The sequence below is a fragment of the Anolis carolinensis genome, chromosome 1, assembly GCF_035594765.1.
Source record: "Anolis carolinensis isolate JA03-04 chromosome 1, rAnoCar3.1.pri, whole genome shotgun sequence".
Taxonomy (NCBI): domain Eukaryota; kingdom Metazoa; phylum Chordata; class Lepidosauria; order Squamata; family Dactyloidae; genus Anolis; species Anolis carolinensis.
Genome location: NC_085841.1, coordinates 208159891 through 208371373, shown reverse-complemented (window position 1 = coordinate 208371373; position 211483 = coordinate 208159891). Strand labels below are relative to the sequence as shown.

Sequence of the window (211483 nt, the reverse complement as noted above, 5' to 3'; positions counted from 1 at the left end):
CTTTTGGCGGTTCCCTGTGGTCGTGGGTAGTATAGTGTTCGCCAGGCTGTTGTTCCCCTCCCCCAGTGGATCTAGTTTAAAGTGCGCCTGATGAGGTTTGTGAGTCTGTGTGCAAAAAGATGTTTTCCTACTTGTGTGAGATGCACCCCATCACTTGCCAGTAGGCCATCCTCCTGGAAGAGTAGGCCATGGTCAAGGAAGCCAAAATGCTCCTCTTGACATCATTTTCTGAGCCAGTTATTGACCTGTACTATTTTTCCGGCCCTTGTAGAGCCGTGTCCTACAACGGGAAGGAGGGATGAAAAGATCACATGTACATTATACAGTTTTAGCTTTGTTCCCAGAGCTCGAAAATCATGTGATCTTTTGAAAAGTATGCCTAGCGGTGTCATTGGTTCCTACATGAATCAACATAAGGGGGGGAGGGTGATGGGGCTTTAGGAGCCTGCTGAGCCTCTGAGTGATATGGTGTATTTTTGCCCCTGGGAGGCTGCATATTTCTCGAGCCATCCCATCTGGTCTGGAAATGATGGCTTCCGTTCCTCTAAGGAGGGAGTCACCTACTACCAAGACCTGTTTCCTTTGAGGATTGACAGGGTTCCTTTTGTGCAAGACAGTGTGTATGTTCCCTCATAAGCATAAGCATCAAATATGTATAGGAGGTACAGTTCAAATATTTTGAGCAATATTCTCCCATTAGTCAAAAACGCAGTATGTTACACTTTTTGCTGTCTTCTTCTTCATTGGTCAATGCATCTTCCCAGTCCCACTCTTTTGCTCTCAAAACAGAACCCATAACACACTCAAAACAAGATAGGCCTGCATTCTTAGCTAATGAGGTTTTGCCACACCAGCCTGCTATCAAGCAGTTACTTTTGCTACAAGCAGTTTTTCACATTGCCCATCAATCCTATTACATATATGAATATTTGTAAATCTAACATGAGTATAAGCCTATAACTGGGTAGCTAATATTGTACCTAACAGTTCTTAAATCATTAGTGTGCCATCAGTTTAATAGGCCTTCTGTATCCTCCACTGTGAACTGTGACTAAAAATTGACAGAATATAAGAACCAACACAAAATACAGTAGAGTCACTTATCCAACATAAGCGGGCCAGCAGAACGTTGGATAAGCTAATATGTTGGATAATAAGGAGGGATTAAGGAAAAGCCTATTAAACATCAAATTAGGTTATGATTTTACAAATTAAGCATCAAAACATTATACAACAAATTTGACAGAAAAAGTAGTTCAATACGCAGTAATGCTATGTAGTAATTACTGTATTTACAAATTTAGCACCAAAATATCATGTATTGAAAACATTGACTACAAAATGAGTTGGATAATCCAGAACGTTGGATAAGCAAGTGTTGGATAAGTGAGACTCTACTGTACCATGAAGAATTTTTTGTTATTTTGATAGTAATTAAGATAACACAAGATAGTATAAAAGATAAAATCTTGTGTATTGTAAGATTCTATAGACATTTCACTTCATTGACTTTTGATTATATGATTTATCTAGCTGTTTCTCATAATCTGGTAAAAAAAAAAACCCCAGAAATTAAAAGGAAGCATGATAGATGTGACCCACAGCCACAACATAATATTGACTGCAATTTAAACAGGATTTTTTTAGCAGTACATATTAACACTGGTTAAAGGTGAATAAAAACTTCTCAGCCACAAGTAATTAGTGACAAGCCTCCCCCGCCCCAACTTCATTTCTGTGAGACAATAAATTATACTGAAAAATACAGGGCACAAATGGTGAATAGTGTGCTTAAAGGTTCTACTAATTTCAACAGGAGTTAAAAATAATGACTGGAACCCTGTAAATGATTTACTTAATGTGTAAATACTAATTACTTGAATTATAATATGCATACAGGAACATCATTATACCAACACATTTATACCTATTCCTTTTCACGTAGAAGAGAAATGAAAATGGCTTAACAAGCTGAAGGATAATAGTGAATATTTCAGTAATTTACACATTTGCAGCTAAAACGTCTTTAAGCAATACTAACTAGCCATTATATTGATACCAAATGTTTTCACCGTAGAGTGTGTCAATTACCGTTTTAAGAACACTGGGATTCGTCTAATTACAGTTAAACTACGCTGTGTGCAGACTCATAGAGCAGCATATTCCTTTGTGCTGAGTAAAATGTATCAATATAATGATGAATGGTTCAGAACTAGAGAAACGAATATTCACTTACAGTAGCACTCCCTGGGCACCATCAAAGGGGAAGACTTTCTGGAGCTAGAATAGCAAATACTGAGCTATTGTTTGGACTCTGTTGTACCCTGCTTCGAGCCATTAGGAGAGGCTGGCAACAAATTAGTGATTATTAGTGACAAGCCTCTCCTGCCCCACCTCCATTTCTGTGGAGACAACAAATTATACTGAAAAATACAGGTCACAAATGTGGGGAAGATACCACTCCAAATATCTGGATGGCTGAAGGCCCTTGACATGAAAGTTTCAGCAGCTTTTTTCAGCCTATTTTGAACTTCAGCTCTGCTGTGGCAGATGGCAACTGCAGCTTAAAATGTCTAGGACACTTGCTTGGAGAAAATTTAAAGTATGCCTGACTCTGGTAATGACTACTGGGTGAAAATGCAAAAAAGTAGGTAATAGTATCCCAAATCACTTGGATTTAGCATTCTGAATTAAAGCCAGTTCATGGTGTGTGTTGTGTTGATCCTATATGGCTAGAAATGTTTCAAGTCTGAAAAGAAAGTCGAGGATTACAAGATAGAACAGCTGATTTTATTGAGGAACTGAAATATCCATGAATGCAGAAATATCAACTACTTTCAAAACACATTTGCCTGTAATTTTCTTTTCAAGTTAGACAGAAACATGATCAACTCAGAAATGTAACAGCAATATTTATTCCATTTCAGCTGCATCTCAAATTAAAACATCAGTTTAAAATAAGTTTTCTTCATCATGGAAGATAAGCATAGGCTTGTTTTCATACAACACAGAAGGATTTGTCAATGTGGCAGTTCATGAATGTATGGACTTGCCAGTCTCACAACAAAAAGGATAGCTTTTTTTTTTTTTTTACAATTCCCATGCATGTTACACAACATGCTATTGTGGCTATTGACATGTTATTTAGGCTGCCAGGATGTGCTTCTAAGACTAGAAAATAAAAGCCACACGTTAAAAGGCGGCTGTTTTTTTCTAATATTATCCATACCTTTATAAAAATAAAACATTCCCACCACCCACTAGTTAAAAATTAATTAGATGGGGAGTGCTCATACATGAAGCAGTAGTGATAAACTCTTACTTTCAGTAAACATGGTGATTAATAAATAAATTTTTGGACAATGTTCAAAGTTCTCCTATTTCACAAATGTAAACAAAGCAGTCATTTTCTATTATTCTTTTAATGTCAGCTTAAACGTAAAAAAAAAACATGAGAAATGCTTCACGATTCAATTTTTCTTCATGTAACAAAGAAAATCTAAAGATTAAAAAATATGGCAGGGGGCATGAGATTATTGGAATTTGGTTGCATTTTACCAGTGAAGAAGCCTATGAACTGTTTCTAAAATCTGTATTATGAAGTTGTTTAAAAACTGTCAGCAGAGGCGGTCCACCGGCGAGGCTATTTAAGCAGCCTCTGGTAGTGCAATCATTCTGGGGGCGCAGTGAGGCCCCCGGGAAGATGGCGCCACCCCTGCCTCCTTCTTCCGGCCTTGCGGGCCTTCTTCGGGCCACCCAGCCATCCAGAAGGGCCGACGCGGGCTCCGGAAGGCCAAGCGCAGGCTCTGGAAGCCTGCATTGGCCCTTCTGGTGGGCCGGGCAGGCTTTCTGGAGCCTGCGCTGGGCCTTCTGGAGCCCGTGTTGGGCACTCCGGAGCCCGCGTCGGCCCTTCCGGTGGGCCGCGCGGGCCTTCTGGAAGCTGTCTGTTGGAAGCAAGGCAAGGGGGGTTTATTTGCCTGTGGAATAATGTCCAGTGTGGGAGAAAGAGCTTTTATCTGTTGGGAGGCAGGTATGGATGTTGTAATTAATCATCTTGATTAGCATTTAATGGCCCTGTGGCTTCAAGGCTTGGCTTCCTCTTACCTGGGAAAATCTTTTTTTGGGAGGTGTTAGCTGTCCCTGATTGCTTCCGGTTTGGATTTCCCGAGTGTTGTTCTTTATTTAGGCGTTTCCTTAATCCCTCATTATCCAACATTTTTGCTTATCCAGCGCTTTTATTTTTCAGTGATTGGTTTTTGGGGGGGGGGGGCAAAATTTCTGTTCGCCTATACTTGAAAATTACTTTGGACCTGCTCTGAATGTCAGAATTAGTTAAGTTGCATAATGAAAGTAGTACTGAAAATTCAAGTATTTGGTTTTCTCTTATTATAGGCTGTTGGTCTAATTAAGAGGAACAAAGTTAATCACAACTTCAGAGATGTCAACAAAGAGAGACTCTGTTAGTAGTTTGTGATTTTATATTTTCAGTAGTTATACGCCAATTTCTTTTAAGAAAAAATCATGAAGGTGAATTTTCTGGAAAACTAAACCTATTTGGGTAACAAGCCCTATCAGGATACAAGGGGTCTGACAGTACAGGAACTACAAGCTGCTTTTTAAAATCTGGCTAACTCACAGGGGAAGTACTAACAGCAAAAATCATCTCATAATTTCTCAGCTGTGATGAACCAACATGCCAATCTTCAGAGTTGTAATGTCCATATTAATAAGAGAACATATTCTTCGGAAGTAAAGAGACTGCACCAAAACATTTTAATAGCCTTCCTTTTAACTAATGCAAGAACATCATACAAAATCATAATTAAACTGAAGGGAAGGTACAACAGATTCTACAAGATCTGATGTAGTCACAGGCAAAGAAACTGTATTTTGAAACAATTGTTCTTTTCAAAAACAAAGCTGAGTATTTTGTACCTTTGTATTTGCCATGATTTAAAATAATTCCCTGAAGTGACTGAAGTGACTAGTCAACATTCAAAACACGAGACATCATAATTTTCTTTGGGTGGGAAACAGACAGAACCACACTGTAACTGTGAAGACATCATTTTAAAATACGCCTTCACGTGTCAGTGAAGAGCCTGAACATACTCTCTTTGGCTAGCTTCTAAGCGCTTCCTCATTGTGATGGCTCTCATTTGTTGGAGATCTCCTAGATAGAAAACAATAGTGCAGCTGCTCATCTCGAAACTCAAATTCATTCGTGATATGCTGGACGATGCCTCCTTGCACGAGTCTTTCTCCGTATGCCACAGCCTCCCCACGGTCTGAGGCAAGCCCCACTTCAATGAGCCAATCCACCAGGTCACAGCCAAAGAAGATCCCAGTCACCGTCTTTGTGCCACACCTGCATGTCAAAGGAAGGATTCACCCACATGTTCTCTAAATCTTGCACTACCACTGCTTGATGGGTGAAGGCAAAGAAAAGAAATAGAAAGGAAACAAGGAAAGACAGCATGATAGTTAAGAGTATGTTAAAAGAAGGCCATATTAGTCATGTGCATATTAAAGTTTTTTTGATAGCAAATTTGGATTGCCTTTTCCCCTATCTCTGATTGAAAGGTTAAGTCTACTAAAGCTTGGGCATGCACAAGATCAAAATTCATTATGTAGATTAATATTAGTAATAGTAACAGCCACTGATTCCACATTTATAACACTAGGTAACAAAACTTGAAAAAATCTGTTCCTGGTATGAAAGTGTTATTCGTGTTTAATTGTGCGGTACTTACTTTGAAAGTAGTTGTTACACTCCAGAAACTTTTTTGTGGCTGCCACAAACTATGTTGAATTGGCTGAGACTCTAAATTATAGCCAAATGTGCTGCAGGATGTTGTGCAAAAACCAAGTTTTTGCAGTTTAATATGATAGAACCAATTAGGAAATGACATTTATAACCCACGAACAAAAATCGTGTTACATAGTGTAATCATAGGCTTGTATCCAAGTTCTGCCTTCCATTGATGGATTTACTCCTGCTATCAGTATGGAGCTTATGAACCAATAGAAGAGTCCCATAGGTGGAAAAGTGGGGGTGGGGGGATCATTGTTTCTTCCTGCCCTTATGTTTCCCTCCCAGTCTACTTTGGGAGCAATGGGGAGATAGTATTTGGGGCTGTAAAGGAAGGAGAATCAACAAAGACTACTTCCCTCTTTTATTTTTTTTTACCAACGAGAGAATGTTTGGAGAGGAAGTCCACAAATGGAATGCTCCTTCCATCCCCTTTCCTTATGAGTTGGAAAAGACTGATCTAAATCAAAGCCTTCAAAATCTCGATTAAATGATGATGATGATAATAAAAACTTCATTTATGTTCTGCCCTATCTCCCCGTGGGGACTCAGTAACACATACAAACATGCCTGGTTATGGCTTGGCTTTCACAAAAATAGCAAAGGATGTTATACATCTATCCCTGAACTAAACATTTAAAATGGAAGAGAAGCGGTTGTGCATAAACATGCTGGTTGCGTATGGACAACTGTATGTCACAGAGAAAGTTTCGACATAACTCACATGGAAGGCTCTAAATTCTTAAAAATATATTACATGAAAGAGAAAAAAACCCTCATGCATACAGTTTCTCAGTGGAAATCTGATATGAAACAAGCCAAAGACAGCTCCATTGCCTCATCTACTATTTAGGATCTCAAGGTACTGTATATTAATAAGTAATTAATGCACAAGAATTTAGAGCAAAGCAATTTCATGGTGTCCCCCCTCCATTGTAAAAGTTATAATTGTGTTTAGACTATGCATTCCAAGCATTCACAAGCACAACAACCTCTAGGTCAAGCCTCTTCAACCTGTAGACCTCCAAGTGTTTGGCCCTCCATCTCCCAGAAGCCCTAGCCAGCTTGTTCACCTCCGGGAGCTGAGGTCCAAAACACCTGGAGGACCACAGGTTGAAGAGGCCTGCTCTACGTTGTCTTCCAAATACAAGCTGGATATCACATTAAATAGGTCCTATATAAGGCTGCTATTGGCCTTTGTATGAAGCTGTGCTCCATGCAACACAAATGTACTAGCATGCAGTAGAATTATACTGTAGTGCCAATACATATTGGCACAGCTGCCCACAAACCACCACTGCAAATCTCTGATAGTGCCATGCAGAAGCTACATCTGGGATGGGTTGATGGATTGTAGGAAGGTGCTTTAAGATATTACACTCACCATATAAAATGCTGTTGTTGGCTTTTTAGTGACTTCTACATATAAATACTACACTAAGTACAATGTGTCAAGAATGACAGACTATTCTATCTTTCAATGTAATGATGCTTCTGATTTTAAAGTATAAATGGAATACGCCCCACTACTGCATGCTAATAATAAATAAGCCTGCATATTCTTCCAAAATTTCATTAGTACACAAGATACTAAAAATAGCTTTTGGAAAAAGACTGCATTCTATTTCCAATGACATGGTGAAGCGAAATGTGTTTAAAATACTATCTCACACAAAACAGATATTCTAAATTCTATCTAACAGAAAATAAATATTCAAGATTTAAAGCAAGCTGCCCACCAGAGGCTACACAAGACAGCAAACAATCACAACACTTCTCAGCATTTTAATTGAAATAAGAAGCAACAGTTAATGTGGACTGATAAAGCAAAGCAAGGCACATAGAAAATGCTGGCATAAACAAAGAGAAAAGTTCTCATGCAGAGTTCAACACAGAAGAACACAATGGTAAGAGGGGTCAAAAGAATGCATATCATTGTGTAAAAGTAAACAAACAATTACAATGAACATATCCCAACAAAAACACATTTAAAACAAATATTTCTGAATATAAACAATTCTTTTTAAGACAAAACTGTTCATTCAAGAAATTTTTTAAAAATCAAAATATTGTTCTAAACTGAATAATCAAACTTTTTAATAGTTTAGTATTCTCTCCACCATCCCTTATACTCCCATCAAAAGAAACGATGATATCACTAATGCTGTATCTGGGATATGATGATTTTTTTATGTGAGACTCATCCAATAAACACAAAATGATAGTTTAGAACTACAAGCAAGGAAAAGTTATATGATCTAACAAAACATGCCACCAAGCAGGATCTTATAGGAGAGCATTAGTAAATCACCCCAAAGTAGTTCTGGGAAATGAAGGCCAAGGTCTCTTCATTTCATCACAGTTCATGGAAGAAGGCAGGTTAGGCTCCATCCAGTGAGACTTTTGTTCATTAGCTGTTTAATATTGCTCCTTAATATTCACATTCCTTCTGGTCTTTACTAAAAACTACAGCCATTGATTTCAAGCTGTTAACATTTAGCTTTGCTCACAAACACAGAAGTATCTTTAAAAGAGTTTCCCATCCTTTTACTCTAAGACCAAGAATATGTTAGGTTCCTTTGGAATAAACACTAATAAATCAAAAGGTTATTCATGTGTCCATTTAGCATTATTTTAAAGCATTTCCATCATAACATAAACATGTTAACATTTATTACACCCAACCCAACTATAACAAGAGTTTAAACAAATCTTTGCACTGACAAGCAGCCTCACCTTCTGTCTTGGACAATGCTCCTTACACACATATCCTTGTGGTAATTAACAAACTGATGACATGTCATCCGGACTTCCTCAGGTACAGATGATTCCCTGCGTTCCACTGTTCTGCTTCCCCAAAAAAATTCAAACCTAGTGAGGGGGAAAACCAATTTAAATAGACACATGCCAGCACAGATGAAAAAGAAAGGCAAAATAGAGCCATCTTATACTAAACATTACTGCCAATTTTTCTACCCCTGCACAATATCATTTTTAGGCCTCATCCAACCATCAGGAAGAAGGGGAGAATGAAGAAATGAATGAGAAGGCAGCCCCATTACATGAATATAAAACTTTCTTATAAAACAGTTACATTTGTTTATTTACTGATGCTATGCAGTTTCCAGACGTATAAAGTTACAGCCCCTATTCAAAATGACCTGGAAACATGGATGAGTATGTCAGTGTGGCCTAAAGTGGTGTTCCACAGGCCATTAGCTGCCAAGCTGCACAGAACTTCCAAGACTATACACTTACGATATCGGTCCCTGCACACTGGAGAAAAAAAATTTGGATATGCCACAACAGTCAGCTCAAAAAGCTGACAGAATGGTAAGATTTAGTTTTTAAGACCACTACCAATAACATACTTAGATGTTTATGTTGAAAATTACCTTCTCTTGAATGGAAGAATAATTAAATGTTTATCGAGGCCAAAAATTCCAAACGAAATGAATCCCTGAGAAAGAAAAGAAAAAGGATCAATGGTACAGAATCTCAAAAATTATTTGGTGTTCATCTAATTTTAAAGCAAAAACACAAAACGTACTTTTAATAATTTTAACACTGCATTTTAAATACATAGTAATTGGAAAAATGATTAATAAACAGTGAGAGAAAAAAATCTAACAAATGAGAAATCTGCTAAGCACACACTCTTAGTAGTGTTTCAATGATGTCAAAGCCAAGAACAAAATTCTTTTGCCTCAATTAGTGTATAGTGTCTAGATCCAGGGAAGTCATGCTACCCCTCTATTCTGCCTTGGTCAAACCACACCTGGAATACTGTGTCCAATTCTGGGCACCACAATTTAAAGGAGATGTTGACAAGCTGGAATGTGTCCAGAGACGGGCAACTAAAATGATCAAGGATCTGAGGAACAAGCTCTATGAGGAGCGGCTTAAAGAGCCGGGCATGTTTAGCTTGCAGAAGAGAAGGCTGAGAGGAGATCTGATGAGAGCCATGTGTGAGGGGAAGTCATAGGGAGGAGGGAGCAAGCTTGTTTTCTGCTGCCTTGGAGACTAGGATGTGGAACAATGGCTTCAAACTACAGGAAAGGAAATTCCATCTGAACATGATGAGGAACGAACATTCCTAACTGTGAGAGCTATTCAGCAGTGGAACTCTCTACCCTAGAGTGTGGTGGAGGCTCCGTCTTTGGAGGCTTTTAAGCAGAGGCTGGATGGCCATCTGTCAGGGGTTCCTTTTCCTGCTTCTTGACAGGGGGTTGGACTAGATGACTCATGAGGTCTCTTCCAATTCTATGATTCTAATTACCTTCTCTAATACAACATATGAAGCTAACTTTTAAGACAATGGCTAAGATAAAAGTGGGAACTGCGTGGTCCTCCAAATGTTTCAACTCTCAGCAGCTCTAGCAAGCATACCCAATGTTGGGGAATACTGGGAGCTGAAATTCAACCATTTCTGGAGGATCACGTGATTCCTGCTCTATATATCTTTCAAAAATGCTGTATACTTCTAAATATAATCATATCTAACATATAGGCAAAAACTGAGAGAGTCCAGAAGGGGAGCAGAATGAACACAATACAGTAAAGGGTGCTTGAGAAGACAGGGCCGAATAAATGCTACGTTAACCACAAGGCTGGACTTCTGCAATACATTGTATGTTGGGCAATTTTGGAATCTCCAATTAGTTCAAAAATTAGTTCCAAAAGTTACAGATTCCTTGCCCACCCCCACCCCCCCAAAAAAACAACTAAATGCCCCATACAGTCTAATAACTGTGTCTAATAACAATTATGAATGATTTTTATCAAATTCAAGATAAACAACAGAGAAAAACGTTAATCTCACTTTTCCTCGCAAAGAAATCCAAATCTTTCTATGTGTTTTCAATCAACTTCAGTGGCACATACTCTCAAAAAAGGTAGGATATAACATTAGTTCAGCATTAATAACTACCTGACCAAAATTAAACACAGCACAAAAGAACTGCAATTCGACATAGAGTCTTCCAGGTTCTTGATTAAACAACCACCACAAACAGCTGGCTAGATTCTGTGAAAAAAATAACGTATTTTAATGCTGTGTATTGCTAAATGCACAGAAGCATAAGATTATGGTAAGGGTCATCATTAGTCCCATCCCTATATCTCAATAAACCATTGGTCCTTCTAGTTCTGTATTTTATACAGCAGTGGAGGGAACTGTGCCGCCTTCCAGATCTTGTTGGATTTCCAGTAACCTTAGGGGACATCTATACTGTAGAATTAATGCAGTTTAACAACACTATAATGGCCAGAGCTCAATGCTATGGAATCCTGGTATTTGTAGTTTGGTGAGGCACCAGCACTCTTTGACAGAGAAGGCTAAAGACTTTGTAAAACAACAACTCCGATGATCCTATAGCACTGAACCATGGAAGTAGTGTCAAACTGTATCCCACATTGTAGATGCACCTTTAGTCATCTTAGCCATTGGCAAGGAATGGTGGAAGGTGCAGTTTAATGGCATTTGGAGATCTTTGGTGACAGACCATAATAGGCAATAGGAAGTTCTTGCTAGACTTACCTGGAAATGCTAGGGACTGAAGCTAGGACATTTCATGTGCAAATCATGAGTTCTGTCACTGAACTGAACATACTGCAAGGGTTTGGGGAATGTACCTTGATTTTGGGAGGTGCAGGCCACCTGTATCCAGTAATACTGTGACCCCCACCGACAATGGACCAGGACCAAACTTAGAACAGAGAAACCTCTTGACCAACTGAACATACTGCAGAGGTTTAGGGGAATGGACCTTGATTTGGGAGTTGTAATTCATCTGCATCCAGAAAGCACTGAATCCAGCTGATATCAGATCTGGACCAAATTTGGCACACAGACCCAACACGGCCAATTGTGCATACAGGCCTGGTTTGGAGGTCACTGACCTCAGATCTGGAAGTTGTAGTTCACCCTTATGCAGAGAGCCCTGAACTTAGCTGACAACACTTCTGGAATAAACTTGACACACAGACCCAACATGGCCAACTGCAAATACTGACAGGGTTTGGGGGCGATTGCCTTGGGAATCTGTGAGTTGTTCACCCTTATCCAGACAGAACTGAACCCCGCCAAAGGGATCTGGACCAAACTTGAGTGAAATTATCTAACATTCCAAAACAAACAATGCCTTCTTCTAATAACCCGGGTACTGCCAGGTCCCCAAGCTTGTGTGTGTGCATGCGCACATGTGTATGTATGTACACACACAGAGACACACACACACACACAAACACATTATGGGAACAGCATATAAACTTTTGTTCTTGCCTTCTCCCATTGCCCACCCAACCCCCAAGTGAAATACTTACAGCAAAAAGACCCACAATGAGAAGCAGGCATAGCAACACATGTCTAGTCAGCTGTTGGTCTCCAGTTTGTAGAAGCTGTTCTTCCTGAGCCAATACACACCTCTGAGAACTACACGGACTCAAACACTGATTTGCTGAAAAACAAAGCAGCACTGTTCTGCTTAATAATCTGAAAATGAAACACTAATTTTTAGTAGTACTGTTCTATTTTTGAAGCGCTGAGGCAAACACCAGTTTCCCCTGTCTTTCAACTGCAATGTATTATTTCTGAAGCTTGGTTCCAGAAGAGAAAACTGAGTTTTAACAGACAATGTGATTAATGAAACCTCTACCACCCTTGGCAGATGTTATCACTAGGAAAATTCAGAACAGGAAGGCTTTAAAATAGTTATCTAGAATAGCCTTTATTTCTACAGTTAAATTTCCAGTTAGAACAGAAGCATTTCTAAACAAAAACAATACCTTTACATTGCTTAGCCTTTCAAAGCTGAAGATCAATGTATTAATATTTTTGGCTCTTTCTGATCCCAAATTCCAGAGGAACAGATTATAATACATGAAGGAAAGTATAGTGCGTGCAAAAAATCAGAGCTGTCTCCAGGAACAGCTGGAGTGTTAGGAATGTTTCTATCTATCACTAGATGGCAGCAAAAACATTTTTAAACAGTCACATGGGGTGTATCTGCCACAGCATTGTGGACATCAGGAGGCCTAGACCCCCCCCCCCCCCGAAATTTTTCAGGTTAAAAAAAAACCTGGTTTACTCATGAATTTTAACTGGTTAACCAAATTCCCATGCTAAGTCTATGAGATGCAAAAAATTACGAGTCCCTCTAGAACTTCAAGCACTATCTCAAGCAAATATTGACAATTTATTCACATTGTCATTACATGCAGCAATAGCCGATGTAGTGAAGCAACCAAGTTGGGGGGGGGGGTGTTGAATGCTCTCATTAAGGAGGCCAGACTTTGTGGAGGTGGTTGACAGGGACGGAGCTGAAGGCTATTGAAGGCTGCTCTTCCCTCTGCTGTGCTCTTTGCTTCAGCATGAGCTAGGAGGCAGGTGAGCTTCCTAATGGGAAATTAAGCCTTTCCCTCTTTGCTCCCCCCTTCCCTTTCCCAGAGAATAACAAGTTCTCATTGCCATGCCTTTGCCTCAGGGAGCCACCCTACAATTTGGGCAGTTTCTGCCCTTGGCCTTTATTGGCAGGGATTTCCCAGCAGCAGAGCAAATAATGCTTAATGAATTGCTGTCTGGAATTGCACACTCTCAGCCCCGGGAAGGCACAGGCAATTCCACACATTAACTGTGTCATCACATACTGAGGCCTATATTTTATTGCATGCCTCATGTTAGGCAATAAGCTTTAGCCTCATTTTAAGCTTTAAGCTCTTGCAATTATATTTGGGGAAGGCTCTCTTCTGTTTCAGGCCTCATGTTAGGCTTTAAATATAATGGCAAATATTGGGAGGCTCCATCTTGTTCTAGGCCTCGCATTCAGCTTTCTAGCCTTTGCCAGTATATTATTAGGAAGCCTTCATTTAGAGGTCTCCGTTTTTTTCAGGCCTCATGCCTTTGGGCTGTTGGTGCCTGCCTTAGGCTGGGGCCCTTCTGAAGGGGGCTACGTCACATGGTCATCTGTATCTGAGAGAAAGGCCCTCCAGGTTCTGCCTGGTCAGACTCATGGCCTAACAAACTAGAAGGCATCAGATCTGGTCTGTTCTGGAAGCCATGCAGTCATAATAAAAATAATAAAACTTTATTTATATACCGCCCTAACTCCCAGATGGGACTCAGGGCAGTTTCCAATCATAAAAACAACACAAACATTACACAGCAACATAACAACACATTATTAAGCAAAATAAAATAATACAATTATAGCAATAAATAACACTTACATGACCTGATCAAGGGGACGGGAACCATAAACCCAATATACCATTTTAGCCTAAACCCATTTTAGGCTAGAGAAATCTTGTGCAATATATTCAGGCCCAGAAATCGGCGGTATTCCAATGTAATTACTCAAAAACCTGCCGACACCACCAGGTCTTCAGTTCCTTATGGAAATTGGATAATGTAGAGGATTGCCTGATCTCTTTTGGCAGTGCATTCCAGAGCCGGGGACGACGTTCCCTCGTCCCCAGCAGCCACACTTGAGACGGTGGTGGGAGCGCGAGAAGAGCCTCCCCAGATGATCTCAAGGTCCACACTGGCTCATAGGAGGAGATGCGATCACGGAGATAGGTAGGGCACGAGCCATATAGGGCTTTATAGGTCAAAACCTGCACCTTGAATTGGGCCCAGCAGTTTATCGGCAGCCAGTGGAGCTGCTTTAATAGGGGCATTGTGTGCTCCCTATAGCCGGCTCCAGTTAGAAATCTGGCTGCCGATCTTTGAACCAGTTGAAGTTTCCGGGCCGTCTTCAGGGGCAGCCCCACATAGAGAGCATTGCAGTAATCATATTCTCTTGGCTTCAAAGCAAGGCACACACACACAATTGGAAGCATAAATCTTCATTATGTGGCCAATTCCCTGGTTTGGGTGGGTACTAGGTATGCTGACTGTGGCCTTCAGGCCTGTATTTTCACCTCATGTTGGGGTGCCCTTCCTGAAAGACACTGTTTGCTTTTCTGGCTCAGGGGGTGCCATTTTCTACAGCAGGGATCCCCAAACTATGGCCCGCGGGCCACATGGGGCCCCTGAGGCCATCTATCTGGCCCCCGGCCTGTCCTCCTAAGCAGCCGACTGGTCCTGGGCAGGAGGAACAGCCAAGAGGAGGAAGGCTGCTGCTGCTACTGATTCTTAAGGTGCTGCTTCTGCTGGCTCGGCAGCGGGCAAGCGGAGGAAGGACTTTAGGACCTGCTCGCTCTCCTCCTTTTCCTCGCCTTCCTCTTCTTCCGTCCGAAGCAGCCTCCGCTGTGGCTTTGGAAGAAAAGGCAGGAGTGGAATTGGAATAGATGTGGGCGAAATGTCAGGGGAGAATGCTTCTGGAGCATGGCCAGACAGCCCGGAAAACTCACAACAACCTTTCTTAACAATCACTAAAAGCCTTCCAATTCAAGAAGAAAGCATAAAATTTCAACCCATATCAGACAGGAATCAACTAGGGGCATTGAGCATGTCAAAAATTACTATAAAGTAATTTAAAATTGGTTGTATAACATAATATAATTCTCCTCCCACACTGCAATAGATTAAGAGGAAATTAAAAGTTGAAAATTAACATAGAAAACTTCAAGGGAAAATAGCAGGATAAAACAAAATAATATGAAATCAAACTTTTGGGAGGAAAGCCACAAAAGCCACAGGCGTCTTACCCAGACTGGGCTAAACAAAGCTGCTTCTAGTAAGTCAATCCAGGAAATACAGTATATTGACACAGTGGAGGTGTCCAGGCAAAGGTAATCAACATGGGAAATGGTTATAAACCAAACTATAGATCCCAGGGTTCCATAGGATGGAACCAAGGCAGGTAAAGTGACATCACTCTGCTATAATTGCGCAATGCATTTAGCCACTAAAGGCCCCTCCACACAGCCATGTGACCCACAATATCAAGGCAGATAATCCACAATAACTGCTTTGAACTGGGTTATCTGGGTCCACACTGGCATATAACCCAGTTCAAAGCAGATAATGTGGGACTTTATACAGCTGTGTGGAAGGGGCCTAAGTCACCTTTCCTCACACATTACAGGCCCTTCCACACAGCCCTATATCCCAAAATATCAAGGCAGAAAATCCCACAATACCTGCTTTGAACTGGGTTATCCGAGTCCACACTCAGATAATGTGGGATTTTCTGCCTTGATATTCTGGGATATAGGGCTGTGTGGAAGGGGCCTCTGAAAAGAGAAATACTGAGTTGAGCTTTATCATACATTTAAAATACTATTATTAGCATTTGTTGTTGTTGTAATAGTAGTCATATGGTAGTATTCCTAAAGGAAACACATTGGTATATTTCTTTGAGGCTGTGAGGTCTGTTGGAAACTAGGCAAGGGAGGTTTATATATCTGTGGAAGGTCCAGGGTGGGAGAAAAATACTCTTCTCTGTTAGAGGCCAGTGTGAATGTTTCAACTAACCACTTTGCTTAATATTGAAAAGCCCTGCAGCTTCAAGGACTGGCTGATTCCTGACTGGGGTGAAAAGCAGGGTCATAAGATATGTGCAGTGTGCATATAAATTTGTTCATAGTTTTTTTTAAAAAACTATAGTCCAGCCCTCCAACAGTCTGAGGGACAGTGAACTGGCCCCCGGTTTAAAAAGTTTTGGGACCCCTGTTCTACAGTGTTTGAGAGGAGTTACCAGGCCTTGCTTGCTCAGGCTCATAATCTCACCCCCTGAAAGGCACAAAAGTTAAGCAGTCACACTCTCCCAGCCATAGAGTAAGATACATATACTCAGATTAAATATAAATCTTCATTATATAACTTATATTCATTATGGTGAATATCCTGGCAGTGTCTTTCAGGGCTGTGGTTTTGTCTTATGCTAAGCCTCATCCATTTGGGGAGATTGTAATCCCAAAAATACTCCATAAGAAAAGCTGAAGTTCAAATATAATTTACAATGTTTCCAGGTATATAACTATGATAATTTGTGCTTGCTTTAAAAGTTTATATTTTATTTTCTCCTAAACTATCAAGTAATTTCCGAATAATTAGGTACCAGATTAAAGCTATTTTATGTAGTTTCAAAAAACTTAATACGTATGGGTCATTGATCTTGATTTTTAGATATGCCAATTTGAAGTGTGTGTATATGTATAAACGATATTTCAAAATGCTGTATCTCTTATTCTAATCAACATGTTTTGTGAAATGTGAACACAGTTATAGATTTGATTATGTAGTTTCCTTTATTTTTTCCCATGTAATTATCTTTAATAGTTTTTGAAATATTATAAAAACAAATGCAACAGTCACATCAATGCTCTCTTGCCCTTCCCCCTTTCAGAGCTCTCTTCTACCTTCTTCAAAGCAGCTGTGGATTATTCCTTACTGTGCAATTTGTATGATAGCTTGAGTTGCTGTTCTGAAACTTAAAGCCCTGTTAGCTGCTATTAGTGTTTCCTGTCATCCACCTGACTCAAGAAGATGCCTAAACGTCTATCAAAGCAATTGAAGATTTTTGAGTTCATGGCAAAAAAGAAAAAGCCAAATAATGAAAACCAAGAAGACAGCAGCTTGAGAACTATTGCAGCAGATGGTACTGATGAAGATCCCAGAACATGTACAGCTGAATTGCAGGTGAAAACAGAGGACACAGGGGAAACAACAATGTCTACCACTGGTTCATCTAACCTAAGTCCTGCCAAAGAAACCATAGAACAGGAGGAAAGACAAGAAGCAGTGTCACTGTTAGACCTTGGACTTTATATAAACAAGACTATTTCTGATGACCAGTTGAAAGCTCAATTAGTGCAGAATCCAGACTCCATTGCCAGGATATGTATTTCCTGTGGATAAGAAGAGACATCTAAGTTTTCAACACAAATGGCTCAGCAGATTTCCCTGGTTAGCCTACTCATTTCATGCACAAGGTGCACTCTGTAAGTACTGTGTGGTATTTGGAGGAGATGTTGGGGGTAAAGGTGGTCATCAGCAACTTGGTGCATTGGTTGCTAAACCATTTTTGCAATGGAAAAATGCAATAAAAATCTTCAATGGGCATCAAAAAAAGAGTACCATCAGAACAACTTGTGCTTGGCTGAAAACTTCTTGCTAATTCATAGTGGAAAACATCCTGATGTAACCAGTCATCACGATAAAGGAAATAAGAAGGCAGAAGAAAACAGAAAGGAACTTCTGCCAATTGTGGAAACTATTGTCCTTTGTGGACAACAAGAACTGGCTTTAAGAGGGAACAAAGATTCAGAACCTATTACCCTTGAAGAACCTTTGCACAATGATGATAATTTCAAGGTCTTGATGAGATCTCGTGCCAGATCAGGAGACACTGACCTGAAAATTCATCTCAAAACTGAAGCTATGAATGCCCAATATATGTCTTCAAATACAAAATGAACTAATAAACATTTGTGGTGACAAGCTAGTCAAACAATTGTTGAAAGATGCAATGCATCACAGTGTTTCTCTATTTTGGCAGATGAAAATTTGGATGTGAGTTACCGAACAGTTATCACTCTTGGTAAGGTACATTGATGTTGAAGTTAGAGGAATAAGAAAAGACTTTATAGGCTTTGTGAAGATACATGATATGATGGGCGGACTTGCAGACATCATTTTGAAAGCACTAGAAAAATTGAGTTGAACTTGCAATATTTGTGTGGACAGGGCTATGATGGAGCTGCTAATATGAGTGGTCATATTAGTGGAGAACAGGCAATTATATCAGAAAAGTAACCAAAGGCTGTCTACCTCCACTGCAGTGCTCACTCACTAAATCTAGCCTTAGCAAAAGCTTGCAGCATTCCAGCTGTCAGAAACTGCCAAGGAACAATATCATCTGTGTGCAATTTCTTCAGAGCATCATCCATCAGACTGGAACTGTTGAATAAAAATATAAAGGACTCTTTTCCTGAATCAAGAACAAACAGCCTGTTGCCGCTTTTTGAAACCCGTTGGGTTGAACGACATGATGCAGTTTTACGTTTTGTTGAACTGTACAGTGTGGTGGTGAGAGCACTTGAAGAACTAAAAGACAGCCCCTCTATACAACAGTGAGACTTCTTCCCAAGCTGCACAACCTCTTTTTACTGTACTGAATGCTGGATTTGTACTAACCATACACATCCTAAGAAAGATTCTGTCATCATCCCTTCAGCTTAGCAAAACATTACAAAGAGTAGATGTGGACATTTTGGTAGCCTGAATCATGTTGACAGTCTCTTAGAAAAAGTCAGAGAGATGCAAATAGAATCTGTGAAGGAATTTCAGGAGATCTTTGACATAGAAAGATCAGTGGTGGAGTCTATGGGTGGAGAAGTGAGGATTCCTCGCATCTGTTCAAGGCAGACCTGTCAAAGCAACATTCAGGCAACTTCACCAGCACCAATGAAATATAGACTAAATCTGTACATCCCATTTCTGGACTTTTTCTGCAGTCAGCTTCAAGAAAGGTTTACAAGGCATAGGGAAGTAGTTCAGGAATTACAAGTGTTCCTCCCTATTAATTGTGGGCATTTAAAACCCAACTTGAACAAGTGTACAGAACTTTACAATGAATTTCTTCAAGATTCTGACACACTGATGAAAGAATTTGGCATGTGGTGTAGAAAATTGAAAAAGATTGCACCTGCAGAAAAACCATCAAATACACTGGAAGCCTATCTTGTCTGTGATGGACAGTTTTTTCCGGATATGAAGAAACTTCTTCAGATTTCTGCAACATTGCCAGTGTCAACAGCTACAAATGAAAGGTCGTTTTCAACCCTTAAACGTTTGAAAACATACACAAGAAGCACAATGAGGCAAGAAAGACTGACTGGACTTGCACTTTTGAGTGTCCACCAAAGTTTATCAATAGAGCCTGATTTCTGTCAAAGTATATTGACACAGTTTTCAAGTGTTTCTAACAAACTTTGTGGTATTCTTTTGTAACTATAAATTATCAATTAACAATCACTTTCAGTTATTTTAAGACTTGAAACTTTGTAACTAAAATAGAAATTTGATTTAATGAAGTCTATATAAAATATACTTTAAACCATATAATTTAAAGTATTTTATGTTATGGCACAATGAAACATGCCTGTTACGCTTTGTAGTCTTTTACCTAGGTCATTGCTATCTTAAATGCTGGTTATAAATTTTAATCCTGGTTTTATCAGTTTTATCTGCTGTTAATTCCACCCACATTGTGTGTTTTAATCAGTTTTTGCTATATTTGGCCTTACTAACCTTGCAGACCTTGCATCTTATACCTTTTATGGAGCAATAAGGGTCTTTGGACTGTAATAAAAATGTTGTTGTTGTGTTATTGAACTACTCTTCATGATTTGCTAAAAAAAAGTTTCAACCCCCCCCCCCCCCAATTTTTTTTTTCTGGCTACGGCCCTGCCTGCCTGAACAGTAATCTATTGCCTAGCTTTGCCTTTTATATATGTCAATGGGTGCCGTGCCAAAAGATCTCAGCCGGCATTTGGAAACAATAGACATTGACAAAATTTGCCAACTGCAAAAGGCCACCCTACTGAGATCTGCATGCATCATCCGAAAATACATCACATAGTCCTAGACACTTGGGAAGTGTTCGACTTGTGATTTTGTGATATGAAATCCAGCATATCTATCTTGTGTGCTGTGTCATAATAAAATAATAATAATAAGGCCACCCTACTGGGATCTGTGCGCATCATCCAAAAATACATCACACAGTCCTAGACACTTGGGAAGTGTTCGACTTGTGATTTTGTGATATGAAATCCAGCATTTCTATCTTGTTTGCTGTGTCATACAATAAAATAATAATAATAATAATAATAATAATAATAATAATAATAATAATAATAATAATAATAATAATAGGAGCCGTGCAAACAGGGCAGGTCCAGAGATGTTGTCATACTACTGATTTCTAGGTATACTCCCCACTCCCGTAATTAGTTTGAGAAAGATGCTAGTAAGTGGGAAGGACAGAAAACGGATTGTAATTTGGACTCAAGACCCAGTGAAAAGGTCTTTGGCAAAATTAAAGTATTTATAATACTAATTTAAAGTTATACTGAATATCATACTAGGCTAGAAAAGCACTGTACCTGTCTCAATTGATACGGAGCAGTTATGATTAACGTTAGTACTACATACTGCTTCTCCTTCAGAACAGCATAAGCCTTCATTCTCTTTTGAATATGCACAGGATTCTACAATGGAAAAAGAGGCAGTGGGCAAAAGTATCATACACTCATATAATATTACAGTAAAACTAGGCAGATTTCTTATAAAAATGACACATTGACAGTGGGCATGTAGCTTACACTATAGTAGAAGATATACTTGTGATGGCGATTCATGCAGGAATTTTGTCTATGCATGCATAGTCATATATTTTACATACATTTGCATTTGTAGTTCAAACACTGATGCATTCTCTGATCTACCACAGGAAGTCCTTTCTCCTAATATGGGGTAGCTAGCTAAGCTCTTATATTCCATCCAATCTGTGCTGCATATGCTCTCTCCCTACTTCCCACTGCTAACCCCATCCCCTACTTTCATCTGAGGAAATCTACTGCATTTCAGACAATGGCAAATACAAGGAACAGCAATGAAAGACAACAGTTTGGTTCAGGTTTTAGCATCTGTGCTTACTGCAAACAGTAACAACATAGAATGATCCCCCTAAAAGATTTACCGTAAATAGCCATTCACCTACCTCTTTCTATGGAAGAGTCTAGTACAGAATGAGAACCACTAGTGGAAGATCTACTTTGTTCACTAATTTCCCTTTCAGGTTCCTCTGTTGGTCTGTTTTGGGATTGCTGGTTCAAAGCCACATAGTTGGCCTCCACTCCTGATCTGTTCATACACATGAGTGATATCCCAGATATCAGTATGCTGATGGATGCAACAACTGCTGTGATAATAATCTGTGGACATGGGAAGGAGACAGAAGGGCAGGAATTAAAACTCCGAATGTGTTATTTAAAAACACATGCATCTGACCATCTGAAACAATTATTTCAGTACATCTCTTGGACACTGAATAAAATGAATTCTACTTTTGCTTAAGCGAGGCCTTTTACACCAGATCTTACAGATACACACTCATTATCATTGGTCAAGTCCATTTTTGAAGGCATAATTCTTTCTCTTTGCCTTCTCTCCTGAAGGCATCTGACTGAAAGGCATAAATAAATCACATCTCAAATGTATGTTGTCTACCTTTTGTGATATATCCAATTGTTTTGTATATTTCACCAGTTACAAAATGCTGTCCTCAGATTAATAGGAATGTGTGAAATAGAATAATTGTTATCTCTTCATAGAAAGGGTATTTTACATCTACAGGATGAGGATTCCTTACCCAAAATGCTTGAGACTAAAATTATTTAGGAATACTCGTATTTGCATGTACATACATAATAAAGTAATCTGCAGCTGGATCTCCAGTCTGAACATATTTATGTTTCATATACACCTTATATATATATAGCCTGAAGATAATTTTACACACAATATTTTTAACTATTTTGTGCATGAAATAAAGTTTGTGTACACTGAATTATCATAAGCCCAAGGTATTATCTTAACTACACATGTGGACAATTATGGATTTTGGAGGATTTCAGGATTCCAGATAAGGATACTTAACCTGTATCAAGGTAGAGGTTGGAAAATAAAGTTCAAATGCAAGGAAAGCACAATTTTATATGAATAGAAAACACTTAGATCCTATATAAACAACGGAAGTGCATTAATTGCAACTTCCAGTGTTGTATTTTTCCTATAGATTTTCCTTCCCAAACAAGCACTCCTTATTGGTCTCACAAAGGTCTACACAGTAGTTTTGCAAAAAACAAAAACAAAAAACCTTTATCTCTGCAAGGCCCTTGGAAGTCACAGCTGGGTTTTAAACTTTGGAAACATGCTGCTGCCTACATTTGAATATTTTACTCTATTTTGCTTGCTTTTAAAATCTGAACATACCTAGGTGTTATGAGTCACACTGTGGGCCCTGGTGTGCAAAATGGCAAGTAACAATTAGTTTCTTAAGTATGTGCATATGTAAAACCCTCTTGCATAGGAAGGACATATTATGGCCTTTGAATAGAATTACTAGGTTTACATGTCTCAGGAGAGTTGTACAAAGCGATGGGCACATCTTCCATCTTAGAGCAGCCCATGTTCCATTCCCATGGCAACCTGGCTTAGCTTCATTAAAACCTCACATATTCACCTGCTACTCCTGTACTGATTTGTACAAACTGATAAATCAAATGTGGCAGTTGATATTATACTCAACAATTCACGAACTGAAAAGATTCTGTCAACATCAACATTCTGCTGACATTCCCAAATTCTAACATGCTTGCAAAAGATCTGGATCTTTTAAATACGCATTTAATACATTTCTCACAACAGTGCAGATGTAATACATAGGAATATAAGAGAAACAGCATGAAGGGTTCCAAAACAGTGATATGTAGAAAGACAACTTTCAGAGCAATATCCATACCTGGTAATTTCCATAAAAAAATGCTGAGTCAATATCATCAGTGTGGTTACCAGCTATTAGCAGGATTCCAACAAGAATTGCTGGGATGCTACAGTAAGTAAAAGACAACATAAACCATATCAAACATTAGTTTATCACTTCTTGCATGTTCTCTCAGTACAGAAACTCTGCAAACTTACCCCCAGCCAGCTATAATGATAAATCCAACAGGGATCTTTATGGCTTCTCTTCTTTTCAAAAGCAGCAAAGACAGAGATAAAAGACCTAATGAAATAAATGGACACGTTTGGTTGACTTTTTTTTGAAAGCAAGATTTCTCCCAAAATGTCTATCACTTACTCAAACAAGATTGTACAGTAAGCATGCTAGTGATGTAATTGGTAGTGGTAGTGGTGGGGCAACAGGAGTTGCCATATTCAAAATTTGCTGATTCATTCATCCAGCTCTGTATTAGCCATACTATACAATGGCACCTCTCTGGAAATTCAAATAAGACTCTTCTCAGTCCTTCTACCCATGGTTACGCCAGGGCCTTCTCCATGTCATATATGTGCTCTCATATTGAACAACTGTGCTATCCTTACTGCAGAAACCCAGATTTCTAGTATCTGCAATATATCCAGCCAGATGACAGTCAGAAAACCCAATTCAATAAAGAAGCTGGCAGCAAAGTAGCTAAGAGACAGAACCATGATCTGTAAAGTTACCAATTCGTATCTCATTGCATCCATAAAGTCACTAGGAGAGCTGTGGAGTCAATCATATACCAAACATTTGACTCCGACTCCCAACTGCTCTGTTTCTCTATTGTCCAACTTTGACCTCTTTAGTTATAACAAATCTACAATAGTAAAACGGTGGCACGATGCTTTCATCAGCACCACTTGCATCACCAAACTACTTTGATGGATGGAACACAAAATATGTTTGTTTGATTAAAATTTCTGATTTTCCCAAATTCCTATGAAAGTAAATATGCAATTAATTGAACAGTTAAGAAGTATTTTTATTCTGAAGCCGGAGTTATAGTTAGTACGAGGGCTATCCAGAAAGTACATGACGTTTTGGAATTAAAAAAGAACAAAGTATAGGATAAACCACTTATGATATGCAGTTGAAAGCCACACTGAAATAGTACATTTCAACATAGTCTTCATTTAGATTTAGGCACTTATCACAGTGAGGAATGACTTTGGAAAGTTCATACCCTCAACACTTTCCTGCCGCTGCGACCCTTGTTACTGCAACACTGAAACTCAGCCAGGCTGAACAATGAATGCAAAGGGAAGCAAGCAAGCTCCGGAAAGCGACCTGGAGGAGAAGCAGGCAGGTTTTGCAAGCAACCGGGATTGGCTGGCAGGAAGGGAAAGGAAGCCTCAATGCAAAGATCCCTTTGCTAAAGAAGAGAGTTTTTCCTTGCTTCCCTTTGCATTAGAGTATATTAGAGTGTGTAGACCAGGCATGGGCAAACTTCGGTCCTCCAGGTATTTTGGACTTCAACTCCCAGAAATCCCAGCCAGTTTACCAGCTGTTAGGAATTGAGGGAGTTGAAGACCAAAACACCTGGAGGGCCAGTTTGCCCATGCCTGGAGTAGACCACAGAAAAATAACTTGACATAAGAGAGATCTGAGGGCCTCTGTTCTGAAAATAGGCTCACCTAAGGCATGTGGCGTGATGGAGTCTGATCTTTTTAAAATACATTTTTAATTTTAAAAATAACAGCTATTGCATTTGTGCAACATGAAATAATATTTTACCACACTTTCATGTGTTCAAAGTAGACTTAGCATAATACTTAAGTAATCTTTTTTATTAAGACATATTGCCATCCATTCTGCAATGGAAAATGTGGACTGATGGTGGAGGATATAATGATTTGTTCAAGGCCACCAAAATAGAAATAAACCAGATGTGCGGATATGAAAATCTGATCCAGAGATTTCCCGATTCTCTTTATATCATTACTTTATTACACCAGCACCAGAATGTACTTCACACAAAAAAGAACTGTTCCATTTATTATATGGATACAAATGATTTCACACCTACCTGTCCACAAAAAAGCACTGTAAAGTGAACTGTACAGGAAGATGAAGACAAGAATCTGGAGAACCATGTTTCTCTTCTCAATTGTGAAATTCCAGATTATCATTCCAATACAGGCTACAAACTAAAAAAGAGATGATGGTATTTTGTTTATTTATGTTTATTTTTCATTCAGTTGTTTTCCCCCGTGGTCCCTCCGTTACCCCACTGTGACTTTATTCACCGGTCACCAGGAGGCTGCAAGTACTTCTTTGGCCCAGTAGCAGCTTTTCAAAGGGACCAATCAATGGTGCTCCCATCCCATGATTTACAATCCTCCACTAACTCGCCATTACAGTAGAGTCTCACTTATCCAACATAAACGGGCCAGTAGAACGTTGGATAAGCGAATATGTTGGATAATAAGGAGGGATTAAGGAAAACCCTATTAAACATCAAATTCAGTTATGATATTACAAATTAAGCACCAAAACATAATGTTATACAACAAATTTGACAGAAAAAGTAGTTCAATACGCAGTAATGTTATAGTAGAGCCCCGGTAGTCCGAGTTAAACGGGCGGACCTTAGCTCGGTCAACCCGGATGACTCGGATTACCAGGCCTCTCCGTTGGGACTCAGCCTGGATCCGGAGGAGCTTGCAGCTCCTCTGAATCCACGCTGCGTCCCAACAGAGGGGAGGCCTCTCCGTTGGGAGGCAGCTTGGATCCGGAGGACCTTGCAGCCCCTCCGAATCCAGGCTGCGTCCCAACGGAGGGGAGGTTTCTCCGTTGGGAGGCAGCTTGGATCCGGAGGACCTTGCAGCCCCTCCGAATCCAGGCTGCGTCCCAACTGAGGGGAGGCTTCTCCGTTGGGAGGCAGCTTGGATCCGGAGGACCTTGCAACCCCTCTGAATCCAGGCTGCGTCCCAACGGAGGGGAGGCTTCTCCGTTGCTAGGCAGCTTGGATCCGGAGGAGCTTGCAGCCCCTCCGAATCCAGGCTGCGTCCCAACGTAGGGGGAGCAACCACAAACTACATACCCATATAAATCTCTTGGAACTCTTGGCCCTCTTCAAGGGCCTTAAAGCATTCCCTGATGTTCTCTGAGGCTGATCAGTCCAAGCATGTACAGACAATACTGCAGTAATGTGGTACATAAACAAACAAGGTGGCACGCACTCCAGATCCCTTCTCAAATTTACCATCACAATTTGGGACTGGTGCATCTCACGCGACATCTCCCTTATTGCGATTCACTTACCTGGACAACACAACAACACAGCGGACCAGCTCAGCCGCTCAATCACCACCACCCACAAGTGGTCCATTCACATCAATGAGATTTCCAAGATATTCGACATGTAGGGTCAACCTCACATCGACCTCTTTGTGTCCCCATTCAAGGCCAAATGCCATCTTTACTGTGCCAGGGGAACACGAGTCTCAGACACTCATTGCCTAGGAGACGCTTTTCTATTCAATTGGAGTGGGCTGCAAGGTCCTCCTACTCTATTCTTTCCCTCCCATTCCTCTCATCACCAAAGTAGTATGCTCCTTGCACGATGGTGGCCTCGCCAACCCTAGTTTCATCTGCTACTCAAAATGGCAAGACGAAACTACCATACCCTGCCCCAACGCCCGGACCATCTCACAGAGGACAACGGCGCTCTACGCCACCCGGACATCGAGCTCCTTCGGTTCACAGTGTGGCGAGTCTACAACACCACCTCTCATGAACTGTGAAGGACATTTTACAGGCCGCCCATAGACCGTCCACTAGAAAGTCATATGACACCAAGTGGAAGAAGTTTACTTCTTTTGCCCGACTCCATGGTGCTGATCCACTCCTCGCTCCAACTTCCATTCTTCTGGAGTTCCTAGGATCATTAGCATCTGCTGGTTTGTCACTTTCCTCTCTGCTCTGCTACCTTGCTGCACTCATGGCTCACTGACGCAAACAAAGCTTACCTTCTTGTTTCAAAGATCTTATGGTTCAACTCTTTCTGCAGGGTTTCAAGAATACTAACCCCTCACGGATCCCTCTACCACCTCCATGGCACCTCGACGTAGTCTTAACCTTCTTAACGAGACCCCCTTTTGAAGCCATGGCTACCTCCGATCTCGCTTACCTTTCATGGAAGACTGCTTTCCCATTGCCATAACATCTGGCCGTCAAGCCAGTGAACTCTGCGCCCTCAGGTCAGATGAACCCTACATCCAATTCCACTCTGACAAGGTTGTCATGCGACTTGACATCTCCTTTTTGCCTAAAAGAGCTTTGTTATTTCATCTCTCTCAGGACATAGTTTTACCTACCTTTTCCCATAACCATCAACACCACTGGAATGCTCCCTTCACCTTCTGGACGTTCGCTGGGCCCTTTCCTTCTACCTCACTAGGACTGCCCCCTTCCGTCTTTCCCCTTGACTTTTCCTCAAATACAGATCAGATATGAAAGTAAATCCAGTCTCTTCTCAGCACCTCTCAGGCTGGATCGTGTCCACCATCAGGACAGCTTACCAGATACAGGGCAAAGAGCCTCCCTTATATCTCAAAGGTCATTCCACTAGATCAGTCGCCACCTCAGTGGCGTTCTATCGTGAGGTCCCATTAGAAGGCAACTGTAAGGCTGCTACCTGGGCCACACCTTCAACATTTGTCACCCACTACAAACTGGACCTTCTTTCCAAGAAACATGCTGCATTCGGGAGAGCGGTACTATTTTCAGCAGTGGCATGACACCCACCATCCAGGGTGAGTAGCTTGCTAGTCTACCATATGTGCGGTTTCATAGGGACCACATGGGAGAACAATGTGTTGCTTACCTGTAACTGTGGTTCTCCGAGTGGTCACCTGTGAAAACCGCACATTCCACCCTTCCTCCCCTCTGATTGTCATGGCTTAGTGACTCTGCCACTTCCAGCGGAGGAACTGAGGCCATAGCCTTCCTTAGCCATATATATACCCTCTAGGGAGGGAGCGCGGGGACTTGATTAATTATTTAATTCAGCTGTTGACTGTTCCGAACCTGCTGTGCACATGCACAACTACCACATGTGCAGTTTTCACAGGTGACCACTCGGAGAACTGCAGTTACAGGTAAGCAACTCATTGTGCTTAATTTACACTTTAATTTAAAAAGATGTTTTACCTATTACATTTTACCTATTTATTGATTTAATCCATTACATTTATATGACTTTCTACATGAACCAAAAAAAATTTTCCAAGATGATAGAGCTTTCTTAGCCTGTGAGATGGAGGCCTCCTGTAGTGATCTTTTTATCGTCAGACAAACTGACAAGGCAGAGGGAGGAGGCACCAATGACACTGACAGAGTGGGACCTGAAAGTGATGAAGCTTTTGAGATCATGGTTGATACCTATGGACCAAGGAAGTCCAGAATTAAACCAGCAGCTTTGAGATGGTGGATGGAGTGGACATTTTTGTCAGCGCCTTAGATAGTGATGAGCCAGGCACCCTCAAAACAGGTCATACAGAGAGCCTTGAGACAAGCTTCCCTGCAGTGTGAAAGCCTGTAATGGTGGTACATTTAAACCACATATGATATGCCAAGGCAGATGTATTTTGCATGGCTATGTCTGTCGGGAATGTTCCCTCTGCATTCCAAGCAATTATTGAAGAAGGAGACAGAGGCCACAACAGCAAGAAAAACAGTGACCAAAGAGCAAGCCAAAGTTGGAGAGTCAGATAAGAGGACAGTCTGTCAGTCCAAGATAGAGGGTTTCAGATAGGCAGAGAATAGTCAACAAATGGTTGATGATTGTAAAACCAAAAGTAAGAAGTCAGACATTGAGAAGAAATTCTTAAGTGCTGCTGCTGTGGCAGACATAAAAGAACGGGAATTTGCTGAGTTGTACCCATATACAGGACATGGAAAGTGGGTGGGGTTACTGCCAAAATGTTTCAGTAAAGCTCTAGAAAGTTCAGAGTGATGTTCTGAACAGGATAACCCCATTTGTGCAATTCACAGAGACCATGGAGAAGAAATTAGTGTACTCAATTGGGTGTAACCCAACAAACAGGAATTTCCATCTACTCTTTTTCACAACTGCAGATTCCACTCAATTTTCCCCATCCCACTCCAGTTCCTGACGCTACTCTGTTTCCCAATGAATTTTTTTTCCAGAGACACAAAGGAGCTGCGGTGGGGATAAAAAGTTTGAGAATCCCTTGTCCAGGTGTTCTCAGATTTCTTTTGCTACATATAGTGTACAGTCATCCCTTCACATTCACTACGGTTAGGGGCACAGGACCACAGTTAATAAAGAAATTGATATTTTTTTATGTGAACACCTCTCGAAGGATTTCTGATTCATCCAGCATGACTCAACATTCAACTCCTGTTGGAAGCTTACCATAGGAGGAACTAGAGATGTATTATCTCTAAAACTCTCTGGGTTCTGCAAGATAATTGGAGGAAGTTTAATTTATTTATTTATTTACTCCATTTCTATCCCACTCTCTCGCACCCCTAGGGGGACTCAGAGCAGCTTACAATTTGGCAAAATTCAGTGCCATCATATATATACAAAAAGCAAAACATAACATAATTAACTAAAATCAATAAACATATAAATAAGAATTAAAACCATTAAAGCATATAAATGTAAAAATCATAAAATATTGAACATTGGACCAATCCCATAGTCATAGTATAGTTCAGGCATGGGCAAACTAAGGCCCGGGGGATGGCCTTAGTCCTGGGTGTTTTCCTCAGGCCCTTCTCATTTTCCCTGTCCTCTCATCATAAGGACATGGTGGCCCGCCACATTCTTATGCAGAAAGGATGGGGGAGAAGGCACACAGCAGCTGAGAGCCCTCTAGAGTGCTCTCAGCCACCACATGTCTCACCCTCTTCCTGGCATAAAGATGGGGTGAGCAGTCCCTGGCATAATGCCAGAAGAACAGGCCAAAGATCAGGGAAGGAAGATTGGGGCAGTCGCCACATGTCTCATTTTCCTCCCAGCATAAGCCCCATCCTTATGCCAGGAGGACAACCTGAGGATGACCCAGGCCCTGCCCTGCCCCTCCTGGGCCCGTCCCAGCTAGCATGTGCCTGGCCACCCCCTCCTGGCCCAGCCCTCTCGGTTGGGCCCATATAATGCGGGCCTCAAGGCAAAAGGTTTGCACATGCCTGGTATAGTTGCTTCATTCGTCTATATTGTGGTAAGGTGTTGTACTGTAGTTCTGTCACTCTTCAAATACCTGCTTGCACAGCCATGTTTTAAGTTTTTCCTAAACACTAGGAGGGAGGGGCAGATCTGATCTCACTTGACTAGAGACACTCTGGAGCAGAGTTTCTCAAACTATGCTCCTCCAGATGTTTTGGCCTTCAGCTCCCACAATTCCTAACAGATGGTAAACTAGCTGTGATTTCTGGGAGCTGAAATCCAAAACACCTGGAGGAGCACAGTTTGAGAAACATTGCACTAGAGGACCTAGAGATTCCTAGATAGAACATTTTTATTTAAATCTGTGAATAATCAAATCTGCAAAAGTCAAAACCACAAACATAGAGGGATGATTGTTGATACTTAAATATGGGTTTTACATTCTTTCAACATGCATACTGGTCCTGAGTCAAGTTCACATCTTCTTAGGTTTACCATGGTAACGGCAACACTTAAAAAAGAAAAGTTCCTATTTTCAAGGAATCTCAAAATGATTGTTTTTGCAAGCCCACACAATTACACATTTATACTGTGTTTGTACTGACCTGAGCAATTAGTAAGTTAGTTGTAAGCACATGAGGAACTTGTTTGTACTTTTTACTCAAGATCATAATACCAAGTGACCAGATCTGAAAAACAAATTTTAGATTAAGTTAAGGTTCCCTTGTCCCAAGGGAACCTCAACATGCTACATTTCCTTTATTTCGGTGGTGTTCAAACTTTAAAGAATTGTTTCTTACATCCACTTTTCTGCTAAGACTCACTATTATCTTCCCACTGAATAATCTTATAATTTCCCAGGTTATACTTTAAAATGAGTCTGTTGTTTAAGTTACCATTATATTTTTTAGAAGCAAGCAGCCCCTGAAATATCAGGATTGCTCTACAAAGATTTATTACCAGCAAATCAGACTGCTTCCTTAAGTCTACCTTTCTAATTGGATACAAGTTCAATTCCAAGAATCAAATTATTTCGTTCAGATACTTCCAAAACACTAAACAGTGCTAAGTAGTATTTTGTATTATCTATGCTTAAAATTACATTACATTACAGAGGAGAACTGGATAATGTGTGTATTGCAATAAAATAAACACACTTCATACCACACTAGCTCACAGGATTAGCCACTTAACATACACAGTCAGCAAGACCAGCATGTTTGTTCGATTACTTGCAAAAATGTTAAAAAGTAATCTGGCAAAGTAGGAAAAAGTATTTGGTCAGTGTTATGAAGTTTTCAAGAGAGACACTTCTAATCTTTATTGCCTTGCAATTACAAACAAAATAGGGCAATTGTATTTTTACATTCATCAGGTTGTTGGTATTAAAGACAACCTTTCAGCCACAAAAGGTTAAATACACAGGGAAGATTGCTTGCTTCTGTTACTCTGTCTTTATTCTGAGAACTGGATAAAACAGAATACTGCTGTGTATGTTTACTTAGAATTACACGCCCAAGTGTGCAGTGGGGTTTGCTTCTAAGTGAATTCTATCAGATTTCTCCTGCCTATATACATGCACGCAAAAAGTGACATTCTGATAACTTAATACTCACCAAAGAGACAAGACTGACAATGCTAATATCAAAGCTAACGTTTTGGATTGCTGATGCCAGTCTGTTTCGATCCATAGAAGGAATAGTTAATAGCCAGGCAGAAACATACATGATGGGAGCAGAAACAAAAGTGCTGATCACCATTCCAGAAGTTATCTGCAATCACAAAAAAGAAACCCAATAATACCACTGAAAAATTACTTCAGCAAGTAACAGTCCATAGCATCATTAGATGAACAATCCACAGATAAAGCTTCTAACACTTGTGCATTTTCTATACAATTTCTTTTCTTTCAACTTCTTCCCCTTTGGGCACAGCCTTCTTGCCCAGTCACATGAAGTACCGTATATACTCAAAGATAAGTCAGGTTTTTCAGCCCTTATTTATGAGCTGAAAAAGCCTCCCCCGGCTTATAATAGGGTCAAGGTCAAGGCCGGCAATGGAGCCTGCAGGCTATTGCTTGCAATATGTGATCTATTTCTCTCTTCTCCTCCCTTATCAGTATTTACTTTTGCAAAGCCTCCCTCGCTCTTAATCAAGGGAATGTTTTGAAAAGAGAGACACCCTTGCAAGTCAGGAAGAAGAAAAATATATATTCATTAACCTTATGAAAGCATTTCCCCCTGAAATATTTGTTAAACTCTCTTACAGATATATAGGCATTAACGCCTTGCAAGCTTTTGCAATCTCTATGTACCTTTATATGTGTATCTATATAGATTAATTTTATATATGAATTTCCCCTCATATGTTTGCAGGTCTTTGCAAATCCTTTACACATATAGATCCATGTACCTGTGTATCTGTAACCATACATATACATTATTTTTATATATGAATTTATCCTCATATGTTTGCAAGTTTCTGCAAATATCTATATAAAGAGAGATGTCTGGATAGATATGAATATATTCTTACCTACCTATATATAGGGCTTGGAAATATTACAGGGGGGAAATGAACACACAAATATATATAGACATGTCTAGATAGATATGAATGTATATATATATATATATATATATATATATATATATATATATATATATATATGGCTTGCAAATATTGTAGGGGAAATGTACACACACACAGAGGGATTTGCAAACATTTCAGGGGGAAATGCATATGTGAATTAGTATCTATAATTATAGATCTATATCTAGCTTTGCATTGTTTAAATAAGCATTGAATGTTTGCCTATTACTATGTTGGAAGCTGGCTTGAGTCCCCATGGGGAGATAGGGTGGGATTATTATTATTATTATTATTATTATTATTATTATTATTATTATTATTATTATTATTGTATGACACAGCAAACAAGATAGATATGCTGGATTTCGTTTCACAAAATCACAAGTCGAACACTTCCCAAGTGTCTAGGACTGTGTGATGTATTTTCGGATGATGCGAGCAGATCACCAGTAGGGTGGCCTTTTGCAGTTGGCAGATCGTAATTTTGTCAATGTCTGTTGTTTCTAAATGCCGGCTGAGATCTTTTGGCACAGCACCCAATGTGCCAATCACCACCGGGACCACCTGCACTGGTTTCTGCCAGAGTCTTTGAAGTTCAATCTTGAGGTCCTGATAGCGGCTGAGTTTTTCCTGTTGTTTTTCATCAATTTGACTGTCACCTGGGATAGCGACATCAATGATGCAAACCTTTTTCTTTTCCACAACTGTGATGTCACAGCGAAATTACCTTCTGATTGCATTTGTTCTGATGGCTTGCTCCTGGGCTGCAAGGATCAGGTCTTCTGTCTCCTTCTTCAGGGTCCCATTTGTGAGCCATAGCCAGGTCTTCTCCTTATCAGCTTTTCCTTCAATTTTGTCAAGGAACTTTCCATGCAATGTTTTGTTGTGCCAGCTGTCAGCTCTAGTTTGTAGTGCGGTTTTCTTGTACTGGTTTTTTGTCTGCTGTGCTTTGAGGAGTTTCTGATTTTTGACTTCAATCAAAGCAGGTTCTTCACTTTGCTTTACATATTCTGCCAGGACATGTTCTTCTTCTTTGACTGCTTGTTTTACTTGTAAGAGTCCTCTGCCACCAGATCTTCAAGGCAGATATAGCCGGTCAACATCACTGCGAGGGTGCAGAGAATGATGAATGGTCATGAGTTTTCTTGTTTTTTTGTCCAAATTGTCCAGTTCTGCCTGTGTCCAATTTATAATGCCAGCAGTATATCTTATGACAGGTATGGCCCAGGTGTTTATGGCCTTGATGGTGTTGCCTCCATTGAGCTTGCTTTTGTGAATGTTTCTGACCCTTTGTGTGTATTCTTTGCTGACCACAGTTTTCACATGTTCATGCTTGATGTTGTCCAGCTGTAATATGCCCAGATATTTATAGGCCTCTGGCTGGTGACACTTTATTGTTTGGCCATTAGGCATGTTTATGCCCTCACTTTCAATGATTTTTCCCTTCTTCAATGCCACTGTTGAACATTTGTCCAAACCAAACTCCATGCTGGTATCAGTGCTAAAAGTTCGGACAGTGTTAGTCAGAGACTGGATTTCAGTTTGCGTTTTCCCATATAGCTTCAGGTCATCCATGTACATCAGATGCGAAATTTCGTGAGATGTTTTAAATGTTTGATAGCCGAGGTTTGTTTTTTGTAAGCTTGTTGACAGAGGGATCATGGCAATAATGAAAAGCAGAGGGGACAATGAGTCTCCCTAGAAAATTCCTCTTCTGATGTTGACAAGTCCATAGCTTTCATTTCCAACAAACAGTTCAGTTTTCCAGTGCTCCATCATGTTTTCAATAAAGGTGCCAACGTTTTTACAAATCCTGATGGCGTCCAGGCACTTGATGATCCAGCTGTGTGGGAGTGAGTCAAAGGCCTTTTTGTAGTCAATCCACGTCATGTGAAGATTAGCTTTTCGGCTTTTACAGTTCTCCAGAATCATTTTGTCAATTAATAACTGGTCTTTTGTGCCCCTACTTTTCTGTTTGTTGCCTTTCTGTTCATCTGGCAAGATGTTTTTTTCTTCAAGAGAGTCTTGAATTCTGTCAGCTATGATGCCAGTCAGTAGTTTAAACATAGTGGGCAGACATGTTATTGGCCTGTAGTTTCCTGGTGCTGCTCCTTTTGCTGGATCCTTTTGTATCAGGTATGTTCTTCCAGTTGTTAGCCATTCACTGATACTTCCTTTCTGCAGCATCTCATTGAATTGTTGCGCCATTTTTCCATGTAAACTAATCAGATGTTTGAGCCAAAATCCATGAAGTTGATCACTACCAGGCGATGTCCAGTTCTTGACTTTTTGCACTCATTTGCTGATCATTTCAGTTGTTATTTCCATCTGTTCCATTTTGTTCTGTGAGAATTTTCCTTCAAACTCCTTTATCCACCCAGTGTTTTTGTTGTAGTTCTCATTATTTTCCAAAAGCTCTTTCCAGAACTTCGTTGTTGCAGTTTTCTCTGGCTTTATGGTTACTGTGTCTGTTGTTTGGTTCAGACTCTGGTAGAACCGTCTTTGGTCTGACTGAAACAGTTGATTTTGTCTGTACTGGATGATTCTGGCTTCATATCTTTCAATTTTTCTGGCTGTTGCTGTAATTTGTTCTTTCACGATCTCCAAAGCTTCTTCAATTTTTCTGGTGTTCAGCCAGTACTTTCTGATCAGGTATTGCTTGATTTTGTCATTCTTCAGTTTCTTCTCTTTCATATTTTTCAGGTTACTTGCATCTGATCTAAGTTTCTTGATTTTCAACTTTAGCCTGACCTTCCACTTTGGTTTTCCAGTCGATTTTCTTTGGGGTTGTAGGAGCCCAAGCTCTTCTGTTACTATCACTGCTTCACTGTAGGCATACTGGTTTGTTTGTTCAATTGATGTTATTTGGACAGTGGAGAGTACTGTATTCACATCTTTCATGAGCGGCGCCAGGTGTCTCTTGGGCACTGTTTTTAGAGTTGGGAGCCACTTTCTTATTGCATTTGGTGCAGCATGAGCCATGATCTTATTCTTGAGCTCTTGCTGTCTTGCTGTCAAGGTTCCTGGTGGTTCAACAGGTATTTCAAGTGCTGGTTCTTCACATTCTTGCAAAAGCTCCACACTTTCTTCTGGTTCAATCTGTTCCACCATTCCAAGTGTCGCTGGAGTCTCTGCTGCTGTCTGTGCTGTGATGGTAATTTGCTTTGCAGATTTTCTGGATTTCTTCGAGTTCAACTTCACTGAACACTTTGTTTCTGATTATGAATCTTCGTTGGTCAGCCAGTCGTGGTTCTGTTATCTGTGAGTCAGGGTACTCTTGTTTCCATAGCTGATGCATCCTTTTTTGGTAGCCACGCTTTTGAGGTTCAGATTTGTAATAGCATTTCATAACTGTGCAGTTTTCTGGCATTGTATATTTCTGCCGCTTCTGTGACTGTTCATTTGTATTTTGATTCTGTAGCCCACTTCTTCTTCTTCTTCTTCTTCTTCTTATTATTATTATGTTATTGTTGATAGCATATTGTTTTTGTTGCACCTACTTTTCCACTTATAAAAAGGTAAGTCCACTTATAGAGCTAGTTTATTGCTTTTCTTTGAAATATGGTAAATATTCAAAAACATTTAACCTACTGATGCCATGATTAATGAAATTTAATTGGTATCTATTTTTTATTTTGAAATTTACCCGTAACTGCTGCATTTCCCATCCTCGGCTTATACTCGAGTCAATAAGTTATCCCAGTTTTTTGTGATAAAATTAGGTGCCTCGGCTTATATTCGGGTTGGCTTATACTCGAGTATATATGGTAATCAGGAGTGTGGGATAAGGGTTGGTGGTCAAGTGCCCCTCCAGATATTTAAAATTTCACCTCCCAGAGGCTCTGCCAGTATGAACAATTGTGGAATTATACTTCTAGAGATGGGGGGGGGGGGGGTCAAAGGTTCTTTACAGTAGGCAACTTCATCCACAGAGTTTCAGTTCCTGAACTCTTTATAGATGCAACAAATCCAGATAATCACACATCATATTATTAAATGGCAGTGACATAAATGCATATGCTTCAGCATGCGTACATTCACATCACTGTTATTTGCTAATTTGGGGTGTGAGAATGCATGGTAGTTGGGCATAGTGGATCCAAATCCTAGAGCCACAGGACCCTCTGTATTCACAATACCTTGTAAGATCAACAGTAACAAACATCAGTGACATTCTGATCAACTGTTAGCTCTTTGCTATTTCTTTCGAACTAAGTCAAATTTATGTACAAAATCTGATCTAGAAGACCTGATGCACACACAAACATGTTTTCCCCTCTCCAACTGTAGTGGGAATGGCTCTCACAATCTGTAGGCAGTATAGTGACTGATTGTGCAGACTATGGGAGCATGTGTAGTAACTCAGAATATCCCTGTCTGGAGAAATTACCCTAAATAAATTAACTTAACCATTTCCCTAATTGCTTTTATCAGCAGGTAAAGTCTTTTTGGGAAAGGAAGAGGAGACATTTGTCAATAGTTGCACAGATGATTAGTCTTAAGTTGGAGCCAAAATCATGTCTGACCAAAGGAGACCAAGAGGAATGCCAATGGCGCATTATGATATGCACGGAATGGTTAGAAGTATAAAAACAAATCCCAGAATGCCCATGGAAAGAGAATGCAGCTTACAATTACAAAGATAATAGTGTTTATTATCTAATTTATTAATAGCCTAATGAGCTATCGGATCAAATGCACACCTCAATTTTCAAAACCCTAAAACCCAAAAAAAGTATTTAACATGTTACGCGAATCTAATGTGCACCCTAATTTTGGGAAGGCAATTTAGTAAAAAAAAAAAAAAAAAGGTGAGCATCAGATTAGAGTACACTTAGTACACTTCCTTTTCATGCACTTCCTTCTTTTCTATATCTGTTTCTGGTGTATATTGTAAATGGTGTATATTTACCATTATGAATATTAGCACTTCTAGTAGAGGTTAATCTCCAAAGTTAGGCAGCAAAGCCATTCTTAAGAACCGCCTAAGAAAGGAGTAGGTGCTCTTAAGCAAAATCAATTTATTTAACTTCAAGTTGAACTGTGTTCTTATCTTTCTAGAACACAGTAAGTCAGTAATGCTTGCATCACTTTGAAAAGTTCATTTTTAAAGTATACTCTAATTTTGCATTTGTTCAACCAAATGAAGAGGTTTTAGGAGACATACAACTTCTACTTCCATGTTGAATTGTGTTGCAAATATAGCTACGCCAGGAGCTGCTGGAAAGACTCCATAGAGAAATGCATAGTTTGATAAGCTGGTATGGTTGACCAAGCTGCTGCTTTTGTCCAATAATTCCACCATTTCCCTGCATAGAAGTGGCATCAACAGTCTGGAAAAATGAATAGGAGAAATACAAATTACTCAACAGCAAAGTTTAACAAACTCAAGATATTGCCACACATTACATTTAAAGACTTTGTGAAAAGAACAGCAGGAGAGTGGTCATGGTAAAAAGGTCATGGTAAAGAGGCACGCCTTGTGGGCCACTATTCATTTGCAGGTACCAGGCTAAATCATCTTGAATTGTTTATATTTAACTACTGAAAGGATACTGTCGGAAATTGGGACTAGTTCTTTCAACTTCCGTTTTGTATAATAATCAAGTTAACTGTGATGTTTATTGATTTGTCTTAATCCACTTAAGTCACTTTAGAAATATTATGAAAAATTGTATATATGTATATGTGTGTGTTTGCGTGTATATATTCAAAAAAAGGACACAATCAAAGTATTTATTACTTAAAATACTATCAAAACAGTTATGAAGCTAATCTACTGCAGCTCATACAGATAGCTTAAGCCTGCTATGCCAATGTATTGCACTTTTGCATGGTTTTGAGTGATGACAGACTGAGATATGGTTTGGGTCCAGGTTATCTGAAGGACCGTATTTCTCTTTATGAACCTATCAGAACAGTATGATTATCTGGGGAAGGCCTTTTCTCTGTTGCACCACCTTCTCAAGCTCATGAGAACAATGGAGAGGACCTTCTTGGTGGTTGCTGCCAGGCTCTGGGACTCCCTGCCTAGAGAGACCAGGATGACCCCATTTCTGCATACCTTTCATATGCAGGTAAAGCATTTCTCTGCCATCAAGTGTTTACATACTGGTGAAGGATGGGATTTTAAGGATGGTATTTTGAGGATTTTGGTATTTTTGGGGTGGAGATAAAGTTTTAATATTTTAATTTTTGATTGCAATTGTGCAGTCCAAATAAGACATAAATATCCAACTTCATTAAAAACACATGCTGTTTCAGTCTCATGACACTGGATTTAAGACTTAACCCAATACTGAAAAAGTGACCATACAAACAAGCAAACAAAAAACCAATATTAGAATTAAAAATAAAACTTACAGCTTAGCTGTGATGAGAAGAATCAGTGCAACAAATGTACCCCTTGTCAGTTTCTTGATTTGGCCCACCATGGTGAGGCCCAAATAAAAAAGTGCTGAACCAGAAAAAGAACTGGCAAGCCCATCAAGGAAGTTTTCCAAATAATCAGGAATCTTTTGGTTGAGAATGAAATTTGAGATAATTCCTATGAAGACCATAAATACAATAGGGTTTTGTAACACCCTAAGAAGTCCAAATCCCACAATCTTGATTTTGCTGTGAGAAAGACTCTGATTGTCTCTTGATTTCTGGATTTCACAAAAAATAAATCCTAAAGGATTTAGCATCATGAGAGATATTGGTGCAACCAAGTAAATATACTGGAGATACTCTGGATAAGTAGTTTGATATAAAGCTTCAACTAGAGGGAAAAAGAAAAAATGTTAAGAGGCCATTGATAGGGATTTTCACAAATGCTGTACACTCACATCTCTGTTCTCACAGCCACACATTTTATTCATACAGGTCAGTATCCATAGGCCTTCAATACTTCATCTGTTTATGTACAAGAGATTACTTAAGACAGGCATCCTGCACTAAACTCTTAACTAAAGCAAATATAGTTTTATTCAGAGATTTTGTCCTATGCACCATTGCATCAGAATTCTTTGACAAAGCTTTGGTATGGCTAAGCCCTTCACTTAGGGAAGGCAAAAATTACCCAGAACTAATACATTTAAAAGACAAAGACTAGAAGCTGACAGAGATTCTCAAAGAACCCCTAAAGGATGTGACATTGGACTTACCATGAAGATTCATTCGGGGATGGCAAGAGGAGCAATTCACCATGATTGGGTTGACATGCAGAATGAATTAATTGTGGTGGATTGTTCCTTGTGTCTTCCCTAGAATTAAAGATTGGATTTACTGTGAAGATTCATTCTAGGATGGCAGGAGGAATGACCATGATTGAGGTCATTCTGAATGTCAACCCAATTGAGGTAGATTTCTTCTTTTGCCATCCTGAGAAAGACATAACACTGGCATTTCAACCAAAGGCAAGATGTAACTATACCAATGAAATAACAAACAAACAAAATTAGAGACAGAATAACAATGTTCAGCAGCTCACAAATACATGAGGAAATATCTGGATGACGGACAGCATTCCCTACTCTGTCACACCAGATAAAAAGGAGCTCAGTGGGAAGGCAGACGTTTTTGAGTGGAAGCCAGCATGGTGTACTGTAGCAGTCTGAGCACTATATTAGGACACTTGGTGATCTTGGGAAAGTTACACGCACTCAAGTCTCAGAGGAAAGAAAAAACAAACCACCTCTAAATAAAACTTGCCAAGAAAATGCCATGATAGTCGTGATAAGTAGAATTGACTTGAAGGCAAAGAACAAGAACAATGCTTTTGAATAAACATGCAAGAGGGGTTACCAGGAGATGTCTCCCCCGAAAATCTTCTGAACAGACACCACAAAATAGCAGTTGTGGGTGATCTATCTGAAGTGCTTCTACTCTGATCTGTGTGAGCAATTACTACTCCCCACATTATCCTTGAATCCCGAACAACATTATCAACAACATACAGTCTAGCAGCTTCCCCATCCTACAATTATTTCAGGCAATAATTCCCATCACCCCTGCCTACTGGTCCTGGTACCTATGGTCAATAAGAGCTGTAGGCAATATATCTGCATAGTGCCAGGATGGAAAAGGTTGGTTCCAAGAATAACTTTGCTGAATGATAAGCAAAGAAAGTGTTACAGGAGTCATACTGTGCCCAGTAATAAATAGAGTTGTAGCCTGTATTTTTTAAAATAACAGCAAATTTATTTCAGGGGTTAAGATGTTGGACTCATGAGTTCTTACAGCATAGCCACTGGAAGGAATGCTGGGGAGTTATAGTTGGACAACAGCTCAAGGACCATTGGTGTCCATGCCTGAGAATTTGCTCCAGACAGCTATGGCACAGTCTGATGTAGTGTGGGAGGACAAGTGTGAGAAAATAGAAACCACATAAAATTGTCCTAGTACTCTACTTCTACAAGCAGAATTCTTCACTGGATCGCTATTTGCGTGTTGGCAGAAGCCTCAAAGTCTTAATTTTATCAATGCTTCAAAATGTTTTCAAAAAGTTGTTTTATCTCCATTTATCTCATCCTAATGTGCCTTTTATTGCAAATTCTGGTATTCTGAAACTGTACATATTTGTTAGATCTACCCTCTTTCTATTCTTAAAATTGTATGCCAATCATGTCAAACTCTGTGAAAGCCAGAAGGAATTACAGTGGGCTAGACAGCTTGTTGGCTCTTGAATGCTCAAGCCTTGTTTTTCATCGTTGGTTCCTCCTCTGCAAAATTCAGGACACATCAGCCAGGGCTTGATCTTCAGACCAGGTGACCAAGCCTACCACTGTACCTTTAAGGAATCGGGTACTAGTTTTTGCTTGACAAATTGTCCCATATCTAAATCTAAAATGTTTACGAATACTCTTTTGATATTTTACTGCTCTGACCACTACTGGCTGTCATAGCTGAGTTTAAGTATTTATTTCTGGAATGGATGAGTAAGTCCTATGCTGCAATTTTAACTTATGCTATTGCACTTTGCCCTCCTAAACAATAAAATGATAATTTAGTAAACTCTGAACTAGGTGTGTGCCTTCACAGATAGCTATTAAAATGTCACAGGGCACTATTTCTAATGTGGTAAAAGGTAACTGTAGGAAGAGTAGGAAGAATAGCTAAGCATTATAAAATAAAGCATGACCTCTCAGAAGACTTGCAACCTCAAGCCTCTGAAGTGAAATGTGAATTAATGGAATGGCCATTAGTGAGTCTTGAACACTTAAGTTTCACTTTGATTGTCAGCCTTGGCTATTCAAAACAATAATTATATAAAGCAAAGAAGGCTCCTGGTTTAATATTAAAGGTAAAGATTTTCCCCTGACATGAAATCTAGTCATGTCTGACTCTGGGATTTGGTGCTAATTTCCATTTCTAAGCCAAAGAGTCAGCACTGTCCATAGACATCTCCAAGGTCATGTGGCCGGCATGACTGCATGGAGCACTGTTATTTTCCCGCCAGAGCGGTACCTATTGATCTACTCACATTTGCATGTTTTCAAACTGATAGGTTGGCAAAAGCTGGAGCTAACAGCAGGAGCTTACCCATTTCCCGGATTCGAGCCGCCAACCTTTCGGTCAGCAAGTTCAGCAACTTGGCTGTTTAGCCCACTGCGCCATACAGTACCATAAAAAAAGCAGCATAGCCCTAATCTTGCCAGTCTTTAAGTATTTGAGGTGGGGAGAAAATGGCATCCATGACATCAAACTTGCAAGCAGACTACAATAATACAAGGTTAAGGAGGTGGTCTCTCGGCCCCCAGTACTTCCTCATTGTGTCTTCCAGGAACTCTAACAGCTCACCAAAGGCATAAAGCGAAAGGTTGTGCTTCCATACAAGCCAAAATTATAGTTTCATCAGATTAATTTCTACAACAGCCTCTAGCCTTTATTGCAACTTATTTCACAAAATAGATTAAATGTATGAACGCATGTGCAATCAAATTACTTCAAGAAGTAAACCACAGGTTTGATGAAACAGAATTGTAATCCTTCTTCTGAAATATTAAACAACTGGAGTGGCTAAACATGGGATGCAGCATCACTGTAGCATTACAAAAACCTACGCTATCATGGGTAGTACCACATAACGATTATACAAAGCAAACCCCACTCCTTCCAAAATCAGACAATGCAAAATCAGACAAGGTGAGCAGCCAGCCAGCTGCAGCCAGCTGTAACAAATTACTCTGACCAAGAGGTCATGAGTTCAAGGCCAGCTTGGAGCCTATGTTTGTCTTGTCCTTGTTCTATGTTAAAGGCATTGAATGTTTGCCTTATATGTGTAATGTGATCCGCCCTGAGTCCCCTTCGGAGTGAGAAGGGCGGAATATAAATACTGTAAATAAATTAAAAAATAAATAAATGCAAAGATTTGACATAGGAAGAAGTATTCTATAACATAGCCACATATCAAGATCAGTACACTACAGGACTAAACAAAAAATCAAATTAAACTTGTCTGCCATCATTTTGCAAATTGTTGATTTTAGCCAGTTCTTGTAAGCCGCCCCGAGCCCTAGGGAGTGGCGGCATATAAGCTTGAAAAATAAATAAATAAATAAATAAAAACTCTAATAGAAAAAAACATACAAAATTTAACTGCAAAAGAAATCTATCCAAGGAAAATTAGGAACTCAGAAGTATATGTACTATAGGAGCAGATTTCAAAACTGACAAATATTGTCATCAAGGCAGGTACTGCCTCACCAAAATAAAAAAAACTGATGGATTAAAATTTTAATGACAAAATACTACAAGCAAAAGTACTTCCCTCTTTCTATAGTTTTCACAGTTGTAATCACACTTATTTAGTTAATACATTGCAGAACACTCAAGACTCCTGCTGTCCCTTGACATGATCCTATCTAATTGCCCATGTAGAAGGTAAACAAGAGAAAGAATGCCTGTTTCCAACACACATCCTACATTGACCTTATGCAAGAGCCCAGATAAAGGGGTGAGGCTGGAAGAAAGGAAACAGAAAGCATCCCACAACACAACATATCCTAACTGCTTCTCTGTGGAACAAAGTCTGGGTAAAAGTGAAATTTACACAAATGATCAGCCATTGCCAGAAGGGACAGTGTTTCATCTATGCTGACGATTGTGCCATCACCGCCCAAGCAGGGATCTTTGAAATTGTTGAACAGAAGCTCTCCAAAGCTTTAGGTGCTTTTTCTGCCTATTATAGGGGAAACAGTTGATTCCTAATTCATCTAAAACACAGATGTGTGCTTTTCACCTTAAGAACACACCAGCATTTTGAGCTCTGAGGAATCGCACTAGAGCACTGCAGCACACCAATATGCTTGGGAATTATCCTGGACGTGCTCTGACGTACAAGAAGCATTGATCATCAAGCAAAAAGTGGGTGCTAGAAACAATATCATACGAAAGCTGACTGGCACAACTTGGGGAACACAACCAGAAACAGTAAAGACATCTGCGCTTTGCTACTCTGTTGCTGAGTACGCATGCCCAGTGGGGAAAACATCTCACCACGTTAAAACAGCAGATACAGCTCTTAATGAGACATGCCGCATTATCACAGGATGTCTATGTCCCACATCACTGGAGAAATTATACTGTTTAGCCAGTATTGAACCACTTGACATCTGCCGGGAAATAGCAGCCAACAATGAAAGATCCAAAGCAGTGACATTTCCAGCCTATCCCATTTGGATATCAGCCAGCACAAGAAATAGCTTTCTAAGATCTTCAGAGATACTCGCAGGAACACCTCAACAAGCAAGAGTCCAAAAGTGGCAGGCTAAAACCTTGAACCTCAATTCATGGCTGAGACCAGATGAGAGACTCCCCCTGGGCACACAGAGGACTGGGCAACATGGAAAGCACTGAACAGACTGAGCTTTGGCACCACGAGGTGTGGAGCCAATCTTCAGAAATGGGACTACAAAGTGGAGCCTGCAACATGCGAGTGCGGGGAGGAGCAAACCACAGACCACTTACTACAATGCAGTCTGACCCTGGCCACATGCACAATGGAGGACCTTCTTGCAGCAACACCAGAGGCACTCCAAGTGGCGAGATTCTGGTCAAAGGGTCAGTTTCACTTCTGACATAATAAAATAAATTGGTGAAATCAAGATCTACTTCATACTTATGGTCTGGCACGACTGCAAATGGTCGAATCAGCACTTGTCAGCATTACCGTAACACAGAAACATGAATCCAAGGCATAGACTCAACCCATAATTACGGATGTTCTATGACTTGTTGGCATCCTATGTAAACAACACAAGCTATATGCTTTAGGTCCATATTTTCTCACCATAATCATAGTATCAAGTCTGTTTTTCCTTAAGATGCCATGTATAAAGCATGTAGTTTCAAGAGTATTTTGACCGAATACAACGTTCACCCAAACAGAAAAAGCAAAAGCACACATGTGATCAGGCAGTGCTCTCCCTTCTTTCTGTGTGCTAGAAAAGGTGCCTATAAAAGCTGTTTCAAAGCTCCAAATATAGACATGAGCCTAAAATGTTGCAAAGTCATGATTCCCCTCGGGGAAATAGGGCAGAATACAAATAAAGTTGTATTATTATTATTATTATTATTATTATTATTATTATTATTAATAATAATACAGATATGCTGGTGTATTTTTTAAATGCAAAAAAAATCTCATTTGAGCAAAACCTATTTCCATACTGTAAATTGCTACTGGACCCAGCAACAAGAAAAGTTGTAATGCAATACAATATAATGTAATATAATGCAAAAATGATGAAGCAATTCTCTACATAAGTCCTTCAACAGATTCATGTATTAGATCACATAGATCTAATAAAGCTTGCATATTATTCTTCCTTGCTTACTATTGTATTGATTAATGACATTGCCTTCCCCTTCTACTAGTTCTAAAACTTTGATTTGATTGCCGCTAGTGTTTAAAGTTAAACACTAGTTAAACATTAAATAGAAAGACAATGTGTTAGGGCTAACATCTAGCCTCTTTGATCGGAACAATCAGGAACATAGCCTGGACAATAGAACTAAATCCAAAGATGTTTTTCCAATGTATCAAATTAAAAGCACAGTGAAGATCATTCTGCCCAAGTAAGAAACATGAGACTGGCCACATGTCATTGGCAAACTGTTGCATATGTTCAGATGCATTTTGATACAAACATGCTCAACTGGATCACCTTCTTGAAAACAAACACCTAAGTCTTGCCAACAGCTTGTTAGCCAGATATAATGCCTATAACTGAAGTTTTAAGATAGAACAGCTGCAGAAGAATATGCCCAAATTTCAATTCCCAGAAATCCATGTCTCCCTGCTAAAACCATCCCATTTGTTTATTTCTATAGACCTATGCTATGCTATTTATGGTTAATGAAGCCAAAGTATTTTAACTCAGCTATTGAAAAATTCTTGAAATAGCTGGTGAAACAACAACACACGTGATGTACATTCTCACTGAAAATGTGTACTGTGCACTTCTAAGGCACAATGTGTTTCAAAATAATGTCAGGACAAATAATAATACGTACACTTGTTTCTTACCTATGGGATATCCCAGGGCAAAGTCATTGCTCTGAGTAGCAAAGATAGGAAACAGTCCCGCTTTGCTAAACCGCCTCTCAGGAGTGACTATCAAGAATGTTAGAACACAAACTAAAAAGAACACAGATGCTTTGGCAACAAGAATGCTATAGAGGAAGGACCAATTCACATTGGAAAAATTCAGCACAACCATGTTTTTGAACAATAAAGCTGGGAGTGCAAAACAAGAGACAAAATTTCCAAGTCCTTTGGCCTGAGTTGATGTTATAATGTTAACTCTTCCAGCTATGTATCCACAAAGAATAATGCCAAAGCATTGTAACAAGGCTGGGAAAAGCTTATTAATTGACATGGAAGGAGAACTGGTAGTTAAGTTCAGTGGATATGCAAAGAGACCAGACATATTAGCGGTTGAAGAGAGATTCTTGTTGTTGATAGGAGTGAAATTATCCATGTTCATTCTCCACTGCTAAAAACATAGCATGGGGATCCTGATCTGTAAAATAAGAAATATCACCAGTTAGACTTATTGCATTTTTAACCCAAAAGCAGTTTTACTTATCACCACCAGGTGTTAGAAATGTACAATATATTCAATAGTCCCTCCTAAATATTAATATATCAAAAGTATAGTATGTAGGGTTACAGAATGAGTAATACAGTAGAGTCTCACTTATCCAAGCTAAACGGGCCAGCAGAAGCTTGGATAAGCGAATATGTTGGATAATAAGGAGGGATTAAGGAAAAGCCTATTAAACATCAAATTAGGTTATGATTTTACAAATTAAGCACCAAAACATCATGTTAGACAACAAATTTGACAGAAAAAGTAGTTCAATACGCAGTAATGTTATGTTGTAATTACTGTATTTATGAATTTAGCACCAAAATATCATGATAAATTGAAAACATTGACTACAAAAATGGCTTGTATAATCCAGAAGCTTGGATAAGCGAGGCTTGGATAAGTGAGACTCTACTGTATGTGGAGAATTACAGAGAAAGAGTAGAATGGAGTGGGACCACAGACACATATATGTCATATCAAACAAATTCCAGAAACAACATAACACAATTGCCGTACCAAGAGAAATTTACAGCCATACGACACTAACAGAGGCTCTGAAAAAACAATGCTTTTGCGCAAGTCTTTTTCAGTCTTCCTAGCCCCCCTCTTTTCCTTCTTGTCCCCAGTCTAGATTGAAGTTTATAAACAGCATTTAGAGGGTAATAAAAGAGTACTTCATAAAAATAGTACCATGGTTGCAGCAAATAGTGCAATAATGCTTGAGCTGGAAAATATGAAGTTCTCAGCTGCTCTAGCTCTGTGTGTTCATCTACAAAAAGCAAAGTAATCCCCTACTAAGCATTCATGAAAAACAAATAAGAAAGGGAGAGAAAAACTAGCTTGCTTCATCAGCTCCTCCCAACATCTATATATATAAATGAGTGATGGCATCACGGCGACCCACAAATCAACAAAACTACAAGCCCTCCAACCTCGAAATTTGACAACACAACCCATCATCCACGCCTCTAGGTTGATACAACAACAAAAAAGAAAAACAAAGTCCTAATTAGAGGGAGAGCAATAATTGTTTTTATCCAATTGCTGCCAGTTTAAAGGGCTAATCTCTGCCCACTTGGTCTCCTAGCAACCAACTCAGCCAAGGGACAGCCAGGGTTCAGTTAGGGGACAGGCAGACTTAGGCCTCTTCCACAGATTATCTAATTTGCACTGGATTATATGGCAGTGTAGACTCAAGGCCCTTCCACACAGCTATATAACCCATTTATAATCTTATATTATCTGCTTTGAACTGGATTATCTTGACTCCACACTACCATATAATCCACTTCAGTGTGCATTTTATACAGCTGTGAAGAAGGGGCCTCATATAATCCAGTTCTAAGCAGATAATATAAGATTATCAATATACAGTAGAGTTTCACTTATCCAACATAAACAGGCCGGCAGGATAAGTGAATATGTTGGATAATAAGAAGGGATTCAGGAAAAGCCGATTAAACATCAAATTAGGTAATCGTTATACACATTAAGCACCAAAACATCATATTATACAACAAATTTGACAGAAAAAGTAGTTCCATGCGCAGTAATGCTATGTAGTAATTACAGTAGAGTCTCACTTATCCAACATTCTGGATTATCCAACGCATTTTTGTAGTCAATGTTTTCAATATATCGTGATATTTTGGTGCTAAATTCATAAATACAGTAATTACTACATAGCATTACTGCATATTGAACTATTTTTTCTGCCAAATTTGTTGTCTAACATGATGTTTTGGTGCTTAATTTGTAAAATCATAACCTAATTTGATGTTTAATAGGCTTTTCCTTAATGCCTCCTTATTATCCAACATATTCGCTTATCCAACATTCTGCCGGCCCGTTTATGTTGGATAAGTGAGACTCTACTGTACTGTATTTACAAATTTACTACTAAAATATCACAATGAATTTAAAACACTGACTACAAAAACATTGATTATGAAAGGGCAGGCTGCGTTGGATAATCCAGAACATTGTATAAGCGAATGTTGGATAAGTGAGATTCTACTTTAATATGAAATAATTACTGGGATAGAATAATGCAGAACAATATAATCTCTAAAACCAGGACAGTAAATAAAGACCAACAGTCTGAAAGCAGGGAAATTGGGAATTCCACAAAGGAAACAATCAGGGCCAGTTAACACCTCCCAAGAAAGGATTCTTTCAGAAAGGAACCTGATAAGGGAGTGAAGCACTGTGTATTACCAAATCATTATTATTATTATCATTACTATTATTATTATTATTATTATTATTGTGTTGCGATCAACCGTGAAAATGAATACAATCTGGCTCCAAGTATTCAAAAACACTAAAATCAGAATATATAAAAATTAATGTGGTATAATAAAACAGAACAATACAATCTCTAAAATCAGAACACTAAATAAAGAACAACACTCTGAAAACAGGGGAATTCCACACAGGAAACAATCAGGGCCAGCTAACACCTCCTAACAAAGTATTCCCATCATCAAAGTCTGGCAAATCCTCTGTTTTCTCAGGGCCACAGACAGTAGAAGCACATAAAATATCGCAAAGAACACCACTCTGAAAACAAGGGAATTCCAGACAGGAAACAATCAGGGCCAGCTAACACCTCCCAACAAAAAATTCACTCAGGGAAGAAACAGCCAGGCTTTAAAGCTACAAGGCCATTACATCCTAATCATTTTCCCTAATTGCAACATTCATACTTGCCTCCAACGGACAAAAAAAAACACAATCAGAAATATTGTATATTCACAACCTTTAGGAAATAATATCCCCTGATGGCGCAGCGTGAAAGCGCTGAGCTGCTGAACTTCTGGACAGAAAGGTTTGAATTGGAGGAGCGGAGAGAGCCCCCACTGTTAGCCCCAGCTTTTGCCAACCCAGAAGTTCAAAAACATGCAAATGTGAGTGCATCAATAGGTACTGCTCCGGCGGGAAGGTAACGGCGCTCCATGCAGTCATCCCACATGACCTTGGAGGAGTCTACGGACAACGCCGGCTCTTTGGCTTAGAAATGGAGATGAGCACCAACCCCCAGAGTCAGACATGACTGGACTTAATGTCAGGGGAAAATGTTTACCCTTTACGTTAACTACCACCAATTCCTCAATACTTTATTTCCCATACCACCATACTTCGCCACAGCAACGCGTGGCTGGGCACAGGTAGTGTTTTTTAAAGGCATAAATCTTTAAGTATGGCCACTAAAATGGAAATACGGGACGAAAAGTAGAAACGTATGAAAGAAAAAAATGCATTTTGAATGAAGCCTAAAATTTTCAAATGTTTGTTTATTTCTGTAAGTATTCCTTGACTTGGTAGTTTCATTTTCACATGTACACATTATTATTTCTGAATAAAAATTTGGATGAAACTGCTGAACTGTTCTCCTTTTTTTCTGTTATAGGAACCTATTCCTATTTTTAAATTTTTATTTCTATGACACCAAATTTTCTATGGAAGAAGTAGTGCAAAATAAAAAATCTACTTGGTATTCATTTGCCTAGATAGGCATTATCATTATTCATACATGGATAAACTCAAAAGAAGAATGATTGTTTAGAGAACTTTTCTTAGGTGCATCTATACTGTTTGACACAATTTTAACTGCCACAGCTCAATGCATGGAAATTGTAGTTTTACCAGGTCTCAAAAAACTACAGCTTTCTTGATTCCATAGTATTAGATCATGGCAGTTAGAAAGGTGTGAAGTTGCAAATACATCCATTGTCTTTTCCCACAAAAGTTCAGTACCAGTGACTTCTATACTTCAGACCCCAAATACCTTTTGATGATGTTATATACAACCAGAAAAACATGTGGTGATATAGAAAATAAAACTACAACTCAATTGAAAAATATCCCTGCATTAAAATTTAAACATGGAATAAATCCCAAACTCCCCGAATGCTGGGGGATAATACATTTCAAGCAGATAGTGGCATAATCACACACATATTATTTGGTGGGAAGCAGTGGGAGAGACCTGTCCTGTGCTAAGTGCAGAGATAAGTATTAACACCTATCATATGACAAAAGAGCACTAGTGTATATGCTCAGTCATTCCCAAGACAAACAGGATATGTTGCCCTTTTACTATAGTAGCAGCAAGGCCTCTCACACAGTAACACATGAAGCATGCAATTTGCTTTACACATGTAACTGTCCAGCTGCTAATATGAACATAGGCATGTTCATGGCATGGGCAAACTTGGGCCCTCCAGGCATTTTGGACTTCAACTTCCACCGGCTGTTAGGAATTGTGGAAGGTGAAGTCCAAAACACCTGGAGAGCCGAAGTTTGCCCATGCCTGCCATAGAGTCTAACAGCATAGTATCGTATTTCTTCAGTTGTAAAATGCACTCTAATTTCAGTATCACCACCACCAAAAATATGTGAGATATACTGTACGTGTGATTCTAAGACGCACCCCGATTTAGAAATGTTTATATGGAAAAAAAGTGTCTCAGAATTGAAAAAATACAGCATTAATTAGCCTTGCTATAACGTATTTCAAATAATTGCTGACTATATCCAATGTAATCTTGCAGTACCAGAACTTTTCTTCCTTCATTTCCTGCTATAGATCATGGAGATACTCCAAGGAGTTTTGCTGCCTGCTAGAGAAGGCTCCAGGAAGGTACGGGTAGAAGTGAGGAAAGGGTATCTCCCTGCCTATTCTCATTACACATAAATTTCTATCAGTAAACATTCCTGTTAGGATTCAGGTCAGTGGGGCTCTGCTTTCATACTAACATAAACAGCAGGCGAGGGAATACAAGACCACACTCGGATCATGTCCTTTTCTCTTAACTGGACTGTCTACTGGAGCTTGGTTCAAATCACTAATCAAGGAACTAAAAGGCTCAAACTGTAACATTAATGCAACACTGACATGAGGGAGTAATTGCTACAACAAAAGACAAACATTTGTTGCCAAAGATGGAAGCTTTGTAAAGGAAGGTGCATTGATTTAATTTCCTTTAAAAAATAAAATGAAACAAAATCTCTGCAACAGTTGCTCCATTTTAGCTTTTGTAATACTCACCAACATAAATGTGGACTGTTTTAAAAAACTTAAAAAACAAATTTTTTTTACAGTTGGCGTGTTTTTCTTTTGGAAGACCAACTGCTGCTACTTGGTTTTCTGAAGTTCATTAAACAACAATTATGTCCTGACACAAGGCAGTGACAAGAGCAAGTGCTACTTCAGAAAGGGCAATGAATCAAAAAGTGGCCAAGAAGGGAGTTAAACCAGCATACCTAAGTCATCAAAGCACCAGAAGACTCAACACAACAAAAATGTTATAATTTCTTAATGCAATCATGTCTCATTTCAAACCTATAATTTATGGCAATCTTGGTGGTATAGGGATGCCAAGTCACCTTGTCTGTCTCCTGAGGAATCTCTATAACGACCAAGTAGCAACAGTAAGAACAGACCACTGAATAACAGACTGGTGTAAGATTGAGAAAGGAATATGACAGGGTTGGAGACTCTCACCCTACCTAATCAACTTGTATGCAGAACACATCATGCGACATGCGGGGCTTAATGACTCCAAGACTGGAGTTAAAATTGCTGGAAGAAATATTAACAACCTTAGATATGCAGATATCCCTTTGAAGAGCTGAGGAGCCTTATAACCAAGGTGAAAGAAGAAAGTGCAAATGTTGGGTTGCAGTTAAACATCAAAAAAACCAAGATGATGGCACCCAGACTGATTAATAACTGGCAAATAGAGGGAGAAAACATGGAGGCAGTGACAGACTTTATATTTCTAGGAGTGAAGATTACTGCAGACATAGACTGCAGCCAAGAAATCAGAAGATGTTTACTTTTTGGGAGGAGAGCAATGACCAATTTCAATAAAATAGTGGCAACGAAGGTTCGCATAGTTAAAAAGCAATGGTATTCCCCATAGTAACCTATGGATGCGAGAGCTGGACCATAAGGAAGGCTGAGTGAAGGAAGATAAGACACTTTTGAACTGTGGTGTTGGAGGAAATTTTTGAGAGTGCCTTGGACTGCAAAAAGATCAAACCAATCCATACTCCAGGAAATAATGACCAACTGCTCACTGGAGAGAAGGATATTAGAGACAAAGATGAAGTACTTTGGCCACATCATGAGAAGGCAGGAAAGCTTGAAGAAGATAATGATGTTGTGGAACATGGAAGGAAAAAGGAAGAGGGGCCAACCAAGGGCAAGATGGATGGATAGTATCCTTGAAGTGACTGGCTTGACCTTGAAGGAGCTGGGGGTGGCCACAGACGACAGGGAGCTCTGGTGTGGGTTGGTCCATGAGGTCACAAAGAATCGGAAGCAACTGAACAAATAAACAACAAGTCACTGTTGATGCACGAACACTAGAAAACATTACCATATGCACAAGAGCAATAATAAAAATACATAGGAGTAAAGGTATAAGGAAATGCAAACTACAAAATACAATGTTGCAAATGGACAGTCTACTACAGGACAAAATTATGTGCCGCATGTAAGCCGCCTTGCGTCCCCTTCGGGGTGGTGAAAGGCAGGGTATAAATAGGGTAAATAAATATTCCACTGAGAAAAATTTCACCTGATAGTCTTCTTCATATTTATCTTGATAATTGTCTTGTAAATTATCTGGTGAAAAGGCAGAATATATATTTTAAAATATTTTTCAGCTATTAAAAACTTTGTTATGCTACAGCAGATAGCATTTTTTGTTCAACATCCACCCTCAGAATCACACCAGCAGAGTTTATAGCATCTGGAATCAAACTCACTATCTCAATCACATGAAAAAAAATCACACATATTATGTAACTAGCAGCATTGAATTACAGAATTCCTTCCACGGTGAGATAGATCATGATCTTTTGGCCTCTTGTAAGATGTATATAAGTGCAGTTCACAGGAAGACATCTACAAGAGTAGCAGATAATGCTTGGGCCCTAGCCATGAAAGCTTTTAATTTTCTTAAAATACAAACTCCATGTAAATATCCTACACTGTTACAAAGCAGATGACCAATTCACCAATTTAGAAACCTCATTTTTATTCTGGCTCAACACCTGTATATCAGTTCAATAATCAGTTCAATAATATGGCCCACATGCTTCCAATAAAACTCTTCAGTTTACGTAAAAAGAAAATCAATTCTAATCCTGAAGCAGCCAGTATAACATCACCTATCTGATGCAACATAGTACAGGTACTGGCAACCCAGGGCCTACCAGATGTTTTGGACAAACTGGTTGGCTACTGAGATAGGACTGTAGTTTGGGCCAAGGCTTCATTCTAAGCAAACTATTGGAAAGATAAGAAGGATAATATATTACATACTAAGCTCTTTGGGGAGAAGAGAAGAATATGGTGATGTAACAAAGTAATCTTAATCAAATTGGTAGCCCTATTAGACCAGTGGGAGTTGGGAGACCAATACAGAGGATAGAAAATTGAGAAAAGCTGAAATGAAGAAACACAGTCAGATGTACATATCCATGAATTCTGTATCCATGGTTTGAAAATACTAAAAAATTTTTTCCAGAAAGCTGTGATTTTGTCATTTTACATAATTTTACTATCCAATTTTACAGAATGAGACCACCAATTCAGAGTGGGTCCTAGAATGAAACATCAGCGGGTATAAAGGGTTTGTAGTATTTACTTGCTTACAGAATAACTGTTCTATAGCAGCCACGGGTTTGTTGTTCTTGGCACAAATATAACCTCTACTAACAATTTTCTTTGTTGTCCTACTAACATTAAGGTCATTAAAAGCTTTACTTTAACACTGGATCTATTATTGTCAATGTTAGTAACAGGTCAAAAGTAATGAGGCAACAGACTTCTATTCAAAGTCCTACTTCTCTCCTATGTGATTCATGTTGTTTTTCTCAAACTAATGTAGGCTACATTCAAAGCAGCCGGCGGGGGCCATTGCTCTACAACTCTCTGTTCTATTTATCTTAGGAACTTCACCATTACAGATGAGCCATATGGTGGCATGTCAACTAACTCACTAATCTTCTGCTTTATCAGGCATGCAACAATCTCACTAAAATCATGACGCATTAGAAAATTCTTTTAAAAAATCTACACAACTTAACAGTAGTGTAGTACCAACTCCTAATACATTTAGCTGTAAGGCTGTTGTCCAATTATGACACTTCAGCTTTCCTTGACTAAATCCACAGCAGCAAGAAAACAGAAGTTCTAAAGAAAAAATGACTTTTTTTTTTTACAGATCATAGAATCATAGATGGAGCATGTATGCAACAAAATAAGCATAAATATTTTAAAGAATGTAAACATTAACTAGTCAATCACTGCAGCTCCGAGTAACATACTTTAATGGAAACTTACTTCAAGTTACCAATGCAACCTAGAAGAGGTTAAACATTTAGATTTCATTAAAAATCAATGGGATTTAAATAGGATCTCAACAGGAGGTAGCAGTACTTAGTTTCCCCTGCATTATATATATTAAAAAGGTAAAGGTTTTCCCCTGACGTTAAGTCCAGTTGTGACCGATTCTGGGGGTTGGTGCTCATCTCCATTTCTAAGCCGAAGAGGTATCATTGTCCGTAGATACCTCCAAGGTCATGTGGCCGGCATGACTGCATGGAGCGCCGTTACCTTCCTGCCAGAGCGGTGCCTATTGATCTACTCACGTTTGCATGTTTTCAAACTGCTAGGTTGGCAGGAGCTGGGGCTAACAGCAGGCTTTCATTCCGCTCCCAGGATTTGAACCTGGGACCTTTTGGTCCGCAGGTTCAGCAGCTCAACGCTTTAACATACTGTGCCACCAGGGGCCCCCATTATATATATTAGTAATGAGGTTTTTTTGTCTTCCCCTTTACTTTAGTTCTGCCTTTATGCCCCTTTCCCCAAATCTTAATTTCACTGGAACTTATCTCAAAATAACTAACACCTTCTCCCGTAGTGACACCTCCTCATGAAGGCTTATACTAAGACTCAGTTCTTATCATCAAGTTGAGTTCTGTACATAAATTGATTTGAAGACAAATGGTGTTCAACCAAGGTTCAAAAGGGATTTCTCTGATCCAGTTTGCAATGCATGAAGAGACAGAACATGCAAAACAATTGGGCAGTGACTGTGCTTTCAAGCAGAAATCACCTCACAAGCAGAAATCACCTCCCCCACCCCCGCCACTTAGCCAGAGGCAAACTAGGAGCCCGCACATCACCACAGCCAATGTGATGCTGTGTACAAAGAATGGGGGAGAATGTATGTGTAGAGAGCTTGAACATGTCCTTAAAAACCCTAAAGGCACCAGACCTCATCTGACACTACAAGCTAAGTAGGACCAGTCCTGGATAGTTTTTGGATGGGATAACACAAATAACTATTAGGTTTTATAGGCTACATTTCAGAGGAAGAAACTGGCAAAACCATCTCTGAGTATCCCTTGCCAAAGAAAACCCTATGAAATTATTGGGGTTGCCATAAGTCAACAAGTGACTTGAGAACATACATACCAATATGATATACACCTACAACCAGAGCCTGTAACCATCCAATATACAAAGCAGGGTTCTAGATACCATAAAGTCACCAACTCCTGTCTGTCCTGGAAGCTAAGCAGGGACAGCACTGGTTAGTATTTGGATGGGAGACAGCCGATGAGTATCAAGTGCTGCAGGCTGTAGTTCTAATTGAAGAAACTGGCAAAAGTGCTTCTGAGCAGTCCTTGCCTAAGAAAACCCTAGGAAATTAATGTGTTCACCATAAATCAACAGGCAACTTGGAAAATAGAGATTTCATACACAATTGTATGCTGTCACAATTCACTTTTACGTTTGCTGGCCAAGAACACAACAAAGTTAATTATATTTATATGAAGGCACATGCAGTCTCTAGGATCTGTAAGTATTCAGTATATGAAAGAAAGGTGTAAAACACACGTGTGAAACTCAAGATCCATGGGCCAAATGCAACCCACCATGTCATTTTATGTGGTCCATGAAACTTTCAATGCTGGGGCAATATAGTTTACTAGCTGTGCCCGGCCACGCGTTGCTGTGGCTTAGTCTGGTGGTGTTGGTCAGTCTACATTAGGTTGTATTTATGCTGTGACCTCCACCCTTCTTTATACTCACATTAGTAGTAGTATTTGAAGTCTGTTACCTTCTTCAATTTTTGTGTTGTCTGATAATTGCTTGAGATCCCTGTTGTCTTTGGTTTGTCGTTAATCATGATGTCTGCTTCTGTTGAGTGTGGTTTATATTTTTATTGTGGTAGAATAGTCTTTTTGTTTTGTTTTGCCTGTGTAGGTGTTTATTATTATTGTTGTTGTAGTGGTGATGAAGGTTGGATAAGTTAGATGCTACTGTATTTTTTTTGGAGGCCCAGTGTAGCACTGACTGGCCTCCCAGCTTCAGTGCCTGGCTGCTTCTTGCCTGTGATGGTTACTTCTTATTGTTGTTGTTGTCATTGTTATTATTGTAATTGTTTTTTTGGAGGCCAAGTGTGAATGTAGGGATTGGGGTGGTAGATGAGCACTGAATGGCCTTCTAGCCTCAGTGCATGGCTGGTTCTTTATTATTAGTGGGTGAGTGGATGGACAGATAGAGTGGGTGCTCTCCTTGTTTCCTTTATTCCTATGCTGTTCCCTTTCTCTGCTCAAATCCTGAGCTCGCTTATAAGAACACACTGGTCAGAAAGGAGGGTAAATATAACCGGATCAATGGTCTTTCTCTCCCTTTTGCTCTTGGCCTTCTGGGCAGAGAGAGAGGGCTCTTGTCCTTGGTGTTCCTTCACTTCACTTCCCTTCCTCCTTCCTTTGTTCTATCCGTCCCAGTCTTTTCTGCCTGCGGAGCCATGGAACTGGGTCAGTGGGTTGGATGGCGGGGAAAGGGAGAAGGAAGAGGCCTCTAATTGAAATGCATGGACTCCATGCCATGAGGTGCTGGGATTTGTAGTTTGCATCCAGTCCAACCCCTTTCTTTCTCTTTGTCATGGAGGAAGACCCCACCCAAACCCCTCAGACAGATGGCCATCCAGTTTAGTTGTGTTGTTATAGTCAATATAGTTGTGTTGTTATAGTTGTTAGTTGTGTTTAGTTGTGTTGTTGTGAGTTTTGTGGGTCTGGATTGTGGTTTTGTGGTGTGGTTGTGTTGTTACAACCAGGAGGCAAGGCTTTTGTTTTGTGTTGCCAAGTTTCGTATTTCTGGGGCGTTTAATTGTGTTGTTATAGTCATGATGTGTTGTTGTGAGTTTTGTGGGTCCGGATTGTGGTTTTGTGGTGTGGTTGTGTTTTTACAACCGGGAGGCAAGGCTTTTGCGTTGTGTTGCCAAGTTTCGTATTTCTGGGACGTTTAGTTGTGTTGTTATAGTCACGATGCGTTGTTGTGAGTTTTGTGGGTCCGGATTGTGGTTTTGTGGTGTGGTTGTGTTGTTACAACCAGGAGGCAAGGCTTTTGCATTGTGTTGCCAAGTTTCGTATTTCTGGGACATTTAGTTTTGTTGTTATAGTCACTTTGCAAACAACTTTATCCTTTTATATATATAGATACCAAGCATGGGCAAACTTCAGCCCTCCAGGTGTTTGGACTTAAATTCCCACAATTCCTAAGAGCTTACTGGCTGTTAGGAATTCTGGGAGTTGGAGTTCAAATGCCTGGAAGGCCGAAGTTTGCCCATGCCTGGTTTATACAGTCTTCCAATTGCAAATGGTCCTTTGAAGGCCACTATAAGGCTGATGTGGGCCTCAGTGAAAATGTATTTGATACCTCTGCCGTAAAGGCACCCAATCCTGGGAGCTAAGCAGGCTTAGCCCTGGTTAGTACTTGGCTGGGAGACAATACTTTAGAGCTGTGGCTCTCAACCTGGGATCCCCAGATGTTTTTGGCTTTCAATTCCCAGAAATCTTAATAGCTGGTAAACTGGCTGGGATTTCTGGAAGTTGTAGGCAAAAACACCTGGGAACCCCAGGTTCAGAATCACTGCTTTAGAGGAAGGAAATAGCAAAACCACACCTCAATATTCCAAACCTAAGAAAACCCAATGAAATCCATGGAGTCACCATATGTTAGGATCTGTGGTGGTGCAATGGGTTAAACCCTTGTGCTGGCTGAACAGCTGACCTAAAGGTTGGCGGTTCGAATCCGCGAGACGGAGTGAGTTCCTGGCTGTCAGCCCTAGCTTCCCATACGGGGACAAGAGAGAAGCCCCCCCCCCCACCTGCAGGATAGTAACAAATCCAGTCTTTGAAGACTGACAATTTTTTCACACCAGAAGCGACTTGCAGTATATTCTCAATTTGATTCTGTCACAATTGGCTGCCACTGCTAGAAACTATGGAATCCTGGGTGTCATAGTTTTACAAGGTGTTCAGTCTTCTCTGCCAAAGGATGCCTCCCCAAACTACAACTCCAAAGATCTCATAGCATGGAGCCAGGGCAGTTAAAGTAGTACTAAACCACATTAATCCTACAGTGCAGTTGCACCCTGAGTCTTGGCCACTTACCTTCCAAACCTAAAAGCAACACTGAGGGCCCTTCCACACAGCCCTATATCCCAGAATATCAAGGCAGAAAATCCCACGAGGTCTGCTTTAAACTAGGATATCTGAGTCCACACTCAGTAAATGTAAGATTTTCTGCCCTGATATTCTGGGATATAGAGCTGTCTGGAAGGGCTCACTCTGAAAGAAAAGTGAGTGAAGGGCCTGAGTGAGTGTTGCACGTGAAGCTCTTTCGTCATGTGACACACGCACAACCCCAGAGACAGGGGTCCAAATTAGGCAGCTGGAAAGCACACAACACACACGGATCTGTCACTCAAATCTACGAAGCCGGAACTTCATGCATTGAACAAGGGAGAGTTCAGAGCCGCTCTCTTCGCGTGTCTTTCCCGACTTCGTATCTGACACTGGAGCCCTATTTCCAACCTACACAGTCCCCTTTTCCCCAGGCAACTCGCCCACCGATTCCGTGAGGGGATTACCTGCTCTCCTCGCCCTCAGGGGGGCTGCAGCAACGGGACCAGCATCTCCAGCCACGGGAACAGGAGGCTCCACCCGCGGCCTATGAGCTCAACGCAGAGGCGGGGCCGTCCGTCCGAGCCCCCGCCCCGGGCAAAAATGGCGGCGGGAGAGAGAGAGCGAGAGAGAGGCAGCGCTCGAGCAAAGCAAAAACAAGAAGGCGAGCGCGCGCGCGCGCACACAAGAGGAGCGAGGAGAGAGTAGTTTAGCTTTGAGCGGTTCTCATTACGCATGCGCGAACGGTTGGAATTCTTTCCGGCAGCATCTGCTCATCCCTTCTGTTCATAATAATAATAAGCATTGCCCAGGCACGAATCAAGGAACCTGAAAGGCACTGCAGACTAACTCAACCAGAGAAGTCAGCCATAGCAGAGCACCTGATGAACCAACCAGGACACAGAAATGTTGGACCGCTCTCACCAGCACCATGTCAGAGAAGCCATTGACATCCACAGACATGTGGACAATTTCAACAGAAAGGAGGAAACTATGAAAATGAACAACATCTAGCTACCAGTATTAAAAAATTCTAACATCAGGACAGTCAATAAAGAACAACACTCAGAAAGCAGAGGAATTCCAGACAGGAAACAATCAGCCTCCAACAATGCCTCCCAACTAAGGATTCCCTCAGTCAGCAACCAGCCAGGCTTTGAAGCTGCGAGGCCATTAAATGCTAATCAAAGTGATTGACTATAACATTCACACTTGCCTCAAACAGACAGCAGCTCTTTCTCCCAACCTGGACCTTGCACAGATATATAAACCCCACTTGCTTAGTATTCAACAGACCTCACAACCTCTGAGGATGCCTGCCATAGATGTGGGTGAAACATCAGGAGAGAATGCTTCTGGAACATGTCCATGCTGCTGCTGCTCAATCACATAGTCATTTCCGACTCTTTGTCACCTCATGGACCAGTCCACGCCAGAGCTCCCCATTGGCTGTCGCCGCCCCCAGTTCCTTCAAGGTCAAGCCGTTCACTTCAAGGATGTCCATCTCAGAAAACTTACATCAACCCAGTGATTCCAGCCATGGAAGCCTTTGACAACACAATAATAATAAGGTCGTTGTGAGTGGGCCCTTGCATATCCACGCATTATATTTACCCACCAGGTCCCACTGTCAATGGTTTGTTCCTATTCAGAAAGGGGAAACCTTTTGCACTGGAAGACCACAGATTCCTCACTACTTTTGTAGGGCTTCCATGATGATTCCAAGGTCACCTGGGGGAAACTGGCCCTCCAGTTCTGCTGGACAATTCAAGAGATTCCAAGACAGGTGTTTTCTCAAGTGAAAAAAATGTGGTTTTATAATTTGTGTTTTTTCCACTTTAGCAGCACTTCAAACCCTAGCAAATGTGGAGGACCTACCACACAATAATAATAACTAAAGGCCTAACTGAGGCCCCATCTACGTTGCCATATAAAATCCAGATTATTTTATTTGAACTGGATTATATGCCAGTGTAGACAAATATAATCCAGTTCAAAGCAGATAATGTGGATTATTTTATTTGATAATCTGGAATGTGTGGCAATGTAGGAGGGGCCTGTGTCTACACTGACATATAATCCAGTTCAAAGCAGATAATCTAGATTTTATATGGCAGAGTAGAAAGTGATCTGAGGTTTTTCAAGGACCTGCGGATATCGAGAGATGCCTGTCAAACTTGGACAAAGAATCTTGGAAATGTCCGAGAAATGTCTATTGGTGATGGGAATGCAATCAAAGTTTCTTCCTAAATTTTTGTCCAGCTGATAGCTTACATTCCCAAAAGGGGGAGTTCCAGGTGACGGGCAGATGGCTTCCTGCAGGAGGATTCTTTGTCCAACAGATTATATCTCATCTCTGGTTCTCACACAGAGTGTGGGAAGTGTATCTGAAATGGCTGAGATTGCTCAAGAGGTCATTAGAGTTCATGTAGGTTTGCTTTCTATTTCATATAGTTAAATTTAATAAGATAATAATAAATATATAAAATATAAAAAGATTGAGTTCATCTGATGTTTCAGTAAAAGCTTTTAGGTGGAAAGGGGTGAAAGGAGAGGGTGAATGCAGGGCAGGAAAGATTATTTGCTTTATTTTAATTCATTTCTCTGTGCTCATGTGCATATTGCATAAGAGAAAAAGGAAAAAGGAATGAATATAGAAAGATATTGTGTATAGTAGAGAGTCTGTAAATTGAGGTATACGATACATTGTAGCAGCCTGGATTGCAACTTGTTGGGAACTGAGAGAGTGGGACCGTGAGGCGATTTCCAGCGGAGCTCTGAAGGTTCGCAGATGCAGACTGGCTCGGACCGAACAGCTGAGCTGAGGTGTGGGAGGTTGGGGCTATGGAGCTGGAGGTGCTGCTGGTCCCAGGAGGCTGAAGGGAGGTTGGAGGAACGGGGCCATTGTATTTCTTTTGGCCCTCCATCCTTGGGGATATTGGAGTTCAACCCCACACTGCTCAGGCCTCAAGTCTGCAATGAGGAACAGTTTAGTTAACTTAGAATAGGCTAAGAGTTTCCCTTCCCCATGGTTCCTGTATGACAGTTGGAAATGTATCTATTTCTTCTCTCCTCTGTTTCTACTCTCATTCTGATTGGTTGTGTAGAATGGATAATTCTACTGCAAGCCTTTTTAAAATCTGGCTTCTTTTTCTTCTATGGAGAGAATGAGCTGTGTGCTTTGAGATCTCTCTTTGTGTGTGTGCCAGAGAGATGCAGTGAGGTATGATTTTTCCCTCTCTTGAAACCTTAGAAGAGATGGGGGTTAGAGTAGCTCAGATCCAGTTCTTGATTATTAAGAAATTCAGTCATTCTTTATTATTGTAAAACCTTTTGTGATTTTTAACATTGGACTCTGCATCTTTGCCTGTCTAAGCTCTGAATTCTTTACAGCCACATCACACGGCTCCTCACGCTCTGCTGGCTAATGAGCTGAATGCTTAATTTTTGTATCCTGTTTGATTTTTTATGCTCTGCTATATTTTAGGGTAGTTTTTCCTGACAGGGGAACTGTGGCTTCCATGGGGATCGCACTGTGTCTCTCTTTTTATTAAGGGTGGGGGTGGTTGTGTTCAGTAACAAAGAAGTCTGGGGAAGATAACTTTTCCTTTACATGTTTAATACTAAAAACAGTGTTTGTTAACACATGGGCAATTTGCGGGAAGAATTGTGCAACATGTATCTTGCTAGTGCAGTTATAGCAATTTTGTGTGATGTGGTTTTGAATTATGCATTGCACACTGCAATTTAAATTATGCCATGACATCCAGTCATTGACATGTATTTCACAATGTTGCTGTTTTTTGTGGGGATTGCATTGTGCTGGTGCAGCACATTTTTCCATGCTAATATTTATGCCACCCTGAGGGGATACTGGGTTGCAGCCTCACAAAGTTAACTCTTTGAAAATTGTAATAAGAAATGTTAACCCTTGAACCCTGATTCTCAACTTGGGGCACATGCCCCATAGGGGGGCAATTTGATTTTTGAGGGTGGCAATTCAAGAATGAGTTAGTAACTGATTTGTATGAGGAGGTCAGCTGGAGACAATAGAGAGGGGGGAAACCAAATAATAGGAAGGAGCAGTGTTAAGGGGATTTAAGGAGTTAAGGAGAGCGTGCATGAGCACAGACAAGTGAGTTCTTGTTCATTCAAAATGCCCCATTCCTCTCAGTGTCCTTTTAAAATTGCAAGCTATATACAATATATAAAACATATTTTTATTCTGCATATGAGTGTAGCAAGAAATCTGCAAAAAACCCCAAAGCACGATTATTACTGTATATACTCGAGTATAAGCCGACCCAAATATAAGCGAGGCACCTAATTTTACCACAAAAACTGGGAAAACTTATTGACTTGAGTATAAGACGAGGGTGGGAAATGCAGCAGCTATGAGTCAATTTCAAAAATAAAAATAGATATTAATAAAATTGCATTATTTGAGATCAGTAGGTTAAATATTTTTGAATATTTATATAAAACTGTAATTTAAGATAATAAGACTTTAATAAGATAAGACTGTCTAACTCTGAATACCTATATACTCAAGTATAAGCTGACCAGAATAGAAGCCGGCCAGGACCCTCACTCGAGTATAAGCCGAGGGCAGCTTTTTCAGCCCTAAAAAAGGGCTGAAAAACTAGGCTTATACTCGAGTATATACAGTACTTTTATATCAGGGGTCCCCAAATTAAGGCCCGGGGGCCGGATGCGGCCCTCCAAGGTCATTTACCTGGCCCCCGCCCTCAGTTATATAATATATTTTTACATCAGTTTTAATAATATATTGTCTATACATATAATATTGATAATAATCTTATGCTATACAATATAATACTAATAGAAATACCATATAATAATATTAATTATATGTTATATATATATTACATATTATATAATAGTATAGTGGTATAGTTCAATATAGTAATATATAATGCTAATATTGTGTTATGCTAATAATATAATATATTGTATGTACATACAGCTGCTCTGAGTCCCCTTAGGGGTGAGAAGGGTGGGATATAAATGTAGTAAATAAATGCAGTAAATAAATAATTAATTTTAGAATTAGGCTCGGCTGACATGACCTGAATGCACACAGCAACAACAACAACAACAACAACAACAACAACAACAACAACAACAATCCTAATTAACTTGGCTATCTCATTGGCCATTAGCAGGCCCACACTTCCCATTGAAATCCTGATAGGTTTATGTTGGTTAAAATTGTTTTCATTTTTAAATATTGTATTGTTCTTTCATTGTTGTTGTTGTTGCACTACAAATAAGACGTGTGCAGTATGCAAAGGAATTTGTTTGTATTTTTTTTTTCCAAATGATAATTCGGCCCCTCAACAGTCTGAAGGATTGTGGACCGGCCCTCTGCTTAAAAAGTTTGGGGACCCCTGTTTTATATGAAAAATATTTAAAAAGATTATCAGCCACAAGAAAATTAACATCCAATGACAGGATATTCTCACATATTTTAACCAAAAACATGCCATGAAGTTGGATACTTATGCTACCCTGAATTTGATGTAGATTACTCATGTTTTCCCCTTTCATGAATGTCATGTTCTTTGGAGGTTTGTTTAGACCAAGTTATTAGTCTTTTGTGGCCCTTGGTGACGCAGCGGGTTAAACAGCTGAGCTGTTGATCTTGCTGATGAAAAGGTTGGCGGTTTGAGTCTGGGGAGCAGAGTGAGTAACCCCAGCTCCTGCCAATGTAGCAGTTTGAAAACATGCAGATTTGAGTAGATCAATAGGTACTGCTATGGCGGGAAGGTAACGACACTCCACGTAGTCATGCCGGCCACATGACCTTGGAGATGTATAAGGATAATGCCGGCTCTTTGGCTTAGAAATGGAGATGAGCACCAACCCCCAGAGTCGGACAAGACTGGACTTGTCAGGGGAAAACCTTTACCTAAATTGTCTTTTAGACTTCCTCAACTTGAGTAGTCCACTTTTTGAATAATAAGCATTACATGTCATGGGGGTGGGGGGGGGGGAAGCATCAAGATTTTAGGCCTTCGCCAAGGAGGGAGGCGATGGCCCCCGCCGTCGCCCTCGGCGAGAATACCTAGACCTTTGTAGGCCTTCCCTGTTCGCCAAGGAGGGAGGCGGTGGCGGGACCGTTGCCTCCCTCCTCGGCGGAAGTTGAGGCCTTCGCCGAGGATGGAGGCGATGGCCCCCGCCGCCGCCTCCGCCGCTTCCGCCCTCAGAGAACGGGGAAGACCTACGGAGGCCTAGGTATTCTCGCGAAGTCTCGTGAGTCCTTGTGAGACCACGCGAGAATACCTACGCCTCCGTAGGCCTTATTATTATTATTACATCACTTCTAGCCCACCCTTCTCACCCATCAGGGGACTCAGGCCTTCCCTGTTCGCCGAGGGCGCAGGCGGGAACCATCGCCTCCCTCCTTGGCGAAGGCCTCATCTGAGGCCTAGCTCTTCGCAGAGGAGGGAGGCGATGGTCCCCGCCGCCGCCGCCTCCCTCCTCAGTAAATTTACATAGGAGAACTGTCGAGGCCTCGACAGCGCCCCCCTTGACCTGCGCCCAACGCGGCCGCTTCAGTGGCCTCCATGTTGCACCGGCCCTGATGCCAGCGGTGGCAACAAAAGCCTGAAAGAGGTGGCCAGCTGGGCCGCGCCGGGAAACTCCCGTTGAGGACTTGGAAGAGGGGGCGGGACTTATGGAGGACTCCACCGCCTCTTCCAAGTCCTCCACGAGAGTTTCCCAGCGTGGCCCAGCTGGAGTGGAGGCAGAAGCCGGACCTGGCCGCCTCTTTCAGGCTCTTGCTGCCGCCGCCGGCCTTCACTCTTTCACCCACCCTCCCTCGCTCACTCATCTGACTGGAGCAGCGTTCCTTTTTCCCTGGCTGCAGGGGAAGAAAGGCCACATAACAATTAAAATAATGTTTAAATATTAAAATTAAAATAGTGTCCCATTTCCACTTATCGCTGGAGGTCCTGGAACGGAATCCCTGTGATAAGTGAGGGAACACTTATTTCAATATAGGGTTTTTTTTCGTGTCAGGAATAACCGGAGTTGCTTCTGGAGTGAGAGCATTGGCCGTCTGCAAGGACGTTGCCCAGGGGACGCCCAGATTTTTTTTGATGTTTTACCATGCTTGTGGGAGGCTTCTCTCATGTCCCCGCATGGAGCTGGAGCTGAAAGAGGGAGTTCATCCACACTCTTCCCGGGTGGGATTCGAACCTGGCAGCTTTCAGGTCAGCAACCCAACCTTCAAGTCACAAGGCTTTTTAGTTTTTATCCCCTAGGCCATCGGAGGCTCCTTCAATATAGGTATAGGAGTTTTAAGTAAGAAGCACCACCTAGTGTTCAAATACCAAAATGCACCCTAATTTTAGTAATCCCATATTTAAAAGATTAAACGTTTTTTAAAATACTTTATCTCCAAGCTTTCTAAACTGTGTGCCTTGACACTTTAGTGTGTCACCTGCAACATGTAGGTGTATTGTGCAAATGTAACGAGAAACCTTTCAGTCTATGTGAAATAAGCAATACCAACTTGAATGCATTTTTACACATCAAAAGTATATTATCTTTAAAATAATATATTAAAATATATAAATGATAGTTTTTCATTAGATATGTTGTGTCCCCATATGTTTTGTTATCACAATTTATGTATATGTCCGTATCTCTTACAGGGGTTTGGTTTAACGTCAGACTCGCTAGTAAAAATGAATTACTGTGTTGCAAAATGATCAATGTCTAAAGAGTGTATCATCAACATGAAATGTTTGGAAAGCTCTGCTATAATGTATTATCTCTTTAAGAGGTCTTCTTTAAACCTAGAGGCATCTGAGAGTAGGGATGTTAGCCCTATCACTAAAATTGCTCTCCTGGGCAAAATGCTAGAAGAGCCAGGTTTTTAATACTACAGTAGAGTCTCACTAATCCAAGCCTCGCTTATCCAAGCTTCTGGATTATCCAAGCCATTTTGTAGTCAATGTTTTCAATATATCATGATATTTTGGTGCTAAATTCTTAAATACAGTAATTACAACATAACATTACTGTGTATCGAACTACTTTTTCTATCAAATTTGTTGTGTAACATGATGTTTTGGTGCTTAATTTGTAAAATCATAACCTAATTTAATGTTTAATAGGCTTTTCCTTAATCCCTCCTTATTATCCAAGATATTCGCTTATCCAAGCTTCTGCTGGCCCGTTTAGCTTGGATAAATGAGACTCTACTGTATTTATAAATTCTGAGAGCCCATTTTTCTGTCTATTTTTTAGCAAATCCTCTACAGTCTGGGTATGGCTAATGAAGAGGTCCTCTGGGTGACAGTTGCCAGTCTAGTCTTGGCTCGTTGAAGTAGAATCATAGAATAGCAGAGTTGGAAGAGACCACATGGGCCATCTAGTCCAACCCCCTGCTAAGAAGCAGGAAATTGCATTCAAAGCACCCCCGACAGATGGCCATCCAGCCTCTGCTTAAAAAGCTCCAAGGAAGGAGCCTCCACCACGGCCCCGGGGAGAGAGTTCCACTGCCGAACAGCTCTCACAGTGAGGAAGTTATTCCTGATGTTCAGGTGGAATCTCCTTTCCTGTAGTTTGAAGCCATTGTTCCGTGTCCTAGTCTGCAGGGCAGCAGAAAACAAGCTTGCTCCCTCTTCCCTATGACTTCCCTTCACGTATTTGTACATGGCTATCATGTCTCCTCTCAGCCTTCTCTTCTGCAGGCTAAACATGCCCAGCTCTTTAAGCCGCTCCTCATAGGGCTTGTTCTCCAGACCCTTAATCATTTTAGTCGCCCTCCTCTGGACGCTTTCCAGCTTGTCAACATCTCCCTTCAACTGTGGTGCCCAAAATTGGACACAGTATTCCAGGTGTGGTCTGACCAAGGCAGAATAGAGGGGGAGCATAACTTCCCTGGATCTAGACGCTATTCCCCTATTGATGCAGGCCAGAATCCCATTGGCTTTTTTAGCAGCCGCATCACATTGTTGGCTCATGTTTAACTTGTTTTCCACGAGGACTCCAAGGTCTTTTTCGCACACACTGCTGTCAAGCCAGGCATCCCCCATTCTGTATCTTTGATTTCCATTTTTTCTGCTGAAGTGAAGTATCTTGCATTTGTCCTTGTTGAACTTCATTTTGTTAGTTTTGGCCCATCTCTCTAGTCTGTCAAGATCGTTTTGAATTCTGCTCCTGTCTTCTGGAGTGTTAGCTATCCCTCCCAGGTTTGTGTTGTCTGCAAACTTGATGATCGTGCCTTCTAACCCTTCGTCTAAGTCGTTAATAAAGATGTTGAACAGAACCGGGCCCAGGACGGAGCCCTGCGGCACTCCACTTGTCACTTCTTTCCATGATGAAGACGACGCATTGGTGAGCACCCTTTGGGTTCGTTCGCTTAGCCAATTACAGATCCACCTAACCGTAGTTTTGTCTAGCCCACACTTTACTAGTTTGTTTGCCAGAAGGTCGTGGGGGACTTTGTCGAAGGCCTTACTGAAATCCAGGTACGCTACATCCACAGCATTCCCTGTATCGACCCAACTCGTAACTCTATCGAAAAAAGAGATCAGATTAGTCTGGCATGACTTGTTTTTGGTAAATCCGTGTTGACTATTAGCAATGACCGCATTTGTTTCTAAGTGTTCGCAGACCACTTCCTTAATGATCTTTTCCAGAATTTTGCCTGGTATTGATGTGAGGCTGATTAAGTAAATGTTCCCCAGAGGACCAGAGTGTATGGGATAGATTGTATGGGAGGAGACAAAGCTACCTGGCCCCAAACCATGGAGTAGGGCTTTAAATGTCAAAACCAACACTTCATATTTTACCCAGAAACTCTAATTAAAGTGGAGTGACTTTAATATGGGGATAATATGCTCACTTCTAGATGTTCCCGTAACCAATCTGGCTGCCATGTTTTGAACTAATTAGAGTTTCCAAACTCAGTACAGAAGGAGCCCAATGTACAAGTGCATTGCAGAAGTCCAGTCTTGAAGTGACCAGAGCCTGTACTACCATCTTTAGGTCTTCTGATTCTTAGCATATCAGCTAAAGCTGGTGGTAAGCCCTCTTGACGGTTGCATCTATCTGAACTGAAGCTTGGAAAGCTAGGAGCACTCTCAAGCTGAGAACACGGCCTTTCAGGAGGAATGTAACCACATCCAACACCTCTAAACCCAGGTTAAGATTCTTAATAGGAAATATGTCTGCTTTGTCTGCATTCAGTATCAATTCATTTTTTTTTCATTCATCTCATTACCCCCTCCAAGAATTCATTCAGAGGAGACACACTGTCCTTAGATAAGTCTGTTTTTGATGGCACAGCTTTTTCTGGACAGGAATAACCAGACACAGTGATTCATGTGCCAGTAAGCTCCCAGTGATATATTATAGTGTATATTAAACAAATGAATTTTGTGTTTTGGATCCCTTATTGAATAGATTTCATTGTGTACTTGTATGCAGGTACAGTAGAGTCTCACTTATCCAACATTCGCTCATCCAACATTCTGGATTATTCAACAAGGTCTGCCTCCCACCTGGATCTCTAGGCAGCAAGGACTGAACTTTTTACGGATTTAATTTTCGACAATGTTGTTACTGTAAGTTCATTTTATGCAATTGTATCTTTATTTGTAGTCAATTTTTTAGTAGCCAATGTTTTTGTAGTTAATGTTTTCAATACACTTTTGGTGCCAAATTCGTAAATACAGTAATTACTACATAACGTTACGTGTATTGAACTGCTTTTTCTGCTGATCTGTTGTAAAACATGTTTTCGTGCTTAATTTGTAAAATCATAACGTAACTTGATGTTTAATAGGCTTTTCCTTAATCCCTCTTTATTATTCAACATATTCGCTTATCCAACCTTCTGCCGGCCCATTTATGTTGGATAAGTGAGACTCTACTGTATTCAAAAATCTGAAGTCCAAAACACTTCTGGCCCCACACATTTCAGATAAGGGATACCTAACCTGTAGTTGTAGTCTTAACTGGAGATTCCCAAACCTGATCAAAGCTTTTTGTGCTAGACTATACCAAGTCTTAATAAGACTTGGAGAGTTAATTTATAAAAGAAGTAATAATGATTAATGCCACACTTTATATTGCTATTCATTCCTGTAGTATATTCCTTTTTTGCTTTATTTTCTTCTTTCTTTTAAGAAACTCATCTTTACAAGTATGAAAATTCAAAACATTTTTTGCGGGGGGGGGGGGGGGAGACACACCTTCAATATGCCATCCCAAAACAAATTTTGCCACTCCCAAAGTAATATGAACAAAAAAACCCTCATGACTATTGCTTGTTACACATTTAAAGCCAGGGTTTTATCCCAGTACAGCGGGAAAGTGAAAGTTGCTAGCCATTACACTGTTCCGCAAAGGGGTTATTATTGTTGTGCCCTCATTACTTCCCAAAGGTAGCACATTACAGGTAATGTTTATAATGAGTTTCAGGCTCCTTCTACAATACCATACAAAATCCAGATTATCTGTTTTGAACTGGATTATATGGCAGTGTAGATGCATATAATCCACTTCAAAGCAGATAATGTGGATTACCTGCTTTGATACTCTCGATTATATGGCAGTCTAGAAGGGGCCACAGTGAGCCCTTGGAATCCACGGGTTCGGTTCGAGGATCCCCATTGATACGAAAATCCAGGGATGTTCCAAACCCACTACATACGATGGCATAGTAAAATGGTGTCCCTTATATAAAATGGCAAAATTAAGGTTTGGTTTTTGGAATATTTTGAAGCTGTGGATGGTTGAATTCAGGGATACAGAACTTGCCAAAATGGACACTTACTCAAAATATATGGTCCTAATGCAATATATGGGTACCTACTGCAACGTTTTGCACATTGGGATTCTGACGAATCTTGTTAGTAAACTACAGTGGCATAACAACTAGTGCACTGGTAGCAAGAAGAAAATAGCAGCTTTGTATATGGCCATCACAAAATAATGTTTTAAAAACCCACATTATGTATTCCTTTTAGATATAACAGAAATACAGTGTCGCTCACTACAGCTGCTCCTGAATGAATACACGAGACTCGCTGTGTTGTCACCAGAAAGTTTACTGCAGGAAACATCGACATGGAAAAAGCCAAGAATGGGAAGCGTCTGCCAGCATTCCTTTATATACCCTTCCCCCTCATTTGAAGAAGCATTTCCCGCCCAACAAAACCCCGCGAAGTTTCCCCGCCAAGTCCAGCAGCCGTTTCTTCTCAGGATCCCAAGATGCAGGTGTCTTATCAGTCCACATTGTCAGTGACCCTGAAACTCAGAGCTATACCCAGGCTCTAGTAGCAGGGTTCTGACAACGGCATCCTCCTCCCCTTCGTCCTGAAAGAAAAAGATTAAATACAACTATTGTTCTCCGCTGTCCAATGTTCCTTTGTACTTCTTCAAAAGGCTGCAGTGAAACACCGGGTGTACTTTCCCTAAATCCTTGGGCAACCTCAGCTGATAGGTTACTTCATTTACCCTTTTTGTAACTCTGAATGGCCCTATATAGCGTGGTGCTAGTTTCCAATGGAAATCCCAACTTCAGATTTTTTGTACTCAGCCAAACTTTTTTGTACTTCGCCCAATTCGTCCCCTTCTCGGCGCCTACGATCAGCAAAGAGTTTGTACTTCCTTTGTGTTTCTCGTAGTGCCTCCACCACGTCCTGCCACCCTTGCTTGATTTTGGCCGGCCACTCCTCGTCTGTCTGGCCCTCTCCTTCCATCCACCCGGGTAGTCTGGGGAATGGTGCCACATCCTGTCCGTACACTATTTCGAACGGGGAACGACCTGTAGCCGAATGCACAGCCCCGTTAAATGCCATTTCAGCAAAAGGCAGTAGTTCCGCCCAGTCATCCTGTCTATAGTTTGTGTACATTCTCAAAAATTGACACAGTGTTTGTTGAGTGTGTTCGACCCCCCCCCCCCATTGGTCATGGGGTGGAAGGCTGAGCTCAGATTCCTTTCTGCTCCTAACAGCTGTAAGAATTTTCCCCAGAATTTAGCAGTGAACTGGACTCCACGGTCACTAATTATTTTGTCAGGACATCCATGTAGGCGATAGACATGCTTTACATACAAATCAGCAAGTTTTTAAGCAGAAGGGAGTTTCGGCAGGGCTACAAAATGCACTTGTTTTGAGAAAAGGTCCAATATTGTCCAAATGTACCTGTGGCCTCTGCTGGGGGGTAGCTCGCCGACAAAATCCATTGCCACGCATTCCCATGGTCTCGTGGGTTCCACCACCTTTTGCAAGAGCCCCTGGGGTTTTCCAGGTGGTGTTTTGATCTCTGCACACAACTCACACTGAGTGACGTACAGCCTAGCGTCTTTCCTCATTCCGGGCCACCAGCATTGTTTGGCTAACAGTTTAATTGTCCTGGTAGGTCCCAGATGACCTGCACCCTTGTTATCATGGCATTTTCTCAGCATCTCTTGCCTCAAACTTTCAGGAATGTACAATTTCTTATTTACAAACACCAAATCCCCACACAGTTCCCCCCGTTCCTTGTTCGTTTGTAACCAGACGTCCTCCCCGTATACTCGCTTCAACTCTCCTTCCCACATTTCCCCTCCCCCCGTGGAAATGGTAGTACGTTTGTTTTCTCTAGTTGCCTGTGCTTGAGTTAACACCGCCAGGCCCCATTATCTAGGAAAATACTTTCCTCAGATTCCTGAAATCCTCCCCCATGCTGGGGCATCCGAGAAAGAGCGTCAGCGAGTATGTTGTGTTTCCCTTGGAAGAACTTTAGGGTGCTCCTAAAGGAGAATTTGAATGCTCGATGAAACCCCTCGCTAGGTTCTTATCGATATACTTTCTCAGTTCCTCCTTTTCTCTAGCCGACATTGGATACAATTTCGCCTTAGGAAGCTCTGCTCCTGGGACTAGCTCTATTTTCACTTCCACACACTACTTCAGTGGAAAATTGTCTGCTTCCTTCTCGCCAAACACGTCCACAAAATCACAGTACTCTGGGGGCAATTTCTCTGCCAGTTCTGCTAGTCGGATGGAATCCTCCTCTCCCCTGTTCCCTGGCTCCCTCTCGACTTCCTGGCTCCCCTCTCCCAACCTTATTCCAAAATGCATGCTCTTATTTTCCCAGTTGATTTGCGGGTTGGCCTGCCCTAACCACGGCATGCCCAGTATAACATTGTAGCTGGCTATTTGTGATATCACAAATGACATCCTTCCTTCCCAACGCCCTATCTTACACTTCACGCCCTCGATACTGTGCCTGGCTAACGATCCTGATGCCGTAGATCCATCCAACTGCGAAAAGGCTATTGGGGATTCTAGGCTCGTCCTTTCACATCCTAGTCCCGCTGCTAATTCAGGCGTAATGATGTTCCTGGAACATCCACAATCGATAAATGCTTTACATGTTGCTTGCTTACTGCCACTCTTAAGCTGAATTGGAACTACCAACATTCTTTTGTCCTGACTTACCAACCCCCCCCCGAACGGTCCCTCATCGGTGGTTCTTCCTCTGCACGTTTGCCGGCTGCGGCCTTCGGTTTGGGTAGACCTCTGCCTTCTCCTTTCCTCTGCCAGCATTCAGCAGCCCTGTGCCCCAGTCGGCCGCACACAAAACAACCGCTCCTGCTTGCTTTCACATTCCCTTTCAGCTCTGCTCTCCTCCCGGTTGGAGTCGATTCTCCCTTCCGGCTTTCCTCTTTCATCTGTGGCTGTTGATGCTGCCCTCCTCTGTGCCTCCTCGCTTGGGCCAGCAATGTCTCGACGCGCCCTGCTAGCTGGATCCACCTGTGCAATGTGTCAGGCTCATCGCGGTGCACTGTCCAGGAGAGAATCTCCCGCCTGAGTCCTTCTTTAAAGATCTCAATCTTGGTCACTGCAGACCATTCTGGCACCTTTTCAGCGAGGCATTGGAATTCCTCCGCGTATTCAGATACCGATCTCTGTCCCTGGGAGACGGTCTTTAGCTTCTCCCTCGCCCGGATCTGCTCCAATGGGTCTCAGAAACGGGCCTCCAGAGCTTCCATAAAGCGCCTAACTGACCCCAAACATGGGCCGTGCTGTGCGTGCAGCTCGACGTACCAGCTAGCTGCTCCCCTCTTCAGCACTGCACCGATGGCCCGGACCCGGCTAGACTCGGTTCTTAAGGTATGGGCATTGTCTTCCATATAGCCCCTCACCGTGGTTAGGAAAAAATCCAGTTCACAGACTCTCCTCCATACTCTATCCTCAGCTCCTCTCGTCTCTGTTGGGGTCCCTGTGGCGGCAATCCCCAATGTTCCGCCCGTCGCAAGCCCCCTTGAGGCCTCGGAGGCCCTGCTGCTGCTTCCCGTTGCCCTGTGCCATGCCCGGCATTCGCCAGGGGCACCAGGGGTTCAGGTTGGAACGTAGCTGGGATTCCTGGGGGCCTTTCCCCTTCGTCGTCGCTCTCCTCCACCCGCGTCAAGCTTACTAAGGTCCTGGGTTGGGCGCCGAGCTCTCTTCGCATTCCCCTTCCCTTCGGTGCTGGGAGGTCTGCGAAGCTCTGGCTGCTTCCCACACTCAAGTCCCCCATTGAGCCAGTCCGAAGTTCCCTTCCTTTCTCTGGCTCCGCCAAAGGTGCTAGGCGTTCCATAGCCCTCGACATTATTGCCAGGATGGTCTCCATCGCCAACACCCTCTCCTCCAGGAACACCATCCTTTGTGGGGATGGGGAGTGTAGATCTCCCTCTCCTCCGGTGCTGTCTCTCTGCACTCCTCCAAGCCTCTGGGTTACCCCGTTCTGCTGGGCATAAGCAGTGGATGACGCTAGGCCTGCCAGCTGGTGGAAATCAGCATCCGGCTCGTCGGGGGTGGCCCGTCCCAACTGACCCCCTCCTGCGCCCAGGAGTTCGTCTTCCTCTGTCTGCATATTACACCTCACCGCTGCAGCGGGATGGTGCCAATATTCTTGGCTTTGCTGTCGGCTCACTACAGCCGCTGCTGAATGAATACACGAGACACGCTGTGTTGTTACCAGAAAGTTTACTGCAGGAAACATCGACATGGAAAAAGCCAAGAATGGGAGGCGTCTGCCAGCATTCCTTTATATACCCTCCCCCTCATTTGAAGAAGCATTTCCCGTCCAACAAAACCCGGCGAAGTTTCCCCGCCAAGTCCAGCAGCCGTTTCTTCTCAGGATCTCGAGATGCAGGTGTCTTATCAGTCCACATTGTCAGTGACCCTGAAACTCAGAGCCATACCCAGGCTCTAGTAGCAGGGTTCTGACATACAGTTTATATTAACAAAGATTTGGTCTAATCTTATTTTTTTATTGTTGCCTTGGAAAGTTACTTTTGTTGCCTAGTTTGCCACAGTGGTAACAGACAATTTAAAATATGCATTTTATAATCCTAAACAAGGCAGAATAAAAACAATTACAATATTAACATGTTTTAACTCTAATACACTTGTACAAGTTCATGGAAATGAGTAGGGGATATGCATGACAAATAGCAAATTATTCATTCATTTTGAAGTTCTATTGACTGATCCATAGAACTTACTTTGATGCAGCAGGCCATGAAAATCCATTATATTTCTATATACAGTTATTGAAGTCCAATGTTAGACAGAAAAGGGGTTGGGATACAGCTCAAATAGCAAATTCTATAAAACAATTACTGGTTTATCATTCACATTTTGAGGCGATGGGGTAGATTTAAGCTTTAAAATGTAGTAAGGCACCATTGGAAGACTCAGATTTGCTTCTCCTGTTTGATCACTGCATGGTCAAATAAATACTTAATCTAAAACATTTATCACACAACATGTTAAACTTAAAAAGCTGTGCTTTAATATATATATTAAAGGGCAAAAGCGATATTATACCCAAGTGCATCCTATAATCTGTTTCTTTGAAGTATTTTCCTATAACATTTAACAAAACAAAACACAATTTGAGAAAGATTCCTATAGGAGAGAAAATGCTAAGATGCTCCAAGCTCTCCAAGCTCCAAGCTCTAGTTTGTTTGCTTCTTTCTCTGAAGGCCACAATTCTAGAGGCTAAGGCTTTGGTTGAAATTTCAGGAACTAATATGCAATGGTACAGTATATTGGCAGCGTAAAACAGAAGTTGAACATCAGAGTTTCTGAATATCACAAGTATGGATGCTATTTATAAAGCAATGGCAGATTTTGGGTTGCTGTCAGTTTTCCGGGCTGTATGGCCATGTTCCAGAAGCATTCTCTCCTGACGTTTTGTCCACATCTATGGCAGGTCTGATCTCCCAACCTCTGAGGATGCCTGCCATGGGTGAAACGTCAGGAGAGAATGCTTCTGGAACATGGGCATACAGCCCGGAAAACTCACAGCAACCCAGTGATTCTGGTCATGAAAGCCTTCGACAACACAATGGCAGATTTTAACTCTTTATGAACAAGGCCTGGACAGTTCAATCCCACATAATCATATTTGTTACAGAATCCACACAGAAGGTAGGCATTCTTGAATATCAGGACAATTTCCCCAAATTTCAGCCACATGCAGTTATGTTGTATAAAAAGAAAAATGGTGTGGACCAAAAAAAAAGGTATCCCAACAAATCTCTTGATCTTTATCATTGAAATCTGTTTTTTTGTCCCAGCCAGCAAAAACTATTGAGAAAAAAGTCATGCCATTATTTAGTGAATGATGAAAATGTGCAGAAAACATAACACGCTGTAGTTGTTAGCAACATATCCCCATTGGAAGAAAATAAAAATGTGAAAGCACTACGTTGATATTTGGATTCACTGGGGAAATGCCCCATACTACAAGAATAATCTTGTATCTAATTTAGTTTGATTTTATTACACCTATATTTTGGTTCCCTGTGCACACAAGCACTCCTTTGGATAATTTTGTATTTTTCAATATATTGGAATTCCCATTAGAGTCAGAAAATATCCCACTACACAAACAGTGGCCTTCAGTCTAGTCAATGCAAACACCAATTACAATGGCCTTCCGAATTTCACTCCACCATCTTCACTTGACTCAAGGAGAAAATTTAGGCCTTAAGTAACTTATGAAAAATGCACAGCATTTGGAGTATTAAAAATCAATGTATAACTTATTTTCTACTAAATTCACTCTTCAAAAGAAAACTAAATGTTTCAATTTCAGCAACAAAATATACTTAATAATACAATCTTTTCCATCCTGTGGAGTTTTTATGAAACATCATACATACATAGAAGGGGAACTGGATTGAAATTGCAACGATTAATACTGTAAATAGCTCAGGTTGTTAAGGATTTAGAAAAAAAGTAACAGTCCATTGAAAAACTCAAGATTGTAGGCAATATTTGACCCCAAAAAGTACTAAAATATTGCTGCACTAATGTCTGTGCAAAAGCCTTTCAAAATGAGCTCTGATCTTGCAATAAGACCTCTCTGGATGGAGTTTTGGATCCCTGAATGTATTAATCAGCAAAGGTTCTGTCACAAGCATGGCCTTGAGGAATCTATGTCAACATTAGGCCCAACAAATATATATTTTTAACTTTTTTTTTCAAAAAGGTATTACAAATCTTCAACTGTATATTTTATACACTGATATGGAAAATGCAAAGCTATGCTTTTTTTTATCTTTTCTACCCACTAAGCTCTATCTTACTTTATTTACTATTGAGGGGATGACTGAATGATTCCAGTGCACTAGTCTAAAACAAGGTGCCATCTTGGCCAATAAGGCCACTCACACAAAGCACCATGAGGAATATTTCTAAATTCCTTTTAGGAGTTTTATCTAAGATACACATTTGTTAATAGCAACTGTTCATGCAATATTATATGTTTTTTTTTGTGCATCTCTAAAGAGGTCTCACCAGTAATGGTCCCTTTCACAATTCAACTTTGAATAATACTAATAATATAATTGAATAATAATAATGCAGCTGGAATTTTCAACTCACCCACTTCTTCCTCTCATTATGACATCGCCATCAAGGCTATACTGTTGCCTCCAATTTGCACAGGAATGTAGGAGATGATACATGGCAGATCCTTGAAGGCAACGTCAGAGCTTCCTTCCTTTCATAAGCAGTCATTCAATTCTTCTGGTCTACAGCCACAGTTCCCTCAATGGTCCTGTATTGCTCACCATGTAACTTCATCAAGTGAAGTACAGTAGAGTCTCACTTATCCAACACTCGCTTATCCAACGTTCTGGATTATCCAACACATTTTTGTAGACAATGTTTTCAATACATCATGATATTTTGGTGCTAAATTAATAAATACAGTAATTACTACATAGCATTACTGCGTATTGAACTACGTTTTCTGTCAAATTTGTTGTATAACATGATGTTTTGATGCTTAATTTGTAAAATCATAACCTAATTTGATGTTTAATAGGCTTTTCCTTAATCCTTCCTTATTATCCAACATATTCGCTTATCCAATATTCTGCCGGCCCGTTGATGTTGGATAAGTGAGACTCTACTGTAATTGCAAAATGATAAAATCCATTTCCCACCAGTCATAATTCCAGAAATACGATTCCCCTACTCCCAACCATCACTTCAGAACAAAACCTAGACGACCTTTCTAGCAGCTTTCCAAGTGAGAAAAAGCCTGTGAAAATAATTAATTCTTCCAACAATATCAGAACTCATATGTTGGGCAGCTGTTTTGCACCCGTATGGAAAACTTAATGAAAACTTGTAACAGGTCAATGGAATGTGTCCTGCCGTCAGATATTTCCTGCTTGTATCTGGATAACAGCTGTCACACACAACTGGAAGGAAAAAAGGTGTCTCTGACACCCAAGAGCCAAATAAAAAGGAACAATGGTTAAAACAGATTTAACTGTACCGTGAGAAAAATGGATGCTTGGGGTAGAGATAGTAGCAGAAAACCACAGAAATTCTTATTAATGTGCTTTGGTTCATAAGTGCACTAACTCATGAAAAATATTTGTCTTGCATAGTTCAAAAGTAGAGTGCTTCACAGTAATCCACAAAATTATGGGGAATTGCAGAATAATGCAGATCCCAGAGAAAAACTCTAGGAATATAACTGTTAATAAAATTTAAGTTTAACTACCTAGGGGACAGGGATACTTTAATACTGTTACATTTTAGCACCCCAATTCAAAGAAGCATATGTGCAGCAGCCAGGACTTTGCACACTTTAAAATACAAATCAATACCAAGCCAGCTGTTAGCCTAAAAAAGGGAACTGGAAAAACTGAAACCAAGCCCTGGGGCCACTTCTGAGATGGGCACCAGAAAAGTTTTAGCCTATTTTTAATGGTGGCTCTGTATGTATTATCCTAGCTGCCCAAATAGGGAGCAGGACACAGAAAGTTACTTTTATAAAGTAGTTAAGTTATATGTCCTTGGTCCAGAGGTACTTACCACGATAGGTACATAGTTATTCAGTTCCTCAAAAGTAACTAAAACATTTGCCCTCAAAAAATCTGAATGCAACAACATGAAGCATAGTACAACCCCTGTACTATTTCTCTGATACTATTTGACTGCTCAAGGAGTGACTTATCCTTAATTAGCTTGTAATCATAATATATCTTCATTATACTTCACAATTGGAAAGAAGAACTATCATTTGAGTTCTTCATTATTCATAATATTCTACTCCTGAGCTCTGACTGGGAGCGAGGAAGAGAACTTTGCACAGAGCACCTAGTTGTATATGTAGCTCCACCACAATAACTTAACAATTTTCATACAGATAGCCATGTATGCCCATTTTAGTAGTAAAAGAGAAAGGGACCTTCTGGCACTTTCAAGACTGCAATTTGTTTCAGACTATAGCCTACTTTTAAAGATGTAAGCAGTATTGTAGGGCTTATAGTTGATGATATGCTCCATGTCCCCAACCCCCTCTCCCTATATATTTGAACCTGTATTTTGACTATATTGGACTGGAAGAATACCATACAACTGCACTGAAAAACTTAAGAGACCCACTTCCAGGGAGGAATATTTTTTGGAGTGTGGGCAAGTGTAACTGTGGATCATAGAATCATAGAATAGTAGAGTTGGAAGAGACCTCATGGGCCATCCAGTCCAACCCCCTGCCAAGAAGCAGGAAATCGCATTCAAAGCACCCCCGACAGATCGCCATCCAGCCTCTGCTTAAAAGCCTCCAAGGAAGGAGCTTCCACCACAGTCCGGAGCAGAGAGTTCCACTGCCAAACAGCCCTCACAGTGAGGAAGTTCTTCCTGATGTTCAGGTGGAATCTCCTTTCCTGTAGTTTGAAGCCATTGTTCCATGTCCTAGGAGCCATGTTTAAATACAGGGTGTTTGAAAAAGAACTCCCTAGTTTTAAGTGAGTTCTAGGGAGTTCTTTTTCAAACACCCTGTATTTGAAAGGATGTTAAAAGGAAAAGGGAGCAGGCTTGTTTTATGCTGCCCTGGTGACTAGATTCAGAGTAATGGATTCGAATGACAGGAAAGAAGATTCCATCTGAACATTAGGAAGAACTTCCTGACTGTGAGAGCTGTTCAACAGTGGAACTCACTGCCTTGGAGTCTGGTGGAGGCTAGAATCATAGACTCACTGCCTTGGAGTCTGGTGGAGGCTAGAATCATAGAATCATAGATTCTATGATTCTAGCCTCCACCAGACTCCAAGGCAGTGAGTTCCACTGTTGAACAGCTCTCACATTCAGGAAGTTCTTCCTAATGTTCAGATGGAATCTCCTTTCCTGTTATTCAAATCCATTGCTCTGAATCTAGATATTCAGAGCAATGGATTGCTCTGAATCTAGATATTCACTCCATGGAAAGCAGGGTTGTACCATACATCAGCTTACATCAATATAAACTGGTTAGTCTTAAAACTGTCATATGCCTCCTTTTTCCAACCATCTTGCCTCACATGCAGAATTGAAATGTGGATAGAAAATTTCTATGGACTTCTGAAAACTGATACCAGTGTTACAGCAATTGAGGTAAGGATTGGTCTCTGGAGGGCTAAACTTCAGTATAGATTGTCATGCAATTATTGCTAGGAGTACTGTTGTGTCACATATGTTTTCAAGAATCCTGAGTCCCTTTGGGGAGATAGGAGGTATATAAAATAAAGTTTTATTATAAGAGTAAAAATTCACTGGATCAGTTTGATCCAGAATCTCATACAGATCACTATTTGAAACTATCTTCAGAAATCAAATTTAGCACAGAATTCAGGGGCAACTAACGACTCTGAACAAAGGATGCCCCCAGGCAGGAAGAAGCCAGGAGATGAAGCTATTCAATGCTAATTAAGGTGATTAATTACAACATTCACACTGGCCTCCAACTGACAAGATTTCTTCTCTCACCCTGGAATTTCCACAGATATATAAACCTTCCTTGCTTAGTTTCTCCATACCTCACAATCTCTGAGGAAGCCTGCCATAGATGTGGGTGAAACATCAGGAGAGAATACTTCTGGAACATGGCCATACAGCCCGGAAAACATACAACCACCCTGTGATTCCGGCCATGAAAGCCTTCGACAATATAGATGAGTATGATCTATGGGAGGAACTTCCAAAGAAATTCTGCTTCAGGAAGAGTTGAGCTCCATTAAACATTATTAGTCTGAAATAGATTCACTGAATCATGGTGAACTTGTCATTTAGTAATTGTTTCAGTGGGTCTGCTGTACGATTCCAGCCCTTGTGATAGGGAAGAACAATATATCCGGCGCAGGTCCAAAACCTTATTGGAAATAAAGTCTAATATTACCACTACAAGATCTTTCCACAAAGTGTGGAATAGCTGAAACGCATCTATGTTTGAGTAAGCAAAGAAAGCAAGTACTTCAAGTCTTTTTGAATTCAAAGAGAATTCAAAATTGGATTCTGCTGGTTGGGTGTGGACTCTGTGTTCAAAAGTGCTGAAGGAGAGGAAGAAGCCTTCTGAAAACACCAGCTGCAAATGTGAGTTCAAGGGAAGTTTTAGAACAGCACACAGTCATTGTGAAGAATCAGTTTCACCTCGGAATAGGCGGAAGAGGGGGAGCACCTCTTTCTCTACGGCTGGATCCACCTGAAAGAGAAAGACCTCACAGTGATCCTTTTATCTGTATTTTCAAAGCTAACCATCTAAAATGGCCCCATCACTCAAATGCAAGACACCTCTATTAATACTGAATGGATTCAAAAAACAATTAATACCTGCTACATTAATCTGTGTTTTAAAACTGTGATTTCAAACTGTTTTCTAATCTGTTCTTTTATAACTGCTTAATAGGGAACTGCGTTTCCCCTTCTCAGGGCTTTTGTGCTGGTCATGGACCGTAATAAAGAAAGATTGCCTCCAAAGAAAGAGCCTCTTTGTAATCATGTGTGTGATAAAAACTTAAGAATATGATGGCTTGAGAGGCCTATAAGGTAACCTTCTACTGGTGGGAGTTGTTTGAAACTTTACTGGGCAAATATTTATTTATTTATTTATTACATCATTTCTACCCCGCCCTTCTCACCCATCAGGGGACTCAGGGCGGCTTACAATATACATCGGAAACACAGTTAAAAATCATCCAAGATTAAAAATTACAATAAAAATTAAAATATAAATTAAAAACCAGCATAATTATACATCTAAATATACATTTCAGGCGCATTTTTCATGTCCAGGTGAGGGTCTGTCAATGAGTCATATATTCATATTGCAATTCTGCTGTTACTCATGCTCAAATGCCTGCTCCCATAACCACGTTTTTGTTCTTTTTCGGAAGGACAGGAGGGAGGGAGCTTCCCTAATTTCGTTTAGGAGGGCGTTCCATAGGTGGGGGGCCACCAATAAAAAGGCCCTGTCCCTCGTCCCCGCCAGCCGCACCTGTGAGGCTGGCGGGACCGAGAGCAGGGCCTCCCCGGAGTATCTCAAATTCCGTGATGGGACATAGCGGGAGACACGTTCGGACAGGTAAGCTGGGCCGGAACCGTTTAGCGCTTTATAGGCTAAAGCCAGCACTTTGAATTGTGCTCGGTAGCAGATCGGCAGCCAGTGGAGCTGACGTAACAGAGGAGTAGTACGCTCCCTGTACGTTGCTCCAGTTAACAGCCTGGCAGCCTCCCGTTGGACTAGTTGAAGCTTCCGAACAGTCTTCAAAGGCAGCCCCACGTAGAGTGCGTTGCAGTAATCTAGTCGGGATGTAACAAGAGCGTGGACCACCGTGGCCAAGTCCGGCTTCCCAAGGTACGGTCGCAGCTGGCGCACAAGTTTTAATTGTGCAAAGGCTCCCCTAGCCACCGCCGAGACCTGGGGCTCCAGGCTCAACTATGAGTCTAGGATCACCCCCAGACTGCACACCTGCGCCTTCAGGGGGAGTGTGACCCCATCCAGCACAGGTTGTAACCCTATACCCTGTTCGGCCTTCCGACTGACCAGGAGGACCTCTGTCTTGTCTGGATTCAATTTCAATTTGTTGGCCCTCATCCAGTCTGACACAGCGGCTAGACACCGGTTCAGGACCTGAACAGCCTCCTTAGTGACAGGTGGGAAGGAGTGACAGAGTTGGACATCATCTGCATAGAGATGACACCGCACCCCGAAATAACGTTTGCAGGCTTTTCAAGCATCACAAACCTACCCTTTCTGTACCACCAATCCCAATGTTGACCAGATATCAGAATATTATCACCACTGTACTATAATGGTAGCTCACACTATAAGGGAGGGAGGGGAAGGGAAGATATGCATCAGCTGTGGAATGTTACTTCTGTCATGCTACTTTCATATTTTGAGGGGAATGGGAATACCTTTTGCTTAGAACTTAATTACAATGAAAATGTAAGTTAAACCGAGCTGTGGCACAGCTGGTTAGGAGCCAGCAGCAATAAATCACCACTGACTGAGAGGCTGTTGATTCTAAGCCCAGGTTGGGGTTAAGCTCCCAACTGTTAATAGCCTAACTTGCTCTCCACTTAAGCAGTTTGAAAACAGCTGTGTCTGTAAGTAGAGGATTCTAGGTAACGCTTAATATGGAGAGGCTAATTTAACTTAATTTATTATTATTATTTTATATTTATTGGACTTTTAATCTTATAAAATAAAATAAGTTTACAACAAAAGAGTGAACATTTTGGTTGTATAGAAAGTAGGAATACAAGGGAAAAGAGAGGCTGAGAGAGAGAAAAAAGGGAAAAAAGAAAATATATATATATGCATGTATATATATATATAAAAAGGAGATTCTATCTAACAATAGTGAATTCTAAAAAAAAAGAAAAAAGAAAAGAAAAAAAAGAAAAGAAAAAAAGAAAAGAAAGATTTTTTTTAAAAAAGGTTTTTTGACTTCCTTCTTACTTTGATAGTTCTGTAGTTTAAATCCAGTCCATATATTCTTGTTTCAATTCTGCTTCCCCTCTGTCTTCTTCTATTCCTTGAGATTGCATACTTTCAACAAATGAGGTCTATCTTCATCTGTTTCAGATAATCTTTTACAAGGTCCCAGTTAGTTTCTTTCTTGGGTAAGCCGTGGTTGGGCGTTAACCAATAAGTAAGTCGGTCCATATTCATAATCTCTAGCACTTTGTGTAACCAGACTTCTTTTTTTGGTATTTCTGTTTGTCTTCAGATCCTGGCATAAACTATTCTAGCTGCAGTAGCCACAAAGTTATAGGTATATTTAAGTCTTTGGTTCCAGGTCTTTTCCCACTGTTTCAGATCAATTTGGTGGCCAATATTCTGGGCCCATTTGATCAGACAGTCCTTTATTTGTTCCTTTTCCGTTGACCACTCTAGTAATTGTCTCTATACTTTAGAAATTAGCTTATTTTCTGTCCTCATAATATTGTCCCAGAATCCCGTTTTCTCTGCAAAGCTTATTTCTTTATCTTTTCTGAATGCTTCTATTATTTGTCTGTGTTGAAACCATGAGCAATTAGGAAAATTAGTTTTAATCTCTTGTTCCTCTTTTAGTTCTATCTGCCCTTTTTGTTTTGTTAGTAAGTCTTCGTAAGTGGGCCATAATTGCCAGCCAAGTTCTCTTCTTTGGAAAGCTTCCAGAGAAGATACCCAAATCGGGGTATAACTATAAAATCTTGACTTGTACCGGTCCCATATTTTTATGAGGTTAGAAAAATTTCTTTCTATCTTTGTCTTATTATACCAAATGTAGGCATGCCAGCCTCTTCTTAAATCGAGGCCTTCCAGGGTCAATGTTTTCCGGTTTTTTAGTGTTGCCCAATCTTTTATCCAAATGAGGCCTGAGGCTTCATAGTGTAATCTTAAATTAGGTAAGCCCTTTTCTTTTCGTCTATTAAATGTAGCCGTTTTATTCTAGGTTTCTTGCCCTGCCATATATATTTAGATAAGTCTTTGTTCCAATTGTTAAAATTTTTTACATTTCTGATAATTGGTAGGGATTGAAATAAATATAGCAATTTTGGCAATACAGTAGAGTCCCACTTATCCAACACTCGCTTATCCAACATTCTGGATTATGCAATGCATTTTTGTAGTCAATGTTTTCAGTACATCATGATATTTTGGTGCTAAATTCGTAAATACAGTAATTACTACATAGCATTGCTGCCTATTGAACTACCTTTTCTGTCAAATTTGTTGTATAACATGTTTTGGTGCTTAATTTGTAAAATCATAACCTAATATGATTTTAATAGGCTTTTTCTTAATCCCTCCTTATTATCCAACATATTCGCTTATCCAACATTCTGCTGGCCCATTTATGTTGGATAAGTGAGACTCTACTGTACATTCATTTTAATAGTGGATATTCCACCCAAGAGAGATAATTTCAAGTGTTTCCAATTGTCTAAGTCCTTTCTGATATCCTTCCATATCTATTCATAATTATTCTTCATCAATTGAGAATTCTTGGCGGTGATGTCAAGACCTAAATATCTTATTTTATCTACCACCTGCATTTCTGTTATCTTTGATAATTCTTGCTTTTGTCTTTTGTGAAATGTTTTTTGTGAGTATCATCATTTTCTTTTTATTTAATTTCAGACCTGAAACCTCCCCGTACTTTTTGATTTTGTTAATCCATTTCACTATGTTATCCAATGGATTATTAATAATACATATAACATCTTCAGAAAAGGCCCTAAGTTTGAATTCCTCTTTCTTTATTTTTAAGCCTTTCAGATTTGGGTCCTCTCTAATTTCATTGAGCAGGATTTCTAGTCTCATGATGAAAAGTAATGGAGAGAGGGGGCATCCCTGTCTAGTTCCTTTACTTATTTCTATTTTTGATGATTCTTGCCCATTTATTATTATCTTCGCTTCTTGTCTTCCGTATATCGCTTCTATGGCATTCGAAAATTGGTATCCAATATCTACTTCTTTCAGCAATAATTTTAAGATGTCCCAATTTAGATTGTCAAATGCCTTTTCTGCATCCAAACTCAATAGGGCTAGTTCTTCTTGATGGTTTTTTTCCCCATAAAACTCTAATACATTTAAAATAGTTCTCACATTGTCCTTAATCTGACGTTTAGGTAAGAAGCCTGCTTGCTCCTCCTTAATCCACTCATTCAGAAAAGACTTTAATCTCTCAGCCAAAATATTCGTAAAAAAATGTAATCCATATTAAGCAAGGAAATTGGCCTGTAGTTCTTAACGTCTTTGGGGTCTTGTTTTTCTTTATTTATCATTATTATCGAAGCCATTCTCCAAGACTCTGGAGGGTTTTGATGATTTCTCTGATATTTTCCTTGGCTTCTTCATGTATATTTCTAAACCTAAGTTGAAATTCTGACTCTTTTTGTTCTAGCCTTTCTTGTCTCGCTTCTAATCTAGAACTTATGGTCTCTAGCTCATTCATTCTTCCTTGTAGGACATCCTGTGACTCCTCTAATTTTTGTTTATCTTGTTTTATCTCTTGTTGAACCTGATCAAAGTTTGTTTTCATATTACTAAATTCTTGTGAAATCTTCTTCTTCATATTTAACATCTGCTCCTGTAATGTATTTTGGCTATCTGATATCCTCATTAATTCCTTCATAATACCTTTCAAGCTTAAATTAGGGGCCGGGCTGTGGCGCAGGCTGTTGAGCAGCTGCAATAAATCACTCTGACCATGAGGTCATGAGTTCGAGGCCAGCCCGTGGCAGGGTGAGCACCCGTCAATTAAAAAATAAAAAATAGCCCCTGCTCGTTGCTGACCTAGCAACCCGAAAGATAGTTGCATCTATCAAGTAGGAAATAAGGTACCACTTATAAAGTGGGGAGGCAAGTTTAACTAATTTATGACCTGGAATGAGGAAGTGCCGTCAGAGTGGATGATGAAGCAGCTGCTCCCCCCTGTAGCCAGAATCGAACATCCCCTCAGAAGAAGGTTAAATTGCCTCTGCGTCTGTCTGTCTCAGTCTCTGTTTGATGTGTTTATGGGCATTGAATGTTTGCCCTATGTGTGTATAATGTGATCCGCCCTGAGTCCCCTTCGGGGTGAGAAGGGCGGAATATAAATACTGTAAATAAATAAATAATAAATAAATTATCAGGGAGAGAGTGTCTTCTCGATGATGTCTTAGCCTCCTCCTTCTCTGGTCTTATTTTAGAGGTTGCCATTTTTCTATTGTGTGTTGTATATTCCCCTTGAAAAATTGATAATTTGATAAATGGATAAGTATGTATTTTATGTAAATAGTTAATTTATTCAAAAATTAATTCTCTAATAAATTAATTAATGAGTTAGTCAAAACGTTAATCCATGATTTACTGTATCTTCTAATTATCAACTAATCTAGCTTGTAAATTGATATCGTTATAAATCTCCAATTAATCAAATACCTCGCCACTACCTTTATACTTTATATATTTTATATAATTGTATTTCCTTCTCTCTTTTTTTAATTTTAATTCTTTGTTCCAGTAATGTCAGATGATGGTTTAAATTGTTCTTCTCTTCCACTATATATCCTTATCTTTCTATGTTCTTTTTCTCCATTATAATCCTTTAAATCTACTCCTTTAGCTTGCTTGATCCACTCTTCTATCCCTCACTATCAATCACTAGTTCACTCGTCCACTTCTCCCTCGCTGCTTGTCACTAATCCGCAGCTCCCTCGCCGCTCTTCTCTCGGTCGCTGCTCCCTTGTCGCCTGCCACTCATCTGCCGGTTCTTCTCCCTCATCTGCTGCTCCCTTCTGCTCATCTTCCGCCACTTCTCCACACTCGTCCACTTCGCCCTCGCCGCTTGTCACTTGTCAGCTGCTCCCTCACCTCACCTCTTGATCTCGATTCTTCTCTCTCATCCACTGCTCCCTTCTGCCCGTCCCTCTCCCTCTACACCCTCGCTGCTCGCCTTTATCCTTTGGTCTCTCGCCACTTGTCCCTCATCTGTCTCTCGTCCATCACTTCTCTTCTTTATGTCTCTCCCTCGTCTGCTGTTCGTCTCTACCTCCTCCACTTCTTATCCGTCATTCTTACCTCTACTCCTTGCTCCTGGTCCTTATCTTGCTGGCTTCTACTTTCCCAATGTTTACTGCACCTCTTGCTTTCTGTTGTTACTTTGTCTGTATCCAAGTTTAGTATAGCTCTATTGTCAGAGGCAGTCTCGAGCCTTCCTTTTGCTGTTTTCTGTATTTATTGCTCTATGGGCCGGCTCTCTCTTGCCTTCTTTCTCTCTTCTTCCTGTCTCTATCGTCTTAATTTTCTCATCTCACTCTTCCGTTTCCTGCCTTCTTCCACTTTGTTTAAAGAAGGAGGGCTGTAGACTAAACAAATCTTCGTCAAGGTCAGTTCTCTTCAAAATGTCGCTGCTGCCTGGATTCTCCCACCTCTTCTTTATTTTTGTTTTTGTTTTTCCCTTTAATTGTAAATTCAAATTTGCCTCAATCATTCAAGGTCTAGCCCCCTCTTCCCAAGCCAAGGGACCTCGGGTCTTCTAAACTCCTCTTTTGCGTCAAGTCCCTTTCTCCCCTTGTTTCAATCCAAGCACAAGTCTTCTGTTCTAATCCCAAGTATATCAAAGTAAGAATCCTTCTCAATTTTACTCACTTTACAGTGGATTCAATCTTCTGGTTGAATTTGAAAGTGGATGGGTTGGCAGTCATCCAGAGGATTCTGGCTCAAACCTTAGCAACCCACTTACCCAGTGAGCTCCTTTTTGCCATGGCCTGTGGCCCGCCGCCCTTGAGGGGTGGTGGGCTCTTGGACCTTCGACTCGGGGCTCGGGGGGTTTAGCTGTCTATTAGGCTAAAAATTCTGCCTAATAGAGGGAGCCTATAGGCTCTACTCAGTTGTTTTGGTGGCGGCGTCCTGAGAGCTCTCAGGACGTCTGTCCTGCCTCCATGGCATTCATCCGGAAGTAAGTAAGTAAGTAAGTAAGTAAAAGTTTATTTGTATACCGCCCTCTCTCCCAAAAGGGACTCAGGGCGGTTTCCAATATAAAATCAGCAAACACTATAAAACGCTATAAGAATTAGAAACGAAAACAAAACATAACAATTGACTAAAACAATCACATAAGCAGAAGGAATATAATCACTCAAATAACATGAATCCGCAAAGAAAGAGGGGAAAAAAAGACCACTGGGATGGAGGAGAGGAAGTCCAATTTAACTTAATTTATGACACCATAAAACTGACGGCGGTGTGCGAAGAACATGAGAAAATACTACCATCAAAAAGGATTCAACGTCACAGTGGATGATGAAGCGGCAGCTCCCCCTGTAGCCGGAATCGAGCATACCCTCATGAAGCTGGAAGCTGGAGAATGTTAAATAGCCTCTACTGTCTGTGTATATGTGGTATGTCTGATAATGGCATTTAATGCTGTTCTATTCTGTCCTGTCTGTTCAAATGGCATTGAATGTTTGCCGTGTATGTGTACTGTGATACGCCCTGAGTCTCCTTGGGGAGATAGGGCGGAATATAAATAAAGTGTAATTATTATATGTTGTTATTATTAAACTACAACATTGATATTCTGCAAGCTTAACCCAAATTACACTGTTTTCCTTTTCTGTAGCTTTAAACATTAAAACAATATTCTGCCTACAGTATTTTTCCTTCCTCAGATAATTTAACATCTTGAACAAAATACATGCACATGAGCTTACATTACTTTGGGCATGTTGATATGTGTTGGTGTGGTCTACCAGGTAGGAACAGGGGGGAAATGCCCACTCACTCCCTTTGATATTTTTGTAATGAGTGTGCTACAGAGTCTAATAATAATAATAATAATAATAACTTCATTTTTATATCCCGCTCCCATCTCCCCAGAGGGGACTTGGGGCGGCTCACATGGGGACAAGCCCAGTGCCAAAATACAATAAAATACAGCATAATTAAGCCAATGTAAAACAGGTAAAATAGTATAATCATACAAACCAGCATAAAATATCAACATAAAACATTAGAACATTAGAGTCTGAACAAAATATACAAACTGTAAGATAAAATTCAGCAGACTCTACAAAAGGGAATTAAGGATCTCATTACAGAGTTCAATCAATAAGAGTGGGGTGTGATAAAGTGCAGTAGTTGTGACCATTAATAACTAACCGGGACTATTTATTTGAATGCACATCGAAATAACCATGTTTTAAGGTCCTTTCTAAAGATGGACAGTGAGGGTGCCAGCCTGATCTCCCTGGGGAGGGAATTCCAGAGCCGAGGGGCCACCACCGAGAAGGCCCTCTCGTCTCCACCAACCGTGCCTGAGACGGGGGTGGGAGTGAGAGGAGGGCCTCCCCAGAAGATCTCAAGGCCCACGTGGGTTCATAGGGGAGGAGGCGGTCACGGAGATAAGCAGGTCCTGAACCGTTTATTTTAAAACTGTGAGAAATAAGGCAATTTTACTATGCTGCTGTAATACCTAGTAGTTTCTATTTTTTTTCATTTAAAAAATAATTTTAAGAGTTATTATGTTCTCTTATGAATCCTAAAGTAAAACCCTACATGTAATTGGTATCTACCTATTATCTATTTATCCACCCAACCACCCACCCAAAGGGGGCAACAAAAATGAGAAAATGAATTGAGAGGGTGATTATTAAACAATTATTAAACAATTTATTGGCACCAGACTGCCCCAAAGCTACCAAAAGCACTTGAAAATGTGTGGCTTGTTTCTGCTATCTCACCCCACCCCCACAAATCAGATAAAATGGCAGTCAAAATGACACTGCATAGATTCAGGTGGAGCCCCCCAGTGGTGCAATGGGTGGTGCAGTTGTGCTGGTAGGACTGCTGAGCGAAAGGTTGGTGGTTCAAATCTGGGGAACGGGGTGAGCTCCCATCTGTCAGCTCTAGCTCCCCATGTAGGGACATGAGAGAAGCCTCGCACAGGATGGTAAAACATCAAACAACCTTGGCAATGTCTTTGCAGACGGCCAATTCTCTCACACCAGAAGCGACTTGCAGTTTCTCAAATCGCTTCTGACACAGAAAAAGAAAACTTCAGGTGCACTAAAATGCACTGGTGCAGTTCACTAGAAAAACAGCCCCTGCTCCCTATGCAGTTGCTCATCTGTGCCCAGTTACCTGATGCTGAATCTAAAGCCATTTCAGCAGGGTCCATGGCCATCCTTCTCTTGTCTTATTTATTATTATTATTTACAGTATTTATATTCCGCCCTTCTCACTCTGAAGGGGACTCAGGGCGGATCATATTATATACATATAGGGCAAACATTCAATGCCCATATACACATAGAACCGAGACAGAGACAGACACAGAGGCAATTTAACCTTCCCCAGGGGGATGTTCGATTCTGGCCGCAGGGGGGAGCAGCTGCTTCATCATCCACTGTGACGGCACTTCCTCATTCCAACATCGTAAATTAGTTAAATTTGCCTCCCCACTTTATAAGTGGTACCTTATTTCCTACTTGATAGATACAACTATCTTTCAGGTTGCTAGGTCAGCAATGAGCAGGGGCTATTTTTTATTTTTTAATTGACGGGTGCTCACCCCGCCACGGGCTGGCCTCGAACTCATGACCTCATGGTCAGAGTGATTTATTGCAGCAGGCTGCTCACCAGCCTGCGCCACAGCCCGGTCCTACATTTTAGGTTCATTGTTTAGCAGCCACTGCCAGCTTCTACATGATCAAAGAACTTCATGTATTTTTGTTGCAGTAATCATTCACCAAACACAAATGAGATAGTACTTACTTCTATTATCATTCCTTCCCAGTTTGCTGGGGTAGCTTTTATTTATGGGCACATATGGCTCTGGAGGTGGCAAGTCAGACAGAGGATGGAAGGAAAAGCGGCTTTCCCACTCATCTAGATAACACAAGAAGAACAATATTCTCTTAACCTCCAGAAATCTTTATTACAGATAGAACACACTGGAATTATCTTGAACACACTGGAATTATTTTTCAGTAAACATGAGTTACAGCTATAATTTTCTCTTTTTTAGTATGTTACTCTTAATTTCTTCCATCAGAGAACACAACTTGCTTGAATCAGAACAGTTTGTGCTTTTTATGCTAACATAGTTGCGTGTTGTGCAGAAAGAAACACCATCTCCTCCTCACTGATCCCACAATAAAGTTTTTCATCAGGTACTGTGACTGGAAGTGAACAAAAATTAGTATCAGTCTGTAATGCTGGAGCATCATCATCCTTGTAGCCTCAGTCCATCTATCATAATGTAATTAACTCCAAGTGCACAGACAGCTTCTCTTGAAATATCTGCCTGTGCCTAGCAAACTGAAGGTAACTGATATGTAAAATATAATTCCAAAAATAAATAGTCTGTGATTCTGAAAAAAATATTTTTCTTCATTTTTGATATTGTGGGCTTAGAACATTTTAAGAACTAGCTCAGCTCAGGAAGGCAATTCTAACACTGACTTTCTGAAATTGCAAAAGAGAATCTATAAGGCCCTTTCTAGGTAAAGGTAAAGGTTTTCCCCTGACATTAAGTCTAGTCATGTCTGACTTTGAGGGTTGGTGCTCATCTCCATTTCTAAGCCAAAAAGCTGGCATTGTCTGTAGACACCTCCAAGGTCCTGTGGCTGGCATGACTTCATGGAGCGCTATTACCTTCCCGCTGGAGTTGTACCTACTGATGTACTCACATTTGTATGTTTTTGAACTGCTAAATTGGCAGAAGCTAGGGCTAACAGCAGGAGCTCACTCCGCTCCCTGGATTTGAACTGCTGACCTTTCGGTGAGCAAGTTCAGCAGCTCAGCAGTTTAACCTGCTGCACCATCAGGAGCTCCAAGGGCCCTTCTACACTGTCCTATAAAATCCAGATTATCGGCTTTGAACGGGATTATATGGCAGTGTAGACTCATATAGTCCAGTTCAAAGTAGATGATGTGGATTATCTGCTCTGATAATCTGGATTATATGGCAGTGTAGAAGGGGCCTAAAACAGAATAGAATAGTTCTAAAAGACTGAGCAGTTTTACAACCCCACTTTTAAAAAATCACTCCAAACTAATTGTTCCTTATTTTAAGTTTGTTGCCCTTCAGTTCTACTCTCTATTCAGTGTTATTGGATGATTATTATAAAGTGGGATTTGCAAGTCCTGCATGTATGGATAACTTTCTGTGTTCTCCCGAGTGGGAAACTTTTGATACTCTGGATTTTATGGGCAATAGTCTCTTTCCATTGTTTATATCAGATTGGTCAGACAGAGCTGTAGATCAAAATAGGTGGAGGCCAAAATATTTGCCTTTCTGCCCCTGTGTAGGGACCACTTTCTCTTGAAGACAATTTATTGAAAGCATGGAGCTTGGAAACATACAATCCCAATTTCTCGTACTCCAGGTTTTCAATTTCTCAAGAAAACAGCTTCCACTCACCCTCACAGGAAGAATCCTGGAAGCCATTCCGCATTGCTGATGAGGGTGGTGGTGGCGGCGGCGGCGGGGCTCCAGAGCCTGGCCGGTCGGGGGGAAGCGGCGGCACTGATCCACCTCTATGTTTCTCAAATCCTCCTCTGGAAGGAAGCTGTGGAGTTGCTGGCAATGCCCGCAAAGTGCAGCCATTTCTGTTTATTGGTGGCGGTGGGGGAGGAAAGGATCCTAAACACAAGAAAATAAAGAGGCAAGCAAGGTTACTATACTTGCAGTACAGCACTCACCAATCTGAAATTTCCTGTTGGATTTTCTTATCTGGAAAACTATACTGTTTAGCTGGAATTGAACCACCTGATATCTGTTGGGAAGTAGCAGCCAATAATGAAAGGACCAAGGCAGTGACATCTCTGGCCCACCCTCTGTTTGGATATCAGCCAGCATGCCAACACCTTATATAAAGAAATAGTTTTCTAAGATCTACAGAGAAACTCACAGGAACACCTCAGTAAGCAAGGTCCAAAAGTGGCAGGCTAAAACCCGAAACCTCAATCAGTGGCTGAGACCAGATGAGAGACTCCCTCCTGGGCACACAGAAGACTGGGCGACTTGGAAGGCACTGAACAGACTCTGCTCTTGCACCACGAGATGCAGAGCCAACCTTAAGAAATGGGGCTACAAAGTGGAGTCCACAACAGGTGAGTGTGAAGAAGAGCAAACCACAGACCTCTTACTACAATGCAGCCTGAGCCCTGCACAATGGAGGACCTTCTTACAGCGACATCTGAGACACTTTCAAAGGACCAGCTTCTGGTCAAAGGAAATCTAGTATAATGCCAAGTTTCTAAATTTGTTTGTGTTTTTAAGCACATTATAACTGTACCCTCAGTTCGCTTCTGACATAATAAATAAATAAATAAATCTGAAAATAATATTTTCAGATTTATTTATTTATAAATAAACAAAGACCCAAGAACTTAATATACTGAGAGATCAGAATATGTGACCCATTTAAAACCATTTGCTACCTCTCCATGTCACCTCTTTATTTCTTTCTGGAATTTCTTACAGGTAAAAAAAGGTTTTATATCATGCTCCATTTGAGATTGGTCTCCTCCCCCAAATAATTCCTAAGTTTGTATCAGCACTAATTTAATTCTCTGTAAGTGAATGATCCCTTGGCACGATGCTTACTACACTAGCATCCATTTAAATAATGGGTGGATAATAACTGGCTTGCCACATGCTTTTAAAAAACAACAACATTTCTATCAGCCTTTTCCAGCATAGTTAATGAAGAGGACTTTCTATGACACATTCTATTGGTGAAGGGAATTTTTTGGCTGCTTTTGAAAGAACAACCCCCAAAAGTGTCAAATACACACTGTCAGCTGTCAACTAACTTGTGTCAATGTACTATCTACTTGTTCAAAAGTAGATCTAATAATAATAAATAATAATACAACTTTATTTATATTTTGCCCTATCTCCTCGGAGAAACTCAAGGCAGATTCCAAACATAAAAGGCAAAAATTCAATGCCTGAACATAATAACAATGCACCCATAATAATGAAAATTGACAACCCAACATATAAAAAATTATGACTTAACAACTAAAATTAAATGAAAAACGCAACTTGTTATAGCAGACATGAAACAAAACATCAAACATCAAAATCAGGATACCTTAAAATAGTATTGCACACAACCAAATCTCAGTCATGTTTCTTTATGGGATGGAAGGAGACTTGCTGGAAGGAATGGATGGAGAGCAAAGGTGGAGCCATGCTAGCCTCTCTAGGGACGGAGATGCAAACAAACACCAAGAAGGTCCTCTTCTGTATTTCCACAAAATGAGACTGAAAAGGCCTCTCCAGTCAATCTTAGAGCTCGAATGGGCTCAGAAAGGGAGACAGGATCCTTCAAGTACCCTGAACCCAAGTTGTAAAGGGACTTGTCTTCAGAACATTCATTTATATACCTATGTTTCCCATGCAACATCTCATGCTATTGGGTAAATTGGGATTTTTGCAAAAGGAATGCAGAGAAGCCTTACCTGATCTACTGGGAGGATCTCTCACAGGTGGTGGTGGCCTTTCATTTGGTGGGGGTGGAAGAGGTCCAGACCGACCAGAGCTGGTCAAAGTTGGTGGAGCAGGAGATGCAAGTGATATGTTTCTTTGAGGGAGCCGTGGCATTTCATCATTTCCTCCAAACATGGGTGGAACTGGAGGTGGGCCTGGCCTATTGGGAAGAGGAGGAGGACGAACTGGAGATCCGAATGATGGCCGAGGTGTTGAAGGCACTGGAGGCTTGTTGTTCTGAGGTGGAGGAGGGGGCAGGGAAGGTTCTCTGCTTAAAGGAGGTCTGTTTCCTGCAGGAGGTGGTGGTGGAGGTGGCTTCTCATCTATTGGTCTGGCTGGTGCTGGAGGAAGAGGAGGCCTATTTGAGGAAGGAGAAGAAGAAGGGCTGCCTGGTGATGTTTGTCGCATGGATCCTCCAAATCTGTTTCCTGGGAATGGCGGGGGTGTAAGACCCAAGCTGGCTTGTCTGCTTGTTCCTGGCAGAAGAGGAGCTCCTCGATTGTGCAGACTTGATGGGATGGGCCATGGAGTATTTGGCACAGGAGGGGCACCAGTGTCAGGTCTGGATCCAGCGTCGGGTCTTGGGGGAGGCATTCGGCTTCTTTGTGGTTCCATAGCTGGAGTTCTTTGGCTAGGAGAAGGGCCTGGAAACCGGCCTATGACACCAGGGGCTGAAAAGGGCTTGGCAGATGTCGCCCATCCTCCTGGTGGGAACACTGAAGCCCTGCTTCCCACAGAATCTGAGAAAGCAAAGAAATTGGTTATATAGGGGTGATGGAAGAATATTGATCAAATATTGGGAATTATATAAAAATGCACAAACATTTATCTCACTATGAATATTTGCATTAAAAAAATTCAAGAAACAACAGATCTCCTTTAGAAAACCAAGAGGATTTTTAGCAAGAATTTTCAAGGGTGTAGGAGAAGGAAGCTCCATTTTCTTCATGCTAGTTCTCTTTTTATCTTGATTTTAGCGAGCACTGAATCTTCTGTTGTAGATTCTCTATATGACTGTTAGTCTTGCAAAAAATCAGATTTGAGAGAGGGACAAATGTATGTGCTGTCTGTTACTGGATTTTCTGCAGAAGAGGCAGCCTACCAGAGAAACTCTAGTGTGTTAAGTGCTGTGGGATTAAGAGGAGATCCATAAATAGCCTGTGACACAACAGATAATGCCAGCTCTTAAAGACTGTGTTATATCAACACAGGCTGAAAGATCACTGCGTGTATTTCACAAACGCCACTGTATTCAAGGCCTTGCAAAAGATGTTTCCAGTAAAGAATGTACAAAGCTGTCCTGCCTCTGACTCTTTAGCCCAAAATGCAATTATTCCACAGCCTTCAGATGCATTGGAGCACAAATCAAAACATTCCCAGCTAGTGAGGCTAATGACACTACTGGATCAGGATGCTGGGAACTAGTTCAGCACATCTGGAGGGCCCAGGATTGAGGAAGATTCTCTGGTTCATAAATACATCTAAGCTCCACAACAGCTTAAGTGGTAAGGGACATATTGCTTTAAAAATCCAGTATATTTCTAAAGATCCCACTCCTTGGAAAATTGGGGAAAAAACTTGATAAAGAGCAATGAATAAAATGTTTACAGCAAGTTGTAACAAGAACATTTTAATATAAGAAAATGAACAGGATGTGATCATTGCAATTCCTGGTCTTGGTTACCTTTGAACAGCACTTTTATGGAAATTAGTGCTTTATGTGTGCTTGACACTAGAATATATAAAGTATTTTTCTTGTTTCACTAAAGTTGAGGGTTTCTTTAGATTTTATTGGGATTTTGGCAATTGTTCTTCATAAACTGACAAAACCAAATTTTAAGGACTTTGATTTTCCCTAATAAAAATATACATATTTGTAAAAGGTAATTCAATTTATAATTCCTAGCTGAATAAATTGTTCTTTTACCATGCCAAACACAATGACTTTATATCCCTACATTTGTGCATAACACACTTAATGCTCCTAAAACAACAAAGTGACCTTCAGTCTGCAAAGGATGCAAATATCACATTTTCGAGGGGTGTGTGTGTGTCAAAAAATTTCTGCCCCCCCCCCCCCCCCAGGCTTTACACTTACTGGAAATTCTGCATCTTTAAATAAGATAGAAACACGATAAAACAATTTCATCTAAAGTAATCTATACTTGAAGGCAAAAAAAAAAACTTCAAAGGGCTTTTGATCAAGAAATGGTTTTTATAAAAAAGATAAAATATTAACTGCAGCGATGAGGAGATCTTCCATGAAATCTTGTCTTAATGGATGTCTGCTGCATCTTACAAATGACTATTGAATTTGGCTGATGAAATACACAGTACAACTTTCACATCAGTGGAGGATACATTCCAGGCCTTTCCACTGACACTTGAAACTGTTGATAATAGCAAACCCTACATTTTGTCTATACTTGGGCCAGAAGCATATCATAGAATCACGTTGGATGACCTAAAGAGACCTACAAACACTTCTGGGGGGATTCCTTTTGGAGTAGGATAGTAACTTAGTTCCCTCAAGGAGATAAAGTTTTATTATTATAAGTGAAATCGTGGATATCAAATCCATGGATAAGGAAATGATGGCATCTTAAACTTCTATAGTTATGATACTGGTCATACCATTCCCTAGTGAATGGGGTAGGAAGGATGGTAATCAGACAGGGTGAGAGTTGAGCTATAGGGATTTGAGAACTAGACCCCAGAGACCAGGATTCATATTCCCATTTGGCCATGGAAACCCACTGGATGACTTTGAGGGCGTCACATTCTCTTAGCCTCAGATGAAAACAAAGGAAAACCCCTCTCTGAACAAATCTTGCTAAGAAGAAAACCATGAAAGGATTTCTTCAAGATTACCCTAAATTGGGAATTACCAAAATGCACACAGAAACAACAACAAAGACTACCTGATCTGGGTGTGTAATGACTTAAGTGTAAATGCAATTCAGAAGTGGACAACCTATGGCCCTCCCGATATTGTTGGACTTTTATAAGTCCCAGTCAAATCAATGTAGAGGCTGATGAGCATTAAAACCCAGCACCATCTAGAAGTGGGAAGCACAACTTGCCCTCTCTGATTTTAAGTGTGTTCCCAGATAGCTGATTTCATGAAACTCCTCGTTCACACAGCTCTCTCCCAAAATTGTTGTTTAATCAGTCAGCAGCCCTGTTTCTTGGCAATAAGAGTTGAGAAAGCAGGAGGACTGGCACATTTGCTTGAACTTTTAATCATATAAGCTTGTTGAGGATGCTCGATGCCAGAGGCGGTTCAACCACCAGGCCAACTAGGCATTTGCCTGTGGCGCCATCTTGTTGGGGGCGCCATCAAGGCAACTCCTGTCTTCTGCGGCCTGCCTCCGCCGCTGCACCTCCCTCCGCAAGGAAGGAGCCAATGTTGCCGCTTTGGGGAGCAGAGAAGCGGCACCAGGAAGACGTTCGGGACTTTGCAGAGTAAAGAAGCTGCTGAACGCCTTCCTGGCGAGGCTTCCTGGCGAGGCCTTCCAGGCATTCGGCGGTTTGAGGAGCAGAGAAGCTGCGAACGCCTTCATTCTCGCCAAGGAGCTCGGGACTTTGGGGAGCAGAGAAGCACCGCTTCTCTGCTCCCCAAACCACTGAACGCCTTCCTGGTGAGGTCTTCCTGGCGAGGCCTCACCAGGAAGGTCTCACCAGGAAGGTGTTTGGGGCTCCCGGTGCCCGCGCTGGGCCTTCAGAGATTGTGAGGTTAGTGGGGTTTATATATCTGTAGAAGGTCCAGGGTGGGAGAAAGAACTCTAATTAATCACCTTGATTAGCATTTAATGGCCCTGTGGCTTCAAGGCCTGGCTTCTTCTTGCCTGGGAGAACCTTTTTTTGGGAGGTGTTATCTGTCCCTGATTGTTTACTGTCTGGATTTCTCCTGTTTTCAGAGTGTTGTTCTTTATTTATTGTCCTGATTTTAGAGTTTTTTTTTTTAATACCGGGGACTATCTGGGTTATCTAAGTCCACATTGCCCTATATCTCTGTTCAATGTTTGGTGCTAAATTTATAAATATGGTAATTCCTACATAACATTACCATGTATTGAACTGCTTTTTCTGTTGATTTGTTGTAAATCATGATGTTTTGGTGCTTAATTTGTAAAATCTTGTAATTTGATGTTTAATAGGCTTTTCCTTAATCCCTCCTTATTATCCAACATTTTCGCTTATCCAACACTTTTATTTTCCAGTGATTGGTTTGGAGGGGGGCACCAAAATTCTGTCCGCCTACACTTGAAAAATACCTAGGGCTGGCTCTGCTGGATGCAATACTCGGGTCACAGAATACATCCTTGACAAAACATACCACATCTTCCTTACCATTATCCCTGTTCGTTGATCTAAGTTTTGGCATCCCTGCTTGGAAAAGACCTCCTAAGCCAGGAGGCCCACCTCCACTATAACTATTGCTGCTGCTGCTGCTGCTGCTGCCGCTGCTGCCTCCACCACCACCGCCGCCGCCACCACTACTGGTGAAGCCACCACCTCCACCCAATCCTTTTGGTTCTGCAGAAAGAGGGAGGGAAAAAGTATTAACTTCTTAAATCACAAAAAAATTGCAACCTATTTCTACAGATCTTAAATAGAATTCATGGCCTTTCAAGAGACAAACAGTTGAACCTAGCAGGACAGAGTGAAAGATCCTTATAACCTTTCAAGAAGTGTAAGGGCTTATCCAGACAGGGCACATATCCTGGGCCCTCTCGCACTTTTACTGGAGACGCCCAACCGATGCCTCCAGTAAAAGAAAATTAATTTGAGATAAAGCAGGAAAACCCTGCTTTATCCTGAATTAATTTGATAGTCCATTAGACCAGCGCCTTTGTAAAAGGTGCGGGTCTAGTGGGTTATGGGCCCTGTGGGGACAGGCCCATGGGTGGTTCCAGGACTGCCCGAGGGCCTGTCCACACACCCATTTTGCACCTTTTGGGCTCCTGGAGTCCAAAGATGCAAGATGGTATCCACCTCCTTTCCAATTCCCCGTCCCCCCTCACCACAAAACTCTTAAAATAAAAATAAAACTTACCAGGAGTCATTAGACCTCTCATCAGGCCTGATGGAACATATCAATGACACACAAGAAGACAAGGAAGCCAGGAGCGATTTGGGGGCCCCCCATCTCCGCATGTCATTGGTATGTTCCATCAGGCTGAAGAGAAACCTAATGCTGCCTGGAAAGTTTTATTTTTATTTTTAAGGGTTTTGTGGGCGGTTTTGGAAAGGGGGTGGGCACCATCTTGCATCTTTGGACTCCAGGAGCCCAAAAGGTACAAGATGGGTGTGTAGACAGGCCTTCGGGCAGTCCTGGAACTACCCATGGGCCTGTCCCCACAGGGCTCATAGCCCATTAGACCTGCACCTTTCACACTTTGTATCTCATTTGTGAGATAAATGTAGAATAATAATAATAATAATAATAATAATAATAATAATAATAATTTATTAGCATCAAGAAGGAAATAAGTTCCCCACCATGATCTAAATTATATCCCCCACCTCACTAACATGACCACTCACCTAACCAAAGAAGTTATTGAATCCCAGCTTTCTATTCATAAATATAGCAAAATCATACACTTCACAACTTGGTTAAATAAGGATTCTTCAACTGAATATGGTTTTGATGACCTGTGAAATGATACATAAATACACTTACTATCAATGACTGGGGCACTTCTATCATTGGTAACAGCTTTCTTAAGTCGTTTTCCTTTGGTAATATCTGACAGAAGAGCACTTCGACCTGCTTGTTCTGATTTATTTAAGGAAGGCTTTTCTGTATTTGCCTGCAAAGTAATTGGATTAAAATATTAGGCAAAGGAAAAACAGGAGTACATAATCAAAATTTAGGTTAGAAACATGATACAGGATCTGATTTCCTTTTTACTCAAGAACTATATGATGTGTTGCATGGTGGTGGTGAGGGTTGGACAAAAAGAGTAATGGTTCTGATGGCTTCAGATGATTTGGACCAAGGGTCCCCAAAGTAAGGTCTGAGGGCCGGATGCGGCCCTCCAAGGTCTGCCCCCCGCCCTCAGTTTTAGACTTAGGCTTGCCCAAAGTCTGAAATGACTTGAAGGCATACAACAACAACAACAACAATCCTAATTAACTTGACTATCTCATCAGCAAGAAGCAGACCCACACTTACCATTGAAATCCTGGTAGGTTTATGTTGGTTAAAATTGTTCTTATTTTTAAATATTGTATTGTTCTTTCATTGTTTAGTTTGTTTGTTTGTTTTGCACCACATATAAGACATGTGTAGCGTGCATATGAGTTTGTTCGTATTTTTTTCAAACTATAGTCTGCCCCCCCAAAACTCTGATGGACCTTGGACCGTCCCTCTACTTAAAAAGTTTGAGGACCTCTGATTTGGACCATTCTCTGAATCTATTACCATTTGCCACGATGTTGAAGCTTCAGGAAGTTGAAATGAAAAGCATGTGGAGGTGTAAAGACTGAGAACCACAAGATTTAGCTGAATCACATCTTGTAGCCTTGGATAGGCACCCCCAAAGCACTGCATCAAGAAGACAAAGGATTCAGAACTTTTGTCCTTCCAGATGTTCTAAACTACTATTTTCCATACTAACTGGGAAACAGGGAATAAATGTGGAAAACATTTAGAAAACCAATGGTTCTCCATCCCTGATTTAAGAACAGAGGTAGACATACACCATGACCAGAGCTGGCCCTAGGTATTTTTTAAGTGTAGGCGAACAGAATTTTGGCGCCCCCCTCCCAACCAATCACTGAAATAAAAGCTTTGGATAAGTGAAAATGTTGGATAATAAGGAGGGATTATTAAATATCAAATTACATTAAGATTTTACAAATTAAGCACCAAAACATTATGTTTACAACAAATCAACAGAAAAAGCAGTCTCGACTGTGCCCTCATATGTTTGATGCCCGGCTCTGACCATGACAAACCTCTTCTGAACAAATCTTGCCAAGAATCCCGTGACAATTTTGCCTTGGGGTTGCCATAGGTCAGAAGCCATATGAAGGCACACAACAACAACAACAACAAACAACAGCCACAATATGCTAGAGAATGTAATGAAAAATAAGGAAAGGTTTATTAAAAAAGAAACCAGGAAAACATTCACAAAGAGGCCTTTTAAAATCCGTATGCATCTGCAGTGATGGAGCCAGGTGAGCCCTGATCCCAGGTTTTCTGTTTATCCCAGATTATTTGGCAGTGTAGACTCATATAATCCAGTTTAAAACAGAAAACCTGGGATCAGATCCTGGGATATAGGGCCTGCCTGAAAGGGCACTTAGATAGAATAATGTTTTCCCGTGTACACAAAGCTCTCACTTGGTCATAGTTCAGCTCATTATCTCACACCTGATGGATTGAAAAGGGATATAATTAACATTTCTGGAGGTTGAATGAAAATAAATTCATTTCTGCAATGTCTAGAAAGATTTGGTTTTGATTTACATGATCTTGCCTGATTGTAGTATGGGCAATGTCTATCTGATGAAATGGTTGTACTACTTTTCTCATAATGCTCCAAAGTACCCCAGAAAACAAACAATCAAAGGCAATGGGATACTCAAGTAGTTAACTAAACTGACCTACTGGGATGGGTGCTTTTCCAACGGCTTCCTAAACCTCACACCAACCATGAATTGGCTTCCTTCTCTATTTTCCATGGAAGTAGATAAAAGCCCCGTTGGAGAAGTGCGTTAAAGCACTGAGCTGGAGACCGAAAGGTCCCAGGTTCAAACCCCGGGAGCGGCGTGAGCAGCTGCTGTTGGCTCCAGCTCCTGCCAACCTAGCAGTTCAAAAACATGCCAATGTGAGTATTTACTTATTGATCTCAATAGGTACCGCTCCGGCGGGAAGATAACGGCGCTCCATGCAGTCATGCCGGCCACATGACCTTGGAGGTGTCTACGGACAATGCTCGCTCTTTGGCTTAGAAATGGACTTGAGCACCAACCCCCAGAGTCAGACATGACTGGACTTAACGTCAGGGGAAACCTTTACATTTACAAGATAAAAGCTGCAGGATTTTGCTTCAGCTATATTTGGCCGCCCTGGCTTTGGAAAGTGTTAAGAAGAGAGATCAGTTCCTCTTGAAAACAGGGAAGTGCATGCTCCTTTTCCTTAATTTTGTTAAGCTAGAGACAAAACTGTTTTATTCACAGAGAAACCACATCTGCTATACATATGCTTGCTGTTACATCATATTCTCTGCAGTTAAAGGTCCAAAAGTGAGAAGATGCTGCATCTCCTAAACATGTGCTAAACACATTCCAACAAGATGGATAAGTTAGGACTTACAGACATGTTTCCAAATGTCTACAGGCCTAGAAACATGAAGCAGCTCTGTTTGCTCATCAGTAAGTTGAAAAGGATGACACACTTCTTTTAATTTGCTATTTTGGAAACACACACCAACACACATGGACAGAGAGAAACACATTTTCTAGAGTGCAACACTTCCATCACCCTAACACAGGATTTCCTGCATTTATTTGTAAGGGAACAAAATTGTTGATTACTGTATAAAACGTTTTAAAAAATTAAAAATACTTGAATAAGAATTTTGCTCGACCGCTTCAAAAGCCAAAGAACTATTTCTAATTTTACAGGCCCACTGTGTGGGCTGTTGATCTATGATGGCACTGAGGTAGGTAGGTCTGTTTGCAGGCTCCATGTGGCTCCCTTGTAAAAACAACTTTTACTGCCTTTTATTACCTTTTTACTGCCTTACTACATCTGTAGTGACCCATTTAAGGTGGAATCAGGTGTCAAGTAGGGATGTGTTATTGCCCCTACCTTATTTTCCATCTTCATCGCTATGATACTTCACCTTGTTGATGGGAAGCTTCCCACCCGTGTGGAAATCTTCTGTCCAACAGATGGCAAGCTATTTAACCTCAGCAGACTGAGAGCCAAAACCAAGGTCACCACAACATCTGTTATAGAACTCCAATATGCCGATGACAACGTAGTCTGTGCGCACTCAGAAGAAGACCTACAAGCCACTCTAAACACCTTCGCTTGGCCTCTCATTGAACATTGAGAAAACCAAAGTGCTCTTCCAACAGGCACCAGCTAATCCCTCTGCAATGCCAGGAATACAGCTTAATGGTGTAACATTAGAAAATGTCGACCATTTCCGCTACCTTGGTAGCCACCTCTCCACAAAAGTCAACATTGACACTGAAATACAACACCGCCTGAGCTCTGCGAGCACAGCCTTTTCCAGAATGAAGCAGAGAGTGTTTGATGACCGGGACATCCGTAGAGATACCAAGGTGCTTGTTTATAAAGCCATTGTCCTCCCAACCCTGCTCTACGCCTGCAAAATGTGGACGGTCTACAGACATCACACCAAACTCCTGGAGCGTTTCCATCAGTGTTGCCTCAGAAAAATCCTACAAATCTCTTGGGAAGACAAACGGACAAATGTCAGCATGCTGGAAGAAGCAAAGACCACCAGCATTGAAGCGATGCTCCTACGCCATCAATTTCACTGGACTGGCCACGTTGTCCGAATGCCCGATCACCATCTCCCAAAGCAGTTGCTCTACTCCAAACTCAGGAACGGGAAACGTAATGTTGGTGGGCAGGAAAAGAGATTTAAAGATGGGCTTAAAGCCAACCTTAAAAACTGTGGCATAGACACTGAGAACTGGGAAGCCCTGGCCCTTGAGCGCTCTAATTGGAGGTCAGCTGTGACCAGTAGTGCAGCGGAGTTTGAAGAGGCATGAATGGAGGGCTTAAGGGAGAAGCGTGCCAAGAGGAAGGAGCATCAAGCCAACCCTGATCGGGACTGCCTTCCACCTGGAAACCGATGTCCTCACTGCAGGAGAACATGCAGATCAAGAATAGGTCTCTTCAGCCATCTACGGACACCCCCCCAAGATGGAAGACAATCATCCTCAAACTACGAGGGATCGCCTAAGTAAGTAAGTAAGTAAGAAAGTACATCTGTTATCATCACCTCTCTGAAGAAAAAGCTAGGACTGGAACCCAGGGTGACGAAGGTTGCCTGCAGGGGTTGGTTCTTAACTGGTTTTCCTAATGAGAGTGAGAGAAGTAAGAGAAAAGGAGAAAGGGAGCCTAGCGTGGAAGGAGAGGAGGAGAGGAGGAAGAGCTTTGCCTGCTATTAAGGAACTCTAATGAAATACTTAAGACCAGACTGGATTAGCAAACTAAGAACTACGCTATTCTATTCAATATACCTGGCTGCCAATTAGAATTCCATTTGTTGATGCCTCATGTGGTGACTGGCTGGAAACCATCGCTCTGAGTCAAGCCATCGCTCTGAGTCAACTGGTTTCTGTTCCTGTTGCCCTGTTGTGCCGAGAGCCGAGCGGCTCCGATTAGAGGTTTGATTGGAGGTTCGTGAGGCTGGTGGAAAATGCTCCAGCAGTGCTGAGGCCCCTCAGGGCAGCGTGTTTGCCGGCAGTGTTGGCAGCGAGGTGGCGAGGGCGTGTTTTACGGCAAGTGCTAGGGAAGACGCCACCCGGCTGTGTCAATTGCTGCTGCCAGCTGCTGCTGCGGGGGTTAGGTCGCGGAAGACTACCCGAGCTGGCTGAGTGGGATTAGCGGCTGTGAGAGAGACGCCTCCTTTGCTTGCTGGCTGGATGGGTGGACATTAATATCCTATTGCTACCGCTACTGGACCTGGCCTGCTGCTATTATATCGTCACTGTTGCAGCACTTTAAATCATTATTATTGTTGCTGCTGCAATCGACATTTATTGTGATTAGGACTGCACCATCAGTTGAGGGCTTTAGTTAAGGGTTGGGGCTGGTGGGAGGGCGGGAAGGGAAGGGTGTTAATGGACTATGCCGATGCACTTGAGCACTTATAGACATTGTGGTATAATTAATATTCTTCTGCACTTTGACTATAAACCTATTACTACCTCTGACCCCAATGAAATCCCTGTTTACCCCAAGGATGAATTAGCTCCCCCCTTTTAACACGCGTCACTTTAAAACCTTTAAGGCGAGAAGGGAGGGAGTTCCAGCACACACTATATATAGTGGAGGAGAGGAGGAAGGAGAGAACTAACCTTATCTTTAAAGGGGAGAGAGCAGGTAACAGTAAAAGTTAGATCAGTGCTTAGGCTAATAGCTAGTGTTACCACAATAACAGACCATGTAAGGAGGGGGTGGGGTGGTCAACCAATGGCGGGGGGGGGGGCATTGAAGTAATTCAAGGGAGGGGGAGATACAGGAAAGGGAGGCATAAACCAATTCGGCCTAGGGAAAGAAGGAGAATGCTTGTAGATTTAAAATGGCCTCCTGATATAGTAAATTTGGGTGCCCAGGTTGGCAGTCCCTCCAGTTTGAGGGTGGTGCTGTTGAACGCCAGGTCTGTCAACGGAAAAGCAGCAATCATCCAAGATCTTATCCTGGATGAGCGGGCAGACCTGATGTGTATAACAGAGACCTGGTTGGACGAGGCTGGGGGAGCTAACCTTACCCAGCTTTGTCCACCAGGTTATACTGTGTAGCACCAACCAAGATCTGGAGGAAGGGGAGGAGGGGTTGCAGTGGTCTATAAGGAGTCCATCCCCCTGAACAGGTGCCCCATCCTGCAGTCAACCTTGTTTGAATGTGCTCATCTGAGGGTAGGGGGCCGGGACAGTTTAGGGATTCTGCTAGTGTACCGACCACCCCGCTGCACTACAGTCTCCCTGCCTGAGCTAGCTGGGGTGGTCTCGGGCCTGGCGTTGGAGTCCCAACAGCTCATTGTGCTGGGGGACTTCAATGTCCATGCCGAGACCACTCCCTCCGGTGCAGCTCAGGACTTCATGGTCGCCATGGCAACCATGGGGCTGTCCCAACTAGTATCTGGCCCTACCCACAGAGCAGGGCAGACACTTGACTTGGTTTTCTGCCAGGGATGGGAGGAAGGTGGTGGTGTGGAGGAGCTCACCGTTGCTCCTTTGCCATGGACCGACCATCACCTGATCAGGTTTAGACTTACTGCACCCCCCAACCTCCGCAGGGATGGAGGACCTACTAAAATAGTCTGCCCCAGGAGGCTTATGGATCCGGATGGATTCCTGATGGCTCTTGGGGAGTTTCCCGCCACCTTGGCTGGTGATTCTGTCGATGTTCTGGTCACCCTCTGGAACAAGGAGGCGACTAGGGCAATAGACACGATCGCTCCGGAACGTCCCCTCTCGAGTACCCGAGCTAAACCATTTCCTTGGTTCACTGAGGAGCTGGCAGCGATGAAGCGAAAGAAGAGGGAACTAGAGTGCGTGTGGCATTCAGAGCCGAGCGAGTCAAACCAAACACGGCTATGTTCCTATCTTAGGACATACGCCGCGGCAATAGACGCTGCAAAGAATTCTTTCTTTGCAGCCAATATTGCGTCTGCAAAGAACCGTCCAGCGGAGCTGTTCTGAGTTGTCAGAGGTTTGTTATATCCTGTCTCCCAAGACAGGTTCCCTGACAACTTGGCAGCCCGCTGTGAAGCATTTGCTCGGTTCTTTGCGGACAAAGTTGTTTTGATCTGCTCCGGCTTTAACACCATATTAACGGCAGCTTTTGAGGATGCAACATGAGCACCTGCTTGTCCCATTTTGATGGATTCTTTTCAATTGGTTCAGCCTGAGGATGTAGACAAGGTGCTTGAAGAGGTGAGGGCTACCACATGCATCCTAGACCCCTGCCCATCCTGGCTAGTGAGAGAAGCCAGGGGGGGGGGGGTTGGCCGAGTGGGGGAAGGTGGTGGTGAATGCCTCCCTTCGGGAAGGCATTTTTCCAGCGAGCCTCAAATTGGCTGTGATCAAACCGCTGTTGAAGAAGCCATCACTGGACCCCACTCAACTGGAGAACTTTCGGCCTATTTCCAATCTCCCCTTTTTGGGCAAGATCGTGGAACGTGTGGCGGCCGCACAACTCCAGGCATTCTTGGTTGACACTGATTTTCTAGATCCAGCGCAGTCTGGTTTCAGGCCGGGCATGGTACCAAGACAGCCTTGGTTGCCTTAGTCGATGATCTATGCTGGGAACTGGACAGGGGGAGTGTGTCCCTGCTGGTTCTGCTGGACCTCTCAGTGGCCTTTGATACCGTCAATCACGGTATCCTTCTGGGGCGCCTTGCCGGGATGGGGCTCGGAGGTACTGTTCTGCAGTGGCTCCGGTCCTTCCTGGAGGGTCGTTCCCAGATGGTATCATTGGGGGACACCTGCTCGACCACACAACCATTGACATGAAGCCATTGGGAGAGATCATCCGGAGTTTCGGGGTGAGGTGTCATCTGTAGGCAGATGATGTCCAGCTCTGTCACTCCTTCCCACCTGTCACTAAGGAGGCTGTTCAGGTCCTGAACCAGTTTCTGGCCGCTGTGTCGGACTGGATGAGGGCGAACAAATTGAAATCGAATCCAGACAAGACAGAGGTCCTCCTGGTCAGTCGTAAGGCTGAACAGGGAATAGTGTTACAGCCTGTGTAAGACGGGGTCGCATTCCCCCTGAAGACACAGGTTCGCAGTCTGGGTGTTCTCCTGGACTCATCACTGAGCCTGGAGCCCCAGGTCTTGGCGGTGTCCAGGGGAGCATTCACACAACTCAAACTTGTGCACCAGCTGCGCCTGTTTCTTGGGAGGTCTGACTTGGCCACAGTGGTCCACACTCTGGTTACATTCCGTTTGGATTACTGCAACATGCTCTACGTGGGGTTGCCTTTGAAGACGGCCCGGAAGCTCCAACTAGTACAACGGGCAGCAGCCAGATTAATAACTGGGGCAGCATACAGGGAGCATATCATCCCCCTGCTAAGCCAGCTCCATTGGCTGCCGATATGCTATTGAGCCCAATTCAAAGTGCTGGTCTTGAGCTATAAAGCTCTAAATGGTTTTGGCCCAATTTATTTATCCGAACGTATCTCCTCATATGAGCCAGCTAGATTCCTAAGATCATCTGGAGAGGCCCTGCTCTCAGTCCCACCTGCCTTGCAGGTGCGGCTGGTGGGAACGAGGGACAGGGCCTTCTGGGTGGTGGCTCCCTGGCTGTGGAACACCCTCCCCACAAATATCCGACAAGCCCCAACTCTTCTGGGTTTCAGAAAGGCTGTGAAAACATGGCTGTGTGCACAAGCTTTTAATGAGTAATACGATAACGTCAACATGGTCCGATTGAAGGCTGAAGCATGAGGCTTTTAGACAAATGGATCTAATTTGCATATGTTTTAATTGTTATAATGTATTTTAATGATGTATTTTTATAGTTTTAATTGATGATATGTACTGTTTTTGTTTTATTATTATGTTCTTGGCATTAAAAGCTGCCAACTGTTGTAAGCCGCCCTGAGTGAGAAGGGCGGGGTATAAATGCTGGAAATAAATAAATAAATAAAATCTGCTGTGTGCTGCTACAAAATCCATGTGCTGCCTTTTGGTGACAGAAACAAAAGCCTTTAAAAGGCTTAGCAAAAAAAAAAAAGGAAATATTTTGTATGGATAGCATGAAGCAGCTTAAATTTTCCCAGATGTTCCAAAAGCTACTCATGCTTATTCAAGATTCCACTAAATAAGCATATTCTCCCCTACAGGGCATGTTAGGTTTCTGTGCTAGATTCTGACTTTTTCTATCCCCCTAAGTCTTGTCTTGTATTATAACATACTCATATTGGTTATGAGTAGAGAACAAAATAATGTTAAAAGCTGTGTTCAGTTTCTGTTAGGGCTTCCCAGAGTGTAATGAACATTTTTCCTTTAAAAGGTTCCAGAATGTGTACCAAAAATTATGAGGATTTACAGCATTTTTAAATATTTGTTATTCTTTTTTTTTTTTTTACCTAACAAAAGGAGTGGACTGACCACTGGGCAAATTACAATGTGCAACAAAATGTTGCCACCTATTTTCCATCTACAAAGGAGTGTTCCTATTCAAGATTCCAGATCAGACATGGGCAAACTTCGGCCCTCCATGTGTTTTGGACTTCAACTCCCACAATTCTTAACAGCCAACAAACATTTCCTCCAACTAGGGCATTTCAGTCTACCAACCATCTCATGAACCAGTCTTCTTTTCCAATTGCTATTGTTCACTGAGTGTGCACAGTCTTCACTAGGTCACTTTGACCTTGCTTTTTGCTTGTTCTCTATTAGTTTTTTTAAAAAAGAATTTCATTTTATATATACTGCGTGAACAAGCATGCGGACATCTCCTTCTTGCTTACTGCACCTAAATTAGCACTCACTGCTTGAATTTGCTATTGAAAGAAGTGATAACATACTGTGGCTTTGATTTCATTTGATCTTCTATGGTATTCTGGGAGTTCACCTTAAGGAGGGGCATTCTGACTCCCCAATCAAGTGCCTCTGACCAAACCTCATAAATGCACACCAGGAGGATTCCATGGGATGCAGCTATGGATGGTTAGAATAGAATCATGGTGCTATAACAGTGTAGTGTGAATGGGTCCTAAGTATGCCATTATTCAAGTGCAATTCTGGGTGTTGAAACATACTCTGTATAGCTCAAAACAAAATGGCATACTACAGCTTATCAACTGCTAACTTTCCAATCATAAGAAATTCCTGACAGCCTGCTTAGCACTTGCCTTGGCTGTTTGAGTGGAAGAAGAAAATATACTGGAGGAGATTGATGTGAAACCCCATAAAATAGGTTACTTCATATTTTCCAGTTCCCACTTGAAAAAAGAATCATAGGAAGCTGCCATAGTTGCATCTGCTACTCGTCCACTTACCCCAATGTTGTTGAACCATGGCTGAGAGCAATCCTTCTTAGGAAGGGCATTTTCCAAGCCCTACCTGATGATGTTAGCAATTGAACCTGAGACCTTCTGCAGGTGTTCTGTTAATGAGCTGGGCTAGGTTTCTGCAGAAACTATGAACTGTAGACTAAAACAGTCTGGCAAATCATAAACCACTTATTCAAGGGCTCTGAATGATATGACATTAAAATCTGAAACTTACCACACTAAGAGTTGGTGGAGGTGGAGGTGCTGGAGGAGGAGGGACAGGCATGATCTAAGCTTGAATTGCTCTTCAATCACCGTGAAACCTGTCAAGAAACACCACCAATAATATATGTAACTTTTCAAAATTTCAGGCCGTGTTCTGTAGTGAAAGGCAGGGAATACTCATTATAGTTCTCAAATCCTAAATCAATAACATATTGATAGTGATAATACAGTAGATCCTTTGTATCCTCAGATTCTGTATCCATGGATCTAACCACGCTCAGTTTGAAAATATTTCCCTCTAAAAAAATTCTAAAAAGTGAAACTTACTATTTTGCTAAGGGGTGCCATTTTACATAATGGGACTTGAGCATCCATGAGTTTTGATATCCACACGTGGCTTAGAGACAAACCCCAGCAGATATTAGGAGTTCCACTGTAATACTACAGCTAATAAACAGAAATGAAATAAGAGGAACAAAAACACAGACTACTTTTAATGCAGAATATGTCCATGACATTTTTCTAGCATGGGAACCTGGATTCAGACTTACAGTTCAGGCATAGTATGTAGTTGGTAACCTCAGGCTTTTTACTCTCAGTGTAATTTTCTTTATAGGACTGAGGATACTACTAAAGAAGGAAAAAGTGTATTTCACTTTGAATTCCTCTAAAGAAGGGTGAGATAAAAATGAATTCAAATGAAGTGCTTAAAAACAGCTCAACTTTTTATATGGCCACTACATCACTGCTTGTAAGCATTAAAAGGCCTAAATTTCAGAGCCAACACTAACAGCCATTTCACACTTTCAAGGCATTTATGTACATTTCCACGTCTCCAGATATGCAAAAGCACAGTATGAGAAAGCTGGCTTGTTTCCATTTTTCAATGCAAGTCAGCATTCCAGAAGCAGGAGCAGAGTTAACATCGTTTCAAAATAATGGTTGACATGGATGCATCTCCACACTAGATCTTAAGATAACATGCAAGATAACATGTCCCTAAAATAATGTAATAAGTAGGAGAAGGTAATATCTTAAAATAGGAGAGAAAGATAAATTCAACTTGCTCAATGCAAGGTCATTCCATGGTTGAAAGAAAAACAACCTTTATTCAGGATTTCACCCTTAACACTAGATATAGCTTGAGCATTATGAAAAATTATAAAGAGGCTGCATTTATAAAACTAAAGGAGCAGCTGGAAATATTATAATTTTCATATGACAAGTAATGTATATCTGTTACTTGAGGAATTTTTAAAAAATGATTTATTCTCTTATATTTTGAGATAGAGTTTTCACCCCAAAAGCAATGTAATGAATGCTATTAAAATATGTCATGTGAATTAGATGAGAATGTAATTGCTTTTTTAAAAAGTAACTTTCTAAGTTCTGGGCAGAATGAGGTAGATGGATGGCCTACTGTGGGTGGAGGCAGTAGTATTTTGCTGCTTTTTGTGCTGGAGAAAGAGCATTAACCATAGCCTAGGAAGCAGAACGCTGAAGCAAATGTTTATGTGTGTGATATTTTAAAAGTTAGTGTTACCCAAAGTGTTAGTTCCTGGACTTTTGCCAGCCTAGAGCCAGTGACTTCTGACCCCTGGCAAGTTTCCAGTGGAAAAAAATGAAACAATTGTACCCGATGAGCACAATATCAGTTCTGTTCCTCTGCACAACTGAAAAATAATAATAATTGCCAGTCTGCCACTTCAAACAGCCCCAGGATTGGTCTAGTTCAGTGATTCTCAACCTGGGTTCCCCAGATGTTTTTGACTTACAACTCCCAGAAATCCCAGCCAGTTTACCAGCTGTTAGGATTTCTGGGAGTTGAAGGCCAAAAACATCTGGGGACCTCAGGTTTAGAACCACTGGTCTAGGTGATATAAAGCATGATTATTCATTGCATTGGGGAATGGTGGGCAGGACAAACTAAGAAAGAAGTTCAAGTCAACCCAACTGTGTTTTGTACCAAACTATTTGGAAAGGTGGTACTGGAAATGCATGAATCACTTTCTCTAGCTTTAGCTTAAGGCTGCTTCTTACATTACATTATTGTAATATAGCTGTTAGCTCCAGCTTCTGCCAACCTAGCAGTTCGAAAACATGCAAATGTGAGTAGATCAATAGGTACCACTCAGCGGGAAGGCTTCATGCAGTCATGCTGGCCACATGACCTTGGAGGTGACTACGGATAATGCTGGCTCTTTGGCTTAGAAATGGAGATGAGCACCAACCCCCAGAGTCGGACACGACTGGACTTAACGTCAGGGGAATACCTTTACCTTTACCCTAAACAAACCCACCACCTGTGACATTTCCTCACAAACAATATTTAATCAACAACATGTTTCCAGATTATACTCTACTTTACTATACTGAGAATTTTATCTGTCTGCTGAGGATATCTCATCTCTCTCTCTCTCTCTCCACCTCCATATAAAAACATACTATCCTAGACAAGTATTCTTTCATGCCGTCTTCTTTACTGAAGATCTACAGATGACTTTGTTTCTTCTTATCTCAACCCTTTCTTATTTTCTCCACTGCTTTTTCTAGCTTTACCCTTGCTGCATAAAATCCACTGAGAAAACAGATGGGACATCAGTAAAGTAACCTGTCATTGCTACTACAAGCAGCCCTTTGAGTGGCTACACCAAGTCTGGAGAAATAAAATAGTCAGAGATACCACTTAAGGCAAATAGTAAAAACTATATTCAGTGGAATCTACTTGAAGGGCTCACTCAGTACCTATTTCTCCTCCATTCCTACACATTCTAAAACTTTAAAGGAAAAAAAGTCACATGACATTGGCAGACGTTTTGATTATTCTAGAGTTATGCATCTTGCTAGCATTTTACATGGTACCAAAATAGTCATCACCCGTCTCCATTTTACACCTAAAGCTTAGAATCTGTAACACATTAAAAGTAGAATTTGTTTAACTTCCTGCTCAAAATGGTCAACAGGAAAATTAGTTCTCACAGCAAACCACAACCATCCTGTTTGAGCATACAGTGTTTTTCCAATGCTCTAACAGCCTGTAGAGTTCTGTTCTGTACAGTCAGCAAATGCTGCCAAAAGAATTCTCTACCTCCTTTTATTAGCTGCTATAATCTAGCTTAGCTGTATCAGTTACACTGATAAGAGGCTTCTTGTTTAAATGCAATAACCAGAACAGGGTTTATTCAAAGCATTTTTCCCTGCTGCAAGAAGAGCCAGAAGGCTGGTACAAAGGAAGCATCTCTCCTCAACCACCTAGCACAACGTTTTTCTTATCAGCATACACACAAGACAGAGAGTGACAGAAACATCCTCATCGAGACATTGACTGCAGACACACTGGCCCTGTGGACTAAACCTGAATTTACAAACTTCATGCAATGATGAAAGTCTGTTGATGTATCAGAAAATGCTGTAGCCATGGTGCAAAATGAATGTTGTATGTAGTTGCCAGTGCCTGCAATAACACAGTTGGATCGAAAGCAACTACATATCTTCATGTCTGTATCCTCTGTGGTCACAGATGGAGCAGCTGGGTAGCTCCTCTGACAAATATGCTATTATTGGAGCCTAAGGTAAAGGTAAAGGTTTTCTGGGGGTTGGTGCTCATCTCAATTTCTAAGCCAAAGAGCCGGCGTTGTCCGTAGACACCTCCAAGGTCATGTGGCTGGCATGACTGCATGGAGCGCTGTTACCTTCCTGCCGGAGCGGTACCTATTGATCTACTCACATTGGCATGTTTTCGAACTGCTAGGTTGGCAGAAGCAGGAGCTAACAGCAGGTGCTCACTCCGCTCCCAGGATTTGAACCTGTGACCTTTCGGTCTGCAAGTTCAGCAGCTCAGTGCTTTAACACACTTCACCACCGGGACTATGACTCTAAAGACCAGTGTTCATATCCCTATTTAGCCACGGAAGCCCACTTGGACAAGCTCCACTCAGGGGAAAGAAAGGGCACACCCTCTCTGAACACATCTTGCCAAGAAACCCTGTGACACATTAAATGGCTAGAAAGACTGAAAGTAACAGAAGCCTTTTTATATTCTTAAATTTCTATTTTCTCATCTTTTTGTTTTCAAAAATAGCCTTGCTCTTGACTAAGGAGTGTATTGCAAACTGCACAAAAACCTATTTCCTATTGCACATTTTACCTTCCTTTTGCACACCATGTGTCCAATTACATATTCAAATGGTGTCTAAATCCAAAACATTATCAGAACTACATGTGAGCACACAACAATGCAACAACTGACAAAAAATTCCACAGTCCAATTGCTTGCCCAGGTCGGGGCTTCTTAAACTTTTCCTACTTGTGACTTTTTTCCGCCCAAGAATTTTTTCGTGATGCCTTTCTGCCTGATAATGTTTATGTGACCCCAAGTATATAGGTATACAAAATATGTATAGAAAAAAACATTTATTGATAATAAATTAGCATTTGCGAGGCTTGCTAAACAGGCTGATTTTCCTTTTTATGAAGTATAGCTGAAGCATTTTCTGCAGAATCCACTGTAAACATTGCATGTTGTTGCTGTCAGATTCATGTAAATGTCTAGGTGGCCTTCAGTAAAAATTGCAAGCACTTCTGATGCTAGCAAATGTGAGATACATTTTTTTGAAAAAAGAAATAAAAGCGTTTCCTTCATGCTTCCCCAATATTTAATAATTTAAAATCAAACATTCTGAATTATCTCAGCATCTAAATTATTAACACACTTAAACACTCCCTTTAGTTCTTTAGGTCTTGGAAACCTCTAAAACACAGTATGGCAGACAAAGTGCACAGCACATAGCTCATCAGCCATTTTGAAGCAGCCAATCTAAAGACGCTCAAATGCAGATGGAACATGGAAGTCAAAAGCAGACAACTCACTGAGGTTACTCATTTCCTGCATAATTAATCTCTGAGCAGAAAAAGAGGAAGGCTAAATGGCATTGTAGGTTTAACAATGCCCCAATAAAGCTAATAAGACTTAGCAGGAGGAAAACATTAAGTCAGCAGCTTAAGCTATTTTTTTTACCCACTAGTTTTCCTCTTTGGCACAAGAAGTAGTATGGAAGCAATTTAATTGAGAGAAGATGGGGAACAGAGGAAATAAAGATGTTCAACTTTACCAAATTTGGTCATTTATTTAAATAATAGGGGTGCAATGAGGATCTTAGTTTGACTTGTTGAAAATCCTATACAACCAGTCAGAAGTTGGGTATGGGAAATAAAGTGCATCATGGCAATTTCAACCAGCATGGTGCAATGATTTCGGTGTTGGGCTAGGACTCTGAAGACTATGATTGAAATCCCTGCTTGGCTATGGAAACCCATTGGGTGACCTTGGGTAAATCACACACTCTCAAACTCTGAAGAAGGCATAGGATAAACCCCTCTGTTGTCAGTTAAGATGGTCTGGAGGGATCTCATCGCGAACAGAGGCCACCCCTCCTCTAACCCATGTGAGAACCAAAAACAAAGAGCAATAAAAGACTTTTATTTAGCATCTTTGCCTAATGAAGAAGCCAGTGAAGCATGTATATTATGATTTGAAGTTGGCCAAAGAAAGGTATTGCTGCTTGTGGGTTTGGATTTCATTGAGAATTGTAAGGGAACACAAAAGGTGTTATTCTATCTATTTACTTCTTTGGGAGACTGATATTCCCAACTTCAACACATCCCCAAGGCCACCTACCTTACCAAAAATTCAATTACAGAAAAACACATTTGAACATTCAAATACCAAAGAACAGTATAAGAACAGTTGGCCATTATTTTTTTCCATGTCAGGAGTGACTTGAGAAACTGCAAGTCGCTTCTGATGTGAGAAAACAGGCTGTCTGGAACAGGGGCGGTTCAACCAGTAGGCAAACTACATGGTTGCTGAATGCGCCATCCCCTGGGGGGCACAGTTGAGGCACCTCCAAGTGCCCTAAGGCTAATGAGCAGCTTCTTTTTTGTCTTTTTTCCCCTCCCCACTGGGAGGGGGCGTGCCCTACAGGTGCGCTTAACCTTCCCTCTCCCGCGTGCGCATATGCATGCATGCATGCATGCGTGCACACCCCCGCCTCCTCCTCCCAGGCTCGCGTAATGGTCAGAGGTCAGAGGCAGCCCAGCCGTGGAGGCAGCCCAGGCCATAGCCACGGAGGCAGCCCCCTCCCACCTTCCTTCCCAGCCATGAGCAAAGGTGGGAGAGGGAGGCCTGCTTGTGCACTCATGGGCGGAGGGAAAACTCTAGCCATGAGCAGGCCTCCCACTCCCACCTTGCTCATGTCTGGGAAGGAAGGTAGGAAGGGGCTGCCTCTGCGGGCCACGGCCTGGCCTGCTTCCGCGCCTGCAGCCTGGGCTTCGCCTCCTCGAGGCCAGGTCTCAGGGCTGCCTGGCCATGTTCTAGAAGCTTTCTCTTCTGACAGTTAACCCCACCTATGGCAGGCATCCTAGGGGTTATGAGGTCTGTTGGAATGGAGGTAAGTGAGGTTTACATATCTGTGGAATGATGTCCAGGGTGGGAGAAAGGAAGAACTTTTGTCTGCTGGAGACAGGTGTGGATTTTGCCATTGGCCACCTTGATTAGCATGTAATAGCCTTGCAGCTTCAAAGCCTGGTTATTTTCTCCCTGGGGGCATCCTTGGTTGGGAGGTGTTAGCTGGCCCTGATTGTTTTCTGTCTAGATTTTCCCTGTTTTCAGAGTGTTGTTCTTTATTTACTGTCCTGATTTTAGAGTTTTTTTAAATACCGGGGGCCAGATTCCCTTTTGGTGGCTTTTTAATTCCTATGGATTCCTAATGACCCTCAGGGCTCTTCCACACAGCCATAGGTAAGGTAAAGGTTTCCCCTGATATTAAGTCCAGTCATGACCGACTCTGGGGGTTGGTGCTCATCTCCATTTCTAAGCCAAAGAGCTGGCGTTGTCCGTAGACACCTCCAAGGTCATGTGGCCGGCATGACTGCATGGAGTGCCGTTACCTTCCCGCCAGAGTGGTACCTATTGATCTACTCACATATGCATGTTTTTGAACTGCTAGGTTGGCAGGAGCTGGGGCTAACAGGGGGCACGCATTCCGCTCCCGGGATTTTAACCTGGCACCTTTCAGTCCGCAAGTTCAGCAGCTCAGCGCTTTAACACACTGTGCCACACAGTCATATAACCCAGAATATCAAAGCAGAATAACCCACAATATCTGCCTTGATCTGAGTTATCTGAGTCCACACTTCTATATAATCCAGTTCAAAGCCAATAATGTGGATTATCTGCCTTGATATTCTGGGTTATATGGCTGTGTGGAAGGACCCTCAGGGCTCTTCCACACAGTCATATAACCCAGAATATCAAAGCAGAATAACCCACAATATCTGCTTTGAACTGGGTTATCTGGGTCCACACTGCCCTATATCGCAGTTCAATGTTTGGTGCTAAATTCACAAATATAGTAATTCCTAAATAACATTACCATGTATTGAACTGTTTTTTCTGTTGATTTGTTGTAAAACATGATTTTTGGTGCTTAATTTGTAAAATCATAATGTAATTTGATGTTTAATAGGCTTTTCCTTAATCTCTCCTTATTTTCCAACATTTTCACTTATCCAATGCTTTTATTTTTCAGTGATTGGTTTGGGAGGGGGGTGCCAAAATTCTGTTCGCCTACACTTGAAAATTATCTTGGGCCGGCCCTGCCTGGCACACCCCACTACAATGCCAGCCAGATGAAGACACACAGACTGATTTGAAGGCAATAGGAACAGAGGTTTATTTACTTTCAGGTCTGAAAGGATGTCCAATACAGAGTCTCTGTTCTAAAGGAATCATACATAAACAAACAATACAGACATTTTATCCTCTTTGACAGCTATTTGAAGTCCCTGCGTTGTCCCCAGAAGGGCTGGAAATCAGCCCAGCTTAAATCACTTAAATCTGAATCCTAGTTGGCTGGGGAATCCTCATGACATCAGGGGTGGATGGAGTCTCCTCCATGATGGGAAAAATAAACAAATGTCATTGGTAGACTTGGACCCAGAGCCATTTGGGAAGGCCTGCCTGGAAAGGAGGCGGGCTGGCAAACATATAGTGAATCAGTATGTTAAACAGTTTACAACAGGATTATTGACTAAGTCCAATTTGTATAAATGGGGAGTCTCAGAACACAATAGGGCTGTTTTGCAGATATGATTAATTCAGTGAAAAACATACAGATTTTATCCGTATGTTGTTGGAGTCTGGCAGCCGCTTCTCTCCTGATTCTCTCAAGAGATTAAAGTTTCCTTTGACAGGATTTGGCAATTTCGGCCGGCATTGCCTTTCCTTAGTGGACTCACCTTATGGTAGGTGGGCAGCCAGCAAAAGCCCCTCGGGCACATACACAAGCAGGATATTGTGTTTAAATTTTCCCACATGCACTGGAATGCATCTATACAAATATGCTTCTCCACTCCAGCACATCTATGTTATTTTAAACACAAAACGCATACATTTTTTACAAGTCTAATGATGTTTAATTCAGTGCCAAAGTAGCCTTGACAAGGTTGTTAACGTCCAAGGCAGCATATTCAGAGTGCTAGCAAACATATAATGTCCTAGTTACATGTGCAATTAAAACTCCAACTGATAACGATGGTGAGGGCATATACTTAACATCAGATTCTGTTCTTTATTAGTGTCATGAGTGTTCTTAACTCTCCTTTAAAAATGACTCTTGGTGCTATAGCAAGTGAAGCAAAACAGAGTAACCAACTCCCAAGATGTGTTCTAGCTGTGACCTTGTACTGGGGGTATAATTACTACAACACATACAATGTGGGACGAAAACTATCAATTTAAAGAGATGGCCTCAGGCCAAACCTCAGTTACTCAGTGTATCAGATTTCTCTTCTTTGAGCATTAACACAAGAACCGGTTATCATTCCAAATATTCTAAATTAGGTCTCCAAAGAATCTAACACTGTCATTTTCTAATAGCCAGAGCTTGGGACAGATATCTTTTTGAACTACAGCTAACATATTCCCCAGCCAGCAGGACTATTGGCTATTGCCAGCTCTAGTACAGCCCAAAACATCAGACAAATGTTCTCTGCTTCCCAAAAGAAAACTTCTGAGCAATCTGTCCCATGGCTGCTATTGGATATAGGTACTTTCAAAAAGAAAAGGCAGAGTAAATGCTTTTTGCATATGTACATATATTGCGGAATAACAATTAAGCAAACTTGCAAGATTTTTTTGTTAAATGTTTAAATGGAAACTGCCAACTCACAGATGAATCTGCTTCAAACTGTTAAGGGAGGCTTTAATGCAAAACTATGTCCTCGACTGAACTGGTAGCAGCCACAGCCTATTGGCTGGAGGAAAATCAGGCAAGCTTCAGAACTGACTTCCCCCCCAAAATGGCATTCAAAAGTCTGCCAATTCTTAGGAATAATCAGTTCTGAAACAGCATTTAAAGCTTTTAAAAAAAATTTACAAGCTTTCTGAAGATATCTTGTGTGTGTTTTTTTTAGTTCCCAATCATCTTCCATTTTAGTTCTGATTAAATTCTCAGTCCTGTCACTAATATAGCATAAATGGCATTACTCATACTCATGAGGCTGGTACCAATAGCGTTGGGGAAAATCCAGGGTTTGCAGAAGTACAAAGATGTCAAAGTGGATGTATGGGGGAACCCATACATCCACTTGCAAGATGAAGACTTTTTTTGCAAGTTTCTTCTGGTGTGAGAGAATTGGCTGTCTACAGAGAGATGTTGCCCAGGGGATGCTGGATGTGTTACTGGGAGCCTTCTTTCATGTCCTCGCAAGATAGAGCTGGTTCAGGAATGGGCACTTGTCTAGGACCACCCGCTCAAGTCCAGGACCACCTTCTTTGTCTTAACCAGGAACTTATGCTAACCGGAGACTTTCTCATTTGATTTCTGCTTGCCATGAAAAGAGATCAGACATGTTTGAGTCTGTGGGCAAAAAGCTCACGTAGGGGAGAGGTGCATCTAGCAAATGAGGCAGGATGAAAAGCAAAAGAGGGTTTTGGTTATGGGCAGTGGGGAGATGTTCCTTCTGCTAACAACCAGGAGACATTGTGCAATTGCAATTGGAAGAAATGGCAGGAAAAGGGGAACAAATGGAAGACAGGATAATCTTGATAGTTCATAAAATTCGACAAAGGGATTGCACAATAAAAACCTGATCTATAAGATCCTGAATTTTCACTAGATCTGTGAGTCTGAGTGTCTATGTGAAGCAGTGAGATGTTTTAGATCAGGAGTCCCAAACTACGGCCTGCAGGTAGGATGCGGCCCTCCAAGGTCATTCACCCAGCCCCCACCCTAAACTTTAAACTTACGGTTGTCTTAAGTCTGAAATGACTTGAACAACAATAACAATCTTAATCAACTTGACTATCTCATCAGCCAAAAGCAGGCCCATACTTCCCATTAAAATATTGATAAGTTTATGTTGGTTAAAATTGTTCTTCATATTAAATACTGTATTGCTCTTTCATTTTTTTTTTGCACTACAAATAAGATCAAATTCTCGACAGCGCCCCCGTGTAAATTTACCGAGGAGGGAGACGGCGGCGGCAGCGGGGACCATCGCCTCCCTCCTCGGCAAAGAGCTAGGCCTCAGATGAGGCCTTCGACGAGGAGGGAGGCGATGGTCCCCGCCTCCGCCCTCGGCAAACGGGGAAGGCCTACTGAGGCCTATGTATTCTCGCGAGGTCTCGTGAGGAATCGTGAGACTTAGTGAGAAAAGCTAGGCCTCAGTAGGCCTTCCCCGTTTGCCGAGTGTGGAGGCGGGGGCAGGGGACATCGCCTCCCTCCTTGGCGAAGGCCTCAACTTCTGCCGAGGAGGGAGGCGATGGTCCTGCCGCCGCCTCTGCCCTCGGAGAACAGGGAAGGCCTACTGAGGCCTAGGTATTCTCGTGAGGTCTCAGATAGGCCTTCCGCGTTCGCCAAGGAGGGAGGCGGCGGGGACCATCACCTTCCTCCTTGGCGAACGCGGAAGGTCTTCGCCTTGAAGAGAGGTGATGGTCCTCCCTGCCGCCGCCGCTGCTGTCGGCATGTGCGGGGCCTTGGGGGTGGGGGGCGCAATTTCGGGGTGGGGGGCGCGGCCACTAGGTTCACTTACAAAGCGAAATTACCTAGGGCCGCCACTGTCTACCTTTATTTTTAAAGGACAGCCTCAACAATCAGCCATTGGGTATCTTGCAAAGTTAAGTTGAATAAAGACAACAATTTAACTTGCTTCCTGTGTAGCTTCCGCACCTGCTAAAACCACAAGTGCAGAAGGAAAAAGCCTCCTTGACAAAGTTGAAGGAGTAATATCAAGTGTCAAGTAAACTGCTTTTGTTGTGTTCTGTAGGTATGCAATGCTGCCAGTATGCATAAAACATTTGTCTCAAACAGAAGAGAAAGAAATGCTTTTAAGTTTGCCTCTCTTACTTTCTGTCTATTTAGGTTCAGTCATTGAGCACAAAAAGAGAAATTTCCAAAGATCTTGGAAAAATCCCTTTCTTGCCAGAACAAAACTGGAATCCCAGTTCCTTGTGAGCCTTATGCCAACACATCTGTGTAAGATTTATATATTCCATTTGAAGTCCTACTGAGTCTGGACAATAACCAAAATGAGACCAAATCCCCTTGTTGATATTTCTGTTTTGCATACATTTCAAGATTAAAAGAACAAGTCAAGCATTACCGAACTGCTATTTGTCAGCTACTTTGTAACTTGGTGTGTGTGGGTGTGTGCGTGTGCAAAACATTTACTTAATTATATTGTAAATATAATAAAAAATAGCCCTGAGACAACAGATAAAGTAAGTGAGTAAATAAGTAATAAACATGTATGAGAGTCAAAATTTGAGCCAAGGTTTTAAAATATTTTGTTCCATTGTCTAATAGTATACAGAAACATCCACTTGAAAGGAAAAAGTAAAGAATGTTTGAATGTATCTATCATCATTTACAATCCTCCTACTGATTTGCATGGAGTGGGAAATGAAGTAAGAAATATAGTCATATAGAAAACCCATGTGAACTGACAGCTGTTGCAAAGTATACTGATAGGTTCCTAAAAGCAGGTTAATGAATTGCAGTTATGTTTGTTGAGACATCAGCTCAATGCCCTAAATTGTTTAAAAACTTTGCTCATGGTCAGAAACATGTAACCAGGCTCTTTGGATCTAATCCAACTAAAATAAGAAATAGGCCATGGAATTACCATGCTGGTTTCTAGAATGCTTTGGCAGGAAGGTTGTTCTAACTCTCCCTTGTGAGGAGAGGTTGAAGGAACTGTTTACGTTCAGTCTAGAGAGCAGAAGGAATCGCACCAGGCAGCTACAAATACCTGAACAGATGTTACAAAGTGTGTACTGCACCAAGAAGCATTCATTGACTTTGCAAAAGCATTTGACACAGTGAATCGCAGAGCACTCTGGACCATCCTCCAAAAAATCGGATGCCCTGACAAATTTGTGAACATCCTTCAGCTCCTTCACGATGACATGATGGCAACATTTGGACAGCAATGTGACCCATTTAAGGTGGAATCAGGTGTCAGACAGGGATGTGTTATTGCCTCAACCTTATTTTCCATCTTCATTGTTATGAAACTTCATCTTGTTGATGTGGAGCCCCCAGATGGCGTAGTGGACTAAGTGACTTGAAGGTTGGTTTGCTGACCTGAAAGCTGCCAGGTTCGAATCCCACCTGGGGAGAGTGTGGATGAGCTCCCTCTATCAGCTCCAGCTCCATGCGGGGACACGAGAGAAGCCTCCCACAAGGATGGTAAAAACATCAAAACATCCGGGTGTCCCCTGGGCAACGTCCTTGCAGACGGCCAATTCTCTCACTCCAGAAGCAACTCCGGTTGCTCCTGACACGAAAAAAAAAATCTTGTTGATGGGAAGCTTCCCACTGGAGTAGAAATCATGTAATGGACAGATGGCAAGTTGTTTAACCTCAGCAGACTGAAAGCCAAAATCAAGGTCACAACATCTGTTATGGAACTCCAATATGCCGATGACAACGTTGTTGTCAGAGAAGACCTGCAAGCCATTCTAAACACATTTGCAGAAAAATAAGAGAAGCTCGGCCTCTCATAGAACATCTTCCAGCAGTCACCAGACAATCCCTCTGCAATGCCAGAAATACAGCTTAATGGTGTAACATTAGAAAATGTTGACCATTTCCACTACCTTGGCAGCCACCTCTCTACAAAAGTCAACATTGACACTGAAATACAACACCACCTGAGCTCTGGGAGTGCAGCATTCTTCCAAATGAAGCAGAGAGTGTTTGAGGATCGGAACATCTATAGGGATACCAAGGTGCTTGTTTATAATGCTATTGTCCTCCCAACCCTGTTATACACCTGCAAAACGTGGACTATCTATAGACATCACACTCAACTCCTGGAACGATTCCCTCAGCGTTGCTTCCAAAAAATCCTGCAAATCTCTTGGGAAGACAGGCGGACAGATGTCAGCGTGCTGGAAGAAGCAAAGACCACCAGCATTGAAGCAATGGTCCTATGACATCAACTCCGCTGGACTGGCCACGTTGTCCAAATGCCTGATCACCATCTCCCAAAGCAGTTACTATTCTCCCAAATCAAGAACGGAAAATGGAATGTTGGTGGACAGGAAAAGAGATTTAAAGATGGGCTGAAAGCTAATCTCAAAAATTGTGGCATAGACACTGAGAACTGGAAAGCCCTGGCCCTTGAGCGCTCTAACTGGAGCACAAATGGAGCTTGAAAGGGAGAAACATGCCAAGAGGAAGGTATGTCAAGCCAACCTTGACTGGGACCGCCTTCCATCTGAAAACTGATGTCCTCACTGTGGAAGAACATGCAGGTCAAGAATAGGGCTCCACAGTCACCTACGTACCCACCGCCAAGATACTACACTTGGAAGGCCATCATACTAGGACAACGAGGGATCACCTAAGTAAGTAAGTAACACCAAGGGGCAGGACTAGAAGACTAACTTTCATCTGAACAATAGAAGACAATCAGAACAGAAAAGAACTACTTTTCTAGATTGGTGGTAGAACAATAACTTGTTGGTCATGCTTTGGCTCTGGATTTCTAAGCCTAACACTGGATGAAATCAGGTGTTTACATGGATCACCTGATCATTCCCACCTGAGGTCTCCCACCTGAGAGAGATTAGGGACAGATTAGGGATTCTGTTAGTGTACCATCCACCCTGCTGCACTACAGTCTCCCTGCCTGAGTTAGTTGGGGTGGTCTTGGGCCTGGCGTTGGAATCTCAGTGGCTTATAGTGCTAGGGGGCTTCAATGTCCATGCCAAGACCAACCTTTCAGGTGTGGCTCAGGACTTCATGGCCTCCATGGCAACCAATTGGTAACAGGCCCTACCCACAGTGCTGGACACACTGGACTTGGTCTTCTGTCAAGGATGGGAGGAAGGTGGCGATGTGGAGGAGCTGACCATCGCTCCATTGCCATCATCTAATCAGGTTTAGACTTACCACGCTTCCTAACCTCTGCAGGGGTGGAGGACCTATTAAAATGGTCTGCCAGGAGGCTTATGGATCCTGAAGGATTCCTGATGGCTCTTGGGGACTTTCCCGCCTCCTCGGTAGGTGATCCTGTCAATGCTCTGGTCTCTCTCTGGAATGGGGAGATGACTAGGGCAATAGACACGATTGCTCTGGAATGTCCCCTCTCAAGTAACCGAGCTAAACTGGCTCCTTGGTTCACCAAGGAGCTGGCAGCGATGAAGCAAAAGAAGACGGAACTAGAGTGTGTGTGGCGATCAGAGCACAGCGAATCAGACCGAACACGGCGATGTTCCTATTTTAGGACATATGCTGTGGCAATCAAAGCTGCAAGGAAAGTTTACCTTGTGGCCAACATTGCGTCTGCAAAGAACCATCTGGCGGTGCTGTTCCATGATGTCAGAGGATTGTTAAATCCCACCACTCAAGGTGGGATCCCTGGCAACTCGTGTCAGAGCATGCGGTTTGGATAAACACACATGCAGCGGACGATCAACGAAGAATCACTGGCACCAATAAATAGGCTGAAGCCTGTTTGGCTTTCTAAAAAAGATTTACTGACAAACGGAAAACTCTCAAGATGATATATACAGACAGAGTGCAGAGAGACAGAGAGCAGAGGGCAGAGGGAAGAACAGATAACACAGGGAACTATTTATAACCACCTCTGCTGTCTGATGCAATACACAGTTAACTCTTTACACACTCGCATAGTGGACAGCAGACAGTGCATGATGCAATCTCCAGCTCACATTGCACCACTATAACTCAATTACATTTAAACAACTCTATATACAATCATTCCCACTTCAACAATTCGGCAGCCCGCTGTGAAGCATTTGCTCGGTTCTTTGCGAACAAAGTCACTCTGATACACTCTGACTTTGACCCCATATTAACGGCAGTCTCTGAGGATGTAACACAAGCATCTGCTTGTCTGGTTTTGATGGATTTGTTTCAATTGGTTGAACTCGAGAATATGGACAAGATCCTTGGAGTGGTGAGACCAACCACATGTATCCTAGATCCCTGCCCTTCCTGGCTGGTGAGGGAAGCCAGAGGGAGTTTGGCCGAGTGGGTGAAGGTGGTGGTGAATGCCTCCCTCTGGGATGGTAAGTTTCCATCCCGCCGGAGCAGTACCTATTCATCTACTCCCATTTGCATGTTTTCGAACTCCTGGGTTGGCAGAAGCTGGGTCTAACAGTATGGGCTCTCTCCGCTCCCCCAATTCAAACCTGTGGCCTTTCGGTCCAGAAGTTCAGCAGCTCAGCGCTTTAACACTCTGCGCAATCAGGGGATATTATTTCCTAAAAGTTGTGAATATACAATATTGCTGATTTTTTTTGTCTGTTGGAGGCAAGTATGAATGCTGCAATTAGGGAAAATATTAGCATGTAATGGCCTTGCAGCTTTAAACCCTGGCTGTTTTCTTCCTGAGTGAATTTTTTGTTGGGAGGTGTTAGCTGGCCCTGATTGTTTCCTGTCTGGAATTCCCTTGTTTTCAGAGTGGTGTTGTTTGCGATGTTTTATGTGCTTCTACTGTCTGTGGCCCTGAGAAAACAGAGGATTTGCTAAACTTTGGTGATGGGAATACTTTGTTGGGAGGTGTTAGCTGGCCCTGATTGTTTCCTGTGTGGAATTCCCCTGTTTTCAGAGTGTTGTTCTTTAGTTAGTGTTCTGATTTTAGAGATTGTATTGTTCTGTTTTATTATACCACAGTAATTTTATATATTCAGATTTTAGTGTTTTTGAATACCTGGAGCCAGATTGTATTCATTTTCACAGTTCACAGCAACATAATAATAATAATAATAATAATAATAATAATAATAATAATAATAATAGTAATAATAATGACTTTGGTAATACACACTGCTTCACTCCCTTCTCGGCTTCCTTTCTGGAAGAATCCTTTCTTGGGAGATGTTAACTGGCCCTGATTGTTTCCTTTGTGGAATTTCCAATTTCCCTGCTTTCAGAGTGTTGTTCTTTATTTACTGTCCTGGTTTTAGAGATTATATTGTTCTGTATTATTCTATCACAGTAATTATTTCATATTACAGTAGAATCTCACTTATCCAACATTCGCTTATCCAATCTTCTGGATTATCCAACGCAGTCTGCCTTTTAGTACTCAATGTTTTTGTAGTCAGTGTTCTAAATTCATTGTGATATTTTGGTGCTAAATTTGTAAATACAGTACAGTAGAGTCTCACTTATCCAACATAAATGGGCCGGCAGAACGTTGGATAAGCGAATATGTTGGATAATAAGGAGAGATTAAGAAAAAGTCTATTAAACATCAAAATAGGTTATGATTTTACAAATTAAGCACCAAAGCATCATGTTATACAACAAATTTGACAGAAAAAGTAGTTCAATACACAGTAATGTTCTGTTGTAATTACTTTATTTACAAAATTAGCACCAAAGTATCACGTTATATTGAAAACATTGACTACAAAAATGCGTTGGATAATCCAGAACGTTGGATAAGCGAGTGTTGGATATGTGAGACTCTACTGTAATTACTACATAGCATTACTGCGCATAGAACTACTCTACTGTATATTGATAATGTTATATTATCTGCTTAGAACTGGATTATACAAGGCTCCTTCTACACAGCTGGATAAAATGCACACTGAAGTGGATTATATGGCAGTGTGGAGTCAAGATAATCCAGTTCAAAGCAGATAATATAAGATTCTAAATGGGTTATATAGCTGTGTGGAAGGACCTTGAGTCTACACTGCCATATAATCCAGTTAAAATCTGATAATCTGTGGAAGAGGCCTAAAAGTGAGGCCTAACTGTGCCTGTCCCCTGGGCTGAGTAGGTTGCTAGGAGACCAAGTGGGTGGAACTTAGCCTTCAAACAGGCAGCAATTGGATAAAAACTATTATTCCTCTCCCTCTAATTAGGACTTTATTTTTCTTTTCTTTTTGTTGTATCAACCTAGAGCTGTGGATGATGGGTTGTGTTGTCAAATTTCGAGGTTGGGGGGCCTTTAGTTTTGTTCGCTGCCCTGATGCCATCACTCTTTTATATATAGAGATTTCAGGAAATGTTCAGCTTTTCTATGTTCACCAAATTATGTGGATCTTATTGTTATCCTGTTATTTTAATCTGCAACCTTAATTCCCTCATCATCACCCCTTCCCCTCCTTAAGAAGGCTTCCTTTAAATAGACAGTACCCTTTCTATACAACCTCCTTCTTGTTTTTTCCTCTTTGCTTCTGCCACAACACTCTTGCTTCTGCCACAACACCCCCACTTCCTCTTAGCTAACTTCTCGGCTTTTCTCATCAAGCAACATTATTCATTTCTATAACATACTGCTCATAGTTGCTTTGCTTTCGAATGACTTTTGAATGCTCAAATGGAGCATTCAAAAATATTTTCCATTCAGCTTTGTGCTTCATATGGGACTTAAAGTGGAATTAGTCATCTGTAACCAAATGAGAAACATGTAGCCAAGAAACTAGTTGTTTGGTTCTTCAAGTCAATGGGGGAAACCAGGCTGCTACACTCTCATATGCATGGCCCATGTTGCTGTTTTGGGGTTTAACATCTCAGGATGTGGAACTGCAGAGGTTACACTGCCAGATTTTATGACAGGCCCTCCACATTTGCAGGTTTGATTTTGGGGTTTTGATTATTCATGGATTTGATTAAAATGCTCTCTCCATCTCTAGTTCATCCAGTGTGACTCTATAATTACCTTCCACTTGAGATTCAAAGAGTCACACTGGAACGGCTAGAGCAGTGGTTCTCAACTTGGGGACCCCAGATGTTTTTGGCCTTCAACTCCCATAAATCCTAAGAGCTGGTAAACTGACTGGGATTTCTGGGAGTGGTGGGCCAAAAACATATGGGGACCCCAAGTTGAGGACAACTGGGCTAGAGGTTCCTAGATAAAACACCTATCTGGGAATCTCTAGGTACTCAGACAGAAGTTGACCATAAGTTGTGCTGGGGGACAACTCCAACTCCTCACATTTGCCCCTAAACCCAGCAAATGTGGAAGTTGACTGTACACAAGGCTTGGTACCTAGTCAAAAGTCAGATGCCAACTGAGAGCAAAATATAGTTTATTAAAGTAATAGTCCAAAAATAGTTCAAAGAATTAGCAGAAACTTAAAACACTTAAACTTCAGTGTTATTAAGTAGTTGAAACAGAAGAAATGCCAAAAACACGAACATATGACATATAATCCGGATTAACCACAGGTGAAATCCGGACTAAACATAAAATACTTGAACACAGCCCAAAAGCACAAAACGGGCTTGAAATGGTGAAACAAACAAAAACAAACAGCTACGAAGCCCCCAAAACCTTCCCAAAATTCAGGAGTACGAAAGTAGCTTTAGGAGTACGAAAGGAGTACGAAATTCAGGAGTACGAAAGTAGCTTGGGTGTAAACAAACACCCAAACCGGGCTGGAGAACTCTCTGTTGAGAGCAGCAAAGCAAGCGGAACAGAAAGATGCTGGCGAGCCCACAGCAAACTGCTGCTGGAGCGAAGGCCAAGCCAGGAGTTAAAGGAGCAGAGCAGGAAAGTGTCGTCAAGCCGGTCCGAAGTCCGGATAAGCAAGCAGCGTCAAACCTCTGCAGGAGCAAAAGCCAAGCCAGGAATTGAAGGAGCAGAGCAGGAAAACGTCGTCAAGCCGGTCCGAAGTCGGGATAAGCAGCCAGCGTCAGGGTCAAGAGCGAAGCCAGTAGTCAGCAACAGAAAGCAGCCATGGAATTGAGAACGACACCAAAACACATTTTGGGAGCGAAGAGCAAAGCCGAGTCGAATTCCAGTCCAAGGAGTTGAAGTCATCAAAAGAAGGTCCACGTCACGGAATGGCACAGACAGCCAAAACAACGAAGGCGAACAGCAGCTAATGCAAAATAGTAATAACAATGCAGTCCAGGGAAACCCACACAATTCCAGCCCTCCGTTGCAGAATAACCCCGATCAAACTTACATCTGTTGCAAAGTCCCAAGCCAGTCTTCAGAATCACGTACAGGAAACCCAATGGCACCCAGCAACACCTTGCCACACGCAAAGCATAGTGGCCAGACATCCCCAATTTATTTAGGTTTCCTTGGGCGTCCAAACTTCTAATGCCCTAGGATCAGGTGTCCCAAATTCTTCATCAGAATCTGAGTTCCAAACAGCCAATGCCCTTGAATCAGGCGTCCCAAACTCTTCATCAGAATCAATATCATTCTGCCCACACCCAACTCTGTTCACACCTGTGGAACCACCCTCATTCCTCCAGGCAGACCATGTGGGATCTGCTTCTGAAGATACCCAAGCCTCTCCAGCATCAACAGTATCCATGGATCCAGATTCCTCCCCAAGCCCTTCCGGAGCCTGTGCCCAATCTATGCCAGCTTCCTCCATCACCACTGGTTCCTCAGCATCCATTTCCACCTCAACACCCTCTCCCAAATCCTTACATGAAACTTCCTCAGAAGATTCTTCATCAATCTCCCTGATTCTCTTTCTATATAAATCCTCCAGCGAGCCCTCCTCACGAGGATTCTTCCTTCGTCTCCTGATCTCACCATTATTACTCACAGCCTCAGAAGACTCATTCACAACATACCTATTAAGGGTTTGTATATACCATCTCCATTGTACTTTGACCCACAGCCCCAATGAATGCTCACCTCCATTCCTTTATCCTCTCTACTTCCCTGCCAGTATTTACCAGGGCCATATTGTCCTTCCCTCTCATTCCACACCCAGAAGTTGACTAGAGTGGAAATTAAACTTTCATTCCAAATGGATAACTGGACAGGATCTTCCACAACACCTGAGGGCTGTAGACCAGTTTAGAAGATTGGAGGAAAAGCTGCAAAGCACACGCCTGGTGTTCTGCTACCTCAACATTGCCACTTAAAGTAGTTGCCTCATGCTGTCTAATGGCTGGGAAAGCCAAATATGACCCCTCTTCTGCCTCTAAAGTTATATGACAATCCTATTTTCTCTCTTTCTTATTCTTTCTTCAGCTGCTGGTTCTTTAGCATTAACATGGGGCCAACTTCTTCTTGCTAGCTTTATCTACTTGTCTCTTGCTTAATGTCCTTAGTCTTTTGGCTTCCCTTCCCAACTCCACAGTCCCTGTTTCTGTGTGATTTTGAGAGAGATGAAACTTTAAAATAAGTAAATAAGAGAAAGGAATACAAGTTGCTAAACTCAGTGTAAAACCCCCCAACTCACTCCTCATCTGTTGAACTTAGCATGATCTGATTCTGTTTCTGTTTATAACAAGAATGATGTAGCCGGAGAAGCCAAAAGAATTACCTCATTGCCACTGGTTTTAAAAGGTTTCGTTTTTCCCTGTATCTTCCCACTCATGATGTATGTTGTTTGTTCAAGCATATAAAAGGGGTGGGAAACAGGACTGTGTGGACAAGTCGGTTTAGAGACTGTCACCTTGTCTGGCCAGGACAATAAAGACTTGTTTTCTTTTCTTTTTCCCCCACTCTTTCTGGAATTCTCTTACAGTTTCTTCAGAACTTCCTCTCTCAAGATCCATTTTTTGCCTGAATTCCTTTCTGCATCTAATCTTCATCCAGGTTCCTTTTTCTTAGTTATTTCCTACTTTGTGTAGTTGCTAACTCTCACAGCCCATTAGCTTTTTTAGCTCTTGTGGAAAAGTTGCTCATTCCACCAAATAACGGGGGAGGCTTTAACCTCATTCCAACTGACAGTATCTTCTTTCATCCTTGAAGTTAAGCTGACTTTTGCAAACTTTGTTCCCTGAGTACAGATCCTCAAGGATCTGTGAATGGTTATGCCAAAACACTAGCTGATTCAGCCAGTCTTGGAGACTTCACCACTACAAACATTGGGCAATAGAAATGTTTTGTGTTCTCCCATCATAAAGTGAGTGTTTTGTATATCTATGTATAGTTCCTTGAATCTACTTATGTTAACTATTCTTATATCCCTTCCACGGAAGGGTAGACGAGACTTACAATTTTGGACTTAACAGCAAATGCTAGGTATTTGTTTCATTACATAGAGTATGTCCAAATTCAATGACAGACTGTATGACTTTCTCTGTGTTCTCAACCCTATGAAATCAAGTTGTTGTGAGATGAGAAGGGAGAACACCACAGAAGCCTTAATGTCAAGAATAAGTTCTAAAACAAACCCAAAATATTTGTACTATACAAGCCAACTGAAGAAGAAAGCCAGAGAGTCAAACTACTTAAGTTAAAATGTATTATCCAGCTATGTGTGGGCTTTATTCTGTTCTAGGCTTCAGACTATGCGACCTTAGTTTGGATTTGTGATTTAGACCTCCCTCCATCCCACATTTGTTTTTTATTATCCCCTTGGGAGGGTTAGAAAAAAGTCCACTGGTAGCAATCCCCCCCCACTTTAACCTCTATGCAGGGGGAAGAAGAGTTTTAAAATTTAAAATTACACGGTGCTAAGGATATGAGTATTGGACTATGGCATCGGGACCCCAGGGATCGAATCTCCACTCAGCCAGGGAAACTCTGGCTGATCCCAGACAAGTCAAATTCTCTCCGACTTAGAGGAGGGCAATAGCAAACCAACTCTAAATAAGTCCTTAGCTTATGCTAGAATTTTATAAAAACATCACATATTGCTTCACATTTTAAAATCAGCCAATCTGATCCAATTCCAATACCTAGAAGCACTTTCCTTGTCCTGCAGATATTTTGTTTGATTTATGTGCATTCATGTTTCATCCTTTCTTTGAGCAGATCACATATGTGATTCTCCATCCTCTTCTCCATTTTGATTATTTTGGGTAAACAAGGGCCACTTCAGTCATTTTTATAACACTAACCACTACACTAAGCTGGATTCAGGTAAGCTTTCACAGTCCTGGAACTCAGGACAAATGTGAATAGAGTTCACAAACAGCAAAGTCCAAATAGCAATAAAACTGGTTCCCAGACTCTCTCAGTGCTCTTTAAATTTGTTTTCTAATCAAACAGATTGCTTCCTCAAAGGTCACATGGCAAAATGCAATTGAAATTGTGGAGAGTTTCAAAAACAGTTTGCAATATAGTGGGTATATGGGGTTTAAGGCTGTGCTCATCAAAATGGTTGAAGGTGGTGATATCTATCCAGATCTCTCTCTTGCAATGCAAAGCAGATCTAAGACAACAACAGCAACAACATCAACACTTTATTTTTAATCTGCCCTCTCTCCCCAAAGGGACTCAGGGCGTCTTCCAAAAACAAACATGGCAAACATTCAATACAATGTGTAATGACAAAATAAAACGGAAACAAAAGAAACAGTTAAAACAAACAGTTAAAACTAAGCAAATAAAAACAACCTTGACTAAAACATATAATCAATTGACCTTATAAATAACACAAGAGGCAGCTAAAATATGTATAAAAATAAAAAAATTGGCTCTCCAATAAGTTAGGTAGCATAATCCCGGTCATAATAATCAGACAAGATAAAATCAAGAATACACTAGTCATCTTCCTCTCCATAGGCTAATGTGCAAAAGGAAGTTTTTAATTGCTTCTTAAAGAAGAGTGAAGAGGCTGTTCTAATTTCCATAGGGAGGGAGTTCCAGAGGGAAGGAGTGACCACGGAGAAGGCTTCCTCTCTTGTTCCCACCAGCTGCGCTTCAGATGGGGGTGGGACTGAGAGGAAGGTCCCCTCTAATGCTTCTAGATCCATTTTGTTTCCCTTACTCTTCAAAGCACATAGAAGACTCAAAAAAAGGACAACAGAAAAGAAGGGATATTTTTCATCTTATATTGCAACACAAGGGGTTTTTTTATGTCAGGAGCAACTTGAGAAAATGCAAGTCGCTTCTGATGTGAGAGAATTGGTTGTCTGCAAGGACGTTGCCCAGGGGACACCAGGATGATTTTGAATTTTTACCATCCTTGTGGGAGGCTTCTCTCATGTCCCCGCATGGGGAGCTGGAGCTGAGAGAGGGAGCTCATCCACGCTCTCCCCAGGTTGGATTCAAACAGGCAACCTTCAGATCAGCAACACAACCTTCAGGTCAGCAGTCCTGCTGGCACAAGGGTTTAACCCACTGTGCCACCGGGGACTCTGCAACACAAGGTAAGAGGAACTAAGAAACCATGCACAAAGAATGGCCTCATATACAACCCATGGCCTGCGATAAGAGATGCTAATGTCCTAATAACTGTGTATGAGATTGTAGCCACATAGCACAACATTTTATATGTTTTCCTAGATATCCCATATCGTTTAAAGGAGCTTAGATTAAAGGGAGATTAGACTGGCTCCTTCATTGTCCATCTTCCTTAGGAATTTAAAAACATGGATGTTTCGGTGCTCTTTTGAGTGAAGAGGCCACTAGCCATGTATCTAGCCATATACCTGTTTGCAGATTTGTCATTACTTTATCATTACCCCTCATTTTATAGGTTTTAGTATTTTAACATGACTGTGTCCTCCTTGCTTGTCCTACCATTTTTCATGGTTTTTGCACAAATTCCCCTCTATACGCAGCAAATGATGTCTTGGTATTAAATTTTATCAATATTGCTTATAATTATGTTGTTACATTATGTTTAAAATTGTATGTTAATTTATGTTGTTGGTTGTTGTTTTCTTATGTAAGCCATCCTGAGTCCCTTCGGGGAGATGGAAAGGGGGTATAAGAATAAAGTTATTATTTTTTACCACAATATGTGGCTGCGGGCTTGCTGGCTTCTTTTAATTTGGCTAATTACCATGAAGTTCAATTTTTAAAAAATCTAATTTAAAAGTAAGATGTGTTACAAACTACCCATAATTTCATTATGAAGTATTACAATTTTCATCTTTTTACAGATGGGTAAGATGAACCAACAGAGCTGGCCAACATGGTGTAATGGTGTGAAGACTCTGGCAAATTAGGCTTCAAAAACCTTTGGGTCCCTCTCAACAAATCTTGCCAAAAAATCCCATAATAGATTAGGGTTGTCATAAGGTGAAAATGGCTTCAAAGTATACCCAAGTATAATAACTAACAAGTAAGCAATCAATCAACCAACTTGCCATTCAGCTCTTCCCTTTGCACAGAGTAGTGTGTTGATTTCTTTTTAGACAAACACATTCTGAGAAGATCTCTGCTGCTCCATCAGAAGTGTCATGTGACAAATCATTCTACTTCAGAACTGTGACAAAGTACAAGACACTTATCTTCAGAAAGTACAAAAACAATTAATACAAAAATACAGACCTGTGATGTCTTCAGCTGCAGGCACGCTGTCACTTCTGAAATTCAGTTCAGTTTACTACTTGTTTCCTGTAAGAGCAGTGTATGACACCACACTACCGCACTGCACCTATGGTAGTTTAAATAAAAATTGTTTAATGTATTTTGCTTTTCGTGGAGAGTATTCATCTCTCTCTTTCTCTGTTTGTCTCTCTTTGCATCATGCCATCAACTACATTTTACAAATTTGCGAGTTTGTCAAAGTTAAAGAGTTAACACAATAAGACCCAATTAGGAGTATATAGAAATGCCTCTTTGGTCAGTTCAGGGCCAAACTAAAGCCCTGCGGCTAGAGGAGCTTGTTAATGTTTGGAAACCTTTTGACACCACACTGCTGACTCATGTAAACCATGCTGTCGCCTCAACTAGGTCGGAGCCACAACAACAGGACCACACAAAATATGAAAAAGAACACACACCAAACATTTCCCTGCTATTAACTCCACCTTATCTTCAAAGTCATCCTGCAGCATAGACTGTACTTTTCCTCCTCGTGCTTGTTCAGATTGCCATTTTCTTGATTTGCCTTCACATGAGAATCCAGCTACTGCACCACTGTGCATTACATCAAGCAATATCTATCTACTGTGGTCTGAACCACAGGAAGTTTTGGAAGACATCAGTGCATTAGGAAAAACCTGAGGGGTTTTCAAAACAGGGGCACTTCTTCTGTGAGAAGGCTGAGCATAGTGATTTATGGTTCATGGGTGATAAAACAATCCCTTGCCACTTAGAAAGAAGAGGACAAGCAGAGATAAAGCCCAATTCTGAAAACACCTGGAAACAGAAGCTATAGCAAATGAGATTTCCCCTCCACATGAGCACAGCTATGTTTCACATTCATACATGCCACCTCTGATCTGGCAAAATGTGCATGTAACACTATTTTAAAGCTGAAATCCTCTACACACAATAATGGGACTTATACTTGAGAATAAATAAATAAGGTTGTGATATAAAATTTCTTTTGTCAGATGGTGAAAATATACCACATATCATGTCATTGAGAGAGGGCGAACCCCACATCAAGAGTAGTTGACAAAGCTGCAAGGGGCATGTGAAGATTCAAAAAGCATTACTTTTGCATTAGCAATTTTATTTCTATTAATGTGTAAACCACATTCAGAACAGTAGAAAACCAATACTCAATTCTTTCTTTTTTTTCTATAAAGCATGTTTTCAGATAGATAGTGCCGTCACTAGTGGGGTGAAGGGTAGGTGCTTACCACAACACGTGACACCATTAGAAGGGGCGATGACACCAAAATGAGTATAAAATTTTTGTGCAGTTTTTCAGCAAAATTTCTTTCATTCCCCCTCCCCAAAATATCCCTGTAGTTAGAAATAACCATAACAAACATTTTTCGTAAGCCCAGTTTACATATACTATATCAATATATATACAAGGCTAAAATTCTCTGCTGTTTTACTTTTTTGAACCTTCTAGTGTGCAAACACTATGGTCAGTGCTGTCTTTATTACTTAATTAAAACAATACTCTAAATAATGTGGTTTAGTCTGCACATATTACAAGCATGCATATTTGTTTTTGTTTGTGCTGGGCTTTTTATGGTTGTTGATTTCATCGGTTTTCTGGTATTTAAACTACACAGGAGGAGGTCCATCTAAAGCTGGGTTATTGTTTTAAGGTAAAATTCCTGTATATTGAAGGGGTATTATAAGGAGGAGGGGTTAATTGCTTATATAGAACATGATTTTAAATATGTTTTTAACTTTTGTATTGTATGTTTTTGATGTGTAAGCCACCATGGGTCCACTGCGGAGAAAGGCAGGGTAAAAATATAAATAAGCAAACAAATAACAATGGGGATGACACTCTTGAGTTATAGCACTAGGTGACACGAACCATAGTGATGCCAATGCAGATAGGACTCTCTTCAAAAACATTAAACAAATGTCCTTTAAAAGAAAGGACCAACTCACTGATGGCAAAAAGAAAAGGGGAGAATGATGTCTAGAGACTTGAAACACAAAAAAGCCTTTTCTGGAAGTACTCTCATGCCCGTCTGCAAAAATCTTAGCTATATTCATGATGCCATAGCCATTCTAATGAGATACAAAGTGTGTGTGGGGGGTTCCAACAAGAGGATTGTAGCAGATGCTGTTGGAGTTATGGTTTGTGTAGTATGAAATTTTCACTTATGGTTTAAAGCTATTGTATTGTGTGTGTGCCTGCAATATGTAAGTAGTGAAACATTCCAGTAGAGTAAGAGTTAAATGCATACAGAAAGATTAATTGCTAAAATGACACTGTGATATCCCTCACTGTTCTGGAATGTGGGCATTGATATGTTTAGAGATAACATGCTTTGCTTGTTGCCATCAATCTAGCTGGAAATGTATATGGTCTGTTCTGGCTGTGCTGTGTATATAGTTTGTATTTGACTCAATAAAAATAAGAACCACCCTGTTCGGCTAAAAGCAGAGAGTCTTGATTTATGTTTGTGTGACTAAGCAGATTGCTAGATCGCCAAAGAAGTTGAGGAATTGAGACTGAAAGGTGGATGTGTCTCAATTAACTTCAACACTGACAGATGTTGCCTCAGAAGTGCCTGGACCCACCACTCAAAATAACCCCCAAGATCATGGCTTTGCCTGTCAATAGCTCCTAGTGCAGTGGTTCTCAACCTTCTCAATCCTGCAATCTCTTAAAACAGTTCCTCATGTTGTGGTGACCCCCAACCATAAACTTATTTTCATTGCTACTTCATAACTGTAATTTTGCTACTGTTATGAATTGTAATGCAAAAATCTGATATGCAAGATGTATTTTCATTCACTGGACCAAATTTGGCACAAATACCTGATACACTCAAATTGGAATACTTTTGGTGGGAGGATTCACCATCTGTTTCCAAAAAGGAAGAGAAGGACAGGTGGAGGGATCTTCAGTCTTCTCTGCCATCAGAAATATGTTTTCTGATGAGCTTTGATGACCCCTCTGACATCCCCCTTGCGAACCCCCAAGGTCCCAACCCCCAGGTTGAGAAAACGCTGCCCTAGTAGCTTCATTGTGGGAGGTGGCAGACCAGCAATGGAGATCACGTTATTGTGTCAATTCACCATCTCCATGCAAAAAAGTCCTAAGGCTTTAATCAGGGCTGTCCCGAGATACTTCATACTTTGTTGCCTGAAAGAGAGCAGTAAATGCCACTACCCAGTCACACAAGTTGAATGCATAATATTCAGACAAGGCCCGTAGCCAGGATTTTGATTCCCGGGGGTGGTGGGGGGTGGTGGGGGTGGTGGTGGGGGTTGAGTCTGAGTGAGAGAGGATCTATCCTAGCAAACCTTTTGTATTGTTATCCCAATACCCCCATGCATATGGGATATATTCAGCATTGTGATCAGATCATGATATGAATAAACATAACAGTTTAAATAATAAATGTTATTTATTTACTTTCATTAACAAAATGTTTAGAATACTTTTTGACTTATTTTTTACTTTACAGCAACAGTCTTCTTTTCTTCTCTCCGGCCATTTTGTCAATTACTTTTTCTGGTTTGATAGTGATGTCCCGATGGAAGGAAATCATTGCTTGTCCACTAAGTCTCTGGTCTGTCATTAAACTTCTAGATACATTTTTCACTCTCTTCATGGTTGAAAACGATCTTTCCACACTGCATGTCATTACTGGTAGAGTAGCTAACACAGTCAAAAGGAAATTTATTGACCGATGGTAGGTTTTGTTACACAGTTCCAACACTTTAAGTACCTCAGTATCTTTCTTAAGTACCACATTATGTACTCAGCCTTGATGGAAGCAAGTGCTGCATCATTTTCAAAGTATTCTGACAGTTGTTCCATATGGTGAATTTTGTCTAGACCTGAAAACGTAGGGAGGAGAACCTGGAAACTGGTTAAAATGTCTTCATTTGACATGAACCTTTCAGTAATGTTCTGTATGAGTGAATCGACACATGGTATGAACACCGCAACTCTGAAATTATCTTCTACAGAATTAGTCCCTGAATTTGTCCGATGCACCTGTCTTGAATTTTGCCTTGAAATAGTCAAGTTGCTTTGAAATATTTTTTCAGATGTTGTTCTTGCTAAGTCAGAGTTTTACAAAATGATCTTTTGCATCTGCTCTCAAAATTTCTAAAGATTTTAACAGTGACTTAGCATGGTTTATGGCAGATGCCATATCAAGACTTTTTTCCTGAAGAAAAATTTGCAGTCAAAAAGTTTGAAGCTGAAGAAGAGTAACCAACTTTCCAGGAGCCTCGTGACTTCCTTTTCCTATACCATCATGATAAAACAAAAAACATGGTTTGCAATAAACTGCATCTTCTTTTTTAGAATAGGCCAAGAAAGCAAATCCTGAGGTGGGATCTGTAAACCATTTTTCTTGAAATTTTCTCTTTTGACTTTTACTTTTGGTTGAAGGAAAAGTGTAAGGCTGTTTTGGGAGGAGAACTGACTGAAGAATGTTTATCTTTGTGTTTTCATCTATCTTCTCTTGTTGAATGTCTCCTATGTCAAAAGACTTTGTATGCCAGTTATAAAAACACATTTTTGAAAGTACTGATATTTCGTCAGCTTCAGGAGTATGACCACTTTGTTAGCTTGAGCAATGGGCAGCTGATGTGGCTGGAAGAAGGAATGATATCATCCACATCTGAAAAAATAATACTACTTTTAGTACTATAAATGGAATAAACCTGTTACTGCAAACATAGTATGTTTTACTGGGTTGCTGTGAGTTTTCCGGGCTGTATGGCCATGTTCCAGAAGCTTTCTCTCCTGACGTTTCACCCACATCTGTGGCAGGCATCCTCAGAGGTTTGAGGTCTGTTGAAAACTAGGACAAGTAAGTTTTATATATCTGTGTAAGTCCAGGATGGGAGAAAGAACTCTTGTCTCTGTGAGCTAGATGTGAATGTTGTAATTTAGCCACCTTGATTAGCATTGAATGCCTTTTTAGCTCAAGGCCTGACAGCTTAATGCCTGGGGGAATCCTTTTGTTAGGAGGTGTTAGCAGGCTTTGATTGCTTCATGTCTGAAATTACTGAGTGTTGTTCTTAATTTACTGTCCTGACTTTAGAGTTTTTTTTAATACTGGTAGCCAGATGTTGTTCATTTTCATGGTTTCCTCCTTTCTGTTGAAATTGTCCACATGCTTGTGGATTTCATTAGCTTCTCTGTGTAGTCTGACATGGTAGTTGTGCAGTGGTCCAGCATTTCTGTGTTCTCAAATAGTATGTTGTGCCCAGGTTGGTTCATCAAGTGCTCTGCTATGGCTGACTTCTCTGGTTGACTTAGTCTGCAGTGCCTTTCATGCTCCTTGATTCGTGTTTGGGCGCTCTGCTTGGTGGTTCTTATGTAGACTTGTCCACAGTTGCATGGAATACGGTAGACTCCTGCAGAGGTGAACATAGCTGAACATAGCATTTGCTGAATTTTCTTAGTGGGTCTGTAGATAGTTTGTAGGTTGTGTTTCCTCATCAGCTTCCCTATGTGGTCAGTGGTTTCCTTGATGTATGGCAGGAACACCTTTCCCCTGGGTGGATCTTTGTCAGACTACACAGAGAAGCTACCAGTATTTAAAAAAACTCTAAACTCAGGACAGTAAATAAAGAACAACACTCAGGAATTTCAGACATGAAGCAATCAAGGCCTGCTAACACCTTCTAAAAAAAGGATTCCCCCAGGCATAACGCTGTCAGGCTTTGATCTGAAAGGCATTGCAATGCTAATCAAAGTGGCTAATTACAACATTCACACCTAGCTCACACAGACAAGAGTTCTTTCTTCCTCCCTGGACATTCCACAGATACCTCACTTGTCCTAGTTTCCAACAGACTTCAAACCTCTGAGGATGTCTGCCACAGATGTGGGCAAAAACATCAGGAGAGAAAGCTTCTGGAACATGGCCACACAGCCTGGAAAACTCATAGAAGCCAGTGATTCTGGCCATGAAAGCCTTCAACAACAAATTTTATGTTTTATATATCCAAGATGGTTCTACAATATTTGCAACTTAACGGTACAAAAGAAGCTAGTGAAACGTACTGTGTCTAGTCATATCATGCAAGTTATTCCTTGAACACGCCACAGATGGCAGCACTAACAGTCCAGTCAGTGCTGCTCTTCTGGCAAAACAATGAACTTCAATAGGCTAGTAGGCCTCAAATTTTCTCTTGCCTATTGAAGTTTATTGTTTTGTACTAGCCTAATTGATCTAAATGCTATTATAATATTTAAAAAGATGGATCAAAATCAGGATACGTGCAAGTATAAATAGTTAATTTAGTGTTACAGTAGAGTCTCACTTATCCAACGTTCTGGATTATTCAACACATTTTTGTAGTAAATGTTTTCAATACATTGTGATATTTTGGTGCTAAATTCGTAAATACAGTAATTACTACCATTACTGTGTATTGAACTATTTTTTTCTGCCAAATTTGTTGTATAACCTGATGTTTTGGTGCTTAATTTGTAAATTCATAACCTAATTTGATGTTTAATAGGCTTTTCCTTAATGCTTCCTTATTATCCAACATATTCACTTATCCAACATTCTGCCGGCCCATTTATGTTGGATAAGTGAGACGCTACTGTATTCCAAATAAAACTTAACTTACCTTTAACTTTAGATAAAATGTCTTCCTCTCTGGGCTTTTTAAAGAACGATGTTATGCTCTTTTGGCTTCGTTTCATGTTAGTTGTTCTGTCTTCATGTGCTATAGCGAGGAAGAACTGTATAATAATAATAATAATAATAATAATAATAATAATAATAATAATAATAATAAACAGGGCATTGAACCAAACCAGTGCTGGATCTGGACCAAACTTGGTACATAGAGCCAATGTGCCCAACAGTGCATACAGGCAGGGATTGGAGAATGATTGCCCTTTTCAAACGGTAGTTGTTGTCTACCTGTCTCCAGAAAGCACTGAAGGCAGCCAACATCATATCTGGACCAAACATGGCCAACTGTGCATACAGGACAGGCGGAGTTGGGGGTTATAAACCTTGGATCTGGGCGTTGCGTTGCGCCCTTATCCAGAGGGCATTGAACCAAGCCAACACTGGGTCTGGACTAAACTTGGCACATAGAGCCCAACTGTGCATAGAGGCAGGGATTGGAGAATGCTTGCCCTTTTTCAAATGGGAGTTGTTGTTTACCTTGATCCAGAGAGTCTCAGAAACAGCCGACAGGCTTGACGCACTCCCAGCCACGAGTGTGGTGAGACTTCAATGCACGGGCGCGAAGGCCTATTGCGGCCTCTGCATGGTCTGCAGTGCGGCGGGGTCCTCTTTGGCTGGTGGCGCACTCCCCTTCCTCTCCCGGCACCGAAGCCTGAAACCAGGGGCACCAAAAAGGAAAGAGAGTGTGCCGAGGGCCCAAGCGTGGACAAGGACGTCACCATGCCACGTACCAGTAAGACCGTCTCACAGACCACCCTGAGACACACCCCCCCCCGGCTACATGCCTGAGACCTAGCCAAGTTACTTGGCTAGGTACATGAGGCAACCAATCTTATAAACACGCCTCTCCATTCTTGACAGTAAATACAATAACAAAAGTAAATAAATAGCAATTTTGCTTCCTTTATGACACCCCCAAACCATTGCCTGAGGCAGCCGTTTCATTCTATAATGTTAAAAGCAACTCATGAGTTTTGGCATATAAATCTGGCAGGGCTGGGTAGTGTTTCCTCCTTGCTTTTCAGATAATTATTGAAGTCCTTATCCCCCCACATCAGGACCTGTTTGCGTTATTAAAAATACAGGTTGTGTAATCTGCATTTACAGATCCTTAGTGGACAGTTGTGCCAAAAGCTGAGAATGCAAATTAACATTTATATTGGAATGATTTTCTTTGCATATGCAGTCTTTCAGTCAGCAAGTAAAAGCTTTCTGTGGTGGACCCCCCAAGTGTGAAAGAAGCTGAAGGGAAGTTGAAGAGTTCAGGAAGTTACTTGATGTTTGCTCAGAAGATATTGCCCCATTGTTTTTGCATTCAACTTAAAACTGATCAAATTCTGAAAGATGAGAGAAGAAAATGTCAGGGCTCTGTGGACAGTGGGAAGTCTCATATGCAGAGAAGTCAACAGAGGGAGTTGTAAGGGCTTCAGGTATAGCATCTACAAGCAACTACAATGCAGATGGGCTGGAAGCATTGACAAATACACCTGGCTCATATATAAAAAGGAGGAAGGAAGGCGAAAGAAATGTGGTAGCACCTTTAGCTTTTTAAAATTTTGCAGCCCTCCAGATTGCTAAACTATCAGCTCCAGCTGGCATAACTCTCTTCAGTGCAATTCAAGATTCAAATTCAGTTGCCCATAGAGTTGTGCTGGAAGACTTACAGATTTCTAGAGATGTGTTCTTTTGGGAAAAAAGAGCAATTTGAAAATGTGTGGTTCTTCCACTTTCACAGGTGTTTCTGTACTCTGAATCCAAGTGAATATGGAGGGCTGATTATTTGCAATTATTTGACAAAACCCCATGGTGGCGGGCAGGGGTGGTTCAAGTGCTACGCAAACTACGCGCCTGTGCATAGGGGGCGCCGTTGAGGTGCCTCCGGTTCAGTAGAGCGGCAGTGGAGGAGGGGAAAGCAGAGGCTGCGGCAGAGGCAGCCATGGAAGGTAAGGACCTGGGCCTTTGGAAACATGCTCCGAGTTTCCCTAAGCCGGGCCTTTGTCAGATGGAGGAAACTCTTCCCTCCAGTAAGGGCCCGTCGCAGCGAAGGAGGAGGCCGTGGGTTTGCCGAACGAGCCGCCCCTCTCCTCCTCGACAAGCCCGCGGCCTTCTCCTTCGCTCTGAAGGAGGAGGCCGGGGGCTTGGTGAGCGAGCTTCCCCACTCCTCCTCGACAAGCCCGCAGCCTCCTCCCTCGCAGCGTTGCCTCAGCCTGAGCAGAGGAATTCCTCCCAATCTCTAACACCTCCCAAAAAAGGATTCCCCCGGCAGGAAGATGCCAAGCTTTGAAGCTGCAAGGCTATTCAATTCTAATCAAGCTGGCCAATTGCAACATTTACCCTCGGCTCAAACAGACAATACATTCCACAGATATATAAACCCCACTTCCCTACCTCCCAACACACCTCACAATCGCTGAGGATGCCTACCATAGATGTGGGCGAAACGTCAGGAAATAATGCATCTGAAACATGGCCATACAGCCCAGAAAATTCACAACAACCCAGCTTATTCTCTGCTCCTCCTCCGATATTATTATTACTTATTTACCCCCCCCCCCCCACACACACACACACACACTTTTCTCCGATGGATGGGACACAGAGACAGGGATTCAAATGGCAGGGAAAGAGATCCAACCTAAACATTAGAAAGAATTCCTGTTGGGCAGTAAAATATGCTGCCTGGAAGTAATTGTGTTGGAGTCTCCTTCTCTGGAGGTTTTGTTGAGCAGAAGCTGGATGGCCATTTGTTATGAGTGCTTTGTGCATGGCAGAATGAAGTTGGATTGGATGGCCCTTGGGCTGTCTTAGAATCCTAGTGGGCCATCCACTTCTGCCAAGAAGCAGGAAAATCCCATTCAAAGCACCCCCCATCCAGCCTCTGTTTAAAAGCCTCCAAAGAAGGGGCCTCCACCACTCTCTGGGGCAGAGAGTTCCACTGCTGAACAGCTCTCACAATTAGGAAGTTCAATGTGTTGTTAAAGGCTTTCATGGCCGGAATCACTGGGTTGCTATGAGTTTACCGGGCTGTATGGCCATGTTCCAGAGGCATTCTCTCCTGACGTTTTGCCCACATCTATGGCAGGCATCCTCAGAGGTTGTGAGGTTTGTTGGAAACTAGTCAAGAGGGGTTTATATATCTGAGAAAGGTCTAGGGTGGGAGAAAGAACTCTGTTGGAGGCAAGTGTGCAGTTGATCACCTTGATTAGCATTAAATGGCCTTGCAGCTTCAAAGCCTGGCTGATTCCTGCCTGGGGGAATCCATTGTTAGAAGGTGTTAGCTGGCCCTGATTGTTTTTTGTCTGGAATTCCTCTGTTTTCTGAATGTTGTTCTTTATTTACTGTCCTGATTTTAGAGTGGTTTTTTTTTAATACTGGGGGCCAGATTCCCTTTCGGTGGCCTTTTAATTCCTCTGGATTCCTAAGGACCCACAGTGCTCTTCCACACAGCCATATAACCCAGAATACCAAGGCAGAATAACCCACAATATCTGCTTTGAACTGGGTTATCTGAGTCCACACTGCCCTATATCCCAGTACAATGTTTGGTGCTAAATTCGCAAATATAGTAATTCCTACATAACATTACCATGTATTGAACTGCTTTTTCTGTTGATTTGTTTTAAAACATGATGTTTTGGTGCTTAATTTGTAAAATCAAAATGTAATTTGATGTTTAATAGGCTTTTCCTTAATCCCTCCTTATTATCCAACATTTTCGCTTATCCAACGCTTTTATTTTTCAGTGATTGGTTTGGGGGGGGCACCAAAATTCTGTTCGCTTACACTTGAAAATTATGTAGGGCCGGCCCTAGCGGGGGGTGGGTGAGCAGTTAAATTGCAATTTCCATGCTGTTATTATGTTCCAGGAGCCTCTGGTGGTGCAGCAGATTAAACCACTGAGCTGTTGAACTTGCTGACCGAAAGGTTGGCAGTTTGAATTCGGGGAGCAGGGTGAGCTCCTGCCATTAGCTCCAGCTTCTGCCAACCTAACAGTTCGAAAACATACAAATGTGAGTAGATGAATAGCTATCGCTCCAGCAGGAAGGTAATGGCACTCCATGCAGTATTGCCAGCCATGTGACCTTTGAGGTGTCTACGGACAATGCCGGCTCTTTGGCTTAGAAATGGACATGAGTACCAACCCTCAGAGTCGGACACGATTAGACTTGATGTCACGGAAAAACCTTTACCTTTTTTATTATGTTCCAACTGCAACCTAAATTTTTATTTCAATAAATCTTGATGATTGGGCATGTGTGAAACTATTACTGCTGCTACCTGTAAGTGTGTGTATGCCTTCATGTTGCCTTTTGACTTATGGCAACCTCATGAATTTCACAGGATGCTTCTGAGGCAAGGAATACCATCTAACATTTTACAGATGAGAACTGGGACACGTAACATCAAAGAAACAACAGAACTTGGTCAGGATGGCAAAAGCTCTATATGTAGATGGATAGACAAGTTAAGAGACAAGTTAAGAGACCTGTCAATATCTGCTTGAGATAGTGCCTGGAGGGACTCTTAATTTTTTGCGTCTCATAGACTTAGCATGGGGATTTGGTCAACCAGTTAAAATTCATGAGTAAACTGTTAATGTGGGATTTGTGTATTGATAGTGTTTAAATGAAATTTGTGTCTTGCCTGTATTGCATACTGATTGCATCACCCAGAGTGTACTATAGTCTGGAAAGAGTTAATTGCTGAGAAGCTGTGTTGACCTTGATGTGTGGCTGGAACTGGGGAGTGTCCAGACACAAGTGTGTGTGCATTACTGATTGCATCAGTTCTGTTCTGAGTTGAGTTGAGTACTGTCTGCCTAGAGTCCTGTGTTCGTCTGGAAGTCTGTTTGTCTTGATTATTACTGTTACAGTAAAACTTGTATATAGTTTTATCAAAGTCTTTGGATGTCTCTTCGTTCTGCGTTCCACTGATTCCATCCAACTACTGCTGCGCTGCAATTACTCTGACATAAACCAGGTATTTTTTTAACCTGAAAAATTTCAGGGGGGGGGGGTTGAACCCATAACCCCCCCCCCCTGCTAAAGCCCTGGCTGCAGCAGCTTGCTTTTGCCTGCGAGAAGGGCAAGAACCCATCCCTCCCCTCTCCTTTTGCACTTTGAACTCAGATTGCAGCTTTAGAAGTAGGGCAAAGGGGCAATTTGGAGAAGATAAACTGAAACACTATACAAGCAGCTAAAATAGTGTGACTGCAAAGGTTTAGAGCGTTGTCTCACAAGTTTTGCAAGGTGGAATTTTAGCAGGATTATTGTGTCTTTACCAGGTATCACACTACACCATGTCCTTCTTGCTATCAATGAAAAGGTGTGTAGCATACCTTTACACTATTGGGTAAAAGCCATCACTGGTTCTTGATATCTCTGCCTTCCCATTACTGATCTCATTACTTCCCATTACTTAAGAGATAGGTCCGCCTCACTTTAGTTCCAATACGTTAGCAATCATGTGGCATCCAAGGGCATAATTCTCCCCCTTTCTATTCAAAAGCAGGCTGTTTTCCCCTTTTTAAAAAAAATCCTATTGCCGTAAATGCAAAATGCACACAGTCTATGTGAGATTTTTCTGGTTAACAGTCCATCCTTTGGGCTAACAACAGTTCCTATAGCTGAGTTAGAAACTGCTAGCACAGGGGTCCCCAAACTTTTAATATAGGTGGCCAGTTCACGGCCCCGCAGACCATTGGAGGGCCAGACTATAGTTTTACAAAAACTGTGAACAAATTCCTATGCACACTGCACATACCTTATTTTGAAGTAAACAAACAAAACGGGAACAAATACAGCCTCAATGTTAATAATAATCATCATCATATCATCACCATAATCATAATAAAAATAATAAAGAGGGTTGGAAGAGACCCCTTGGGCCATTTAGTCCAACCCCCTTCTGCCTTTGTGCTCCAAAAGCACAAGCAAAGCACCCCTGACAGATGGCCTCCCAGCTTCAATATTGTTATTATTATTATTATTAATAATAATAATAATAATAATAATACATCACACAGTCCTAAACGCTTGGGAAGTGTTTGACTTGTGATTTTGTGATATGAAATCCAGCATATCTATCTTGTTTGCTGTGTTATACTGTGTCTTTGTGTCAATAATAATAATAATAATAATAATAATAATAATAATAATACATCACACAGTCCTAAATGCTTGGGAAGTGTTTGACTTGTGATTTTGTGAAATGAAATACAGCATATCTATCTTGTTTGCTGTGTTATACTGTGTCTTTGTGTCAATAATAATAATAATAATAATAATAATACATCACACAGTCCTAAACGCTTGGGAAGTGTTTGACTTGTGATTTTGTGATATGAAATCCAGCATATCTATCTTGTTTGCTGTGTTATACTGTGTCTTTGTGTCAATAATAATAATAATAGTAATAATAATAATAATAATAATAATAATAATACATCACACAGTCCTAAATGCTTGGGAAGTGTTCGACTTGTGATTTTGTGAAATGAAATACAGCATATCTATCTTGTTTGCTGTGTTATACTGTGTCTTTGTGTCAATAATAATAATAATAATAATAATAATACATCACACAGTCCTAAACGCTTGGGAAGTGTTTGACTTGTGATTTTGTGATATGAAATCCAGCATATCTATCTTATTTGCTGTGTTATACTGTGTCTTTGTGTCAATAATAATAATAATAATAATAATAATAATAATAATAATAATAATAATTTATCCACCACCTCGGGGGCCAGATAAATGGCTTCGATGGGCCGCATGTGGCCCCTGGGCCTTAGTTTGGGGACCCCTGTGCTAGCACATGTGCTATCTTAGACAATGATAAGAAGGTTCTTCACTGTCATGCAAATCCCTCTCAAAAACCCTAAGATGAGTATGGCAGTTAAAATGGAATCATGATCTAGGATTATGTAGTGTGAATAGGCCCCACTAGTGAACCCGCTACTGTAATCTATCGTTTGTACCCACATGAAATGAAGTGGTTTCAACTTGTCTTCTCTTCAAAAGACATCTGTTCTTACATAGTTTGAGTATCCTTTATCCAAAATGATTAGGACCAGAACTGCTTGTTTTTTTTTTCTTTTTGGATTTTGAAATATGCGTACATAATTAGATATTGTAGAGATGGGACCCAAATCTAAACATGAAATTCATTTATGTTTCATAGACATCTTAAATACATAGCCTGGAGGGAATTTTATACGTATTCTTTTTCTTTTTTTAAAGGGCATGGAACAAAGTTCAGAGTTCCAGATAAGAAGTGCTCAACCTGTACTTTAAAATACATAAAAACAAGGTCAATGACAACAACTCAACCACAAAACAGATGTCAGAATAGCAAACTTTAGGTACAGATTTCACGTCCTAAGAGAAAACTAAGCTCAGGGAGAATGTTTAAAGGCAATGCACATTTTGAGGTACAAAAACATGATGTGTTGTATGTATCACAAAACTTGAGCCTTGCCTGTTACCACCCTTTAAGATCCCTGCAGGTTTTGATCTCCTTTTGTTAATTACCTTGCTGCAAATTAGTGAGCAGTGGGTGTTAGTTATATAGGGTTTTTTAAGCGAATTATGAAGAGTAGTTCCATAATGCAAAATAATTGAGAAATCAGGCTCCATCGATAAACTTCAGTGTACACTATGGGGATTTGGTTAACCAGTTAAAATTCACGACTAAACCAGTTTATTTAAAAAACTTTAAAAAAAAAAACTTTGGCTAGAGCTGAAATAAACACTTTCCTTGATTTTTGTTTTGCTAGCTTGCTAACTTATTTACCTCTGCTGGATTATGAGTCTGGAGACCAGGGTTCACATTTCCATGGAAATTAACTGTGTTACCCTGGATCAGTTACAAACTCTCAGCCTCAGAAGAAGGTTCAGAAATCTGGCCATGAAACCATGATAGGCTTGCTGTAGAGTCATCATATGTCAAAAACTACCCAAAAGCACACAACAACAAAAATCCTCCTCAAATTTCTACATATTCACAATGAAAACAACAAAAATTGTATGATTCAGTACACCAAGAAAGGTGAAGAGACATGAAATGTATGGAGGCAAGTGAATCCATTCTATATCCATAGATAAGAGGGTGAATTTAGCAGAGGACTGAAAGCAAAACAAATCAAATCAAGAAATTATCTAGCCTTAGCTTCAACCTCTTCTCTGCAAAGTGGATACAACAAGAAAATAGCTTGTCCTCAAGCACTCGAGTCCTCTTTCCCCTTTTATAGAAATATTAGTTATTAGCATTATTTTTCCAAAAATCCCTGGCACATGCAGGCTGGCTGGGTTTTCAATCAGTGTGCAGGAATGAGCCCTCGAAAATGGGCCAAGATCAAAGAAAAGAATGCCAGATGGTTGCTTCCAAATTAAAGTGAATTAGTATTAGGATTTTTGGAATCTGCCCTACAATATTGTCTTGAGTACTGAAGCTCTGTTTGCCACTCAGTAAGTATCGAAGTATTTTGATGGGGGGGGGGGGGGGAGGCAGGACCAAGACACTAACTGCAAAAGGAAAGAATTTAATATTAAGTTAACATAGGATGCAGAGCCATCTGGATATGTTTGGCCAGTGGAAATTTTTGTTCATGTATTATTATTCAAAGCCAAACCATCTCAAGATGCATGTTTAGAAGATTTGAAACAAAGACAACAAGTCTATTTGTGAACACTAGCCATTCCTGAATTCTAGTTAATCAAGTATAATTCTTATTTTTAGAATAGCAACTTATCAAACAAAATAAAACTTTGATTTAATATGTCAGTGGAATCTTACAGGTCATTTGACCTGGGATGAACCGATGTCATCCAATTCTGCTAAGAAATGAAGTAATTATTGTTTTCCTTTTAAAAAAAAAATCAAAATCTGAATATAGCATTAAAAACATTCAACTATTTTTATGCCTCCTTTTGGTAGGCTTATTTTCTTCAAGAAAATACACCAAGAAATATATTCCGTTCTAAGTAACAGCAAAAAAGCTATACCCCCCCCCCCCCCCCCCAAGAGATAACAAGAGACACCATGATTTGCAAACAGATGATTTTATCACATCAGCCTGTTGTTTTGCAATAATCACATTGATTAAGCAAATAAAAGCATACCAATATGGAAACAATCACTACGACATTTCTCTGCAATTGCACTATGCTGCCTCTTTGGTGATGCATGATTCCATGATAGCTCTCCCACACCACCTCGCTAAGCCCACCTTCCTGCCTATGCATGCCTTTCCCAGTGCATGCACACCTTTTGATTTTTAATTAACTTTTGTTTCAATTGCACAATGACAGCAAAATGATAACATTTTAAAAATAAAAGAAAAGAAAACAGTAATCTTATCCTGTTTAGGACTGGGGGGGGGGGGGAATCACACCCACTCATGCCATATGACTGCTAGAATATCAGAACTGCAGCAGAAGGGACAGATCAAACCAAAGGAAATCATGGAACAGGAGAGATATTGGGAGCCATTGATGAGGTTTTCCATCAGTTAAAAAATGTGCTACAGTAATAATTGAAATGCAATATAACAAGGACGACATGATGTCATGTGATTGGTACCAGCCAAAGACACCATTATCTTGCTATAACTGTAATTTTCCAGCCTAGTGTGATAAAGCCTTGAGAAACAGCTTCAGGCCTGAACCAAATCAGATGATATAAAAAGTTTCAAACAAATCCCAGCTGACTGGCCTATTTCTGAAACACCACTATTTTGTATTTGGGTTTGAAATTAATCTTGCAGTCAGTGTACCTTTGAAATCTTATGTCTTTGATGAGAAGAAAATTCTATTTATTTTGAAGAAATGTACTTCTAATATAATAATATTATTTTTTTATTTCTAACCCAACCTCTCTCCCTGAAGGGACTCAGGGCAGGTTACACATACAAAGGGCAAATATTCGATGCTGTATACAATCATAGAAACAGAAGAAAATATACATAAAAACATAACACGATAAAACAATGAAATGGGACTTCAGGTGGACACCAATGGCAGCGGGCTGGACTTGCTGGGGGCTCCTGGCAAGCCATTGCCAAAGTCAATCAGGTAGAGCTTTTGGCTCCCCTCTCCCTGCTGATTGAGTAGCCTCCATAGCGATCTCCGTTTGAGCCAAAATCCCTCTCTCCATAAGGAGGGAGGCGAGTACAGCTCCAGATAGATCGTGGAGGGTGCGGATTGCTGGCAAAAAGCAGGGGAAACCCTGCACGAACCGCCTGATAAGCCCATTTTAAATTCAAGAAAAAAGATCAAAAGAAGAGAACCCCAGAAGGGGACAAAGGAAAGTAAGTTTCCAAAGAAAAAGTTCTTTGTTCTGACCGTTGATATAGACTTGGGTTGAGGGGAGATTGATGGTGGCGGGACTGATTTCAAACAAGTAAATAAGTTAAAAACTTTAGAATGAATGACCTTTAAAGTGTGGGGAAGAACCTAAAAGGGGCAAAAGCGGCTGAAGAGAACTTGGTTGATCCAAATCGTATATTACAATGATTGTGCCGTGCAAAGACTGACCTTGGGCAACACGTTGTTTTATCGGTCCTCCCTCTTCTCTATAAACAACTGGAGAAGGCAGGAGGCAGGAACTGACATATAAAACTCCTGGAAAGGGTGGAAAATCTTCAGGAAGGGCAGAATAATAGCGAACAAGCAGAGGACGATTAAAGTGGGACACTTCCATAGAGGTCAGGAAACGAAGGAAACAACCGGAAGGAAGGGGAAAGGGATGGACTGGAGGCCCAAAGAGCATAGAAAAAAGACGATACAGAGAGGCAAGAGTGGAAGGTAGCCCTGGAACAACGAAGGGCAGATAAAGAGCTGAAGGACTAACGGACAGACAGAGGATAAACAGTGGATGTGGACGATGAGGAAAGTTCAACGACGATTGAAAGAAGGACGATGGACCCCAAGTGATGGATGACGACTGATGACATTAGACGGACGACAGGGAAAATTAACAATGAAGGGAAAGTGAGTTGCAGGGGATCATCGGTACAGTGGATACAAATGACAAAGACAAGTGAGCAGAGAAGGAATAATACCTACTGGGAAAATATGATATAATATGAGAACCTGTAAAGGAGTGGGGAATATAACGGACATTCGGTGGATTGTAAATTGACTTAAATTAAAACATTAGGAGGGAAGAATATGAACTTAGTAAAGACTGAACTTAAAAGTTTTGGGAAACGAAATACATAACTAAAGAATATTGCGACATAAAAAACAGAAAGAATAGACTGAAATATTATAGATATTCACTTACTCTATACCTTCTTATAATTAAGACTTATGTTTCAGATTCCTACAATCAATAATAGTGAGAGATTGTCAAAATTATAGGTGAGGGGAAAACATTTGGGATATATATTTGGATAAAGGTAACTAGTGACAATGGCTGGTCCTAAAACAAAATTTCAGAAAGATTTGAAAGATAATATACCTCTAGCAAGAAGACCCTTGGAAGATGTCAGCATGAAAGACCTTTTAAAAGAAATTCAAAAAATTTCAGAAAAACAAGACTCATATCAAAAAGAATTACAGAAAATGTCGGAGGAACATAATAAGCAACAAAAGAAATACAAGAATTGTTTGAAATGAAAAAATAGATTAAGTCAATTAGTCAACTGAAAGTAGAAATGAAGAAGAAACATGAGGATATAAGGATAGTGTAAAATTAGAAGAAAAAACCCCCACAAAAAGTGATGAGAAAAAAGATGGAAGAATTGGAATCCAGAAATGTAAAAGTTGAAAAATTGCAAGAAAAATTAGAACAAAAAGAAATGGAATTCCAACTTCGTTTCAGGAACGTCCAAGAAGAGGAGAATGAAAATATCAGAAAAAATTGTTGACGTAATAGCAAATATACTACAATACCCAATAAAAGAGGTGGAAAATGAGGAAGATGGATGTTATAGAATTCAAATAAATTATGCAAAAAGAAATAAAGTGGCAAGGGACATTATTGTGCACTTCACTAAGAAAAGATTTAGAGATGAAATATTGATGCAAAATAGTAGAAAACCCTCATTCTACAAAGATAGCAAAATTGCTATTTTAAAAGAATTTCCCCTGGCCACTCTGAACAGAAGAACAGAAGTACTTCTTCCTGACGGATTAACTTAAAAAACAAAATATAAGGTTCAGGTGGGAAAAGATAGAGGGTGTGATGGTAACATATTGAAATGAAAAATTTTGGTTAACAACAGAGGAAAAGGGAAAGGACTTTTACAAAAGAATTAAGAAAGAAAATAAAGAAGAAATGCCGGACTCAGACTCAATAAAGAGGAAAAAATCTAAAAAACCAAGATATTACTCCTCAGAAGACCAGGAGCTTGGTGCAGGAATTGACCCAATGGACCCAGAATTCCCTGATGCAGATGATGATGGAACTTCAATAGATGAAAAAAATCAAGATGAAGACTGATATAACGCGGCAATTAAAATATTACGTTAACAATGTGAACGGACTAAATTCACCAAATAAAAGGAGTGTAATGAATCAAGTCAAAAAAGGTGGGTATGATATTGTAGCACTATAGGAAACTCATATTTCCCCAAAAAATGTGTCTTATCTAATTAACAAAAAAATGGAAAATAATTTTACTCAGCTGATGTGAAAAAAGAGAGGAGTTATTTATATAGTAGTTTATTTATATATGGACGTTCCAGCAGAGCTTAAATTCAAAGATTTGGAGGGCAGGGTGGTAGCAATTGAAATTACAATCAATCAACAAAAGATATTGGTTTGTAATATAGATGCTTCCAACGGCCTGAAGACACAATTTATTAAAAGTTTAAAAGAACAAACAGCCAAATTGGAAATGGATCATATAATTATATTGGGAGATTTCAACGGCGTGTTGGATACTAATATGGACAGAAGTAAAAAAAATCAACAGGAGAAACAAGGACAAGATTGGATTACTCTCAAAAAATTTCATAGCATTAAAAGAAGAATACAATTTACAGGACATTTGGAGATTACAAAACCCCTTAGCAAAAAATTATACGTTGTATTCTAATAGACATGAAACATGGTCAAGGATAGATATGATTTGAGTCACAAACACAATTGCTACAAAAGTAAGTAGGATAAATATCCTCACTAGGGATAAATCGGACCATAACGCATTAGAAATGATAATGAACTATAAAAGACCCTCACTTAGATGGAAATTTGGTGATAATTTAATAAAAACAGAAGAGGAATTACAGAAAAAATTTGGAACTAACAAAACAATTCTTCATACATAACGACACAGGGGAAGTTAAAGAACAAATTATATGGGATACATATAAGGCGGTTATGAGGGGTCACTTCATTCAACAAAAGTCCAGAAGAAATAGACTGAAAAACTGTGGCACTCCAAGGCTGCGGGAGCACTCTGAGAAACAGACAGGAAACCAGTATAACAAACAAGCGGTTTATTAAAGCATATATATATATATATATATATATATATATATATATATATATGTGTGTGTGTGTGTGTGTGTGTCTATGCGCAGTTAGTGAAATAAGCCAGTATTAAAAGTAGTCCTTAATATAAAGTCTTTAGCAATTTCAAACAAGTTCAGCAAAGTCCTTTCCGTAATCCACCAGTGAAACTCGATAGTTTCATCCAAAAGTCAAGGATAGTTCTTAAACCAAAACCAAGAACCAAATGCTGCAAACTGGAATCAAGGCTGGGAGCTGGCAAAGTTGACACCGCAAAGGCAAAGTTGACACCGCAATGAGGAACACAAAGGGGAACACTTTTAAGGAGATTCCAAGTTTGTGAGATTAAGGGAGTGCAGGACCCACAAAACTTCCCACGGGAAACAGTTAGTCATTATCGAGCCTCAGAGCTAATCTCTTGCTTCTTCAAACCCCCTCCTTCTTGCTCCTATCTCTTGTAAAACACTCGCTCCGATTGAAAAACCCATCCTCGCCCAGAACAACACCATCTGGTGTAGGCAAGATTGCCGAGGCATCGGAATGTTCTCCAATTATCGGATCCTCCTGTGTAATAATATCAGGCAGCTGCAAGGCCAAGGGGCCTTGTTCTGGGCCTGGATCCGTAGCATGGTCTGTTTCCAACTCCAGCTCTTCATGAACTATAGGCTGTGATGGCTGAGCCACAACAAAAACTATAAATTAGAAAAAAATATATCAAGAGCTAACCAATAAGGAAAAAAGTTTAAAAGAAAAACCACAAGATGAAAAATTAAAAAGAGAAATAGCAGATTTGAAAAGAGAGAAGTCACATATGGACCTGGAACAAATGGCAAAAAACCTGAAGTTTATCGAGCTATATAACTTTGAATATGCCAAGAAACCAGGGGCCTGGTAAGCCCTGGAATGCTAGTCCTTTGAAGGTCTGCCAAGGCTGGAGAGGCTGATCCACAGAGGAAATGCAAAAGGTTTTTTTAATTAGATAAGCATGGACTTACTTTCATGACATAAGTGTGCAAGTCTATTTTAGATCCTTTAAACTCCTACTAATTCTGATTAAGAAGTTGGTTACTGGCCATGGCCCCTTCAAGTCCAAAGTCACCGAGGGGAAAACAACCCCTCTTACTTTACTCAGTCTCAGGTCACAGAGATTCTTCGAGAAAACTGAAAGAAAACGTCCTGGGAGTCTGAAGCGTTTCTATTTAAAGGCCTGCTGTTGAGCAAGGGCTCATGTGATATTGCCAAGGCTCAACACTGCTATCATTGTACACAGGAAGAACCCAGTAAACAGCCATTGTTGGGAGAAAGCGCAGCAGGATTACAACACTTTGAAGCCTCGCCTGAGAGAATGCAGGCTACCAATCCAAATACAGAGCTCATTTGCTCAGCAGCATGGCCTTTCAGATCCACATTCAAAGCCCTCACATTCAAATAAGTGACTCTGACCAAATGGACAGAATTTGAAAAGCCTATTATAAATTCACCTTAGGTTGCCAAAAGTTGGAAACAACTTGAGAGCACATAACAATAAGAGTCATATTAGTGGGAAAGATTTGTTACATGAGTGTTCATTCTAGGAAAACATACATCACCTTATGTCCTTATATTCCATCTTATCATTTGCAAGGGGGTGGGAGTGTAAAGAGAAAAGAAACGGCACTCCATGCAGTCATGCCAGCCACATGACGTAGGAGGTGTCTATGGACAACGCAGGCTCTTCGGCTCAGAAATGGAGGTGAGCACCACCCCTCAAAGCCAGAAGGGGAAGCCTTTACCTTTATCTGTGTTATGATTGTTTTTAGGTATTGAGGTTTTGCCTTTGTGTTTGTGTATGCTGGAATCCGCCCTGAGTCCCCTCAGGGAGATAGGGCAGAATACAAATAAAATACTTTTAAAAAGAAAATCAAATAAATAGCATTATCAGAGTTCATGTGATCTAGTGCGGGTTTCTTCTTCTTCTTCTTTTTGCAAAAGAGTTGCTCACAATATTGCTTGCAAATGTTGCTTCCCACAGTGTAGGTGCTGAAAGAGTGCAGCCCCTTTAGATGTGTAACTGTCCTTTATAGTTTGATGTAATCATTGCTAATTGCTTGGCATTGAAAGAGAGTTTTCCAAGAAAAAATATACCAAATTAGTAATTATTGCAAATGTAAAACTTATTGTATCTGAGGCATGCTAAGAAGAGAAAGACAGACAGACAGAAAGAAAAAAGAAATGATATTAGAAATTTCCAATGGAAATATGAGGCTATCTGCTCATGGTCAGCTGTGCATACTGATCAAATAATGGCTTTCAGAAAATGAACCTTTGGAACCACAATACCAGTCAAAATAAAACAGAACACGACAACTATTAGATCTGCAAAACTCCTGACTGAGTTAATTAGAGGAGAGGAACTTACATATTTGCGCAAACTTGCCATTTTAGAAGCCACACAACCACAGTTTCAATTCTGCACCTTGCCTTTTTCATGGGAATTACAATGCAAAGATCAGCAGGATTTAAAATAAATCCAACAAAATGGACCAAAACATCCCAAAGAAAGGCAGTAGTCTGAGCAGAACTAGGAAAAATAACGTTTTAAACTGTAAATGCCAGAAAGAACTGTGAATATGGGCCATCCTGGCTAAAGGATTCTAGGTGTATTATTCAGTCAAGAGGTCTATTGTCACAACTCCTTATAGCTTTAAGGCTGAGAATAGTTATAGTTTTCTTCCTCTATTGCAATACAGTATAGAATCAGAAGGAGATTTCCTGCTATTTTTCATGTTCTTTTTTGTGTTTAACTGGCATCACTGTTTTAAAGTATTGCAATTCCTTTTTACCTCAACTGGTGGTGGAAAGAAAGTTCTGATATAATCAAAAAGAAAGAAAAAGGGATCACTATTTTGAGATACATATCAGAATTTATCCAAAAAGAGATTTTTGTAAAAAGACTAGCCTTTGGTTCTGTGGATCCCTCTTTTTTTGTGTCCTGTCACGCTCGCAAAGGACCTAAATATCCTAAAGCCACCTGACATAATCTGATCTTGGAAACTAAGAGGTCAGCCCCCGTGGCATCACTAATGGGTTGCATGGGGTGCAAACTATTACGCCAGATTGACATGTGTGTGTGTAAAGAAATCCTTTGCAAAGTTGCTTGGATTATGATCTCTGCAAGAAAGGAGCTCAGCTTTTGCAGAGAGCTAAGCCACGCCTAAAACAATGTATCGTTTTGAGAGCAGGTGGCTAAAATTGTCAGTTGGAATTTGAGCTTGCTAGAGAGAGCACAGGAAAAAGAAGGCTCTCTAATAGCTATGGTCAAGTAGCTGATTTAATATACTATGCTGTATATATTGATGCTGATTGATTAGGTTATTGATCTTATGCAACTACATGGACATTGTACGATTGCAGAACTGTTTATTTGACTTCAACTCTACAAGTAAAGTTTCCTTTGTTCTTTTAAATTCCTCTGCCTGGTCTGAGTCCTTTGCACATGGTGTTAACTGGACAATACTGGTTCCGCTATGCTACTCTATACTCTCACCTGGTAACAGGTTATGGGCCCAGTTTAACCCAGTACAAACCAGTTTAACCCATCATTTTTTGCAAAGACTTTAGGAGAGGAATCTATTTTTGGACTTTACTTTTTTGTGAGTCTGGACTCTAGAAGAATGGATCCAGGAGTGAACATTGCAGCATTCCCTATCGCCAGGTTGAATGGCGAGAACTACTCAGTGTGGAAGATTCGCATGGAGAGTTACCTGAGGAGGGAATCTGTGGGAATGGGTAGTGAAGCCACCACCACAGGAGCCATCAGCGGAACAGCATAGGGCCTTGGACAAGGCAAAAGCAAGTCTCATCATCGGGGTGGACGATGACCAACTCATCCATGTTAGCAGTTTGCCCACTGCACATGACATTTGGAAGCGGCTGAAGGAGGTGCATGTTTCGGACTCTGCAGCAAATGTGGCTGTCCTAGCCAGGAGGCTATACAGGAAGCGTCTCCAGAGATGAGAGGAGCTGAGGGACCATCTGCAGACATTGCTAACCTTATTTGTAGAGCTGGAGCAAAGAGGCTTCATGCTCACAGAAGCAAATAAGTGTTTTATTATGTTATCCTCCATGGACGATTCTTTTGATGGAATTGTGAATTCCTTAGAATCACTCCCACAAATGCAGCTGAACCTGCAGTACATTTCTTCTCGTCTTCTTGCGGATTGGCAAAGAAGAAAAGATCGGCTTTGGGAGACCACGAGAGTGACCAGTCGGGTCCAACAAAGGCTGCCAGCTGGGGAGACAGCGCAGCAAGAAAGAGAGACAGTTTGTGCCGTGAGAAGGTGTTTTATTTGCAATTCTCCAAAGCACTTGAAGAAGGACTGTCCAAGACTACGGGTCAAGCCGAAGGAGGAGCAGCTTCGTCAGAGGAAGGATCCTGCGCACGTAAGGGTTGTTCAAGCCAGCACAAGCCCAGAACTGAAAGGGGACTTTCAAATTGACTCAGGGTGTTCACAACATATTGTTAATGACAAAACCTTATTTAGAACATTTAGTAAGCAGAATGGTTTTAGTGTGACACTTGCTGATGGGAAACACTACCCGGTTCAGGGAAAGGGAGAAGTTTTTGTAAAGGGTTTGGGAGAAACCTTGCAAAATGTGTATTATGTTCCAGAAATTGATTTTAATCTCATATCAGTGGCGAAACTGGATAGTGAGGGGTTTGATGTCTTATCTTCGGGAAGTAAGGTCAAAATCCTGAAAGGGACTAAATTGTATGGAACAGGGTCAATACAGAAAGGTATATATGTGCTAGATCCAAAGGATGCAAGTAATGTAAACTTAGTGAGCAAGAATACTCCATTGCATCACAGGTGCATCCATGAATTGCATAGAGTTCTTGGGCATCCAAGTTTTAAAGTGCTGTACAAGATGCAGGAGTACAGTGAAGGTCTAAAATTGGAAGACTGCAAACTTTTTCTAGATTGTACAGTTTGCAAAGGGACAAAAGCCCAGTCTGCACCAGTAAGTAAGGAAAGCTTGAGGAATTCAGAGAAGCCTTTTCAGTTGGTGTATGCAGATTTGATAGGTCCATTCCATCCTAGCAAAGGAGGGGCAATTTATTGTTTGTGTATTCTTGATGACCATTCTAATTTTGCATGGAGCTTTTTGTTAAAGAATAAGAGTGAAGTTTTTGAAATTTTTAAGAACTGGGTAACTTATGTGAAAAGACAGTTCGGAGCTGATGTACAGGCCTTGCAGACAGACAGGGGAGGTGAATTTACATCACGCAATTTGCAAAGATTTTTGCAAAGTCAAGGAATCAAACATAGGAAAACATGCTCATACCAAAGTGCTGAGAATGGTAAGATAGAGAGGTTTGTGAGGAAAATCCAAACGGTCAAGGACTCTCTTTTAAAAGACTCTGGACTTGCCAGGGATTTGTGGGGCGAAGCAACGATCACAGCAAATTATTTGATAAATAGAATATGGTCTGAACCTATTCAAAATACCCCATATTTTCTGTTATATGGCAAGAAGCCACCCTTAGGACATTTGAGAGCATTTGGGACACAAGCGTGGGTTTTAGTGCCCAAAGCAATTAGGAGGAAGGGGCAGGAGAAGTCGAGGAAGCTAGTCATGGTGGGATATGCTCAAGGAGCAAAGGCATGGAGATTTTTAGACAGGGACGGATCAATAGTAATTTCCAGATCTGCAAATTTTGCCTGTCCACAAAGTTGGGACAAAATTAATGCAAACCATGAGGTGTTTCTCCCAATGTTAAATGAGGGAACTCTAGGGAAAACACAAGCCTCGGAGGAAAGTGCTAGTGCAGCAACTCCTATTTCTCCTCAACACACAAAGGGTCAAGAAACTATAGAGAATTTAAGAAATCAGAGTCAGATGAGGATCAGTTAGAGTGACCAAGAAGATCCTGGGGAAGGCACAAGTAAAGACACAGAACTCAGGAGATCCACAAGAGTTAGGAGGATTCCTGAAAAATTGAGAATTGGACATGTTAGACTCAAGTTCTTTTAGTTTATGTAGATAGTGACTTTGGAAACAGCCCTGATAGAAAATCAACAACAGGAATGTTGTTTAAGCTAAGTGGTGCAGTCATTGACTGGAGATCTAAGAAGCAAAGTTCGAGTGAAGCCGAATTTGGTGCTCTGTCTCAGGCTTACACAGAGTCATGTGTCCTAAAGCAGCTTTTGAAAGACCTGCTGATTCCGGTGGAGGAACCAACTAATATTTTTGAGGACAACCAAACATGTATTTTGATGGCTACTCAGGCAAAGGGTAAAACAGAGAAGCAGATATTCTAACGAAGCCACTTGGGGCCCAAAAGCATAGTCAGTTCCAGAAAGACCTGGGAATTTTTGAATTTCAGTTATGAAGATTTCTTTACACAAGGAGGGGTATTACGCCAGATTGACATGTGTGTGTGTAAAGAAATCCTTTGCAAAGTTGCTTGGATTATGATCTCTGCAAGAAAGGAGCTCAGCTTTTGCAGAGAGCTAAGCCACGCCTAAAACAATGTATCGTTTTGAGAGCAGGTGGCTAAAATTGTCAGTTGGAATTTGAGCTTGCTAGAGAGAGCACAGGAAAAAGAAGGCTCTCTAATAGCTATGGTCAAGTAGCTGATTTAATATACTATGCTGCATATATTGATGCTGATTGATTAGGTTATTGATCTTATGCAACTACATGGACATTGTACGATTGCAGAACTGTTTATTTGACTTTGACTCTACAAGTAAAGTTTCCTTTGTTCTTTTAAATTCCTCTGCCTGGTCTGAGTCCTTTGCACATGGTGTTAACTGGACAATACTGGTTCCGCTACGCTACTCTATACTCTTGCTCGCAAAGGACCTAAATATCCTAAAGCCACCTGACATAATCTGATCTTGGAAACTAAGAGGTCAGCCCCTGTGGCATCACTAATGGGTTGCATGGGGTGCAAACCACATTGGGTGACACAATCAGAGGTGGTAACACCAAAACGATTTTCTAAAAATATTTTTGAGCAGTGTTTCAGCAGAAACTTATTATGTTTTAAAAAAATATTGCTGCAGTTAGTTATAACCACAAAACCATTTCTTGTAAGTCCAATATGCCTACAATCCTAAAACTCTATTGTAATTTACTATTTTAACCTTCTAATACACATACACTCCAGTCAGAGCTGTTGTTATTAACCAATTTATAATGGTGATTCAAATTACTTGGTGGGGACAGTGTTGCACTAAGTGCACTTTTGCTTCAGGCTTGGGACTAGATCTCGCACCGGATCCTGTGAGACTTCATAAGAATCTGGTAGGCCTGCAAGCAAAATGTGCAAGCATTGATGGCTGGGCCTTCAGTGTAAGCAAGTCAAACTGTAGTTGGTCCCTGTTCTTTATGGGCCTTTCTAGAAGAAGGAACAAAAATAAACTGCATTAGTTTTTTTTTTAATGACTAAGGATTCTCTTTGGTCTGGTATGGGAGGAGGTCAATGGGAGTGGCCTTGGTTAGAACTTGGGTAGGAGGACCACCAACGGATGCCAAGTGCTGTAGGATATATTTCAGACTAGGAACTGGCAAAACCATCTCTTGTGTATGAAAACTCTACAAAGCCTACTGAAGATGAGACAATATCCCATTGACCTCAGAAAGATTTACTTCTGACATCAATATTCTTGCACTGCTAACCATATCATACTTTTGTAAGATGTCCTAGAAGTACTGGTAGAAGGGAAAGTCACACACGTTTAAAAATAAATTATGATCGGTTCTAAATTTTGTTGTTCATATTTGTTCAAAAATAATATTAAATCATAATTTAATGCCATAACATGAAGATATGTAATGCAGTTTCTTAGAGTTTTGGGCCATATTTATGAAACATAACTGGACTTCAAAGCTGCTAGCAATTAGCAGATGACTTACATAAGTGCATGCAAAGTTATTTATTGATATTTAAACAGAAAAATAGAGCAGCATCTTGTAATCTATATCTATATCTATATATCTTCTATATATCTATATCTATATATATAATAAAAGTCAGTGTTTGTATGTATCAGCGTTTTGATTGGCCTGGCGGAATATGTGCTCGCGTTTTGATTGGCCTGGCGGAATATGGATCAGCTTTCTGATTGGCCGGCCGGAATATGGCCCAGCTTTCTGATTGGCCTCCACTTTCACAGCCCACTGGGACTGCTGAGGCAAAAACTACTACCAACTGGCTTCGTTCGGCCTACTTCTCTCCTCAGAACGACGCTAGCTTTTGTACAGTTAACAGCTTTCGGCCTACACCTAATCCAAAACACCACTGGGACCACCAGGAAGGCCGGAGCTGGACCAAACTTGACACACATAACCCCTACAACCCATGAACCCACTGACAACGGATCTGGACCACATAGACCCAACATGCCCAACTGTCAGACTGATAATAATAAACTTTGGTTCTAAGAATTACAGTTCACTCACACATTCACAGCATTCTGAATCCAACTAATGATGGAAAATAATTATGTTTTAATGCTTCCTTTTCAACAATGTTTGTGGGTATGTTTATGAAAACTACCCCCTCACCTCACCTTCAGCGCTTCTACTGACAGGCTGCTAGGCCCGGCTAGGCCCAAAGGAGGGGGCCATCTTCACCCCTTAATACTGTTCCAAAGAAGACAGGTTTTCCCTGGCTCATTGGGACATAGTATTATTCACAGCACACTAAAGAGAAAATAATGACTATCTTTTAAATCTTTCCTTTTAAGGATGGTTTACTCCCCCCCCCCCCCCCCCAGTTTTTACTGAGGCAAAAAACTACCACAGAGCAGGCTTTGGCCTACTCACTCTAACAGGCCTGACACATATAGTCCCCATGGCCTACTATACACCAGGGCACTGTTTGGGGTGGGATGGACCATGGATGATGGACTTGCATATGGGAGTTGTAGTTCATCTGTCCCCACTGAACACAGCTATGTCTTATTTATACTACTATTGCTTGACGTTACTTTTATGTTTTATTTATATGGTGGATGTTAGCACGTGGCTTAATGACCTTGCAAGCCACTTTGGGTCCATTGCAGAAAGACGGGGGAGAAGTATCAGAAATAAATAAATAAATAAATAAATGTCTCAATGGTATGTATGGTTGGAATGACCTTCTGTCGGGAGGGCTTGAATGGACTCTTCCTTTGAGGCAGATGGGGCTGGACTGGATGACCTTCAAAGACCCCTTTCAAATCTAGGACTCTATCTTCCAATCGTATTTATGACTGGATGGCCATCTGTCAGGAGGGCTTGGATGGTGTCTTCCTTTACAGCAGAAGGGGCTGGACTGGATGACCTTCAGAGACCCCTTTCAAATCTAGGACTCTCTCTATCTCCCAATCGTATTTGTGACTGGATGGCCATCTGTCGGGAGGGCTTGGATGGTGTCTTCCTCTATGGCGGAAGGGGGTTCAACTGGATGGCCTTTGGGCACCCCTTCTAACTCTAGGATTCTATGGAAGCCTTTAAACCAGGCACGGGCCAACTTGGGCCCTCCAGGTGTTTTGGACTCCAACTCCCACAATTCCAGACAGCCTACCCCATGATGCGCTTTCTGTCCTGGTGCCGTTTGCGGGATGATGGACCATGGGTGATGGGATATGTAGTACTTTCAATCACTACGATTCCCACAGGCCACTGCGATGCCCACCAGTGACGGAACTGGACCAAACTTGGCACACAGATGGGACATGTAGTACCTTCACTCTCTTCTTGAGACCACAGCAACTGCTACAAACGACAGAACTGAACCAAATCTGATATATATATCCCAAATGACACACTTTATATGTTGCAGCAGTTTGGGGGAGGACAGACCAAGGACGATGGGAGTTGCAGTACCTTCATCCAATTCACCTCCCACAGGCCACTGTGATTCCCATGAATGACAAAACTGTACCAAACTTGATACACAGGTGCAATGTGGCCCCCTTTACGTCCTGATCCGGTTTGGTGCAGCATGGACCATGGATGATGTGATTTGCAGTACCCTCATCCGATTCACCTCCCACGGACCACTGTGATACCCATGAAAGACGAAACTGTACCATACTTGACACACAGGTGCAATGTCACACAATTTATGTCCTGGTGTTGTTTGCAGAAGAATGCACCAAGGATGATGGGATTTCCAGTACTTTCATCCAATTCACCTCCCACAGACCACTGTGATGCTCATGAATGATGAAACTGTACCAAACTTGACATATAGGTGCAATGTGGCCCACTTTACGTCCTCCTATCATTTGAGGGAACAACAGATCATGGATGATGGGATTGACAGTATCTTCACTCACTTCCCCAGACCACTGCGACCCCCACCAATGTCTGATCAAGACCAAACTTGACACATCGAGTCCCCATGACCTGCTTTACATCCTGGAGCTGTTTGGAGGGGGATCGACCATGGACTTGCATATGGGAGTTGTAGTTCACCCATACCAACTAAAGCCAACTGACACTGGATCGAGACTAAACTTGGAACAAAGGCAAACAATTCCGTTCTCAAATAACCCGGGCACCGCCGCGTCCCCAAGCTAGTATGTAATAAAAGTCAGTGTTTGTATGCGGCGGGCGGTGTATGTATGTATGTATGCGTGTTTGTGGCAGCTTTCTGATTAGCCCGCCGAATATGGGCCAGCTTTCTGATTGGCCGCCACTTTCACAGGCCACTGGGACCCCTGAGGCAAAAACTACTACCAGCAGGCTTCGTTCAGCCTACTCTCTATCCTCAGAACGACGCTAGCTTTGGTACACTAAACAGCCTTCGGCCTACACTTTTGTAATCAAAAATACCACTGGGACCACCAGGAAGGCCGGACATGGACTAAACTTGACACACATAACCCCTAGGACCCATGAACCCACTGACAACGGATTTGGACCAAATACACCCAACATGGCCAACTGTGCATACTGATAATAAAAAACTTTGGGTGCTAGGAATTGCAGTTCACTCACACATTCACAGCATTCTGAATCCAACTAATGATGAAAAATAATTATGTTTTAATGCTTCCTTTTAAACAATGGTTGCGGGTATGTTTATGAAAACTTCTACCACCTCACCCCCCTTCAGCGCTTCTACTGACATGTCTCGACCTTTGCAGGCTGATCTGCCCTCCTAGGCCCCAAAGGAGGGGGCCATCTTGCCTCCTCAATATGGCTCCAAAGAAGGCAGCTTCTGCCTGCCTCATTGCCAGAACTGTCCTTCTACAAGGTAAGACAGTACTTTCCACAACAGACTGAAGAGAAAAATTCACTATCTTTTTAATCTTTGCTGTCATTATGAAAACTTTTATCCCCCCCCCCCCCACACACACACCTTACCCACCCACCACTGGGCCCCTCTGCTGACATGTTTAAGGCCTTCCAGGCTGGCCGCATGCTGCTAGGCCTAAAAGAAGGACGCCATCTTCCTCATTCCAACGTCACTAATTTATGACGTTGGAATGAGGAAGTGCTGTCACAGTTGATGATGAAGCAGCTGTTCCCCCCTGTGGCCAGAATCGAACATCCCCTCAGGAGAAGGTTAAATTGCCTCTGCGTCTGTCTCGATTCTGTGTGTATATGGGCATTGAACGTTTCCTCTATATGTATATAATGTGATCTGTTTATATATATATAAATGGTTCTGTTTATATGGTTATGCATTTTCTAATAGCTTTATTCTTAAAATCCAAAATCCAAAAATGCCTATTTCTAATATATATCCTTACCAAATGAACCCAGGCAACATCAGGTACTTAGGCAACTTTATTTATTTATTTATTTATTTATTTACAGTATTTATATTCCGCCCTTCTCACCCTGAAGGGGACTCAGGGCGGATCACATTATATACATATAGGGCTAACATTCAATGCCCATATACACATAGAACCAAGATATCATCCACTGTGACGGCACTTCCTCATTCCAACGTCATAAATTAGTTAAATTTGCCTCCCCACTTTATAAGTGGTACCTTATTTCCTACTTGATAGATGCAACTATCTTTCGGGTTGCTAGGTCAGCAACGAGCAGGGGCTATTTTTTTTAATTGACGGGTGCTCACGGGATGGCCTCGAACTCATGACCTCATGGTCATAGTGATTTATTGCAGCAGGCTGCTCACCAGCCTGCACCACAGGATGTTGTGGATGTTGTCCATCTACAACCTTATGCATTTTATTAATGGGATAATTCATTTTAAAAAAATTAAAATCTCATTTCAAATAACCCGGGCATCGCCAGGTACCCAACCAGGTATATAGTAATAAAAGTCAGTGTTTGTGGGTATGTATGTTTGTATGTATGTATGTATGTATGCGGCAGTGTATACTTCCGCCCTGGGATCTGACTCCCACAGACCACTGCAACCCCCCATAAAAGATGCATCTGGAGCAGTTTGGACAAGGATGGACCATGGATGAAGGAATTTGCAGTACCATCACCTGCTTTACAGACCACACAACCCCTACCAATGACAGACTAGGACCAAGCTTGGAACACAAACTCCCTATGACTTTCAACCCTGGAGAATTTGGTGAAGAATGGAACATGGATGATAGGATCTGAAGTACCTTCACCCACATGCAGAGACTATTCCTAACCCCTCAGTCATGTATCTGTACCAAAGATGGCACAGACCCCCATGACTCTTCTTATATACTGCTGAGGTTTTTGGGAGGATTGACCACAGACGATGGGATTTCCAGTACTGTTATGGTTGAGCCTTCGGGCTCCGATAATAGAAGAAGGGGGCATAAGACTCCTCGAGAGTCAGACTCTTTCGAGGAGCGTGAACGAAAACGGCTCCGGGATTTGTTTACAGACCCGACAGATGAGGACTCATTTGAGGGTTTTTCTGAGGGTTTGGAGGAAGAGATGGCCAGCTCGGAGGAGGATGACATGGAATGGACTCGTGTGAGGGAGGATTTGGGTGTTGGGGAAACAGGCAATGAAAGCATGGGAGGTGAGTGGCGGGTTGCAGGATCAGACCCATGGACTGGCTGGAGGGATGGAGCGGGATCCACAGCTGGGGATGCTGTGGGGCGTAGTCAAAGGTGCTTTAGCTCTGATGAGGATGATGAGTTTGGGGCGCCTGGAATTGGGATGGCAGCAGACAGCGATGATGAGCTTGAACTGGGATAAATTGGGGTTTGGGATCAATGTCTAATTGCGTTGGGCAAGGTAATCTGGACGGACGCTTGGGCTTTTGTTGGGGAACTTCCTGAAGACGGGTGTGATTCGTTGCTGGATACGTACGTTACCAAGGACACTGGGCATCGACGGCGGGAGGAACTGTGCGGGGTTTTTCTCTGTGCAACTTGTGTTTAATCTCAATAGCTTGGACCTCCGTCGTCTTTTTGACGGGCAATACCTACTCACACTGGATTGACGCTGGACTGACTGACTTCGATTCTGGATTATCCCTTCTGCTGCTTATCGGTGAGACCTTTGGATTCCTAGACGGCTACGTTTGGCTATTGACCTCTGGACCGGATTGGGACCCTGCTGACTGCCGTTTCCCTGACTGCTGAGCCTGGACCTGGATATCGTTGGCTGTTGAACCTTAAATTGAATCCTGACTACGACCACGTTTTCCTTCGCTGCAGGGAGGAATAAACAAGCCTGGTTTAGTCTCCTGCTGTTTCTGAGTAGCAGAGAGGAATCTGCTACCAGTCTGTTGTTTACATTCTGACTCCTGTTGATCCTCCTTTGTTTGCATTGTTGCCAGGCTGAAGTAAGCACTTTTGATTTAATCCGGATTATACTTCTGTTTAACCCGGTTTTTTCCCTTTGAGTTGTTTAAGCTCAATCTGAGTTGTTTTTTGTTACCTATCACACTGAAGTCAAGTGTTTGCCCTGTTTTTTGTCTCCTACGGGCATTTTTAGTTCTGTAATCTCAATAAACTGAGTTTTGCTTTACTCACTGGCGTTCTGTCTCTGACAAGTACCTTCAGCCCCATCCAGAAACTACTGCAAACCCCATCAGCCATAGATCTGCATCAATGGGCCCATTCATAATATCCAAAACAACTCAATGTCCGCTACTAATAACCCGGGCACCGCCGGGACCCCAAGCTAGTATATAATAAAAGTCAATGTTTGTATGCGGCGGAGTATGTGGTAGCGTTCTGATTGGCTCCCATTTTCACAGACAACTGTGACCGCCAGGAATGACGGACCTGGACCAAACTTGCCACACATAACCCCTATGACCCATTGTACGTCCTGGTGCCGTTTGGGGATGATGGTCCACACATAATGGGATTTGCAGTACTTTCAAATGCTACGTCTCCCACAGAACACTACGTCACCCACCAGTGACAGAACTGGACCAAACTTGGAACACAGAACCCCCATGAACTCCTTTCCGTCTTAAGGCAGATTGGGGGAGGATGGACCAAGGATGATGGGACTTCCAGTACCTTCACTAACTTCTTGAGACCACTGCCACTGCCACAAATCACAGAACTGAACCAAACTTGCCACACATATCCCAAATGACACACTTTACACGCTACAGCAGTTTGGGGGAGAATGGACCAAGCATTATGGGCTTTACAGTACTTTCAAACATTTTCTCTCCAACAGACCACTATTCTAACTAATGACAGATCAGGACCAAACTTGGCACACATAACCCCCATAATGCACCTTACACCCTGGTGCCATTTCAGGGAGGATGGTCCACGGATGATGGGATTTGCAGTACTTTCACATGCTTCAAATCTTAACAGACCACTGCGATACACAGCAATAACAAAACTGGACCAAACTTGACACACACAACCTCCATGAGCCCCTTTACGTTCTGGTCCAGATTGGGGAGGACATACCTAGGATGATGGGACTTGCAGTACCTTCACTCACTTACTGAAACCACTACAACCCACACCACTGACTGATAAAACAAACATGGCATACATACCCCCCATCACTCACTTTATCTCCTCCTGCAGTTTAGGGACCAACACACCATGGATGATGGGATTTATAATACCTTCACTCACTTTGTTAGACTACTGCAATCCATAACAATGACTGATAATGACCATATTTCCCACAAAGACCCCCTATCACCCACTCTACATCCTGGCGAGGTTTAGAGGAGTTTTGACCACAGATGATGGGACTTCCAGTATCTTGACTCACTTCCAGACACCACTGCGACCCCCACCAATGATTGATCAACACCAAACTTGGCACACAGAGCCCCCATGGCCTACTCTACATCCTGCCACTGTTTGCAGGGCAATGCACCATGAATGATGGTACTTGGATATGGGAGTTGTAGTTCACCCGCACCTACTCAACCCAACTGACACTGGATATAGACTAAACTTACAACACAGCCAAACAATGCCTTTCTCAAATAACGCGGGCACCGCCGGGTCCCCAAGCTAGTATATAATAAAAGTCAGTGTTTGTATGTATGTATGTTTGTATGTGAGTATGTGGCAGCTTTCTGATTGGCCGCCACTTACATGGACAACTACGACCGCCACAAATGACGGATGTGGACCAAACTCGACACACTTAATCCCCATAACGCACTTTATGTCCTGGTGCCATTTGTGGGACGATGGACCATGGGTGATGGGATTTGTAGTACTTTCAATTGCTACGACTCCCACAGGCCACTGCAATGCCCACCAGTGACGGAACTAGACCAAACTTGGCACACAGAACCCCCATAAACCCCTTTCCGTCCTGGGGCAGATTGGGGGAGGATGGACCAAGTCGCTTTACTCAGTTCTTGCTCTGGTAGTTCTAATTCACCCTTATACAGACAGCACTGAACCCAGCTGACTTCGGATCTGGACCAAACTTGGCACACAGCCCCATCATGCCCAACTTGGCATACAGGCAGGGTTTCGGGGTGATTGACATTTGCTCTGGGAGTTGTAGTTCACCCTTATACAGACAGCACTGAACCCAGCTGACTTCGGATCTGGACCAAACTTGGCACACAGCCCCATCATGCCCAACTTGGCATACAGGCAGGGTTTCGGGGTGATTGACATTTGCTCTGGGAGTTGTAGTTCACCCTTATACAGACAGCACTGAATCCAGCCGATGACGGATTTGGACCAAACTTGCCACAGAGGAGCCCCATGACCAACTAAACATACTGCAGGGATTTAGGGGAATGGACCTTGATTTTGGGAGTTACAGTTCACCTGCATCCAGAACGTACTGAACCCTGCTGACATCAGATGTGGACCACATTTGGGGCACAGACCCAACATGGCCAATTGTGCATACAGGCCTGCTTTGTGGGTGATTGTCCTGGGAATCTGGAAGTTGTAGTTCACCCTTATCCAGACAGCACTGGACCCAGCCAACGACGGATCTGGACCAAACTTAAGTGATATTTCTTAACATCCCAAAACAAACAGTGCCTTCTTCTAATAACCCGGGTACCGCTGTGTCCCCAAGCTACTATATAATAAAAGTGAACGTTTGTATGTATGTATGTGGCAGCTTTCTGATTGGTCAGGCGGAGTATGTGGCAGCTTTCTGATTGGCCACCACTTTCACAGGCCACTGGAACCACCAGACCTGGACCAAACTTGACACACATAACCCCTAGGACCCATGAACCCACTGACAACGGATCTGGACCAAATAGACCCAACATGGCCAACTGTGCATACTGATAATAAAAAAACTTTGGGTGCTAGGAATTACAGTTCACTCACACATTCAAGGCATTCTGAATCCAACTAACGATGGAAAATAATTATGTTTCAATGCTTCCTTTTAAACAATGGTTGCGAGTATGTTTATGAAAACTTCTACCACCTCACCTCACCCCCCTTCAGCGCTTCTACTGACATGTCTCAACCTTTGCAGGCTGCTCTGCCCTCCTAGGCCCCAAAAGAGGGGGCCATCTTCTGTCCTCAACATTGTTCCAAGGAAGGCAGCTTTTCCCTGGGTCATTGGGAAACAACAGTGCCCTTCTACAAGATAAGACAGTACTTTTCACAATAGAATGAAGAGAACATCATTACTATCTTTTTAATGATGCCCTTTCTTGCTAATGAACACTTCTAGCTCCCAAAGCCCCAATTCCGGCCTCCTTTCATCTTTCTCGCACATACCTGCAGGCCTTGCAGGCTCGCTCCACCCTGCTAGGCCCCAAAAGAGGACACCATCTTCCATCCTCAATATTGTTCCAAAGAAAGCAGCTTTTGCCTGGGTTATTGGGAAACAGCAGTGCCCTTCTACAAGGTAAGCCAGTACTATTCACAGCAGACTAAAGAAAAAATAATGACTATCTTTTTAATATTTCCTTTTTAAAAAAATAGTTTTTATTGAATTTGAAATTTTTCATACAATAATTACTTTTATCACATAGCAGATATTTAATGTATCATACAATACTTACATCATTCTTTTATATCTACTGTTGATTTATATCTACTACATCATTAACATTTGTCCATCTATATTTCTTCACCACTGTGTATCCCCCCTCCCACCCCGAGCCACTTCTTATGTATTGTCTAACCAAAATCTCATTTCTTCCTGAGGCTCCCTTTTTTGGAGTCCCTTCTCAATAAATTTCCCTCATACATCCTCAAAATCATTTTTTTCCATATCCCTCTTTTAACTTTTAATTTGCATGTTAGCTTATCATTTATTGCCAATTTCCATACTTCCTTATATCATTCTTCAATCTGAACATCTATTACTTTTCTCCAGTTTCTTGCTATAAGCAGTCTTGATATTGTCAATAAATTTGTTATTGCTTCTTTTTCTTTTTTATCCATCTTATTGTTATTATAAATTTATAATAATGCAATACCAGGGCTTCTTTCCAATTTGATGTTCATTATATCCTCTATCTCTTTAAATATTTTATACCAAAATTTCCTTACATATTTACAATGCCACCACATATGTATATATGTTCCCACTTCCTGACAGCCTCTCCAGCAATTTTTTGGATGGTTTTTATTAATATTTGACATTTTTAATGGTGTTAAATACCATTTCCAAATATCTTATAATAATTTTCTTTAACTCTTATTGATAGATTTTTCAAGTGCCTTTGTTTCCACAGTTGCGACAATTCTATTTCATTTATTTTCATCTCTAACTCCTCCTCCCATATTTCCTTAAGAATGGTACTTTTTCTCTCTCCTTCTTTTATTCCACCCAATATTCTATAGATTCTACCAGTTACACCTTTCATTTTTTTATAACCATCTATATCCCTTCCATTTTGTATTATTTGTTCAAATTGGTTAGGTTCCTTCCCCTCTTTATTATTTTTTACCCAATTCTTATACAATTGCTCTAGCTGAACACCATGGAACCATGTCAATTTTATTTCCCCAAATTCCTCCTTTATCTTTTCCTTCTTCATTCCACTCTTAATCCAGTCCCCTATTTTGTCTAGGTTTTTTCCCTTAATACTTTATCCATTATATTTTTTAGATTTTTTGGGAACTTCCTTTCCATTATAACTGGAATTATTCTTGAACCCTCCAGTATCAACTTTTTCTTATATTTGATCCATATGTCTAATACATTCTTTAACATTGGGTTTCCAATTTCCCTAATTTCCTTTCTTGTGAAATCCTTAAAAAATATATTCCGAATTTCTTCCTCTACTTTTTCAGAATCTATTTTTAACCATTCTATATCGTCCTTGTTTATCATTCATTCAATAACCAGTCTTAATCTATTAGTTTCATAATATTGTTTTATATTTGGGAGTGCTAATCCTCCTTCCTTTTGCGGTCTGTACCATAATTGTTTATTTATCTTATTTCTCTTATTACCATTACAATAATTGTTTATCATTAGCTGCCATTTATTCAATTCTTTTTCCGTAATTTGGAGTGGTAGCATTCTAAATATAAAATTTATCCTTGGAAGTATTTTCATTTTTATTAATGCAATTTTCCCAAACCAGGATAAATTTAAATTTTCATATTCTAATAATCGCTTTTTAACCTTATCCCTTAACGCTAATATATTTTCCTCTTCCATTCCTTTTAAATCCTTGGTTATAATTATTCCCAAATATTTTAATTTATTCTTAATTCTTATTCCCATCTTGCTCTGTTCTATAAAATCATTTTCCTCTTTTTTGTGTGTAATTCAGTAGCATCATTTCTGATTTATTCCAATTTATTTGTAAACCTGTTGTCCTTCCAAATGTCTCTAAATAATCTTTTATCCTATCCATTTTATCCACCATATTTTTTATACATAACAATGTATCATCAGCAAATAAGCTTAATTTTTGTTTTGCCTTTGTTCCTACTCCCTCCAGATTTATATCTTTCCTAATTACATTTTCAAATAGTTCAATCACCATAGTAAACAAAATTGGTGATAAAGGGCACCCTTGTCTTGTTCCCCTTGTCACTTCAATTTCTTTAGTTAATCTTTCCTTTTAAGGATGGTTTTGGGTCTCTTTATGAAAACTTTTACTCCCCCCCCCCCCCACATTATCCACCCACCACTGGGCCCCTTTGGCCCCTCTGCTGACATGTTTAAGGTCTTGCAGGTTGGCTCTTCCCTGCTAGGCCCTAAAATAGGAGGCCATCTTCCCTGTTCAACATTGTTTCAAAGAAGTCAGATTTCGTCTTCTTTGTAAGGCCCTACTTTCTTCAAAAGACAGCAGAGAACATCGTTATTATCTTTTTAATGATGCCTTTTCATGCTTATGAACACTCCTAGCCCCCAAAGCCCCAATCCCCGCCTCCTTTGATCATTTTGCTAACATGTTTCAGGCCTTGCAGGCTGGCTCCGCCCTGCTAGGCCCCAAAAGAGGAGGCCATCTTCCCTGTTCCACATTGTTCAAAAGAAGGCAGCTTTCGCCTGGATCCTTGGGATACAGCACTCCCCTTCAACAAGGTAAGACAGTACTTTTCACAGCAGACTGAAGACAAAATAAGGACTATCTTTTTAATGTTTCCTTTTAATGATGGTTTAGGGTGTCTTTATGAAAACTTCTACTTTCACCTCACCCACACACCCCTAGCCCCCTTTGACCCTTTTGCTGACACATTTCAGGCTTTGCAGGCTGGCTCCATTCTGCTAGGCCCATCTTCCCTGTTCAACATTGTTCCAAACAGGGCAGCTTTTGCCTGGGTCTTTTGGATACAGCACTCTCCTTCTACAAGGTAAGGTGGCAAGTACGTAAATAGGTTGATCTTGGGCTGATGGAAGTAGCACCACATCAGCTATACAAATGTATAAATGGTTCTGTTTATATGGTTATGCATTTTCTAATACGTTTATTCTTAAAATCCAAAATCCAACAATGACTATTTCTAATATATTTCCTTACCAAATGAACCCAGGCAAAATCAGGTACTTAGGCAACATGATGTTGTCCATCTACAACCTTATGCATTTTATTAATGGGATAATTCATTTAAAAAAATTAAAATCCCCTTTCAAATAACCCAGGCATTGCCAGGTACCCAACCAGGTATAGTAATAAAAGTCAGTGTTTGTATGTGTGTATGTATGTATGTGTGTATGTATGTATGTATGTGGCGGTGTATACTTCTGCCCTGAGCTCTGACTACCACAGACCACTGCAACCCCCCACAAACATGCATCTGGAGCTGTTTGGACAAGGATGGACCACGGACGAAGGAATTTACAGTACCATCACCTGCTTTACAGACCACACAACCCCCACCAATGACTCCTTTTATATACTGCTGAGATTTTTGAGAGGATTGACCACAGATGATGGGATTTCCAGTACCTTCAGCCCCATCCAGAAACTACTGTATACCCCATCGGCCTTTCCCAAATAACCCGGGCACCACCGGGTCCCCAAGCTAGTACAAAATAAAAACAACTAAAAACTTGAAAATAACAAAGATAAGTGACACTATATAGTCAGGAGTTTTCCTCTAAACAATAACACTTTTTTTCTTACATGAAAGCAATTCATACTAACTGGAATTTCTATCTCAAAATATGTGCAGGTATAATACTCTGAAAGCTAAGAAAGTTTTGACCATTGAATAGTTCTTATATCTATTATAGAACTAGCTTTGGTACCTGGCGATGCCTGGGTTATTTGAAAAGGGCCTTTGCACAATTAAAGCTTCTACACCAGCTGCGACTGTATCTCTAGAAGTCTGACTTGACCAGGATGGTCCACACCTTAGTTACCTCTAGAATAATTACTGTAATAATTACATGGGGCTGCCTTTGAAGATGGCTCAGAAACTACAACTAGTTCAAAGATCAGCAGCCAGATTGTTAACTGGAGCAAGGTACAGGGGGAGGTAAACTTCTCTGTTTAAACAGCTCCACTGGCTGCCATTAAGTTCCTGGTCCCAATTCAAGGTGCAGGCGCTTACCTATAAAGCCCTAAACGGTTCGTGACCAGCCTATCTTCGTGACCTAATCTTTCCCTATGAACCTGTGCGATCGCTAAGATCTTCTGGGGAGGCTCTTCTCTCATTTCCTCCCCCTTCGCAAATGTGGTTGGTGGGGACATGGGAGAGAGCCTTCTCTGTGGTAGCTCCCCGGCTCTGGAATTCCCTCCCCAGGGAGATTAGGTTAGCTCCGACCCTCTCTGCCTTCCGGAAGCAGTTGAAAACCTGACTGTTTTGTTGTGCATTCGACTAGACAAGCCCATTATAACCTGGCCCATATCCATATTGAAAATCATAGTTTGTTTTCCATTCTAGATTTATCTCCCTACATGTCCTGTCAATTGGATATATGTTCTATTTTTGACATAGACACTCTTCTCCTCAGTTTGACTGTCACTCATATTGTTGTCCATATTGGACTTTTAATGCCTTGAATGATTGTTTTAATATTTTTGTTTTAATTATATTTTATTTAAATTATGACTTGTTAAATCAGTTTTTACGTGATGCTTGTCTTAACTGTTCATTTTATGATGTTATACGATGTACTGGGCTTGGCCCCATGTGAGCTGGTCCGAATCCCCTTTGGGGGAGATGGAGGTGGCATATAAAAATAATTATTATTACTATTATTATAAGGGCCTTGTTTGTTTTTGGAAGTGAAGTAATATTGGTGTTGTCATATGTTACAGTGGGTGGGATCATGCAAATGGGGAAAGAGAAAGGAACACTGGGATGTGCTCACTGTAACCTGCAATGACCTGGGGAGTGACTTGGTGGCTCCTCAGCACTGGGAACTATAGCCTGTTTGTGGAGGCCAGAGGATGGCTGTGTGAACGGACACCCCTGCCACATACACACATACAGATTTTTACTTTTATTATGTGTATAGAAGATAGATTTAAGAGGCTGGCCAGAAAATGCAGATTCTGCAAAATTGTAAGATTTCTGGAAGGGAACCATCTTTATATGCATCTGTCAGAAGACAAGGGCATTGCTCTCTTGCAGAATACACATAGAGCATGCTTAAGAGAACAAACTTACATGTGCTTACATGTGAGTAAGCCAGACAAAGCCTAAGGCATTTTTCTGCCAATATTCATAGAAAAAATCCAGCCACATTGGGAACAGATAGGGCTGGAATTTAATGTTGATGTTGGCATGCCAGTCTTCAGTTCACTTGAGGGCAGCAGGGCAGCTTAGCAGGATATGGAACAGGCTACTCTGTATCCCAGCACCTTGTAGCTGCTTCCTGCTCCACAATAACTGCTGACAGATATCCACTTTGCCTAATGATAGGGCTGGAATGAGTAAAAGCGTCACACAATTAGGTTTACTTCCCAGTAAACACTGAAATGATTGTACTGTAATGTCACATCTTGGATGGAGGCATCCACCGCCATTTTTTTGGCACCCACAGTCATGAACTAAGTAAATGGTGCTGCTGCTATCACTGTCAAAAGAAACATATAGATGAACGTTGGCACTAAAGTTAAAACAGGACCTTTTCCTCCTTCCTCTTCCTTATCAATACGTTAGACTCTAAGGCATGAGAGGCTGCTCTGGCACCTTCTTGTACTATAGAGAGCCACTGGCATTGCTACCAAAAGGCCAGTAGTCACCCAGCCTGTCACATCTAATAAATTTCAGGTAAAAGGAGCTAAATATACTAAAGGTACAAGATCCCATTTGATTCTTGTTAGTTCCTGGATGGGTGGCTACTAATGACTACTCCATGCCTTTTAGCATCTACATGAAACTGATGGGCGAGGTCATCCAGAGTTTTGGAGTTCAGTGCCATCTCTACACAGATGACACTCAACTCTATTACTCTTTCCCACCAAATTCCAAAGAAGTCTCCCGGACTCTAAAACCAGTGCCTGACAGCTGTGATGAACTGGATGAGGGCTAACAAGTTGAAGCTGAATCCAAACAAGACAGAGGTCCACCTGGTCGGTTGTGGGGCTGATCTGGCTATCGGGTGGTAACCTGTGCTTGACGGGGTTGCAGGTGCAGGTCTGCAGCTTGGAGGTCCTCCTGGATTCAGGGCTGACCCTTGATGCTCAGGTGTCGGTGGTGGCTGGGAGGGTCTTCGCACAGTTAAAACTTGTGCTCTAGCTGTGACTGTACCTCGAGAAGTCGGACATGGCCATGGTGGTTCATGCCTTGGTTATATCCAGATTGGATTACTGCAATGCTCTCTACGTGGAGCTGCCCTTGAAGATGGCCTTGAAACTTCAGCTGGTTCAAAGGTTGGCAGCCAGGTTTCTAACTGAAGCTAGCTATAGGGAGCACACAATGCCCCTACTAAAGCAACTCTACTGGCTGACGATAAGCTGCCGGTCCCAATTTAAGGTGCAGGTGCCCTGCTTATCTTCATGATCACATCTCTCCTTACAAACCAGTGCGGGCTCTAAAATCTGCTGGGCCCTCCTCTCGCTCTCACCACTGTCACAAGCTTGGCTGGTCGGAATGAGGGAGGGGACCTTCTCGGTGGTGGCCCCCTGGCTCTGGAACACCCTGCCCAGAGAGATCTGGCAAGCCCCAGGGGTCCCCAAACTTTTAAAGCAGAGGGCCAGTACACAATCCTTGAGACTGTGGAGGGGCCAAATTATCATTTTAAAAAAACCGAACAAATTCCTATGCACACTGCACGTGTCTTATTTGTAGTGCAAAACAACAACAACAATGAAAGAACAATACAATATTTAAAAATGAAAACAATTGTAACCAACACAAACCTAACAGGATTTCAATGGGAAGTGTGGGCCTGCTTCTGGCCAATGAGATAGTCAAGTTAATTAGGATTGTTATTGTTGTGTGCCTTCAAGTCATTTCAGACTTTGGACGAGCTTAAGTCTAAAATTATCTATTTATTCATTTACTACACTTATTTACTACATTTATATCCCGCCCTTCTCACCCCGAAGGGGACTCAGAGCAGCTGTATGTACATACAATATATTATATTATTAGCATAGCACAGTATTAGCATTATACATTACTATATTGAACTATACCACTATACTGTAATTTTATATGTCATATATAACATATAATTAATATTATATGGTATTATTATTCGTATTATATTGTATGACATAATATTATTATCAATATATGTATATACAATATATTATATTATTTAAAATTGTATAAAATATTATATTATAAAACTGAGGGCAGGGGCCAGGTAAATAACCTTGGAGGGCCACATCCGGCCCCCGGGCCTTAGTTTGGGGACCCCTGCCCTACACTGTCCTCTTTATGCAAGGAACTGAAAACCTGGTGGCCCCTGCAGGTTTTTGAACAGGATTAGTCCCTAGACCCCCCCCCCCCCCCAGAGTTGTCAGCTAGGACCCTTCTCTGCACTTTATCCACTTCCTGAACCTATGATATTCTGATGCACTAGTCTTTGCCTAGTCCTTATAGTGGACCATGTCCACTCTGAAGTTCTGGTCACTGGCACTTTGAACCCGTTGAACTGAATTTTAATTTTTGCAATTGTCTTAGTAGAATTGTTTGTTCTTGTTTTATGATGTCTACTATGTTTATTATGTTTAACTTTATTGTATGGTTTCCTTTTGACAAAGGAATGTTTTGCTTTATGTTGGAAATTGCCCTGAGTCCTCTTGAGGAGATGGGGCAGTATATAAATAAAAATGATGATGATGATGATGATGATGATGATTAGGTGCTGTAGAAGAAGCAACTGGTAACAGTATCTCTGAGCATTCCTTGCCTGAAAACCCTGTGAGATTCAAGGTGCTCTTGAGTGATTTCAGCTCCACTAAAACCGCAGGTTTGGAAGTCCTGTGTATTTTTAGTTCCACTGGGGAGTCAAGGGGACTCAGGGTGGATCACAGAACATACACATGTGGCAAGCATTCCATGGTGTTTAAGACAGACAATTTTACATATAGGAAGAGGTATATATAGGCTTTCCCCATCATTGGCTTGTGCTTGGTTCTGGCTATGGGGAAGTGTATGCTGTCTCTCCATCTCCCTGTCGAATAACTTTGTTCGTAAACTTCCTCCTTGATCTAATCGCTGGCATTTTTCTGGGTTTTCCTTATGGATGCCTTAAAATACCTCCACGCTTTTAAGAGGTACCTATTTATCTACTCACATTTTGTTTTCAAACTAATAGGTAGGCTAAAGGCCAGTAGCTCCCCCTGACCTGGGCTTCAAACTGTCAACCTTTTGACTGACAAGATTTTACTGCAGCTGGTGGTTTAACCTACTGTTACCATAATGAAAACCAAATATACCTTCTATACCTTTATTGGTTGTGTAGAGGAGGGAATTTCAGCAGGTGCTGTTGTTACCTAGCCAAGAACAGTAATAAGGAAATGTTGTGATGGAGTCTTTGAGTAGTGATACTACTAGGAGTACTAGAAGGGGAAGAAAGACTACTCGGGAGCAGCTGTTAGCAGGGTGTTGGCTGATTCCAGTTCTGAGGATGATTTGTGAATAAAGGTGGGATTGTGAAATGGGGTCCCTTTGCAGTAGGCAAGGTGTTGATGAAAATTCGTGTGTCCTTGAGAGCTGTTTGGGAAGATGTGTTTAGGAAGACTTCTGTGGACCTGCCGTGCTGCATTCTACGTTTTGGCTCTGTGTACGACCTGGACTGGATTTTCGTGTTTGCTGCCTTCTCCTGCTTTGACCTGGATTGGATTCAACGACGACATCATGTTTGACTGACTTCACCGGACGACTTCGTCTCTCCCCCCCCCCCCCCCCCCCGCGCTATTTGTCTCTTCCTGCCTGCTGGAGTCCTGCTGTGAATTGGAGTGCTTTTCCTGTTGTTTTGCAAAGCTGAACCAGATTTTATTCCGGTTAAATCTGGGTTATTTTCCAGGGTTTGGGTTTTGCTTTTACTGTGGGGATTACTGTGTTTTACACTGAAGGTTAAGTGTTCTGAGCCTTTTTGAGTTTGTTTTTGGGCTCTTTTGTTGTGAACTAATAAACTCTACTTTTACTAAAGACTGGTCTGGCGCTTTAAGGAAGTCTGTCTCGCAACAGGAACACTTGCTAATGTTTTCACTTGTGCACAAAGGTACAGGACTCCTTTCCAGTTTTTGCTATGGAAACCTTAGTTTTAGTTATGAGATACCTTGATTCAAAGCTTGGAAATGTGACCTTTTTAACGTTAGGTCTCAGCCATCACAGCTACTGGCTCTGCACACTAAATAATCGTCTTGTTGTACCCAGTCAATAACAGTGATGAACATGTTCCCTAAACAACCAACTGCATTCTTTAAAATGTATTTTTCAGCAATGTGTTATACTATGCCAAGAATATTCTGTCCTTGCAAAACAAATAGACAAGCAAACAGAGAACTACAAAGTAATACTGTACCATTTCTTTGTATAATAGTATGTGCTAGAGAAGATCCTTTCGTAATTGTTATAGAATTTAATTCAGCAAGCTTGGAAGTCTTGTCAAAGTATTCATAGAGAACATTTAAGAAATATGAAATGAAATTTATATGATCTATAGAGAAACCAGAGTATGAAACTAAGTGAAAACCTTAGGGTTTTACTCCATGCATTTAGACCAGGCATGGGCAAACTTTGGCCCTCCAAGTGTTTTGGACTTCAACACCTACAATTTTTAACAGCCTGTAGCCTGTAGGCTGTCTCATCTAATGATTTGATTCAATGTATTCACTCTAGTTGGGATTAGCAATTGGATTTAGATCTCAGTGATCAACAAATAAGTAGATACTGTAGATTATACTACACTGGAAGTCATTTCTGGTAGATTATACTACCAAGTCATTTCTGAATATTCCTTGACTAAGAAAAAAACAACAACCTGTTACCTGCCGCTCCTCATGGCTCATGGTAAGGTACACACAGTCAAATCACACTGAAATAAACACACTGAAATAAAATACATAGAACAAATTACAGATATTTAAACACATCACTATAAGATACATGCACCAAAACAAAGTGCATGGTTTATTTCATGTTGCAAATTTTATTGCCACCTCAAAACCCTATGTAAGTCTAACAAAAGAGACTAGAAGAAAAAGCCCTTCTGTTCTTTGTGATAACATGGTAACAGTCCTTTTCACAGCTGTTGCAACATAAGAACATAAACTAAAGATTGGCGGGGGGGGGGGGGGGGGGAGAGAAAATCGCTTTCCGGAATAAGTGAATGTGTGCCCAGAATCCATACTGCACATCTGCCTGAGGCTTATTTTACTTTCAATACAATATAGAATTTTATTTATTCACTTCATGCAAAGACCACAAAGAGTCTCCTTAATTGGAGGAAGGCAATAAGAAACCTCTTTTAACTGGTGACAGACAGTTAGTTAATGCATTGGCTGCAGCTCTCTGAGAAATGAACTGTGTAGAGACAGCATAAGAGTATGGCCCTGCTAATGCTGTTGGATAACCACCTCCCAGCATTTTATTGCCTCACTTCCACGCCCAGCTGACCTTTGTACTGACTCATAAACCTAGGAACATGAGGATTAATTAATTAATCAATTAGATAGAATCATAGAGTTGGAAAAGACCTCAAAGGCCATCCAGTCCAACCCCCCTGCCAAGAAGCAGGAAATCGCATTCAAAGCACCCCCGACAGATGGCCATCCAGCCTCTGTTTAAAAGCCTCCAAAGAAGGAGCCTCCACCACAGTCCGGGAGAGAGAGTTCCACTGCCGAACAGCTCTCACAGTGAGGAAGTTCTTCCTGATGTTCAGGTGGAATCTCCTTTCCTGTAGTTTGAAGCCATTGTTCCGTGTCCTAGTCTGCAGGGCAGCAGAAAACAAGCTTGCTCCCTCCTCCCTATGACTTCCCCTCACATATTTGTACATGGCTATCATGTCTCCTCTTAGCCTTCTCTTCTGCAGGCTAAACATACCCAGCTCTTTAAGCTGCTCCTCATAGGGCTTGTTCTCCAGACCTTTGATCATTTTAGTTGCCCTCCTCTCGACGCTTTCCAGTTTGTCAACATCTCCCTTCAACTGCGGTGCCCAGAATTGGACACAGTATTCCAGGTGTGGTCTGACCAAGGCAGAATAGAGGGGTAGCATGACTTCCCTGGATCTAGACGCTATACCCCTATTGATGCAGGCCAAAATCCTGTTGGCTTTCTTAGCAGCCGCATCACATTGCTGGCTCATGTTTAACTTGTTGTCCACAAGGACTCAAGATCTTTTTCACATGTACTGCTGTTTAGCAGGCGTCCCCCATTCTGTATCTTTGCATTCCATGTTTTCTGCCGAAGTGAAGTATCTTGCATTTGTCCCTGTTGAACTTCAGGATGCAGAACAATGGCTTCAAACTTAAGGAAAGGAGATTCCACCTGAACATTAGGAAGAATTTCCTCACTGTGAGGACTGTTCAGCAGTGGAACTCTCTGCCCCGGAGTGTGGTGGAGGCTTCTTCTTTAGAGGCTTTTAAGCAGAGGCTGGATGGCCATCTGTCAGGGAGTAATTTGAATGTGATTTTCCCGCTTCTTAGCAGGTGGTTGGACTGGATGGGCCGTGAGGTCTATTCCAACTCTATGATTGATTCTATGATTCTATGATCCATTCTTGTCAAGCTCTGGAAATGACAAATTGTCCTAGGAATAATATGGCCTACCGCAATCTGTCCTATGTATCCTCACTGTCCTCACTGAATGCAAAGAGGGTAGTGTCAAATGACATTATTTCAAAAGTGTAGATGTATGGTACTTTTGGATGGTGAGGTGCCCAGAGGGAAAAAAAAAACAATGAATGGACCTATGAATATGATCCAAGATAAGGAAAGATAACAGACATCATCGGCAGATCATTGGCAGAATACTCTTGGAAACTAGAAGCAGCAATGGCAAAGGGAGAAGGACCTGAAAACCAACTAAAGCACAAACCAAGAGGAAATTGCAGTAAGTCTGCCTGAAACCAACCATCACGCTAGAGTTAGTTACATCACTCTCCTTCCTCTCTCACCCTGCTACTCTTTCTTCATTCTTTACTTTAAACTCAAGATTGGCCTGGTTTTCTGTGCTAAACAGAAGAGCATTGAATGCCGTATCAGAAGTTAATCCCTGCTCATCCGTTGAGGGTTGAGGAACCTGCAAATCAGAACCCTCAGGGCAAAACTTGCCTGCCTCTTCTATTTCAGGGCCAATCTCAATCCTGTGTCCAAGAAGGAACTTTAAAAAGCAGTATGGAGATTTTGCTCCATAAACGTCAAGGCATATTGCAAGTAAACATCAGAAGATGGAATATACAGAATCAGATCCATGAAGTTAAAGTGGAATCATACAGCTCTAACTGTGTAATGTGAATGGGCACCTGAGTGTTACTGGAGTCACCAGGGATCATGCCTGCAGACTTCTGCATGCCACACATGAATTGTACCAAACACAGAACCTATGCCAGGCACAAGTAGGGAAAATGCTTAGCTTTCAATTTGGAGGTGAATGAAACCGGACAACATTTGGCAGCCACTGGCACCCAGCCTTAAAAATGCACAAGCGTTATTGAAACCAGGACCCACAAATTGCTTCTAATGAACTGAAAAAGGCTTGAGACAGTATCAGATCAATCAAGCATGAAAACGTTGAACTCTACAGTTGCTTAAGGCAACTGGAGAGCCTTTTTCCTCATTCTTCATTTCAATGCACTTGGAGCTTTATTACATCAGCCCGTTATCTTGTAGAAATCATGTTGTTTAAGCAAATGGAAACATGCCAGTATGGAAACAATCACTTGCACACCTTCTCTTTAATGTTGTTATGCTGCCACTTCGGTGATGCATGTTCTCGCAATCAGTCTTTCACACTGCTTCACTTGACTCTGCCTTTGTAGCCGTGTCTGCATAATATATGAACACTGTACATTTTTCTTCTTTTTATGCTGCAATTGCACAATTTCAATGCTCCTTGGAAATGGAGGATGCTGCTGTAATTGCAGGATTGCAAAATGCTGATGACTCCCACCCAACAGCAGTGAAATTGCACACGGTTGGCAAAACAACTTGAAATAAAATAAAAGATGGGGATCAAAGTAAAAGCAATGTGACTTTATCTTGCTTGGAGACAGAGAGAAGAAAGGAACCACGCCACATGATTGCTGGAATAGCACATGACTACTGGTATAGCAGAATTGCAGTGGAACAAAATACTCACACCAGAGGCAATAGTTGAACAACAGCAATGCTAGAGACATCAACATGCTTTTTTGCATCAATGAAAGATGCAATCTGATAAAAATGGAACTACAGCGCAACAATGAGGGCAGTCATGATGTCACATGATGAGAAAAGTCTGAGAAGAGGCAACAAATCTAATGTATGGTGAAATCCTTAGAAGAAATCCAGGAAAATAGCAAAATTCTATCTGTGCTGGTGTCAGAATTATGATGGAAAACTCTCAAGTGGTATCCAAACAACTATGAAGTGCATGTTAGAATCTAAGAAATTTGAAAGATAATTTCAGACCTCGGTATTTCCATTTCCCTTCACTTTCCCCAAACATACAAAGCATTAGAGAAATATCCGAAAGGCGACAGTCAGCAGTCACCCAATTTTGGATAGGAGGTATCTAGACTAGATGGGCTATAATTTAACATAAGGCCATGGCAGCTGGAAAATATCCAGTAACACTATGTAACAAAATCTGAAAAAAAATATGTGTTCCTGGCTTGAAAGTGTTATTTCCTGTTTAATTGTGTGGTACTGACTTTGAAAGTAGTTGTTATACTCCAGAAACTTCATTATTTGTGGTTGTGTTGGGTGTCATTCTGGACTCCACAAGTCTCCAGTCCCCAATGAGAAGCTAGACTAAGAAAACAGGATTAGAATTAGGGATTCCTTTCTCTATTCCTATGCCCTTTCTGTCTCTACTCCTTTCTTCCTGTTTGCTACTATCTCCTCCCCCATTTGAAAATGAAGAAATATGATCTCTTTGAGGGATGAGGTAACTTCCTCTCTTTTGCCATTTTGATTGGAACTAGGCTTCAACCACATTATTGGCCTTCAAATTCTCTTATTTTTTAATCTCCTCCTGTGAGGATGCATCTTGCCATTCTCCAGGCAAGATGTAGCTGCATGCATATTTTCTGATATCTTTACCTTTTGCCTTCCTTGAGAATATGAGATTTAGAAAGTTAGTTAGATCCAAGAACTTTCCTATCCAGAATGTATTTAATAATAATAATAATAATAATAATAATAATAATAATAATCCAGCATGTCTATCTTGTTTGCTGTGTCATACAACATCGTTGTGTCAATAATAATAATAATAATAATAATAATAATAATAATAATAAACAACCTTATTTTTATATCCCGCCCCATCTCCCCGAAGGGACTCGGGGCGGCTCACAACAGGGATAAGCTCAAAACAATGACACAACATATTTGACAAAACTTAAAACATTCCAAGGATACACAAAATAAAATAATGGACAATACATTAAAATCCAAGCAGATAAAATCAGAGTAATTACAAGCAAACCAGCGGGGACAGGTTTCACAAAGTGCTGTATCATGGAAATTAGTAACAGTGATAAAGTGCCATATGCTTTTAAAACAGAAAGAAGTATTCTAATGACAGCTCTATTGGGCCTATTTATTCAAACCCGCTCTGGAACAATCATGTTTTCAATTCCCGGCGGAAAATGGGCAGGGAAGGAGCTAAACTGATCTCCTTAGGGAGAGAGTTCCAGAGCTGAGGGGCCACTGCCGAGAAGGCCCACTCCCTTGTCCCCACCAGCCGCATTTGAGACAAAGGCAGGAGTGAGAGGAGCGCATCTCTGGATGATCTTAAGGTTCGCATTGGTTCGTAGGAGAGGAGGTGATCACGGAGATAGCCAGGTCCTGAACCGTTTAAGGCTTTATAGGTAACTAGCTGTGCCCGGCCACGCGTTGCTGTGGCGTTGTCTGGTGGTGTTGGTGAGAACTTGTTGAGGTAGTGGTGGTATTGAATGTCTGTTGTATGGTTGTCTTTATGTTTAGTATGCATTTGGTTGTTTGTGTACTGTGAAAGTGGTGAGGGTAGAGGGGGTCTATGTCCCTATGTAGTATTGTATAGTATTTATACGTTGTCCATGTGTTGTGAATGCTTGGATTGTGTCCTGCTGCATAGTAGAAAGGGTTGGGCTGGATGGCCATTAGGGGTCTCTCCAAACTCTTGGATTCTATGCTTTGATTATTATTATTATTATTATCATCATAATCATCTTCATCATCATTATTATTATGTAGAGGCTGGGTGGCCATCTGTCAGGAGTGCTTGGATTGTGTCCTCTAGCATGATAGAAGGAAGTTGAGCTGGATGATCCTTAGGGGTTACTCCAAACCTTAGGACTGTATGATGTTGTTGTTGTTGTTATTATTATTAGTAGTAGTAGTAGTAGTATTGAGAGGCTGGGTGGCCATCTGTTGGGATTGCTTGGATTGTGTCCTGCATGGCAGAATTGGGTTGGACTGGATGACCTTTAGGGGTGTCTCCTAACTGTCTGATGCTATGATTTGATGTGTATTATTATTGTGCAGATATTGGATGGCCATCTGTCAGGAGTGGTTGCATTGTGTCCTCCTGCATGATATAAGGATTTTGAACTGGATGATCCTTAGGGGTATCTGCTAACCTTAGGATTGTATGATATTCTTCTTATTATTATTGAGAGGCTGGCTGGCCATCTGTTGGGAGTGCTTGGATTGTATCGTCCAATGGCAGAGTTGGGTTGGACTGGATGGCCTTTAGGGGTATCTCCTAACTGTCTGATTTTATGATTCGATTTGTATTATTACTGTGCAGATCTTGGATGGCCATCTGTCAGAAGTGCTTGGTTTGTGTGATGGTGGAAGGAAGTTGAACTGGATGATCCTTAGGGGTGTCTCCTAACCTTATGATTGTATGATGTTCTTCTTATTATTATTAAACAGGGGAATTCCACACAGGAAACAATCAGGGCCAGCTAACACCTCCCAACAAAGTATTCCCATCACCAAAGTCTGGCAAATCCTCTGTTTTCTCAGGGCCACAGACAGTAGAAGCACATAAAATATCGAAAACAACACCACTCTGAAAACAAGGGAATTCCAGACAAGAAACAATCAGGGCCAGCTAACACATCCCAACAAAAAATTCACTCAGGGAGGAAACAGCCAGGCTTTAAACCTGCAAGGCCATTACATCCTAATCATTTTGCCTAATTGCAGCATTCATACTTGCCTCCAACAGACAAAAAAACCCAATCAGAAATATTGTATATTCACAAGCTTTAGGAAATAATATCCCCTAATGGCGCAGCATGTTAAAGCGCTGAGCTGCTGAACTTCTGGACCAAAAGCTCGCAGGTTTGAATTGGGGGAACGGAGAGAGCCCCCACTGTCAGCCCCAGTTTCTGCCAACCCTACAGTTCAAAAACATGCAAATGAGAGTAGATGAATAGGTACTGCTTTGGTGGGAAGGTAACTGTGCTCCGTGCAGTCATGCCATATGACCTTGGAGGACTCTACGGACAACGCCAGCTCTTCGGCTTAGACATGGAGATGAGCACCAACCCCTGGAGTCAGACATGACTGGACTTAACGTCAGGGGAAACCTTTACCCTTTACCTTAACTACCACCAATTCCTCAATGATTTATTTCCCATACCACCTTACTTCGCCACAGCAACGCGTGGCCGGGCACAGCTAGTACAATATAATAAAGTAATAATGATGATGATGATGATGATGATTTATGTATAGCCCACCTTATGTGCCTGAAGGGACTCTGGGCAGCTTACAACAAAATCAAATACAGTGGCAAACATTCAATGCCAAGGATACAATGGAATATTCGTCTCTGTGTCTAGGCCCTCTTTTGAATGGAACAGAACCCTTTCCCCATTTTTTTTTTTTTACGATAGGATCAATTAGGAAATGACAGCTATAACCTAGGAACAAAAAATGTGTTACATAGTGTAACCAGAACAATAATAGTCAGAATAATAAAAAGGCTGGGATTACAAACGTGTTCATGGATTTACATTCATGTTGGAAGGGTTTCACCTCACCTACTTTTAAAAATGAACTCCCTCTCTTCTGTCACTCCCCAAAGGCAAAGTGAAGCAGGGAGACTGCAACCCAGTGGATGGTAAGCTGGCCTGCTCTCTAGTCCCAAGCTCTGGAGGTGCCTGCAGTGTATGATGATTCATGCAGCTTGACCCCATTTGAATTGTTATGGAATTGTGGGTTTTGGAGTTTGATGAGTCACCAGAACTCTTGGGCAGAGAAGGCTCAAGACTTTGTTTCCAGAATTCCACAGCATAGAGCCATGGCAGTTAAAATAGGACCAAACTGTGTTGATTCCACAGTGTAGGTCTGGCATGGGCATACTTGGGCCCTTGGGGTGTTTTGGACTTCGAGTCCCACTATTCCTAACAGCCTATTGGCTGGGTTGCTATTTCAAGGCTGTATGGCCATGTTCCAGAAGCATTCTCTCCTGATGCTTCACCCACATCTATGGCAGGTATCCTCAGAGGTTGTAAGGTATATTGGAAACTAGGTGTAACGGAAAGCCTTATTTTATTGGTGATTTTTGTCTATGTTATTTAATGTTGATTCAGAGATAAAGGTGGGCAGGAGTTAGCTACTGATGATTGGCTATGTGTCACCATGGTAACGTAGCTGCTTCTGTAGAAATGTAACCATTTCGAAGCTAGCACGAAAGGGGCGGAGCTAGCTGGATGAAAAAAGGAGGGAATGTTTTAAAAAGAAGTGTTAGTTATTGGAGTTCTCTAGCCGGTGAGCTAGAAAGATGTCTGAAGTCAGTTAGGTTTAGGTTTCCAGTGAGATAGAGCTGAGGAAAAGGAATACTGTTGAGACAAAGTTTCAGTCAAGTTGTTAATGTTAAAGAATGAAAGATATTGTCTATATTATGTACAAATGAAACCGAAGAAGTAAACCTTTGCAACAAGCTATGTTTTTTGGACTAGAAAAACCATAAATAAATAATTCTTTGTTTTTAATAAAGACAGTGTTCCTGAGTGGTGAATTGCTCTACTTAGAGTCAGTGGAAGATTTGTCTCACATACTTCCCCTCAGTGTCACATCCTCTCATACATGCACACGCACAGACTCAAGTTTTATAGCTGGCAGTGGCTGGGATCCTGAAAGAAGGATTGCCCCCTGTCATAGTGGGATTTGAGAGATCCCATATTAAAAAGGTGTGGCAAAGGTGTGGGATATTAAGAAAAAGATTCCCTTAGCCTAAATGTAAAGGGGCTTTGGGCAGGGTGTCCCACATTTAATGGTGGCAGTGGTTGGGATCATGAAAGAGAGATTTCCCCCTGCCTGTTTGAGAAGCCACTCTTGTGCCTTTTTTCGAAGTGAACCTTGCACTAGGCAAGTGTGGAAGGTCTAGGGTAGGAGAAAGAATTCTTGTCTATTGGAGGCAAGTGTGAATTTTGCAATTACTGACCACATAAGGAAGCCGATGAAGAAACACAACCTACAAACTATCTACCGACCCACTAAGAAAATCCAACAAATGTTATGTTCAGCAAAGGATAAGAGGGATCCTCTAATCTCTGCAGGAGTCACCTCTGCAGCAGCAATGCTGAGACATGAATCAAAGAACGTGAAAGGCACCGTAGACCAGGCATCCTCAAACTGTGGCCCTCCAGCTGTTTGGGCATCCAACTCCCAGAATTCCTGACTATTGAACAAGCTGGTGAGGGCTTCTAGGAGTTGGAGGCCCAAACAGGTGGAGGGCCAAAGTTTGAGGTTGCCTGCTGTAGACTAACTCAACCAGAGAAGTCATCCATAGCAGAGCACTTGATGAACCAACCTGGACACAGCATATTATTTGAGAACACCTCTAACAACCACGACGTCAGACTACAGAGAAGCCACTGAAATCCACAAGCATATGGACAATTTCAACAGAAAGGGGGAAACCAGGAAAATGAACATCTGGCTGCCATTATTATAAAACTCTTAAAATTAAGGAAGTAAATAGAGAACATTCAGAAAACAGGGGATTTCCAGACAGGAAACAATTAGAGCCTGGCAACACCTCCGAACAAAAGATTCCTGCAGGCAGGAATCAGCCAGGCCTTGAAGTTGCAAGTCTTTTCAATGCTAATCAAGGTGATTAATTGCAATACTCACACTGGCCTCCAACAGACCAAGAGTTCTTTCCCCTACCCTGGACCTTCCACAGACATATAAACCTCCCTTGTTTCATTTCCATATACAGTACCTCACAACCTCTGTGGCCTGCCATAGAATCATAGAATAGTAGAGTTGGAAGAGACCTCACAGGCCATCCAGTCCAACCCCCTGCCAAGAAGCAGGAAATCGCATTCAAAGCACCCCCGACAGATGGCCATCCAGCCTCTGTTTAAAAGCCTCCAAAGAAGGAGCCTCCACCACAGTCCGGGAGAGAGAGGGTTCCACTGCCGAACAGCTCTCACAGCTCTGCCATAGATGTGGGCGAAACGTCAGGAGAGAATGCTTCTGGAACATGGCCATACATCCCGAAAAACTCACAGCAACCCATCTTACCGGCTGTTAGGAATGGCGGGAGTTGGAATACAAAACAACCGGAGGGCCCAAGCTTGCCCATGCTTGGTGTAGATGCACCACCCCTTTTCACTACCCGAGAGCAGCGGGAGCGCCCAAGGGGAAACCAGCCAGGGATCTGGACCTGAACCGGGACCGAAGAGGGCGATCGCGAGCTGGGCTCATCCCTCCATCCCTTCCTTCCTCTCTCCCTCCCCGACCGGTTATGGGTCGCCAGAAGCAGATCCCGGCAGCCAGGAGAGCGGAGAAGCCAAAGACACCAAACTTTTTCCAAACGCCCGGACTTCCTGGCTCCTCTCATCCTCGGTGCACACACAAACGAGGGCTGGTGTGATTTTGTTAAGAAAGAAAGTAGGAACGATGGTCGTACCCACCGAAACTTTTACTGGCCCTTGCCGCCGCCTCCTCCTCCTGCTCCTCCGCCCTCCTTCGTGGAAGCCATGCAGAGGCAGTCCAGATGCGGAGGGCAAACGCTGCGGCGCTAGGGTGCTGCCGACGTTGTCAGGGTGGATGAACCCCTTCGGGGCGAAAGAGGGAGGGAAGTAGGGCGAGCCCCGGGCCCCACCCCCAGCCCGGCCCCCGCCAATCGCTGCTGCTTCCTCTTCCTCAGCACGGTCCGCCGGGGAAGGGAAGGGAGGGACAAGGGAGGAAGCAGCACCAGAGCAGGCCCGCGCTCTCCCATGAACGGGACTTTGCACGGCCCCAGCCATTAGGGCTGCCTGCCTGCGCCTCCCTCCGCAGAGCGTGGCAAGTTCGATATAGAGTGGTCCCGTCCCCCGTCGGACACTTAGCCAGAAAAAATAATTCAGGAGGGGTTGAAACTACCCCCCCCCCCCCCAATATGACTTTTCAGGCCAGTGTCTCCTGATCTGGCACCAGATCACAACAAGGCCCTGAAATGACCATCATTGTGCAAAGGCTCTTCAGAGGGGCTGGGCTGTAGCACAGCTGGTAAATCACCAGCACTAATAAGATCTACCAACAAAAAGGTGGCCAGTTCCAAGCCTAGTCAGGGTGAGCTCTCGACCATCAAGCCCAGTTTACTGTTTACCTAAGCTTAGAGCTGTAAGTAGAGAAATTAGGTACCGCAAATTGTGGGGGAGGTATGTTCGTCGTTCAATCCTTTTCGACTCTTCGTGACCTCATGGACCAGTCCACGCCAGAGCTCCCTGTCGGCCATTGTCGCCCCCAGTTCCTTCAAGGTCAACCCAGTCACTTCAAGGATACCATCCATCCATCTCGCCCTTGGTCGGCCTCTCTTCCTTTTTCCTTCCATTTTCCCCAGCATCATGATCTCCAAGCTTTCCTGTCTTCTCATGATGTGGCCAAAATACTTCAACTTTGCCTCTAATATCCTTCCCTCCAGTGAGCAGTTGGGCATTGTTTCCTGGAGGATGGACTGGTTGGATCTTCTTGCGGTATTTTACGACATCATAAAGAGCAAGAGCAGAAATGTGGTGACCAAGAGGAAAGAAGTCCTGGTGGCTCTTTGTTATAGAGAATGGAGCACAGCACTCCCGTGACTGAATACAAGCTCAACCTTAACCTCCAAGGCACCAAAAAGCTGGACTTCAAGACAACATACCTCCTTCTGTTTTGTTCTGTTCTGTTTGTCCAAACGGCATTGAATGTTTGCTGTGTATGTGTACTGTGATCTGCCCTGAGTCCCCTTGGGGAGATAGAGTAGAATATAAATAAAGTGTTGTTATTATTGTTGTTATTATTATTATTACTAGCTGTGCCCTGCCACGCGTTGCTGTGGCTTATGGGAATAATTTGTTGACCAGGTGGAATAGCAGTGAATAGCCTTGCAGCCTCAAAGCCTGGCCGTTTTCTTCTTATGCGAATCCTTGTTTTGTGAGTTGGAATACAATGGCTTACTGCTTGGAAGGCTGGGTACTTGCGTTCTAGGGGAATGGTTTTTTTGGGCTGCTAGAATTGCAATGAATAGCCTCGCTGCTTCATAGCCTGACCGCTTTCTACATAGGGCCATCCTTCATTGGTCAGGTTGAATGGGATGGAATAGCTTTGCTGCTTGCAAGCCTGGCCGCTTTCTACCTTGCGGAATTCTTGGTTGGCCAGGTTGAATAGCAATTAATAGTCTCAGTGCGGCAAATATGAATGCTGCAGTTAGCCATCTTGATTAACATTTAATGGCCTTGCAGCTTCAAAGCCTGCCTGCTTCCTGCATGGCGGAATTCTTTGTTGGGAGGTGTTAGCTGGCCCTGGTTGTTTCCTTTTTGGAATTTCCCTGTTTTCAGGGTGTTGCTCTTTATTTACTGTTATGATTTTAGAGATTATATTTTTCTGTATTATACCACAGTAATTATTATATATTATATTTATAATCTTATATTATCTGCTTAGAACTGGATTATATGAGGCCCCTTCTACACAGCTGTATAAAATCCACACTGAACTGGATTCAAAGCAGATACTGTGGATTATCTGCCTTGGCATTCTGGGTTATATAGGTGTGTGAAAGGGCCTTGAGTCTACACTGCCATATAATCCAGTTCAAATCAGATAATCTGTATTTTATAGGCAGTGTGGAAAAAGCCTGAGTGAAGAAGCCCTGAGCTGCAGTGTTGCTGAGTGGGTTGCATCAACCACTGATTGAGGTTCCAGGTTTTAGCCTGCCACTTTTGGACTCTTGCTTGCTGAGGTGTTTTTGCGAGTACCTCTGAAGATCTTAGAAAGCTATTTCTTGATTTAAAGTGTTGACATGCTGGCTGATATCCAAACAGAGGATTGGCTGGATGTCAATGCCTTGGTCCTTTCATTGCTGTCTGCTACTTCCCGGCAGATGTCAGGTGGTGCAATGCTGGCTAAACAGTATAATTTCTCGAGTGGTGTGGGGCATAGACATCCCGTGATAACGCAGCATGTCTCATTAAGAGCCACATCTACTTTTTTAACATGGTGAGATGCGTACTGGGCATGTGTACTCAGCAGCAGAGTAGCAAAGTGCAAGGGCAGATGTCTTCACGGTGTCTGGTTGTTCCCCAGGTTGTTCCAGTCAGCTTTCATACGATGTTATTTCTAGCACCCAGTTTTTGCTTGATAGTCAAGCAGTACTTCTTGTAAGTCAGAGCATGGTCCAGGGTAACTCCCAGGTATTTTGGTGTGCTGCAATGCTCCAATGGGATTCCTTCCCAGGTAATCTTCAGAGCTTGAGATGCTTGTCTGTTCTTAAGGTGAAAAGGACACGTCTGTTTTAGATGAATTAGGGATCAGCTGGTTTTCCCTATAATAGGCAGTAAGAGCAGTCCAGCAACTGGAGGACCACATAAAATGACAAGGCAGGCCAAATGCAACCTACAGGCCTTGGATATGACACATGTGCTCTAGAATGAATGTGATTGGACACTACTTGAACTGCCATGACTCAATGCTATGGTATCCTGGGAGTTGTAGTTTTACAAGGTCTTGAGCCTCCTCTACCAAAGGGTGCCGATGCCTCACTAGCCCTGGCAGTTAAAGTGGGGGGTTAAACTTGCCTTTGACCCTAAATCTATTTCTGTAATATATAGTTTTGTTTGTTTGTGTATATTTATTATGTAAAGCTTGCCTACAATAAAAATTAATAAGACATATTGCAAACACAATGTTCAGTGGAAGCTATTCCAAAGTATGGGTTGCTGTAAGTTTTCCGGGCTGCATAGCCATGTTCCAAAAGCATTCCCTCCTGACGTTTCACCCACATCTGTGGCAGGCATCCTCAGAGGTTGTGGGGTCTGTTGGAAACTAGACAAGTGGGGTTTCTATATCTGTGGAAATATTTGAAAAATTCACACTTGGCTCAAACAGACAAGAAATCTTTCTCCCACCCTGGACTTTCCACAGATATATAAACCCCATTTGCCTAGTTTCCAACAGACCTCACAACCTCTAAGGTTGCCTGCTATAGATGTGAGTGAAATGTCAGGAGATAATGCTTTTGGAACATGGCCATAGAGCCCGGAAAGCTCACAGCAACCCAGTGATTCCAGCCATGAAAGCCTTCGGCCACACATTATTCCAAAATAAGCCTGTACATTGGAGACATCATAAGATAACATGACTCACTGGAAAAGGCAATAATTCTGAGTAAAGTGGAAGGCAGTAGGAAAAAAGAAAGACGGTGCCATAGCTGGATTTCTCCAAACAAGGAAGCTATATTCCTGAACTGGGGCTCTTGAAGGTCTCTCATTCACAGGGTTGGCATAAATCAAGGCCAACTTGGTGAGAAATACGAGCAGTAGCAACAGAATTAGCAATCTGAATAGGCTTTCTTTCAGACTCCCCGAAATGCCAAAATGTGTTCCTTAAGGTTCATCTACTCCAGTGGTTCTCAACCTGTGGGTCCCCAGATGTTTTGGCCTTCAACTCCCAGAAATCCTAACAGCTGATAAATTGGCTGGGAATTCTGGGAGTTGTAAGTCAAAACACTTGGGGACCCACAGGTTGAGAACCATTGATCTACTTTGTAGAATGGATGCAGTTTGATACCACTTTAAGTGCTGTGGTTCAATGCTATGGAATCCTGGGAGGATTCCACGGCATTGAGCCCTGGCAGTCAAAGTGGTATCAAATTGCATTACTTCTAAAGTGCAGATGTACCCTCTGAAATATAATGCCGATTTGTGAGCAACAGGAGGAAATATCTCCTAAACTAGTGGCTATGTAGGGATCCTGAAATGTCACTCTAGGGGTGCATTTATGCTAGAATTAATTATGTTTGACACCACTTTAACTGCTGTGGAATTATGGGAGTTGTAGTTTGGTTCTCTTTTTGGCAGAGGAGGCTACAGGCCTATGACTCCCATGATTCCATACCACTGAGTCATGTCTGTTAAAGTGCTACCAAACTACATTAATTCTACAATGTGGATGTTCCCCAGATTATGCATTCATAGCTGCTCGAACCAGACTTATTGATAACTGGCAAACAGAGAGAGAAAACGTGGAGGCAGTGACAAACTTTGTATTTCTAGGTGCAAAGATTATTGCAGACGCAAACTGCAGCCAGGAAATCATAAAATGTTTACTTCTTGGGAGGAGAGCAATGACCAACCTTGATAAAATAGTGAAGAGTAGAGACATCACACTGGCAACGAAGGTCCGCATAGTCAAAGCAGTGATATTCCCCATAGTAACCTATGAATGCGAGAGCTGGACCATAAAGAATGCTGAGCGAAGGACGAAAGACACATTTGAATGGTGGTGTTGGAGGAAAATTCTTAGAGTGCCTTGGACTGCAAGAAGATCCAACCCTGGGAAATAATGCCCTGCTGCTCACTGGAGTGAAGGATATTAGAAGCAAAGATGACTTCTTTGGCCACATAATGAGAAGATAGGAAAGCTTGGAGAAGAGAATGATGCTGGGGAAATGGAAGGAAAAAGGAAGAGGGGCTGACCAAGGGCAAGATGGATGGATGGTATCCTTGAAGTGAGTGGTTTGACTGGCCATGGCGGATAGAAAGTTCTTGTCCATCCAAGATTCTGGCCTATGTGTAATTCCTTCAGTGTATAAGTCCTAAATTTCCAAATTCTTAAAATTAACAAAAATCAATACTTAGATTTTTTTTTAAAACACACAAATCAGTATGTTGTGCCATTAAAACTGACAAAATGCATATTCACGTTTGTGCATATATGTGCTACCCAAAAAGGAAATTCCTATCAGGACAGTTGCAATCTTTCTCTGGTGCCTAACAGCTGCATGGCAGAAAGAAATGTAGCAGCTGTAGCTTTGCTCTTTAGGACAGGACTGGACAATGCTAGTAAACTTCACCTGTGGAGCCTTTCTGCACCCCACCCCTGCAGCTGTTATAGATCCAACATTTCTGCCATAAGGACAAAAGAAACCATGGCAATATTTGTTTTTTTTTAATCCAGCTGTCTGTGGTCATTCACAAGGAAAATCAAGTCACACTATTGCCTTTCAGCTGTAGTCTTCTTCTGTCACAAAGGACTCCACTGTACTTTCACTTTTGTTAATCTGGCAAAAAAGTATTGTATCATCTTTGTTGTCTTTTCTTCCTTCAATATGCTTAATGCCTGTTCAGCTGTGGTGGTCAATTGGTTGCACTACTGGAGACTGTATGATTACCTCTCCTACCAGCCATTGCTATTTGCTGTGTTGCTTATTATTGTTGTTGTAGGCCATCTGAAGAGCTTCATGATTCCTGTCCCTCTCTTAGTGACCTTTCACATTACATAGTTGATGGTACAGTAGAGTCTCCTTTATCCAAGCCTCACTTATCCAAGTTTCTGGATTATCCAAGCCATTTTTGGAGTCAATGTTTTCAATATATGGTGATATTTTGGTGCTAAATTCGTAAATACAGTAATTAAAACATAACATTACTGTGTATTGAACTGCTTTTTCTGTCAAATTTGTTGTAAAACATGAAGTTTTGGTGCTTAATTTGTAAAATCATAACCTAATTTGATGTTTAATAGGCTTTTCCTTAATCCCTCCTTATTATCCAAGATATACACTTATCCAAGCTTCTGCCAGCCCATTTAGCTTGGATAAGTGAGACTCTACTGTACTTGATCTGCCATCCATTAAATCTTGGGATTTGTAGTTTTGTAAAGCAATAAAGCTCTCTGGCCGAAAATTCTGAAAGCTTCCATAGGGAAAACATTATGAAGGGAAGACAAAAGTATAATCCAAATAGGTGATTTACAATCCTGATTTAAAATATTTCTATCTTATGCATTTGTAGCATGTAAGGCAGCTTATAACCTTTGGAAGTAAGAAAACGTCCCTGTATGAGTCATAGCTGTACATGGGAATCATAATGTTGTAACTGTATAGCACGAAAGGGCCCCTTAGACATCAGAAATTAAATGGTGATGCTGATCCAATGGGATGATTCCATGGAAGGACTTACTCCTATCAATGGAACTGGAAACAGGACTTTTCTTCTTCCATTCTGTAAACCCCCCCCCCCCCCCCCAAATACTCTCCTCCCCAAACCAGCTTTGGACAGAATTGGGAACCCTCCATGGCAGCAGGGAGGGATGTTGTGTACATGTGTATGTTTGCGTGTGGGGTTGTTGATCAAAGCATCAAGTATGATGTTGAATAAAGGAAATATTAATATAATTAGATATTATGCTAACAATAATATCTTTGTGTTGTTGAAGGCTTTCATGGCCGGGATCACAGGGTTGTTGTATGTCTTTCGGGCTGTGTGGCCATGTTCCAGAAGTATTCTCTCCTGACATTTTGCCCACATCTATGGCAGGCATCCTCAGAGGTTGTGAGGTATGGATAAACTAAGTAAGGAAAGGAAAGAATATATATCTGTGTAGAGTCCAGGGTGTGGCAAGAGTCCTTTGTCACTGGGAGCCAGCATTATTGTTTCAGTTAATCACCCTAATTAGCATTGGCATAGAATTTTTGTTTTTGTCTCTTGGTGTGGAGAGAAATGGTCTTTCTCCATTTTTTTGTAGGTGAGGCTGTGCAAATCAGAAGCCCTCCCACCCAGGCTTTACGGACTCCCCAAAATCCACAACGACTCCATCCCACTCAGACCCATTGTAAGTGCCATTGGATCGCCGACTTACAACCTGGCAAAATTTCTGGCTACACAGCTACAAACCCACATTGGGCTCACTGCACACTATATCAAGGACTCAACACACTTTATAGAAAAGATCAGCAACCTCAGTCTAAGCACCAATGACATCCTGATGAGCTTCGATGTGGTGTCCTTTTTTACCAAAGTCCCAGTAGCTGACACCCTCGCACTAATCAAACAAAACTTCCCAGAAGACATCACAGCCCTGTTTCACCATTATCTCACCACTAGCTACTTTCAGTGGGACACTGGATTCTATGAACAGAAGGATGGAGTGACCATGGGGAGCCCTCTCAGGCTAGTAGTAGCAAATTTCTATATGGAATACTTTGAAAAACAGGCCCTAGAAACAGCACCAAAAAAGCCTACTGTTTGGTTCAGATACGTAGATGACACCTTCACAATTTGGAGCCATGGAGAGGAAGAACTCAGCAAGTTCCTGGACCATCTTAACAGCATCCACCCAAACATCCAATTCACCATGGAAAAAGAAAAGGAAGGAAAACTGCCATTTCTAGATGTTCTGTTCAACCGCAAACCCAATCAACAATTGGGCCACACAGTTTACAGAAAACCTACACACACAGATAGATACCTTCATAAAAACTCCAACCATCACCCAAGTCAAAAAAGGAGCACAATCAAAGCCCTGACAGACCGTGCACAAAGAATCTGCGAACCTCACCTCCTCCAAGGTGAACTCAACCACCTAAACTGGGCTCTACAGGCCAATGGATACTCCACCACAGACATCAGAAGAGCTGCAAGGCCAAGAACAAGCCTTGAGAGTCAAGACAAAGATCCACCCAGAGGAAAGGTGGGAACCACTGACCGCATAGGCAAACTGATGAAGAAGCACAACCTACAAACTATCTACAGACCCACAAAGAAAATCCAACAAATGCTACGGTCAGCGAAGGACAAGAGGGATCCTCTCTCTTCTGCAGGAGTTTACCGGATACCATGCAGCTGTGGACAAGTCTACATAGGGACCACCAAACACAGCGCCCAAACAAGAGTCAAAGAACATGAAAGGCACTGCAGACTAATTCAACCAGAGAAATCAGCCATAGCAGAGCACTTGATGAACCAGCCTGGACACAGGATATTATTTGAGAACACAAAAATGCTGGACCATTCCAACAACTATCATGTCAGACTACACAGAGAAGCCATTGAAATCCACAAGCATGTGGACAACTTCAACAGAAAGGAAGAAACCATGAAAATGAACAAAATCTGGCTACCAGTATTACAAAACTCCAAAATCAAAACAGTAGATGGGAACCAACACTCTGAGGGCTTGAATGAACAAAGGATGCCCCCAGGCAAGAGACAAAACATTTCCAATGCTAATTAGGGTGATTAACTGAAACATTTATGCTGGCTCCCAGTGACAAAGGACTCTTGCCACACCCTGGACTCTACACAGATATATATTCTTTCCTTTCCTTACTTAGTTTATCCATACCTCACAACCTCTGAGGATGCCTGCCATAGATGTGGGCGAAACGTCAGGAGAGAATACTTCTGGAACATGGCCACACAGCCCGAAAGACATACAACAACCCAATAATATCTTTAAAAGTAGCTCTGGGACAAAATCCATTTGAGATGCTGATATTTGCAGTCTCCACTGCTTGCTACTTCCCCATCCTAATTTGCCTCTCAAATCTGCATGGGGATTATATGTGGGGTAGTGTTGTGGGTGTGTGGAAGTTACAGAGGTGGTGGGAACTGCAATTGTGTGCATGGAAGTCTGATCATATGATCACATATGTAAACCAAACTGCTGCTGCTATTATCATTGTTACTATTGTAGTAATATCAGCAGCAGCATCCTATCCCCCCTCCCCCGGATGGGACTTAAAGCAGTTTACAACAGTTAAACAAACATCAGAGCCGGTCCAACAATTAGGCGAATTAAGCGGTCGCTTCGGGCGCCAAACATACGAGGGTGCAGTCGAGACTGCTTTTTCTGTTGATTTGTTGTAAAACATGATGTTTTGGTGCTTAATTTGTAAAATCTTAATGTAATTTGATGTATAATAGGCTTTTCCTTAATCCCTCCTTATTATCCAACATTTTTGCTTATCCAACGCTTTTATTTTTCAGTAATTGTGTTTTTTGGGGGGGGGGGGACCAAAATTCTGTTCGCCTACACTTGAAAAATACCTAGGGCCAGCTCTGACAAACATAATTAAAAATTAACAGCAAAGAAACATTAAAAAGCAATTAAATCTCAATCACAATAAAAGCAACTAAAACAACAACTAGTCCAACATATTAAGCAAGATTGAAAAATCAGCTCTCAAAGGCTTGAAGAGAAAATAGTGAATGGAAGGGGAGACAGAAATGAGGATAGAAAAATAATCCAAATAAGTGGTTTAAAACCCTTGTTTTAAATTTTGATATTTCACTGCATTTGTACAATCAAGGAAGTTTTCAACCTGCGGAAATAAAATATAAAAACTCATATGACTCAACCTCTGCCTAGAACATGATCAAGGTATGTGCCTTTTATGATTTGGATTACATAGATCCATGGGCAGCAAGGATGGGGAATCAAATTATCAGTTTGTTGTGAGTTTTCTGGGCTGTATGGCCATGTTCCAGAAGCAGTCTTTCCTGACATTTTGCCCACATTTATGGCTCACAACCTCTGAAGATGCCTGCCATAGATGTCAGGAGAGAATGCTTCTGGAATGTGGCCATACCGCCCAGAAAACTCACAACAACTTTGTGATTCCGGCCAAGAAAGCCTTCGACAACAAATCAAATTATTGTTGGACAGCAGTTCCCTTAATCTCTTACCAGTGGCTACCCTGTCTAGGGCTAATGGGAGCTTGGAGTCACACACACAGTCTTTATTGGCAAACAACAAGAAAATTATAACACAGGTATATACAACAAGAGGAAGTCACAGGTAAAAAGGAAACATGCTTTATTTTATTTATTTATTTATTTCGTGTCAAAACATTGCATAATAGATAAGTTTAAAAGCGATAAAATAAAGGAATCACAAACAGTTAAATAGTTTTAGACCAAAAATGGGCAACAGCAATTGCATTGACCGTAGCTTTAAACAACTCCTCCTCCGTGCATGAGGCAGGGCATTGTGGGCAAGCATACATATGAGGAGTTGTTTGTTCTGCTCCACAGTCACACAAAGTGGAGGATTCCTCCAGATAGAATCTTGCCAGGTTGTCTTTTGATCTGCCCACTCCGCTTCTCAGTCTGTTTAGGGACTTCCAAGTTGCCCATTCTTGGTTTGCCCTTGGAGGCAGACCCTCATGGGGGGTCATCCAGTTGGGATTGCCTTAAAAGTTACTAATCTCAAGGATAACATTTGCAACAGCCTCACAATAGAATGCTAATGAGAGTTGCAGTCCAACAACCTTTGGAAGTCCCCCCTTTTCATACCTGTAGTTTATAAGGAGTTGATGGAGAAAGGTTTATGTCTTAGGACAATAGGCATCACTGAAACCTGGTGGGATGACTCCCATCACTGGAATGTAGCCATTGAGGGCTATAACCTCTTTCACAGAAATAGAACAAAGGGGAGATGAGGGGGAGTAGCTTTATATGTCAAAAATAGTTACGTTGCAGAAGAAATCCAAGACTGTAATCTGGGAAACCAGCTTGAAAGTATCTGGATAAGAATCAAGGGAACCGGGACTCAAAGAGATCTCATCGTGGGTGTCTACTACAGACCTCCGAGTCAGGATGAAGGACTTGATGAAGCCTTAAATCAACAGCTGACCAAACAGGCACAAAGAAGAGATATAGTAGTCATGGGCCATTTCAACTATGCAAACAGTGCCATCAAAGAAAAAAAATAAGACAAGTGCGAAGAAGCCAGAATGGATGTCCAAAGAACTTCTAACCGGGCAAAGACACAAAAGAGACATGCACAAGAAGTGGAAAAGGGGAGAAATCACCAAAGAAGAATTCAAATGTATAGCCAACTCCTGTAGGGAAAAAGTTCGCAAGGCTAAAGCGCAAAATGAGCTTGCCAGGGACATTAAAAACAACAAAAAAGGCTTTTTTGCTTACGTTGGTAGAAAAAGGAAGAACAAGGAGGCAATAGGGCCTCTGCGAGGAGAAGATGGGATGATGGTGACAGGGGACAGGGAAAAGGCAGAACTACTTAATGCCTTCTTTGCTTCGGTCTTCTCACAACCATCTTCAACCTCAACAACGTGGAATGGACGAAGGATTAGGGGAAATCCAACCTCAAATAGGGAAACAAGTTGTCCAGGAACACCTGGCCCCTCTAAACGAAGTCAAATCCCCAGGGCCAGATCAGCTACATCCAAGAGTATTGAAGGAACTAGCTGAGGTTATTTCAGAACTACAGGCAATTATCTTCGAGAGTTCTTGGAGAACAGGAGAAGTTCCAGCAGATTGGAGGAGGGCGAATGTGGTCCCTATCTTCAAGAAGGGGAAAAAGAACAACCCAAACAATTACCGTTCAGTCAGCCTCAGGTCGATACCAGGCAAGAGCCTGGAAAAGATAATTAAGGAATTGGTCTGCGAACATCTAGACACAAATGCAGTCATTGTTAATAGCCAACACGGATTTACCAAAAACAAGTCATGCCAGACTAATCTGATCTCTTTTTTCGATAGAGTTACGAGTTGGGGTGATACAGGGAATGCTGTGGATTTCAGGAAGGCCTTCGACAAAGTCCCCCATGACCTTCTGGCAAACAAACTAGTAAAATGTGGGCTAGACAAAACTACGGTTAGGTGGATCTTTAATTGGCTAAGCGAACGAACCCAAAGGGTGCTCACCAATGTGTCGTCTTCATCTTGGAAAGAAGTGACAAGTGGAGTGCTGCAGAGTTCCGTCATGGGCCTGGTTCTGTTCAATATCTTTATTAACGACTTAGACGAAGGGTTAGAAGGCATGATCATCAAGTTTGCTGATGACACCAAATTGGGGGGGAATAGCTAACACTCCAGAAGACAGGAGCAGAATTCAAAACGATCTTAACAGACTAGAGAGATGGGCCGAAACTAATAAAATGAAGTTCGACAGGGACAAATGCAAGATACTTCACTTCGGCAGAAAAAATGGAATGCAAAGATACAGAATGGGGGACTCCTGGCTCGACAGCAGTACGTGTGAAAAAGATCTTGCAGTCCTCGCAGACAACAAGTTAAATATGAGCCTACAATGTGATGCGGCTGCTAAAAAAGCCAACGGGATTCTGCATAAATAGGGGTATAGCATCTAGATCCAGGGAAGTCATGCTCCCCCTCTATTCTGCCTTGGTCAGGCCACACCTGGAATACTGTGTCCAATTCTGGGCACCGCAATTGAAGGGAGATGTTGACAAGCTGGAAGGTGTCCAGAGGAGGGCAACTAAAATGATCAAGGGTCTGGAGAACAAGCCCTATGAGGAGTAGCTTAAAGAACTAGGCATGTTTAGCCTGCAGAAGATAAGGCTGAGAGGAGACATGATAGCCATGTACAAATACGTGAAGGGAAGTCATAGGGAGGAGGGAGCAAGCTTGTTTTCTGCTGCCCTGGAGACTAGGACACGGAACAATGGTTTCAAACTACAGGATAGGAGATTCCACCTGAACATCAGAAAGAATTTCCTCACTGTGAGGGCTGTTCGACAGTGGAACTCTCTCTCCCAGACTATGGTGGAGGCTCCTTCTTTGGAGGCTTTTAAGCAGAGGCTGGATGGCCATCTGTCGGAGGTGCTTTGAATGCGATTTCCTGCTTCTTGGCAGGGGGTTGGACTGGATGGCCCATGAGGTCTCTTCCAACTCTACTATTCTATGATTCTAGGTAGGACTGGGACATGAGAGAAGCCTCCTAGCTAACACATCTTGGTGTCCCCTGGGCAATGTCTCTGTAGATGACCAATTTTCTCACACCAGAAGTGGCTTGCAGTATGTTCTCAAATCGCTTCTGACACGATAAAAAATAGGTAGAACTAAACACCTGTTATCTTTCCTCCAGCTCAATGTTCTTTAGCGACTGTCCTGAAACATAAGGCCTCCATTTCTGTGGCTCTCTTATGTTAATGTGGGATTTGTGTATTGATAGTGTTTAAATGCAATTTGTGCCATGCTTGTATTGCAACTGATTGCATCATCCAGAATGTACCATAATGTGGAAAGAGTTAATTGCCAAGAAGCTATGATGACCTTGATGTGTGGCTGGAACTAGGGAGTATCCAGACACAAGTGTTTGTGCATAACGATTGCGTCAGTTCAGTTGAGTTCTGTCTGCCTAGAGTTCGAGTCAAGTTCTGTTGGAGAACAGAAAAGTCCTGTGTTCATCTGTCGTCTGCAAGTCTGTTTGTGTTGATTACTGCTGCATACAGTAAAACTTTGTAAATAGTTTTACCAACGTCTCTGAGTGTCTCTTCGTTCTGCGTTCCACTGCTTCCATCCAACTACTGCTGCGCTACAAATACTCTGATCTTATCCATGTAGTTTCTTCTGCTACAGCAATCCATTAGGAGAATAATGAATAGATATGAGGGACTGTATCTCTCTTAGGATCCAGAGATCCAACTTTTAGGATTTTCAGGAGAGGCTCCTCACTCCATTCACAACCTTCCCAAGCTTGTTTTGTGGGAACATGGGGAAGAACTTTTGGGTGGCTGCTCCCAGAAGTTGGGCTTCTTTGCCCCGCTGCTACCATTTGATAAGGTTATTACACTAAGTTGTTAGTAACAACATGCAGTGTTTAAATAAGATTGATTTGTTATCAATAAATATTCAATAAACTATATACCTGAAGCCACCTAATTTTTTTTAAGGCAGATAGGGTTTGTGAGTAGAAAAGTTTATGAAGCCTAGTATATTGGAATGGGTAAAATATGGACAAAAAGCCCTACATTTTGAAGGTACTTGAGCTGAACACTGAAGGGAAATGTTTTGTGGGGCATGGATAAGGGAAACCATGGATTTGTGGATAAGAGGGGGCATACTTAGCCACAGTGGTCCACGCTCTTGTTACATTCCAAATAGACTACTACAATGCACTCTATGTGGGGCTGCCTTTGAAGAAAGTCCCCTTCAGGGTGAGAAGGGTGGGATATAAATGCCACTAATAAATAAATAAATAAATAAATAAATAAATAAAGTGCTGGCTTTAGTCTATAAAGTTCTAAATGGCTCTGGCCCAGCTTACTTGTCCAAACGTATCTCCCACTATGATCTGCCTCGAAGTTTAAAATTGTCTGGGGAGGCCTTGCTCTCAATTCCACCACCTTCGCAAGCGCGATTGGTGGGGACGAGAGACAGGGCCTTTTCAGTGGTGGCCCTCCATCTGTGGAACTCCCTCTCCAATGAGATCAGGCTAGCTCCCTCACTCTTGTCCTTCCAGAAAAAACTTAAAGCTTGGTTGTGGGACCAGGCATTTGAGCAGTAGACGTAGCATTAATTGTAAAAATGATTTTATGACGGATAATGGACAGACCTAGATCATGACTCGAATTGCGCTTTCTAAATGTATGTTCATATGGATGTTTTAAATTAATGTTTAATTGTTGTTTTAATTGTAATTACAGTAGAGTCTCACTTATCCAACATAAACGGGCTGGCAGAACGTTGGATAAGCGAATATGTTGGATAATAAGGAGAGATTAAGAAAAAGCCTATTAAACATAAAAATAGGTTATGATTTTACAAATTACTGTATTTACGAATTTAGCACCAAAACATCACAATGTATTGAAAACATTGACTACAAAAACATTTACTACTAAAAGGCCGGCTGCATTGGATAATCCAGAATGTTGGATAAGCGAATGTTGGATAAGTGAGACTCTACTGTTATATGAAATAATTACTGTGGTATAATAATACAGAACAATATAATCTCTAAAACCAGGACAGTAAATAAGGAGCAACACTCTGAAAGCAGGGAAATTGGGAATTCCAGAAAGGAAACAATCAGGGCCAGCTAACATTTCCCAACAAAGGATTCTCCCAGGCAGGAAGCAAACAAGCTTTGAAACTGCAAGGCCATTAAATGCTAATCAAGGTGGCTAATTGCAGCATTCATATCTGCCACACCGAGACTATTAATTGCTATTCAACCTGGCCAACCAAGGATTCCGCAAGATAGAAAGCAGCCAGGCTTGCAAGCAGCAAGGCTATTCAGTGCTATTCAACCTGGCCAACCAAGATTTCCACTAGATAGAAAAACCCCAAGCTCTGAAGCCACGAGGCTACTCTGTCCCATACAACCAGGCCTAGAAACGATGCCCTATGTAGAAAGCAGACAGGCTTTTATTTATTATTATTTATTACAATATTTATATCCTGCCCTTCTCACCCAACAGGGGACTCAGGGCGGCTTACAATAAAACACACATATAAAAATTGTACAATACACTATAAATCAGTTAAAAATTATTAACTTACTTCGAACATTCATAAAGCACATTCTAAAATACAGATGGGCCTGTTCAAGTTTAAAAGACTGGGTCTGTCGATTGAGTTCCGGCGTACATAATAATAATTAGTGCTGCTAATTATTATTCGAAAGCCTGGCCCCACAACCAAGTTTTAACCTTCCTACGGAAGGATAGGAGGGAGGGAGCCTGCCTGACTTCACTGGGGAGGGCGTTCCATAGGCGGGGAGCCACTACTGAAAAAGCCCTGTCTCTCGTCCCCACCAGCTGCACCTGTGAGGCTGATGGGACCGAGAGCAGGGCCTCATCTGATGATCTTAAGCTTCGAGGTGGGTCGTAGCGGGAGACACGTTTGGACAGATAAGCTGGGCTGGAACAGTTTAGAGCTTTATAGGCTAAAGCCAGCACCTTGAATTGTGCTTGGTAGCTAATCGGCAGCCAGTGGAGCTGGCGTAACGGAAGAGTAGTACGCTCCCTGAACACCGCTCCAGTTTTACCCTGACAGCCTCCCATTGGACTAATTGAAGCTTCCGAACAGTCTTCAAAGGCAGCCCCAAGTAGAGTACGTTGCAGTAGTCTAAACGGGATGTAACGAGAGCGTGGACCACCGTGGCCAGATCCGGCTTCCCAAGGTACGGTTGCAGCTGGCGCACAAGTTTTAACTGTGCGAAGGCTCCCCTAGCCACCGCTGAGACCTGGGGCTCAAGGCTCAACGATGAGTCTAGGATCACCCCCAGACTGTGAACCTGTGCCTTCAGGGGGAGTGTGACCCCATCCAGCACAGGCTGTAACCCTATACCCTGTCGGCCTTCCGACTGACCAGGAGGACCTCTGTCTTGTCTGGATTCAATTTCAATTTGTTGACCCTCATCCAGTCCGACACAGCGGCCAAGCACCGGTTCAGGACCTGAACAGCCTCCTTAGTGACAGGTGGAAAGGAGTGACAGAGCTGGACATTATCTGCGTACAGATGACACCGGTGCGTACAGATGACACCGGATCCCAAAACTCCTGATGATCTCGCCCAGTGACTTCATGTAGATGTTAAACAACATGGGGGACAATACAGAGCCCTGCCGGACCCCACAAGTCAATGGTTGTGGGGCTGAGAAGGCGTCCCCCAATGACATCTTCTGGGACCGACCCTCCAGGAATGAGTGGAGCCACTGCAAAACAGTAGCTCCAAGTCCCATACCCGTGAGGCATCCCAGAAGGATACCATGATCAACAGCATCGAAGGCTGCTGACAGGTCCAGCAGAACCAGCAGGGACACACTCCCCCTGTCCAGTTCCCGGTGAAGATCATCGACTAAGGCGACCAAGGCTGTCTTGGTACCATGCCCCAACCTAA

General features: G+C 41.6%; 2 protein-coding genes and 1 long non-coding RNA gene across 15 annotated transcripts; 1 reads left to right on the top strand and 2 right to left on the bottom strand.

The window, feature by feature from the left end:
• Positions 1-2768: 2768 nt before the first annotated feature.
• Positions 2769-60235, bottom strand: gpr155 (G protein-coupled receptor 155). Of its 5 annotated transcripts, none has more exons than XM_062969154.1 (16): positions 60090-60235; positions 46554-47049; positions 39404-39803; positions 38208-38373; positions 32065-32220; positions 31054-31137; positions 25337-25457; positions 23466-23550; positions 23287-23374; positions 21484-21697; positions 20867-20971; positions 12137-12270; positions 10743-10838; positions 9208-9272; positions 8549-8683; positions 4263-5424 (listed from the first exon to the last, which is right to left on the bottom strand). In XM_062969154.1, exons 2-16 carry the CDS (start codon positions 47011-47013, stop codon positions 5376-5378), a joined length of 2358 nt encoding a protein of 785 aa, XP_062825224.1. In that variant the 5' UTR covers positions 47014-47049; positions 60090-60235; the 3' UTR covers positions 4263-5375. The 5 variants fall into 5 exon arrangements, with proteins under 5 accessions (XP_062825226.1, XP_062825224.1, XP_003226479.2 ...); XM_003226431.4 differs by having other exon boundaries at positions 4263-5368; XM_062969155.1 differs by having other exon boundaries at positions 5228-5421.
• A 68-nt stretch (positions 60236-60303) lies between these two features.
• On the top strand, positions 60304-72015 carry LOC134295719 (uncharacterized). Of its 2 annotated transcripts, none has more exons than XR_010002355.1 (3): positions 60304-61193; positions 70090-70226; positions 71634-72015. It is a non-coding gene; the product is annotated as an uncharacterized LOC134295719 (long non-coding RNA). The 2 variants fall into 2 exon arrangements; XR_010002354.1 differs by lacking the exon at positions 60304-61193 and adding an exon at positions 62736-62845.
• A 3588-nt stretch (positions 72016-75603) lies between these two features.
• Positions 75604-194743, bottom strand: wipf1 (WAS/WASL interacting protein family member 1). 8 transcript variants are annotated; one of them, XM_016996848.2, is made up of 11 exons: positions 194540-194743; positions 144272-144446; positions 143724-143838; positions 137073-137178; positions 112378-112465; positions 102096-102225; positions 100760-100945; positions 96379-97146; positions 94328-94549; positions 92677-92790; positions 75604-82626 (listed from the first exon to the last, which is right to left on the bottom strand). In XM_016996848.2, exons 5-11 carry the CDS (start codon positions 112426-112428, stop codon positions 82571-82573), a joined length of 1527 nt encoding a protein of 508 aa, XP_016852337.2. In that variant the 5' UTR covers positions 112429-112465; positions 137073-137178; positions 143724-143838; positions 144272-144446; positions 194540-194743; the 3' UTR covers positions 75604-82570. The 8 variants fall into 8 exon arrangements, with proteins under 8 accessions (XP_016852337.2, XP_062825229.1, XP_062825228.1 ...); XM_062969159.1 differs by having other exon boundaries at positions 143724-143822; XM_062969158.1 differs by lacking the exon at positions 143724-143838.
• Positions 194744-211483: the final 16740 nt, after the last annotated feature.

Bases quoted from the DNA above. Each gene is read 5' to 3' on its own strand.
- gpr155 (XM_003226431.4), bottom strand. From the start codon at position 47,013: ATGAACATGGATAATTTCACTCCTATCAACAACAAGAATCTCTCTTCA. The intron at 39,804-46,553 runs GTAAGAAACAAG...TTTTCCCTCTAG, and splicing joins TGCCCTGGGATATCCCATAG to TTGAAGCTTTATATCAAACT. The intron at 23,375-23,465 runs GTAAGTTTGCAG...TACTTACTGTAG, and splicing joins ATCATTATAGCTGGCTGGGG to CATCCCAGCAATTCTTGTTG.
- wipf1 (XM_008119225.3), bottom strand. From the start codon at position 112,428: ATGCCTGTCCCTCCTCCTCCAGCACCTCCACCTCCACCAACTCTTAGT. The intron at 94,550-96,378 runs GTAAGGCTTCTC...TCTTGTGTTTAG, and splicing joins AGATCCTCCCAGTAGATCAG to GATCCTTTCCTCCCCCACCG. The intron at 92,791-94,327 runs GTGAGTGGAAGC...TGTGTTATCTAG, and splicing joins CCAGGATTCTTCCTGTGAGG to ATGAGTGGGAAAGCCGCTTT.